Consider the following 288,358-nt stretch of genomic DNA (forward strand, 5'->3'; position numbering starts at 1 on the left):
AATGAGCCTGGTAGTATTTCAATTTTATGGAAATCCCTATTGAACATTTGATTTTGAAATGAATTTGAAATTTTGTTAAATTAGTGTTGACTATAAAAATTGATTAAAAACATTCATTTTCGATATTAAGAAATGATTAAGTACAGAAATGACTATTGAGTAATGATAGCTATTTTTGGACACAAGGGTTGTATTGAACATATGCAAATCTGTACCATCTGTTCAGTCCTACATCTCCACATATTCATATTTATTGGTTTGGAATAAATCAATGTTAAGGTGTTTAATATCCAAATAATTATACATACTGCAAAACCCCTGAACATGACATGACAATTACCAATAGAAATTAATTATGGTAAATCATCCAAATAAATTATCCAACATACAGGGTGTTAAGATCAAATAGGCGCTTGATTTATGATGCAACTATCTGATTAGGGATTAGGTATGTTTATGGCTGGGCATCGAGCGAGTGTGTGTAAAAAGCGTGAGCGAGACATATGGTACTATTGATTAAAAGTTACGGTTTTGGGGGATAGAATATCACGTGATGCTGGTATAAAAATGAAAATCTTTTATATTTCATATTACACTAGAAGAGTGAAAATAAAAAGTAGTTGAAATTTTCAAATTCAGGAATATCTGATTTATTTCGTGAAAATCATGAAAAATCTTCCAAATTTTTATATTATAGATTTATTAACATATATTAATAAAACTCGCTAATATTATATGTCATGTCAAAAACTTATGAATATCAGTTATCACTTAACCCGGAGCAGTAGATTATTAGTAAATTTAGACATTCCGTCTCCAGTTTTTTAATGAATTCTGATATCGGGGACTGTTTAAACAATGCATCATCCCTAGAACACCTTCAGGACGGACTGCAGTAGGATACCTAATCCGGCAAACTATTCTGAGGGCACCAAAAGTTATTTTTACATTTGCCCTTACTGATTGTATGTTTTATATGAAGTATAGCTATAGATGTTTTTTTTTTTAAGATTAATTACTAGTAAATTTATAATTTACAGTTTTATAACGTATATTTGTGATATTAAGTTACAGAAGTATGGGTAAAATAAAAAACAATTAATTATAACGAAAAATATTAATTATAAATTTTAATAGTAGCTATACTCAGAAAGTGAAACAAATTAATAATAAAAACGACAATAAATATTACAAATGGATTCAACAAATTATTAGGGACAAATTATACGAAATTTAAGTTATTAAGACTAAATATTACAAATTGATTCAACAAATTATTAGGGGCGAATGAGACGAAATTGAGGTTATTAAAATGAAATATTACAAATGGATTCAACAAATTATTAGGGACAAATGTTAATTATAAGTGTACAAAAATAATGAGACATTTTTATACAAAAAAAAAATATACTAATTATGAGTAGAAATAAAATCCATTTTTTCCCTATCATACTTCAAATTCCATGTAGAATCCTCATTTTTCGTCATCAAGGAATTTGTAAAGCTAAGAAAAGAAAAAGTAAATTAATATTTTTAGTATGTGAAACGACTTAAACTTCTCTTAAATAAATTGTATTTCAACATGTTGGAATCCATGCAGCATACCCAATTCTTAACCCGAAGAAACTGATGTTAGACAAACTATTTGCACGCCATTTGAAGCTAAAACTACATTTGACAAGATGTATGCTGTTGTTCTTCACCATATTACTGTAGTTCTTTAACACCTTATCTCGGAGATTATGATACTAATCCTAAATTTGAAGAAGTAATTGTTTAATTAGTTTTTGAATATTTAAATACATCAATAATAACTTACCCAAGTCTTTACACGAAGAAACTGATGTTAGACAAACTATTTGCACGCCATTTGAAGCTACAACCCCCTTTGAGAACATTCATGCTGTTGTTCTTGACCATATTACTGTATTTAGGAATAAATGTAATTTATTCTTAAAAAAGTTATTTGATAAATACTTACTCTTACGAATCTAATATTTCAATATTCTATTTTATAATTATCTTGTTCCTGACACTTTTTACTGATAAAAATGATCTTATTTTTGTATGAATGGCTTTTAATACGCTGAAAATCTTCTCTAAATCACAATTTACAATAGGTGTGTTTCTGTAAATTGCCTCCTCAGAATTTGCTAGGTCTCTCAAATCGTTCTACGCTAGATTTTCATCTAAAAATGTATTTAATTTTGTTTTGAATGGCTCTAGCTTGATATCGACGCGTAAATATTCGACAATAGTCAAGCTAACAAATAACATCTTCCTTCTAATGCGGTAATGACCTCGGCAATTTGGTTGAGGTCATGATTAATTATTGACAATTCTTCATAAAGAAAATCATCATTTATAATCTCCTTAGCTTTAACGACCGTTGGTGTTTTTTCAGTATGGTTGTTTAGATGTTCCCTGATTACTTCGAAGTTATTGAAATAGTAATCAACTGTTTTCAACTGAGTTCCCTAGCGTGTGACAATAGGTGCTGGAGGTAAGGGAATTTGCTAAGAAGCCATAAAGTTCCGTTTTCTTAGCCTGGCATTCAAAAATATTTTTTTGAATTTCCGAAATGAGCTCGTTTGTCTTCGGGAATTCTTTACGTGCAAGTTCAGCCACGTTATGGAGTCATGAGCTACACAAATAATATGTTTCAATTGGGGGTAGCTTCTTTTGAGGTCTTCGCCCGACTTATTACAGTTGGGCGCTCCATCCGTGATGAAAACTTTTATCTTATTTTCATCAAAGTCCAAACCAAGAGTTAGTTGAATACTCTGAACGACAAAATTTGCAACATTAACGGCATTTGCAAGTTTTATGTATATCATGCTGATTAGATAAGGACGACCCAAGAAACGGTCATCCAAAGGACCCATAAATATAGCTGTCATTGATAGTTCCCGGTTGTCTTTAGTCTCATCAACAGCTATGAAAATATTATTATCTCCAATTTTTCCTTTAATTTTGGAGATCAATTCCTTGCTGACAACCTCAATTATTCTATGTAGAGTCCTTCAAGTAAGGACGGTTCTATCGGCATATTTCTTCGTAAACTTTTAGAAAATGGGGCTCTCCACGGTGAAAAAAGGTATATTAGAGGAAACTAGCATCTTTAAGAGGTCAGTGTTAAAGTTGTCAGAATCATCATGATTCAAATGTTTTTCGTATGCATTCATATTCTTGATGTGGGATGAGGGCATTAAGTGTCGCTTGACTCTGGATGGGGGCTGTAAGAGTATTTACATCGGCATATTCAACAAAATATTATGCTGTGGTCCGGTAGGTATATCCAAATTTCATGGCCTCCATTAATTTCAATCCAGGCATAAGGAGATATTTTTTTGGCATTTCACTGATTTTATTGTACAAATTCAAAGGTACTCTGTGAACAATAGATTCTTTGAGGAGATGTTAGCACAACAATAATTCGAGAAAAAATTAATAAATAAGAAAAAAGGGAAATTCTACCACCTGTTTTCCTTTTTTAATCTCGAAATAGTAATGTATTTGACAAAATAGCCCAGCTTTAGGTATGTTACAAAATGCCGCTTTACGGAGACGAAAAATCTTGCAAAAGGTGTGGGTGGAAGTCTAGAAGTGTTTTGAGGATCTCCGTAGAAATGCTAGATGTTTATTACTTAAATCGGGAAACTCAATTTGACGTCATAATTATTTTATTTAGATAACTTTTAAATCTATCATATAGTTTAATTTTTTTTTTCAATTTGTAGCTTTGTTTAATAACACCATTTTCTAGAATATAAGTCATCTCAAGATATTCTTTAAAATTACTAATAAAGGATAACGTATAAAATTAAAATAATAATGGACTTTAAAACATTTATTTTTCTAATATATTATGAAGTTTCAAAAAAAATCTGTAAATGCGACGTACATCAATTTTAACACGACATAACCACCTTCCACCTTTATTACTGTGGAATATAAAAGTACTTTGTCTTAATTTTTAACCTTTCCTTTTTTTCCATTAACTATCAATAATTGTCTGGAGAGCGTGGGAAGGTATTCATAAACATAAATTTAAATTATACAATTCAATTGCAGGTATTTAAAAATATAATCTTTTGCACATTAATATATTTTGTAATTCATACAATTCTTTTGATGTTTAAGAAAGTTGAGTTGTTTTATTGAAATATCATATTTTATTAGATCAAAGGTTTTAGTGCAGTTTATAGAATAAACACTACGAAAAAAGCCGTGAAATTACGATAATAAATTGCTCATAACTTTTTTGCTCTATCAAAAATGTATTTTTTATCATTATCTATTAGATAAAACAGATTTAGAAGAGGGAAAAATGGAATTTGATTTTTTTTTGTAACATACCTATGTAGTCTGATGGCGTCTCTTGTTATGTCAACAAACTTTAGTGAAATTTTGGGCATCATTATGACAGCTTCTCCAGATATATGGAAGATTGAATTTACAGAGGAGGAACGGCGTAACGCCTTGACGATGATTTTTTTTCAACAACAACATAGAGATTTTGGAAATTGGACTGCTTTGGATTCAGTAAATCCCTGGAATTCGGCTTTGGATCAGTCAACAATACTCAGCACTTTTTCATGTATGATACAGGTCGCTGAAGTGGCTGAGGGAGCACTCATATGACATCATCGAGAAGGAAATATGTCCCCCAGCAGTTGGAATCGTAATACAATGGTTTATTTTGGAGGTGGCTACGTTAAATCTAAAACAAATTGAACATAGAATGCCGTCCAAGACTCTCTGATTGCCTCGATCAAGCAGACAATGACCAACCTGACAATGAAATACCTCGTCAATCCGTGCTCTTCCAGGTCCGGATTCAGGCTGTGATTAAAAATGGAGGCAGATACATCAAATAAGCTAATTCTCAACATTCATTTGTAAAATTCAAACCAATTTCCAAGTAAATCTGCGAAAAATGTGGCCTTGGTTAAAATTTAAAGATTTTTGAAAAATCGTCCGATTAGTTCTTAACACCCTGTATGTAATTATATAAAAACGTCATTTCCTAGATAAATGTTGTCAGTCTGAAAAGGAGCTAAGTTTAATAATGAATGATTTATTTGCAAGATTCAGGGCCCTGATTTGAAAATATTACATTTATTTAAGGGCAGATCTAGAGTCATTTTGTATTTAACATATTATGCTTCAAGGGATGGAATACATAAATAAAAAATATAACTAACAAGATGAATGGTTTATATGAGTATTAAGCATCGAGTTTTGTGAGTATTTACATAGATATGTAATTGGCAAAACAGTTTGTCAAACTCATTAGGAATAAGGAATCATATTTATTTATCAAGATAAGATTGTTCATACTTATTTATTTCCCTTGAAGGTGTCTTCCTAATTATTGAAATATTTAATGTTTAAATGAGCCTCTATGGACGATTAATGTATGTATTTATTATGATTGATACGGTACTCAAAATTGACGGTATACGGTATATTTTTGTTCGCGTTATGATACGGTACATCTTCATAATAAATTTTTTAATTGGTGGTCTTAAATAATAATGAAAAAAAAATTGTGGGGTTCTTAATATTTAATAATAAATATATCATTATTCAGATTTCTTCTTTGAATTATACATCTCACAGTTTGGTATTGCAACGGTGTTATAGAACTCAAGTTTTGACAAACTTTTTTTTTAATCAATTTATATTTGGTTTTGAGTGCAGTTACTAAGAGAAACTACATGCCAAAAAAATGTAAATCTTTTTAAACTAGTTTATTTCTTATTTTCTTTATCAAATAAGTTTGCAACAGAAAAATACCCCAACTCAAATCTGCCTCAAAGTATTGATGGACAAATGAAAATGTTTGTTTATAAATCCATTAAAAAATTATGTTTGATAAAAAACGAGACTATTCATTTGCACATCATAAAAAAATACTGAGATTTGATAAAGTAAAGGTTAGTGATTTAATTTGTTACATTTTTGTTATTCTACTATTCCAAAAATTTACTTTATCGGTAATCTGCCATTTTTTTTCTTAGTACACTAATTAGCAGAAGTTACTTGTCTTAATACCTCTGGATATTAGGTTTGTCTCGGAATAGCTGTCATTTGGGCACAGAATTGTATCTCTTACATTTTAACTTTACTTTAAGTATATAATTTTAGCGATGAGTTATACGAATTCTCATTGTTCCGTCTGGATAGCATATAAGCTGTAGTAAAAGATATCCAAGAGAAATATATTATTTTTAATAGATATCTTTGATCAATGAATACTTACCTTAAAGGAATATAAAGAGTGGGAGAGGAGATACGGTATTGGGTATTCTTATGTTTTTACTTCATTCATATGTATATTACCGTTAATTATTGTAAATAAGAGTAGATTGTAGTGAATGTATTAAATAGTAATAATAATATTCTACAATACAATTCGACAAGTAAATTTTTATAAAAGTTGAAGAACATTATCCATATTACTAATGAAATAAATCATCCTTATAATCCTCACTATTCAATTTTTGACTCTTTAGTTTTTATATAAGTTATCTTTATATCTTATTGAATATTATCATTTACTTTAGAAAGTTTTTTTAGCATGCACTTGAAAATTTGACCAAAATATAAAACGATCCAATTGATGCTCTTCGTCACAGTCAGCGTCAAGAATTTATAGAAAATAATAGTTTTCTGCTATTAGTTTTAAAATATTGTAATTAGTGGGATTTTTTTGTTGATCATTTAATTTTTATAATTTATGAAAATATTGAATATCAAAACGTAGACCCTAAGAAAAATAAGGGCTATTTTGAATTTTTTTAAACTTTGATGCCTTGTAAGTACTACAGCATTCTGAAACGAAGCAAAGACACTTATACATACACCTATGACTAATAAGAGTAATCAAAAAACAAAAAAATCTGACGTTTAGAAAATTTAGAAGAATATAAGTAGAATTAGTATAAATCGTAGTAAATTAATCAATTATCAAATATATTTTAAGGCTAAACAATTAAGAAAAAATAAATATATAAACTTAAATCAATGAAGCACATAAATAAATACAGAGAGACACATAAGTAATAATGGAATCGGAAGCGAGGATGAAGTTTCTAGAATTAACGACATAATACAGCCTTATAAATGGACTCAGTATCATAGATATGAGTTGTTTGTTATGTACATCAATGCCATTTAGGGGCCCAAATGAATCACAGATTTTTCTAAGAATATTAGGAGACGAAATGGAGTAGACTTTGGAATAAGTTTCAATGAAAGAGATGCAGATGAAGGATGAAAAGTCTCTTTGTTCCTCTCTGTACATTTCATTCCAGTATTACTCCACTTGATTAAACATATCCTCAGTTATTATAGAAGTATGCAACGATTCCAAACAGGATATAGAGGTACGGATGTGTATTTGAACCAATGTATGATATTGTAACAGATTTGGACGTTAAAAGGATTAAATGAGATGCTATCTATTGAGTAAGTAAAATAACCTTTTCTAAAGAGATGAGATCCCTGAACATGATGTATATCCCAATGTCATAAATACAGGGTGGACAAGGTAAATCCGGAATAACTTTAACGGCTAATAATGAGACTTGTATTAGAGATAGAAATATTATTTTTTACTCATTTAAAAGCCAAATTAAATGTAAAATGATAATTTATAATGCAGGTCTTCGTTCTCGATCACGATCTCTAAACGGCACCTGAATGCCTTGCATACCATTGCTACCTCGTGCAAATCCAGGTCCTTCATTGTATTGACGATGGAGGCCTTCAAGGCCGCAATCGATGCATGATTATTCTTAAATGCGATCCTCTCCACCCTGCCCCATAAGTAAAAACATGGATTGAGGTACGGACTGTTGACTGGCCAATAGAATGGAGGCCAACACTCCAGCACAGTTTGTCCTAATAACTCTTGGACAATCTTGGCCTTTTCTTGCTGGAATGTATATGGCTTCCCATCAGTGACTTCATTCATCCATGGGATGACCACGTCCTTGAAAACGTCCTTGCAGTCCTCCTTGGTCACCTTCTGGCCCTTTTGGAAAAAGTGGGGGGCATAACTTGGTCTTCCGTGCTGATGACCGCCAGGACCATAACTGAAGCCGTGGATTGGAAGAATCGTTCTTGAGCTGAGGGTATGACACTTTTTCCATTTCCAAGTGACAAATTCTTTGGAAGACAATGTGTCCTAAAAATGAAATGAAATCTTTGGAAACCATAATATAATTCTCGATTGTGCTCTAAACATTTTGAAGAAATAAGGAATTCCAACTCTCGAGCCATTCCAACATTGTTTAAACATCTGAAACCTAAAGTTCCAAGGCTCACCAAAAACTCCAACAAACCCATTTTCATTCGAGAGTACAATACTGATCCTAAGAAAATTTAATAATTAAGGAAATCTCAAGCAACTTTTTTTATATTTCGATTTTTTTTTTTTTTTTCATCAACAGCATTAGTTACTTTATCTTTAGAAAATAATAATTGTATGTTGTATTACAGATTTTTTTCCTCAAGTAAAACATTTAAAGGAAATAGATACCAACATACAAATCCAGCTTGGAATCTATGAAGCAGAAATAAAGTAATTAAAGAAGAAGTTGAGGGAGAAAGATGTCAAAATTTGGGACGCAGAATCAAAGTTTAAGTTTTAAAAATGCGCCTCTCTTCGGTATCTAATTCAAACCATTTAAGATTTTTAAGTTGTTTAAGTCTTCACATTCCAAAATCCGCCTTTGGTCCAATAAAACCATTGAGAATTCACTTCAGTTAAGATTCGTTGAGGAACTATATGTTGTCCAATTAATCTATTGCGCAAAGAACTGTTTGGATCAATTTGCAAAAATAGAGGCTTTATTCAATGCTTATATAAATCAATTCAAAAAAAATGAAAAAAATTGTAAACTCAATAACTGAAGTAGCAGTTCCATTAATTAAGTCGTCTATAAATGTCACCCAATGTCATAAAATTATATTTTTTACTGTGTCTAAGTATGTTAGTTTAAGAATGCACATACACTTACGAATGCAAACTGCGATTATCAAAAAAATAGAATAGCTTCTTCTACTTTCGGAAGACAAAGAATGTGTATGCGAAATTAAGTAAGTTTAAAGAAATTATTATTAATGTAATTATTCCATTTTTTCAAAATAATTAAGCTCAATTAAATTATTTTTTTAGTATTCATTTATTGTATTAAGTTCTTTTTGGGTGATTTGATATCTGTCACAAGGGGATGCTGAAATTTCGTGACGTAACTCTTCTTATAGGGCTCTGATTTTTCCATGGATGTTATCTCCTTATCAATGAAAACGGTGATTACATGATGGTTGGAGAGTTTTTAAGAACAGTAACAACATTTGACAGATCATATACATATACAATTTGTAGAAAAGCGGCTAACTGATATCACCCTTTATTTGGAACAAAATAACTTGGACTATGAATTGGGGGACTCGTATACTCCTCTGATATAGACAAGGAACTGAAAATGATAAAATTAGAATGTATGGAAGGGATTTTTCGTTGGTCTGAGATAGAATCCATAGGGTTATTTAATAGAACATTTATTTTAATAGTTATTACACATTTAAAAGATTATTGATAGCTTATCAACTATGTGATATTTATGATTCAATAAAAGTTTGTTTATATGTACATTTACCTATTTGTAAGTTTTAATTTTTTTCTCCCTCAGGTATTTATTACAAATTGACATGAAACTCAAATTTTGATTCATATAGAGTAACGGACGGACGTGTATTGTAAACAATATTGACATATGGATTGATGAAGATATTTAATAAATTTACTGATAAGTTTTTTGGAATTTTGATCTAATTATTTTTTTGCAAAATTTGCCTTAAAAGGGTTGAGACTTATAAGAGTTGCATCAATACTTGATATATAACTTAAAATCGGTCTACCCCATATCATTCTTAGTATCAGTCCTTGAAAATATCCTAAAAATTTATACAATCATTTACATGACATCATTTTCATTTATATTAAATACATTATTACTGGGTGTTTGAAAAAAAATATATAGTTTTAACCTAAGACTCCCCTCATATGGAGACTTAGATATTAATTTTTCCAATCCTTCTTTGTTTAATTAAATATTTTACGTTGTTTTTAAAGAGACTTTTTCTTAGCTAAGGCTAAACCTTCTAATGACCTTTCTAAAAAGTTGTTCCACATTTCATTTAGAAAGAGTTTTATTGAATTTATGATGTCATTTATACCATCTTGACACTTTATTAAAGTCTATGTAGATTTAAGTAAATATGTGACTTTAAGGCGGATTCCCTTCCCTCCTGGTTTGTGAATATCCCAATGTTAATTTAGTGAGACATGCTAAGACATAGAAAGGTATTTTTTATGATGTAGACAAAATAAAATATTTAGTTGAATTATATGTACTCTGACAAAAATCAATCAAACTTTTTCTCATCTTGACGAAATAAAGACGACACAACATGTTTTGTCTTTCGTGGGGTAGGGGGAGGCGAGAAGCTCAAACAATATATGTAGTTATGATTTTTTATGTGGTTTTATACTATAAATTGTTTTCTAAATCAGAGGTTTAGCATCACTATGTCTAAAGCTATATCAAAGGGTACAACACTCTTTCGACAGTAACGATTTTTTTCAGATATGACCTAAATAAGTAAAATAAGATTATTTTTTATTACTTAATTCCAGGCACATTGAAGATTTGAGCCATGATCTTAAGATGTGTTTTTGTTATACGGTATTCTGACTAATAACAAGCAGATATCAGATGAAGAAAAAGCAGTTCGTGCAGCTTACAGGAACGGTGTAGCGTGTAGTGTACAACAGTTCAACGAAGATAGGATGATTGACTTAAGAAATATGAGGATTATCTTAATATCGGCTCCCGCTAGATATACCACTTTAAAATTGAGGATTCTCCAAGACTCGTCGTGGAGTTCAGTAGTCAAATTGATTAAATATCAATTTCACTTCGGTGTGAAGGGATATTTAGGATAATTAGTTAAAGGTGGATATAAGAAGTACAAAAAAGAAACTAGGGACTAAGTTATTCTTTTTAGTTGTTGTTCAAATGTTACTTAAGTAGCATTTAGTTTTAAATATGTTTCTATAATTTATGTAAGTTTATATTTTAGAAAGATTTTTATATTTGTAACATTAATGAAGAGATCATAAAAAGTTAAAATAACTTTAAACTAAATGTTTACGTATTTTTTTAATACACAATTTTTTTTTTTTTTAATGTATTTAGTATTTGGTATTTTTTAACAATTTAATGGACTAAAGTTTGCATGAAGAGAGAGAGAAAAGTAAGTATTTTCTCAAATGTACATGCATTAGGATGAATAAATTACGAAAAACATGCCTTTTAAAGAATAAAATAAATACAAAACAAAACCAATTTATTGTATGTTTAAATAGCTATATTTATAATTAAATATGTCCTCCTTATAGCATAATAACAGCCTCAACAGGCCGGCGAACAGATTGACAGCTCTTGACTATGAAAGCCCTGTCCATGGCTTACTACGCTGTCATGATGGCAGCTTGGAGCGAATACAAATTTGGATGAAGAGAGGCGTGCAGACGTTATTCTCAAAGACACCAGAAACTAAAAAGTATAGGGTTCTGATGTCAGGGCTGGAAAAGGGCCATATGGAGGGAGGCAGGGCAGAATTCAGCCAAAAAAATTTAATGTTCCTTTAATTGTTTAGATGAAGTGATACTGATTAAGTATAAGTAAACATAGTATTACATTTAGTCCATCTGACCTAGGAATGTTCTTTGAAGTCCATAAACATAAAGTATATTTCCTTCTCTAGGAACAACCGGGCGCAAACATACTCTCATTGAGTTCAAGAGAATAATTTCTCCCGAGTACATTGTCCGTTGAGCTACATGTTTCCATGTTGCTCCAAAAGTTTTGGTTCTTATTAGCTTAATGGAGCTTTAATGGACTTGCTAATTTTGTAGACAGTTCGAATGGAAATGCTAACCTGCTCTGTAGCCTTTTCGACGCTGACGTCGGAGCAGAGGAGCCTTAATATTTTTATTGTTGGGTCGACATTTTTAAATTAGAGACACGGGATAAAAACACAACTTGTTTATTTATATTTCGACTGTCGTTTGGATGGGTTAATAAAAAATAATGGACATTAAATCGTAAGTGTATAGTACTACAATTTTTGGGTTCCCAACCTGTATATACTTATATTTTAATTAAATATAAAAATTGATTTTTTCTTCTTTTTGACACAATGATATAAAGACGAGACAAATAAGAAGCAAAGGAGAGAAAAAAATGAAACAAATAAAACAATTTCTAAAGAAATGAACACTGCAGTAAGGTTATTCATTTAATTAGTTGAGCCACTTTAGTACATTTTTATTTCGCTTTAATCGTTATTCGTAATTGAAAAGACAAAATAAACAAAAATAATCTGCAATTACTCTTAATTGAGACTTGTTATGTATTTATAATAATAACATAGCATTTTGATGAAAAAATAAGCGTTATTTTCTAATTTCGAATTTTATTCTTATTTGATTATTACATTTATTTTGTTTGTACAAATATTCACAACGTCTTTATTTGTTAGTTTTACAGATAAAAAAGTTAGACGACTTTTGGTGTGCTTTGCAATTTTCTAAAACTGAATAATAAAAAAAAAGTATTTATAGAAAAATCATTTAAAAACTTTTATACAATCGCATATCTCTAAATAATTTTTGGAGAAGTCTGTAGGAAGAGTTTGAAAAATGTTTGATTTTTAAAGTAATATGAGCAAAAAAAGATCAATCATAAAATGATTTTAAATTTTGAGTTCTTAACTTATACTATTAAAATTGTATATACAAATGAGATTATAATGATATTTATACAAACTTAAAATAACATAAATACAAAATAAAGTTCAAATCCTAAGACCCTTCCAGACTCCAAATTAATTGTTATATAGTCATTGGGTAAAATACATCGCAGTGATAGCCATTTTTTTAAATATAGGATCCCTACGGTTATTGTATTAATATAATATCTTGAATTATTCCAAACAGGGAGAATAATAAAGTATCAAATGTATATTTTAAATCAGCTCTCTAAAGTGCTAAATAAAACGATTTTTTGTTTTATATCTGTTAGGATAGATTGATTGGAATTACAAGCTAGGTTCAGCAACAAATTACTTTTTTTTGTGAAAGTATTACTGCATATGTACAGATTTTTTGCTCACTTTGAGCCCTATCAAAACAAAAGCAATCTGGAATAATAAAATTTTTATTCTTCGACAAATGATCGTAAGTTATTGTTATTACCACTATTGTATCAATAAAACAATGATAAATTTAAGGGTATATTGGGACCAATACAGGGACGGGGAGTAAAATGTAGACTCTTAAGCCTCCTGGCCTTCATGACCTCTGCCAAAAGGTGGCATGGGGTCATCGTGTATGAGGAAAGTCCCAAGTCACCCTTGACAGCCTCTTGACGGTAATAACAGCCACAGGGATGTCGTTGGCGCGGCATTCCTTCATTTGGTGGGGTTATTTGATCTTCTTCTCCTAGCTGGACAATAACTCCGGATACCTCTTTAAATTGTGCATTAACTTCCTGCTTTCCTGGAAATGTTTCCTCCATCCTTCTTCATCTTGGCTACCTTGAAAAGCAGGCTCCTGAAGCACTTCACAATGTTCATAATCCTGGCCATATCAACTTCATCATCTAGGAGATATGAAATGCTCACTCAAAATGACAAGATAACGAAATCTTTATAAAAGTTTGCTTATACACAAAGTATGGCTGAACCAGAATGTCAAATAATAATCATTAAATGTTACTATGTTAATGAGAAAATTAAGATTCAACGTTTAACTTTACAACCCTGAATAAGTATCACAAATCAAATAAAGGTTTAAAACTATTCCTAAAATTCTTGGGTATCTTAACTTCTCAATAAATTTGAATACAAAGCCCATAATTCACTCATAGATCTATGACATATTAGAGTTAAAAAAAATGATAAAATCTCCTCTTATAAATTTTTAATTTAAAATTGTTTTTATATTGACGCACCACATATAAGTTATATTATAAAGACTCTTCTTCAAGAAAAAAAAAAAAATATATATATATATAAGTAGAAAGAAAACGACTGTAACAAATGTAATTTAATCTTGTTAATTGAGTATCAAAATTTTTGTCGAGACCTCTCCAAATTAGGAAAAAGTGTTTGCTCTATCATTGGTGAAGATGAAAGAGAATCACTCATGCCTGGGCCCTTTTTTGGCACGCTACTCGTGACTTATTAAAAAATGATTATTCATAAAACCTTTCCTGTCCAAGAAGGGGATCTATTTGTTTAAACACTTGGCCATAGCATCAAACTTTTACATACATACAATGGTGGCTCGTAATCCCAAAAGCAAGCACGAATGATTTTTTTCTTAAAATGGAAAGTGGATTGGACATTAGTATTCTTCGACAAATTATTCTCAATTTCTATTAACAAAGTATTATAATTGACCCTTTGGAGGCCCCAAAAATTGAACTTAACATAGTCAAAATTGATCGTCACAATAACAGAATGAGAACTCGACATATTTTGTATATAAGGGGTCATATCGGGGACAACCCAAATCTCTTAAATCAAATGAAGGTTCTGAACTATAGCCGAAACTCTTGAATACATCAACCCATTCCACAAATTTGAGTACAAATTTACTCAAATATGTGGCTAAAATATTGGGCTGTGTGAAATTAACAGAGATTTCTTATTTTCTAGGGTTTTGCTCAAGATTGTTTTTATGTTGACACACCATATTTACATATCCTTTATAATTTATTAATGTGATTACAAAAAATTACAAAATATAATTCATAAATACTCCGTGTTTTCATTCTCTATCACTTTAGCCGCATTTTTCTTTTATTACTAGTTCCAGCCTAGTGCAGAACTTTGTACAGCATTTCTATACAATGCTCGTCTCTAAGTTGACTCAAGCAGTGATGATGGTGGCCTTCAGGTGGTCCTTTGTTGTATATTGGACTCCCAAAAGCTTCCCATTGAGGTGCCTAAAAATACCTAAGTCCATGAGGGAAAGGTATGGCTTGTCGGTAAGCCAAGAGTCTTTCTTTTCAAGCTTGTTGAAAATGTTTCTGTACTGGGCAACAAGTTTTAATCACTCCAAAGTCTTCAAACCCTGAAAGGAGTTTTCTTGTTGGCATTAAGGCTTAAGTCTTGCTTTACCAAGCGGTACAAAGTGATCTGGCTACTGTCAAATTCACACGCAAGGCATTGACGGTCACATTGCATATCTGCCTTCAATGGTTCCTTTACCTGCCTCAAACAATTATTTTGGTATCTTTGGCCTTGATCTGGACATTGTGAAGGTTTTGGTGCGCCTCTTGAGTCACCCAGTACATAGTAGAGCAGTTACAGTCGAGCACTTTAGAGATATCTGATGGCGATTTTCCACGTACAGATGATTCAAGAATTGCAGCTTTGCGTTATTCCATGTTATTGTTATGACGGTTAATTTATAGGTTAAGTTTGTTTATTTTTACTTAAAATTTCTTTGGACAATTTTTCACAGTAAGTTATTACTGTTAAACATCGAAATACAACAAATAGGACAAAGTCACGTTTTTTAAAAAAAGTGGAGCATTTTAGAGGAGGGCCGGAAAGTAACACTGAAGAATTGTTGCCAAGCTATGTGTATAAGTCTTCGTTGGACTCGGAATAGAATTGGGGATCGACAACAGAGTAAATTCAGCCTACCTGTAGTTAGTGCTGGTCTGTTCCTTAGAAATGGAGAGTCTTGCCATTATGCGTAAAAAGAGAAAAATATGAACTAATAACGTCAACCCTGAGCTTATTTAAGTGAATAATATCAAACTGAATGAAATACTTAATTAATTACAAAATTAAATATATTCATATAAAAAAACTCTTCCTGTAGCTAGAGACGGTTGAAAAAGTTTTCAAATATTGAATTCAGTTGAGAAAAAAAATGAGCAAAATGATACTTTTGACGATTAAATAGTTGATTAATTATTATTTTTAATGTACTATAGTGGATTATGATTTAGTATTGCTGATATTACTCACCAGTATAATTGATTTGAAAAATTCACACCAAAAACCTCTTCAGAGCCTTTTTCTTCCTAAAATGAATGTTCTATGTGAAATGTAATTGTATAAAATAACAAAAAAGAATAAACAATCCAAGGAAAATTAAAGTACTTGTTGCAACTATCTCCCTTGTAATGGGCCCTACAATACCTCAAATTAATCCTCAATGAGTTCTCTTTGATCAATTTTATAAAATCTTAGCATCTTAAATAGTATGACTTTATAATGAATATTTAAATAAAACACATATTTATGAAGAAAAAAACATCAGTTTTTAGGGATTTGCTACAGATAGAGTGGGATTTGTGTTGATTTCCTTTCTCTCATAGCTATTCGCAGCTGGTATAATAAAAGTTCGTGACAACTAAGCTGCTCTCTTTCATAACAGTTTTCATATTTTCGGGGTGACCGCCTTAATTTTCAGTTCCTATTTTTAACACACCGGCGGATAATATTACTTTCATATATGGTAATCAATAAGATACTCTATATGTACATACATAGCCATTTTTACTCGGATAAAACAGAATTTTTCCTCATGTAGACACTTTTTGAACCCGAATGAAAGAAGTTCAACATCGTTCAAAGAACGTTGTCCTGTGGATGCAACCAAGACTAATATTCTCGTTTGAAACAGCTTTCTCTCTCATGTTCCGTTGCCAATTCTAGACTAATTCGTATCTAAATAAAAACTCATATGTTAATGCATTTGTATCTTATGGTAGTACTATAGTAAAAATCTTCAATAATTATCTTAAAACGAAAATAAAACAACTCTTTTTTGACAAAAGGTTCTAACAAATTTCATTACTCCAATTTATTTTTGTATTAAGAGAAATAAAAACATAGTAGATGTTGATATATAAATATAAATTAATTGTTAGCTAAATATGTGTCAAATATATCATTATAATGTGTCATAAAGTCCTGGATACGGAATAATAAAGTATAACTTATTCAAGTGTATGAAGAGAAAATACGCACATTTGTGCAAAATGTTGAATGGATAAAAATAGTATTCAATTCATCATTGTTATTCAAAATATACTAGTGATAATATACAATAAAGCAATGACGGCACAGTAGAACATTTTAATCATTAGACTATGCAAATTTACTAAACTTACAAAGATTTAACATAACTAGAGTATTACAAAATATGACCTATCGGTATGCTAAAAAATTAAATACCCAAAACTGACATGGTAATTTAAAAAATGTTTTGGAGGAGTTTAGATTAGTTGTCCTGACGTTCCATTAGATTAGCTGCGAGTACTGCACTCTTTTTCTTTTTTAGTGAGTTAGACTATATCCTGTGAGATTCAATTCATTTTATTCAGTACTCCTTGATTATTATAATGGGAGGTACTATTTTATATCCTTTTCCCGTTGCAAAAAACGTGAAGATTCAACATGTAAGCTATACCTGTTTTAAATTTATGTAGCTCATAATCCACATGGCTTGCATATTAGTACACACAAAAGACGTCACGATAATAAGTCTAATTTTATTATATATATATTATTGGGAAAAAATGTAGTTCAAATTTGCAAATAATTGAATTTTTTCCTTACGGGATTGAATACTTAAATTAATTGAAAAAACCTTTCAGTACCAAAATAATCCTCTCTATACATTGCGAGTTAAACTTTTATAAATCCATTATATTGAATTACTAATAGGGAAAATAATATAAATGTAACGCAGTATTACCTCACTATTTAAAAATCACTATTTATTTTGTTGTTATCTGCTGATTCATTTGTCTTTTCTCGTACGTCATGGCTATTCCATAATATAGAATATTTATCTTCATTCATACACACAAACATTCAGGCATACATAAAGAAAATGTAATCACCAGATGGCTCTTCAGTTGAATCAATGATACTTTTTTATGACAATTAGCAAGATTTTTTTTTGCAAAAGAACAGACTTTTACAAAATTCAGTCAAATTGAATCAACTCACTGAATACTCAAATTGTATGTCATGGTCAAATAATGAAATGCCCATAATGGGCCATCCTTTTAGATTGAAAGAAGCAAGTGTTGAGGTCATTATAAATACCGAGGAGTGAAACCTTGTTTTATTAATAAAGTTAATACTCAATGGTATTTAAGGAACGGTCCCACAATGGACTGGACCGAAAAATTAGGACCAAGAGGAAAGAAATGGTTGCAAATCCCACTCCATATATAGCAAGAACATAGACTAAAATTGCTCCAATATCGATCGTTAATAATTCTTTTAGTCGAACAAGAACTTATCCCTTACTCCCCAACAAATCATCGGTATTATTTTCCGTCATTCATGAGCACACGTTCTTAAAACTTAGAGGCTCTGACCTCAAAAATTGAAAAATAATGATAACAGTTTCTGAAAATAAAAAACAATACAATGTAATCTTGCACGCGTTTTACATTATATTTTATACAACTCTATAAATAGTCATTAATCATTATTATTTAGTCTCTTTAGTATTGGTATAAACAATAAATTTAATAAAATTTATATTTTTAAACCATGGACTAATTTTGAAATTAAGTTAAATATATTATATTAATAGAGTCAATTAGGTTACTATTCCAAAGGCTCTCATACTTCTCTACTTCTTTTCCTATTATTGGTCCTCTGATTCTAGATGTTATGTAATTCAGGTGTACAAAACGTGCTCTCAAGACAAATGTGGAGGGTTATATTTGTAGATTGTGCACAATTGAATCTATGTAGAAAATTAATTAAAAAACTTATCATATCAAAAGGAACTCGTACTTTTATTAACTAAATAATCATGAAACTGTTCTTTTCATACACTGATTATAGGTCATCCTTTAATCCTATATTTAAAGTGGGGGCTCAAATTTTGCAGTAGTATTTTATGCCCGTTATTGTTAATTACGCTGTTTCATAACGCAACCAATTGACGAATGAAATTAAAATAAAAAATTGTATTTTATATTCCCTTTCTCTAACTCTAAATATGTCGAATCAACAACAAATACCGTAACACGCGTGTAATTTCCTCCACAAAAGGCTGTAGAGATCATTAGCATCTTCATTGGAACTTCCCACAACATCAAGAAGTCCGGTGTTAAAAGGTGTTTATAGCCAAATAGAATCAAAACTTCAGCAGCAACAATATGGCTGACTTCTGATCTGCCTCCAATTAATTCTCTTTTAGCTCTGACCTCCACCCCTGGAATTTGTAGTTTTGGTAGTATTGGACCTCTTTTCTAAATTTGGACTCGCTCATGACAGCGTGATACGCCGTGAACACGGCCTATATCGTCCAGAGCATTTAATCCGTTCGCCGGTGTGTTGAGGCTATTATGCCTTGTGAATGAGGACGTGATCAATAAAAAATACAACAAAATATAGTATTTAAACTTATCACAAATTGGTTTTGAGTTGCTTTTTTTTCGATTCCTTAAAAATCAGGTTTTCTGAAATTTAGTCATGCTATTCCACGTTTTAAGTCTCATCTCTGTTATAATAAGAAAAAAAACGAGTAATACAATAGAGATAACATCGTATATGGAGTAAGTAGGCCGATATATAGATGTTATGATTACAAAAGTTAATTAAAAAATGGTTCTCCACGAAACGATTATTTGTTTTTAATTTATGATGATCTGTTTTGTATTCATATACTCTTACTTATATAATTGATAAGAATAAAATTTTAGTCTTTTTTCGAGTATATTATTTACTTAGATGACAGTCTCAAGGAATCCAATAAATGTATTCAATATCATTGAGAAAAAATAAGAAGAAAAATGTTTGAAAATACACTTAATCTACTTAGAAATAGATACAACGAATTGAAAATAAACAGACTTAATATTGGTTTTATTTTTATTTCTTTTAGAGTTGTCCTACTTTATATATTTTGTATATACGTATAAATTCTAACTTACTCTCTATTGTGAATAAATTGATATTTTTAAAAGTGGGATAAATTCCTTTAAAAAATGGAGGTTTATAATTGAGATTAAGTTCCAATATTGTATGTGCGAATGTAAATATAAGTTATACATGTATCGATATTCGATATTTTACTTCTCTATGTAATTAAAGTTAAATCCAACATTTTCTGCTTACAGAACAAAATGATGCGTTTTGTAGTCTCATTCTGTCAAAAAGAGATAGGATTTCAAGACAGATATGAATGTTTCATGTAGGAATGTTGATGTCCCGTTCAATCCCATCCTAAATCTTAAGGATAACTTCAAATCGGCCGCAAAAGCTGTTTTATGTATTAATCTTTTTCCATTGTTTTTAAAGGTTCAATAAACAAGCAAAATATAGGTATAAAATATAATTGTTAATTAAGGTAAAATTATTAATAATATTTTCGTTTATTTTGCTCAATCTAAATAGTTATCTAAAATGTTACTCTACGAATTTAGTTGGTAAACGAAAGTTGACGCAGAGAGTAAGTGGAGAACCTTCACTTTGTAGCAAGTTTCTGCAAGTGTTGCACAAGTAAAATAATCACCTATTTATGTTGCTCTAGCAACGGCGTTTTTAGTATGGTAAGAACATGCAATCCTGAGCTGCGAATCATTTTCTGAATTAACAACCTCTGTGTAATTTTTGAATGGTCTTTCATTTTCGTCTGAAACTATAAGTACTTGATAAAATTCATAAACGCTTTTAATTTTATACCAATATAATTATTTTTCATTAATTTAAGATATAAATAGATTTAATCAGTGAAATATTCAGTGGAAAGTTAAAGAGTAGCTAGGAAGCCAGTTAGCCAATACTATTTGGCATAAAAATGACCTTAAACGAAAAGCCTCAAAATAATCTTAAATACCAATTTGTGATACCACTTTAATTATGTTAAGCTTAACAAATTTGTTATTTATTTATTTGAAATATATATGTTTGGTTAAATTAAATTTTGTTTTAATTATACCGATAAAAACTATGATTTTTAATCCTCAGCATTTTAATACCATCTTACAGCATGGATGGGGTAAGTTGGTTGAAAAGATTGATAATACAGAAAAAGTACTTTTAACCTTGTTATGAAATTAGTGCAAATATTAGATATTATATCAAACTCATTTTTGGAATTTCCATTTAAAGACCGATATTATCCTATGCAGTTGCACCATTCTAAAAATAATTAAATACTTTTCAATCTACCATACAATATATCCAAGTCTATAGGGCCGTCACCATGATGTGTGTGTAGGATGGCTCAACCCATGGACTATTAGATGTTAGTTGGAAAGTTAAGATAATTTGTCCAATGTCTAAACATTTGAAAAGAAGCAGTGAGGGTCTATTGAAAAAAAAATACCTTTTTTATAAAATAGCCATTTTAGAAATATTAAAAAAACATTTTGCTAAAACAAAAGGCATTCCTTTAAATGTTAACAGCATGTAGGGAAAGCCCTCCAAAAAAGGGCGTTCAAAATATTTAACAACAAATTCAAAAAAAAAAGAAAAAAAATGTCATTCGATAAAAATAAATAGAATAAAGAGTTAATTAATTTTCCATTTTGTGAAAAGTAATGAAAAGGTTCATATTTTTTTTTTAAAGACATCTTATATTAGAGTCGGAATAAATGGTTTATCAGTCGAAAAATTTGAAAATAAATAAATATTTTAGTAATAATTTATTTAGATTTTTCAAAATATAGATACAAGAAGATTTAAATCGAAGTTTTAATACCATCCTAAATATTTGACAATTTCAAATATAAATTTGTCAACCCGCATATTATTATTTTATATAATATTATAGAAAAGGAATTCACATACCGTGACTCATTTAACTATTTATTACCTAGTTGATTTATCGAGCACATTGTATCCAATGAATAGCAAATATAGAAGTAAGAATGTATAGAAAGAACATATCATACCTTACGAACATAACCGGAATTTACCTCAATACGTTCCCTTAGAACGAACATTCAGGCGCAGGCTTTTTATACATATACTTTTATGTAGTACCAAAGTGACTATTATTAAACGTACACAGAGCAGTACGTAAAAGAATAAAAAAAGTACGAAAGGAGGTTTTCTGCTTATCCGTGGAAAGAAGAGGGGAAAACGGCTTATATATTGTTATAATATGATATCTACGTGTGAAAAACTCTCGTCTGTTTCTAGGCGTGCAACAATGAATCTCCTTTTTTTAGTCAGTTTGACTTATTAACTCTCTGTGAGTGGACTGTTGAGAGAACGTGCGTGAATAAATTATAATAATATTTTTTTAAGAGCAGAGGAAATTAATTAAAGGATATCATATTATAGCGACGTAACGAGCACCATGATGAGGGGAGCCAGAGAAGGATTCAATATATTTTGATTCATTCGAGAGGTATTATTTGTAAGAGGTAAGACTTTTTATTAACGGCCACTTTAAACAAATTAACTCATTAACGCTGAGAAATGTTTTCTACAGATTTTTGAAGGATAATAAAAAAGTATCCCATATGCATTTCAGTGAATTTGGTCAAGATGTGTGAGTAATTTTACCTAAACCTTAGAACATATAGGGAAAAATTGATATTAACAACGAAAGATATTATTATAAACTGTTGAAATTTATCAAAGATATTTTCAAGAAATATAAAAAAGGCTAATACTTCATATTTCCAAATTAAGAGGATTTATTTAATTTGTTATAAATTTAAGTAGATAATCAATTGACGTGTTCATGTGATCACGATAGGCGTTAATGGGTTAAGCATTATATATGCATATTGTTAAACTAATTTTTTTTAAATGGTAAAGTTATTAAATAATAATAATAATACAAAATTAACTAAGTCAAATAACAACTGACAAAAAAAATCCAGATATATGATCATTTGTACTTTTACACAAATACATAACTTGAATAGGGATAAAATAATTTTTACAAAATACCGTTAATTTATTTTGCACTCCCGCCAATTGAGTGTTTGGTTGTTTTTATTACCCCGGGAAATTATTAGGTTTTTTCTTGGGTGGGAGGGGCAATTTTTTTGTTTTTATAATATTCCATTAATTGGTGAGGTGGAGTTGCATGGATTAAATATAAGTAAATATTACAGTATTACATTTAATCCATCTGACATAGGAATCTTCTTTGAAATATATGTTTATTTTCTTCTCTAGGCACGAGCGGCGCGTGAGCCTATGCACAATAAATGCAAGAGAATAATTTATCCTGCAAAAGTTTGATAATTTCGACAGAACGTTTTTAATGACATATTTTTGAATGACTTTTTTTAGAGCTAACATTTAAAATGATCTTTTAAAAAAATTAAATAGACAACAGTAAATGTTATTAATTTTAAGTTGTTACGATAGAAGTCCAAATTTTTAAACGCAAACTATTATTTTTTGACATAAAAAAGAACTATCTTTTCAACATGTTTGACATCAATATTTTAGTAAAGTATAATCCCCACCTCCCCTAAAATTAATATCGTAAACGACGACAAAAAAAATCATACGTAACCAAGCCCAGTAAAAGCCCCCCCGTTTTTTTTTCGTAGAGGTCATTTGGATATCATGTCCATTCCGGAGTAATAATAACCTTTATATGTATATATTTCATCAAACACGCAATGATTACAATACATTAATATATAAATATCTAATTCGTCATATTTTAATCGTGTTCATTCTAAAAATAAAAAAAGTATAAAGAATTTGCTATTAAGAAAAAATTAATCGAGAAAATTTTTTATAAACTTTTTCTTTTTAGAAACTACTTTTATGATATTAAAGTAATATCATCCTTTCTTCGCCCTTAACACTTCAAGAACAATGGTATAGCACCTCTTTTTACAGATTGTTGGCATCAATGATTATTCATCTTGTTTTAAACAATACAAATTGACAACAAAATTGTTTCGAAATTTAAAAATAGGTCTAGTGAACATTATAAATGTAATTTTTTAACTAAAATAGTAAATGCACACTAGAATGAAGGTAGTATAGCACTTCTTCACGTACAGCTAATATCAATATTGATTGTACCAAAGTTTCAAGGCTTTGCTGGACAACAAAATAATGATGTTTGAGTCTGTTCTGACTATAGAGGTAAAAAATATAGAGTAATGATGTAAACCTGAAGTTTACAGAGTCGTGGTTGACAAAAACATTAATGTTTACGAAATAGGTAGTTAACAGCTTAGATGGCACTTCCAATATTTTTTGGTTAAATTCTCACTGTATTTCATATTTGTTGATATTTTTCTTTAAGGAACTCTTCAGTTTTTATTGAAGTATAGGATGATTCCATACAAGATCTGGAGTGATTTATATATAAACAACCGTATTTGTTATTGTTTTGGTCGACTAACTGACGGCTTCAAAACAATATCCTTTTCTGTTGCTCACCGTTTACACTTTGTGTATTTTATCACTATGGTTCTCACTATTATAGTTACAGCACAAGTATTAGCTTGCTGCAAAAACAGACTTCAATATGTCTGAGTACATGTTTGAACCAGTAAATATCTATTTGTACAAAAATGACTCCACCGTCTACTGAGGTAGCATTCAGAGTTTTAGGGATAATTAAAAAGTATATGGATTAACATATATATATATTTTTTTTTTTTTGAGGGAGGGGTAGGAGGGGGAGGCTAAGGTTTGAGCATTACATAATATTTTACATCTAAGTTAATATGGTATTTAAAAGTATATGGTTTTGAATGATTTTTTTTTTTTTTTTTTGGCTTTGCTTAAAATTTCTCAAGTAAATACTGCTCCATTGGGATCATAACGTAAAGAAGTTTGAATCAATAATTCTTGAAAAACAAATGATATTTTAACTACAGTTCAATTTGTTGCACATTTACAACATAAGAAAGAAAGTTCATAAAATTTTACATATCTAACAAAACACTACAATAATGTATTTAAATAATTATAAAAAAATAGAAAATCATAATATAGCCTTTAAAGAACATATTAATGACTATTTTATAAAAGTTTAGGCCCTTAATTACTAATTACCGATTTAGCGGGATAAAAACATCTTACAAATAGACATTCATTTTTAGCAAAGGAATTGTTGCAAATGTAAAACAAATTATAGTTTGTCACATTTTCGTTGAATATTATATTAAATAGTCGTTTTGTTGCTTCGTATGCTTCATATTTGTCACAAAAACATATAAGGGTTCAAATATAATGTAGCGTTAAAGTCCCTTTTTGTGAGATTGGTACAACCCTATGAATATATGTACGTATCCTGTTCATCATGATGTGGTTAGAATATATAAAAAAGTAGAGTCATGATGATTGAAGCTTTTATATAATTAATTTCAAAAGTGTGGTTTTTTTTCAACAGATTTTAAATGTAAATTCTATCTTAAAGAAAAATCAATTTTTCATTTATGCTTATAAGATTAATTTGTTATGGGAGTCAAGCCTTTTCTTAGTGGTGGTGGTGGAGTTATTCATGCTTATCATCAGGTACTTACATTTATATATGGATAAGTACAATGTACATACAACCATTTTGGAATTAAAATACATATTATACCATATTCATTATTCTCTGGTTTTCTACATATGTAAATACATTAAAGTATTACAACTTTTGAAATGAATTAGTATGAAGATACACATTTAAATTATGAATGTTATATTTTTAGTGGATTATAAGAAGAGTTTTACCGTTGCTCTAAGTCACAGCCAAAAGATGAGGCTCTGATAATATATTAATTTGAGATATATTATATAATATTTCACAATATTGACGTGAGAAGACAAATTTTAAGCATTCTCAAATTATCACATAAATCACCAATCTTATTTTAATTTGATTTGAACCTTGCAGAAGGTTTCTTTTCATTTTCAAAGTTTATGATGGAACTTTTGATTAATTATATCTGCCTCTGCGAGATATTCTACTTTTTATCTCAAAATCCCAAACATGGATGGTTGCTCCTGGGTCTACACCCTTGGGTTGATTCGGTATTTCGTATTCCCTACGATACTATTCGAAGTTTAAGAGGATTGTCAGACGGCATGAATATTTTATGAAGAGGTCAACATTTTAAATTGATGAATTTTTCATCAGTTTTATATTATTTTATCTTTGTTATGATTAATTTGTCAGTAATATGTATTGTTGTTAGGTCTTGGTTAGGTAGTTTAATCTTAAGCTATAATGCTTGCTTATGTTTTGTTTAAGTGACGCAATTCTTCTTTGCATTTTATTTTGTTTTAATTCTGTTTGTACATAATGAACAATATAAATAAAGACCTTTAAAAAAAACACTTTTGATAATGTTTAAATTATCGATACATTTTGTTGTCTGTATGTTAGTGTCTTAGAAAGGGGATTTGTTAGGCACATCTGAAACCAATATAGTCTTGAAATTTTTTATGAAATTACACAAAAAAATTTAAAAGTTAATTTTGGAAAGACTTAGAGTGAGGACACAATTATTTTTGTAATCTTTAGAAATGCCACATTTACATATACTTTAAATGTCACTCTTAAAATTATTCATTTAAAAAATAAAACATCTAAATAATATATATTAAACTATCCCATTTTCGGGCTGATATTTTGTTTCCTCTTCATAAAGACTTTTTCGGCTTACGTAATAAAAAAATGATTGTTGCAAAAATTTGAAACCTTTCACCCCCTTTCTTGCGTCGAACATATCAATTTGGTTGGAAAAAATGGTACTTTAGGTCAAAATATGCCCATTATATTTATATTTTTTTGGGTTTTTCATTTAACATTTTATGTACCTTGTCTTTGATAATTTAGGGAATCTAAGATGTGCTCTATGATTGACTATTTTCCTCCTTTATCAAACTTGACATATCAAAATTGAACAGTAATTGAAGTGATAGTTATTTACAAAAAGAAGGAATATTAGCTGGATTAATTATATTTTGACAAAAAATAACCTTTTTTCTAAATCAATTGGTCTGTACCTGAGAGGCCTCCAGCATTGCGAAAGTCAGTCTATTGAATTTATTCAGTAGAAAAGGTATTTGTGCAAGGGAAAATATGTTAACCCAAAAACGGGACAGTCTAATGTAAATAATATATCTTATAAAATAGGGAAGTCGATGGTATAATTTTTCCTCTTTACAAATCTCTTTGATATTTCTATTCACTCTTATTCAAATAGAAGGGGTTGGTAAGTGTAATTTAACTGGCCGCCAAGACAACATCAAAAGTATTTTTTATTTTCAAATACATAGTTAGACATTTTGGATCATGATCAAAGTGTGGTTTCCCCACTCATAAATGTCTAAAAATCACCAACCCTTTTTCTGATTATGTTTATTTTTTTAACAGAAAATATATTTTCAAGAAATTATTAACATATGTGGTTTGGTAACATAAAAAATGTCTCGGAGAAAAATAAGAAAATCCTTATATATTTTTTTACTTTATATATATGTAAACACAGAAGAATATTTCATATACACAATTGGGTCAATTATAGGGTTCCTATTGAAATTTAAAGGATGAATACGAATTTAAGCTATAATTTAAAGTTGTTATTTGATCTAGAGACTTAAATTGACTCCAATTTCTTCTTTCAAATATAATCTGTCTATTTCTCATTATTTTATTATGACGATCAATTTTGACTATTGCAACACACTCAAATGATTAATTAAGAATAATTTGTACTTATAAATTTAGGATAATTCGACAAAGAATACATTTATGTAATCTACTCTCAATTTTGATATAAACCATTCCAGCTTTATGTTGTGTTGACGGGTTATATATTCAATTTTGAGTCTGAATTATACTTTTATAATCCACTCAACTAAAATTACTGATGGTTGATCATCATATACAAGTACATAGATCCCCTGCTTCTTTCCCCTCGAATTAGGATATAAGATTAGGGGATGTTAGATTAAAAAAATAAGCAAGTAATGAGATTAAATGTACATAGATGCTTCGCCCCTATCATGTAAATGTATGGAAAAGTAATTCCTCCGTATTGGAAATTAATTATTGGGATGATGAATAAGTAATTTTCTACATATATTATTATTATATTGATTGGATGACTTACTTGATCAAATTCCTTCTTACAAATGCATTCCTAACGTTCTCATAAGAATAAATTGCTTCTTCACAAAATGGGACAGTCGCCATTTACATACATAACATCCCCATAAATTATTGTTTTCACATTTTTCCTCAAAAATATACGAAGAGAAAAACATTTGGCTGTAAAAGTTTATTTATATAGGTAGTTGTATAACAAGAGGATAAATTACGCTAGTCGACAAATTTTGTATGGTTGTTCTTATAAAAAGAAACCTGAAAACAACATTTGTGGTCTAGAAGGAGCAACATTTTATAAGAATCAATCAGACTTGATGAATTAATAAATATACAAAACTGTTTTTTTTCATTAATTTTTAACGTGCTTTTTTTATTATTATGAAACTGTGTCTGCTGCACTTTTGTCATTTTGATCAAGAAAGAGGTATTCATTAGATTTTCAAATAAATCTTAATTTTTTTCTGATTCAGAAAAGATACAGAAATAATGAAAATACTTATTGATTCTGACAACATGTAATTAAAAATTATGTTATATGATTTTTTGTTTCATTTTAATATTTCAAGGCAACAAGTAATACTAAATCATGTACATGTTGGAAAAAATATTTTTCAAAAACCCTTTGTAGGCTACAAAATCAGAAATTTTAGGTTATAAAGGATTTTTTGATTTTTTTATGTTCCTTTCATTAGTGAGATGGAGTTGGACTGATTAAGTATAAAAACCATTCATTCCATTTAACCTAGAAATCTTTTTCGAAGTCCGTATAAATAATGAATATTTTTTTCTCTAGAAATGACTATAACTTCCTTACGTTGAGTTGAAAAGAATGATTTCTTCTGAGTGTATTATGCATGAGCTATGTCGTTCCACTGTTTTTTCTGCGTCTTAGCAATCGCGGACACACCAACTTAATCAAAGAGAAAACAAAAGCTGAAATTTTATTAACTATAAACAAAAAGTTGTGACTGATACATAAATAAAATAAGTCAGCAATAAGTAAAAAAAAAAAAAAGTTTCCATACCTCTCATTATAATAGCTATTGGCAGATTGAATAGCAAATCTATGCTTAACTTTGATTGATTTTCTTATCAAGCCTGGTTTGTTAAGAATTTTTTATTTGAGTTAGTATTCTTTTTTATCTGCGCCAATTGTTTTTACTATAATACAAAATCTGAAATCCACTAATTTAAACCCAATTTAAATTAAAAAGTTGATATTTTAAATGATAAGATATAATCCACAGAAAAAGTAATGTAAATTTGTCAAATATTACTTCCTTGATATTTTTAACTGTACATTAGTCGTTGCAAAAAAATACATTGCATATTATACAGCCATCGATTTGTCTACTTAAATCCCCTCTTAGCAGTATTAAGAACATTGATTTGTTGAATTTTAATAAGCCCTTGCTAAGAACTAAGAAGTAAAGTATATTAAATAATTATTAAACTAATTGAGGCTTTTTATTCAGTTGCTTATTTGAGAAAAGTTGCAGGATACAATAAAAGTAACGACGTGTATTTGATCCAATCGTTTTATAATTTTTTTTTTAAATATTAGTCAATACATTAACTATCTTTAATAAATTGTCAAAAAAATAAAAAAAATGTATTCAGGTGTGTTAAGGAATTATACACAAGAGGACTTGCCTTAATGAATCAATTGGTAACTTTTTTTTCTACTGTCAACATAATATATCATCTAAAAATGCACTAAATCAAAATAATCACTGGACAATTATTATTTATGTCCTTATAAGTAGGAACGACAAGTATATGAATAATGATTATATCAAAAGAGCCGCTGATTAATTGATGAGATATGGTTTACAATTTTTCCTGCATGTCATATTTTCTCTTTCTAACTCGAAATTAAAGACAATGCAAGAGGAAAATTGAAATTTTTTCATCGTAAAATTTTAATATTGAGGAAAAAACTTTGCTGAGCGAAGCGGTGCGAATTATAAAGGATAGTTCTTTTAAACCTTAGCAAATTTCTCTGACCTCATCCTCTCTCCCTACAAACCGGTTCTAATACAAACACACACTAATGAAGAGTAAGTCTGGTGCGAATGTCACTCTAACACGTTAGTTGCTCATTATGCTTCTAAGTCAACATGCGAACCGATCAACTCAACATCCCTCAGTTGACAGATCGACTCTGAGTCCCTCACCCTTGATACTCCATAAGAGACAAACTCACAACTTCCTCCACATAATGATAACTTTTTTTGAAGATCCTTCAAATTGTTAATTGTCCGAATAACTCGTAAGAGTCTAGATCCCTCTCCCTCTAATCTAAAAATATATCATTCGGTCGCTTTGCTTTTTATTAAAAGGTTGCAATGATTGAGTTTCAATCTTCTGTTTAAGTTGTCTCCAATTTTGAGATAGAAAGAGAAAATATGACGTTTAGTCAAAATTGTAAACCACAGCCAATTGAAGGATAACTTCTCCAGAAATTTGACTTGCAATGACCCTAAAATGTTCACTTGTCCATAGATACAAAACTAATAAATAATTATTAATATTGGACTTAGACAAGAGAAGCTGAATATCAAATTGCATTAGAGCCCCCTCAAAAACAACCTATGAAACTGTCTCATTTACCAATATTCAACGTTCCATGAATATAAATGGCCTTAATTTGAAGTATACTCAAATGCTTATTTAGATACACATACATAAAACACCTTCCAGGTGTCTACTCAAAATGAGAATCGACTGCTAAGAATAACAAAAGAAAGTGTAAAATATTTTGCAAAAATTATAAATATATTGACTAACACAAAAAAGTAATCAAAATATGTCAGCTTTTATATTTGATACGACATTTTTTTTTAAATTGTAAATAAGTTATGGTATTGAGCGCATTCATTGACGTCACAAATTACATCATAGTTGAGTTGTCTTAAGAGCTCGAAGATGATATTTTTACTACATAAAATTGAAAATCTACAATAAATCTATATTAAACTCCATCAAATGCCTGTAAAAATAGAAATAGACTTAATGAATGTATTGATTAATACTTGATGTTAATAATAAACACTGATTTTGAGCCAAATCAATATAATATGTAGTAAAAATCCCTAAAAATGCTCAGACTTATATTATAAATTTTTGGGAGGATCGATTAAGAACGATAATTAGCGAAAAATAAAGTATTTTTATTGGAATACTTAATTTATTGTCTACACTATGTAGATAAGATTGCATAACGACGTAATTGCATATTTTTAATACATTTGGGGATTAAATACATAATAAAACTAGGCAATAAAAGGATATATTTTTAATTAATAATAAGATATCAGTCCTTTCATTTGTTGGTTCCAATTTGACATCAAATAGTTCAATATTCCCCTTAATATTAAGCAAAAAAGGGATTTTATTGTATAAAAAACTTGAGTGTTATATATACCTCTCAAATGGCCTACATCACTTGAAAACGTACTATTATGCAGGTAAGGAATAAAATGGCGACTAATACTGACATCTAACGATCAAAAAATATAATATATACATGAACTTTGAACTCTCAATCTAATTCTTAATTCCTTACATACATTGCAAAAGTTAGCACGTATAATACTAGATTTAAATATATTTATAAATATATGCTGCCTTGAATATGAAACAAAAGAGACTTTACTCCACCAAAAGCCATTATTAAAAGATGAAAATTACAGACCGTAAGTAATAATCATGAATATATAAACTTCTTTGCTTAAAGTCACTCTGTGAAGTGCTCATGCTTGAAGAAGAAGAAAAATCTATGAGATGGAGATTCTCCATTTTTTTTTTTCCATTCTTGAGTTGATATAAATCCACAAGATCTTAAAAATTTATGTTTATGTATATAAGACATAGATACCTATAACAAAGTATATAACTAACTATAAGCGAATGTTTGGCTTGATTAAAAACAGTTTTATGAACTATAAAAAAAATAGAATAGTTTTTTCTTTTGTTAAATAAAAAAACTTTTTTAAATTCCTTAGTATTTATTATACAAGTCAAGTATTTTTGAGTATAAATATTTATTATATTTACATAGGTAAGAAGGTACAATTGAAATATTTTCGACTCTGTTCTATCACTAATCAATATTATTTTTAATAGTCTAATACTAAAGATCTTATACATCAATAAAACCTATTGCGTACGTCAATTTTTTTTTTTCTATTATTGATTCAATTTGACTCATATTTAAGGAGTCCAAATAACTTAAATATTTTAGTTACATCTTGATGTTTATAAGTGCTTTGATATTATATTTATTTGTATATCAGACTGTGTGTTTTTTGGTTTTTTTGAGCTATTGTTTTTATCAAGCTGAATGAAGATATTGATAATCCAAAAACTCACTTTGGTAAAGTTTGAGGACCCTTCAAGGTATTTTAATTGGAATCAAGAATTGGCACTCAGTAGTGTGCAAATATCCTCCTAAGGTCATTTGTACAAAATGAAGTAGCATTTCTTCTTTATGTTGAAGTCAATAATGTGCCATTTTAATGTCTATTACATTCATACTTTAAAAAAGTATGAATGTAATATATATTAAATCTATATCTATGGTGTGTACAAATAGATGATTTTAGCTCTATATCTCAATTTTTTCAGCAGTGATGGTTGATTACATGTTTTTAACCTTTTGTGTGACTGTAATAATGGCACCAATTTGAGTTCCATACCTCAATATGTTGTAAATTTATTGTCGTTTATGGGTTTTTAACGTTTTGTGCTTTCTTCACCTCCCAAAATTTAATGGCATCTTACTGTGACCATATATAAAATTAGATCAATAACTTTTGTCTTAATCCTGGTGACCAACAGACAAAAAACAGAGGCAATAAATAATATTTTTGTCTCAAAATTGACCATTTTTAGGTCTCTTGTCTTTTGTGAAAATCTTAAACTATTAAAAAAAGATATATAATAATATATTATTACTTATGAATTTAATGCTAAAAATATAAAAAGTAAAGTTTTTAACTCATAAAATCATCATATTTGGGACAATATGTTAAAAGAGGCCTAAAAATAGGCAATTTTGACACAAAAATCCCATTTAAAAAAAAAAAAAATCAGCAGAAAATTATTTTTGTAAACAAAAAAAAAAATATTCAGTCGAAAACAAAACAGTCTAATGTAGGTACATATATGAAACCGTGATAAGTAATTAATTTTATTTAGGCTTTATTGGTTATCTTGTAATTCACATTTTGCCAAATTTCAGGCCATTACAGACACTTAGTGATCGACTTTTTACTAACTATTATCCCTTAATTAGAAAGAATCGCTATAAATTAGTGCCCGTTTATATTTCATGAACGCCTTATTTTAGTGAGCTAAAATTAGGCACACATTATTTTGTTATATTAAAATTTTTATATTATTAATATTAAAAATTTCTCAAGTTATTTTGAATAATTCTTTGATATGGCATTACCTAGTAATAAACTAGGTACATTTTGTCTTCTTTTTATTATGTAGCTAAATTTAGAACTTTAATAAAAAGTTATATGCTAGACTGATCTATTAGATTCATATTTCAAAAATGAAGTCTTAAATACATATAATATGGAAGAATGCCTCAAGAATGTGACCTCGAGAAAAACTTTCAGTGTTTCTTAAGTTAGGTACAAAGTTTAATTTCCTAGCATTTATTCGTGGGTGTGTTTTATTATTGACGATCGTTTTATTATTACAAAGTTTCTACCATTATTCCATAATGTTTGAGGTGAGAACATTTAAGTACAAAGTTATCACGTGAATATGTGCTCATGAATGATGGAAAGTAGCACTAATTATTTGTTGATAATAAGTGTTACTTCCCCCTTGCTGGACTCAGAGTTGTGGTATTTGTTGCCCAAATTTGTCTTTGCTGGATACAAATGAGTATGTTTTTTTTTCATAGATCTTTGTAGCTAATCTTATAAAATACCAAGACAGCTAAGCTGCACTTCTCCAAAACATTCATCAAATTGTCAAGATTACCATGTTGTTATTTTATTTTTAGAAACAGAATTTATGAGCATTGAAACAATTGATTTTACTCACTGGTTAAAATAATATTTTTAATGCAGTCAAATTTAATGATATGTCTTCTAATCTTTAGTTTGCAAAAAAATAAAATAAATAAGGGTTTAACATATCATATCTTCAATATACATATATTCTAAGTCATAACAGAAAATGAATCCGCCGTCTCTTGTATTGTTCATATGTACTAGCGTTTCTGATTTGTTAAAATTGTTTTTGAGCTGTATCCTGGAAAATATGGGGATTTCCTCAGTGGCTAACAAATACAATATATATATTTCATATTTGAAGTTGTTTATATCCAAGTATTCTCAATTCTCATTTTCTCCACTTTATTATTATTATTTTATTTTTTCGAGCTCAGGCGTTGTTGTGTCAGTACTGCTAGTAATAGAACTTATAAAAAAATAAAAAATACACTGATTTACGTCATGCATGACCAAACTTTATAAGTTTTAAAACTAATGTGAAGGACTGAACTGGACCGAACTTAAGTTCTAATAAAGGACAGAAACTTAAATAGTATCATCACGAACGAGCTAATTTTTGATTTTTTTATGTAACTGGGGATTGCATAATTGTGAAATACAGAGCCTGGCCAGTGGAATAAAAGACCCATCACTTAAATTCATGTACTCCAAAGCATAAATAGTAAAAAATTTCAAACAATTGATTCTTCATTTGTTCCACAACCCGACCTACAGCAAAGAGTCAACTTCGTTATCCTTAGAAATCCTGTAACTGTTTTACAAAACTATTATAATTAAATAATTAAAAGTACATTCGTAGGAATTTTCTGCAAGTGTAAAATTTCGGAAAACGAGATCCCCGGAGATAAATGTCAGTACCACTTCTTATATGTATACCCAATGAATAATTTACGTCTTTTTGAAGTCTATCAAAACAAATGTTATTTATTTACCTATATATATCAGAGACTTCATTGTTTTTAAGCATTTTACTCTCCAGATATCGATGCATAAACTCAATGCAAAAATAATCAAATGAATTTGCATAAATAGCGTAGATATGTATGTATGAGAAATTGGAAGCTTAGTTCTTATATTTATATGTATATAGATATATACTATCTATATACACTAGGCATGTATACTCAGTTAGTATTTAATAAGCGAGAAAAAACAAAGAGCTGAGCTTTTGAACGATCTTGCCAACTTAATTAAACAGTGAGTGAGTCTTTGTTTGCTCCATCGCATCCCCTATAAATCACACACTTTCCCTCGTATTTAATGAGAACAATATTTTGATGGTCACAGCCGCCCTCAAAATCTATCAAGAACCAAACAACCAACTCATACAATGGAACTTCGGCCTACATAGAAAGGACCCAACATACGAGCTTTTTTCAATACGAGCCTTAATTATGTTTTTTACCTTAAGTTATAAGTTTTATTGGAATTACAAGAGGCAAAATGAGTCTTGAATGTGTGCACACCGGTCAGTAATTTGTATAACTGTAAAAAAATATCATCTGCACATATGCTAACCCTTTGTTACTTAACTGGGACTTTCTATACCCCAAATCTGATAAAATTTATTTAAATCTGTTGAAAATAGATTTTAATCTTGGAAACAGCATGCATATGCTTCTTAAATATCTTTCAGAATAAATGCACCTTTCTGTTGTTACAAAAATATATTTTTTATAATCATTCGCAATTTTTATTATCAAATTTGGTTAATTTGATCATTTGTCTATTTGCACTTCTTTTTTTTTTTTTTTTTGTCAATTTAAGGTATGAACGTAAGAGCGAAGTAACTCAGTGGACAACATAGTTGAGAGAAATTGTTCTCTTGAACTCAAGGTACGTTGGTTCCATTCAAAGGTAGTTCCTACAGAAGAAAATTTACATTTCGTATATTGACTTCAAAGATAATTCCTAGTTCAGATGGAGTATGTAATAATATAGTGTTTGTTCATGGTAGGTAGTGATGGCATTTCTTAAAGCTCGGAAAGAAGGTAGGAGTGAGACTAATGATATCCATTTAATAGAACCCTTCTTGACAGTAACTACCTTTTATTTGAATTAGGGGAGAAAATGTTTTACTGCAGTATAATAGAGTAGAACCTACAACATTTATAGAAGCACGAGTACAAGAAAAATATTGAAAAGATTATATTTCAACATTTGTTAAACATTATTCTTGTATTATACATATAAAAAAAAAAAAAAAAAAAAATAGGACGGAATTTATCCGGCCGAATGAAATGGTAACAATCTCGACGGTTCATTAAAGAAGGAACAAAAAAGAAAGAAAAAAGAACGATAGCACCAACTTTTTTTCCTAGTATAATCTCAAAGCTGTTATTTTTATCTACATTTTGCCCATCTCTTATTATACCTAATAGGTGCATCTCAAACTGATCTGTTAAAGGAAAATTTAACAGAAAATAAATTGAGTACGTCTTCCTATTTTGGGGGTTGAAACAGATTGATGTCAATTACATCCTTTAAAATGAAGATCATTGAACTACAAGATTGGTCAAAGAACGGATAACATTTGTATGTCAGGTTACAACTGTATCTACCTATATTTTAACAAAAAACAATGTAAATATACTTAAGGACACCTTTGAAAGAGAAATCAATAGAGCACGATAAATAAGTATAATTTAGTGTTGGCAAATCTTGTTTTCTAAGTTATATGCGATTTACAGCTTGAATAAATCTCTAGGTTAGTTAGGCTTTATTAGTCATGATTCATCTACAGGGAGTTTTTAATTGAATTAAAAATAAAATAATATTTTTAGTAAAGCAAAATTAATTATATATTAAATGTATTAATTTATGATCATTTGTAGAATTCTTTTTTTTTTTCTTATATCATATTTTATAAATGCAATTAAAAATGATTAAAAAAGAAGTTTATAATCATGTACTCGTGATATCTATAGTATTAATGGATGAGCAAGCGCCACTTTGATTGTAAGTATGTAAGTACTAGAGTTGAGAATCGGTCCAAGACCGATTTTTGATCAGTTTGGTCGCAATAATTTTTTTCTAGACCGATTTGGACCAATATTTCAGTCGAGACCACTATCTCAGACGGTAAACAAAATGTACTCGTATTCAAATCGTGGATCGATTTTTTGGTCTCAAAATATAGCTTGATTATCTCTCTAATCCTGATTTTTTATTTATAGAAATATGATTTATGCAAGCATTTAACTTCATTTGACGTTATTGTACCGATGTTCACAATTTTGAAACGCAAATGACGTCATTAAAAATAATCTATACCTAATCAACAATGATATGAATTGATAGGGATTTTTTTAACTCCAGTCCAGTCTAAAGTTCTTAATAGGATCTTATACAGTAGACCGATATTTTTCCGTTTTCGACTCTTGAATCGACGTTTTCGGTCTCAATATATAGTAAATCTATTATTAATCTTGATATCTAAGTATAAATTTCATTTCCTAAGATGTTATTTTTGTTATTTTTTTAAACGATCACAATTTTGACATAAAAATGGCGTCATTAACATTTCATCTATAAACTTGGTTTAGACCGACCATACCGATTTTTTTCTTTGTTTGTTTGATACCGATCTAGACCAAAGTTCTTTAAAGTACCAAATTGGTTCAGTCTGCTAAAAAAACATAAAGTCTTCGAACCGGTCTAGGATTTTCAGACCATAGCCTAACACTAGTAAGTGGTACATACATACAAAAAGATTGGACTTCAAGGATTTCGCAAACGAACAAAAGAGATATTTTGAATAAAAAATTTCTCGTTAGTACATAGCCCATTACCACCACGGTTGAATTATTATCTTAAATACTCTCCCCCCCTCTCCTCACACAGCCATGGAAGGAATGATATTAAAATAATAAGTGGTATTTTAAGCGTAAAGAATGTTTATTTCGCACGAGCAAATAATTTGTTGTGGGTTTATTAGCGAGTGTTAGAGTTACAATTACATACATATTTGCAATCATAGTTAATCGTAACACTACTATTTCCTTGGCCTTCTTTTAATTGAAATCTTTTTGGTTAGTAGAAACTAAAAGTCAAAGCAAAGGAAGAAGGGGGGAATATTTGTTTAATCAAGTTCTTTAACATGTTTCTATTCAAACGTAGGACTGAAGGAATGTCGATGACAATTTTGTGTCCATGTATTTATAAATATGATACAGCTATAAAGGGGTGTATGTAATTTGAAAGAGCATAATTGTTACTTGATTATAGAATAGGATTAATACAAATGTCATTAACCGATACAGTTTTTTTATATAATATTAATTGACGTATAGGTCAGCGTTATTCGCTATACTGTAACAGTAGAGTGTGTCTTACGAAACCAATTTTTACTAATACAAAATTCGTTTCCCCCATTATTTGAGGTTTAGTATGGGTAAGAATGTCCTGCAATAATTTTTTCCTGCAGTCAAAATTCGAAGGGCTACTTCCGGTTAGTTCTAAAACTTCTCCAAAAATGATGTTACTTGCACAATAATTTTTTTTTTTTTGTAATGTAATACGCGTGTAAAAAAAAATTTTATTTTGAAAAACGAAGTTTTTCATTACACTTGTGGACATTATCAAAGAAATTTAGTGTAAAGTAATATAAAGCGCGTTGCAATTCTTCGTCCTTCGTTTACTTATTTTCAATAAATAATAGTAAACTAAACTATGTACACATATAAGAACATTTGTAATATAAGTCATATTCTTATTCTAAGCTTTTAAAAAATAACAAAGATATATAAGATAATATTATTTTTGATGTTTATAAAAAATATCGATAAAGGATTGCAAGAGTAACATTGATAATTAGTTATCACTATCTAAAGCTATAAAATCTTACTTTTGAAAGTTCTTTGATATTTTTGATCTTGAATGATGAATTGTTAATAATCAATTATGTCTAGTTCTTTCATCCGGTGTTATTTTAGCTTCTTTAGTAGTTGATGCAACACATGTTTCCGCATTTTGGGAATGGCACGGGATGTCTGGTAAATCCAAAAGTTCTCCTTCAAAGCACATCAGAAATTTTTCTTTTTTAATATAAATAGTTAAAGGAGGTTCCGTTAAAAAAATATTTGGAATCGATGATAAATCAACAAACTCCAAATAACTTTTTGCATTGAAGCTTAAGTTATCAGTTGGGCGAATATATTGCCTAACTGATGGATTTCTTCTGGTTTTTTGGATATAGAGTCTCAGAAGAGAATGAATGCTGTTCATCTTTTGTAATCCATCTAGCATTGTGGACAGTTCCTGGATGTTTTTTTAGTTCTTCTGAAAGGCTTTATGATTGAATGTGGTCCATTTTGAACATGTGTGCAAATTTCTAAAAAGTACTTTTGATCCCTACTGAGTTTTTTTTAAAAGAGTGATTGACGTTTAAAACGCATCCTTTGATGCCTTTATATTTTATTGGATCCGTTAGACATGAAAAGTTTGATATAAGCATTCCTAATTCTCCTCTAAATGTGTTGGGTCCTTTTGATTTTCCATGATAAAATTCAAATAGTTTTTTGAAGGGTAATTCATTAAAATGGAGCATGCAAATAATCCATTATAAATTGTCTAATTTTTGCTCAAGAAGCCTAATGATACCATTTTTGTGCCCTGTATTTACTGCAGTTCCATCGCATCCAATGGCTCTTATATAATGAAGACTTCCAGATTCAGAAATTGAAAAAATAATTCTCTTGCAATGTGTTCTGCTTTTCCAGAAATAGGGGGAAAATGACTGATATATTTACCTTCTGATTCTGCAATTACTGTGAAATGTTCCTCAAATATTTCAGGTCTTTCAGACCCAGGCAAGGTGTTTGTAAGATCTTTGCGACCATCAAACTTGATGCAAATGAATTCTTTGTTTTCTTCAGCAATTTGATTAATATTATTTATATATTTCTTTACTTGTCTAACCACTTTCGATGTTGAAAGTAAATTTTGTGGAGTAGCTAGATTCAGATCTCTTAATAATGCATTTCCATATGCTGCAGCAGAACAAACTAAAAGACCATACCTAATAAGAATTTCTTGGAGTTCGGTATTGTTTCTTTGTACTGCTGGTTGGCATACTTAATTATTTAGGGTATCATAATAATCCAAATTGCATAATCACCAAAAATGTAATTTTGTTGTTTAGATTCTTCTTTTCTTTGTCCAAAGTAGTTATTCTTTCTTTTTCTCTCTCTGTTCGTTTTGCCATTTCATCTTTTCTTTCTTGCCTTCGAACAAATTTTGTATAATTATCTCCATAGGACTGATTTGCAGCCTTGTCAATGGATGAAGTTATCCTGAGTTTCTTAAAAAAGTTTTGATCCATGTAGAAATGAAATTCATACTGTGGTATTTTTTTGAAGGAGTCACATGTGCAATTTTTCACTTTCAAATAACTAATTTTCTTATTCTTATAGCAAGAACATAAAGCAATATCAAAAAAATCTGACATCTTTTTCAAAAACTCACCAACAAGTTCATCACTAGATCGGTTTTGTACATCCATCTTCTTTACTTGGTCCTTGATGAGAACCAAGAATTTTTCAATTTTTTGCATCAGGTATTTGATGTCGTAGGAAAGGATGCTAGCTATCTCCCAAATACTTTTAACATTCATTGGCATTGTTTTGACGATTCGAAGATATTCTTTTCTTGAAAGTCTTACTCCATTGGGATGTTTATTTTTAAAGTAGAGGTAATATCTCATTAAGTCTAGCTTACTTGGCAGAGCATTCAAAGGGAGATCGCGGGGACTTCCAAATAAAAAGTGCTCCTGAGTGCTCCTTGGTTCTGAAGCCATGATAAGCGCAAATAAATAATAGTTGTTTGTAGTTCGATAACTTATAGAATGAAGAAATTGATTTTATAAAACAAAGGATATAATCATAACTACCCAATGCTTAGTTATGTTCTTTGTTCCTCGAAGTACTCAGTAATTAATAATAACACTGGTAATACTAAACAACCCTACGGGCAATACTGTTACTTTCTTTAAAAGTAAAATTGCAATGATTTTATAGGCAATAAACATTTTACACCAATGCCCATTTCGGATGCCTAAGAAATACAAATTCTGTTGTGTCTTGACCAATGTCAAGGTCTCAACTACAAACTCAATTTGATATTTCTTAAAAAACCAATAGTTTCTAAATTTTTACAAATCAAACTCCCAAATACCAAGCTTTGTCTTATTTATATTCATTTTTTTTTTGCTATATAAAAATAGTTTAATTTACTATGAAGAAGTATAAAATTTATATTATAAATGTTCATATATGTGTATTGTACGTAATTCAGTTTACTATAATTTGTTGAAAAAAATGAAACGAAGGAAGAAAAATTGCAACGTGCTTTATGTTACTCTACACTATATTTCTTTGATAAAGTCCACAAGTATAGTAAAAAACCTCGTTTTTTAATTAACAAAGCGATTTTTTTTATATAGTAAAAATGTTTTTTACACTCATATTACATTACAAAAAAAATTATTATGCATGTATTATCATTTTTGGAGGAGTTTTAGAACTAACCGGAAGTAGCCTTCGAATTTTTGCTGCAGGAAAAACATATTGCAGGGCATTCTTACCCATACTAAACCTCAACTCATGCTGGAAACGGATTTTGGATTAGTAAAAATTGGTTTGGTAAGACACACTCTACTGTTACAGGCTCTGCACAACATTTATGAAAGTGAGTGGGACAATTACTAAAATGAAACGAATCAAATTTTTTCCTAGTATATACAAAAAGTGGGATCTGGGGGGATTATGATCCCAACCCTGCTCCCCATGTTCGTGGTCCTTTGGTACATTCAAAGTATTGGGATACTGACGCAATTAAAATACTACTATTCTAAATTTTTATTAAAACCAGTACTTCCAGAGTCTTAACACCATACAAAAGTGCCCCTCACCCCACAAATGTAATCACCAAATTTTGAACCCGTCTTTGTCCAAAAAAAATGGTCGTTATAATCAAATAAAGATAGTACCCCACATTTCTCGGAGTTATTAGTTGCTGAAGAAAAGACAAGCTTTGTATTATTAGTATAGATCATTATTCCTTAAAAATTCTTAAGAGAAACTCCGTTGTTGATAAGTGCACTCACACATGTTACTATATACTTAGATGTTATTTCTTCAAGAATGAAAGAATAATTATAACAGATAGAGAAAATAGAAGAAATAAAAAAATATTCTTCGGGTTGCCAAAAATATTAAAAACTCACACACTAAAAATTGCCTATGATTTACAAGCCTAAATATACGTACTCCACCTTTTCTTTCCTTTGTAATATTAGGCACTGAGCTTTAGCTATTTAATAACCCCCATTCAAAGTCATATTCGTTATTTTTATTTTTTAAATGTAGTTACCTTGTCTTTTCTTTTTTAATTTGAAGTGTAGAGCTTTAACTACACACGCTCGTTGATAAACCTCATCTAAAGTCACATTCATTTCTTTATATTTTTATATGTACTTTTCTTTTCTTTTTTTATATGAGGTGCTGGGATTTAGCTACACACGCTCATTCTTAAAAACAAGTCCTCCTCAGACAAACAGACATACTTTGCTTTATTAATATAAATTTAGCCCTTTTCAATGAATTTTTTTTTATTGATTTAAACATGAATGTTAGTTTGAATCGCAAATGTGATTACAAAGTCACATTATAAGATGAGATTAAGACGATATTTGTCGTAATCTCATCTTATAATGGGTTTTAGTGACATAAGTGGATTCACAACGTTCCTGATTGTTTACAACTACTTCGCAAGCCTGGAATTTTGTCTATCCAGTAACATGAATCAGATTCCAGGGAGAACTAAAATGTGCGTAAATGCAACACCAAAGATTTTTTTGACTGAAAAGTGTAGCACTTTTCTGATGCAAAACTAACTTAAAACGCAAACAGAATCTTGCATCTACCAGCCTCGTTCTGTTTCTAAGCTCTACTTCTTTATATATTCTCGATATGAGTATTTTTTTATAGTTTGACGAATTAGTCACATACGGGCTTAAAGGATTAAACAAGATTGAAAATTCTCTTTTATAAATGAACATGATCGAGTTTCTAAAAATACTAAACAAAAATTCTGAGAACAGGATCGTAGGTGAATGTAAATTGACTTTTTTTTATTTTTAGCAGAATTAGTATCAAAATACCAATACACATACTGGTTTGAGAACTCTTTATCGTCAAATGCATCATATTTGATGATTATTAAACGGGGGAAGGGGGAAATGTAGTTTCCTTACTTTGACTTTTCAGTGTCATTGAAAAAATGCTATAATCATGTACTTTTTGAAAATTACAAATCTCATTTTTACAAGTAGCATTCTATAAAGAAAAGCATCCATTTTTCTTATAAACATCTGCAAAAAATAGTCCGTTAGTTATTACAAATAAAAAAATATCTCAATTTCTAATCAAAAACTTAAAAATTTTGATATAAATAAAAATCTTTAGTTTTGACCGATTTAAAAAACAAAAACATTTTTGTCCTTAAAATTTAAAATGATTTTTATTTCAAAAAAATATGATGACGCAAGAACCTAGGGGTGTAATAGGGTTACAAATAAAATAAGTCTCAATAATTGTTATCATAGATCCTAAATGACTATATTTTTTTATCGTAGAGATTTCATTCATTTGATTTCCACATACCAAAAATGATTTGTGTTTACTCAATATTTAACCATTAACGATCACTATTATCGATATGCCCAAAAAGGATATCATAAAGGTAGGATGGATATACATATAAAAACAAAAGATTGGCAATCAATTTATCATTGCAAAGAAATATATATTTTTTGACCTTCATCAAGGTTTCAATGTGTATTTATAACTTGATTAGGTTTATTCTTCTAAAAAAGACACAAATTACATTCATATTTAGCTTTTACTTTAAAAACAGTGTTATCTTGTAAAATGTGGGCACTTTGAAAGATATTAACTCTCATTTATTTGAAATTTATATCCCATTGTCTTTCATATAGATATTAAATTCAACACGCTTAGGCGGAGTTTCAAATATACACTAGGGGTGGGAGAAGGCCCAAGAGTTTGAAATATGAAATAGGTAGCCTTTTAAATAAAATATACCCATTTATAATTCAGCTTTGGTAAATATAAGTGAAATTTGTGGCACCTCCATAGAACTAATAAGAATAAATTTGCTCATATAATTTGACGATAATTAGGCAAAGAATTCAAATGTAGTCCAGACTCAGACTTGCTTTTGTATTGACGGGCTACACATATAAAATATACACGTTTATGTTATAAATCTTGAGGGTTGGAGGGAGCCTACGTCCGCAAACTCTGCCTATGGAAACAGTATCTCTATAAAATGTATGGTTCCTTGATCTTAATGGTGTCCAAATCAGATGCAAAAGCCATCTTTAAAACCAATTTATGACATGAGTGAAAACACTTTATAGATACCTATATGACTATCTAGTCAATCATTGATCATAAAAGGACTAAATCTTCATTTATAACAATTTTATTTGATATTATTTTGTTTCTCTGTTTATCATGACGTCATTGAATCATGTAGTCCATATATAAATTTGTATAAGTTGAAACTACTACACTAGATTCAATCATGTTCTCACTTACCAATGTCTGGAAATAAATATAATTTTTAGCTGTTTGAACCACATTTGGTAGAATCCAGACCGTGAATGATTTATGAGATACCTAATTTATCATTCATATTTTTTATGATTATAAACAATACGGTGAATACAAATGTATTAATGGTCAACACCTCAGTTATAACAATTAAGTTGGACCAAATTCACATGCATTGATAATACATTATGTGCATGAAGAGTAATTGAGCATGTAGATTCTTAGAAATCTATCTAGACGTGAATTTAATTTCAATTGTCATTGATTTTTTTATAATTAAAAAAGTCTACAAAAACAAAGGGATAGTGACAAGGTTTCATCATTTGAATGGAATATAAAAACCAGTTTGCTTTTATCAGCAGAGCTGCTTTTTTTTGCAAGGCTATAATGAAGAATGATTGTTTTTGATGTTGAGATTCCTACTTGAGGGAATTAAAAATATATAGTCTTTAAAGCTTGGAAAGTTTCATTTGGGATATTTTAAGATACTTTTCTCACGTTTAATTGTTACTTTGTTTTAAATACTTTTTTCTTTTTCTATTTTTAATTAAAGTTAATTGTTGAAGGGAGTGAATTTTGTTTTGTTTTCTTTGATGGTTTTTCACCTCTACGCAAGAAAAAAATGATAATGAAAAAAGAGAAGATAATTTTTCAATGATATGAAATAAAGGAATTTGAGCACCTTCAACATACCTTCTTTCTTTTTCGAAAAAAAAAATAATAATAATAAGTAAGACAAAGGTAGGTTTGAAGGGTAATATGTACACTTTTTTGGGAGGAGTGCAATGGATTTTAAGATGTACTTTCCTAAGAACAAGGATCTAACTTGCAATTACTTATAATAATGGGAGTTCAACTTATGTATATAATAAGTACTTTTTTAATTATGATTGATAGAACTATTGGCTCAATAATAAACTATTTACTTGCATAGTTAAAGTGAAAAGAGATAATAATATATGAACATCAATTCAATTGTAGCACTTGTTATTGGTGTGGTCAAGACCTTATTGTTGAAACAAATTGACGAAAAACGCTTGTTCACTGGAAGAGATTTTCTTCTCTACGTAAAATGTTTCCACCTACAAGATGTCGCTTTTAGATATCACAAGTGATTCTCCTTTTAAGGTGTCTTTGTGACGTATGCGACTGTTTCTTCTCTTTGCAAAATTAATTTTATTATTTCAATTGAAAGGATGAATTTACGGGGTAGCGTAGTTCGTTTTAGAGTAACTTTCATGGTGTTTTCAACTCTTCCAAGGAACGAAATGTTGTTGCATAACCAAATTTGTATATTTGGTTAAATAATGGGCACTTGGTCTACAGCTTTGGTCACGACTAAAACTTTAAATATAAGTAGCCAGGCGCACTTGTTAGATTGACAATATCCATGATTTTATATTTTTTCCCGTGCAAGATATATATTTTTTATTACAACACAAATGACATTCTTGTATTATTTTCTGTATGTTGTATGGAACTTTTTTTTCCCCTTTGCAAGAAGTAAATTTAGTTAAAAGCGTGAATTACCGTAGGTTGCGTAGTTAGTTACGGAGTAATATTCAACGTTTTTTGTGGGTAAAAAACGGTGTCGCTTAAGACACCATCTTATACCAATATTGATGATCACGTGGTCTTCGTGTCAACCCTCGGTTTATTGTTTTGGTCAAGACTACCATAGCCAAAGATTTAAGGGATCGAAACCAAGGCAAAAACAATTTTATTATCTTATTAGAAACAGAAGGTTTTTTATCCTCTTAAACACTTACATAAATAAATATTTTTTTAAATTAACTTGTGCAAAAGTTAACAATTAATTGGATGGTTTAGTATGTGAGGAAACAAAAATATTTAAATTTAATATAATTGTATCTTTGAATATCAAGCTTTGATCAAAAATAAAATATTGAATATATAAAGGTTTTTTTAGATAAATTTACGCTTAATTAAACAAAGTTTTCTAGGCATTTTGAGCAACAAATTTGACATTGAGGACAAATAAATTAATTCAATAGGGTTATATAATATATCAGGAATCACTTTTATTCCATATATCCCCTTTAGCTCGAAAACTTGTTCAATATGATCATAGAATGACTTAGAGGCTTTTACAATTTCATCAGTTGGAACATTTATGCAGTACTTCATAATATTGAACTGGAGAATCATTTTGGTGATGTAAGTGCGTTTACAGACCTCAGTCTCTAATTTGTTCCCTGTTATTTACAAAAAAAGAAAAACAAAATCTTCAGCAAGTTTTGAATCATTAGACCCATATGAACAGGAGAAAAGTTCTGATAGAACACAAACCAAGTCCAGGGGTAACCTTACAATATCGGTACTCTTATTTTTGGTGCGGTAAAATTCAAGAACAAACTATCTCTGATATTACTCCATGCTAACAATAGAGTTTTTTTTTCCTAGACTCAGCGGCATTCATTGGCTATGAATGCTATATAAGGTCCTTTATAAGAAACTAAGAAATTATTTTTGCATCATTTTAAAAATTATAGTTTTTACAACCCCTTAAGCAATATAATTATTTTTTTTAAATTCACACATATTTATTTTTATAATATGAAGAGAAAAACTCATATGAACATGATAACAAAAAGTAAACCTTTTGTTTTGAAATATTTTTTGGAGTTTATTGGTTTTTTCTCTTTTACTGCTCTATGTTTAATTTGTTTTTTCTAATCAAAAAGACAGGATGTATTTGGTATACATTAAACACCTAAAATTTAGTCATGTATGTTCATGTCATCTAAATTATCATGGCTTAATTGTGCACTCCAGAGAAGAGCGTGGTGCATTGCAAAATTTATGTTTCTGTATCTTTAAAAATAAACAATACCAAAAAATATTTTTTCTATCGTGTTTAGGCTTGCTTTTTCATTAATGTGTCGGGGATAAAATAAAGTTTATACTTTTATACAGAATTATAAATAATTATTATTGTTATAATTATAATTTCATTCAAGAGGAAAGATGATCTAGGTAAACAGTGCAACCACAAGTGTGTGTGCCCATGAATGACTGAGTGTACCACTGAGGATTTGTGTGGAGGTATAAGTGTAATTCCTCGATGAATTGAAAATCGACATCGAAGTAATCCCTGCCAATGTCCTTGCTTGATGCAGAGTCGGATTTGTGATTATATCCTTCCTCTCATAGCTACTTGCAGCTAGCTAATCTAATGAAACGCCATATCTAAGTTGCTCTTCTCTTTCAAATTGTCAGAGTTACAATGTCCATTTTCGATTATTTTTTTACAAAATAAAAATGCTAACGATTTACAACTCTACGACGTATGATTTTAGATAATTCTACTTTAGATGCTGTTCATTGATTAACTATTATTGTAAACCTATTTTTTTAGGAATAGTCATAAATTAAGGTTAGTGGTATTAGACAATTGACTCGTTTTAAGAACGTAACTTTCTTTGATATTGCAGAATCAACTATATAATACGCATATAGATAAAGAAAGAGGTTTATCAAAGTCGATATAGAACTGCTCGTAAATTATTTATGTATCCTCAAAATAAATGTCAATTATATATATGCATCTCTATAGTACCACTAATACTAAAAGGGTATATTTTTTTGGAGGAGTGGTAATATTTTACTGTAACTAAGTGTATACTACGTATATTGTACCTATATGTCTAAGTATATGTTGACAAATAATTGAAAGAGATAAATTCATTCAGCTTAAGGAACAAAAAAACAGCGAGAAGCCTTTGTATTTAACCAACAAACTCATGGGCAATTGACTGATTAATAATAATGAATTCATTGGTCCAGTCTTAGTTTATGCTTCTAAACAGATTTGAGCCAATATTTAGGTCGATACCTCAGTTTTAGAACAGAAATTGAAATTGAATGGTTGTCAAATCGTGGACCGATTATTTTAGTATCACTTTATTGACTGGTTTTAGGTAGATGTTTATACAATGTTTTCTCATATGACACGTAGTTAACTTTATCTAATCTCACAGCTTTTCCACCAAAAAGAAAGAGAAAAAAAGCGCTAAAATAACTGGGTTGTTAGTCAATTCTTCTAAACTATGACATTATTATTGATTTATTGCTTAGAATTATTCACCGCTTAACAAAAGCTAATTTTAATTCAACCCAGCAAAATCCAAACATTGATTTGGGGGAAAAAACGCAAAATAATTGACAGTTGACAAGAAAATCCATTGTAAATTTGAATGTTAGGGAAATTATACTATTAAGAAACACCGAACTTCTCATGACGTCATAGTACTGCTATGACGACAAGTTGTAAATACACATGACGTCATAAAAAGTAATATATTCAATTGGTCTAAACTGAATTTTAAATAAGAACGGCCAATGTAGAATACATATATGGGACTTAATTTGACTGAATTTTTCGAATAGATCGATATCCATCTTCTTTAAAGGCTGAGTTAGTTCAATTAAAATTATAACGGTCTAGGATTTTCATACCACAACCCAACTTTAATATATATGTAGGAGGAAACAGTAAACAGTTTTTACACTTTTATTTTTTGCTCAATTACACCGAGCTCGTTTGACTTAGACTTGCCAAATTTTAACCTTATATACCTACATAAGTTTACTTTTGTTTAATTTTACTTTCAGGCTGTAGCCAATAGTTTTCTACGAGTTCCATTTGAATACAACTTGTCAAATGTTGAAGCAGTCTCTTTGGCCAGAGATGTTTTCGAGAGTTAAAAAATATCAAATCGACGTTGATGTTAAATTTTTAAATTTCTGTATATTTTAGTGCAGTCTTTAAAGGCAAAAAATGAACAAAGTAGAACCATAATTTTTTACTGATTTGAAAGTTACATTTAATTATATTCAATTATTTATAATGAGATTCGAATCTCTTTATAACTTCGACCACACGGCGTCGTAAGCTTTGGCAGGCCCAGACGACCTCATGAAGATCCAGCTGTGCCATTATAGGAGCAATGCACTTCTTCAAGGGATCCCCAGACACGAACGATACTTGAGACAGGCTTCATGCTCGACCCTTCCCTAGAGACATACATTACATGGGTTCAGGTCTGGGCTGTTTGCAGACCATAAATCCGTGCTCCAAAGGTGAGGACATTTTGTGGCAAGAATATCTTGCACTTTTTTGACCTTGTGGGCCGGTGCACTGTCTTTTTGGAAGGTGTAATCTCTTCCTTGGGATATTCCATCCATTCAGGGAATGTAATTTAAAAATGCACAACCAGAACCAATACAATGGCAAAGCCGAGGTTATTAATAGAGGAGAATCTCATTATGAATAATTTCAAATAATTAAAAAATCAAGGCTCTACGCCATCTAATTGGTTCGCTATAAGCCTTTAAATATTTTCCTAATTTCTTTGGACCACCCTGTAGATTAAAATTAAATAAAAAAATTACATTAAATCACTGATCCAGGTTAAGTTCATACTAAAAATAACAATTCAGGGCCTAGTTCTGGTAAAAAACCAAAAAAAACACACATAAAATAAAATAGAAGATTAAACAATGCGAGGAAAATTTGTCCTCTCTTTTCTGAGTGTTAAAATATCTCAATTTTTTCTTCACTGAGTGAGTTTTGAATTTAAATAAAATCATATCAACTGATTGGCAAGTAATCAATAATTCGAACGATACCTGTTACAGGAGAAAAACGGAAAAACTGACTACACTATAGAAATAAAATTTAGCTCCTCCATTACACTACTTTTACCCTTCAAAATCAGATTTTATGTAATACGTATCACAAAAGCTATCAATAATTATCAATGTCTTTCCTGACAATAATCTGCATTTTATTATGCAACTTTATTGTAAATTTGATGACGACTGTTGTAAACCTCCCTTGGTACAACAGCCCCCAATATCCTCCTACAATGGCCACTCAATAGTTCAACTCGTAGTTGGGGAATGTAGATATCCTTCCACTTCAATAAAAAAAATACAATGAGCCATTTTAGCAATTCATTAGCAAACGAAAGAACTTTCAACCGTAGAGGTACGTGCGTAATATTTCCTAATATTAACCTTTGCATCTATCTATGTACTATTCTAACAGCAGGACACAAAGTCTCCATAAAATGCAATAACTACTCATTGAGAATTTGAACTAATGACTCTCAATTAGAGAAGGATACACATATCGAAAAGGCATCTACTCAAATGAATGAATGAATGAATGTCATCATCCTATATTTAAGCAGGTATAAACTCAAATATAACATCTAAAAAGATTCAAAGCAATTCACATGATCATAACCAATTAATATGAAGGTATTGGATGTTAGAAACTGGTTTATATGAAAGATAATTGTGATTGAAATGAATTAAATAAATGGATAAAGTGTAGTAAGATATGATTGCTTGGATTTTTGCTTCAATTTTGCGTAATCAAATGCATCTTTTAAACTATTGAAAAAAAGATCAATTTGGCTTTACGAATTTTTCAATTACATATTATGAACTTAGTCTACTTACAAAATGTTTTATTGCAAAAAAAAAATACATTAATCCCATTTAATGATCCATTTTATAGATATAAATAAAAATAGAATTAATTTAAACCTGAATGACCAGTCTTGATTAGATATCATTGTTGTATTATTATATTTTTCTTCCTTCAACGGTAGACATATAAAAGTTGTGCAGATTTTTCAAATACCTTGCGTATCAATTAAATTTTTACTCCTAGGATCTCGTTTTTCCGAGATTTCTCAAGGTTTTACACTTATGGGAAAATCCTGCATCTAAATATTTCATAATATAAGGTGTATTATATTATTAATATTTTATACCAGCTGCGTAGTTAAAATCTAGACTCTTATAAAATAGAGGTATAAGAACGACACATGAAAGGAATTGATAATCCCTCCAACCAGTTGCCATCCTGTGTGTACTGATACACCACTCCATAAATATTAACACAATCAATTCAAAAATGGCCTCACATTGAGACAAAAAAATCGAGATGGGTCTCTACTTCGCTCGGAACAAACACCAACAGAGATCCAAAACTTGACTTTGGCAAGTAGGCAGACTATTTACAACATCAAGAAGGCCATTAATGATGGTATTTGCATCGTGACAATCTTCAACAAGATGGAACACCGGTATAACCAGCTAAAGTTACATAGTCGTTTTTGGAGACCAACATTCAATTCCGGCCTAAACCAATGTGGCCACCATACTCGCCAGATACCAACCTGCTCGATTTTCCCTCTGTTCGCATATCAAGGCCATGACCTACCAGACAAGGGCACCGAATCTCGAAGCTCTCAACTCTTCTTCTGATGAGCAATAAAACTTTATGAGCCCCTGTTACATTATTACCCCCTGTCAAAGCTCGCAGCGGCGCATGAAGGCCATTATCAAAGTCGATAGAGGCTAGATTGAATTTTAAAAAAGGACGATCAATATGCCAACATTTGTACAAAGTTTAGTTAATGTAGTTCCCCTAGTTTCTTAAATTAAAATTGGTGAAATTTTATATTCAAAATATTTAGTTTTCAATTACGGACCTAGTATGGATACCGAGTTGACTTTTAGCCCATGGGTCGGGTTGTGTATTTCACAATTATACAGACCCCAGGTCGATGAAAAATACGCTCTTTCATCACTCAAGCCTTAATTATTTGTGGCGGGTCAGATTGGATTACGTAATGTAAAAGAACAGGAACTGCAGGTCCTTAAAAAATGACATTCACATTGCACACTATCAGTGATAATAATAAAATGAAAAAAAAGATAATATATGGGACAAAAATGCATTATTTCATCTTGAAATATTATAAAAAACTTCCTTAAGTTTCACTACATTTATTTTTTACCAAATGGATTCCGATTTTTCCAGGGATCCCCCATTTTAAATTATATTTCTCGTGCAAAGAGTAACGCTAGTATCTATCATTCAGTTATCATTATCTGACCACATTATATTTAATACATTCCGCATGATATACCTAGAACCAGTCCTTCAGATTCATTATGTCATCAACTCAGTTTTCTTGTCATGAGTCTAGACAATTCTATTGTTTACAAACATAGCAAACATTTGAAATACTTTGTATGTATTCGGATTATTTTATGTAAATACATACATAAATAGTTATCAAACAGGTAACTTAGTAATATCAATGTGTGCATCCTCCAAAAAAAAAGAAGGAAATTAATTTATAATTTTTAGGTAATGGTCATTGGATTTTTTATCAGTGTTTATACGGAATGTATAAGTAGATAGTTAACTGCCAATTATATGTATATATATATTTTTTTTTTGCATGACGATAACAGTTAGAGATGGACTTAATTAACGGAATGTGTACTTCAAACTATTAGAATATATGTCCAAATGACTTTTAAAGAAAATAAAAGAAAGTTAATATCCTATTGATGCCTATTTAAATATTAGAGGAACTAGGAATGTTGACAGAAAAAACATTATTTTCAGTTATCAAAAAAGCCATAGTCACAATATTTACATCACAATTGTACAATATAATAACAACTAGTTGGGGAAAAAAGTGCATTATAATATTTATAAGGAGATTAAAACTTATGCAACCATGACATTACAACGATATATTACATCCTTGGGAGCTGAGATCAATTGTTATTGCTGCATTATCAAATTTTGCAGCATTCTTAATGAAAGTTCCATTTTTGTGGAATAATTCGTAGACATTTGTTGAAAAATTTCAGACACCATTTATTATTCTTTTTGAAAAGTATTTTATGACAATCTATAATTCAAAGTTGAAGCTTGTTTGTAATATTTTTGTCAATTATTTTACTCTTAATGTTTATTTCGTTTTGTCCTCATATATTTATATCGGTATTTAGGTGTAAGAACGGAGGAAAACTAAACGTTTAAAAATGGCTGATTGGGAGACACTTATTCATTTTAAAGTACCATTATCACGGCTAAAAGTTCATGAGGTAACTTAAATAATGTCTTCTGATCTCTTTCAACAAAAAAGAGTATAATGTAATTTAAAAAATATTTTGCTTCTAAAACGTGGCACTCTAATATATATTTGATCATCAAAATTGAAAAAATTGTAGACAGCTTAAACAAGCCCTTATTCTCCAACATTAAAAAGATACAGACATAAAATTTAAATCACATCTGTAAAATGTGATGACCACTATTGTGGAAGAAAAAATATATATTTATCAAATTTTATTCGAGACATTCGATAAAAACTGATTCCGAGGGCAAACGTAATTTGTGAAAGGAACAATATTTTTGTAATAACGTAATGTTTCATTTTTTTTTTTTTTTGCTTGAGCTTATAATAGTTGCATTATTGAGGATTTTGCCATTAATTTTGTTATCAAAATTTAAAATATTGTGACGATCGTTAGGAATAGGTTATTTGCAACAAGTGTCACATTGTCCTCATGTCATTCTTTATTAATATTTTCTATTTACGCTTTATTAAAGTATGGCATGCATTAGTATAATAATTAAGGTGTGGAAATTTTCAAAATCTTCGTGAGTATAAATAAAAAGAAAAGTCTATTTGCAACTTAGATAGACGACATTTCTGCTAACAGAGATAATAACAAAAACTAGCTCTCTAATATTTTTGAATTTTCAAAATAAGTATAAATAATCTAAAAGAGCAAAAATATCTGGGAGGTTACCAGGAATTTTTTTTTTTTTTAAAGTATGCTCGTGAAGATTTTTGCAATTTTCTCAGCCCTAATAACAATAGCCAGAATATGCCCACGCCAAATCTATAAAACAAATGGCAAAACGATAATCATGGGATGAATATTTGTCCAAATATATGGGTTCAGCGATTAGAGCATAACTCAGTTAGTTGTTAGCCAATTCTTCTTAATTGTTTGGAACTGTTCACAAATTAAGAGTATCCTTTTATAATCATTATTCAGAACACTGATTAGGAAAAAAGAAGCAGAAACATAATAAAGTGAATATTTTTTTGGTAGTGAGGTAACGCAGTAATGTAGAACCAATTAATAGTTTTAAATTATTATTAAAAGGACTAAACGTTATATAAAACACAAATAATGTCCCAATAAAATTGAATATTTAGGGAATAGATAGAATGACTAGTGAAAACAATAGACACCATCTTATTGCCTATATAAATTTTGTTATTGACATAGTACGAATTTTTTTGCGATTATAGTGTCTAAGAAATTGCAAAGTGCTATATTCATTTTTTACATATATAAATAAAACGTTTTGTCTTTATGGATATACTATAAACATTTTGCAAAAATAAATTTAATTCTTTTAATGAAACTAATCTCTTAATCTTTGATTGTTGATGACATAAAAAAGCTATAAAGAAAATGCAATTAACTCGATTAGATTTGAAAAATTTAAATTCATGCAAATAATATTAAAAAATTCATTATAATTTTTAACCTTATAACGCCCATTAGGTTAATATGTTGACATAACTTTTTGATTTTTTCAAATTAGAATCCTTGCAAATTTCTTAGAACAAAAAGGTTTCAATTTAAAAAAAATAAAAATCGATTTTTTTAAGTTTTTGGTTAAAAATTAACTAACTGATTGTTCTTGCTCATGTCTATAAATAATAATTAAAAAATTCCATATTATAACACCTTTAAAATTATATTTGCAATCTTCAATAAAAGCACCTGGCTTTTTCATTTTTTTATTATTAAACAATAACACGTCAGCAACACTGAATGGTCATAAATAAGAAATATTCATTTTTTATGTTTAATTGATTATATATTTGCAATTCTATCCACAAAGTTGTCGAGCCAAAAAATTGTCAAACTGTTCAAATATGGAATTTCAAAACCCATGTATCAATTACAATACGTCATTAGTGCACAAAAAGATTATAATTTAATATATAAGTTTATTTTATTATACGTTTTTGAAACAATTTACAAGAAAGATATACAAGAATGTTTACTTCAGAAACGATGACCCATTCCATAATGAACAAAGAAGAAGAAAAATCACCCCAACAACTATTTTCCCTTTTCCAATTTATAAAGTTACTTTTTTTCATTGCAAAAAAAAGGTATATTTACTTATAAGTCATACGTAGGTTTCCTCTGTATACAATTTATAAAATCGTAGAAAACCTTTTTAGAGGAAGTACTATTACTTGTAAAAGATTTCCAACTTATTGTACGACAAAAAGTGGAATACTTAATTATACCTATAAGTATAAATAAATATATTACTAGATAATATTACAACTAACATTTTTGGCCAAAAACAACTCATTTTTATACAATTTAACCTTCAAGGTAAATTACCTTAGTTTTATTTATTAAAAGACTTATTTTATACATGTTTATTAAGTACTTATAAAATAGTTCTTTGTATGTTTAATATTTTTTTAATACAAATATATCGTTTACAAAGTATAACTTGTACAAGTTCATATCAAACAGTGAGATGAAGGATTTTAAATGAATATTTTAGAATACTTGTGATAAAAATATTGCAATAATATAAAATTTTGATGAATATACGATCAAAATACACCCAAATGTTCAGGTTAGTTTTGCATAATGCAAAATATTTAAAATTAGGGAATATAGATTTTGAATATAATAATTCCACAATCCATAATGATGAAATGTAATTTAATACACGTAAAAAACGTTGCCAAAAATATTTATTAAACTTAGAAAGTGTTTCACTATATATAATATGTTTGTTAGTAAAATGGCTAAAAAAAATTGAATATTGAAATAAAGGTTCATCCAGGTCATATAAATTAAAATACTCCATGAGATTGAATAAGTTAATTATAGGCTTAAACTTCAATCTTCTCATAAAAAATCCAAAATTGGAGGGAAAAAATCCACTCATTTCAGTCATATTAAATATAATCAAATTATAAATATTTTTGAAAATAATGCTTTTCTAACTTAATTAAATTTCCGTCTCATAAACTTTGCATTCATTTAATGAAAATTATTTTCTGTATTTATAAAATGAAAGATTGAATCAAAAAATTGTATATGCTATCCAATATAATTATATACCTATCTTTGTATATGTACGTGTAGTCGTCTGAATAGATTTGTTTATTTAAATACCTTTAAATGGAATGTGAGATGAAGAACTTTAAATATATTTTAATGAATAATATTTTTTTATAAGTCCAAAACAAATATCTAGATGAGAATAGTAGTAAACCTCATTTAGATCATGAAAGAAAACCTTTTAAGAATAGTTTAATGGATTGAATATTAAAGACTTTATATTCAAAGTGAATTATGAGATGAAAACAAGTTTTTTAACATTTTTCCAAATATAATGACATGTTTATTTGGTGAGGTTTTGTAAATGTAAAGATTTTAATTATTATGATTTGTTGTTTGTATATAAATCTGCGGTACGTCAATGCAAATACAATCTTGAACCAAAATCAAGAAGAAGAGAAACCCCTAATTAATTTTTCATTTTATAGATAAATACAGTCGAATATTTCAAACATATTTGATATAATTATAGACTGTGCTTTCAAAATTTTTGCATGAGTTTATAAACCCAATAATTTGAGCTATAATTTATTATGCATATTTGATTTAAAGGGCTTATATTGCACCAGATATAGTTTTTCAAAAATAATTCCTCAAATTATTAATTGTAAATTTCATTTATTATTTATTAAGAATAATTTCTTCATAAAAATAACAATAATTCGTCAAAGAATATAAATATAATCCAAAGACGATTTTATATAATAAATTTTTTTATGTTGACGGATCATGTATGTAAATTGTCAAAGTGTATATTTTTAATATTAACATCACTAAAGAAGGTATAGGAATACCAATTTTGTGTGAGCTCCCGTTCTAGTGATAACATTATATTTACCTCACTATATCCATTTTCTGATGAAATGCATAAATAGTGTATTTTGCTAAAAATTAAAGTCCTTTATGTCATATTTGACATTGTACAGGCTAGGGTTCTCATTTGAGAAGAAATTGTTGTTGAAAAGGACCCCGAAAATACATATTTACATTTTGAGATTCCAAGAAATAAGGAATAAAATTCTACAGGAACGAAATTATTTAAGTCTTGTAAAGTCCTAATCGGATTCATTTTAAAGTGAAACAAATTGTAGTGATAGGGCAAAGAACAAGTGTAAAATATTGGACCAATAAGTGAAATAATTCATTTTAACTATTGAACATTATATTGAAATATGACAACCCTTACTTTTTTGCCATAACATAAAATTATTGGGTTGTACCAATGCATCGGAATCAGCAAGAGTTGTCCTTTTTTGAAGTATTGGAATCAGCTCAATACTGCCAATTCCACCGATACCTATTTATAATTATTAATATGAATGATATGAATTATTTGAGCTCATTTTGGAAACGAAATTACGGTTACAAATCAAACAAACAAACAGATAGACAAGGTGACGTCATACAGACAGATCCAAAAAAAGTAAAGAAGGGGGAAAGTGTATAAAGAGATTATACAAATTTTCACCGGAAATATAATTACAAGTAACAAATTAGAATTAAACACATTTATAGTACCCCATACATTTGAATTTTATCATGAGTCGTTCAAAAAGTATGTAAAAGTAGCAGTTGGGTTGAGTGGTTTACTCTGAAATCATTAAGTAACTTTATCACTAAATATTTTTTTTTTTATTTGTTGAATAAAATTGTTTATAACAGATCTTAAGTAGAGTCCATATTTTTTTTTTTTTGTTAAGTTTGTGTCCTAAGTATCCGTCCCCGGTACATTAAAAAAGATACAAATCTGGACTAGATCACTGGTTAATACAAATTTCAATTTTTAGGGCGAGCATAGAAGATTCAACTAGGACCTGAAGACATTTCAAGGCTATTTGATCTCAAGTGGGCCGAACCAGTAAAATAATAGCCTATTGACAGTGTCGAAAGTATTATTTTATGGGTGAAGCATTTGAAATTAGATCAAAGGCTGAGTGGCGCGGAGGCTGACTTAAAATATTTAACAAAGGAGAGGGCGGGAAATTCCTTTATATGAGCTGACCAGAAATTAATTGAATCCTGAGCACGGAGAGAAATTAATTTTTTTAAATTAAAATTTAAACTAGTTATGATTGATAAATATATGTATTCTTTTCCTATCCTTATTTAATAAAAAGTGAAACATTAAAAAAAAGGAAACAATTTTGTTGTTTGTTTATGAAATTCCTTTGTACATAATAAGAAATCTAAATGGTCCATAAAGATGGTTTTGGAATTTGCTGAAAATTTGATATCGGTAGATCCCTTAAATTTACAATACCAACTTTGTCTGTAAGCATAAATTAATTTTATACCAGTACCAATAGATACCTTTACCTTTTGTAATTTCAATATTCAACACTTTTTAACCTCACTTAGATTATTTAATATTTACTGTATTTAAAAATAGTTCGTTTACAAGACCCATCATTATTTGGTCCACCTTTCACTACTCAGTAGTACAATTTTAGTCAAAAATTTAAGGGCCAAGGATTTATTTCTAACTTCACTCAAATGTACCAATTTTGTAGGATAGGAATATATTTTCATTATTTAAACCGATTAAAAGGATAAGAAAATTAAAATAAAGACATTGATTCTTTAAGTACACAATACGATCCACCCTAATGTATAAAATATATACCAGATAAAGATTTCAAAAATTAATTATGACTTATTTTTTCAATTATATTTACTTTTTGATTTGAAAACTTTTATCTACTTTTGTAAAACCAGATTAAATTCATAAATTATATTAGCCATCAATTATATCAAGATTATTAATGATATTTTATAGATATTACTCTATTTATGTTCTACCATACTTTTAAACCCATTCTATAACTCTAAAACCTTTTTAGGGAAGGGAATTAAAAACAAATAGAGCATGTTTTTGAGACATATAACAACTTTTTTCACTAACTTTAATCATCATCATTTAGTTTTTTAAGGGCAATTTCCGTGATGGATTATTGCATGAAATAATTCAACTTTTGCACATCGTATCTACCTTCAAGCATTTTCAAAGACAGATATGATTGAAAAACAAAGTAATAATATCCAGAGTTTTCGAATCTATACATATACATAGGTAAATGCATATCTTGTACATATAACAGGTTCTAACATTAGTAAAAATGTTAATAATTTTACTACATATATATGTATGTTAGATAAGTCATTCCACGATACATTTTCAGAAGAAAACGGATTTCATTCAAATTTTTATGCACCTACATTTATACCATTTTAGCAAAAAAAATGAAATATTACGAACGAAACTTAATCCAATTCAGAGTTCTGAGATCTTAAAGATAAAGAAATTAGCGTGTTGATCCATTTTTGAGTAGTGATACATCGTAAATCACAGGGTTGATAGGCTAATAATAATTAATCATTGAAATAAAATTGACAATTTTTTTTAAAATTAAAACAAAATAATGTTTAAAATTAGTTGGAGTTGTGTCAATCCTTATTTCGGAATAAAGACTGCAGTCCCCTTCAAATCAATCTTGGTCTGGTCCAGTTTAATTCTACATATCAGTTCTAGTACTGAAAGTCCGAAGGGCCGACTATCTTATGGACAAGTCCAAAGACTGATAAAATCTATCCTATAACTGGACTGGACGGAATAAATCAGCACTAACGCAACACAATGTAATTAGCCAATTCTTAAAAACTCATTCTTTATAAATTAGGGTTTATCCACGAAAAAATTTCAGATGAAACATATTTGACTCAAATTTAGCATGTGATGTCATTGATAGTAGTCCTACTTAAAAATGAAATATTGAATCTGTAACTGTCGGACTATTCATTTACAAGTTACAATTTTTGTTCAATCTATAGCTTTTGTTTACAAAACATAAATATGACACATAATGCTGAAAGTTAAAGGGGCCTTATGGGCGATTATCAAAATTATAGACGTATATGGGCTATGAAATGTTGATGTATCTTTATTTGATTATTCTCCCTCAAAAATTATATAACAGGCCACTTATTAAATTATTCTCCTTCAAAAATTATATAACAGGCCCCTTATTAAAGGTATTATTTGTTATGTTAAAAATTTCCTATGTGTTTCAAAAATTACAGAATATTTTTGTACAGTATTACTAGATAAGTGAAAATAAGTTCATTCAGTGCGTGAAAATTAAATTATCCTTCGAACTTGTAGAATCTATTAGTTCAAGTTGTAACTTGTATTGAGAAAATTTTATTCTGCGTATTCTCACAAACTTAAATATGTGTGCTTTTTTACTTCGTATTACTTATTACCAAGAGGTCACAGCGCTCATTTAAAACAGTTACATAAAATATGGGTTATTAATTTGGCTGTAAAGCGCCTAATTTTAGCCACATAGACGACTAATTTTTTTAATAACAAATTTCAGAACGAATGACCAATCACGTCTCAACGTTGCTTATTTGAATGAAAAATAATGTAAATTCATCTTCTGATTTACGTCATAAGCAAATGATATAATTCAATTAGCCATTCATTGTATATTATTTCGGTTTCAAAATGGAGGATACTTTTCATAATATTAAATATTAGTAGCGCGGACTTTAATGGAAAAATGACTTAAACTAAAAATTAACCCTGTATTCTTAGATATAATGTATATTTTGTAAATAAGAGCTATGGATGGATCTTATTTCGACTTTATCTCACAATACATCGTTTGCGATAGAAAACCACTATCATAGACTCATCTTGACGTTATTTTCTTATTGTAAGTGTGAAAAAGTCGACTTTTTCTCCCATAAATTCCATTATGCTAATTTTTCTAGCTATATTTAAAATAAAAAAGAGTAGAGCATTCTATGAATAATTACCATTGCTTAATTATGTTAAGTATTGAATAAAAAATAAACCGGTTTTTTTAGAGATAAATTAGAATATTTTTGAATCAAATAGTATAGTGTTGGACCCTGATACGTGTTAATGATTTTGTACAAGGGCTTAGTAAAAAACAACTTCAAATAAGATTGGTATTGCTTTGAGCTGTGTAGGATTTAATCCCTTGAAAAACATTTATTATTAGTATTTTTTTTTTTTTTCATAGTTAATATATTAAAGGTGTGATTTTAACTATTTTGAGGAAAATTACTCATTGATAAGTATATATTATGTGGGAAATTATAATGTTCAAATACTCACAGTTATATAGCTTGGAAAGTGTTTGGTTGACAATTTCGTGCACAGGTCATATTTCATCCATCTATCTTGAAAATTGAGACAAATGAAGCAGAAATTTGAAATTCAATTACTGCAACCTTTTAACATCGACTCCACCTCTGGGACTCCCTCTCCTCCTATCGTAATAATCTATCATTTGCGTCTCTTCCTTTATTATCAAAAGATTGCTATGAATGAATTTCAACTTTCTGCTCTTGTTGACTCCAATTTCGAAACAGAAATTGAAACCATCAGATGTAAATATGGAAATATTTAACTAAGTAATTTAATCGATCAAAATGAAATCAATGAATAGTCAGGAAATAAAATGACCAACTTTTTAATTGGATACGGCGTTTTTTGTTGTTAATATATTAATGATAGTGATAACACATCGAACCTAATTAACATTTTAGTAATTTTATTAACACAGAACAAGAATGAAGAAATTAGATTATTCTGACAGGTTAGAAAATGCCAGTTGTTGTTGAGGGAACAGTCTCAAACTTTTTTTTTTACTTTCCCAATTGTATCACAGCCTTCTCTTTCCTCTCACTGTTTTCCTTATTTTGCGTAAATTATGTCTTGTGTCTTTTATACTCAACATCCAGAAATGAATTGCCGACTCAGGGCTAAAGGAATCCACCAATTCCCCATTGATGAAGATGTGCATAAGATCATTCATTGTTTCAGCCTAGAGACTTGTCCAGTATACAGCTTTTAAATAGTTCAGGCACGAATATCCTTTAATGCAAATGGTATCTTATCATCATCAAACAGTCTAAACATTGAGTATATTTTTAGTTAGCCCGTCAGGCAGGTACTGTTAAATTTTAGAAGCTAGAGCGAAGAAGTACATAGACATAGTGATTTTAAGAGCCATGGTCATTTAATAAAATGACCAATTTAGTAATTGAACAAGGCGTTAAAACATAAAATGGTAACTGGTACACAATAACAAATACACATTAGTAATTCAACGAGTAATTTTCTCAACGTTTTTGTATAAAAATAATAACTTTATTTATATAGTATTTTTTGTATCTTTATTATATTTTCATATAAAAGGTTTATTCGATAAAATCTTTTTTTTTTAACTATATAAATTAAGTAAGGGGTTTATAAATCGCACTATTACTCCTAATTCCAGGAACTTTTCCACTCTGACAGTTTTTTAAAGGGGTTTAACATTATTCGGTTAAAATTTAATTAAAATCATAAACCTTGAAAATCTTAAGCTCAAAAACTAAATCTTAGTTTTTTTAATGGCCAAATTTAAAAAAATAATAATAAATTAGTTTTCTTGAGCGAACTGATAGAAATCATTAAAAATCTATCATTACTTTCGTTTACGATTTATCGCTAATCAAATATTCATCAAAATACTAATTTCTTCATCTTTAAAGCCTCAAAATTCAGAGTTAGATTGAGTTACATATCCAAAATTTTATTTTTAAGCTGGTCTACTATTTTTCATGGAATGACCCAATAAAATATATGTATTTCAACAAGAGAAGAATTCATTTTATTCAAAATCAACTACACAAAATCTGTGTTAATATCATTAGTTGTATCATATTGTTTTTCCCTATATATCATATATCTAGAATAAATACATAACATTCAATAAATATGGAATGGAATCACGATCAAATTTCCAACAACCAATAAACATATAAATGTACAATACATAATATATATGAATAAATAAATATAATACATAGATGTAATCAGTCCTTGATTGTAGGTTGATATGCTTTTTACAACTTTTTTAACCCTTTTTTATTATGTATATATTCTGGATAGCCTATTTTATGTATATCTATGTGTACTTTTATATTTTTTTCTAAGATGTTTGTTTATTTCAAATCCGTAAAAGGAAAAAGACAAGATTTTTGATTTTTTTTTACTCCCTCCCCCCTCCCCCCTTTTCCTTTTTTTTCCAACCTTCATTCAAGAAGCTAACACACATACTTGTATATAGATTAGACTGTCCCATTTTCAAGTTAATATTTTCCTCCCCCTGCACAAGGACTTTTTCTGCTGGGGACAATCAAAAAACTAATTTAAAGAAAGTTATATGCCTCTCAAACCATTTTTGGGGAAGTACAGGCTGTTTTTGCATTTTAAAAAAATAGTTTTTGTATGTCAAAATTAGGCATTTGAGGGCCTCTTGTACGGTCCTAAATATAAGTTTATGCTAAAAAATTGTATTTTTTTAGTGTTCGGTTTATCAGTGTAAAATAAAATGTGTCCCTGTTTTATCAAATATCACATCTCAAAATTTAACTTAAACTGAATTAATAGTTGTTGGAAAAAAATGAGGGACATTATCCTGTGTTATGTTTGGTAAGACAGGGAAACCATTGAGCACATCTTGTCAAACTCCATAAATTTGTCAAAACAAGGGGCTCAATATTATTAAGCCAAATGCTAAAAAATAACGTTTTTTACTCATAGTTTCATATTAGGAACAGTAAAAGATGCTATAAAAAAATAACCATTTTAGACTCAAAAATACAATTTTTCCCAAACTAAAATGATACTATAAAAAAAGGGCTTGAGAGGCCTCAAACTTTACCAAAGTAAGTTTTCTTTTATTATCCCCGTTGATATTGGTCTTCCTTCAAGTGAGAAAAATATGAACCTGATACAGGGACAGTTTATTCTACATAAACCTATGCTAGGCTTAATATATTCAAATTTAACCTTTTGTCTCTCAGAATATATGTAAAAGCATAAGTCTAATAAAATGAAGAATCATGATAGATACATAAATATTAGATAGACGCTCATGTACATAATTTATACAAAATGATGCCACAGAAAAAAACTTGTTATAGTTCTATTTAATTGTGTGTAAACTATTGTTTTGTGTGTCGATATGGACTTCTGGATCTGAAAAGGTGTTTTGGTCATACTTATTATTTTAAAAAGGATTAATATTTATCATAAAGTGTAAGGTTGTATCGATCATAGATATGTGCCTTTTATATCGATCCCATTTCTGTTATTGTTCCTTAAAATACGTCTAAAATTTTTAGAACACCAACTAAAAGGTGGCATTATTTTCGCTAATATTATAGTAACTATCTATTAACTTAGTTTAGTAAAACTTTTAGTAATTAACAGGCATGTCCGAAAATAGCTTGCCAATATGTATAATTTAGACAAAATATTTATAATATAAGTCAGACAAAATTTAACTACAGCTAAAATTTAAATGCTTGAACTGCTGATTTCAAATCTGTAATTAGTTTTTTCGCTTTTAATCTGGTTTTGAGTATATATACCTTATTTATAGATTTGAGTCCACTTTGGAGTAAGAAAAAAAAAGAAAATAAATAAACTACTTGCAAACTTGTATACTAATTTCAAATATGCCTTTATACTTCATGATCTGTCATTCAATCCAATCCAGATTCGTTACCAGCGCGCCAATGACTACTACTATAATTGAATATGGAACTTAATGGGTTTTTTCTTTACTTGTTTTATTCATAATGATTGTTTGATGATTATATATCGAATAGTTCTTCAGTGCAAAGTTTCCGAGAAATAAAATATAACATCAAGTATAGTCCTAGTAAGTGTCTTACTTTTTAGCATGAGTCAATTAAACCAAGAACCGAATAATCTATATTCTTCGATTTTGGAACCGAAAATCGAAAAATTATGCGAACAACTCGAATTATTATTATTTTTTCTTCTTTTTGGTTAAAATAATTTATTTATATTCTGCAATACAAACAGTGTAATTAAGGAATACACATAAAGATAAAAGTAGATCATATAAATAAAAAGCCAGAGGACAATCACTTTAAAAAACAAAAATATAAATGAACATTATAGTTCATATTTAATGTCCTGAAGTAAAATAACCTGATATAATATTCAAAAAAGAAATTCTAAACATCAGCTAAGTTTAATAAAAAACGACGATGCCTTCTTATCATAGACTTGATGAGATTGCACGGACCTCGAAGGAACAAAGTTTCCAGTCCATGCCCACGACGAAGATGATGACTGAGGGATTTTGATAGAAAGTGCTAAATATCGAGCAGCTGCGCTTATCATTATAGCTCTTAATTCTTCCACATATAATGGAGAGTCAATAATTATTTTTTTAGCAATCAATTATTTAAGATTTAATAAAGCAAACTCAACGGCTTTGCGAACCGGAGAAGTATTTTTATTTCTCTTATAATCTCCAAATAGTATATTTGCCTTTATTAAGTTAGAAGAAATATCTTCCTTCACACAAACGTTGAATCGGATAAAATATTTGACTACTCTCAAAACTTGGCAGTCAGCAAAAGTGTGTAGGGTAGAGTTGAACATAAAACTGCAGTCTTTGCACGGATAATAAAATTTGATATTGTCAGTGGAAATAAGAAATTGTGACATAAATTTGGTCCCGTCTGAAATTCTAGAAATTGATCGGTAAATTCTTCGTTCCTATGAAGGAGGAAGATCGAGTAGTACCACTTATTTATCTGAGATAGACTTCACTTCCACCGATGAATTTTTGGTAAAAGCTCATTTTTAAAACCATGGTTTCGAAGGAGTAAAATATTTAAGAGACCTCTCAAAAGGAAAACGGAATCTCCCACTCCAAAAGATAGATTCCTGGCTTAAGTCATGATAACTTAAATTTTTATGATGGAGAGCAGTCTTCTCTAATAAAAACGGATTCCCAAACTTATTAACAAAAGGCATTTTAGTCCTTTTTTCGTAAATTATATCAATTGTTGAATCTGAATGATAAGTAGACCTTCCTTTCCATAAAGTTCTCTGAATAGACGCTAAAAGTGGCTGAAAAACTTACAAATCCCGATTAGTTAAAGGTGTTCCTATTTGGATCCATAACTTGAATTATTTTTTAACAGAACCGAAACTACCTGGATATAAAATTAGGATCCGAAATTCACCATTACATGAAAAGCCTAGTCCTAGTTAATTTGTTCATCTTTGACACGAGTCCATTTGAAAATTATGCCTATTACTTAAATAATTTTTGAAACGGAACTGAAACTATCCGGGTCTAAAATTAGGACCTAAAATTATATGATTACCCGTATTTTACACTAAATAATCTCATCAGATCCCAAATATTAGCATATGCAATAATAGACGTTCAAATCAAATAACAGTAAAATGATCAAAATAATATTATGTGTATCTATGTTGATATCTTCAAGGGATTTTTTTTTAAATGGCTGAAATCCTATCATCTAAAAAATCCACCTTTGTGATATATATATATACATAATCTGTTCATTTCGAATAAATAAAAGATTCATATTCATATTTTTTTAGTGATTTGAAATGTTGAAGGTTTAAAATACAAATAAAAAATAAATAAATGCATAGTTGTAAAAATATAAAAAGTTATAAATATATTATGAAACTTATTTGAATAAAGATGAATTTATTCCCTCGATGTTATATCATATCATAGTAAGATGGTCATATTTTGATTTCCAAAAAAAAAAGTTGACCTAATCAGTTTCATTTTTAGAGTTTGTTGAGTTGAGTTAACACAAAATCAATCTTGGAAAAAAGCACAAAAACAATTAATAGTGGCCGGTCGGATGCTAATATAAGTATTTTAAATCAAATATCAATTATAAAATACAGCTAAAATTATTTAATATCTTAACTTATCCCACAATTTTAAATTCAAATCCTATAATTGGCTCAAATATGTCTATTAAATATTTGGTTGTATATACATATATATATATATATGAGATTGTTCCTTATTTGACAATTCTGAAGATTAAACCATCCATCAAATTGGTGATGACTCTTCTAATGAAGATGAACATAATTCACTTTTAAAAAAACATGCAGATCTCTAAGAATCCAGTCAAGTACTCGAGAGTTATTCTTTATTCGCCAGAGCTGCAACAGCGTATGGCAATACTTTATTGAAAGATCTTAAACTTTTTATTTCAGAAAATTTACTCTCCCCTACAAAAGTATTTTATCAAGCAGAAAAATATTGTAATCAGTTACTCCACAAACACAAATAACTTATCTATATTTGTATGCCGTCAATAATTAATTCATAACTACATAATAATTTCAATAAAATATTTTTTTCTTTTTATAGGCCATAATTGTAATAAAAAAATTTTCTTTTTTTTAATTTGATCTCATTTTAAAGTAGTTTCTGGTCACTGAAACTTTGACCGGACGGTCTCAAATAAATTATGTCAATTGCTCACTCTTTTTACGGACAATGATTTAGGGCTACTTTAACTTTGTGCAATATTCAGTGCCTTCAAACGTTGATTTAGAATAATTCGCTAATAGAAAGGGCAGATAATGCATCGAAGAATACAAATGTCATTCATTCTCATTATTGACGAAAATAATTCTAGTTTGCTTCTGTGTTGACATTCTGATATTAATCATTTATAGATAAAATATTCATAAATTGGATTTCTTTTTTGGGTATTTATTAGAATATTTTCAGTCTTAATTTTAATCTGACTTACTAACATTTGCGATTTGTCGTACCAAAAGCCGGATATTTATAAATTTATAAAAAAGTACCCGGTCTTCCGGGGTAGGATTTAGGTTGAGAAAATGTCCGAGTACAAGAGTATGGCTGGTCACTCTATCAAGAAATACGTTTTAATAAATAGAAAGTTAATTTTTGAAACTCTATTTTGCAAACATACATATTTTTTTGTACAATCACTGAAATGTACTATTAATGTCATACAATCAGCGAAATATTTATGTGGGTTATACCAGGTGCCACTTGCAACTTTAAATTCTAAAAAGCTAAATTTCAACCAACTTTTGATAAGTGTGAAAAAAACTTTACATATGTACATGGACATTGAAGCAAATACCATTGCTGAATACTTTCTCTAAATGTAGCCACCTCTGACTATGACTTCAATGTGCTTGCAGAATCCATCATAGTTGGAAAACCCGTTCTCCCAATGCTGGTCAACTACACATGTCCCTGACTATGGTGAAAAGGTTGATTGTCCAATTTGTCTTTTTCACAAAAATGTTATTTGCCTTTTTTCTTTAAGGTTACCATTATAGAGTACTGTCTCTCAATGGAGCCTCATCCATCCTTAACAATGACTTCAATCTGATTGTAGAATCCATCATAGACATGACCACATAGTCAGGATACATATTGTCTAAATTATCGTCAACCTTGGGATAAAGAGGGCATGGACGATGCTTTTCTTTTCTCAGAAAAAGATCATTATTCAAAAAAAAAAGTTATTTATCAAATTTACCAATCATTCAAAAACATTTTGCCATTATTTTCAAAGTTTTGTCAAAAAGCCCCCACCCCTCCCCAAAGGGAAAGTCCTTGTAACGGCATTGAACTTAGGCTTTTAGGGTGTCGGTATTTGGTTGAAGACACGTGGCCTCTATAGGTCCTTTTTGGAGAGTTTAAGCCCTCCTAAAATTATCTGAAGCTCCCAAAAATATAAAATAGACCTATTTATGTAAGTAATTATACAAGGAGTGTTGATAATTTTTGGGGCTAAGCCCTTCTTGCACCCCTCCGAATGATGAAAACAGCTACTAACTCTCCTAGTGAAGACATTGCTTGATAAGTATGTCCAGAATGCATAGCCCAAGGTGCTGTCCTCCTGATTATAGGATTTCCACTGTGTCTTAGACTATATGGTGTCCTTGTAGTATGCAAGAAACTTTTTTTTGTGGTCTTGGCACAGTGTACTTACATGGAATCGATCCTGCTCCAGGTCAACATCGCTGTCAAGGAAGGTATTTTTGACTAAGAGAATGAGCAGATATAGTCTTATCTAACCTCATTTTTCAACCAATCTTGATCTTCCTTACGGCAAATGAAAGATACAGCTGTGCTTTATATCGGAATGTATGAAATAAATAAAGATAAAAGTATATAAACCTCTTAATATCATTCAAAGAATGACAGTCCAGAGTTCCACGTGACACACGGTACATCTAATATCTGCGTACAATATTTGTAAATAAGTTCATCAAAACGATTCATTATAGATACATTTATTCCAAGAAGAATTACAAGCAAAAAATAACGATTTTTATTAGAGATTGAAGTAGTATCTCTTAATATGCACATTTTGTAAAACCTATAGAAGATTTAAATAAATACATATTCAAGATAAAACTGCAATTTAAAAGAGAGAAAAATAAATACATTCTTCCTCATAATGGGTAAAAAAAAGATTTTTTTCTTCCTCTTCTTCTTGAAATATGCTTTAATGGGAATCAAATATCTCACGTTTCATGAGAAAACTATTATCATAATTATTTTTATTATTCCTCCTCTTAGAAGGCGTTTGAGAAGTACTATGTATTTATAATAAATATTATTAGTTTATGTACAAATAGACGAAAGTTAAAGGAAGATAAGCACACGACTTTAAGTCATCATCATATAATAAAAATTTGCTTCAAATATACATATATTGAAGGTTTGAGCACAATTTTTGAAATGTAGGTCCTTATTCTAATGTCTGCAAAAAATTTCTGTAATTTGTTTCAATATATTATCTACTAAAACAAAAAATAAAGACACTCAATTCAGGATATGCATTCATTATTGCAACATTACTTTCAATGGGCCTAATTGAAAAGGATAATTTCTTATATTAACACAACAAATATTTCAATGTTCAACGCTAGTATAAAGGTAGATAAATAAAGTATGAAAACTTTACTCCAAAATTAATCTTCAGTTTACCTAATGTCCCAATCTTTTCAAATTTATTTTTTATAGATATAATCGTAGAGAGTACCCGCATTGCAGGGATGAATAGAGTGAAATAGAAACAAAGAATGAAGGTAGAAGAAAAAATTTAGAGAGAGGGATGCTGAAAGAGACAGAAGGAGAATAGAGATATAGAACCAGAGAAAAGAAATGTGATTTTGTTTTTTGTTTTTCATTTTCGCTCAAAAACAGCCTCTTAAAGACCTTCTCGGACACTCCCAAAAAATCAAAGCAATGTAATTGGGGATTTTATAGATATACTTTCTAAATTTCAATTTTGGATTCCATGAAGGAAATTAAATATTTAAAGATTTGTAAATATATATAAGAGACGTACTGTCTTGAGCTCCAATGCTGAGCCAAAACTACAATTGAATGGCGAAAGTATACCTCTAAATCATACTAGATTCAACTATTGGATAAATAACGATGGTAAATAGTTCTAAAACGCTGTGCAAATTTGCTATCTGATAGCATTGATTACATTGCTCTCTCACGGCGTTTTCTTACAAACACCAAAAATCTGCACTATATTTAATGTACCACCTGTCTATATTTCTGGGTTTTTTCTCTCCTAATCATTGTTCTGAACATTGATTGTCTGAATTAGAATTATTTCTGATTGAAACTGTAAATAGTTCTCAGTAATAATTATTGAATGATAATTCTATAGTTGGGATGAATATGCTAGAATATGTGTTTTTATGTGCTCCCTACAAGATTGCACAACAGCATGACATGCTCTTTTGTTTGTTCCTCGTATGTATCTTATTTTATAAAATAAATAATGTATTGATAAATTTTGGAATGGGGTTTACAGATGAGTGAGCTTTACCTGAAGACAAAGGAATAAGTAAATATATATAAATTCAAGATTGTGATTTTCTATGACGATCATAGCACTGACACCGGGGTTGGAGAAAAGATTTAATTCCAATATTCATGAAAGGTTTGGTTATATTGCATAAGAAAGTTTTTGATAGTAAAATAATTGAAGTATTTTATTACGAAAAAGTAATTACAAATGAGACTCACTGTAAAGCAGCCCTATAAAACAAAGGGACCATAAACTACCGTCTACCACCTTATACCCCCTCCCCCATACAAGATATGATACATCAATAAGGGCGTTACTTTATCATTATTCGTCGTAACGTAAGCAATATTTTCGTCTCTTCACATAATTACCTTGTAAATTAAATTAAATGAATAATTCCATGGAGGTTGTATAGTTAGTTTAAGTCTCTCAACGCTTCTAGAGGACAAATTGGGGTGATTGTTTCCTCCCTTGGTTTATTACAAAGAGTTTTTTTATCCACTCGAAACCTACCATGTCAAAAAGAAAAGAAAAAATCGATAAAAACTTACAGTAGCTATAAGAAATTTTCCTCAAATATTTACAGGATGAAAATAGGTTACCTTTTTTAAATTTATAAATACGCAGTGTCAGGTACCTTAATTCAGAAAAATCCAACAGACAAAAATAGCTGATAAAAGAATACATTACATCTTTCTATCTCAAGAAGTTAGTTGTTCATAGGTATGCTAAATAATAACTAAAATGGCTTGAGATGCAAGAAATATAACCTAAAAAGATTGCGATACTTTTATTAGTTGCAACCTGAACAGTGTTTTTTTTTCCTGATGTTATCCTTATTATTTAATTCTTAGAACATTAATTTATAATATTCGATATATCATGAATGACGTGGAGTAATAGTTGTTGTTATAAAATCCTTGGTGGACTCATACTAGATTTAAGAATCGACAATTGCGTCGATTCCCTGTACACCCCAATGTATGTATTTTTCTTGCAAGACACAGAATGCGATTTGTGTTTATTTCCTTTTCTCTAAAGGCTACTTACAGCTGATCTTATAAAATGTCATGTCATGACTTCGATCCGGATCTTCAAATTGTGAGGGTGACCATATTAATTTTCCTGTTTTTTTTTTGTTTTTTTTTACATCTGTAGAAAAAACACTCGTTAAATGAGCAAACACGAATTTTCATGGTATCTCCAATGCAAGACTTTTAATAAATATTCAAAAAAAAAATATGATCTAAATTTTGCATATCTGTCATACGATAATGCTTAGATGCTTCATACTTCGAACACCTTTTTTTTTTAATATAAATAAATACACAATGGCTTTTTATTTTTGTGGTTTTATCAGTACACATGGGAATTTAGATAAGTAGTTGTAAATGCATGTAAGTAAATATAAATTATACGTACATGTATTTAGCAATATCCTGTACGCTATTATAACTATAAACGTGATATTTTTATGAGATGTTAACACTTCTATGGATAAAAACAAGTCAACAAAATTTCAACTTTTTAAGCACTTGGATTAAGATTGTGTGTTCCTAATTGTTTTTACATCGAGACAAATAAAAATTACCCTTATAACCCCAAATTTCTGGTTTTGTGACCTACACAGTCCTTTTTTGAAAAATATAATTTTACAACAATTACATCTATTTGTATTATTTTTTGGCTTGAAAGATATAAAAAACATAAAAATATACCTTTTTAATGTTTTTTTTTTTAAATTAATATTTATCTCCTTAGCAATCAAAATGATATAAAACATGACGGACGATTTCCAGTATTTTATCCACATTTTCGTGAATTTGTCTTTTAAAGTGTAGCACATCTTTGACATCAAAATTACCCGAACAAAATCGAAAAATGACCATTTGAAGCATTTTAGCTGTTAAGATGTTTTATTAGAATAACTGTGAGCATCAATGAGAAATGAAGAAAAATTATATTCAGTACCTAAGAAAGATATCATGAGTATTTTGACTATGCATAAAAAGAAACCGAAAATTAACAATCATAACCAATTTGTAGAATGTTATGTAGTAGATCAGCTTTTCTGCCATTAAGATTAATTGCAAGCAGCAATAAGACACCGAGTCCTACCGAGAACTACACTTATAACTCCCGAGGAATCCTCTGTACTACTCTCCGTCAAAAATGAACGAACGTACTCGTGATTACACTTTTGACTTTGATTTTTTCTCCTCCAGAGTTAAAGAATAATTATAATCTTTTTAGAAAATGAAACAGACTGTTTGGGCTTTGAACAAGAAAAAATACTTGGGATTTACAACCCTAGCCATAGGCAGGAATCACTCCTGTGTCTTTCATGAGCATACACACTTTATACTTATAAGTTCCCTCTCAAAGAATCAAAAAATTATTATTAGAGCTCAGAAAATTGTCTCAATCCATGTGAGTGTAAATCAAAAGGAAAAGGATATGTTGGCAATATATACAAAAAGAGATCACTAAACTACTTTTTGCTTGCTAATACGTTTGAATTTTCAAAATAGAGAGAAATCATTAATAAGAGCACGAATATTTTTTGGAATACCAACATATACTTTTTCTTTAAATGTATACTCACAAGGATTTTTAACACTTTCACATCCTTAATAATAATAACAGTTTGGAAAAAATACAATTTTTTTGGTCATATTTTTTATAATTATAATATTAAAGCACTGTCAGAATGGATTTTTTCAAAGTGTAAGCTTGCTAATAAACCATTAAGTGATGATATGACTTTTTTTTTACCTATATATGTACAACACAGGAGAGTTTTAAGATCATACATTACTCTTTAAGTAATTGATTAAGTGTCTTCTACTTAAAACAGAATCTCCAAGAATCCAATACATTTCAAGTTATTATTATGTTTATTATCTTTGAATCTTTAACCAATGTTTTTGCACACTGTGGCGCACCTAGATCTATTACATTTGTTGCTTACTTATAATGTGCATAGGTACACATACTATAACAATCATGAGACAAGCCTTAAGAGATTAATAAGGCCATGATTTACTCCTTTGAATAAGGAGGAAGGGAAGGGAAATTCATTGCCTATTTAAAGCCAAAACAATATGGGTGTGTCAAAACATTTTTTTGCAAAAGGGGGAAAATATTGTATCTCGGTAAATTAAAGGTATAGGATGAAAGAAACTTTTCTTTCAAGCATTTTTTATTTATTAATTTAACACTTGAGAACAATGATAGGATTATTTATAAAGTAGACACTTTTGTAGTAACAATAATCTTTTATTCAATTTTAATGAAATAAAAAACATTAGATATATGTTTTCTTATAAATATTTATTAAAGACTAGCCAGACCCAACTATGTAGCTGCGCCCCTTGGTTGTCAGTTACTTATTTCACATTTTATAGATATACTTTTTTGAACTGGGGAAGCTTTAATTATTGCAAGACTCATTGCAAAATGGTTTGGATAGAGCCTAAATTCCAATTCGAATAGGCATTAGGATAATAACTGAGACCGGAATTGGTTTTAGCTTGAGAAGGGCTTGGGATATTTTTTTTCTTTCCTTGGAAAATAAAATGCGAGGCTCATTGTCAAGTTTATTTTGATTGTAATTTTTATTTAAAAAAAAGATGAAGGCCCCTCTCCAGTCTTTTCTATAGACTTTTTTTAAAAATAACTTTCATTTTTTTTTTTTTTCAATAATAATTTGTCAATACACTAACAATCTTATTTTTTTAATAAAATCAATAAATGATTGCTTGTAATCAATATATGTTTGCTTCCCCCTCACTTACAAGGCTATGATATAGCTTTAGGCTAAACGTTGAAACAAATGTCCAATAATGTTTTCCTATCTACAAAAATTAAAGGATACTGATCAATCTTTCATAGGAAAAAAATGTAATATTACAAAATAAGCAACTTTATTTTGGTGTTTTTCTTGGCCTCAAAGACCAAAAACTGATTTTTACTAATAGTATTTTAATTATTGGTCTAGATTATTTTTTTTAATGATGATGTTCTTTTGCGTACTTTTCACACTTCGAAACATTGTATTACTCTATATTAGAGGTGAAAAATTCAGTTTAATAAAATATTTTGATGTAGACAAATTACTTTAAAAAATACAGCATTTTTTCCTTTTTTTTTTTATAGATATTTTGCATTCTTTTATTTAATAATTATAGAACCATTAAAGTTTAGGTCGTAAAAACTCAAAAAAAAAAAAAAAAAAATGTAATGTGTAGATAGGAGATTCTAAATGTTTCAATTTAAGCAACACCCTTGAAAAGAACAATAAATATGTCTGCAAGCATTCGCATATATTAAAATATCTTCTATTATTTTAAGTATGAACGTTATTTTGAATTGTTTTTCGTTTTTTTAAATATATATATATATAACTAAAACAATATCGTAAAGAAAATTGTTTATTATTAAGCTAATTCTAAATAAAGGTTTGTTGGATTGAAGGAAAAGATGTATTAGGAGGGGATTATGGCTTTATTCGGAATGTCTAAAAAGATAATGTATGTACTTATAAATGAAAACTATGGTTTTTTATGGATTTCTTTATCGTTTAAATAATAATTAATTTTTTCTAACAAATAGAGACGGTTTATTTATATATATTAGTGTTACCACGAGACCAATATTTTTTATCGGTTCCGGTACCAAAATTTAGTATCATTATTTCGATATTTTTTCGAATAAAAGTATTTATATCTTCTCCAACAAAGTAGAACCGAGGTTATTAATTTTTTTATTTTGCCTCTGTATGTTTTTTAGTCAGTTTGTCTGTTGGCACCTAGATTAAGACGAAAATTACAAATTGATTTTGATCTAACTTGGTACGATCATTATACTGGATCAGAGAAAGAGGCCATTAAATTTTAAGAGTTCAAGATTAATGGTCAAGGTAGCACATAACGTTAAAAATACATCATCGACCCTAACTTTTTAACATATTGGTAAATACTCAAAAAGGTGTCTTTATGTGAGTTTTCATAGAACAAAAATATCCCCTTCAAGAAAAATAACAATAAGGTATGTTTTGAGCTCTACTGAGTGCCCACTTGAGCTTTAAAATGTAATTTAGGGCGATTCATATTCTCTTACAGGGGGTTCACAGGATTGTTGATTAGGTTAATAAGATTAGGCTTGCTTAGGAATTTAATGACAATATACAGAAAAAAAATAGTTAAGAAACTAAATATACTTATTGTTAATAAAACCTACGTTATAAAATAGCTAACCCACCAATAACGTAACCTCTCAAATTTCTGACCCACTCCACCTTAACAAAATTGCCTTTGATAAAAAGAGCAAGAATATATATTTTTTAAACTTCATCTAATTTCTGCCTGCAAAACAAAAAAAAAATCTATAAGTGCATATCAAATACATTTAAACACATTTTTTTTATATTTGTATAGCCCAAGTGTTGGCAACTTTTGAAGATTAGGGCAACACAGCTATCGCTCAAGATTTCTGGATGAAAACCATATTATTTGAAAATATAATTGAATTTCTGGGTGCTTAGAGAAAACAAGGAGTCAGTATAATTTTATTTAAAAAATACCCTTTTTTTACTACAGAAATTACAACAAAGAAATGAAATATAAACACAATTTATAAGAAAAATATATACTTAACTAAAAAAATAGGAAAGGAGGAGAAATACAAATTATTTAATGAGACAATCGTTTCTGCTTATTTTGTGATATTTTTTCTATATCAAGTGAAATATTTTTATATTACAGGAGAAAAGTATCATCCAGCAGTCGTCATGCAATCTTGTTCTCAAATTACTTTGAGTGTATTTCAGTTTGGAAAAAATTGTTCATATGCCTATTTGTTTCCAAACAATGACATCATAAGTTTTTTGTTATTCATAACATTTTTATATTTTCCAGCTGGTAATATATATTTCTGGATTTGAAATGAATTTTCGATTTCAAAGATTCATACATTGCAAGTCAATAAATTCCAAGTGATATTCTTCTGGCACTTGCTCCACATCTCTTTCGTAACGAGTAACAAATAATTGAAATATAATTTTATATATATGGATGTCAGCAAAACAAGAGGAAAACTCTTTTCTCAAATCATTAATAGAGCTCACGAAGATGTCTGTTATTATACGACTCTTGTGATTTGGAGACTTGGGAAATGAGAGTAGTTTCCCTTTTGAAGCTGTGATTCCGAAAGTTGAAGTTTTCTCTCAAAAGCAGTAATTTGAGCAAATATTTCAAATACAATCTTTTTCTTTCCTTGAAGTTCAAGATTCAAGGTGTTCATGTGGGTCGCCATGTCCAATAAAAAAACTAATTTTGCCAAGAAACTGTGGATCTTGAAAGTGGCAAATATTTTGTTCCTTGCTCGCTCAAAGCATATATATATCTTCTCTCAGTGCATATACTCGTTCTAGCATTTTTCCCTGGGGAACCCATCAAACATTTCGAAAATATGGTTTGTCACTATATTCTGATTCAGTTTGTTTTACAAATCTTTGAAACTAACGATGATTTAGTTCTCTTGGCAAATATAAAATTCACAACTTTTACTACCCAAGCCATGATGTCTTTTAAATTCAGTAATTTTGTACACAACGCTTCTTGATGAATAATACAATGTAGTTATTTTGTTTTTGTTTTTTCAATACCTATTTGATTTTGGAGCATTGCAACAAAGCCTTTTTTCTCTACAACCATTGCTGGTGCTCCCTCCGTGATTACTCCAGAAGGCCTTGTTAAATCCAAATTCATTTCGGTAATCCATTTCATTATGTTTCGAAAAATATGCTGTGTCTTTCATAGAAATAAACTGGAACAAATTCTTCCACTATATGAAATGATGGTGTTACACTTCTCACAAAACTGCAAGCTGACATGTATCCTTCAAATCTTTTGATTCATCAATAGCAATGGAAGAATACCCCAGATTATTCAAAAACCACTTCTGACATTTGGTCCCAGATCTGTAATTCACCTAGTTACTGTTCTTCCCGACAAACTGATAGCAGAGAATAATTACTTTTTTTCTGGACAAACTACCTCTGCTACTTTAAACATTAATTCTTTAAAAAACTATCCATCTGTGAAAGGTTTTATATTTTCTGCAATTAATTTTGATACCTCTTAGCTATCACGAGTCTTTCGGTCACTTTGTACAAAACAATCTTGAACACAAAACAAGAAAAAGAGAAAATCCCAATTAATTACATTCAGTCAAATATTTCGAATAGTCATTTCGATCAATTATCGGTTTCGTATTCAAATTTCTTTGATGAGTGGAAATACCCTAGAATATTAGCTGTATATAAAAGTATTGTTGTGTTAGTTTGTATTTATTTGGTCTAGTCCAGTCTTCGGACTGTCAGTACTAGAACTGATTAAAAAAGAAGAAATAAAGTTGAGTGACGTTATTAAAGACCGGATTATATCAGTTTTATGACTGATGTGCAGCATTAAACGCGACTGTACCGACTGAACTACACTAAACGAAACGTTTTCACTCCTAATAGGTACTAGGGCATGTGTAAATGGTAAGTTTGGTAGAGATGCAAAAAGGATTGTCTAATTTTGAGAAAGTAAGTACATCGAGGTTTTATCCACTAAATTTTATTTGAAGTTATTAAATTTTCAATGTATTACTTTACTATAACTAGTGTTGTGATAGTTATTTGGTCCAGTACACTCTGAGGAAATAGCCTTTGAAATAAAATCTAAAAAAATATATATTCTTTTATTGTAACAATGAATTTTCGCTATTTGAAGTGCAATTTGCAGTGCCTCCAAAGGTTTAATAAATATATTTTTTTTGATAGAAATTTGACGATGATACAAATACCCAATTTGGAGAAAAATCATTCTTGCTTACTTTTGTGTTAACGGGCTACATATATCAAATATAACTGAAAATATCCTTGTTGGAACAAAGTGTTCTGACAGTAGCTCAAGGAAATGTCCAATAAAGAAAAGTGTAAATAGCATAATGGGTTTTTTACACGTAGAAGATTTCATTCTCTTATGATTTTAGTATTTTATCCTCCTTTAAAAAAATGCATTTGATTTTTCTCTTTGAAATAATGCCGACACACCATAAGATTCCTTATATTAGGATAACTTAAGCCTATTTTAATTTTGCAGGTTGTCTTTTTGAAAGCTTTTAGATAACCTAAAATAATGTACATTTTACACATTTAAGAACCACAGATTATATAGTAAGACCCTCACATTTTCTAACGTATGTTTAAATATTTATTACTAACAAACTTTTTGCGCGTACTATAATTATTTTAGAACTTAAATAATGTATGTAAAAGTACATTGAATATATATGCTACAAGGTCTATAATCAACTGGAAGGTGGCCTTGGGCCTCAATAGTTCAGTTAGTAGTAGTATTAATCTGTCTATGTATTTGTCCAAAAAAATCCCTATTTCGCCCATTTCACAACAGTTCGTTATGATATTGAATAATTGAATCTGAATCTGGCCACCATCAGCCTCAATGACAGCCTCCAACACCCTCCGGAACCCTTTGCACATATCGGCAATGTATTCCTTTTTCATTATCCCCCACTGTTGGTAAACGGAGGTATTCAAGGCATCAATATTCGGGTGGCCGAATTTGCAGGCCTTCTTCTCATTTGCCACCAAATAGAGTAATCCAGTGGACTCAGATCATGGCTCTGGGGGAAACAATGGTTCTTGTACCAGAATTTCATGTTGCCACCCATCCACTCTTGTATAATATTAGCAGTATGGCGCGTGCGTGGCCTTGTTGGACTTCCTCATGGCCTTGATGATCTATGACCCACATTTTTCTTTTACACCATCAAGTAGTTACCTACATGTAACCGGTATCCAATGGGAAACCAAATTGGGGGCCTTTTTTTCTCTAGTTGATGCCACAATCCCCAACATCATCACAGAGGTCGGGTGTTTGGTATTGGTGACTGCCCTGACGCTGTTGTCAACCTTGCCATAGCATACCACCTGATCATTTTGCATTCTGTAGATGGGGTCAACTGTATTATCATCAGAGAAAAAAAAATCCGGTTACTGTTGTGCTACAGATAATTCAAGAGTTGTTTACATCACTGAATACGGAGTTCTTTTTGATATTGGGACAGGAGTGGCCTCTCAATTCTTCTAAGCGACCTTCCTCCACCCTTTCGGATGGCCTTGCCCACAGTATGGTATGCAGATGCACCTTCTTCTTCTTGGCTTACTCTTCAATCTTCATCGTGTTGTGGACCTTAAAGCACTCCATAATGTCTTCAGGCTTCACTTTGGTGGGTGTCCCACTCTTAGGCTTGTTTTTAAGGTTGTTCCCATTAGCCAAACGATTTCTGACCCATCAGACTATGGTTTTGGTAATGTTTAAGGCTTTCATGATGTTCGAGGTGGTCCTCCCAGCGCGGATTAAATTGCCTATGATGTTTGTTCTTGCCTCCATTGCGACACATACATAACTTTGTTTACAGCACGTACATCAATCAAAGGCTTAGAATCTAAGCTCTTCAAAAATAATCGGAACTTTAAGATAAATTTTAGTGTAAGTAAGATGTCTATAGTCATGCTTTACTATAGATATATAAACTCAGCAGTCTGCAGCAATGAACGTAGACTAGGGCAAAGGGAAAAGACAAAGAAGCAGTAATATTTTGAGATATAAGTGCCACTATAACATATTTTTATTAAGATAAAATTCGGGCAAAGGTTGGGGACGGAACACAAGAGACACTTCAAGTTTAATTTTTTTAGTTATTTCTTTTAGAATAAATTTTTTTGACTTACGAACTCTGGTCCTGGAACGAATTAAGCTTGTATGTCTGTTTAATATTTTCTCGCTGTGTAAAAAGATGTGTTATAATTTAAACGTTAGCTAAAGGAAATAAGTTGATTGGTTAACTTTTTATTTCTACAGTTGGAATGGTCAATTATTATTAAGGTACGAAACCCAAATGAATATGACGTATAGGTACGTTATAGCAAATATCTTGCTTAGTCATTTGCGCAATTTCTCACCTCTTTATATTTATTTCACTATGGTCAAGATATACTCAAGACGTCACAAAGAAAATTAAAATGTACTTTATTTTGTTTTGTGATTAATGGCTTCAAGACGTACAAGGAAAGACTAATCGTAATGAGTCTTTGACAAAAAAAAAGAGAAAGAAACTAAGAAAGAGTCAGAAGAATGAGTAAAAGTTTGTTTTTTAAAAGCCCATACAAAGTTACATATGTCAAATGAGAGTCACATATGTGTGTACACTTGATAATGACGATCATAATTATTCACGAGTCATGGTAGCGTCATTAATTATGATCGGATTTTCACATCTAGACATGGATAGACTTTTTTTCCCCTACGTAAATTATGATCTGAAGTAAGTGGTAAAGAGTTTTTAAGCCTTTGTCATTTAAACCCTTAAAAATATAGTTTTCATAATGGAAATAGGGGGGTATTCATATTTATTCTACATCCGTACTTGTTCACAAAAAAGTAAAAAAAAACTGTACAAATTATGAAGAAAAATTCAGTATCACGATTGGATTGAAAGTACTTGATTCTACCTCGATAAATAATTATTATTTTAATATTCAGGAAGAAACTGTACACATAGATATATGTATATATAAAGAAAAGAAAAACATGATTATAACCGTCATGAATCTATTCGATAAAAGAGGTGTTATATTGACTTGGTTATTAGACAAAAATGATGATCATTATCGAAGCTCTGGGGATAAAAAAAAATCGTGTTATTATGAAATGTTTAACTTTCAGCTTCATGATTAGACAATCAGAGTAGGAAAAAATTGAGTTTGAAGGTTACTATGTTTCATTTTGACGAACATCAATATTTCTTATGTAGGGTCAATTTTAATCGACATAAATTGAGCATTGATTACATATTTTAAAAGCTTATAATTATTCATCACTTTTAATTACTTTGGAATAAAGAGAAATAAATATTGGGATGGTTTTTTCCTCTGAGGAAATGGTTTATTGCCTATAAAACATTTTGACTTATGATGTATTTAACAACTATTAAATATGAACCCCAGAGTTTAATTTGTTTGAATGTGAACGAAATTGAAATTCAACATTTTGGTGCATTGTATTTTTTTTTTTTTTTCTGTACAAATACTTTTTTTTTTACTTAAAACTCCAACAAAAGATACTTTTACTGTATGATCCTCTTAATTTATTGTCATGTTCAGTTTTTTGGGCGTGTTTGTCTCTTACACAATATACACAATTTATTATATGGTACATTTCTTATTGTTGAACCATTTATGTTTTTTAAAATATGTTAATATTTTTTATGGTTTATTCAAGTAAAAATGTGCAAAAAAAAACAGAAGCAGAAAATAAAGTTTATTTAACGCATTTTAAAAATATTTTAATATGGTCTAACAAGTTCGCCTTAATAGAGGAACATTGCTTCAATGAGTGAGAATATGTATGTATAAGTATAAGAGTTGATAAAAATTAGGTTATTGCCTAGAAAATCAGGCCTGTTTAAATTCAAATTGGATATTTTGTGATGTAATATTTCCATCTTCATCATTTTCAAGTTGTTTTTAATTATATGCCCAATACTCCTTTGGGTATTTGAAAAACTATATTTGTCAAACGGATGTAATTTCTACTCCATTATAGCAAAGATATTTGAGACGACAAATTTAAGGATAATTATTGAGGTTTTAAATTATTTTAAATAAAATGCAATATAGAAAGTTTTATTTTCTATTTTGTTTTACATCTCAAAGACTGTAGGCGATATTTAGTTATAAATTGTCAATATTTCTGCACCCCAACCCTAATCAGTGTTCTGAACGTTGATTCGTTGAATTTGAATTAGCTTTTGTTAACCTGTAAATAATTCCCGAAAACTATTTTGTAATAATTTTATAACTGGCTAATTGTTGGCTAATTACCCACTGATTTTGATATTTTTTGTCTTTCATTTTGAAATTATAAATAAAGATCACACCGTCATACCGCGTAGTTTAAAATTGAACCAATTATGTAACTTACATTCAAATGACGAAGGTAAAAGTATTTTGTCACAAAAAATCCAACTTGAAATTACACTCTCAAGGGGTTAATATTTATCCAAAAAGGCCAATTTGTTAGATGATGCAGGGTTACTTCTACAGAAAATGAGAGCTTTAATTGTAGTAAATTCAAATTATCATATTATTACTTTTGCCAAGGAAGTGGAACGAAGTAAATGTCATCCCCTCTGTTTGTTTGTAAGCTGGATTACGGGAAAAACTACAGACCAATATTGGTAAAAATTTTTAGAAAGATTATATATAAGATCCAATTGAATTTTGAGGGGTAAAAGTAGCAAAAAACATTTTAATGCATAATGGACTATAACTTTGCAACAAGTTGAGATACATCATCCAATTTGATTTTTGGTGGAGGGTTACGCTATACCAAGTATCTATTCTAGTGTTTTAAGTGATTGAAGTAAGAATAAAATGTTTAGTTTGTTTTTACCTTTTTTGCTCTATCTGATGGAGTGTGAATGTTGATTATCATAGATTAAGGCTTAGTTCCTAATAGAAAAAAACAATCTTTATGCACGAAGTAAATTACATGAATGTAAAGGTTAATTCTTCTTGATTTGTGAGGCAATGTGGATCTTTGAGGCGTCTTTGTTGTTTCTTTTTGTTTGAATGTCTAGAATAGTCCAAAAACAGTTCCAAATGATTGATAGATTTTTTTGGTAATGACATTTGTGAGTGAAATACCAAGGAATAGATGTAATGTTTTGAATGCATAAGTATATGAGATGTTGGAAAACAAATTTTTAAAATACCGATACAACATAAATGAGATTTAACAGATGAATAACTACGGGATATTGAATAAAAACGACATTAAATCTAAAGAGTCCCAAATCAATTTCATCATTTTTTATTGTTTTAAACTAGGGTTGGATTAGAGCCTAATTTTTTTAATTTAGTAGAGTTCGAGTGTTTTGAGAATTTTCTCTAATGTAATCTAGCGCAGATATTAAAATATATTTGCAATATATTTGGTGTATCATGTTTTTGCTCCATCTTTTATGTAAATTTTTAATTAATCCTATAATACATTTATGAAATTTGTATAGGATACTATATTTCATTAGTATTTGAGTTATTAATTTTTTTTTTTAATAATTATGGAGGTCCTAAGGAATTTTAACTATATGTTCTTTCTATTGATCTACTCCAATGATAAATAAAAATAGTGTTGTTTTTTTTTAAACAAATTTATAAAAAGTATTTTAAAAATCTAGCATCAAACTATTTTATTTTATCACTGATTAGAATAATATTTTAAATTAGAGTCGAAAATAGGACAGAAACACCATACAAATCAAAGTTAATTTAAAAACATATGATTGTCAAAGGTACGTGTATAAATCATTGTTTTTGTTTTTTTCTAACTCATTCAACAGATAAACAATATCTTTTAAATACATAAATATTTAGTTTAGTTAATATATTGCCATAAAATGAATTTATTTCAATAGTTAATACATAATATTTTTTTATATAAGTAATATATTTGTAAAATTAAGAATATATTTTGAAAATAAATTTAAATGTAGGTCTATTTTGTGTGCAATTAAAAATGGGATGTAGTATTTTTGATAAGTAGTATGTAATTATACAAATTCCAATAAATAATTGATGCACAGTAATAAAGGAATAATTTTCGAATTTTTTGATAAACAATACGAAGTGGTAGTAATTAATTGCACATATAAAATTCAAGTTTCGACAGTTCCAATTTTCTATAATTAATTCCTAATAGATCAAAATGAAATCTTATAGTTAACTAATCGTAAGTAATTTTAATAACTATATTAACTAAGCAAAGTTTGTCTGTAGATTTTTAATTTTTAACAAAAACTTTGTGTAGCTACAGCTCAGTCCATTATATTAAAAATGAAATGGGGAATACATTTATTTTGGGTATTAAATCCTACGTATTTTTTTAGAGAGTGAGATTTTTTTATTTTGGCAACCTTAATTATATTTAATATAGTCATTTTCTCAAGCTGTTATTATTATTCTCCCATTCTAAAGGAGAGAAAATCTATGTTTTGAGTAACTACGTTTGATTTTGCTAATGAAAAATGGAGAGTAACATTGGGGATTTGTTGGGGAGAATCTATATTTATAAAGCAAGCATATATATTTAAAGCGTTTGACTGTTTGTTGACGCCTAATAACTCCGAGCAATGCTTGCGATTGATTTAATAAAATGTACATATACAAAATCTCAACTTTATATATGTTACAGGCAATGTGGAAAATGCCCGGGCAATCTATAAAATTTCCTATAGAGTAGTCAATAGTCATTTTAACTTCATTTACATGGTTAGGTAAAGTTATTGTGAGTAATTTGATTATTAAACAATTCATTGCAAGCAATTTGATCATTAAGCATTTGGTTAGATACCATTTCATTGCAAGCAATTTGATAATCTAGTGCAGGGATGCCCAACCTATGGATAAAGGGCAATATGGTGGCCTGCCGAGTTTTTTAGTGTAGCCCACTACTCATTTTCACTTAATGTAGCATTTTTTAGCAAAATTGTCGCAATGTCATCTAAACGCGTAGCCCTGATTAAAACACAAAACGGTTCTTCAGTAGATCTTTGGGCTTTATCCGTTGTATTTTTTTAAATTTGGCTTAAAAGATTTTATCGGATAGCTTCCCTTCTTCCTCCTTCGACGAGTCCGAAAAGAAAAGTCCACACCTTTTTCTGCAAATCCAAACTCCTTAAAATATTTAACATAAGCCTTTTATTATCCATTGTTTTCACACAATCCATAAAATGTATGTAATTGTATGTCCAGTTTTCCACATTTAAAGGACATAACTTTTCTTTTGCGATTTTCCGATAAAATCTCAACTTGTATACGACATATTATATATGTTGTGTACAAGTTACAACTTCTGTGTCTTATAACTCTAACTTTAAAAATCACAATTACACCTTTAATACACAACCAAAGAAGAAATATTCTACTATTGCGTTACTCTAATTCTTTCTCTCATTTTTTGGTTTACACTTGTATACCTACAATATATGCTTATAGTAGATTGCCTACATACAATTGGCTACTCTTTTTACTAAAATCTACAGGAGCAAAGTGCATAATTATCAACATTTATTATGTTTGAAGAAGAAATACATAGACCATAAATAGAAAGACCTATAATTTGGTAATATTATAAGGCTACCATTATTTAAAAGGAAAACTGTTTTACATACTACTAACATAAATATGTAAATAGACAAGCCCTTTAATTTAAAGAACTCTTTGGATAGCAAGTAGTCGTATTTCATGGTTAGCAAAATCAGAATAATAAAATAATAATAATAAGTAGTGGCTCATACCAAAGGCACAATCTTTTCTTTTTAGGTATAGGTAGCCATTTAGATGATTTTTTGTTAAAGGGGTATTGAAAATGAGTAACTATTAATCAAAGGACGTCAGTTTGCCTCGAGACAGAATTAAGCATTTTATTATATAAAGGTCCATAACTACTACCTAGACACATTAATTCTATAGTATGTATCTACATTAGGGTGAGCCTTGTGTCCAACTAATCCTTAAACTTTGAACGATAACCTTTTTTTTGATACATTTTGTATGGAACTAAGCAAAATATAAGTACAATTTATTGAATTATATTAATATTTACCTTGAGAACAAAGCCAATGAAATTTTGGAAAAAGTGTCAAAAATTAAATGTGTTGTATGTCAACCTAAAAACAATCTTGAACAAAGAAAATGAGAAAATCCCAATTTATTTTTTTACTTCATGCATACGTACAAGTAAATATTAACATATTTGAATCAAGTTTGAGTGGATAAGTTAAGATATACAAGAGCTTTAAGAATAGGTTAGAACCTTTATTTTATTTAAAGACTTATATTGGTCCTATATAATAAAAATCTATCTTTTGTTAATTCTTTTTTTAAGAAAAATCATTCTAGCTCGCCTTTGTGTTGTGTTAATAATACATTTTTATTCTTCGACGAATTATCGTCAATTTCTATCACCAAGTGATTTTGACTAATCCATTGGAGGCACTGCAATTTGAACTTACAAAAACCAAAGTATTCGTCACAACAAAAGAATAAGAAATTGACAGATTTTATTGTTGAAAGGGTCATATGGGGCCAATGTAAGTCTCTTAAATCAAATGAAGATTCTTAACTGTAGTTAAAATTCGTGGGTATCTTAACCTATTACCAAATTCGAATACTAAGACTATAATAATTGAACTAAATATGTATATGAAACATTGTTTTGTATGTATATATAAAGTAAAAAAAAATAATTGGGATTTTTTTCCTTCTCTTGATATTTGTTCAATATTTTTTTATTGATGATGCACCTCATATAAGTACTATTTTAGCAACAGTTAAATTTTTAATATCATTCTGTTAAATTATATACAAATATAATTTAAATTTTTTTTTAATGAATGAAATAGCATAGATTGCTTCTTTATAAACTCCATACACAGAACGGAAAAAAATAAAAACTTGCCTGAACAAAGTTAGAACACCCTAATCTACATACATTGGTCTACATAATATATACATACTTATTTATAAAGGAGGACCATTTCTGCTTATTTTTTAAGATAATATTTGCTACGGTATAATCCATGGTTAATGTAGCAGGTTCATTAAGGAGATCATATTTTTAATTTGTTATGACGATGTATTTAAGTGTAATAGAAGGACTTTGTCACATAAATTCCTCTTAAAAATTTGATACAGACAGACCGGTACAGGGGCCTCCGTAGTGTTTTATTTTGGGAGATGGTTTTTTTAGAAGAGACCAAAAACTTTTTATAAAAAATTCGCTAAGCTTTTTACATTTAAAACGTATAATAAAAAGTAATAATTTTGTTTAATGCTGACAATAAATTTGTTTATTTGATGGAGGTTACAACCCCTTTAATAAACTCCCTGTAGAGTATACATACATATTAGACCAGGAATTATAACAAAGGTTGCCCGCAATCCAAGTTCAGCCTGCAAAAATTGTTTAATAGCAGTAATAAAATTTAAATTAAGACCTAAAAAAAAGACAAAAATAAGTGTTATTTGTTTGAAGTTATACATTTAATATTGGTATAATTAGCCTAAATTGGGTTTTTAATGATGAGACTGACATGCACTACTTAAGTAACTTGAAAGGGGGTAAATCAATTTCCATTAATTGTTTCTACCGGTGCTAAATACTCATATAACTTCCTCTTTTCATCAAATATATTTACATCAACCAACATTACTTCCATGCTAAATTATTTACTTATTAAGTTGATCAAACGACCGATTTCATTGATACCAGGTTGGATCCTATATAAATAATTATTAAAGATGCGGGCATGCTAAGCTCCAATCTATTGATATTATTATTGGGGATATGAAAATTGTTCAAATATTCATTAGCATACATTTAAAAAAAAGAGAATGTTTGCAATCTACGAGAAATTAGTCCCCTTATTAATTATTTATACTTATTTTGATAGTTCAAATGTATTAGCAAGTAAGAAGCACTATATTCTATTTTATGATATTTTTTATTAAATATGTCGTCCATCAAAGTTACCAACATATACATTTCTGTTGATTTACACTCATGAGGAAATAGACAATTTTTCCATCTTTCATAATTATGGATTTCAATAGAAGTTAAGAATAAAAATGAACTACGACTCTTCGTATAGAACTCTCCATCTTTTGCCATAATTCATTTTTTGAATGCCTCACACAGATGATAAACTCTTTCTGCTTGGGACATTCAAGAAACTCACTTTGGCAAAGTTTGAGGCTATTTTGGGGTCAAAATAGGGCATTTTTAGGCTTCTAGTCTAACTGTCCCAAATATAATACTATGAGTAAAAATTATATTTTTTAATATTCAGTTTATAAGTTAATAATGTTGTTCACCTTTTTTTAATAATTTAAGATGTTTAACTCCTACTATCATTCAAGAGGTCTTAAAAAGCTCATTTGGAACCAAAAATACCATTTTTCAATAAAAAAATTCCTTAAGAGGCTCTCAAAGTCAGTTATTTTATTCTTTCCAGCAAAAACGTTTTTTGTACAGGCGAATAAAACATTATTCAGAAAACGGAACAAACTAATACATAGATATTTTGATTGAGTATCGAAAATTAATTCTATTCTTCAATAAATATTATTATAAGCAAGTCATAAATCAAAAGTAATTATGCAATACTTTTGTCTAACTAACCCATTTAATATCTACGTAATTGATTAACAGAGGTTGTGCAAGAATGGGCCTGAGGGACCATGATCCCCAACCCCCTACATACACACTTTCTGAGAATTTTCAATTTCTAACTTAACAGAAAAAAAAGATTTAAGGGTTTCTCCACTTTCAAAAACGGTGTGTGAAGTCTGATTACGTTGAAACATGATTTCAATACCTATTTGACAAAATAACAAATAAATAGTTTCAAATTAAATTTACTTTTTTTTTTTTCTTGAATGAATTTTTTATGAAATTTAGTTTTGATATTGAGAAAAGGGTTATTAATCAAACATTGAAAAAATTTGAAAGTATTTTGAAAAAAAGGTGAATATTATCTCATAAACCACAAAACCATATTGATAAACAAGCTTTTTACATTCGGACATTCGGGTTTTTTTTTGTTCGGTATTTTTAAATCCAAAACGATTAAATAAAGCATCTTTTTCCAATTTTGTTTTTGTCGAAACATTGGTAATGAACATTATTTTACACTTTATATTCTTCATTAAAAATAGCTTTGACGAAATAATCAATAATTACATCTCATAAGGTTATCAAATTCTGACTTTTCTAACTGGTTCAACTCATCCCTCAAAAATGAGAAAATTAATAAAAAAAAGTTTTTAATAATTTGATTTATAACTGTTTCAACTCCAATCTCATGATTAGTTCATATCCTTTCTTGATGTATTTTTGTGTCTTTTCTTAGACTCAAAACCTTTTTAATTTAACTTTTCAGCCAATTACTTTTCACTACATTATTCATTTTCTAATATCATATAGGTATGTTCCTACAACAATAACAAAAAAGCCCTTTTAAGTAGGACGGAGAAAAATTGCAATCAGTATATACCGTTAAAATTCATGGATGCAATTTCATCTATAATCCTATAAATCATTGGAATCATATCTGCAATGACAGGACATTATATATACATAGGTATGTATGTACTATGCTATATATATAGGTGACTCTTAAGTAACGTGTGTTCCTATACTAAACCAATAAAAAATAGTGCTATGTATCTAGCCAATCAGTAATATGTTCCGCGAAATAAGACATTCCCTCATACATCAAATATCCTATGGGATATAACATAATCAATTTTGAAGGTGTTTAAAGCAGCCCCTAATATGTGAATACATGCCAATTTTTGAATTAGTTTCTGCAAATTTATGTATAAATAGTTTGTCCTGGTTAGTCATGTCAATTTATTACTCATGACTAGGGTGCGGAGATATATATGATCACATATTTCACAACAAATTTCCCGTATTTTTTTGTTTTTGGCCAAAAACCAATTTTTTTTATTTATATTAGTATCAAAAACAACATATTTTCCCCTTTTTAGAGAGAATTGGAGTTAGATTTTTCCCTTGACAGCACATTAGTGTTGATGTCGATAGAATAGTTGTACCGGGATACTAAAACTTTTCAAACGGTGATATTCCCAATTTTTAGTAGAACCAGTGCATATACTTTCAATAGCACTAAATCCTTAAAAAATGAAACAGCAAGAACGTAATCCCCCAAAAAAAAAAAAAAAAATATTTTCCTCCTTAATCCAAGCAAAATTGTCCTGTATATAGTAAGAACAAAAAATGTGTTATCTTTGAAAACAAAAATCCTTAAATTTATTAAATAGCATCCACCTCAAATAAAAATCAAGTGGACGCCCTTGTAAGTGCATGCGAATTGTCGTAAATGAAATTTTTGTTTTATGTTGTTTTTGTCAAAAAACTATAGAAAATTACCAAAATACCAATACCTATCGAAACTGGTACAAAAAGAGTGAGTTCGTGACAACCGGGGCGTTGCTAGCTTTCATAATAATATTTTTTTTTAGGGAGAGGGGGGATGGTTTGCCTCAAAGAATATCAACACTTTTAAGTGGTTCAAGTCCTCCACCCCGAAAAAGGGGTATAGCGACACCCATAGTGACAATACTATAGTACTTTTCATAAATTTTCTGGAATTTATCAGCCCTACCACCTGCTCTGTGCACCTATCCTGAACAATCGATACATGTGGGTTTTCTTTACGCTTTGTTGTGCTCAGAATGGTGTTACCTAGCTAACAGAAAAATAGCCTATGTATTATGATGTCAGCTCTCAATTAGATGATTAACAAATGTGTTCTGGTGAATTGAACTTTTGTTCAGCAATTAATTAGCAAAGCATAAAAACCATGCAGATCCGTTACTATGATTTTTCAGAGAATGTTTTATTTCTTAAATGTCAAATTCGACAAATATAATTTATGAAAAGTGACAAAATACAAAATTTTACAAAAAAAAATTCAGTATTATTTTTCGGGAGAGGCAAAATTTGACCAAATGACCTTTTTTAGAAAAAAAATTAAAAGACGATATTTGACCAATTATTTATTTATTAATTTTTTTTAATAAAGGAAAAAGTTTTTAACAATTTGACAAAAAAATAATTGGAAAAGTTATTAATTTCCGAACTTAGACAACAAAATTAAATAATTGACAAAAATGATTTTCTTTTTAAAAAAATTGATAGCATGTCTTAAGTCACCATAGTCATGGGCGTGAGTCCATATATGCCTATTATGTTGTTATGCTCAAGTTCTGTCTCTCTATGACTGCAACAAATGTAGAGAAGTATTTATTTAACTAAAAATCTTTTAATTAGATTTGAGAGAGTTCGCTGACAAAAAAAACATCCAAAAAATCATTTGCTTTCAAACTTGTAAAATTTCAAAATTTAATATGTGAAATACAACAGTACATTAAAAAAAAAAAGTTATATTTTAACACTGTTCTTAACATAGGTATTCACAACCTATTTTGCGAAAAGTTTGAAATATTTATCGGACCCCACTCATAACAAAGAGTCAGTGATATTTTGTATTAAATAAATCTTATATTTTATTACCAATGGTTTTATTTTTGACAATAATCTTTAAAAAATGATACATTCCAATGGTTTTATTTTTTAATCAAGAATAAATATTTTTCTTTTCTTGTAAAAATGGAATTCGATGAAGATACAAGCATACATATATCAAATAAAAATGGTCAATTAATTGTCCTTCCCATCCGACCCTTCTTGTCTTAATATAAATTATGAAGTGCACCCAAGAAAGATATATAAACTATGTATGTACATTAGGGTGAATCTGATTTACTTCAAAAGAGTTTAACCTGTATTTGGTACTGTGTATAGACCTAATGAACATATCTGTACAATAAATAAATAGTCCAATTTTTGAATGTACAAAAACACAATATATGCGATCAATAAACAACAAACGGGAATCTGAGGGCGAATTTTTGTGAAATGTCATTGTACTGTGCTCAATGTAAATATAGTAAATAATGATAAAAAAATATCAGTCAAAATTTAAGAATTTTTGGGGCATGAGCCTCACCCTAATGTATTACTTATATGATCATAACTTCAACGATTGCAACCATTTTACTTTGCAAATATATAAATCATATTATTATATTACACTCATATTCTAGCCCCTTAAAATAAAGTGGACTTGAGCACTTTGTGTTTTTTAGGCCTGTCTCTATTTTTCTGTGTATCTACAAGTATGTAATAAGGACTACCACAACATTAAGTGTTGGGTTTCATTCTAAGAACCATATTATGGTCTGTGACCGTTATGACTTCTAGTGGACCTTTGAAGAAATTCGGTCAAGACCGATCTCAAATAAAAATTTGGTGTAGACTAGTATTGTGTTGGTCCATAACTATTTGGTCCAGTCCAATACAATCATAGGGTTGGTCCTTGAAACTTTTACAAAAAATGTCGATGGTTTATTAATACAAGATAATCCGAGCATATTACATTTTTACTTGGTTATATAATTTATTTTATTATGCAACGGAATATATAAAAAAGGAAAAACACTCTTAATAATGTCACGAAGGATATATTGTACCTTATTTACGGACCGACAAGTGGGACTGGATGGACCGAGCAGGACATCACTGCAATCCTTGGTTCTAATTAAGGACCGACACAATACTTGTCTTGACCGATTCTATAGATGAATTGATGATGAGGACTAGTTTTGTGTCTGTCCTTATTTAGGACTGAAGACTATAGTTCCCTCCAGTTAAGTCTTGGTCTGGTCCACTTCAGCCCTTCATATTATTCCTCAAACATATTAAGTTCGGTCCTTGATAACGTCACTCAGCCTTATTTTTTATCTGTTTAACAAGTTCTAGTTCTGTCAGTCCGAAGTTAAATGTGTTCCATATATCTATATACGATATTGAGACCGAAATAATCATTCGAGAACAAATTTATTCAGACTGAACTGGAAAAAATCGATCTTGCACCGAGTCTCAACACTAGTATCTACACATTTAAAGATCAAATGAGTAAAATAATCATTGACATTTGAAGATGATATATGTTGTAAAGATGGAGAAAAATACCTCTTTAAAAAAAATATTGTTTTTTCATGACTGCATGATTAACCTTGGGGGTAGTAGTACAGTGCATTTAAATTTGAAAAAGATGGGTTTTAGATTGTCAACCTCAATGTATGTAAATACTAGGTATACTTGTATCTATATACCTATAATGTCGATAGAGAGTTAATTATGTAGATATGTCTCGAGGGACATCCTTTGCTACATATATTAAATATCATATGATTATTATCCAAAAATTATAAATGGATTATCCATAAAGGTTATTAAACTGATGTATGTACATATAATAATGGGGCTCATTCTATTTTTTCATTATAGGTAAGTTACTCTGCTCAAAGATAAGTATGGTTAGAGTTGTAAATCGTAAGCATTAACTGTATGTAAAAAAAGAGAAACCAAAAATTTAGATGGTCACTCTGACAATTTGATAATGTTTTGGAGGAGAGCGGCTTAGCTGCCATGATGTTTCATTAGATTAACTTAAAGCTTTAAGGCAAGTGGCAAAAATTAAAAATTACGCAATCAATGTTAGTATAAGGAAGTGTTCTTATCGACCATGTTTTGTTCTCTAGGAGTGTCCACTATTAATCCATATCTAAAAATTATAATTATATAAATTCCGCAAAAAGAAAAAAATGCCTAAACAGTTTAAGAGAAAATTACAAAAAATCAAAAACATAGCGACGTTATCTGAGATATTATAAAAAATATCAGTAAGACAAAAAATCGACTTAGGCTACTTTCTTTGCAAGCTTTAAATTAGTTTCAAAAATCATTGAGAGGAAGGAAATTAACACAATACTCCGTATCAATTAATAAAATAGGGAGGAATTACTTCGTTATCGACTCTTAATGGTTCTCTAAGCCCAACAGAGTATAATCAGTGTTACTCTTCGTCATTCACAAGCACAGAAACTCTTGGATCCACTTTATACTGAGATATTCTCTTTTCAAAAAAAAAAAATTTGACAACTCATATGAGCATATTGTATGTATTGCAGCTCAGCTTTATTTCCAACTTTGCAAAAGTTATTCAGGTTTATAAACCAATTTGAGGGAAATGATTATGTTAGATTATTTTTCATCAAAATGAAAATCCTGAAATATGGTTTACAAATGATGCCAAATGATGCGATAATAAAACACATATTACTAATAAAATTTAAATAAAAGTTGGCTAATGGAATCTATCAAGCATATGTAGGTATAAACACCTTGCAATAAATGAAAATCCTCATTACAAACATACATGCATGAGGATTTACTCCCAAATGAATTCTTAAAAAGCATTAAAATGCAGATAATATTTAGTTAAAAGGAAAATGACGTATTTCCTGGTAGGATTTGGGTGTTTTTAAGCATAGTAAATATTTCAAATAAAGATTGGTTTGTAAGCCATTAGCAGGGATGATTAATGGTTTGAGATATCAGGGCTAGATTGATGGTAAAAATAAAGGTTATTACGAGCTCATTTTACTATTTTTATAGCCTTTTATTTAAAGACCAACATTGATAAATTTGTTTTTACATTATTTTATATGGTAAAAAAAATAGAGTAATTTAAAATGACCATTTATTTGATAAATCGCTGCACATTTGTCGACGTAAGCGAAATAATTCAACCTACATATACCATACATTGTACATAATATATGTATCCATTGTAATTGAAGTGAAAGGTTGCATTGCTCATTTAGGTAGCTTATACATATATTATTAATTCAATTGTACTAAACTCTTATTGGTGTTGTATAGACATGCACCGAAAAGCAATTTGGTAGATGAATGATTAATTGACAGTGGTTCATCGCCCGAATATTAATTTAATTTCTAGTAAATACCAAATACTATTAGAAGATGATGCTGTCTTACACGTAACTTACGCTATTGTCTTGAAGAATGAAAAGTATCATATTAAATTTTTTGTAAATGTTAATATTTATATATATTAAGAATGAATTTTATTTACCTTAGCAGTTCTCATTATTATTTAATTCCTGAGGTGTCAACATCCTTTCCAAAATAGATTCAGTTATATTCAAAACCTGATTGAACATTCATGTTTGCTTATAAAATTAATCCTGAGTAAGCCTAAAGATTTGTTACAGAGTTATAGTTGTAAGTCATTTTTGGACTGAAAATAGAATTGGGGATTGACATCGGAGTAATTCTAGTAAAGGTCCTTTTCCCATTCCTCCCTTGTCACAGCTGATTGTACCTGATCTAATGAAACGTCATGAGCATTATTTTTTCTCTCCTCAAAAACATTCTTCAAATTGTCAGATTGTCAGGGTTGCCATGTTGATTTTCGTTTTTTTTTTAAACATGACTAGCGTTACTCATGTAGCTATTCATTATTACTCACTAGTGTTTTAAATCCTAAGTCATACAGTGCAAGATTTGTGTAGTTTGTAATATGAACAGTGTTTTCTTATTAATTTTTAATCTTAAGTAGCAGCAATTGCCGACTAGTGGTTTATTGACAAAGAGGTCGATTACCGATTAGTTGGCGACCTATTAAGACCAAAGCGTAGATTTTTCTACATGGCAATAAAAACCAATTTAGATATTTAATACTGGCGGTAGTCCTTAGTATTGTCCAGAGCTATTAGACGTCGACAAACATTCAAATTTTGCTTTAATGATATAAAAAATAACAAATCCTTGGTGTTACACTCCATTTTTCATGAGCACACTCACACGTACGCAGATACTCACTCAATACTTAGCCATTCTCTCATAAAGAATAAAAATAATGGATTAAGAAAAAAAATGTAACATGATTTGATGAGCTAGGATGGATTACTTTAGCTCGTTGTTAAACCTCCTCTAAAGTCCCATTCATTTTTTTAAATTGTATATAAAGTACTTCCCGCTTTATATATATATATATGCGTTCAACTAAACGCTTGCAAGATATTATTCATTTTATAAAGTGCTCCCTGTATACTATACTCTTTTTTTCTGTATACTGTATTGGTATATGGATCAGGGACAGTGCACCCAGTGACGTATTTTCATATATTCATAATTTATTTATTACTCGTTTGATGGTTCTTAAGTTGAATTAATATTACTTTTTAAAGACTTTTTCACTATAATTAGCAAGATTTTTTGCAAAAGAAAAATATTTCACACAATTCAGTCAAATTACGTAATTACAGTAATTGTATCTTATCGTCAAATAATGAAATATACTAATTTATATAATAGAACATCCTTTTAGATTGAAAATGGGAAGAGTTTATGTTATTATAAATACCCCAAAGTGTAACTTTGTTTTATTATTGTGGATATTAATAAATATTTACTTTTTTTTTTTTTACTAACAATACTCATGATAATCAAGATAAATCCATAATATTATATATTTTAACTATAAAGTACTTTCAAATAAATATATATAGCTATATTCTTAAGAAAAAGATCAAAAATGGTGCGCCTGACATTTTCACTATACTCTAAAGACATTTCTTATTTCTTTTTATTTATGTTACGGTGTGGTCCATTGAAGTCTGATCACTAACTAATTCAATAATTAATTAAGTTTGAGTTATTTAAATTAATTCCTGGATCTCCAGGAACCCCGTTTATGCCGTCAGCAAGTCCTTAAGAAAGAAGTATTCTGTCAAAAAGGTCAAACTGGATCCAGGGCAGTTAAAGAAAACAGTCTAGGCCAATCTCCTCAAGTCCATGAGGGCACATACAAGATATCTCGAAGTTTCTCACCAGTCTGTCTAAAAAGCTATCAAAGAAGTGGGTGGAAAGAGCTTTGTGAAGGTAGAGAGGCAATTTTTGTGCTCTTTTTGACACTTTTGGCCTCTCTACAGCCCAAATACCAACCCTACGACTACACCTCTTCGATGCATGTCGAGAGGAAGGCTGACAGTGTCCGTCGTATAAACAACGAGGCCCTCAAAGACGCTGTCACCCAGCACTGGGATGCCATGTCCGATTACTACATCCGCAGCCGGTCTTAATTCATCCACCGCTGCCTTGAAGCCATCATTGTTGTTAAGGAAGGCTACATTAATGAGTAAAAGAGCTCAGACCCACAACTATTTATAGATGAATTTTATAGAAATTCTATTGTTAATTAATATATAATATTTGGTTAAAGCTTAAATGATAAAATGTTCATATTTTATTGGACCACTCGGTATTTATGCGATATACTAGAATAATAAAGGAGATACAAGTACAAATTTTGAGATTTACATATCCACTATATTTCCAGACATGGGTAGAATTCATATTCCATTCAAAATTATTACTCATATTTATCTACTTTATAAAACTGCACTTTGCATTGGCTATATTATATATGATGAATCATTAATGTCGTGTTGTGGTGTAGAAGATTGGTGCATTATTCTTTTGCTTGACAGATGAATTAGCTTAATTCAAAAATATATGTAAATGTGATTGCATTTAGAATTTACATACTTAGGAGAAAAAGGTGTGAAATGATTCATGATTCCTTAATTTAATCTTAGATCTAAGAAGAGATAGATAATCAAATCAATGGACACAAATGTTCATCATGAGGGGCCTTGAACTCAAGGGGTATCCCATGTTACACACCTCACAGAAGCATTTAACACTTGTGGCTATTTGTCTTCATGGTTTAATATTTCATATTTGTACATATAATGATATTACACGGTTTAATTACTGGGAGTGAGGTAGGTTTATTTATGTATTTATTTTCCTTTCTTATTTCACCTGCAAGGGTAGTCGTCTACATTATTAATTATTTGAGTAGGTTTTGAGACGGCGTTACTTCACTAACATCAAAATGTACACTGTATTTTGTTATAAGCTATCAATTATTATGCCTACTTATTTCCATTAATTAGTATTCTGAACAGTGAACATTTTCTAAAAAAAAATATAGAATAATAAACCCATAGTTGGGAAGAATTGGTAAAAAAATGATCACTTTGAATTCTGGTAAGTTTAAAATTGCCTTCATAAGGTATGAACGTCTTTTGTCTCATGTTATTGTTAGGGATAGGTTGTCAATTGTTGTCAATTAAACTGATTTTGGGAAATTTTTATGTTTCTTTTTGAAGGAAAGGTTCCAAGACACAATTTCCAAATACCAAATTTACCTATATTTTTATTCCATATGCTCTCCTTCACTTCGCCATACCGGCGTACAGTTTGGTAGCTCTAGACAATGTAGGCCATCGTGCTGATATCTTGAAGCGAATCCAAATTTAGATAAGAGGTTCGGCAGAAATTCTTTTCTAAGACACTGCAAAGTCTAGGGGGTTGCGATTCCACATGGAGGCAGGCCATAAAACAACCATATTGTTGCTACAGAAGTTTTGATTCTTTTTGGCTGTATGGGAGAGGGCCCCTTCCTTAATGTACTTATTGATGTTATAGACAGTCTGGATAGAGAATCCAACGGTATAGGAAGGTTTTTGAGCAATGAAACCGGCGTGGAGGAGATCGTACATGTGTTGTCTATTTTTCTGTTGCTCCAACATTTTTTCACTTAAAGACTTGGGATAAATACAAAATTCTTTTTTTTTGTTTCAGCTGTCTTTTGGTTGCATAATAAAACCTGGTAATAAAAAATAATGGGGATAAAAGCGTAATTAAAAAGTACTGCAAGTTTTAGGTCCCCACTTTGTACATATAAAAAAAATTAACCAATAAAGATCATGTATGTATGGCAGTATCTCTCAAACATTATTTGAGAAAACACAAGGGTCTCTAAGATCCCCCACCATCATTTTAAACTTTTATAATTTGAAATTTTCGACAGAGTATTTTGCAAATTTTTTGATGACTCATCTTATAAATACCATATTTATTTACTTTTTTTAATTTTTTTAAACTCTCGTCGCTATTTAAGACTCTGCGTACAATAATTAGAAAACTGCTGATATACTCTTATATATATTGTTATAGAATTGGGTTTAATTTATTCTACATAGAGTAATTAAACAAATAAACTATAGCTAATTGATTAATATTAAAACAGTGCCAAATTGCCATAGGAACAAATTCAAAAACAAAAAAATATATATATTTCAGTTAAAACTTTGTAATCAATAACTCAAATGGAAAGTGAGCGCTTTCCTAATTTGGAAAACAAAATTAATCAAAGCTTTATTAAATACTTCATGTAATCTATAAAAAAAACCGTATTTCACCGTAAAAAAATGTAGGAAAGACCAAGAACAGTCCATCGCAGAAAGATTCCAACTCGTTTAATATCAAAAAGCTTCATCTGCACCACAAACCTATAACCTAATTCAATGTATTGTGAAAAAATAATCAATAAGTCTTGTCATTTTTTTCCAGATATTGAACAAAAATATTTTTGAGTGATTAAAGAAGTTTTTTGATGATAATTCTTATGTAATAATCGAGTTAATTTTTTATTTTACCTTTTATTAATTGAATTAGTGGTTTTTTTGCAATTAGTTGATTTATTTTTTATCAAAATGCAAAAAAACAGTTGTAACAAGTGTTGCAATGTTCCTCTCTTTTTTTATTATTCTTTTTTATATAATATAATTACACTTAATATCAAGTATATTTTTTAGCCAACGCAGGACCCCTAATATTTTTTTAAGAGGGAAATTCTCTGATATATAAACACTGATCCATGATTTATAATATTAATCTCCTGAATTCACTATAATATGTGCATTAAAATTTAATTATTTAACATCATGAGGCGCATAACAAATCAATCGTTATTCAAATCAAGAATGTCTTGAACAATTTACCGTGTACTGTCTGTGCAGGAGATTAATCGAAAGTTTGGACTCTTGGTATTTATGATGATGAAGGATTACATCCGATACAAGTCCTACTTCCTTCGTAGAAGCCAGTTTATGGCCCAAAAGACAAAGAAGAAGACGTTCTGAGTGAAGGTGAAGAAATGGCTTAACAAGTTCAAGATTCACCCTAACCAAACATCCTCATCTTTTCCTCTACCAGGACCAAAAAAGTGAGCAACAAAAACAATCTGCTCAAATCCTTCTAAGGTTCAAATTGCGACAAAGTTTCCTGGTCCTGAGGTTGTGAACAATTAGGGAAACGGCATTTCTTGCCCCACGTCTTCAAATCCGGGCTTAGAGTAAACAATGAGTTCTACATAGACGTCCTACGACGTTAAGCCCTATATGGATCAGGTAGTCGGGGAGAACCATATATCCTCCTGTAAAACCGTGTCTCCGCCCAGTGACTCTACCAGAACCTCCTATACTACTGGGACAAACATGTATGGCCCAGCCAATAACTTTAAACATATGAACTTTTTTATATAGTGTGTGGCTATGAGGGCACTAATAGTCCCCCCCTTGACAAAAGGAGTTTCTCATTGTTTCAATAATCATGTACGTGTTCACCACGATCCTAAGGGAGGACGTCATGAACATCTACTGTTATGTCCTGTCCTGCCTGTTGTATATCATTCTTCTGACAAAGATTTTATATTTAAACTATCATATTGATAAATTTCCTCAGAAAATTTCAAAAATCTTTTCGGGGGGGAAATTCAAAGGGACGACTTTTTCGCTCTGACGTTCCCAAAAAATGGCCTACATCCTGATGTTATAACGAAAGTACAATATTCACTTTATTTACTGAAAGCAATTAAGGACGCTCCAAATGTCCCGGAGGAAAATATTGTTATAGACTATATAATATTGTTATTCCTTATTTTTTTTTTAAATATTCAGCTTTGAATTTTTATTTTATTGTTTTTATATGATTTTTTTTTATCGCCACGGAGATATGTAAAGTTTTTTAAAAAGGTTAAAAACCAACGTCAGTAGAGATAACAACCTGTATATGTTTATACGATGTATAGGCTTTATAATGGTTCACTTTACAAATTAATATTTTCATAATGTTAGGAATGCACCAAATATAATTATAATTACCTGGAATAATTTGATCATGTTTCGCTTTCAAGTAATATATTTTCTGAGGGAAAGCCTCAAATATCAATATAATTTCACAATAATACATATTACAAATGTATGTACCAAGGAAAATATAATAACATTTTGTAAAAAGGTTATGAATCTTTCAAAAATAATTATAATTATAACTGTACTTATAAAACCTCCTTTTAGATCATTCTTGACACCAAATTCCTGACATTTAATTAAGAGTAAGTCTAATTTGTTTTAATTATGCAAGGCTATAATTATTTTTAATTGCAGGTATTTACGTGAAAAAATAACGTAAATAATTGCATTGCATTTTTTTTTTCTTTCCATTAGTGGAAAAAGATTTGTTCATACAAATAAAGGTATATAAATGGCTGTCAGTCATAGCAATGACAAAAGTTGTAAGAAATATTACTTTAGACTAGTGCAAGATATTTGAACAGTACTTTATTTAACTTTCCAAATATGTTATCATTATTATTTTATTCCTGAAGAAAAAACATGTAATTATAAATTGTGTGTCATTATGAATGACGGAGAGTAACACTAATTATTTTTTGGGAGCTATAAGTGTAAGTTTTTGATATACTCGGAGTAAAATTAAGGATCGACATTGGAGTAATTTCTCCATATGTCTTTGCTAGAAACGGATTAGGGTTTGTATTTGTTTACTTCCTGGCATAGCTTCTTCCAACTATGTAATTAATAAAACGTTATGACAGTTGATCTGCTCTTCCCCCAAACATTCTTCAAAATTGCAGGGTTACCATGTTTCTCGCTTTCTTTTTTTGAAGCATACTTGTAGGTTAAACCTGTAGTCTCCTTGTTCAGCAGCAACGATCTTCTAAAGAAGGTACCAGACAAGGGAGCAGGTGTTCACGACGTCCTCATGTACACGTACATGATGAGTCTCTTATCGCCTCGATTAGAGACTCTTTCTTGCTCTGGGGGAGGGGACCTATTAGTGTCCTTCTTTACCACGCCTCATATAATCAATTTTATAGTATTAACATTGTGGGAGCTGGGGTCCAGACATCCTTGTCCCATTAGTAGGGGAGGTTCTCAGAGAGACATTGCCTGGCTGTTTTTTTTTCGGGGTTTGACTGGAAGATGTATAGCTCGGCCTCGACTACCTGATCCATCCAGAAGTTAACCACTTTCTTCAAAACGTCGATGTTGGCATCAGTGTTTACTCTAAGATTTAATACCACAATTTATACTCCATTAAGCAGGAGTTAATTTGTGAATTTAATCATGATCTTCATTAGACGTTTTCAAAAATATATCCATGGTCGACATAAAATTATGCTTAAAAAAGGTATTTCTACTTTTATAACTTTTCATATGGCTGTATATTGACATACTGATTCACTAAAATATTATATATTGTAAAAATACCGGTTTTTTCTGTAGCAAAATACAAAGGAATAGATTTTTCATCTCTTGGTTATCCGATCATTGAAATTCAAAATTGAGTTCAAACTTAAATTCAAGCTTGATGCTGAATTTTTTTAAGAGACTATAATCATTTCATTATTTTTCCAAAAAAAATGCCCATAAAATTTAGCTGTCAAATAACTTATTAGTACCCAGCGGTAGTGCACGGCATTGCTTGGAGTTATTAGGGGCCGAAGAGGATTTCTGAGGAATTTATCATCTACCTATATGATTCAAACCAAGTTTGTCTGTTCTACGAAACCTAATATTTCTGGACAATGCTGCGTACTAATGCCAGTATACAATAAATTAAATTTATTTTGTGCCATCTATTATTTACCATCTCATCTTGTAATTTCCCATGGTCCTGAAATTGAAAAAAATGCTTCCGGGGGATTCTGCTAAAGGACACTTTCCCTAGTCGACATACTTGTCTGATGATTTTTTTTATAAAATAATGTATATTCAGTTTGAATTTCAGCCTTCAATCGATTTTAAATGTTAATACTCACTCAACAAATAAGTGAAATATTATTTCATCCCTATACCCCTCAAGAGGAAAATACGTTCATCTATTAAAAATGCGTATTTAGTGATCTGTAATATGCAAATCAAGAATAAATAGACCAAGAACATGTTTTTTAATTCATTATGATCAATTTAGTATTGATCATTCTCAGTTCATATTCATAAATAAAATACTAAATTCTTAACTTTTTAAAATTTTGTTTGAACAGTTTTCTTTTATTTAAATATGTGATAGGCCAGATTGTACTATTTGGTCTTCTTTAAAATGATTATCATATTTTTTTTTACATAAAGTGAAGTTTTTTACATCGAGGCTTTTTAGACATTCATTATAATAAAATCTTGCATTGTTTATATATTTTTTTCTGAATGTATGTTGTAAATTGTTAAACATAATTAATTCTAAAATATTGTCCTTACAATATTTTAATTCAATGATGTATTTTGCAAATCTAATCCTCATGTGTGAAAATAAATTGATTTATGACTGCTTGTTATTAAAAACGCTGTAATGTTTAATACTACTTTTAAGGAACGATTATCTTTGAGTAAGTAAAACATGTCTAGGGAAAAGTAAAATAAATACTATGAGATGTAAGACAGAACAAATATTGTGAAATGTCTAAGCAGTTGTTGTTATGTTCATGATAAGTTTGTTTTGGAATGAGGAATTTGCAAATTCCTTAAATTGTTTTATCTCCCTAGAAAGTTTTTCAGAAGAAATAAACGTTTATAAGTTATATTATTTCAGTTAAAAATGAGAGTGATTACATTTTAATCCTAGTTGAAGTAAAAAGTAGTTGTTGAACAAAAAAGAATATTAATTTATGTTATGTTTAATAAAATAGAGAAACTTATAGGCTTCTGTAAAATGTCACAAGCGCCGAGGTGCCTACAACTTTAATAATTTTTAATATTATCGGCACCTTAATTGAAGAATGGCGACTAGTCGCCTTTTAGCACTTAACCACAAGACCTTGGGCCTTGCACTGGATATAATTTTGTAGAAATATATATACCCTAGGATGCACCGTAATGTCAAAAGTTAAGAATTTGATATCTTAGGATATTTTTTTATTTTAAATTTTATTTCCTCTAAGCAAGAAATAGCTATCAAACGTCCAAAAAAATATTCTTCATGAACGTGTTTTGATTTGAAAATCTCTAAAATGTTGGAAAAAAATTAAATTTTGATGTTGTTTCTTTAAAATATCGATTTGAATCCAGTTACAGGATTTTTATATTATTAAGTATTATAGATGAAACAGATATTTTGAAAAATATTTAACCAATCTTTTTCTAACTTTACTCATAATATGATTCCTTTAGTTTCAAACATATTATCAATAAATTTCTGGAAAAAATTTTATTACTTATTTTTTGCAATATTTGCAAAAATGAACCAGTTATCGAGTTGTTGTTTTTCTTTTACAATTGCAACAAATGCTATTATCTGTTTTTTTTTGTCAAATTAGCGTTTTTTTCAATTTTCTTTGTAAATTGCAATTTTGGAATTTTTTGAAGTAAATAAAGAATATACTTCTCATCTAGACCATTTTTAAGATGCATATATGTAGATATGCTTTTAAAAGTTTATTACACCCTAGCTAAGGATTACCCGGCGTTGCTTGGGCTAAGGAGGGAGAGAAATCACATTGAAAATGGTCAAATTTATTGAGAAATTAAAAAAATATTCAGAAAATACTTCTATATACTTATAGCAATAATTATAATAGGAATGTTTCGTTGTTGTCGAAAAAGATCCTGATAATTCTAATTCTCTTGAATTCTTCGCACTATATAAATCCAGTTACGTAAGGTAATCTACAAAGTCTCATCATCGCAACTCACCCCACTATTTCTTTTTGAACTAGTAAAAGAAAGAAAAGTGCCCGCGCATTTATCTTTGGCTAGGCCCCGCTTTCGCTCAACCCGGCCTGGATTAGACCCCTTAAATTATTTAAAGCAAGGTGCACAATATTTTATATTGATAAAATGAATACTAAAAAATATAAAAAGTACAATTTTTGACTCATATGTTAGTTTCATTTTATAAATGGTGTTACAAGAAGTCTAATTTTTTTTTTTTTTTTTTTTTTTTTTTTTTTTTAAGAAACCCCTTTTTTTACAATTAAAAAATCCTCTAATACCACGCCAAAAAAAAGACATGATAGGCCTGCAGCTCTGGCAAATTCAGCTTTTTGATTATTTCTAGGAGAGTGATGTCCGTGATTCCCAACCTTTCATCTTTTCGGAACCCCTAGGCGTATTTTTGGAGGAAGCATCTAATTTTGACCGAATATTTGGATCTACAACTTCTTTACCTTTTAAAAAAGAAAAACATTTTTTTGAAGTTTTATAGAAAATAAATTTCTTTGTGGCATTCTTTTTAGAAAATCTATTTCTTGATGAGCTTGATAACCTCACAATGCCCCCGTTTGGAATCACACAAATAAAAGTATATTTATACAAATACGGGACAGTCTACTTATAATTTAGTATGTATATTTTAAAATTTCCTCTATTTAAGAATGAAGTAACGAAAACTGTAATACAAACATCTTTAAATAATGATCAATTTTGACTTAAAAATTAAAATGACCTGAGCTACGCTAAAAATGGTCTGAGAACCCTCAAAATTTATAAAAGGGAGTTTTTTAATTTCTACAGCGAAACAATTCTATGTGCCAGATGGCAAAGGGATATTAATCCAAATACGGGATAGTCTATTGATCATTTAGTTTATTTAAAATGTCTTCCATTTTAAAATCAAAAAAGGACATTTGGAATAAGATAAATGTTTTTAAATAATGGGCAATTTACACTCAAAAAGCTACTTTTTTATATTCAAATGGCATGTACCACACCAAAAAGAACATAAAAGGGTTCACATATTGCCAAGTTGGGACAGATTAATGAGTATTTGATTTGTATATTTTAGAATGTCATCCATAAAAAATTTATATTCTTATTCAAATAGTCGGTATCTTCATTTTGAAAAGGAATGAATGATAGATTATTTCTTTCATTCATATGTCTTATTGAAATAATAAGAAGTTCGTACACGTTAAATACAATTTTAAGCATTGATAAGAATAATAATCATATCTATTATTAGATATCCACATACCTGAGAGCATCAATCAAATTATTGATGTCAGATAATTTTAATGAAAAATTTATGAGTATAACTCCATAACATCATAAATAATGAATTTATTTAAAAGATCTTACTTACTTAGTTATTTTATACGAAGCTATGAAAAGCAATAAGGGCGTGTATATAAAACCAGGATATGTGTCCGTCAACACGAATCAAGTTAGAATGATTTCCCTCAAAATTGAGTCATGATTAGTGTTGGATTAGTCACCCCCACCATACTTTCAGACTTTTTTCTAATCGATCCAGTCTCTTTCACAATTCATTACTCCTAAGGACACTATAAGTCGATCCACCCGTCTTAGCCATTTTTTTATTTTCTTTACTTGTAGCTAGGATTGAATAAAAACAAAGAAAATAATGAATCATTGCCAGAGCGTTTAATAATAAGTTTCTAGGCATATACTTCCTACTTTTAACTTTAGCAAGGCGTTAGTTTGTTATCACAAAAATGTCCAACGTATTTTGTTGTCAACTGTCGATTTCCTCGTTTCACTTGATACATCATGGATATTTCATAATTTATTCTTTTTAATAAATAAACGAATCACGTCGTTATCTTTATTGCATCACTCAACCTTTCCAACAAAAAGAAATAGAAAAAAGTCCCAAAATCATCTGGTAGTTAGCCAATTAAATCAATCATACCAACCGCTATTTGCATCTTATATACTCGCAGACTATCACTGTCCTATTATTTCTTCACCACTTTTTAAATAAATTACATATTATTCAAATCTGCATAGTATTTTATTGGATACTGTATTATAATATTTGATTAAACGAGTAGTTATGATAAGTTATTATTTGTATGGAAAAAGAGCAAAAATTTCTTCATAGAAATAATAAAATGGCCAATACCTACATATATATATTTATAACATAAACGACGAGGGATCAACAATAAATTATATTACTGTTCTTTTGGAAACGGAGCATATGTATAGAATAACTTATTACATTTACCTAGTGTATTTATGAAAAAGTATAAATTATGAAATAGCCACGAAGTATTAAGGGAGAATAGTGAATTGACAGCTGACAACGAAATACATAGGGTATTTTTGTGTTATTGAGATAACCCCTGGAATTAATAAACATTGTTATAATTATGCTCCATTTCCAAAAGGACAGGATTATAATTTCTTGTTGATCCTTCGTCGTATTTAAGTGTATATATTGGCCATTTTATTATTTGTATGAAGAAATTTTGGCTATCATATCCATTTGTATATTTACGCTTCATATTAAATATTACTAAATAGTATTATTATAAAGTATCAAACTGAATACTATTTAGAATTTTGATATTCTTAAATATATATATCTAATTCCTTTTAAAAATTATGGATAAATAGTATGACATTGATAGTTTGGTAGTACAAAACGGATAAATAATAGTTGGTATGTTTGACTTATTTGGCTAACTACTGGATTATTCACGGCCTTTTTTTTTTTTGAAGAAGAAGAAAGGGTGCGTGATCCAATAAAGTTAACTAGGTGGCAGATATCTTAGATATCTTGCATCTTGAAAGAAGTTATGTTAAACAGCTGAAATGACATACTAACTACGTCATTTCAGGGGATTGACAAATTTTATTAGGACTTGACTCAGAGGAAAGTAGTCTCTTTTAGTTTTTTAGACCGATTCAACACAAGTTGGGATACAAAATTTGTATTTTTGACAAATATTCGAGGATATCCGCCGAGAAAAATGGCACTTAAAGAAGCATAATTCATTGCCACATTAAAAAAATTATAAATTGATATATTTTATTTAAAAGTTCATTCTGGGGACATATTAAGACTTCAAACTATAGTTAATATTCTTGTGTAACTCAGCATATTCACCAAAATATGTCTTGGAAATATTGGGCTGTATATATACCTATATATGATGCCAAAAATATACATGGTCGTTTCTACTTGTCGTGATATTTGTTCAAGATTATTTTTGTGTTAATTCATCAACATATATTTAAATAAATTAATTTGTTTGACATGTAGATATTGGCACTAAATAGCGTATCTCTTTGCTGAGGATCTTCAAAAAGTAGGACTAAAGGAATACAATTTTCAATTAAGTATATTATAAAATGAATTATAAATTCGTCGTTGTATAATTTTTTTTAAATACATATTTTTGTAGAGGTCACATGATCCCTGAATTGTATTGTTAGAGATATGTTGTAAAATGATCCATCCTGTCATCAACGTGATATATGACTATATCATCCACAATTATGAAAAGAGTAAGTACATACCCCTTAACAATCTCCTCATTAAATAAACATGGGACCTCCATTCATGGCATGAGTTTTATATTTATTCATCATTTTTTATTCTTGAACCATGTTTGGAAATTGATGGATCTGTCTTGAGATCTAAAAAATAAATTTTTATTAAAAGTTATAACGTAACTATGTACATGTATGTTGAACATGAACCATGTTGATTGTGAAACTGCTGAACGTAATATGTAATAATTCAAATGTAAATGTTCAATTATTTACCAATTATCGAAATTAGCCAATGTGTACGTTGAAATTTTGGTGTAGCAACGAATATGTTTCTCTTATTTTAAGGACATGTACAATTAAATTTTGAAATAATACATATATATACAATGTTAGACTTACTATTAGATATTTATTTATATCGTTTAGACATAATGTTAATCAAATCAATCATTTATCATAATTTTATGATGTTTTTTAAGATCTTTATTTCAACTGTATGCATGAAAAATTTATATACAATTATATTATAAATATTCTATATAAAAGATAAACTAAAATTTTACAGTACGCATATCGTTACCTGTATTGTATCTCACAAACTCTCCTCCAAAAATAAAAATAACAAAAGGCCGAAAACCAGTTGGTTGTTAGCCAATTTCTCTTCCTAACTATGGAAAAATTATCCAATAATTGTTAGTAATTGTTCGCAGATTTCAAAAATATAATTCTAATTCAACCAATGAACATTCAGAACGTGATTAAGGGTACAAGACGCAGAAACATAGACAGCTGAGAAAAAAAAGTAATGTACAAATTTAAATACAACGACAATGAACAATTTATGTAAGACCCTCTATGATTCTGGAACAGATACAACCCAAGAATTCCTCATACATGTGGGTTCAGTACCCATCAAAAGACGCCTTCAGAGGTTCAAAATTTTAATGTGTGCTGGAACAAGTATTTTTTCACATTGTTATAGTCAAGAAACCTGCAATCAAGACAAGAAAGTAATCAAAGTCAAAAGTCCACCAAATAATCCTCTGACCATATTTGAATTTTATTAGCCTTGTTGCCACATATTATAACCTTCTTGAAGTTAAATTTGGTCGAACCAAGATTTGACAACGTCCTTCATGACTTTCAAGAACCCGTGTAATCCTTTCCTAAACGTTGCAAAATGACAAAAAAAATCCTAAAAGGTATCTTTGGTACATTTTTTTACAATTTGAAAAGCTTTTTAAACCCTCTAAAATTTTTGAAGACATTTCACGGTTGTTATTTAAGAGTGTCAGTAGTGTGTATCCATGAATTATTCTCTTTTACAGCAGCAACCGAAATTATATAATATTTTTAAGAACAAATTTTTACAGCACCTCCTCTTTGTCAAGCGTTGAGCCTTAGAGGGCTTGGTGTTTTATAGCTTGGCATCAATGGCAAATTGTATAGCGTCCAATACAGAATTTTGGCCCACATTATTTGTCATGTGCTCAGTAGCTCTGACGGGAGCCTGAAGATCTTTGTAGAGGAGCACTAGGCCAAAATATCGGCGTCGACTGTAAATTTATTGTACCAAAGTCTGAGAAAAAGGGGAGTGAGGATGATTGCTGCAGAAGGCAGAATTTTTGATTAAGTAATAACTATATATAATTAGCCATATATTAATTGACATGTAACTTAATGTTACGTAATCTATGAACTGGCTTAACTTATTATAAATTATGCAAAATTAGTTTTAAAAATTTATTAAGTTTTTGTTTGCCAAAAAGTGTCTGATCGTTGTTGAGACATAATGTAACGTACATATATTTGAAAAAACTAATTTTTTATGTAAATAATTTTTCAATTATATTTCTAGTTCACTTCGAAATATCAACAAAACAAAACAAAATTATCCTTTTCCTATTTGTATAATCTGAGATAAAAAATAATTCCATTGGGTTACTAGAAAGTTTGATCCACGAGGTAACATTTGGATTTCCAAGGTCCTAATATTAGTTCAGGGCTCCACGAGGAGATAACTTAAAAATAAGTTTGTAATAACTATTTTTTTGGAGATTTAATAGGAAGAATTACTAAATATTAATAGAACAGGTAATTCAGATATTAAGATCAATGATATTATTGACTGAGTGGTAGTAAACCCATTGCCCAGAGTTATTAGACGTCGAGGAACAGCCAAACTTTGGTTCAATAACATAGAAGATAACTCCCCAATAAATCATCAGTTTTACTCTCCATTTTTCATATGCACACTCACACGTAACTACTCAATACTTAGAAGCTTTCTCCTCAAGAAGGGAAGAATAATAATAACAGCTTGATATATGTATGGATATATACTCCCCTCATCCTTTATTTTTATTATGACGCGTTGAGCTTTAGTTACACACACTCGTTACTACATTGTTATTTCTTAGATCACGCAGTTCCGAGATATTAGGTTAAGTTCTGAGCGTTTTTCGATAGATGTCTTTAACTGAAAATATCTCAAGATTAATGCATTGCATCAAAAATTATACTTAAAGTTTAAGCATACGCTTAAAAAAAGTTCATTTATAGATTTGTGCTGGGTTAAGCCAATTGCTTGTTAGAGTGTTCTAAAACAGAATTAAAAAAGAGAAAATTCGATACATTCTTCTGTATCACTACGACCAAGGTGAAAAGGCAGAGCAGGTGGGCAAAAAAATTGTGCTGTTTATAGACCCAATACAGTATCGAATACAACAGCAAAGGGGGGTTACAACAATTACGTTCTGGTAATATGGACGTCGAAAATGTTGATTAAATAATGGGAATCGTTGAGTTGGACAGGCATGTGAGCACTTATTCCATTGCCCAGGAAATTAAGACTAGCCAAAAAACTGTTTGGAATTATCTAAATCGAGTAACTAAGTTAATTTTATTATAAAAATAATGCGAAAAAACGTTCAGAACTTTTCAAGTCCCGTATTATGAAGCTCCCACTCAAAATGAATTCTTTACAGAAAGACAGGCAAACATTGTTGTTGTTTTTTTAGTATGGGTGAAAACTTAAGATTGTTTCACTAACCATTATCATTTTGCTGTGTAAATCAACAAAAAGTGACGCATTTTTTTAAATAAATGCCTGATTGCAAAAAACAAAACAAAAAAAATAACAGACAAATGAACCTAAAAACAAAAATAATATAGAACAAGCAATGAAATCATTTTTGAAGTATTGCATAGGTGATGGATTATGTCTCATTGATTAGTTATTTGTTGGTTTTTATTTTGTTTTATAATTGATAAAAATTAGCATTTTTATCAATTTTTCGCCATAGTCATACACGAGCAGATTTATTTTGCAATTATGGAGCTTGTAAGACATAAATTTGTGTGCATTAAATTATACTTTACCAACCGTGTTACAAATTTGCAAAATTTATTTCATTCTGAAGAATCAAAAACGAGAAACATTTCTTTTTTTAGAGAAAGTTTTTTGGTTAGTTATAAATTTATTAAAAATAAAAAAACTTTTACCCTTTTGTCCATTTTCTTTATGCTTTAAATTTATTATTTCAAAAATTTGACTGCATTTACATATTAATTATTTATGTTTATAGTTAAGTGCATTAAAAGTGATTTATGAATACTGACCGGTCTGTTATTTCCAAGCAGTAATGATGAAACCATCTACTCCAATTGATTTTCTTGTATTTTATTATTTTGCATTGTTCCATACAAGTATATTTAAAATTAGACTTTCTATATCAAATATTTGCTTATGAAGGTGAAGATGCAATCATAGTATCATTCTTGAGTGTACTTATACTAAAACTTGTGTGAGTTAACTTTTGAATGAAAAAGTCACATTTAGAGAAATTTAATATTTAAGTGCTGCATTGAGGAAAAAATATTTTTCAAAGTTAAGTTATATATGAGGTGCCTCAACATAAAAACAATCTTGAACAAAACTCAAGAAATTTATAAAAATCTATATTATTTTTTTTACTTCATTTATCCATAACAGGAAGATCAATATTTCATAGACAAATTTGAGTCAATTATAGGTTTTTATTCAAATTTGTGGTATGAGTTAAGATGTTATAGAATTTTAAGTATAGTTTAGAACCTTTATTTGATTTAAAAAACTTATTCTGTCCCCAATATGGGCTATTTTAAATATTAAAAGTCAACTTCTCATTTATTTTTTTTTATGGAAACGTTCAATTTTGGCTACTTTAAGTGTATTGTGCAAGGTTTATAAATAGTTAATAAGAACAATTTTTTTATTGAAATTGACGATAATTCGCTATAGAATACAAATGTAATTTCACTCAACTTTAAGAAGAATCATTCTAGCTTAATTTGTTAATGGACACATTTATAATATATTATAGATGATTTTTGGTAGCATTTCTAACCTTGGAATATACATTTTATTATTTTTTTCAAACGAAATATGTTAGTTTATTATATCTACTTTCTAAATACCGGAAATTGTCAAATATTCATTTTGCAAAAAAAAAAATATAATAAAAAAAATAAAACGAAGTTGTTAAAGGTATTTTTTTTTTTTTTATTTTTTTATGGCACCAGTCAAAGTCATTACAAGCAATTAGCTTCGTCTGGATGGTCATTGTACACACCTTTATGTTTATCAATTTGAAACCATCTTCAAGATGTTAATAGAAAAAATAAAAAACATATGGTTTGGATTGATCAGAGAAATGCAATCTGCTTGACTCTATTGCTGTATACATAAATGACTGGAAGATACTATTTCAAGGCTGTTAAAATAAGAAGCCATGGCAATATATGAAACATTTTTTGGAGAAGGAATAATTGAAGAAAGATCAAAGACGTAATTATGAAGAAGTATCGAGTTGAGATTGTATTTTGACAAACAATTTACTCTCTAATCAGATACAAAAATAAATATATCTAAAGACCAATTTGTTACTTTTTGCAAATCTAATATTAAATAAAAGTCTCGAATAAAAACTCTTTAGTTTTTTTTTGTCAAGATTAAAGGATTTCCAATTCAAGATCCGTTTTAATGGAAGATTGTTTTGTATTGTAACCATTTATTTTAATGTTCCTGTAATTGTTGATATGGAGTTCCAATAACTTAAATCTCCTTCTCTTGGAACGATCGGGACGCGAATCTACGCACATTGAGTTCAAGAGAATAATTTCACCCGAGCACGTTGTCGATTGAAGTACGTCGTTCCATTGTATTGTAACTACTTTTTATAATATAAAAATAATATCGAAGAGAAAATATGTAATCTGTCAACACAAAAGAAAGCTATGATGATTTATAGATTAAACAATTTCAATTTTTTTTATTTTTATTCTTAAGATTTAGCACAATTTAGTATTAAAAACTGATTTTGACTTGAAATATGGCAAAGTATTAAATTGAATATGAAACTACTATCTTATTAAAATACCTATTTATTAATATCTTATTAAAACACAATTTATCTTTAAGACAACGATATACTTACAACACAGTATTCTTTACACTTTTTTTTGTCAATTTTTGACTTTGTGATGTTTTTTTATTTCTAATAATATGGATTTATTTTTTTCTTGATATTTGTCCACAATTATTTTTGTATTGGCGCACTAAATTTGTTTGTCTCGTTTGTTAAAGTGAACTATGGTACATCCAATATTGTCCATTATATGTATTCCTTAGTGCCTAGGCTAGGTCCATCTATATATTTAATAATATATATATGAAATTATGCAAATGAGGAATAAAAGATATTCATATTGAGGGAAAACAAACCACACTTTTTTTAATCGTGTGTAAAATACAGAAATTAGCATATTTTTATTTTATTTCCATTTTCAAACCATTCATAAAAGTCAACCTTAAATAAATTGTTACATACACCTAGTAAATGGTCTCCATTCATAACAAAATTCAAAATAATCAGAAACAAGGCACTTATCATAAATTTTAGATACAAATTTACATACATATTTGTTATATCATTAAATAATTGATTCTAAAAAAGACAAAAAATTAATATACGTATAGAGAGGGGTTCAAAATTAATGTCCCATAAAAAACACATAGACTATTGATAGTATTCGAATATGTATTATGGTGCTGTGTACTTTTGCATTTAAATAACTTTGTATCAGTATATTTTCCATAAAATAATTTTGTCTCAAAACAACTTTGCCTCAAGGATAATTTGCCTTAATTTATAAATAAATTAGATTTTGACATTGTTATTATTTATTTTTGATTAAAATTTATTTTTCTTGAATTTTTTAATCAACATATGTCATATGTGTTGCTATAAAATGCATTAAATTGTTGTTTTGTGTTAGAAAATGAAGGAATTATGCACAAAATTGTAATGCATACACCAAAAAAATATAACTATGTAATGAATTCGAACCAGTACAAGCTATGAAATAAAACTAGTATAATAAGAAAAACATATACAAACACGGCAACGATTCGAATAGAATAGTTGCTAATAATTTTTTTCTCCATTATTAATTATAACTATAAATAATAGATTATTAATACCAGAAAATACTCATAGATTAACAAACAAGCAACATTATTACGATAGAAAAAAATATATTAATAGGAATAAACTTTTTATTTTATATAAAAAAGTTCAAAAGGAACATCCATTTTATCTAAAAAATAAAATAATGACGTATAAACCTAATTTATTTATATATAACGGCAAAAGGGGTTTAAGGCAAAAGTACCGGGTACCGGTATTAGTATATTTTGTAGCATTAATATTTTCCTACAATTAACCAATATCTCATTTAATGTGGTTGTTCTTGCTAAAAATTTGTTTCAAAAATAGTATCTGCTTAGGTGCTTATTTAAACGTCCTAATCCTTTCAGGCCCACAATTAATTGAAAAGAAAATCAAACATAACACAATACAACAGCATTTTTTTTTTGCCTGCAGGCTGAAACCCACATTTATTATTTTATTTAAGCCATAGAACACGAATAAGACCATTAAAACTTTCAATTCATGAAGGTTTGGCTTTTAAAGTTTTTTTTTTAATCAAGTTTTTAGTGTATAACTAAGATTCAGTGACATATTTCGACATGAAATTAATTTATTATAAACTTTGATTTTCATATATATCGTTTTTTCATGTCGAAATATGGCACTAAATCTTAGTTATAACCTAAAAACTTGATTTAAAAAAAGGCTTTTGAGACCAAACTTTCATCGATTGGAAGTTTTAATGTTCATATTGTTGTTTTCTAGCTTAAATAGTATTAATAAATGTGGGTTTCAGTCTACGGGCATTCCAATGCCTTCATTTTGTTGCATATTATAATTATAGTCAATTCTTGATCTTTTTGATCATATTAGAACTAATTAGAATTTTTTTTTTTCACAATTTCAATATGTTCGCCAGAATTTGATGGTACATAGGTATGTGTTCCTCTGGTATGAGTTGTATTTTTTTATTATGTATAAACATAATACTAAAGTTGGGCTATGGAGTTGAGTTCATTATATTTATCAATTCTTTTTAGAAAAATTTTATTAGTAATTCAAACAAGTACTAACTCTGCTATGGACAATTAATTAATATTAACATAATCAATGCTTTACGTGTGAAGCATAAGGAAACAATTTTTGACAAACATAAAGTCAGATTATACGTCATACAAATGACTAAATTTCAAATTTCTATAGTATGACACATCTTTTATTTTTTGTTCTAACTCCGGTAAAAGATGAGAAAAAAATTACCCTTCCAACCCAGAGGGACACCATTGTCCCAAAAAGTCTATGCTTCCATAACTTTTGTAGTTTTCATCAAAACAGAGTAAAATTTTCAACAATGATTCCTTATATAAGACAAATATTATATAAGCAATAAAAAAAGTTAAACTATCAATACATGAAAACATATGATAGGCAAAATTGTATTTTATCGAGTTCCAAAAAATAACCTATTTTGAAGACTTAAATAGGACGAACATAATATCTTATGAAAAAATGTTGTTGTTTTTTTATAAATTTTAGGGATTTTCTATTACTCTTTCTAATATTTTAAAAATATCTTGAAAAACAATGTAATGACAAATGAATCAATAAAAGCAACACCAGTGCCCCGTCCATGCAAAAGGGTGACTTAATCAAAAAAAAAATATTATAAATAGGTTCTTTTTTTTTGTTTGAAATTAAATTATATGAAGCGTAATAACATCATTAAGTGCAAGTCTATGACACAGAGTGATGAGGCTAAATATTTTGATTTCCCCTTGATAGTTGTCGCTATCTCCAAGAGAAGGAAAATTCGACACAAACCTAACTTGTGCATTTTCCAGGGACTTAATCAAATATTTTGTGAAAGGATTACAGTCCTTACATATATCCATACTTTACGATCGGGAAGTCATAAAGTGTGTACGGTTTTATCATTAGCGAAGGACTGCGTGTTTTAAAACTTATTTTTATTTTTCCAATGTTTATATTGGCCTTCCTTATAATGTAAGTGTACATGCTTCTTAAATCGTAGATCACGAGAGATGCAAATATGTAAAACCATGAACCAAAATATTATGTCATTTTATGAATCATAAAATATTTCACAAATGATTTTGAATATTATATATTGAATAAGGTCTTAAATTGAAGTACAATAATTCAATTGTTTAAAATTATCGCCCTAAAATTAGGTTCCCAGATCCGTTCAACTGTATACTCTAATTAAAAATTACTAAATGGAATTGACGTTGCTCATGGACAACGCGCTCGGGAGATATTATTCTCTTGAACTAAGTGTGCGTATGTTCACGCCCCGGCCATTCTTAGGGAATTCCATATACTTTATGTATATGGAATTCACACAAGATTCCTAGGTTAGATGGAGTAATTGTAATACTATAATGTTTACTATACCTAACCAGTTCAACTCCATCTAACCAATTAAAGGAACATTTAGCAAAAAGGAAAACTGTAATATAATAAATCATTCATCAAATCATTGGCAGTGATAGACGATGGTAGAAATGAGCATTTTGTAGAGCCGAGACGTCTACAATTTTTATAATGGCCTGTAAGGTGCCTTTATCTTAGGATAGCAATTGGGCACCTTTCCTTTCTTTATGTGAAAAAATTGGAATAAGCAGTTTCCCACTAATTTACAGCTAGTACTCGCAACGTATTCCTGAATTTTTGCACACCACGTCACAGTCTTTTCTTGCTCTGGAAACTGTATTGCTTCTATGCCTCGACCATACCTAAACTTCAAAGTCAAAGTAAAGATCAAGTGAAGAAGGAAATCAAAAATTTTAGTCCCAATATACTCAAAATTATATTTCCACCATTCATTTGAAGTGAGGACTGGGGCACTTTCTTATTTTACTACCATTGGTATCAAAATTGCTATACAGAATAATCTTAATTTGAAACGTAAAAGTTAATAGTACTCTAATTCTGAACCAACCTGTACATACCCACTACTTGTCTGATTGTATAAAAAACATTCTCAGGATTTATGAAAGAAAATTAAAAAATTCAATTTGCTGCAGAGTGAAGCATGTTTTAAACAGGAATAGGTAGAAAACCAGTTGTCTTGGATTTAAATTATACATAAGTATAATATAGTGGGGGGTTCTTTAGCTTTCTGTTATCATCTTCCTGATGAAATGTAATTTATTTATACGTAATTTGCATGTTTAGAATGCAAATAGGTATGCAAATATTACCTATATTTTCCATTGTAATCAAAACTCATAAGAATATACTGTCTCGTTATTTGGTTAATATTTTTGTTTTCCCTGCACAAACCTTTACTTCTGATGCTAGTCAAAAAGATAACTTTGACATTGTTTTACGCCTCCCAAGCTATTATTGTCGTGATACTATAGAACATTTTTATTTCAAAATATTGAGATTTGTTGGGGGAAATTTACGATTTTTAAGACACTTGTAACAATTTAAATATACGTATAAGACTAAATTAATGTCCACAGAAACAAAAATAGCTTAATCTGAGCTGGTTAAGAGTATTGATGGCAAAGGGAATCTTATTATTAATTTTATTAGTGTCTAAAAAATAAAATATTTTCTAAATTAGTACAATTTGCTAGTAACATTTAATTCCGCGCAAAATTATTCCACTCTAATAGCCGTTTTCTACAAATATACGCCGGCTTTGTATGGATGCAAGCCAAACACAAATAAGTAATTCGCATTGTTCCCAGAAATATTTCTTGGTGGAAAGGGACTAACATGTGCTCCTTGATTTTCGATTTATCATTTTTATAAATAAAAAAGTTATTCTTTTCTTCAGCAATTATCACTTCAACTAGGTCTACATTTTGCTATAATACTTCTCTTTATCTTTTATAAACACTGGAATTACATATAAGGAATCACATATTAGACACCCTAAATTAGTTTTTTTTTTAAATGCAGAATATTTTTTTTAATCATCCTTTAATTGGTCAGATGGAGTTGCAGTGATTAAGTACCGGGTGTAGAAAAAGTAATAATACCTTCTAAAAATAGAGTTTGGAATAGGTGTGGTTGAATAAATCTTAAAGTTACTATTGTTTTTGAATACCTTAGATTCTAAGCCTTTGAAGGATGTACATGTCTTAAACAAAAATTATGTATATGTCGCGAGGGAGGCAAAAAAAATCTTCATACACAATCTAATATGCGCCGGGAGAACCACGTGGGACATCATGAAAGCCTTAAACATCAGGAAGGCCACAGTCTGTCGGGCCAATTTCGACCCTAAAATACCATTGTTTTAATTAAAATTGTTTCTTTTCCACCAAAAATGGCCTGGGAAGTTTCAAACTTTGGCAAAATTAACTTTGTGATTGTTTCCATCACTTGTATAGATGAGGGGGGGGATATTAACCCAAAAGCGGTATAGTCATATAACATATAATACATATATACATATAACAATAAAAAGTTTTTGAATTAGTAATTTCTACATTACTTAAATTAATAGAATATTTAGAACAATCATTTAAAAATAATGACGAAGACAAAAACCCTGATTGCCTTTGCTTGACTTTGACTAATGCTTTTTTCTCTCTCTCTCTAACAACTAGAATAAGAAGAAAAAAACAAGTAATTAGGGTTTTTGTATTCAAATTTACCAATTAAATTGATATGCAAAATTAATTAGGACTTTAATCACAAGACAAATGAGATGGATTAATTTAAAAAAAAGTGTCTTTATCTATATATATTTGGTTGAAGGTACATTGTACATCTAAAAATGAGCATTTTTTATCATGTTAGATGCGATTTATCTAAGGTTTAGTGTGGGTTGGAATTTATTTTATAAATATCAAAAGTAAAATAAATTAAATTAAAAGTTTATTTCATCTCATTATTGTGAAGATGTTGAAATACAATACAAAAAAATACATTTGTATATTACATATACTTAGGTATACGCCTTTAAGACACTTTATATATGTATATAGGGATTGTATTTTACAATAGAACCCCGGAACTTGACCGTCTCAGTACTGGACATATTCTGACTTTGACACAAAATGGTAGGGTTGTATTGGTCCTTCATATGGTCCTGTCCCACACGAGTCCAGTGCGGTCTCTTCCCTGTTATCAGTCTTTGAAAAAGTCCCAAATTTTAAATCGTCCTTGAGAAGGTCATTAATATTATCAGTAGTTTCACTTGCCTCGTTTTTTTTTTTTTTTTTTTTTTGGGGGGGAGCTTGAATACAATAACCAAGCATGTTCTTGTGATATTTTTTTGTGCCTCCAAGATAATTAAGAAGCTGTTTTGACAGAAATAAGACCTCATTTTTCGTCTCTCTTTCTATATAATAGGTGATGTAAAAAGTTCTGAACGTTTTTTCGCTTTATTTTTACAATAAAATTAAATATTTAGGATTACCCGATTTAGATAGTTCCAAACGGTTTTCTGACTAACCTTCCGTTCCTAGGCAATTGGATAAGTGCTCACATGTCTGTCCAACTCGACAATTCCCATTATTTTATTAATATTTTCGATGTCCATATTACCAGAACGGAATTGTTGTAACCACTAATTTGCTGCTTCATTCGATACTATATTGGATCCATAGACCTCACAATTTCTTTTGGTAGCCTTCTAAGGGTGTTTCAACTTTGCATACTTAAAGCTTCTTTTTATTCAATATATTAATAGTGACAGATGTTTCACTAAATATATCTAGCAAAAAACGCTCAGAACTTTTTACTTAACCTATTTTCTCCTTCTCTCTCTTGGCATCAAATTCCGGGATTCTTCCATTTATGTACATATACGAGGGTGGTCCGAAAAGTCAACAACCTCAACGTGAAGATGGCAGCACCCATATATAAAAGCTAGTCAAATCTATCTAGCATCTGTTGGCAGTTACTCACCAAAGTTTCAGCCATTTTGAAAGTGAAGTTGTTATGTAACAGTCGTTTGAGTGAGTAAGGGTGAGTGTAAAAAGGGACAAAATCGAGTATCATGCCATTTTTTTATTTTTTTTTTGAAAGTGTTACCTTTGAATAGATTCAAATAATAGCATACATATAAAGGCTTATTTTGTTGAAATTTGATGTGTCTAAGTCAATCCAACTCGGAGTAATTGAGACAAAAACAAAAAGTTACTTTTAAACAATTATTTTGCAAAGCAAAGTACTACTTGGACGAGTTACAGAGATGGGAGCATCACTGGGAGAGGTCTGTAGAGTTATAAAGAGACTATGTTAAAAAATAATTTAAAAAATCATAAAAAAATTCTTGTATCTCCGTTAGGTCGGAAACTTTTCATACCACCCTCCTATATACAGAAATGGTTTAATTGAATGATAGGATGATTACATTGGCCACAAAAATATTTTTATTTTCTCAAAGGGAACTATTTCTTTTAAATATTTAATTGTGTGCATCAAATAATAGTTCTTCTATACCATTTTTTCAGCATAAGTAATTAAATGTATTTGTCGCAAATTGATTGCCTGATTGCCTAATTTTTATTCATAGAACTGAATTACAGTTAATTTATTTACATAATACATATGTTACTAATGTTATAAATATAGTTTTATCTTATAAATATAATTTTTGAAACGAAGAGGCAACGATCATTTTCCCACTATTATAAATTGAATCCTTTTATACGATTTTTTCATCGTTTCTATAAAATCAACAATATATTATAAGAAAACTACCTAGGTATTTAAAAAATAATTAAGAGATTAAAACGTATTGCACGAAAATAATACATCATAAATTATTTTAATATAACATTTCTAAATTCAAAATTGTATTTGGGGTACAGAAAAAATAATTTCAAAAATATTTTTTTTATATTTGTTTATTTTGCGCCCATTTGCTGTCTATAGTCTTAAAATTATTACACAATATCCCAAAATAAAATAATAAGGAAAAGGATAATCCGTCATTAATGATTATGCACTCTCATGGTTACACTGAACACTTTTATGTTCTCTCCTCAAGAATGAAAAAAAAAATGATGGCAGCTTATGAAAATAACAAACTCAGTTCAAGTAGCCAAAAACAACAAAACTTGCACACTAAAAAATTGCTTAAGATTTACAGCCTTAGGTAAATGTATAGAAGTTAGGAAGTATTTACAATGTAAGGATGGGGGCAAGATCAACATAGAACCACGTAGATCTGAATAACGTCCCAAAATGACTAATATACTAAAATAAATTTTTATTGTTCCAGACCACACTCTGAAAATAATTTGTTAATATATATATATATATGAGGAATATTTTTTTTTAAATCAGAAAAAAGATTGATCTTTAAAAAACATAAAAAGATCGTTTTTAAAAATGGAAATAAATATTCTTTAAAAAAAGTCAACAAATGAAATGTCAGATTCCTTGTTTTACCAAAAATAAATGATTTGATATAAGAAAAAAAAAGTGCACGGCATTTTAATTTAAACAAAAGTGAAGATATTTTTCAAAAAATCCAAGTTTAAAAAAGAAATGAAGGAAAAGGGTCAGCACATTCACATTTGCCCCTGGCTTAGCCCACGATAAAAGCATCCCTGACAATATATTACAAATAATTTAAATATATATGTTGAGTACAAGTTGCAACCCCTAAATAAGATGAGGAATGTAGATTACTTATAGGAAAGGTACTACAATAATTGAACATTCTTTGGATGGTTGATATTAAAAAAAATGGTGAAATTTCTGACTTTTTTATCAAAATTAGTAATTGATATTAATTCACTGTCTCATGATAAGGTTATATTATTAGAGTTATATTACTCTTCACTACATAATAAAATAGTGATATTAATAGATCATAATTGAATAACAGGACTGTTGAGGGTAATTATTTTGGTAATTAAAATTAATTAATTAATTTTTATGTCATGAGAAATAAAATTTGTAACTTGTACAAGTTGAAAAATTGACATACATAAATTATATATAAAATAATATTTAAGCAGATTCCCAAATACAATTACTTTACAAGAATTGAAAAGATAAATCAAAGGAGATTTAAAATTAATTTAATGACCATGTAACCCTTATTAATTAAAATACAGACATAGCCTAATTAATAGTTATTATTATTAATATTTTAATTAGATGGAATGTATAATATTTCTGAATATAAACAAGGAATTGCTATAATCATTATTATTTTAACAAAGTGGGATGAGGTATTTCATTATATTTATTTCCTTAAGAATTAAAATGTTTCCCAATTCTTAGCTCTCTGTGATTTAGATCAGTTGAGTAAACAGACAAAGCTCACACAGAAGACAGATAAATACAAAAATGAATTTTTGATGCAGCTATGAGCAAATTTAACAGGTTGGCGCTTTGTTTCTGGCAGCTGAATATTCTTTTCTATTCAAAAACGGACACATTTTTGACATACAATTTGTTTTTCTTTTTTTGGACATAATGGATCGATTTACGATTTGGAGAAATTTTTTAAAAGTGTTGCCACGATATTGATACTTTTCTTCCAGTTCTAATACTAAAATTGGTACCCATACTTGTGCGACTAAAATTATAAAACAAAATATCGGTAATGTCAACGTTAACCCATTAATAGTGACCTTACGCCTTTTGATTACCCAACAATTTAACATCCTTTATTTTGATATAAATACATATATATTTATTTTATAAATATTGACGGGCAGGATTTCTTCCCACTCGGAAAAAACTCAGTTTCTTACCTTTGGCTTAGACCCCAATTGTAAAAATATATACAAACAATATATCAAAATAAAATATGACTAAGTTCCATAAGGAAAACTTTTTCTGCAAAATATATTTTATTAGAAAGAATGTGAATAACTTACAATTTTGATTAAAAAGGTGTTTGCCATCGTTTCTACCTTCCAAATAAAACGTGTTTCCGAGCATATAAAAAGATGCTGATATTTTAATGGGATGCAGAACCTATTAAACTAAATTTCCTGAAAAATGCCAAAACTATTAAATACAAATTTATTTCAACTATAGACCAAATATAAAAGAGGTCAATCTGGCAACCCTGTTAGTATAAGAAAATATGAGACGGTGTCACATATTTTTCAATGTGTGTACGTCCGTATAATGCGTGTTCTACACGTTTTGAGGAAATTGTCAAAATTTTGCTAAAAAAATCTACTTTATGTGAGAATGAGTAGTGGGCTGCACATAAACATTAGGTCCACGAGAAGGACATCCTTTGTATAAAATATCGAAAAAATACTATTTTACATACTTATTTCCCATTTTGATAAAAAAAAAAGTAGTTCCAATGTGTGACAAGAAAACCCAACACACAAAATTTGAAAAGGTTTTAATAACATATTTATTACAAAAAAATGCATTTGTTTGTCTTTCTCTTAACTACATTAGGAGGAACACTAATATAATAAAAAAATACTAACATAAGTTTAATCAATTTAATTTCTATAATATTTGTATGGGTAATTACAATGGGTTTTCTCTCAGGATCCCATTTTCCCGGGATTTACCAAAAATTTCCGAGAAATCCTGCTTTTAATTATTTCATAATACAAGTTTAATTAAATTATATATGATCCATCAAAAATTAGTTTGTTCATAACAAACTATTATTATTATTTGATTTTTTTTTTTTTTTTTTTGGGGGTCAAAAATTCCAAAAAAACTGGATCTGCAGGATCCAAAAAACAAACCGCTGACTATCAGTGATAATTAGGGATGTAAAAATTGTAAAATTCCGCGTGAGCATTCATTTAAAAAAAGAATATGTTGCTGGTAACCTGAAAGATATTTTGGCTTTTCTTAATTATGTCTCCCAATTTTGAAAATTCATACGTATTAGCGAGCAAAGTGCACTTTAGTTTGTATCGTGATCTTTGTCAGCAAATATGTTGTTCATCAAAGTTGCAGACATATATTTTTCTTTTTGATTTACACTCACAAAGATTTCGACAATTTTCACATCTCTAGTGATAAATATAGAAATTAAGAAAATGAGAATTGAGAATGTATTAAGTTTAAAATTTATTATTTCTTACAAAAATATAATAATAAACACTTAAATTCCACAATAATTCTAATTTACTAACCGGATCCCGATATTTCCGGGATCCTATCATATAAAAATTTGTTTCTGGAAAATGAGAAACCGTCGTAATTACAGAGTAAATATCAAAGAATTTCCCCCTCTATTTATTAAATCTGATGAGTTTGTTAAAATATTTTGTATTTCTAATAACAGCGCTAGAGTTATTCCAATGCTGATTTTATCAAAGAGCAATGACTCTGCAGTTTATATTTAGTACCAATTATGACACTGAGGTAATCACTTAATAACCTGTGTAATAATGGAGTAATTCTCTACTTAAAGTCTTTCAAAGTTACGGAAATTAAATACATACATTAGTTGACAAGGGATTTGTTTCTTTGGAAATTTTAATATTTAAAATTTATGGTAAAAGTTTTTTGTGCGTACTTAATTTATAATTACAGATCATTTATGGCCGATAAGGTCATTTTTTTAATTATATTAATTAATTTACCAAATCTTGCCAAATAAGTGGATATTTTAGTGACTTGACAATAATAAATGACTTTTTTATTAGATTATCAATTTACATAAATATAAATAATTGTCAACTAGTAACATTGCTATTAAAAAATAATACTAACAAATTTATGTATTAATGATTATCTTTTTGAATGTAGCAAATTATATTCCATCAAAATGAATATTAATATAAAAAAAATAACTTTTTCAGGATCATCATGTCATTGGAGTATTATATACTCTAGGTATGAACCGATCTTAAAAATTTGGACGTCCACACAGCGTTAACTCATTTACATAAAAAATTGGATTGTACTTTGTCGTCAGCTGTCAATTGTATACTTCCTTCTTACAGTTTATTCGAGTTTGTGTTAAGATAACATACCTGTTTTTGAGTTAGCTCGAGTTCGAATTTTTCATGAGTCAAATTTTATTTCAATTAGAGCTCAGAATACCTATAGTAGTTTTTTATTGACTTTTTAGGTGATACTACAAATTTGAATAATAAATACTCGAATGTTTAAAGTTGAATTTTTTTCACTTTGAGTAATGAAAAAGACGCCATGTAGTGACGTTTTAAAAACAAGGAGGATTTTCAATCCAATACTTGTGACCAATACTCAGTATACGTTTCTACTCACTCTAAGGGAGAACTAACAATTTTTTTTAATCATTACAAATCACAAACTTCACGTAGAGACATCATAATTAACAATGCTTATACTTTTTTGAGGCTTTAAATAGTTATAAAAATTTATAATTAAGTTTGTCTATGAACGTCATACATAGATATTTCCTTCCTAGTAGGGTTGTATCGATCCTTAATATGGGCCTCAAAACTTGTCCCGTACTACGTGGAGTCCAATTGTGTCCCAGTTATTGATCCTTGGAATGCATCCCGTTTTAAAACGGCCTCTACGTGGCATAATTTTCACTAATAATTCAGTTAAGTATCTCAGTTTACTATTTGAATAAGTTGAGTAAAACTTTAGGTATCTTTACACCACGTGAATATTTTGCCATTATTCTTAATGTAGGCATAATTAAAGTCTAACTTTGGTTTAATAAAGTTATAAAATATTAATTCATGATGACATTACTAAAACACAGTGGGGCCCCAATACTAGAAGTAGCATGACTAAATTACAAAAAACGTAGTTTTTATGAAACCAAGAGAAGACAACTCAAAACCAATTTGTAATAGGTCTAAATACTATATTTAGCTATATTTTATATTCAATATGTCCTCCTTCACAAACAATAACATCCTCGATATGCCGGCAAACAAATTGACAGATTTGACGATGATGCCGTGTCTATGGTGTACCACGCTGTCACGATAGCAGCTGGTGGCGAATTGAAATTTGGATGAAGAATTACGGCAGAAATTCTTCTACAAGCAGCCACAAAACTGCAAAGTTTAGGGATACGGTCAAATGGAGGTAGACCAGAAGTATTGTTGCTTGCATAAATGAAAAATAATTAGATTCCGAATACAAATTTCAGCACTCTCTTTCAACTGTATCTGCAGCGTTCTCAGTACTGACAGTGGTGGAGAGGAGATCGCACACGTGTTGCTTTTTTTTTTAGCTGTTGTTTGGTTGTGTAATGAAACTTCGTTATTAACAATAATTGGAATAAAATCGTAATTCTCTACTCTTTAAATATCCATGATGAGGGTTCTATGGACAACTTTTATGTCCGATACGGACTCGTCCTTAAAAATTTAGGACGGGATCTCCAAATTTAGAGACCCGATACATTTCTACTTCCGGGAGTAAAATATATATAGGTATTAACAGTTTGGCAAAGTACTAAGAGTAGATAAGAATTTTATAAGTGAAGAATGGTTCATCTTTATTAATTTATTATAATTGTATGTTTTACTCATTGCTAAAGAACAAGAATACCAATTAAACCCGCAAATTTTAAACAATCCTTTAGAAAATATACTGATAAGATCAATTCATAATACAAAACCCCACAATTATTATGATCTTATCATGAGTGTAGATAAATTTGTGGTGTATCGAATACTTGTATTCGTATCGGCAAATTAATTATCTGTATTTAAGAAATAATAGTAATGTTTATATCAACAATATAGTAGATATTCGATAGAATACAAACGTGGAAAAAAGGAAAACTTTTAATGTCTAAAATAATATAAACATTCTCAAATTTGAAATGTGGATATTCAAATTCACATATCCGTATTTTTAGACATTCGATACATCACTAGTGCAAATTACTATGATCAGTCATCTATTTTTATTTTTTAGAAAATTGATTATGAGGTTTTATGCTTAAATATCCATTGTTTGTTTCTTAAAAGTGCAAAAGGCCTTAAAATTCCTTGTATATATAAAAATTTTCTACCTAAGTTAGTTATCAGCTTACAGTACGGACATATTCAATTAAATGCAAATTACAATCATTATTCTCAAAATTGAAAACGAATTAAATTTGTATCTTTCAAAGAATTGTCGTTAATTTTTATCAACAAATTATTCTGATTAACCTTTTGAAGGTACTACAAACTACACTTAAAGTAGCAAAATTTCCTTTTCACAATAAAATAATGATAAATTTATAGCCATTATTTGAAAGGCCAAATTAAGTCTCATAAATTAAATAAAGGTTTTAAACTATAACATTATTATTTAATTCCAGAAATTTGAATACAAAGGCTTTAGTTGAGTAAGATATGTCTGTGAAATATTGGGCTTTATGTTTATGTGATAAAAAATTACTCGTATTTCGCTTTTTTTTTCCCCTAAACCAAAATTGATTCGGTCTAGTAGGTTTGGAAATCAAAATATTGGCATCCCACTATTCTATTATATACATACCTACCTTAACGCTATTAAAAAGTGACGAAACGACTTTGTTAGGTTAAGTAGAATCCTTGTTGAAGTAGTATACTTTTTTACCACGCAAGATGTCGCTTTTATGACACCAACGATGACACAATTTTTCATTTTCTGTCATAAAGTTACAACTTGTATAAGTGAAGAAAATGAGTTAATTTTTACAAGCCAAATGTCTTTATTTTCCCTTCTCTGCTCATGAAGTATACAACTTTTGATTAACTTTGCAGAATTATCCTCTTTAATTCAGTTAAAATGGTGTATTTATGGAGGTTGCACCTTTACTTATAATGTAATATTCTAATATACTCTATTATCTAGTGGAGAAAAAGTTAGCGTATAGTCAACATATTTGTAGAAATATTTATCACATGATCTCTGTTTTGTCAAATGGTTTATAGCTTTGACCTACCCAAGATCAAGGGTTGAGTTGGAGGGGCTGTAGCCCACCTCCCGTATTAAAAAAAAGTTTTGCTTTTACTAGAAAATTTAATTGAGAATTTTTTTTTTAAACAATTATCTTAATTTCTATTTATTAATTTTTATATGTTCCATCCTTAATTATTGAATATAATTCCATTATCATAATATGTATAGAAGTTTCTATAATAGTATTTTTATTTTTGCATATAATCTGGAATAGATGAAACATTCAAGGTATTATAACAAATATATGAGTACACAACATTAAAAATATATCATGAAGAAAGTGCAAAATTAAAGAATAAAAAAAAACGAGTTCATGTCTTAAAATAAGGTATAATGAATAAAAGAAATGGAACATTTACTCATTAATAAGTAGTTGAGAAACATGGATTCAGATGTAGGGGAGACCAAGAACAATTGCAACATGAAAAAGTTACAACGACTAAATTTACGTAATAATTGTATAATTAAACTTATAAAACAAAGTTAGTGTGAGTAAAATCCTGGTTGCACTTACATTTTTTCCCCACGTGAGATGTAGCTTTTTTTTTTAACCAAAGATGATTATTTTCTGTCCTTTCCTCTCATGACGTATGTCACTTGTTCCTCCTTTCTCAGAATGAACATTGTTAATTTAGATCAAACAGTGAATTCATAGACTAGTTGTAGTTAGATATAGGGATAGTAATATTCAAGCAAACTTAATTATCTGGGCAAAAAATTGTTGCTAAGACCACTACATTGAAGAAGTATTGAGCATGTGGTCTATTGTTTGTTTAGTTCCATAACCCCACCAAACTGGAACTCAATCCGGTATCATTCGGTTGAGGTTGATCGATGAGTTTCTAACTTTATTATTTAAAAAGTCATAATTAATCCTCACAAGTTTCACCTCCATTGATCTTTTCTTTTTCACAGACTCCATTGCAAGCTCAGTCATTTCTAGTATTGTACGGTCACTTTCATGGATAAGATGAAATGATGTTTCCAAAGACGAGTCTCTTTCAAACTTGCTCGGAGAAATTGGAAAAAAAAATGTCTCAATTGTTTCCTGTCTGCCCTACCGATGTATGCATTTAACTCCATTTATAGAGTAGAAAGATAATTTGAAATATTAGGGAAAAAATCAATGAAATAATCTCTTTATAGAAAATATATGTGTTGATTGCCAATACAAAGACAATATTTAAAAAAATCTAGAAAAGTATAAATTAATTCTCAGTCTTCATCATATATATAAACATATCAATATGTAATTAACTTATTTTACTCACATATAGGATTTATATTCTAACTTCTGTGATTGATTGAGATACACAAGAATATTAACTAAAGTATTGACCCTTGATGTAATATATGAGACTTTTTTTAGCATCCGATATGATCTTTCAAATACATAGAATCCATCATATCATATATATGTGCTATAACAGCACATTAAGGGTTGTATACCTTTATGTACAGCTTGCAGTGCATACAATAGATGTATTAATATTATTTATTAATCTTCCATTTCTTCCCATTATTTCAGTAACATAAAATTGTATTTGTTCTTAGTTGTTGTTTCATATGCTGAATATTTCCGACAATATAAGCATCAGTGAACCTATTGAATCCATTTTACACCTCCTAATTTATAATTAAAAAATAGTAACTGGAGAAAATAATATTAAGTTTGGTAGACATTAAAGGACATACTATTTCTAAACTAATAAATTATTTTTGAAGAAGAAATGTTGTATAAAGAAAAAGATGATTCCCACTCCTTTTATCATGGGGTAAAACATTATTTATCACGGTCTAATACTTTGCAACAAAATGAAAATTTTGGAATGTCTGCAGGCTTAAACCCACAATTAATATTGTAACATAAGCTGTAGAACACGAAAATTACCATTAAACTTTCAACCCCTAAAGGTTAGCCTTTAAAGCCTTTTTTTTAATTTTAAATCAAGTTTTAACGGTATAACTACAATTCAGTGCCCTATTTCGAAATGAAAGAACTATTTAGATGAAAATCGAAGAAAATAAAAAATTGATACAAATATTCAGTATTTGAAAAAGTAATTATTTATTAAATTATCTTGATTCAAATTAATAAAAAATGTATATTACCACTAAAAAATCGAGTAAAATGGAGGACTTTATTTCGAAACGAGTATTTTTTTTTTCTTCAAGTGCTTTATATCCTAGCTGAAGTTATAAAATAGACCTTACATTTCAATTTTTTTAAATTGCTTTAAAAAAAGGTTTGATTTTTGGTCAATTTAGTTGTTATTATTTATCAATAATTGATGTATATAAAATCGGTTATATATGTACATCAATTCATCAATTATTTTAAATATGAAGCATCTATAAACTTGTTTTAAGCCCTTACATCTAAATTATTTTTTTTATTTTAATAAATATTATTAACTAAAAATTCATGAAGAGTTCAATTCTTTTTTTCTGGAATATTATTGTAATCTGTATTTAACGAAACTTAACCAACCTATTTCATGAAAATTCCTTAATAAATATTAAAAAATCAATTGACCAAAAATCAATTAAAATTGACCTTTTTTAAAGGATATTTTTTAATTGAAATGTAAGGTTATGAATTAACATAGGAGATAAATCGAAATTATGGTACTCAAAGGTATTTCAGTCTCTCTGCATTTCAGTGTATAAACACCCCCAGTGAAGTAAAAAATGGTCAATAGAAATAGAGGCTAATTTTATTGGGAATAACTCCAAACTCACTTTTGAAAAATACAATACCAGCTTGTTTTTGTGTTGATGGACGACTTGTGTATACTTTATCGGAACCTTTTTCTATAAAAATTGTAGGCATAGTCATAAACAATCACGATATCTGATAAAATACAAGTCAAAGTGTTGATTTTTATATATTATAATATTTAAAAGTTTTTTGTTTTTTTGTTATGTTAAATGAGATATTTTGTTTTTTAAATAATACGTGGGCTTCGCAATACCGCCCTTTCAGCATTATCAAACCATCAATTCTTTTCTTATACATATATAGTTTAAATATATATGTATATATGAACGTTAATAAATTAACTTGGCTCGTTGAAATGTAGAAATCCCAGAAGCTTGCATCGTCATAAATCACCATTTAATGCGAGTTAAAGTTATTTCAGGTCGAGGTTTTGTTGATAGTCACTTAGTACTCACATATTTTTTTTATTATTATATAGTATGTATCTTCCTCTAAGGTATTTTCTTTTGTAGGACATCAATTAAAAACATCTGGAAAAATTTCAGGTCCCTCATGCTATTTTGGGTATGGTACGGGGACATTCGCAAACAACGTTGCTACTTAGGGAGGGAGGGTGTAAGGGCAAAAATCACTTTTATAACTTGTGTCCATTTGTGTTACCACTAACAATATGCTTGTGTTCAAATGGTAAGTAAAAAAACTAAAAACTATATAAATATGCTAACAATTGAAGGCCGAACATAAAAAATACGAAGAGCCAACTAGTATCGAAATAATCCTAATATATAGGTGTAAAAACACTGTCCAAATATGCTAGCTTATAGCTTTGGCTGGTTTTAGCATGAGCTGAGGTTAGGAAAAAATAAATATACGGGGCATTTTTTTTCTTCAATAAATATTTTCATTTTTTTAGAAAATAGTATGTGAGCCCTATTTTTTTTTAAATAAAAAAAATCGATTTGAGAGAAAAATATTTTTTTAAATGACATTTTTCTTATTGCTTTTTTGAATCAATTGTGTCCATATTTGAATTAAACTTGAAATAGACATAGTTTACATTTTTTTCATATTTCTAATAATGTTGATAGTACAAAAAAAACGAATTAAATTATTCTTAAGTATTCTGGTCTATTCACTTTTGGTTACCATCAGCTGTGAATATGACAGCAATTGACTTAATACAGTTTTTGAGGATTTTTGGCTACACATTTCAACATATTTTTCACTTTCTAGAGGGCATTTTTGGATACTCCAATATGTCTTGAAACTTTACATGGAGAGTGAACTGCTTGAGACCTTGAGCCTTGTTTCCTGCTCTGATCAGATTTTTATTTATTTATGAAAAAAAAAGTTTATTTTTATAAAGCTAATATTTCATAAAAAAAAATCAATCTTTGGAGCTTTTGAATTCAGACACATAAAATCCATAAAATTTTAAAATTATTTGAGTTTGTGAATTCCAAGTTTCCACATGTTATTTTTATTTTTTAAATTACTTTTTTATAAATATACAAAATTATACCCAGTATGGGCCCCAGTCAGGAGCGGGACCTAAGACAAGGTCCCCCAGTGTCCCACTAAAATTGTAATAGGTACATTGCACTGGATTTACCACACACTACATATATGTGTCATATTTAATGATAGTTTATGTGATACCCCTATAAGTATTTCAATCAAATATATTGTATATTTTTATAAATAGATAATGATGTTTAATACAAAAAAGGCCTAAAAGTCAACTTCCTATTTTTTTTTCTTTTTTAATTTTTTTTTTTTTTTTTATTCAATAATATATTTTCCTATAATAAATAGTATGTACATAAAAATATACTCCCTTCTTAAAGGAAGTAATTTGGATAAATATTAGGGTCAAATGTATATTAGGGTGACGGGGGTACCCAATAAATTCTGAAGTTTTGATGTATATTTCTAACCTTTTTTGTTACTGTGTAAGATCTAATCTGTTCAATTTCATTAAAATACATTAATATTTACCTTGAGAACTGTTTTGAAAAATGTCAGAAATATTTTATTATTTTTTCAAAAAATTAATATTGTTAAGCAAAAATTACTGAAATTTTCAAAAAATATAAATATTTAAGTACTTCAAAGACTGTGCGCAATCTATACACAATTGTGTGTTGTTTTTTTTAGTTCATGGAGGTATATACTTATTTAGGGGCGGATTTAAATCTTCAAAAGATATCTAGCTTAAGAATTATAAGTTGTATTCAAAAACCCAAAAATGTGATTTCTATAGTTTTTGTCACTTTTCCAATACAGAATACAGACTATGGTCTTTGTACTCAAGATAAATATCAATATATTTCAATGTAATAGAACAGATGTCGTTCGTCCACATAAAAACAATCTAGAACAAAAACAAAAAAGTGACAAAATTGCAAGTAATTTTTTTTATTTTATATTTATGTACATATAAATAACCCATAGACTGTGTATTCAAATTTGGGAAATGAAATTAGATACCCAAGAAATTTACCTACAGTTGAGAAATTTAATGTCATTTATGTGACTCTTATTGTCCCCGATATGGTCCTTTCAAATAAATCTATCAATATCTCATTCTTTTTTTGTTGTGAACAATTTTAACTACTTAAAATGCGATTTCCGGCGCTTTTACAGGGTTAATAAGAATTATTTGTTGATAGAAGTTCGCGATAATTTGTCGAAGAACACAAATTCGAATCCAAAATCAATTTTGAGTAAAAAAATTATACTTTGCTTTTGTGTTGACAGTACACAGATATGTCTATTAGGACTACACGCACGACATTACCGCGTGATCCATTGAAATATGAAAACTTACAAATTCATTCATTAATAGAGGTTGAGGGATTGAAATTAATTCATATTTCGATATGTTAAAGTATAAACAATTAATTACAAATAAAACCTAAGCCCTCTAGCTTACGTACAAGTCGAGAAAATGACACTTGAACGTGATCGACGAATTTCCAATTCGTTCAATTTAAGCAGTTCGGCGTCTCAAGGACCAGGGTCAACGCCGTCAGCAAGTCTGAAACGTTGGAAATGGTTCTGTCAAAAAAGCCAAACTGGACACGGAGGATGGAGGAGTTTAAGAAAACAGGACAGGCCAATCCGCTGAAGTCCATGAGGGCCCATGCGAGAGATTTTGGGGTTATACACCGGACTGTCCAGAGAGCTATGAAAAAAAAGCCTTGTGAGGTTGGAGACACCACTTTTGACACCACCAATGAAAGAAACCTATCTCCTTTGTTGCATCTTTTGAATGAGTGTTTTTAGATATTCTGAACTCTTTTTTAACACTTGACACTTTTGCCCCCCTGCAACCCCGGTACCAACCCCTTTCGTCTACAACTTTTGGGTGCATGTCGAGGGGAAGACATGCAGTGGCCATCATTCAAACACCAGGGCCCTTAAAGCCACTATCAGCCAAGACTTACGCCGCTGCCTGCAATCCGTCATTGCCACTAAGGGTGGCTACATTAATGATTAAGAAACCCCTGACATACATGTATTTATGGCATTAATTTTGTTGAAATTCTATTCTTAATTAATAAATTATATCATGTTGAAGTTTAAAATTCAAAATATTCAGATTTTAATGGACTACTCGTTACTTCCCTGATACAAAAAAAAAAAACAGTGTATTTTGCAGCTGTATAGGTTTCAGCTTCTTTCCCATTATCAGTGTTCTGAACGTTTATTTCTTGAATTTGAATTAACTCCTTCTAAACTGTGAAAAAATCCTAATTTTTTTAAGTTTATTTTGGGGGGAAAGGTTGCGTGATTATATAAAGATAAACGAGGTGTACAGATTACTAAAAAAGTCAATGTTTGTTCGGACAAAATTTGAGCATTAGCCTCACCCTAATGAATCACACCAGACATGAAGAATTCATCGCTTTGCTCTTCTGTGTACTGTACATAATTTGACATTTTCTATCTTGTTGTCTTAATTTATATATTTATGTGCATGTGTTTCTGTATATACTATATAAATAAGCATTCGAATGTACTACATACATAGGAAATCAACATAAATTCTGAAGTTTTTGTCCCCCTCTGTCAGTTTTAAAGCTACATTTATATTAGTACATAACATGTACATTTTTTTATTTTTAATAAATATTTTCGTATGTAGTTATAAAGTCGCATTAGTCATGCCTAATTAAATTAAAAACTTGGGAATGTTTATGACGAGTAAAAAAAAGATGGGAGCAACGTTTATCTTTTTTCGTATACATACATATTTTAAATTTAATTCACAATTTTTCAAAACCATTTTTCTTACTAATAAAATCAATGTTCCTCCGAAATGTATTGTTCATTACCGATTCTTCCACCAGATATTGCAAATTTTTACATGCCTATTAGCCCTTCGGACAGGCATTCTTTAGGTTTTGGTAGTTCAAATATAAATAAACTGTTCTTTTTTTTGCTTCTAAGGTTTCAATGCAAGTGATTATACGTGCATTTAACTTAAATAACATTTTTAGAAAATTTAACGGATTATTCTGACAAATTATATTATGTAATTGTTGTTTATATAGGAATAGTCTCATCATTTTCAGGCATTTGAGAGTTTTCGAGGTTTTAAATAAAATATACATTGTATATCGATTTTTTGATCGATATGCAGAAATGAATTGCTGTCTCAGCTAGTCAAGATATCTTGTATATTTTTAGGTAATCCGTGAGTCAGGAGATGTAATTTTTTTGTAGACCGACTGAAAACGTACATAGCCCCAGGACGTTGGGCTAGTGATTTTGTGAGTCCTATATACTAGTAGTCCCCAACCCCGTTCCCTGGATCAATGAGTACTCTGCCGCACCACAAGAGTTAATTAGTTATTTCTCTGTTTTATTTATTATCCAAGTCTGGGACAATAATAAAGAGGGATTTACAGCTTCATCTACACTTTGTAGGAGAAGAAGAATAAAATTAAGTATAAATGCAAATTACAAAAGATAGTTAATTGTAGTTAGTTGCTAATTATTTTTGGAGTGATAATTTTTAATTGACTCATCAAATTTCACGGGCATCAAGCTACAATGCCTATTATATGTTCTCAGCGTTCTTTTACTTAATACTTTCTTCTCTTCCTACCAACTTTAAATAGATTAGTAAGTCTCCCTCTATTATAGGTCAATTTTAAGTCGAGCGGTCTTTCATTTTAAAACGACCGTATCCTCCTTTTCTCCCAGCCAAAATTTTACCCAGTTAGTAAAGAAACAGAACCCCAGGTGGTGCCATCTTGTTGCAAATAACAAGCTCATACATCATATTGATTTACCGTTACGGACAGTTTTTGATGTTATAATAGCGTTATGCTAATAAAGTTATTATTTCTTAACATTACAATATACATAATTCTAATGTTGGAGAATTGTGTAAATAAAGTTTCATATGAATACAAGGTGGATTCACGTCCGTAGTAAAATTGTCAAATGTTGACTTGTCCACAGTTAGGAAAAGGTTGGGAACCTCTGGAAAACATAATCAAAATAAATATATAAATGCAACCAAACAATAAATTTTTTTTAAAGCTACAGCCTCTGAACTCATCCTTTGTCTTTGTGATGATTATGATATCAAATGATTTTTTGTTCATTGCTAACATCAAAATAACAAAAAAAATAAGGATTCCATTTCTGCTTGAGTTCATGCCATTATATTTATTGTTATTTAAACTCGAATAGATTTTGTTTTTTCATAATATATTAAAACGTGAGTAAGGGAAGATATCCCGCTGTTTGAAAAATGAATTCATCCTCTGAATATATATATATATATTTTTTTACAGTATCAAAGTAAATAATACAACCGAAAGAGTATTAAATGTTTTTTGGTTTTTTTTGTAGGTGCATACAAATCCCATACGTCCGTGAAATATGGTATCCCCCATAAAACTTCCAAAATAAATCAATATGAATTAAACCCAAAAATTATTTGGAAATGGTCAAAGAAATATACCTTTTTTTTATATGAGCCCTTGTTTTAACCGACGCTTACATACATGCCAAATAACTACAGGGATCGAACTATGACATTTCACTCCCTTGTGCTTACGAGCTTAACTGGCAATAAATTATGTACATTCTCTGTTCAAGGATAAGCTTATAAAAGTGATGCTTCTTCATTATGTAGGAACTTCTGTTGGTTTTCGGTCTGAAAATCTTAGACCGGTATGAGACCGTTACGATATTTAGTGCACTAAACTACTTCGTTTCCTTAGCGAAGTTCGGTCTAGATCGGTCTGGAAGAAAATTTGATCTAGATCGGTCGCACAAGTTGTTACCCATTAGTTTATCACGCAACCTTTCTTGAAAACTAAACGGGGGAGAAAGGCCCAAAATTATTTTGTAGTTAGGTGATTTTTCTTCCTAAATATGGTATTAGTATTTAATAATTGTTGGAAATTGCTCACAGCTTAAAAAGATTTAATTCTAATTCGATCAATCAACTTTCAGAACACTGATTGGGAGAAAAGAAGCAGAAATATCGACAGGTGAAAACATAATACATTGTACATTTTGGTATTAGTGAGATAACGCCATGCCCAAAGATCGCAATAAAATTTGTTTGGATCCGTATCATTTAAAATTCGGGTGAGACCGACTTTATATATAAATTATTGATGACAATATGTTTCATAAATATGTTTTAAACTTGAGAATATTGGCACAATGTGTCATATGAAGTAAATTATCTCATAACTCCGGGTAGACAAGAAAATAGTTCCATAGATTGAAACCAAAAAAGTCGGTTTATAATAGGTGAAGTAAAAAGTTCTGAGCGTTTTTCCCCCTTTTTTTGAAAATAAAATTACCATAGATAGGTCTATCCGATTTAGATGGTTCCAAATGGTTTTATGACTAATCTTCAGTTCCTTGGCAATAGAATAAGTGCTCAAATGCTGGTCCAACTCGACGATTTCCATTATTTTGTCGTTATTTTCGATGATTGGCGTGCCTCATCTTCGACTTCCATATTACCAGAATGTAATCATTGGAACCACAGCTTTGCTGTTGCATTCAATACTATATTGGGTCCATAAACAGCACATGTTTTTGTCCAAGTGTTCTGCCTTTTCACATTGGTCGTCATGTTACTAAATACTGTATCAAATTTTGTATTTTTTTACTTCCATTTTGGAACGCTGTAACACACAAACACAAAACTGTTAATGAATTTTTTTAAGTGTACGCTAAACCTTTTCGCATACTTTTTAATGCAATATATTAATGGTGAGATATAGTTCACTAAAGATATCTAGCGAAATATGCTCATAATTTTTTTCTTAACCAAATATATTGAGACTAAAATATTCGTTCAACGATTTGAAAACGATTAAATTTAGGTCTACAGTCGGAGATAGCAATGTGTACCAAAATATAGGTCCACTGAAAATAACTGAAGAGCAAATTACGAAGAAAAATCGGTCTTGGACCGAGTTTCAACACTAGTAGGAACTACCTATCAAGATATCAAGAGAGAGAGAGGATATGATAATGAACTAAACCTCCATATTTGGTAGCTAAATAAATTGGGTTACGAATTTTAGTCATGGCTATCAGGGTGGTCTTGTGTTATATCAATAGTAATGAAATATATTAAATAGAAATGAAATACTTACATTTTTGCTAAGAAACATTTTAAAAATAAATGGGTTCAAGTCAAAAATAATTAATCAATTTATTATTAAATGATAGTACTCAGTGTACCAAATGTATACTGTACAGGGTGAGTAAGCGGATGTTATTTAAACTATATGCATTAAAGTATACGAGTTTTTAGAATTTTTTACTCTCATAAAATTTAAAAAAATATGAACAATAAGACAAAGTAATTTAAATTTAACATTTTTTTATATGACCTCTCCCGGCAGTGATAACTGCTTCCTGTTCTGCTATAAATCACAATATAAAAAAATGAATAAAAAACTGACCGTTTACATGAAGATACAGTTGAACATTTTACGGCTTAGAAAAATTATTTACTGTTTAGAAAAAACTTTAGCCGAGGATCCTCCTCTTTCTTCAACAACCATCACTTCAACTCTGCTTAAATTTTGTTATATTATGTGTGATAAATCAGGAAAACTGCAAATCATTAAACACATCTTAGAACCCATGAAATTATTAAAAACAAGGTGCACAATATTTTAATTGATAAACGGAATACTAAAAAACATTTTTTTACTAATAACATCATATTTAAGACTGTACAAAATTCCTAAATATGACAATTTTGACACGAAAAAATCCATTTTTTCCGAATTAAATTTGCATCTACAACGCTAAATATCCACTGAAATGTTTCAAACTTTGCCAAAAGTCCATTTTTGATTGTCCTTAGAAGAAAACGGCGTTGTGCAGAGGGAGGGGGATATTAATCCAAAAAAGGGACAGTCTAATGTATACGAGTATGTAGGTTCCATCTATATGTGTTTTTTTTAAGCGCCAATTGTGTGTTGATTTTATCCATCATGATATGTCTTGATTTTGAGCGAACAATACTCTTCCGCCATGTCATAGATAGAACTCGGAAGAAATCAAGTCACCTTTAATCAATGAATTTTAAATACAGACAACCTATGTATGTACAATCAGGATCTCTCTCATCATCATAATTTATAATCAATTCATGATGGTCTATTAAGAGTATCCAACGCACACAAAAGAGAGGGGTTCTAAATCATTAACTTGGTAGATACATCATAAATTTCAATGGATACAAAATATATATATTTTCCATGGGACACTACTATCAATGTTTTTTAATCTTGCATTTCAATAATGATTATGTATAATTAATTATTTCCGATACTAATATACTTTTTTATGTGATTGCCTTGAGGGAGGGAGTTTCCATCATGGATTCAAGGAGGGATTTTATACCATGAATCTCATTACCTATGTATCTACGAATCCCCAAGAAATATTTTTCTAATAAATATGTATATAAGAATGGGATATTGTATTTAACCTAGATTCTGGGACATGTTGGGATCATGTTAGTAAACAAGAAAGATATCAAAAAAGGAAAGGAAAGGTTGAATTTATGCCGATTTTTTACTTTATGTTACTTCTATTTAAAGTATTTTATACATTAAAAAATAGTATTTAAGAGAACATTGACTATAAGCGTATTTTTATAACATCCGAATTGTTTATATTCAGATTTTACTTTATTTGAAAGAGTAAAGAAAAAATTTAAAGTCCCTAATGGTTTTTTCTGCTTTAAGACATCAAGAAAACGCCATATGCAAAAATGAAAATATTTTAGTGGAATTGACTATTTTTTGACGTCTTCTACTATCCCAATTTTAAAGATAGGGCACCAAGTTTAATGTTATCGTTGCAAAAAAAAAAGCTAGGACCTACCTTGATTTCAAAAAATTTAAGATGTTTGAGTTGTTGGATTATTTTTTTCCATGGTAGGTCAATATAACTCAAAGATATCAAAAAAAAACTATCTGCAAATTTATATATACCCAACTGATATTATAAGGAGGAAAAAATGATATTTTTCAGACCTCTTGTATCATACCGATCGTAAATCTATGGGGTAGTTATGTGATTAGGTTATTGTATAAGTTTTATTCTTTCAAAAAGTCCATAGTAGACCTTAAATGCAAAAAAAATACTCTTAGAGCAGGACACTTTATTACGATGGTCCTAAAAAAATTAAATCGGGAGTAAATATTTAAATCTTGAAGTACCGCCAATATTTAAGACTTGACAATTTTTGACAGGATTGGATGACTTAAAAAAAAATATTTTTTGGATATATTTTGGGAACCATTTTTTACTAATAACTCTTTTCTCTACTCATGTCTCCATGTACAACAATTTGAAAAAATATACTCGGTTGATTTTTTATAGCATATATTTATATTTCATTAAATATAAATAGATCAATTAATTCTTTTGGAAAGTTTTAAGGCCTTTACTTACATTTTTTGATCATCAAAATATCTGTGCTTAATTATTTTTAATGCCTGTAATGAAATCCATCATTATATTAGCTATGTCGGCTATGATTTTTATTTAATTCATTCAAATGATTGATTATCCTACTTGTCTATTTTTGAAGAATGAAACGACCAAAATATAAAATTGCAATCCACCCACAATATTTTATAGTCATCATAAAAAAATAAGTACTCAAATAAGCCAAATGATCATTAATTTACTCAGTAACTTTTAAAAAAATGAAATTAATATAATCCTTCGTCAAATCCATTTGATCTGCCAAAAAGTCATCCATCTTTGATTTTTTTTTTTTTTTTTTTTTTCTTCTTTTAAACTTTTTTTTGAACATTGTCTATTTTTTAGACATACAATTTTAATGGATGATGATGATATGAGAAACAAAGAGATTTGACGCTTAAAAAGAAAGTTTTTTTTCTTCTTCAAGTAGCTTTAACTGAATATTAATTTAAGGCGTATTCCTTAATTATGGATCTAGGTTTTGAAATATCAAAAATCAAAATATTCTAATAAAAGGATTATTATGATTAATCCATGCTCCTTCAAATTTAAGGTAAGGGGGCTTTGATTAATCCTAGATATTTTTGGCATCTATTAATGAAGATTTAATGAAAATAGTAACCCATGACAACAATAAATAGAGTGTCTTTAGTTTATTAAAATATAAAGAGCCTCGAAGGAATGAAAATAGGAGATGAAGAATTTTACAAGTAGATATCTTACATCTTTTTAAATCGTATTTTGTTGTCAGCTATTGATGCTTCTGTTCTTTCCTTCCTATTAATGTTTAAAAATATGATTGCTGGAATTCAAATTTGCTTTTGTAAGTTGTTAATAAAAATGACTAAATGATAATTCTATACTTTGGAAGAATTTGCTCAAAATGAGTAAACTACCAACTTATTTGGGCATTTTTTCAGTTTCTTTTCAGTAGAAAGTTTTCAAGATACAATAAATTGAACGACTCTTCTTTTTCATAGATTGGTGAATATTGGAGCTCCAATCCATGGTATTATTCTATTGGGTTTCATTTTGAAAATTCTAGTCCTTTATGTTTTTTAGTGAACCAAAGTTAAGTCTGAAGAGGTCTCACAGAAACATTCGGTTTACGTGGGTACTAAAGAAAAGTCGCTCTCATTTAAAATTCTGGATAGACCTATTATATAGATGAGTTGTCGATGACGTCATGTTTGTTTTAAAATTGTAATATTCCTTAAAATGACGTCCTATGAACTTGAATGTTTGGCACAAATCATAGTTGTACAACTTATTAATCAGTTGTGAAGTAAAATGGATCCAAAGATTGAGACCGGAAAAAAAAAACTGGAAAAAAATTGTTGTTGTACAAAGTCTCAATACTATTATGTTCCTTACATCAAAACGATTAAAGATGAGAATTAAAAGTTCAGAAAGTACTATTAATTTCTTCATTTCATCTATCTATATTTATTCGAGAAAGAAAACAAAAAGACTCAAATATATATGGTAGCAGCTGAAACTATTTTCAGCTGTGGGACTACTCATTATTTAAAAAGTAGACAGTTGCTCAATAACAGCTAATTTGAATTGAACCAATCCACGTTCAGAACACTAATAACAGGCAAAATAAGTAATCAAATAACAGCTGACTAAAAATGCATAGGTGTTGTTCGTCACGGTGTTACCTTACTAGCATAAAAATTTACTACGAATATATTTCGCCACCTGCATCTTTTTCCGCCATTAGAGTTATGAATATTGATTCTTTGAATTTGAAAAGGCAGCATGATTTTTTTTTTTTTTTTTTTTGAAAAGATTTGTGGTCCAATTAGTTTAGGTTTAAGAGGGGAAAACTTGTGGGTAATTATTTGGAAATTACTCAAATTTAAAGCTGAATGTTGATTCTTATTTATTATCTAAGATTTATTTAATTAAAAAAACTTGATTTGTATCTTTTTTTTATTTTTAAACATATCTTCTATTTTATATTTTTTTTATTATTACAGAATATCCCTACACATATTAAATTAAGGAAACCAAGCGTTCTCTTTAACACGAACATGTCCTCTTTTTACATTTTAACAATCGACTTAACCCAGAAAGCCCCAGAAATTCCATGAATTTATATAGAAAGTCCGCTGGGCGCTTTGAACAGAATGTAAAAAGTGGATATGTCCGGGCAAATGAGGACGGTTGGTCACCCAACATGTTGTATACTGTTCAAAAACAGTAAGCAGATCCTGATTATTGAATAATATTTCCGTGGGAAGAATTGACTTAAACTACCAACTGAATTGTTGTGTATTTTTCTGTCTCTTTCCAGAGGAAATGTTACGAAATACAATAAAGATAACGACGTATGATGTTTTTAAGATATCATTTTCAATATTTAATAAGTTTCCAAATAACTAAGTGAACTTTCAATGTTGGGTAACAATTAATTAATACTTAGAAATATGTCATATTTTATATCTACTCATTGGCAGAAATGGGCCAAATATTTTTATAAAATCTATTTCATGTTTATACAAATATTTGCAATAAAAAAACTATTAGCATAAGTCAACAAAAGCAATTAAGGAGTCCATGACTTTAGAGATTATAGTCAAAAAATACTTTAATCCATTTTATTAATACACATTCTCAAAAATTATCAGGGATTAGAATCTACATCAATTGAATTAATTTTTGGTTCGAAATAACCTGTAAATGAAGGTAAACCCCTTGATATTTATTTTTTATTTGGTTTTTTGCAAAACAAAAAAAGAGGAAAATTTATTCATTTTTAATTAGACTATAAATATCTTTTATGAGTAATAAGTTAACTATTACTTTTTTTTGCAAAAAAAAAAAATAAAAAGTTAAGTCCATAATTCATTTTAATAATAGAAAAAAATCAAATAATGCGACGATAAGTTTTATGCTTCTAGTACATATGAAGGTCTTCCAAAAGTCTTCTTTTGAAAGTTTAAGCTTTTCTGATCACTTAACATTACTTTGTCAAATCATTGAATTAGTGTTGAGTATAAGTTCAAGAATGCTCGATCAATAACATTATTTTACAAAACATTAAATTAAAAAATTGTTTGTATGCAAATGACGTAAGATGCAAAGGGTCATTTGAATTTCCAACTAATATATAATATTGGGGATAGTAAAAAGAAATTCATTTTTTGTAGATTTTTTTAAAAATTAATGTTGATCTTCCTGACAATCAAAATCAAAACAGCACTTAAATTACAGTAGGACTCGACGATTCCCATTATTTTATCCATATTTTCGACAATTGCCCTTCCAGAGCGTGATGCATCAAAATGAACGAAACGAAACCAAAATTTTGTATAATTGGCTCTTACAGTATCAGGGCCACTATGCACATTTTCAGCTGCCTGGCATGCGTTTTTCCCTTTATCGAAAAAAACTGTAAAATATGGCGAATTTTGTCTTTTTTGGTGTCTATCTTTGACCGCGTTTAAGCAATACTGAGTCAAGCAATCACACATCTATCTGAAAAGTTATCTTGGTACGAAATCTTATCCTTTTAATACCATTTAACTTAAAAAGTTAACACCTTTACAACGCGAGATACACATTACTAAAGCCATTTATTTGGAAAATAATTAACTTATTTTTATTACACACATTATTATAATTACATTACATAATTGGGGAGGACAGGATTGGTTGCCAAACTTTATGTTTATGTAACAAATAGAAAGTTAATTATATATATATGCATCATATTGTATGTATACTTAATTTTTTTAATCCTCTGTTTGAGCTGTTTAACCATTATTTCGTTCAAAAACTTCATCAATGCAATAAGAATATATAATTAATTGATCATTAAATAGAAAAAAATGTGAATTTCCTATTTAGTACTTTTCAGTGCTGCAGACATATTGCCTCATTGAAACAGTGATCCAATCACGTGTTTTTTTATTTTTTTGTTTTGTTCAACCATAAAGACAAGGGCCTGTTTTGCCGGTAGAGTCTCACAAATTTATTTTTCGTTTCAAAACCAATGTTGAAACATCCATAAAATATTTTGCCATTCCGTTGAATTTTTAAAAAAAAGTTATTAATTACTAATTTTAACTACTAATCAAATTTAGAAGTTTTATATGGAGTGACAAGGATTCTAATTTCAAACAATTTACGCATTTACCTAGTGAGAGTTAAAGGTTTAAGTTCAAAATTTATCTTATTCATAATTTATTATTTAACACATATAAAATGTATTAAATGACTCGGCAAAGATTTGAATTATATTATTTATTTATGACGTAAATTAGAATATGAATTTGATTAGTTAATTTGATAAAATAAGGTCGAGATATGATTGGTTACATTAATGTTTACAAACAAACGTTATATATTGAACATTTTTGTAATTATATCATGACGTTACTTAAGTAGCACAAACATATACATACAGTGTATTTTGTAGTCAGCTCTCGATATTTCTTACCCTCATCAATATTTTGAACATTGATTGGTTGAATTCTAATTAGCTCTTTTTAAGCTTTGAACAATTCCCAACCATGATTGAACAATAATTTTCTAGTTTGGAAGAATTTGCTAAGTACCAACTGGTTTCGGGCCTTTTTGTATTTCTTTTCTGAGGAAAGGCTGCGAGATAAATTGAAGGTAACAACTTGTAAAAAGGGTACAGAAGAAAATATTTCCTGCCAGCAAAAAAAAAAACCTGTTGGTTCAATTTTTGCCATGTTGGATATTGAGGACGGTCCCCACATTAGCCCCAACGATAGCAACGATGTATTTTTTGGACTATATGTATGTCAAGCACATACACTACGCTTTTTTGTCTTCTTTTCACTCATTTAGTGGCCGATTCAAAACAAAAACTGCATCATTTATAACGTACTCTTATATAAAAAATATATCAAACAACATTTTACTCAAAAAATGCATGAAACTGCGATTAAATAAACTGGTAATTTTTGTACCGCTACCTATAAGTTTAAACTTAATAAACTTACACTCAACTTTAATTTACTATTATTAGAAAATCCTCAAAAATTAGCTGGATGAGCCTGATTATCCAGTGATTTACATAACATTTAGACATTTTTAAAAGTTTTACTGGGATTTGTGTAAAATAAGAAGTTGTTAAAGAGTAGATAACAGACTGATGTAAAATAAATTGTGTTAAATGTTTCACCTATGTAAAGAAATGATACCATGTGACTTGATTGTGTTTACTCTTTGACATGTTAACCATAGTAGAAATTTATGTGTAATAAAGGAGCAATGGTCACCTATTTAGGAGACACGACAATAAGGAGTAGATTTCTTTAAGTATTTTTATGTACTCGTACATACATATTAGACTGTTACTTTTTTTATTAATATTTTTCTCCCTCTGCTCAAAGACCTATTCTGCTAGGGACAATCAAAAAGCTAACTTAGTAAAAGCCAAAAGTCTATTAATGCCTTTTAGACGGTATTAGGGGCCATTCTATTCCGTTTTGTTTCAAAATTTGCCTTTTTTAGAGCTGATGTACCACCGTTTCAAATATGATGCCATGACTCCAAAATGGTATATTTATTAGTACATATATATCATTTATTTTATTAAAAAAATATTGTACACCTTCATTTTAATCATTTAAGGGATCTGAGAAGATGTACTCAGATTTGTGATTTCCCGATTGTATCAATAATAACACAAGATTATGTTCTCCCCTTTCGTTAAATAAACATCACTTCAACTGGGGTTAAATTTTGATATTGTCTGTTTGATTAAACAGAGAACCCCAAAATCATTGAGGACTTCTTAAACCCCTTAAAATATTTTTTTTAAAGATGCACAATGCTTATAACATATAAACCTAATACTAAAAAGTATAAACAGGACAGTTTTTCAGTCATTGCATCATTTTTGGGACGGTACAAAAGGTCTAAAAATACCACATTTACCACATAAAAATGACATGAGAAGATTAAATTTTTGTCAAAGTCAGTTTTTTGATAATCCTCAGGAGAAAAGATCTTTGTGCAGGGTGAGAAAAATATTGACCCAAAAACGGGACAGTCTAAGTTTATGTTATATGATCTCTAAAATGCTTATAAATAATAGCTCCGAATTTATCTTTTTTATATTCTCAGAATCTTGAGTATGTACATTGTACATATATAGAGTTTTGAATGAGCGGATAATTGAGAAAGAGATTTAATCAAAGTAAGTTAATTAAGGGCATATTTAGTCCATATGTGGTGATTTAATACAAAAACAATTTATAACAAAAATCAAGAAAATGAAATCTCTCGCATTTATTTGTTTATATCATATACCAGGATGGGAAAAAGTCTTGTGACTATTTTCAATTTGACCTTAATTACCTTTAAGATTTTCATGACCTTGTCAGAGTGGTCTAGAACAACAGTGGTAGCTATTTTTTTCCTCATCCTCTTTTGTTTATGTTCTATATATCAAATAAAAGCTGAGAATCCAAGGTTTCATTGAATAAATGTAACTTTTCAATTTAACTCACTAAACTTATAAAAAAAAGTGAATATTTTCAATTATACGCTATAGATTCAAATTTCTGGGATGAGTTAAGATATTCAAAAATATTAACTATTGTTGAAAAATTTCTTTTGATTTATAAAACAAATTCTGGCTCCAATATGGCTCCTGTCAAATATATTCCATCAAATTTCTAATTTTTTAATTGTGGATCTGAATTATAGGTTCTTAAAAGGGAATTTGTGACATGTTCAAGACAATAATAATAATAATAGTTTGCTGATAGAAATTGACTCTAATAATTATTCGTTATACCTACAAATAATCAAGAAATCATTCTAGTATGTTTTTTTTATTGAGGGACCACATGCATATGTATGGAGTGTGACATCGAATTCTGATGTATCCCCATATTGGTCATATTATGTGATTAAAACATATAATTATTTATCGAGAGTGTCATTTTTTGTATTTGATTAATATTCAATTATATGTAAGGAAAAATTTATGGGAAGGAGGGAGATTTATCTTGATGGAGATACTTTAACATTCATGATAACAAATACATGTTATTAGTATGACACTACATGAGCCCTAATTTAGACGTTGCATAGTTAGATTTAATACCCTTTAGGGCAGTAAATCCTAAGCCTTTTTATAGTGTGCGAGTTTTTTTTCTTGATGGGAATCTGAAGAATGTTCTTATTATATTTTCTAAAGCTTTTATCCTTATTTTTTCATTCATGGGGAGGGAACATTTTTTTTACCAACTAATAATGTTTACAATTATATGTCATTCAATTTTTAGGTGATTCTCGTCATATTTTTAAAACCCCTATGTAAAAAGATACCAAAGTATGACTTATATATGTGTCCTGTCAACACAAAAATAAGCTATAATTATTTTTCTCAAAATTGAATGTGGATTATATTTGTATTCTTCATCGAATTATCGTCTATTCCAATCAACAAATTATTTTTATTAACCCCGTGTACTGTGTAGGGATTGCAAATTGCACTTAAATTGGCCAAAATTGATTGTCACAATAGAAGAATGATAAATCGATATATTATATTTAGAACAACATATCGAGGACAATAAAATTTTCTTAAATTAAATAGGAGTCTACCCTTGTTTTGTGTATGGATATACTAAATGACCAAGCTGCTTCTGTTTAGGGTCAGAGGTTTTTCTAGTTTTTATGTATTATCTACAGCTAATCAAGTTCTCATAATTTAGCATTGTTTTTCTTATAAAAACTATGTTTTGTTGAGTGTTTTTAAGTTTGTTCTTTAAGTGTTCTTTTATAAGTATTGAATTTAATTATTATTAATTGAAAAAAAAAATAGAATTTCAAACTTTAAGTAAAATTTGTAGATATACAAAGCCTATAATTCACTCAAATAGGTCAATAATAAGCAAAAAAAATTATGTTAACAAAAAGTGTAGACAAGGTTATTACAAAACTTTTCCCCTAAATATGGCCACCTTCATTATCAATCACAGCCTGAACACCTCGTCTGAAGGTCATACAGGGCTTGATGACAAATTCCTCTTACCAGTTGTCCCATACAGCCATTATGCAGGACTTCATTGAGTGCATATTTAGGTGTGATGTCTTGTTGGTTTCCGCCTCCAAAGTACCCCACATAGAAAAGTCCAGTGGCTTCAAATTTGGTTGGAAGGGGGACATATCTCTTTAGACCTGAATCGAGCAATGGTATCTGCACAGAACTTTTGGGACTCGGTGGACGTTTGATAGGGGGCACCGTCCTGAGTCCTCACGTAGTTACCCTCCGGAGTGTTGGTCTTCAGCCATGGTAAGATAGTGTACCTAAGGAACTTAAGGTAGTCCTCCTTGCCGATTTTCTGTCCAGCCTTGAAAAAGAACGGAGGTTCTTCTTTCCATCATACGCCACAACGCCAAGGACCATTGTTTGGGGCTGATATTTGGTGTGTTAAACCCCTTGGACTTCTTCTTTTGTTTTTGCGAGCTAGCGGTTGTTCCGGCAGTTGTGGAACTGATCAACTGTAACAATCTTTTTTTCCGAGAAAAACTTTCACAATTTACCTATTTGCCTTTATCCATGTGAGGATTTTCTTGCGCCTCTCGAGCCTCCTGGGTTTCATGCCCTCCATCAGAAGGTGGCATGGCGTCCTTGTGAAATAAATTAATCCCATTGGTGCTTTATAGCCCTCCTGATGGTCATAGGAGCCACAAAGAAGTCGTTGGTGAGGCTATTCATCGTCTTAGTGGGATCCTCCTTTGTATTCTTCTCCAAATATAACAAGAACTTCGTAAAAATACTACTTTAAGTGAGAATGAGTAGTGGGCCGTGCTTTAACATAAAGTAGGGCACGGATAGGACATCCCTAAAGACAGAGCCTGTAGCGGTACCCATTTTATAATTCCTAACAAAGCCCCTGAAGACCAAGAATAAATGGATAAACAAAGACCCTTTTGCCGCTACAATTCTTCTATTACGATAAACTTCCTGCATCTTACAACTTATTTTGAAAATACTTACATGGGCCAAATTCTTTCAGTGCTTAAATAAACTATATGCCTCAATAATTGTTTTACGGGGTATTACTAATAATAAATGTTAGATTAGAGTCAAAATTTTCTAGTTTCATCAAGTTCAAGTCGTTGAGCTCTGTGTCGAGTCAAGTTTGTGTTAGGATAAAATACAAATTTTCGAGTTCGATAGAGTTTGAATTTTTGAGAATTTCCACATAATATGTTATGAGATGTCTCTTTTTTAAGAATATATCAACTCTATTAATTTTTTTTAATGTCCTTTTAAGTTAACCTAAAAACTTAAGCAATAATTACTTGAATGTTTTGAGTTTTTATTATTATTCAAGGTCAGGTAAAGTCGAACTTTCAAAAAGATTAATTAGGATTAGTTCGGGTATTTTTCAGAAAATTGTTAGGGTTAGTAAAAATGAATTATTTTGTTAGTTTAAGTAATTGTAGACTCCAGCACTAATAATAATAACTGATAACAACGTTACAATGCACCTCAAACACATTTTATGTCCATCCATGCGTGGGAGACGCATAATTAGTTCATTTTGCCATGTTTTCCATTAATATGCTAATTGGAAAAAAAGAATAAGTGATGGAACAAACTATATTGCTGCGTAGACGTGAAATCAATGTTCGTTGTATTTTTAATTCTACACGTTAACAAATTATAATTAATATTAAATTGTGTAATATGGTAAATGATATACGTATTCATATTAAGATTACTCGCTTTAAATGCATGGAACTATGTACAACAAGTAAAACGGTACGATTTTGGTACCTGGACAATAACACATTTCAAATGGTACTTTACTACATTGATATTGGAAACAATACTTTTAGCTATAGTTGTAGAAAATGTGTGACTTGGCAGTATGCTAAAAAAAAGAAATCAAAAATTAGCATGATCACCTTGACAATTAGAGGAATGTTTGAGAGGAGAGCAGCTTAGCTGTCAAGACTTTTTATTAGATTAGCTGCCATCAGCTATGAGTGGAAGGAAATAAATACAAATTCCATTCCGTATCTTTCTTTTTTGACTTGCATTTATATATTTCGCTAACAAATCATCAGTTTCACTCTTCATTTTCCATGAGCTCACACAATTTATAGTAATATATTCCCTCCTCAAGAATTAAATAATAATGATAACAGCTTTAGAAAATAAAAACCCTGTTCAGGTTGCAACTAGAAAAAGTATTGCACTTGTCTAAGATCATATTTTTTACAACTAAAGAAATGAAAATATTGAACTAGACCTCCTTTCCCCCCAAAAAGTGTTCTTTATACAAAAACAATAATGAAAACTGTAATTATTATTTCAAAAAATCAAATTTCTAAACCAGAACCCCTCCCTACCCCGTTATCCAAAACAAAAATAATGCGTACGCCAGGCCTGTGACTACAGAGGGTATGAGGCGTGTTACACAAACTGACTAAATTCTTGTCAAGTTTGTCCAAAAGACCGCTTGTTTGTCAAAAAATGATAGTAGGTTGTCAAAATTTGGATTTTTTTATCAGAATTTGAAATCAATACATAAATCATTGTTTTCAAAAAAAAAAAAGTTTATTCTGCGGCCCATTAACACAAAAATGATTTTTCTCAAAATTGATTCTAGACTAGAGTTTGTATTCTTCTACAAATTATCGTCTATTTCCATCAACAAGTTATTCTTATTAACCCTTTGAAGGCATAGCAAATTGCATTTAAAGTAGCCAAAATTGGTTGTCGCAATAAAATAAAGACCCATTGATAGATTTTATTTAAAAGGCCATATCGGGGTCAATATACATAATTCTCTTAAATCAAATAAAGCTTATATTAAACTATTTCTAAAGTTCTTGTGTATCTTAATGCATCCTACAAATTTTAATACAAAGTCCATAACGGACTAACAGATGTCCATGAAATTTATACCTACATATAAATATGAAGTAAAAAATAAAATTAGATTTCCGTTCATTTGTTCAACATTATTTAATGTCGAAGCACCACATTTGTCTTCTTTTTTTTTTCTTTTTTTAGGGATATTTTTAGGGAAAAAATGTATTGGAAATCCGACCCTAATGTTGTTATCGTAAGCATTACGAAAATATTAGTATGTATGTAAACAAATTTAAGCCCAGGGCTTTAAAGGGCCTCTCAATTATAGGTGAATAATTATTTGCATTATCAAAATATGCAAAACCAACTTACTTACCTGAGGAGAATATAAAGCCCTCTTCTGTATTGAATTTATTAGAGTATATGTACTGTACATAAGTACATAACATTTATATGGAGTCACGATTTTTGGCATATAAAAATAAAAATTAATTAAACAATGTTTTGCAAACATACACACAAATATGAAAACTGTACAAATCATGCTGAGTTATTCATGGCTTTATTTTACCAACTCCGTCTTTCATTTCAGATTACATTATTAATATATAATACTTGGTTAAACAACAAATATGCTTTTATTTGAATACGTATAAAAGTGGCAGCGGGACTCTAAAAAAATGACATCATATGTGACACAAGGAGATGCTTTTCACTATGGATCCTCATTCCAAGAAAAGAAAGAAATCCTCAAGTCAAAAGGACTCGGAAACTTTCGCAAAATATCAAAATCTCATAACACAAACCATGATGATAACGTCAAGGAATTAACACAAAGACTGAAGGAGCTGCAACGAACAGATAGTGTCATCAGTGGACAATCCTCGAGGTAAGCCCACATTTAAACCAAATACATACCTAATGTCCTTGTTTTTGTTTTTCAGAACCAAAGATTCGGGCTTCAATAGTGAGGCTCCCAGTAGTTTTGTGGATCCCAACTCGGATCTTCCTAGCTTTGGCTGTGACATACGATATCCTGAACACTTTAGTCTACGTCAATCCCTTAGTCTTGGTGCCATTCCCATCGAAGATGAGGCTAAAAATTCTCATCCTATCACCCATGAATGCTGCCAACTTCCTCAACCCTCATCCTCCTCACATCACTCAAAACAAGTGTCGAATGAACCTCCCTCAACCAATAAGAAAAAGGCTCGGCGTTTAGACGATAAAAAACAAGCTACTATACGACAGCATTACTACCCTGAAGGAGGCTGGGGCTATGTGGTCTTGATTGTAGGAACTCTTGTACAAATGCTCTCCCATGGTCTTCAACTTTCATTTGGGTTCTTTCTACTCTTTCTAGTAGAGAAATGGAGACGGAAGACGGATTTAGCTCTCTGGAAAGTTGGTATGTGAGGTGTAACAATGAGTGCTAGATACTTTCGCCTTAAAATATCTTGCCTGAGGACATTTGGCCTTAAAGCCATTTTCTCTCAAGGATATTTCGCCATAATATGTAAAAAAAATGGGATTTATAAGTAGTTATTTTTTATTTTTGCTTACAATTGCTATTCCCTTTGAAAATTTAAATCAAAATTTGTAATTTTACTATAAAGACATTGAATGGTTGTTATGAGGAAAACCTGTGATATCCATTTTGTTTGATCGAGAATGGTTCAGAAGAAGAGGCAGTTGATTGTTGAAATGCAAATCATTGAGAAGATTTGAGGAAGCACTCAAAAGTTTCTCCAGAATTAAGAGCAAGCCGCCTCTTCTTTTGACACATCTTGGATAATAACCAAGTTTAAATCACTGCTATTGTCTCATATTATACTTGTTTGTAATGATAATTCTTCATGTCGAATGATAATTGATAACGGAGACTGTAGAAGTGATTAGCATCTCTTCCATTCGAATCTCTGTCGTGTTTGTTTATTTTTATTTTTAATTATATAAGATATTTTGTCTGTAATTCGAATTCATTACATAGTGAGATTACGATAGTCTAATTTGAAATGATGGAGTATAATACCATTATTATTCTAAAAGAAAACAACCATTTACTGCTTTTTAAAGTAATAAAAATTACATATTTTGATCTAGAAAATTCAAAGGGCTCATAATGAGGTGTAAATATCATTTATTTATAATTTAAGGCGAAAATTACTTGAGCTAAATGGTTTGAGGGAAAATAGTTTAAGGGAAAAGTACCGGACACTATAACAATGTACATAATATACAATAATATATACTTAGAAGTATATAAATAAAATATGTAAATCCCCTTTTAAGTTATGAAACTCGCATTTAATTGCGACAATGAGGGGAAATTATGCATCGTGCACGTGACGAATTGATACTTGGGATCGTTTTATTTACAATATGTGTACATGTACATATGACTTATCCATAGTACATGGGGATTTCAAGTTCATTATCAACTATATACGAACAATACAAGCTAAGCACGTGTTTTTCTGTGTTCCGTTGCCATTTGGTGTGGGTTCATTTGGGGTACACACATGTTACATAAGTCCATATATATTGTTCATTCAAATATAAAAAGGATTCTACGTGATAAATAGCAATGGTAATAACGAAGAATATTATTACTATTCACTATACGTGATTTACTTGAAATTGTAACCTTACGTTCATAAATATCTCTGTCAGTCTCTACACACAGATACAAAATATGAACATTAAAATCAAGGAACCATCAACACGTTTACGCCATTCTATTATGAATAATGATAATAGTAATAATAAACATGTTGGGTTACATCAGGGTTTAAGGGCCATTAGAGAATGTTGCTTGTTATTATGAAAATCTACCAGAGAACTCTACTTAAGAATTCATCTCATTTCCTCCAAGTGTATGGGTAATGCAGTGTTAATTTTGTCAGCTACAACTATAGATTGGATGTTTATAGAGCGCGAGGAGAAGGCAGGAGCGATACTTATGGTATTTCTGATTAAGTAACCTTGATATCATGATAATATGACTTTGGGAGAGAAAATGAATTATTGACATAAAGAAGGGAATGGTCAACTTTTTAAAAATCAGTAGTGCAGGAAAAAATTATATTTAAATACATATAAACAAATATATAGTTTACTAGGTATTTTTTAAACAATTTACTCCAAACAAAGGCAAGAATTCTTTCTTGAGAGAGAGTTGTTATTACCACAGCAATTTATTAAAGGAGGAACAAATAAGAAAAATGATCACACCCACCAACAGTTTTTTTTTTTTTCTTTCATCTGTAAATTATTTTTGTTTTTCTCTATAAAAATCCAATCTCTCGTTATGACAAGACGAAATGAATTTTTCAAAGAATGTTTTTACATGACGATTATGATACGAAACAAAATATTTTTTGAGTGTTTCATTTGACTAAAATTAATATTTTCTTTTCTTGACGAAATAAAGAAAAGACTAAATGTGAAGGAGACAGGATAAAATCTAATAAAACGAAATTTGTCGAGGTTAACACTGTTCCTTTGTAAAATATACTTGTCCAGGGGAGCAGTTGGTACTCAGTTGGGGTGCTGGAACCAGAGATGAAGTAATACACAGACTAGACTCTCCCAAAGTTACAACAGTATGTATATACCCCATTCGCCCTTTTGTAATTATTATACCTAGTGAGAAAATGAGTATGCTGAGTGATCATGGCAAGAACCTAAAGATTATAGGGGATTAAAAGGGATTAAAATGGAATAATTAAGATTTAATTTTGTTAAATATTGACATTTTCAAAATAAACAAAATTATTTTTCAATTCGTATCTATGCAAATATCTTCTTTTTAGTTCATATTTATTATTGTGTTGTCCTAATAAGAGTGCAGCTGTCGTTTCTCATTTATTTCATGGAAAAAGTAGGGTGACTCCATTTCATAATAATAATGTAAATTTTCATAGTGATTGTCTTTCAAAAAAAGGAGGGGCTCTTATTCCCTTGTTTCGCCGACTACGATACTGGCAATGGAATTTACGTAAACATAACTCCTATCCAAAATTTTCCTCGATTATGAAATCATCTATAAAGTAAAGAGTGGTTAATCTTAATTTTCGCCAAACGGGGCTGTGACTTTATTTCTTAACCGACTTTATTAAAATTTTCACAAAAATCAATATTATTACATAAATGCGAGATTAAATCAATAAAATCGCCCATAACTCGGACCACACATTCGCAACGTCCCCAGAAACATCCCACTGCCTTCTTTACTATCCCATTGGTTTAAGTCCAGAATGACCTCCTTATCCCCACTCTCAGGGGGCTTTGGTTATGTGGGAACCTTCATTGCAAACCTTTTCAACATTGCACCTGACAAAATATTCTAAAGGGTTCAATTCCGAAGAGTTAGGAGGCCAACAACTCGGCGGGACGTACATTACATTCTCAGAATCAAGAAAATTGAGTGTATTTTTGCTGGTGTGATAAGCAGTCCCATCTTGCTGCCAGCTACAAGTTCGGTCTCTTATGATCCTGTAGATCCAAGGAAAGACTATGGTGACCTGAACACTGACATAAACCTGGATGTTGACATTCAAGCCCTACTTGAACATGAAGGGGTGCATAACGTGACCCTCACTGCTAACAGCGCCAAGAACCATAACTTGGTGTGAAGTACTTGGCCTTTTTGATCCTAGGGACGTTATAAGTATAAATTTATGCAAACATTTTTAACTGTTGGAGATTTTGCCATATGACAAATTTGCCACCTTTTTATTTTCGAACTTTTCTGTTAGTATTTACTGTTTTATCTCAGCTATAGATCAGAAGAAAATAAAATAGCGAGGATATAAAGAAAGAATCAAGTTTATGAGACTAGTGGCACCTTATTCAAAGTCATGATCGTAGTTTATACTTGAAGAAATGTAAAAACTCCAATGATAGAAAGAAATGAATGTTTCAACACTAAAAACTAAAAGTAAAGTTCGAATCTATAGTATAAAAACATAGAAAGGCTACAAATATGGCATACAACAAAATCTTCAAGAGGCAAAATTACGAGAAGTATTTATTTGAGTTCATTTATCAAGGTGTAACCCTATCTGTTGACAAATAAACAGGACAAAGTAGACTCTATACCTTCTCAATTTTCGTTCTTAATCAATAATAATTAATTAAAAAAATGATATTATATGATGTTCATAAATAATTCAAAAATCCTCAAAATATAAAATCGTGGCATGAGGTGCTGAAAGAAACAAATGCAGCAAAGTCTGTAGATTCACTTCTCAAGGTTAACCCTAGATCTTGTTAGCAAAATGTGCTACTGGTTATATTTATACAGATACATATATGTACATATGAAGGTATACAGATCGTATCTGCATCATATAACTACATGCACAAAGGTATTTTAATGAGGAAGATCTCATATAATGAATAAATTTGAATTTGTTGGGTTCAACTTGATTTGTTTTTATCAGAGTAATTATATCAAACGTCACTTTGTTGCGAGAAAAATTAAATTTAGTGTAGAATTTCAAAAGGAACAATGAAGTCTTATCGTAAACTAAGTTTTTAGATTTTGCTTAACTCAGGAGCTGAAAGCAATTGTTATTTCAACAGTTGCCAAATAGACAGAGTTCTCCATTAAAGTTATATCACTGTTAAAGAAATTAAGTAATTTATGTTAACTTAAAGACACTATTTAAAGGCTTTGAAAATGATTTGAAGAACATTTATAATTTATCAGTTTTAAATGCATATTTTATTATAAACTACAATGGAATCTTACCTCGGGCATCTAAATTCTTAAAAAAGACCTTTGATGTGTTGCAGATCCACGTTTAACCTTTTGCTGTGTCTATTTATGGATTTATGTTAATAAGTTGATATACATACTGCATTAAACCGATAAAGCCAATTAATGTCTCCCAATTATAAGAGGAGAAACGGTTGATTAATTGTTTAGCATAAATGGAATGAAGAAAAAAAAGTAAAATGCAAAAATTGATAGCTATAAATAAAAACGTGTCATGTTATTAAATTGAAATAAATGGATTTGAATTGAATTTAAAATTATCATTTTGTTAATATAAAGTCAGGTAGCAGATAATCGTAATTGATGTTGCTATATCATGTTGTGTCTTTAATAGTGAAAAGTAATGGTAAATCTGTAGAGCTTAAAATCGGTTCTGTTCCGTTTATTATATCGATCCTTTTTTACCATTTTTATGCCTGTTGTTTCCTTTTTTCAGTAGAAATTATTAATGGCTTAAATCTTTTAATACAAAATTTGTCACTTGTAATATTTTGCCATAAAAATATTTGTGAACAAAAATCAAAAAATTGTAGAAAATCTTTATTTATTTATTTTACTTTGTATATTCATACAACCAAATATTATATAGACTTATTTATTTCAAATATGGGTTTTGTAATCAAATTTGTGAGGTGATTTAAGATATCCAAGAGTGTTAACTATAGTTTAGAACCTACATTTGATTTATTTGACTTGATTTTGCCCGATATAGCCCTTTCCAATAACATATATCAATTTCTAATTATTTTATTCATATGATGAATTTTTGTTCCTTTAAGAACAATTTGTGGGAATTTTGAATAATTTAAGAAACAAACAATCATTCGTCGAAAAATACAAATTTAGCCGAGACTCTTTTTTAAACTTAATAGTTATAGCTTGTGTTTTTTTGTTGTTGTTGGCGGACCGGACCACATTTTTGTAGATATATCGACTCAAACATTTATCCAGTCGGTTCGACTCGAATTAAATGGTGAGTTTATTTTCAAATTTAAAAAAAACGAGTCGATTTCATATTTCATTGAGTCGGCTTGATTTTTATCACCCCTAAACCTCATCTGATATTTCGAGTTTCGTAAGGATGTTTCTAAGGGATTTTTTTAATCAAATACAATTTACAATCGGATCATTCTCATCTTTTGAGAGACTAGACATATGTATACCCCAGTTTCGTACCAAATTGAACGATCTTACACTTACGGTAAAATATTATCTCATTACTGCTCATAGGGCAAAAAAAAATCACCGCAATAAAGTAGATAAGTAATAGTGCTGAAAGGCGCCCAATCGCCATCCTTAGATAAAGGCACATTTAAGGAAATTATAAAGGATCTAATGGATACACTTTTAAAAACAAATAGTTAATGAGGGCTCAAAGCTCGATTTTTTCCATTTTCACAAAAACACTCACATAAATTCACTCAAACGGTTGTTTGACAACAACACGTCCAAAAATGGTTCATACTTTGGTGAGTAACTGTCAACAGATGTTACATAGATTTGAAAAGTTTCTATTTGAATGAAGCTATCTTCACGTAGAGGTTGGAAACTTTTCAGAACACCCTTGTATATAACTAAGTACGCAACCTTCAAGAATTCAGTCTTTGAATTGAACTAACAAAGTTTTTTTGGTTTACTAAGGTTCTAGTAAGACGCCTAACTTAAACCACTTAGAGGACTACATTTTTATGGTAATTTTCCGCACTATTAGGTACCTAATAGACAAAGTGTAGGCTGAATGTATTTCATTGAATATAAATTAATAATTGGGAAGTGGGCATAATATGTAGATACTTTTTTTTCTAAATTATCGACTCGAGTCAATCCTTAACTAGGTTCACGTCTCGTTCGATCCTAGAGAAGGAAATATAATTTATGCATATGGACTTGAAAAGACAATTTTTAGTTCAAATTGAGTAAATGTAATACTAAAATGTTTACTCATACATAATCAGTGCAACTCTATCTGACTGATTAAAGGAAGATAATAAAAAAATTCCCTACAATTATTGAATTATAATTTCATAGTTGGAATGAATTGTCTTAAGCACCAACTGATTTTGGGCTTTTCTTGGGGGGATTCTTTACGTGATTCAATAAGGGTAACGACGTGGTATATGTAGTAGATATGAAGAGTTATAAACTCATAGAAGACTCCAGCCATATTATATACGACTACGTAGTGTTAAAAAGAATTTAAACTAATAAAAGAAGCTCATGTCTGTGTATATCAGATGCATTTCCATGGCTCCTTAAATCCTCAAGTACACATTAAATAACTCTAAAATATTACTCTTTCTTATAAGTTTAGAATATGAGGCTTGAGCCATAGTCATAATCAATGTATATTATATAACTATAAGTGCCTTTTAAGTAGAGCCCAAAAACCATAACTACTTTGATTGTCCATTGTTTAACAAATAATAATTTCATTTGTATTTATTGAATCTTTTGTTTGTCACAGAAGAATAAAAAAAAGAATGAACTCAGCATGGGAGGCCTGGGGTAGTACATACGTGCATGCACTTTTGGTTCTCTAATGAACGTTCTTAAATCACTCTTTTATTGATGGACAAATCTTTATATAACCTCTTGCCATCCTTATTAGGAAAGAATATATTCTTGGATATTGTATGTATGTACTTATTTACAAATAAAAAAACAATCATAATATTCAATTTGATATTTCAAATAGCTATGTACTAGTGATGTAAAGGATCTTTCAGTTGCAGTTCCGGGTTCTATACAGTTCTTTAATCTAATGGCTCCCGGTTCTTACTGGATCATTATCACAACTTTAAAGGTTAAGATCCGTTTAAACCCGATTCCTCAATTTAGCTGGAGATTCAGTTCTTTCTTACCCCGTTTTCTGTAAAAAAAAAAAAAAAAAAAAAAAAAAGTCCCTACCGGCTGACAGAAAGCTCTCAAAGATACACAACAATCCACGACATCTCTAAAACTTGGGACCAGTTCATAAATATTAATTTGAGTACTTTGTATAAGATACAATTTAAAAAAATAAGAATTTGACTGTGGTCAACAAAAAAGACAACAAAATGTCGGCAAAACAGATCGAGATCGCTACTCTCTTGTGCGCCAAAGCTAACTCCGACAGAAGTTGATAGAGAAACGGTGGCAACAAGAAGCACAGTCTATCTTGTTAAAGAGCATGTCGACAGAGGGGGACTAGACGACAAGCGACGAAGTGATCGACCTCGGGGTATCACCACGCTTGAGGAGGAGGCGCTCCCATGGATTCAGCAAGTTTATGGGGAACCTTTCTTCGTCTTCCAGGAGCATGGGGTCCCGATCATACTGCAAAGACGATGCAAATATGTTTGGAAACTCATCTTCTAAATGGTGGTTACCGGTGAAATAAGATGTGGCCCCCTTCAGCCTGGAGCTGTACCCTTGGAGTACACTATTTTGGCGCGAATATAGAGAAAGGCCTGAAAAAAATCGGCATGTGTATATCACAGAGCTGAGGACGTACATTGAAAAGGCATGGTGTGCGATGCTTGTGGACAACGTGACATGCCTTTAGAAGGCGTTTGTAGAAAATAACTGACAGATTTGACTGATAAAAAGGAAGATGATATGTTATTCAATAAGTTTGTTTTAATTTTTTTCAATAAATATGCATATTTAAACACAATGGCTTCTTAGATTAATTTTAAAAACTGTCCGAGAATTTTTAATATTAAGCCATAACAAGGATAGAGGAGGAAAGGATAGAAGTAGATCTGTTCTTATTTTTATAGGCGAGTAAGACATCCTCCAAGGGGCGGCAAAAAATCTTCGGTCAATTAAGTTATTTTTCTCTAAAGTATATAAGGTAGAATTTGCCTATTTACTGTTTAAAACCCGGTTCTTTTATGTATTTTGAAAAAGGGTTGGCTAGTAATCTCCTTTTTTCAGTTTAGTGGCTTGCAAATCGGTTCGGACTCACGATCTGTGAGATAACTACTAGGTACTTAGCTTCTTTCTCTTTCTCTGTATTTGTTTATTTTGGAGTGCCATACCCCATATTTTACGTGTAAGAAGAAAGAGATTCTTTTGTGTTACACAATGAGATATATATTTTCTTTAATGGATGACTTTGTGATTTTAGTTTTATGAATATGAGTTTTATTTAATGATGCAAAAATAATAAATGAAAAGATCAATATAATAATAAAAAGAAATTTGAAATTTGCGAAACAGGGTCCTCTATGTATGATAAACATTAGACATACTATTCCGTGGCTCCTTGTGTGGTTTTATGGGTACATACACCTATGTATAAGTAAAAATGTTAGATTTGTAGGTACGTACAGAAATTAGAAGACTTTGTTATTAGACCCTATATTCATCATACATATTTCAATTCTACTTTCTATGTTATAACGTCGCGCTTTTTTGTCCACCGAATCCCCAACATTCAATAAGTTGAGAAAAATTTATGTTGCCTCACTAACATAAAAAATGAAACTTTATTTTGTAGTCAGCTGTGTATTTTTCCCCTTTATCAGTGTTCTTAATGTTGATTGGTTAAATTCTAATTCAGTCTTGTTAAGCTGTGAAACCCAGACTTTTCCTTTACATGGCAACCTTTTCAAAACGATGTAGAATTTTTTTATTCGATTTCAAAAGTTGTACGTCCAGACGATAAATAAATCACTAAAATCCCCATTAGCTTGGATCAAACTTTCAGAACGTCCCTAGAACGGCACACTGCCTTCTTTACCGTCCCACTGGATAAAGTCCAAAATGTTCTCCTTATCCCAGCTCTCAGGGATCTAGAGTTGCTGTGGGGACCTTCATTGGAAACCCGTTCAACATTGTTATTTGACAGGCTTAGAAGCTCACCCTAGCTGTGGTACCGTAAGTCTTCATTGATAACCCGGTGGACAGTTGAACGGGATGCTACGTCGATGCTGTCGGTGATTGCATTCATCGATTGGCGGGGATTCTTCTCAATTGTTTTGTTTATTTTCCTCAACAAAGGAGGACTGGGGACCATTTTGCCCACTTCTGAATCACAAGACTTCCGTGAAGTTATTGTCATTGGGTCCTCTCCATCCTGCTCAATACGTTTTCCGAATTTTTGTACGAATCAAGTAATACATCAGACCGTTTTAGTGTGTTTGTATTAAACCTGGTTTGTAGGGGGTGGGATAAAGCCAGAGAAAATTGCAAACGTTTAAAAGAACTACTCTTTATTTGTTTATCTTTGTCGCTCCATCCACTGTTAGGGTATCCCATTCTCTGCTTAAATGTACTTATATTTAATAGTGACTCGCAACCTATTACGTTCTTTAGCCATAGGACATAATACGTCAAAATATCTAGTAGAAACATAATATTTAAAAGATCATCAACCCAATTGGTTTATTTTAGCTATAATTAATGATACAAGCCCAAAGTGAGTATTTCCTTACCTTTGAATGCATTTAAAAAGAGTTCAAGACTATGGATAATTAATTATTATCTATGATGATTGATCCTTGACCTGATATGACCATTTTGAATTGTTGTGTTTTCTTCATTTATTTCAAACAGAATATTTTCAATGTACTGATATGAGCTAATAATAGATGTACATAAATATGAGTATTGCAAGTATTTTTGAATTCAAATTGATGATAATTTAGTAGACCCTACCCTACTTTAACTTATGTGGCCATAAAATAATTAGAGAGAGAACCCGAATATCGAATGAGCAAATTGATACATTCCAGTACATACATCGAAACGGTTTGGGTTGTCAAAATTAATTTTTCGATTAAAAATGTATAATTTAAGTAAAGTTGCATCGTTTTTTTAATAAGGATCCGAAATCTATCCCATTCAGTCCTCCAATTAAAAGCTTCCTATCCATTTTTTCGAAACGAGAATTTATTTTATCAATTACTTTTTGTTGTGATCACAATACTGAAAATAATAATTTTCTGTATTCAAAATTGTGTTTTTCTTTAAAACATATCTTTTTTTGTCTAATTGGTCAAAAAAAGATCGTCTTGTGTTAAAATTTTCAAAAAAATAGTCATATATTTTTTTTTAAGTTTTGTCCAATATTACCACAAGTCAATTTTCTAAAAAATTATCTGTCAAATTTGGTAGTTATAAGAAACAAAATTATTTTGTCAAATTGTCCATGATATGATAAAAAGTATTCACAGAAAAGTCATATTAACCACCAAAATTCCATCCCTTTCATGGGTCCTTAAAAAAAAGTAACAAATTCTAAAAGTCTATTATTCTGTATACATTCTTTGTATAAAGACTATATTGAAGTACTTTGTTTTATCAATTTAATTTGATCAGGAACACCATAACTATTTTCATTAATTGCTATATAATTTTTTTTACGAACGTCACAAATTGCATTACAATTGAAGGCAACGTCATATTAGGGGCTCAAAGTTGATATACTTATTAAACAAACTTCCAAAAAATGCAACAAACTATATGGAATACTACTTTACTACAAAGATAAACAGCGATATACCCATTTAATTGTATAATAGAGATCCCAACGAAATTGCAATATTTTTACAAGAAGGATAATTAATGTAAAATATATCATTATTTCAAATTTATTAGGTAATTTATTGTCTACATTAATAAAATAAGAATGTGGTATAATGATATAAATAACATATTTTTAATACCCATTTGGATCGGATATACAGGGTACGCAAGCGATCTATCCCACCACTTTGGTGCACTCTCTTGGGCTAACACGGGCACTTAGGCAGCTGATTTTTTGGTTTGAGAGCTTGTTCAAAATGGCAAGCTGTATAATAAGACAAGACGTGCCATGGAGGCTGCGTACTGAGTGCGCAGAGTAATATTGAGTCATATTCAACGCTCCTATTGAACAAACAAAAAAGAGTCACTACGACCACTCCTTTGTACAAATATTTATCACGTGATCTTCATTTCACAACTTTGTTTTAAAGTTTCAGCCTACTTCATCTTTAAGTTTCTTGATTAAATATCTCTTTTTTCTTCTTTCAACCTTTTAATCCTATAAATCACTCTTAATTAAACAATAAAATAATCCAATTATCAATAATATGAATTTAACTTTTGAGAGGGGGAGAGAGAAAGTGGACATATAGCTCCTTGGGTTATTAGATTAATGCAAGGTTTGATATGCCAAAAGTAACTATGTCATATAGCTACATACAAATGATAAAGAGGGTAAAACTAATGTCATGTCATTCATTGTGGAAATTCTTACTCTAATCTATTAAATAACCATTAAGAAGAAAAGTCATTTCTATTTTTACTTAAATAAATTAATACTTTTTTTGGCATGTTTTAATATAACTTAAAGCCATTTTTATAATGATCTATTAGGTGCCCAAATTTTTGACGTCTAATCAAATCCTGTCCAAAGTATGAGAGGGGCGTATGAATCGTTCGTAAAAAGTCATCACATAGTATTTTGTTACCTTTGATTGTATCTTGCAACCTTTTTTTCATAAAGAAACAGAAAAAAAGTACCAAAATCTTGTAAGGTAGCAGTAAGGAATCCTTCAATAATTGTTTGATAATTATTAAGTTTTAAAAAGAGCAAATACAAGTTCACCCAGTTAACGGTGTTTATAACACTGATATGGGGATAAGAAAAAAAAGGACAACAGTTGGCAACAAATTCATTGTATAATTGTATGTAAGTGAGGTTACTCCGTGATAGAACAATTTTTGCTAGATGACGTCATTATCATCCATTGAAGAATAATGTCTAACTATTCTCGACTTTGAAAGATCATTAATAATTTAATCAACGAATTCTATTAGCCAACTAAGGCACTTTACTATAATATCAGTGAAAGTTATTCCTTTTAGAAGCCTATATGAAATTTTAGATGTTATTCAAGGACCAGTAGCAAGGACGGGACCGGACCGATTTTAATTCCTTCCTTAGTGGTGTTTGCAGGATTACATACTTTTTTTTTTTGGGGGCTTGGTTTTTTGATTTCTTTTTTAAACACAAAAGTCAACTCTTTTTAATAAAAAATAAAATATTCATAGCTAAACACAAAAAAAAATTGAAAAATAAAATGGTAAATATTAGATTTTTTTAGACAAAAAATTTCAAATATTAAATTTTGAAAAAAATTTAAAAATGAAATGACTAAAAAAAATTATATTAAAGAGCAAAAATTCCTTAATTTGAAGGGGCTCCAGGCCCTCCACCCACCCCTGTGGACCGATACAACCCAATGATTTATCCTTCCTTTGAGGGAACTAAAGTTTACAACCTGCTTACACGATACATAATCACATCTTATCTGTATTTTTAAGTAGTTGCATAAATAGGTAAAACATTTCCAATAACCTTCCCTTAGTAAGACCAATAATTTTATTATTTCTATAAAGCTTATGCTCAAGTTAAAATGAGCAAGATGTTATATACAAGTATGTATATAGTATATTTTTAGATGTGCACTAAATGGTTTTTAAGGTGGAGTAAAATGATTGAAAGAGAAATCAAAATCAAGTCATTAATCAGTGCAGAAAGCACTACCTTGATTGCTTGGTTTTATCATCATGATTAAAGGGATTTTTATAGTCTATATACAAGCATAATAATTTATTAAACCTGGTTGTTTATTCTGATGGAGGGAATATTAAAAGATTGTTCATCGGTTATTATTCCATAGATTAATATAGAAAATGTTGTCACAATGCAAATATTTTTGATACATTTTGAACTAAAAAAAAATGGTATTTACTCTAAAACGACATAGTTGGAAATAATAAATAAATACAGATGATTTTTTTTAATTAGTATTCTTAGTATAGTCAAGAACAATACCTATTAGTAATTTTTTTTTTTTTGACAAATATTTATATCCTTGTTGTGATACATTTGTGACCTTCGGGATTTAAATATCTGGGCCTGGATGTGACATCAGGCCAAGAACATAGAATTGTGGCTATGAAATATACTAAAGTGTATTTCTTTTAATAGAATGAATAATAATTTGAAATATTTCACAAAATATACAATAATAAATTTGCAGTAATATAATCCAAAATAACCGTTGCCTCATCTCTCTATTTTGAAAACACAATGAAAAGAGACAAATAAATACAAAGTTTTTTTGTCAAAAATTGGAACAAATGTTCACTAAAATATATAAACTATAAATATATAAAATAATTTAAAGAGGGTTACGAAGTTCTTGTTATATTAGGAGAAGAATATAATGGAGGATCCCACTAAGTCATTGAATTGCCTAGCCAACGACTTCCCTGTGGCTCCTACGACCATCGGAAGGTTTTTTTGACTTGGGATTAATTTTTTTCCCATCGTAAACGGTATAATAGACAGTTAATTTTAACAAGAGTATTATAAATTATTTCAATAGTACCCACGGAATTACAAACAAATTTACACTATATTTTGTTGTCAGCTGTAAATTTTTCCGCTTATTCTTAACGTATCAGTATTTTAAACGTTGATTGGTTGACTCTGAATATGTTCTCGTAAAGTTGTGAACAGTTCCAATAGTTAATAATTAATAAATCCAGAGTTAAGAAGAATTAGGTAACTACCTATTTCAGCCTTTTATCAGTTTATTTTAGGTGGAAAGGTTCCGAGGTGGATTTAGTCATCTCTAACTATAGCCGCTTTGATGATTACTTTTAACATAACCATTTTCATCATGGGTTCCAAATGTCCCCAGTCTCCCCCTACTTTTCAAATTACTTTAGAGGGAGGAAATGCTACATGCTAGTCAGAATAAGTAGCAAAATATTATATCATAATTAAGATTTGATTGTGTCCATTACTTTTGATTTATTATAACTACATACATCATTTATATTGGAATCAAGAAAAGCCTAACCACTTTTATCAACAAATAAATCTTTATGGACTTGAAAGGATCACGAAAGAAATCTGAGCACTCGAACTGGACTAGATAAAAATATTGAAAGACTTAGACTCGTGAACAAAGACAAGACTTAATATTAAAAATGTATACTCTTCTTTGACTTATAATATAAGGACTTCATCCCACCTCTGCAAATAGATCATGAGCAAATGATAAAAAATCATTTTCCGGCAGATGGAGCATATGTACTCAGTTGTTGTAATAAAAGAAATAAGTTTTCACACTAATAATAAACGCAAGGTTGATCCATTATCCTTGGATATTTGAACAAACTACTTACAAGGCTCAGGTCTCGTTAATTTAATGGTGCTCTCAATTGGCCAATTTCATTAGCTTGTTTACTGTTTTCTAATTAAGTTAAACATATATCTTTAAGAGAGGAGGTTGAGAGATTCTGAGTATTCCTATGAAAGTACTATTTATTCTTTTTAAATACCTACGTAAACGGGTATAATATTTGTCTTTATGCTTATGAAATTGTACAATACTATAATGACTAAAATTTTCTTTAATTTACCTTCATGACTTGACTCTATAGTTTTCTATGCATAATAATAGACTCATATTATGTACATGGTTTTATAATATGGATATGAGACGAAGAGGGTAAAAAAGAAGAGATATTGAATAGGAGGACCACAAAGAAGTTAAATAATACAGTCACAAATAAAGACATAACCAAAAAAAAAAAGTATAAAAAGAAGAGCCTTCCTTCCCTTTTAACATAATGTAAAGTCATCTTGAATGACGGGTATGAGCTGAGTCAATAAATCATAAATCGTTAACGGATAATGTATCTATCGAAATCCTTAAGAAGATGGAATGAGTTTGAATCATTTATGTATCTACTTTTTTATTCCTTGCTCTGGCATTAGGGAAGATTTTTATCGAGTAAGCTAGTAAGTACGCATTAGACTGTCCCTTTTTGGGCTAAATATGATTCTTCCCTTCAAATAGATACATTTTTTGCTAGACACAATAAAAAAACTGAGTTTGTCAAAGTTCAAAGCCTCTCAGGCCATATTTGTCACAGTACAGTTCATTTTACTTTAAAGAAGATATTTTTGTATCAAAATAAGACACTTTTAGGCCTCTTATACCGTCCTAAATATGGTAATGCTATGAATCAAAAACTAGATATTTTTTACTATATGGTTTTTCAGCTTAATATTTAAATATTGTGCATCTTATTTTTAATCATTCAAGGGGTCTAAGATGTGCTCAATGAGTGTCCCAGTTTTATCAAACATACTTATGGACATGAGCGTTGTTTACATATATTCATTTGTGCACAAAGCGACAAATTACACAACTTCCTTAATTATAATAATATTTAATAAAAAATATAAATGTATGTTATTCACATAGAGGGCGATGTGAATTTTTTATCTCTGCATGCGCCAGTTTGTTTAAACAAAAAGCTACCGACTGTTACAGCATCTTACCGATAAGCGATTTAGTTTGCTAATGTCCTATTGAAATTATAATTGTTTAACAAAAGTGAAGAACATTATCTTGTGTGATTATTCATAAAGCAGAAAAGCCATAAAACATTGATCAAATTGTCCTGCCAGTCCCAGAAAATGTTTTTGTGTAAGGGGAAAAAATAATAGCTCAAAAATGGGACAGTCTAATACAAACCCATATAATGTATAAATTATATATAAAAAACTATCATGGCTTTATCCTATTTTAAAGTTGAACAACAAAGATTGTGGGTGCTGTGTTCTGAATATTTAATACCTACGAGAATCTTTCTTTTGTATGACATATTGAATCCTTTCTAAAAAGTTATCGTTATATTGACACGGAGTACCAAATGCAAGTCTATAAATTAAGGATAGCATCATTTTAATAATGATAATAAAAAACTGATAGTTAACATGTTCGTGTTTTAGTGATGCACGGTTTGCCTATTTTTTAATTACGTAGACCTTTTGAAGTATGTATACTTAACCGACAATATTTTATCTAATTTGACTACTATAGAAAATTTGACAAAAACGTATACTCCATATGTTTTTAATAGATAGTTTTGGATATATAAGTAAGATATGGATTTGTATTTCTAAGATTTTGAATTTGATTTGATTTAAACTTTCTAATTTACTGTTCAAAAATATCGTGATTAGTTCATTACTTCATTATATTAGAGATATATAATAGGTTGGGGAAAAAATAATTTCACATCTCCCGCTTTTTTTTTAAATTAAGTATATCTTATTCACCATTTGTCACATCGGATCATACAATAAGATGTTATAAAAGGTGTAAGTGTATACTACAAAGTTTTTGGATAGTATTGCGCTTGTCCGGTTCATTCATAATTTGTCGTGCGTCGAGTATAGAGGTATCAAAGCGGTCAAAATCGTTTTGAACCATTTGCAAAAGGATGGATATTCGAAAGAAATTCGAATAAGAGAGGATCAAGACAATGGCAGGCAACACACATCTTCGATGACGCGCCATAAGCTCCGGGAGCTCGGTTGGGAAGTTTTTTTGTAGTGTGATATAGAGATGATGACTTCTCTCTGCAGATTAACCTGTTTATCATTTATTATTGTTCTCTTTTTGTTTATTGTATTCCTTCTAAATAAGTATCTTTAGTAAACAGTTGTAACGTGTAGTTTGATGATTAAATATTATATAAATACGTATAAATGTGAAACTGAAATTAGTATTGGATCGAATACTCCATGACCAAGTGACTACCACCAGTTCCTGTCTTTGGCCAACGCACATGGGGGTACAAATATGGCCTCAATAGAGGCCTGTGAAAATTGGTTGCCCGAGTTCTTTGTCAATGGGGATAAGGGCTTCTACAAGAAGGGCATTATCAAGTTAAATTCTTGTTAGCAACAAGTTATTGAACAGAACAGGCATACTTGATTTAAATCGGATGATTGTAACACTTCTTATAAAACATTGAAATAAAGGAAAAATACGAGAAAAAAATTCCCAGCGTAATATATTATATATTATTAGTTTTGTTAAATTCTATTGAATATGAAAGGAGTTTTATGATTCTATAAGTATTATCAAACCCATTATTGATTATTGAAGTAAGAAATTATTCAATCAAGTTAATATCTCTTTAATAGAATTATTTTTCTATCAAAGGAAGGTAAAATTAATCATATTTAGTTATTAAATTACAACGGGCCACCTAAATTAAATATTAACAGAGATGGGAAAAGAGTCAACGATTTCTATTCAATATCTAACGAATCAGTGTTTCTATGATATCATTTGAAAACTGGAAATTAAGTCCATGTTGCTACTATAATTATCACAGACCTGTAATAGAATATTTTTGATTCAGAGTAACATACCTTCTACATATATTGTAAGTACATAGAAGAGATAAATCGATAAAAAATGATTAAAAATAAATGGTTGTGGGCCATTTGAATTAAATACGTATTTTTCCATAGGCTTAATCATCTGAGTAATCATACAATTATATACTACCGATGTACTATTATGGCGTCCACATTGAAAACGTGCAACTTTTGAGCGTCTAAAAGAGGAATAGCAAATAGTATTTATCTTAATTGAACATTTAATTATTTCATTTTCCTATAACGTACCCACATAAGTATATAGGTACATTCGTTGTAGACTCATTTTAAAGATCCTGTTATTTCATCGAGCTTTTTTTGGTGGCGCCATACATTTCGTATGTATGTACATAAGGCTTCTTCATTCCTATTGAAATATGTTTTCTTATTTGTACTTATTTTTAGCATCCATTATTGATGCACATTACATTTAATGGGGCTCTTCAAACAAAAAGGAAAGAAGAGGGGGTAAGGTACATAGTAAGTATGACATGAATTTATATATGGCGAACATTATTCACAATTGTGTAACCTGGACTCGCCCAAATTTTAATAAAAAATACCTACATATCTATGCTATTGACTGATTTTATATAAAGGTTATACAAATTAATACTTTTCAAAAATTTGGATTTGAATGTGACACGTCAAAGGTTAGAACTAACAATTGAAAATAAAGAATTTGAGTTAGAAAATAAATGAAAAATAGATTGAAATGTATGCTGTTGTTTTTTCTATGAATAAATAGCTGTACTTTTCATGGTTTTAAATTATTAAATTTCAATGTACACAAGATATAAGATTATAAATTAGAGCAATTTACTCTCAAAAATATTTTCAGGGTCCTGTTCCAGTAAAAAAATATGTTTGATGTGTCAAGTGCAATTTTTTAAAGGAATAAACAATGCGAGGAAAAATGCATCTATACTTGCAATTTCCCCCTTGTACTAAGTCTTACAATAACTCAAATTTATCTTCACTGAGTGAGTTTAGAGTTTTAATAAATTATATCAACTGACAGAAAATAATCAATATTTAAATAATAGCATTTATAGCGAAAACAATCCAAAACTGGGTGTATATTCACAAAAATATAGTTCTGCCGATAAATTACTTTTAACTCTCAAAAGCAGTTTTTATCCAATATCTCGAAGAAAAATTGACGAAAATTCATTGATTTTTTTAACAATATTATACTATATACAAAAGCAATATATATATTTATGACTATAGCTTTTTTGATATTCCTTACATATGTGTGTAAACATGCAATATGCATACATATGAACACTAGCGACATTGCAATACAAACAGTATGTTCAGTGGATCCTTACTTTATACTTATAACGCCATACGTTATATTTTATACATGAGTTTTGGAATCTTGGATTTCAGGCTCGCCAACTTAAAGGATGCAATTCCAGATATATAGTCAATGGATCATTTAACAGAAAAAAAGGGAGAAATAATGAATAAGAGCACTAATATCTAGAATGATATCAGCATTTACTTTTTCTTTTAAATAAGGATTTTCACATCCCTACTTAGGACATTTCACTATTGCAAACGTGTTGCCTTAACGAAAAAGCGTTAAAACCTTGTATTTTCAAAGATTATTTATAAATATAATTTTAGAGGTGTTATATGGATAATATCATTCATTTTTATATAATAAATAGCAAGAACAGACAAATTCTTAATTGTTAATCAAAAAACTCAAAATCTTTATTTATATAAAAAAAGGAAATTTGCTCAATTTTGATTGTCTTTCAAAAATGAACCATTTTTGTTCTTAAAAATTTACAAGGATTCTAATTTCAAAAAACTTAAAAAAAAAAATAACCTAGTTAGTATTAAAGGATTAAGATTACCCAGAATAGTTTTTGAGATATGATACATATAGGACTAAAATTGTTTATGCCTATTAATATATGATTGGATTTTAAACGAAATGAGTTTGAGTCCTTAGAAGAGTTTGAAATAATCTTATTGAGTAGCCATATGATACTTTCTTTTCACATCCATTAGCTCGTAGAATAAACGAATTTGAAAAGTGAGAGATCCCTGTACAGGGTGGTAAACACATACTTATGACAATTTCTAGAAACCCTTTGGTACCCCTATATTTATAAGATTTATAGTTGAAGTAAAGATGTGGATGTAAAAATAACAAAGACTACAGACAGTTGATTTAATCGAACTGCAACAATCAAATACGAAAATTGCTGACATTGTAAAAGTTGTACAGGTGATAAAAAAAAGTATGAAAATTGGGAAGGAACATGATAGGTTGTCCTTCATTCGGGAAGGGTTTTAATCTCGAACGGATGTTCAGAAGACATCAAAGATGATTCAACGATCTTCATAAGAAGATTGGGTGAAAACATGGAAGATGTTTCGAAAACAACCATTTCAGGACGGGGATAAGAAACTGGTTTTGAGGTCATTTGTCCGGGCTATGCTGCAAATATTGACAAATACTCATATTAAAAAATTGATACAAGTATATTGTTAACTTTTATAAAAGATATGGACAAAAAGATCATTACTACGGACCAAGTCTACAACAGGTGTAATATCAGATATCATGTATTATCCACAAGGGATGTTGCTGGTATGTATAGGACAAAAAATTTAGCTTAATTCATGGTTTTGAAGGCTGTTGTGTCGGGCAATAGGAGGATGCTCCGTCTTTGACCGTTGCGTTACAATCATGAAATTCGAAAGACCTGGAATAATCATACATAATTTTTATTCGCACATGAGTGGAATATAAAAGAGTGATTGGTTGAGAAAAAGAGGAAAAAAGTGTCAACGTCATTTTGAACACCATTCCTTCAAGCGAGGAAACAAAAATAACAATCTAAGCTGCATGCGTGATTATTCCATTTGTCTAGAAATCCTGAACTACCATTAAATTACATATCCAGTGATGTTAATCCTGTGAAATTTTTAGCTGCCCCGTTTTTTTAGAAATGGTAATCTGACGAATGAATTTTGTTTTGCTTAGCAGTTGTGATTATTATTTAATTCCTGAGTAGAGAACATCCACCCTTTCCTAAATAGATTCAATTATATTCAACACCTGATTGAAAATTCGTGTGTGTAACCCTGAGGATTTGTTACAGAGGGTTATAATTGTAATTCCTTGTTGGAGTCATAGAAAAATTGGGGATCGACATCGAAGTAATTCTAGCAAAAGTCCTTGTTTATTTCGTTTTCTCCTTCCTCCCTTGTCACAACTGAAAGTTGCTGATCTAATTAAACCTCATGACTTACGACCATTATTCTTTCTCGCCTCCAAAACATTCTTCAAAATATCAGGGTTACCATATTGATTTTTGGTTTCTTTTTTTAACATGCCCATTCTACACTGGATTATCATCGTTCCGCATACCCGTTGTCTTTGTTATGTTTGCATCAACATATTTACTCTTACTGGAACATGTAATATATGATTTGAAAGCGGATAACTTATATATGAAGTTCACAGGCAGCAACAGCTTTTGTAAATGTGTGTTGATAAGTATGTAATTTAAGCTTTAAAAAAAAGCACACAGTAAATATGATCCACCCTGTATGTACAATATACATAACAATTATGTACCTACATGTTGATTATTTCATCCTTGGCTAAGACATACATACATACAATAATACCTTCTGTATTTTAAGAGCATAATGATAGCCTGAATATTGCTTCTTGTATGTTTTTTTGTTTTTTTGCCAAGTCACACCGCTCAAATATTGATTATGTTTATTGTCTACTTAAGGCTCTTTTGTTTGCAGAAATAAAACGATTTTTTCTTCTCATATTTACCTACATATACGTGTGTGTGTAGATAGATATTTTCTTAATACGAAGAATCATATTGATGATGATGATGTTATAAAGGAAGACCTCTTCAAGTCTCCGTTAAAGACTTTAGAACAATATACATTATTATACATTTAAAAAACCTTATTCGGTTTTTTATTTATTATTACAAAAGTATGTATGTCATTCATTTATAAAATGTTTTGAATCATCTGATTAGATATAATACGAGTATGTACATAAGACCGATATGAAAATGACCTATGTGAAATTGATTTCGTATGAGGTCATCTTTAGATCGTATATTTATGTCAAATAATGAAATAAAAGCAAAAACTCTTTACTTAGGCCAAATGACCCTTATTTGCAGTCCATCGCCTGTATGGTCCTGTCCTAAAAATAATATACATTTTCATTCGTTCTGACCATAGACTTAAGCAATATAAAAAGAAAATACTTAGTCATGAAATAAGACAAATGCGACAACTGCAATCAGTGGCGGTTTTAAGGGAGGCATTGAGGGCACTTGCCTTAGTACCTAGGATAATAATACCTACACAAGTCACTTTATAAAACTTTTTTTGAACAATATTGTCAAAATAGTTAGGTTAAGTGGTACTATAGTAGTACCAAGGTAATAGCGCACTTAAAACGGAACTATAATAAATTGATATTGAAAACTATACTTGGCATTCCAATAAATTATTATTTATTAATATAGTTAATTTTATTTTGAATTAAAGGCGTCATCAAAGTTTTTAAGCAAACTCGAAGTGAAGCATCTTGCAGATGCCACTATAAATACATGTGAGGTCCCCCAAGTAACATTTTTGATGTATATTTGTACAGAAATAATATCAAAATACCGATACCAACTTTTGTACCTTTGCAACTTTTTTTAATCTATTAACTCTATAACATCCACTAGATTCGTGCATGATTAGGATTGTCTGATTTTTTTAAAGTAAAAACTTTTTTCATTTCTAATCATCGGATTAAAGCCTTAGAAGCATCTTTAGGGACCAAATGGGCATACCTGTGCTCATTATCATAGACTGAGCAAACTACGTGGCTCCCTAATCACAAGAGCAGACCAGTGTTAACTTTGTCAAGCCTGACAAACTCATAACATTCAACTTTACTTCAAATTGTATCATAATCAAATCTTTAACGATCAAATTGCTTAACATTGAATTGTTTAACGATCAAATTACCCACAATCATTTTACCTGAAAATGTTAATGAACGTAAAATGACCACACTATTGGAAATTTTATAGATTGCCCGGGTATTTTGTTTTTTGATATAGAGCACTAAACAAATTAAATACGTAAATATTCGTCTATTACGACTACAGATACAAAGAAAAAGGAACACTGGCCACAAAGAATGAGAATGTCTGTAAAAAAAAAAGTCTTAAAGATTCATGAATGGTTCACAACCTGTACTAAAATTTACTAGATTTTGAATATTTTACTTTTTAACTTCAACAAATACAATTTGGCTCTTAAATGTTTCTAGGTCTGAGCCCCCATTCTTGATACTGCCCCAAGAGCGTCCGCAGGATTATATTTTGAGGGGGGGCTTAGTTATTGGAATTTTTAGAAAAAATCGAAAGTTAAAATTTTTTGAAAAAATTATTTCAAAAATCCATAGCTATTAACTAAAAACTCAATTTTTAGGAAAAAAAATCAAAAATTAAATATTTCTAAAAATAAATTCAAAAACCCATAGCAATTTACATAAAATTTAATTTTTAGGAAGAAAATTTTAAAGATTAAATTTCAAAAATTATTATATTTTTCTTTAAATTTCGAAAATTCATAGTTACACAGAGAGATTTCAATTTTTTGGGGAAAAAAATTAAATATTAAATTTTTTGCTGTACTGCATAATTTGCTAGAATAACAAAAACAAATTTCTAATAAAAAACGAAAAATAATTAATTTGGGGAGGGCTACATCCCCTCCAGCCCACCTCATGCAGACCCCTTTATAAACCCAATAGGAAGTCAAATGGACCATATAACTAAAAAAATTGGTTATACTCTAGAAGTCATATAAAAAAACAGTGAATTGGCATTGGGTAATGAGCCCATTAAGTGACCCGCTGGTATATTGTACAACCTGTTCACAGAAAAAGTAAATAGAGTCTCAAATAAGTGTTTCCTTTGCCAATTACAATGATTTGGTTGTGGGTTATGAGCCTACTCCGGGCCATATTGACATATTTTTTTGTCTTTAAAACCCTATTTTCCAAACGTTATTTATTAACAAAGAAAATATAAATCAAACTAGAAAAATTGTCTGCAATGCAGATGAAACTCTGACAAAGACGAAATTCTGAGGAAGACGAAATTCTGACAAAAATCATTACAAAGACGAGACGAAGACGAAATTCTAACGAAGACAAAATTCTGACAAAGGCGAAACTTTGACGAAGACGACACTCTGACGAAGACGAAATAAAGGATAACTATGACGAAACAATGACGATGTCTGACAAAGACAATATTATGACGCAGACGAAACTAGGTATGAAGAAGACAAAAGCTTACGAAATGACCGACAAAGACGAAGACGAGACGAAACTGAAAATAGATAACTAGTTAACCCAAACAGTACTCTTGGCAATTAAACCCCTTATTAACACTAAGTAAGTATTAACTTGCAGTTTTGAGTTTTTTAATCTTCCCCATTTTGATAGCAATCGTCACTCTCGTGCTCATTTACGACATTACCTATAATGTATCCCCTTTTTTTATTAGATCAAACAAGATCACCAATTATTTTTATTACTATTTGTTGGATAGTCGCCTTAGAGGTGGGTTTTAGGTATATCTATCCTCTTTTTAGTCAAATCGATTATTTATATTAGATTTTATTATTCGATTTTTTTGTTCAAATATTTATATTTTTATGTAGCATTTGAGCTAAACCTTAGTTCTATTTTTCTAATAATTATTTGTTACTTGTTTAATTCAATATATTTTGATTATATTCAAATTATTAATATTTGCAATTGCATATATAAAATTTTTGAGGAAAAAATGGTCAAATTCCTTCCTTCAAGGATTCCAAAACTCATGTATCATACAATATGATACACGTTTGGCGTTATAGGGTTAAGAAAAAGCAAAATTTATATTTCATATCGTATCAATTTCATAAAACTTGAATCTGGAACACCCCTAATATCCACCACAGATGTATTACATTTATCATGTTCCTTTACTGGTGATAGGAGAGATGAGGGAAGATGAAGACTGCATGTGTGGTGTTATGTATGTTTCTCTCTCTCTTCCCCCAAGAAATGGAATTTATTTCTAGTATGTAGTGCCTACAAATGTGTACATCATTTATCATATCATTTTGTTTTTTAGTCAGTCAGATAAGAAAATTATGTATACGACGCCTTACACCCTTCTAAGCTAATGTCTGTTATTGGCTGCACGCACAGGGATGTTTCATGCCTTATTTATCTTCATTTATCCAATTTAATGTGTATCAGTATGTTGTTATAAAAACATGTAGAATGCATCAGCCTTCTTTTTTTTTTTTACATATTTTTTAACTTGATTTGTTTCCATACTTTTTTCTAATGCTTTTGGGGGTCAAAAGTATGAATATAGATATATTTTTTTATTATTATGAATTAATTAATTTCTGAGGGGACGGATTTAGAGTTTTCAGAAACAGTATTTCATGGATACAAGAACTACCATGTGGTATAAACTACTATTAGTACTAGTTAGACAAAATGACTGCTCCTTTTCCTTTTCCATTACATATGTACACTGTATATTGAATTTTCTTGTATCAATTATTGTTAATGGGTCATTTCATGAGAAATTTTCACAACGAAATGGATTTGACGAAAATTTGCCATTGGTTATCATTGACAGTATACTAGCTCAGAAATTAATTTTGCATATGTAACTCAATTCAAGTTTAATGGTCTTAAAAAGGATTAAATAAATTTGTAGATGCTTTTTTTATTAGCAATATCTCATAAGCAAAAGTATTGATAGACGAAATTAATACATCATTGAAGAAAAGCTATCAATTCGCTTAACAAAAGCTTAATTTTTATTTTGTGTACCATAAACATAACCGCTTACTTTAAATTTTACAAGGTCTTAGTTTTTTTTAATAATATAAAGACAAAACAGTTATAATTAAAAAAACTGTCAAGTGGAAAATAGTAAAAAAATGCAATTCCATGAGTTTTCGACTTTAGAGGTTTTTGTTTTTAAATATAAGGGTTTGAGTTTTATATAGTTAAAATTTTAAAAATTTTGACTGCATAGCTTTTTAATGATGTATTACATATACTTTCCGATCTTGTTTATGAGATATGGCTAAACAAAAATGTATCAAAATGCTAATTTTTTCATCTTTACGATCTCAGAACTCAGAGTTGGATTTTGTTTCCATAATAGAAGCCAGAAGAAATCCTGTGTCAGCGCTTCTTGGCGCAAAAACGAGTTATTCCGAGACTCCTTCATCGTCCCCTGCTCCAATGGTCTCATTACTAAGATTAAACAAGATCCTTGAGAGGAACCCTTGAAGTTACTAGGACAAAAAACCTCAAAAGTGGTGGAAAAATAAACTGGCTATATTTGTTTCCCTAGTCAATGTTGTCTCTTTCCTCATCAGACTACAACGCTCTTGACTATTGGATCTGAGTGTCATCGAGGGAAATACCTGTCCCACCTCTCATGGGGATGCTCTAAAGCTGTTGTGGAGAAGGGGTAGACTGACATGTTAAAGGAATAAGAATAAGACCTATATGGCCTAGGATCGAGGCCATGACGGAAGCCACTTTGAGATTTTTTTTTATCGTACAATAAATATACATATAAGGTATATCTTGCTAATTGTACTTTTCTTAAAATTATATTGATCAAAAGTTTTTTTTTCTACTTGATCCAAGCATCAGTTTCTGTGCATTTCTCAATATGATTTATAATAAATGTATCTATTAACAATCTAAAAGTACTTCAAAGCACTGTCTTTTTTAATGTCACGTCTGTGTCAGAGATGTAAGTTTTTGTTCTTTACACAATATATTTTGAGTTCCTACACTTATAAATATAAATTTAGACATGCATTGCAATTACCAATTGTTTACTGCCTTTACTAATTAGAATTAACCCTGCAGCTCTAAAATCATTTGTACATTGTTATACTTCGATTTATTTACTTTATTTTATCTGCAAATAGAAAAAAAAGGTTTATAAATTCATTATTTTATCATTTTATTTTTGAAATAAAAACAATATAATACAGAGTATTTATATATATACACACATATAAGAAATTCAATCCTTTGCCTTCCTTCTAAAATAAATAAATATTTTGATTAATTTGTCAAAATCTTGTACATAAATGGAAAAAGTATTTTTTCCCCCTGAAAGAAACAAGTGATTTATTATTATCTTTCATCGGCACATAAACGATGGTTATATCCATGTATTGTAGGTTTGTATGTAGGCCACAATGGACATAGCTTCAAAAGTTATGATTAAGAGGGGAAGGGGGGGGTTAGAGGGTGAAAATACAAGGAGTTTTTGGGAGGTAAATACTCAACTGTAATTGACATTCCATTATTTGTATACTAATTATTATTGCATGATGGTATTTTTTTTATTTATACATAGAGTTACTTTTTATAGAACCATTGTTACAGACAAGTAAAGAGCGGATTTTTAGTTTAATATGAATAATAATCTGAAGTGAAGATTAATTTACTATTTAAATAAATATAATTTATGCTTCAACTGACAGATTTTAAAAGTTCTTATTTTTTACGTATCTCGCAAGTTTTCCTCTTCAGAAAAGACAACTTGATAAATGGGTCAAAATACATTGATTGTGATTAGTATCAATAGACATAAGTAAAGTTGTAAATTGTAAGCAATTTGATAGCTCTGAAGAAGGTTTTAGAAGTCATCAGATAATCTGTCATGAAATTTTATAAGATTTTAAGAAAATAACCCCAAATTCCACTGTGTATCTAACAAGGTCATTGGCAAGAGTTACTCTGATATCGATCCTCAATTCTAGTCAGTCTAACAAGAATTAACACTTAAAAGATATAACCTTATCGTAACTATAGTTCTAAAAAAATATGACCTTTTTTTTCAAAGATTTTATCATTACTCTTGTAGAGAAAATACCTAAGAACAACATAATCATAAATGTGTGAAAGACGAAGAGTAAAAATTAGGATTTGTTGTTGAGATATAAGTCTAAGTCCTTGTTGGACTAAGTAAATAGTTGAGTTTCAACATAGGGGTATTTCCTGTCTATGGCATTGGGAGATGCGGAGTGGGATTTGTATATATTTCCTTCATCTTAGTATTGCTTGCGGTAAATCTAATGAAACGTCATGGCGTCATGGGACTATAGGTGCTCTCTTCTAAAAAAAAATCAAATTGTCGGGATTACCATGTTGTTTTTATGTTTCTTATTTTTTAACATACTGAAGGCCATATTTTCTACAATTCTACTTATACTGTAAAAAGGATGTATTCATACTAGGCAAGGACAGTACGCTAAACCCACATTTCGGTACGAATTATGGTACACAGTACGCAGTTCAGTACGGTATAATAGTTAAATGTTCTTTTGGGTTTTTTAAAAAAATAGAATTAATGTAGTTGTTCAAGTTTTTCCGATATTTAATCCTAATTAATTTATTTTCTGTACAAATAATTTATTTATAAATATACTTAACTTCTCTAAAAAACAAATGCTGATGTAAAATATACACGGGATATAAAAGGAATTTATAATTTTTTTTTTTTGCAAAAAGATGAGCTTCTCTACGTTTTCGTAAATACAAAATGACCGATTAGCAGTCACAATATGCTTTTTTTGGAAAAAAATATTTTCACTTGATACATATGTACTTGTAGTTGCGCGAGTTATACAACCTTGTACAGTACCAGCTAATACATACTAACATGAAAATTTGCTTTATTAACATTTTGGTTGTCATTCAAACAAACTATTTGAGTATAATATAAATTCTCCATTATTTCACGTTGACTTCGATAATAGAGTCAGCTTATTAAAATTGAATTTAGAAGAGGCAGTCCCTTTATTTAGTTACAAAACTCTCCACATATTTATTTATTTTCTTCTTCTTGCAAATTTGCAATATTGCATGATTGATATGAATAATGGAGAAGGGAGAAGGTATAAAAGATCCTTTGTTAAAATATTTTAAGATAAAAAAGCATTTATCATATGACGGAAGGTCCAGTAAAATAATTATGCAACATATGATATATACAAAGATGCATTTCGGTATATAGTCATTGAATAATTATTCACAAATGAATTGATGGTATACTTCTTTCATTTTTTTTCTTTTTTAAAGAGATTTTGTCATGAATTTCCCGCGTATTTTTGAATTAATTATATATATAATTAGTTAGATAAATTAAATGGTTATTTTTTTAGTGAGATAAAGACATATCTTTAGATCATGATAGCCAAATCAATATGCTAAATTATTATTTTATTCAAGCAGAAAGAGATAAGATAATTATCTTGACGCAATGAATATAACTATAATCATGGAATAATTTTCCATAGTTATAAGGAAAAATAGCCTTAGTGAACATAGAAATATTATTTGTTTCTCAATTACAATTCAAAAATTCCTTTTTTTTTATTTGACTTCTGGGACAAGACCTTCTGGGCCTCTTCCAGTCCTGATCTCAATCCCTTCGACTTCAGTGTATGGAGTGTTTAAAGTGCAAGGCTGGGAAGATATAACACAGAAAATGTGCAAGAGCTCAAGGCCAGCATCAAGAGCCACCATGTCCGCCGATTATATTGTGGCAACCTGCACCAAATTCCGACCTCGTGTGGAGGATGTGATAGAAGCTGGAGGGGGCCATATAGAATCATTCTTGCCAAGATTGAATACTAAAAGTTTTTTTTAAACATTTTTCATTATACTTTTCTAATAAAAAGTTATTTAAGTTTTTGTTTTGCTTCTTGATCGCAGAAAATTTCCCTGTCGCACTCTGTACTTGAAGTAATAGTTGGTTAATAAAAAAAGAAAAAGGTTATTTTTCATCAAAAAGAGAAACTGCAAATCATTGAGTACATCATAGACCCCTTAAATGATTAAAAGCAAGGCACTCAATATTTTTTACTGATAAATCAAATACTACAAATATATATCAAGTAAAAAAATTTGGGACAGTACAAGAGGCTTAAAAATGGCTAATTTTAACCCTAAACCCAAATTTCTTCAAATTAAACAGCCAATACTACACCAAAAATGAGCTAAGAGGTCTCAAACTTTGTCAAATCTGAAGTAGAAAAGATATTTGTCTAAAGGGTGAAATTTTGAACCAAAAAAAAGACAAGTTAATACAAAGCCATTTCTATGTAGGATATTTTGACAATTTTTTTGCTTTATTTTTGGATATCCAAGCACTAAATCCTTTATTTCCCTTAATGTTTACTCCATATTTTAGCGTACATATGTATTTATTAATGTGTTAAACGGACAATTGGATCTCAAATTATGTGTGAATAAAACAAAGCCATAGGGGGTTAAAAAAAACATAAAGCAAATACATCATTCATATAACGGTTGAAATCTAAAATAACCAGCAAACAAAATTGCTCTCATTTCCGTTAGGATAGAGAAAAGGGAGGCAAAAACATCTGTATTCAAATCATTCCGTTGATTCTCTTCATTGATCAAACATAAATTACATACATACACAGTTTTGCTGACGTCTGTAAGATATGAAAGTCCCAGTGACCTCGGCGAAATCCATCTTGGCTATTTTCTAGACGATTGCAGACTTCATAGACTTGATATTGCCGTAAGAGCATTCAAAATCTTTCCCCAATCCAATCCTGAGTTTGAATTTGAATGTTCTGTTCTATCACGAATGCTGAGGTATCTTCCTTCACAATTTGTTTTATGTATATTTATATTGGCATATATACATATATGTATATATTAGACTGTCCCGTTTTTTAGGTTAATACTTTTTTTCCCTCCACAAAGATTGACTTTGTCAAAGATTAAGAACGTTCAGGTCATTTTTGACTTGTTACAGACATTTGTTTTATATTTTTTTTTTTACTTTTTGAGTTATCAATTAATTTATATTTTTTAATAATTTATGGGGCCTAGGATATGCTTTATGATTTGCAACTTCGTGTTTTATCAAAAATTAAAATATTGACGGACTTTGCCCGGGGTTATTAGGGGTCGAGGAACATACAAATTTTACTTTAATAATATAGAAGATAACTCCCCAACAAATCATGGATGTAACTGTCTGCTTATCATGAGCACAATCATACGAAGCTACTCACCTAATACTAAGAAATAATAATTATAACAGATTGAGAAAAAAAGCATGATTTGATGAGCCTACTTTTGCTCGTTGCTAAACTTCGTCTCCTTTTTTTCTATTTTAATATGAGTTGAACTAAAAGCCTCCGATGTTTAATTCATTTTATAGAGTGCTCTCTTTTTTTTTCTTTATATTGTATTGGTATATAATTAGTGATATAAATCGAGTGTATTTTTTAGTTGGTCTATTTTTTTTTTTTAAATTGATAATCTGAATTTCCTTTTCCATAGGTGTTGTCATTATTATTTAACTCCTAAGTAGTGAACTTCCTTTCCTACAAAATTATATTCTATTCCAGGCCTGATTGAGCATTCGTGTGTGCTCATAAAAGTCGGAGAGTAAGATTGAAGATTTGTGGCGGAGTTATAATTGTAAGCACTTGTTGTACTAAGAGTAGAATTGGGTATCGTCATTGGAGTAATTCTTACCAATGTCCTTGTTTATTCCCCTATTACAGCTTATTGGAGTTGATCTAATAAAAGGTCATGACTACTCTTCTCCAAAACATTCTACAAATTGTCATGATTACCATGTTCATTTTCAGTTGTTTTTTTTAATGCCCAATATACACAGAATTTCATCACTTTATATAATATACATCAGAGAGCACTATATGCAAAGCACTCTGTAATAAAACTTTGTTTTATTAATAACATGTCAAAAAATTTAACCTTTGTTGAACAAAAAAGAGGAACTTTATCTTGGAAATTTTTAACTGATAAACTGAATTCTACAAGAGGCCTAAAAATGACCAAAATTGCCCAAAATATATTTTTCCAAAATAAAATGACGTGTAGCACGTCGAAAATGCCCTGAAAGGCTTTAAACTTTTTCAAAGTCATTTTTTTATTGTCCTTGGACAGGGGGATAAAAATATTAACCCGAAAACAGGACAGTCTAATATATGTATATGTTTGTGTTAAGGGAGAACAATCAACTCACTTAAAGAATAAAACATGATCTGATAGGAAGAGAAAAATAATTGTTTATGTAAGCATTGTTTTAGGTGGACTTTAACAAATTATGGATTTTGCATCAACATATGATACATTTGTTGTATACACAATACACATATCTATGTATGTTTATAAAAAGAAAGTCTATGATAATTATATATCTCTCCAACATATGTACATAATTACTCAAATTAGGCAATCAAATCATTCAATATAAAAATGGAGAATGCATTTGATAATTTGTAGATATTCTAACAGTTGGGATACACTAAAAAAGGGATGGAACTGCAAAAATAAATTTTAAATTGATGGTTTTTGTGATGTGTATCTCGCGTTGTATATGTTCAATCAGTTTACACTAGATATGATTATGTAATAAAAAACTCCTAAGATTGTTGGACTCAGTACTGTTTGAGCACGCGTCAAAGATGGACGCAAGCAAGAGGAAAATACGCCATATTTAACTCTTTTTCTTCGATAAAGGGAAAAACACAAACCAGGTGGCTGAAAATGTGAATAGAGTTATTGGTTCTGATTTTGTAAAAAAAAAAAACAACAATCAGGTGCAATTTTGGTTCCCGTTGATTCCATTTTGAGTAATTTTAATGTCAATTGTGCACCACGTTCCGGAACACCAACTGTCGAAAATGTGGATAAAATCATGGAAATTGTCGAGTCTGACCGTCATGTAAGTACTGTGTTGATTGCCAAAGAAATAACTATTAATGAAGAAAAATCCATTCAAAATAATAGATTTAAGTTGGATTTTTTTTACCAAAAAAGGGCATTTTATAATATAGGTAATTAAACTTTTAAAAAAAGGTCAAACAAAAGAGAAAGAGGTTAGTTGGTATTGGAAATTTATTTTGTTTTCAGTCTCTGGACAAAAAAAAAAAGACATGGAGGAGTGGAGTTAAAATTTTCAATTTTCAATCGGACCTCTGATATGACACTGTATGAAGAAATCATTCGAATTGATAGCTGACAACAAAATATAATTAAAAAATACATGCACTGTGCTTATAGACACTAGAAAAACTAAAACATTTTAAAGTTGCATGATTATAGTATTATTAATATATGATGTTATTTTTATAAAATTACGATAAACAAAGCAGTAAAACAAGACAAGACTCAGTCATAAAATAATTGAGAAACAACAGTTGCACTGTTATAACTGCAAGAAAATAATAAAACTCCTTACTTAAACTTTCTTATCACTCCTTCCTGCATTATTATTTCTGTAAATAATTTAAAAAAGAATAAAACAGGATTTTTGGCTTCTATTTTTTTCCCTAAAAATTTATGTTAGGTATTTATTCAACTTGATCAAATTACTTCTATTTTAAATTTGAGCTTGATATTCATTGTCAATAGATTTCTAATAAACCTTTTAAAACAAAATCATAAAGTCGAAATTCCTACCAAAAGATAATCAGAACTTGCTTTAGTTTAGAAGAAAGGATTCCAATATCGTATTAGATTCATTTTAAGAAGCAATGATTTATAGATAAACGCATCTTCCTTAAAACGAGGGACGTAGCAAACATTTTAATGTCGTGACCTAAATTGAAATATCCTAAATCATCAATCAATAATTAATTTTAATCAGCTAATTTATATTTAAATTATGTATAATTTAATAATCACGGTAGAATATCCTCATGTACGAAAGATACTCAACAAATTCAATTGACAAACTGATGTATTTTACTATAGTATTAGTGAAAAGGATGCCATGTAGAGGGCGTACTAAAACGTGACTGATTTTAAGTACAATAGAATTCTACTTAAAAAAAATCAAAAAAGGCAATTTGGATCACATTTACAAAAATAAATTCAATGATAAAATGATTTGACATTCTCTGGATATATCAGAGAATTGAAATATATAGTCACAGTATATGCCATATAACTCATGTATATTTATATTTTTTGCAGATCTTCTTGGTAGTTGTTGCCTCTCAACCTCACTCATTATATCTCCAATAACCATTGCTGTCTGTCGGAGGAAATCTACTCGTATAACAGCAGTCATTGGAGGTCTAGTCATGTCCCTTGGGATACTTTTTAGCTCTTTTGCAAATCAATTTCATCAGCTTTACTTCAGCTTTGGTGTACTTTCCTGTAAGTTAAGCATACGTTCAATGCAACACAAGTTTATTTATTTCCTCGATTCAATAGCAATTGGAGTTGGAATGGCACGGGACACGTCTACTCTCATGCTGGGGCAATACTTTAAGAGAAAGAGGGAACTGGTTGAAATATTTCTTCTGAGTGGTAGTGGAATAGGCATTTCTGTCATGTCCATATATTTCAATGATACTATGACGTAATAATTAAACTTTCCACGTTTTAAGTAAAATATATGTAGTGCGTTAACACAAAAACAATCTTGAACAAAAATCAAGAAAGGAGAAATTTCCTATTTATACAATTTAATATTTCATAGACATATTTCTCTACAATATAGACTTTGTATTCAAATTTCTAGAATGAATTGAGATACTCAAGACTGTTTACTATAGTTTAGAATCTTCATTTGATTTATAGGACTTTATCTGGCACAAATAAAATGTATCAATTTCGAATTATTACATTGTGATGAGGATTTTTTGGGTGCCTGGTAATTTTTCCCCAAGGATATTTTGCCTTAATATATAAATAAATGAATTTTATCCGTCGTTATTGTTTATTATTGGCTGAAATCAAAATATGCAATATTAATTACTTTAAAATGCATTAAATGTTTGCTTACTGTTAGAATAATGATGGAATTATCCTCTTGCCTCAAATTATGTTGCTTGTGAATCCATGAGTCTTTTCTGCTATGAATAATCCATCATGTCTAGTGATAATTGCTAACAGAGAAGTGATTAGAAATTATTCTACTCGAATCGTTCCCGTATTTATTCATTTTTGTTTTTCTTATTAAACTAATTTTATTACATATTTTGTCTTTGGTTCCAAATTACTACATAGTGATATCTTGTTGGTGTATGTATTGAAATTTTGGGGCATGATTCCATCATTTTTCCAATAGAAAACAAACATTTAATGCGCTTTATAGAAATAAACCTTACATATTTTGAGAAAAAAAATCCAAGGAACATCAATTTTAACCAAAACAACGTATAAATCTTATTTATTTATATATTAAAGAGAAATATCCTTGAGGTAAAATGTCCTAATGGGAAATCGTTTAAGGCAAAATCACTTAGCGCCGATTTTTGTATACTTTAAGTGTAATTTACAGCACCTTGACTGGATTAATCAGTATAATTATTTGATAAAAATTAACGATCATTCGCGATAGAATACAATTGTATTCTAGACTCAATATTGAGAAGATCACTCCAGCTTGCTTTTGTGTTGACGAGTTACATAAATAAATAAAGCAAGCATGAAAAGGATCTTGCCTCTTTTCATATAATTTTTTTCAGATCCATCGGTTGGAGATATGGTCTTCAGGCCTTAACGGGTGTTCTTTTTCTAAATTTTTTATTGGGTACTTTCTACCGCTCAGCCTCATTGTATCATCCTCAACGTCGAGCTATCCTGCATTTAAAGACTCAGAAGCGAAAGATAAAGAGCAAATCAACAACGCATGCATCTCATTTAGTAACCAAAGTCCATACTACAGCATCAAGTAACGAAGAAAAACCTCCGTTCTTTGACTTTGCCACTCTAAGGAGCCGTACGGTAAAGATTATTCTTGTTTCCACGGGATCTGCATCCTTTGGGATTTTTGCACCATTATTCCTACTCGTAAGTGTTTATACCTATGATGAAGCTAAGGCTGTTTTTATTTGATATTTTAATTTATTTAGGCCCAGCAAGCACAAATAGAAAAAATAGAATTAAATTCAATTCTCAAACTGCAAACATATTTGGGGTTATCCTGGATGGTGGGATGTTTTTGCTTTGGTTTTATCGTGTTCAACAACTCTATGGAATGTCGGATATCTCGTCAGTACCTTTGCCAAGCATCATTGTTCATGATATCACTTTCTATTATGTCACTCACAGTCATAAGGGGCTATAATGCATATGTTATTTTCGTATGGATCTATGGCATTTTTCTTGGAGGCTATAATTATTCCATAAAAATGTACGTTTATGAAAAAGTTCGTGCAAGGAATTTTGCAAGAGCTTGGGGCCTTGTGCAATTATGTATGGGAATACCAAATCTGGTTGGGATACCCATTATAGGTAATGATAAGAAGGGGCCGTCGGAATCTCTCAAATATTGGGAGGAGGGGTGGCAAAAAATATGTTTTTCCATTTGAAAAAAGTATCCATCCCACTTCTGAAGGCCCTGATAAGTTTTATATATTTTATTTACTTATGGATTTGAGTCCTCCTTTAGGTTATCTTAATTTATTTAATAATGAAAAGGATCCATCCTTATCCGGCTACTACCTCAGTGGAGCTTCTGTATTAACTGGAGGCTTATTACTTATTTTGGTTGATCTTCATAAAAGCCAGCTTAGGAAAAAGCGAGTTAAGGCTGCTGCTTCTATTATACAAACTTCCGCTCAACAAACTCGACGAAACTCTTGTGTCTCTGAGCTTCCACAACAACCGGTTGAGAGCGAGGGAAACCAGCCGAATGATAATTTTATCAATGACGGTTCATTTGTAGAGGACATTGTCAACGTGGAGGAGGAAGAAGATGACTTGTATGGGGAGGATGATGAAGGGATTCAGATAAAAAGTGGTGTCTACGATGATTTTGACGATAATTATGAATTTGATGATGATATCATGCCGGATCACCATCATTTTTTATGCGATATGGATAAACAGGATGAAGAGTATTTGGATGAAGAAAACATTACATCATGCAATAAAGTCGAAAAAATTGTGATCTTGAGTGAGTTGGAGCATAATTTAAAGAATTTAGATGAGCGAAATTTACAAATATTAGTCCCCCTGGAAAACACTTCAGGGATCCTCAAAAAGAAACATTTTCCCGCCAATACTATCTCCAAAAGAACTTCAGATATTATCAACACTGTCATTGAGGAGGAGTCTGCGATTTAATCTCATCGATCATATTCCATGAAAAATTAATATTGAGTACCCTTTTAATTATATACTGTAATCAGGGTCGTGTTTAAAAGAGATATTGGGAGCATTTGCTCAGGACCACACTTGAATATAAAGAAAAAGCTCCCCAAGGAGCAGATATTTTCTTTAAAAAATTGGTTATTTAAATTAAAAATGTATTTTCTAGCCCACATTTAATTTTGAATTAAAAAAATTGTCTAAAAAATACCAAATTAAATTCAAATTAAAGAAAAAAAAGAGCTCTGCATATTTATCTTTGCCCTAGGCCCTTCTCATGGTAAAACCGGCCCTGACTGTAATTCATGGATAGTTGGTTTATTTCTTATATTCATTTCATAGCCCATTTTTTCTCCCTGTATACTATCCTTACGTCATGGTAACATTTTCAAAAAGTCAGATATTAAACAAATTACTGTGATATATGAAAACTTTACACATTTTCTTAATATTCTTACTTTTTAATAAACACAAATTAACTTTAATACTGATCTATGTTGGAATCAAAGTGACCGACATGGTTCGGTAGGCCGATCTGGAGAGAAATTTCCTTTTATAAAAAAAATAATGTATAGGAATGGAAATAATGTCTAAATTGCGATGAACTTTTTTTTTTACAAATATAAAAGGTATAAGAGCAAGATATTAATGCTAACCTCTGTTTGTAAAACCTATTACCCACATGTGAACAATCTCTATTTTTTGTGATTGTAAAAGCTATTTAGAATAACTATGTAGCTAATTAGTTGAGATTCAGTCAAGTTACTTTGTTTACTAAACAATAAAGTTCATGACAAATCTGAAAAACATCATTTATTCTGTGGATGAAAGGCAAAACACTGAAAACATGTGGATAATAGGTTTTACAAACAGAGGGCGGAATGATCTTATTAATTATTCCCTCCTATTTTGAAATTTTTGAATGTATAAGCAAGCAATTACCAGGGCCATTAGTCATTACACACTTCTTCTTTTTTTTTTGGGGGAAGGTGAAAATTGTGACAGATTTTTTTCATTAATTCCAAATTTAACATATAAAATTTTTTTAAAGTGATAAAAGACAAAATATGACAAAACCTATTTTATAGAAAAGAAAAATATTTTTTTTGTAAATTTTATAGGTTAAATTTTCAGATAAAACGAAAATTTTACTAAAAGAAGCCTTTTATTCAGAAGAAAACTTAAAATTAAAAAATCCCCATTTGTTTACTTTTCAACAAATTTGACAAAAAGCTTGTCTGTACTAGAACTAATTAAAAAAAAAGAAATAAAGTTGATTGACATCATCATGGACGAAGCTTTATAGGTTTTTAGAACTGATACTCAGGAATGAACTAGACCATACTGAGAATAGACAGTCATCTTCAGTCTTAAATAGGACTGCCACAACAGTCGTTGATCTGACTCAGAAAATATGTTGTCTCTCAAAGTTTGCTATATTTTTTTAGACATTTTCTTGGACATAGTTTTTACGCTCACCGCAATTAGACAATATTCCCATCCCTATTAAAACAAATTTGATTTTTTTTGTAGAACAGATTAATACCGATTTTTTGTGTGGACCGAATTTTACCTAGACTAAACTTGGAGCAAATTAGTTTGGTCTTATAAAAATGATATCTGTCTCAGAACGGTCTAGGATTTTCAGACCTGCACCCAACACTAGTACTTATGTTGAAAGTTATTGTGCATTTATTGGCTTTTAAATCACTCGATGTCATCTTATAATTGCTCTTGAACAGATTTTTTTCTTTTTTAAATACATTTTTTGAGGAAATTGTTCAGGAGACAAAGTTAAGGTTGATTAAAACTTATTAATACTATAATTGTTATTCACAATTAATCGCCTCACTCAGATGCAAATTGAATTTGCCTAGTATTATATTATTCTTCATATGTCTTTTGCAAGTATATACTGCCTTTTTAATGCTGCTTGAGCTACCTTTTATAAAATGTTTTTAGTTGATTGTTTGATATAGATACTATATATTAGAGTTTTTGGGACTGATTGTTTTACTGCACTGTTGTTGTTTTCTATTCGAAGACATCAAGAAAACGTCATCTGAAAATTTTCTCATCCTTCTTGTCAGATGAATAATTGGGATTTTTGTGTCAAAATCGGTCATTTTCAGGCGTACTGTACCATCGCAATATTAAAGCCAGACACACTGATTTAGACTTAAGCCTAAATTGAGTTATTTTTTTTTTACTTGTTTCAAGATTCGAATTAAACATAATTTTTTAAAAGCTTCTATTGGACTTGATATTTTAATGATCTTACTTGACTTGACTGAAGGCGTAATCGGATAAACTGGAAAATTATGAATATGTTATAATGAGATTCCGATAAATCGACTTGTCTCTCTTGACTTTTCCAAGAAAATAATATTTGTGACTTGAATGTTATTATTTTCGATTTGCACGTGGGTGACATGGGGCAATGTCTGATTATAGCTATGGGCTATATATAGCTATATATTTAAGTCAAGGTACATTTTATTTTTTTAAGGAGATAAAATCCTATGCAATCATAAGATTACTGTAATTTAGCCAATAGCTTTTAGTTTGACAAGACTTCTAAAAAGGGTCAATTTTTACTCTCAAATTTCCATAGTTTTAAGTTTTAATCACCAATGTCATTAGAGTTGTAAAATATGCCTTTTGACAAGCGCAAGACTTTTTGTAGTTGCAACCAAAGTTATTAGAAATACAAATTTAGACCATCATGTAATGGGGCTTGATAGAATTTTCAATTTGTCGTATCGTACCAAGTGCTGGCCAGGCAGACAGTTTTGACAAAACACGCAACCAATAATATTCTATGACGTCACTATTAAAAAGTGTGGTGGAAGTCAAACATCAGTCGTACATGTGTTATTGTATAAACTTGAATTTCTATTAACTTTGGTTGCAGCCAGTATCCCTAGAGACAAGGTATATCTGAGACACTATTTTCATATTAAAAAGATTGAAAAGAATGCCCATCTTTCTGACGTAATAAGTATAAATCTTACTGTAGCCCCCCCCACCCAATATCCAAATTTCCCCAAAATAATTCTACAGTTTTTTTTTTCGAAAAAAATTAAATTTTGAAATATATCTCCAAAAATTTTATTTTTTTGTGAACAGCTGTAGATTCATGAATTTTTTTCCAAAAAGAAAATGTATGAAATTTTATTTTTGGAAATTTCTTCCCAACAGATTTAATTTTTATTTCTTTTTTTTCCATTTTTTTTTATTTTTTGAGAATAGCTATGGATTTGGAAAATCCTTTTGTTTTTTTAAAACCAAAACCCAAGCCCTCCCCATATAATCTTGGACACCTTGTTAAACTTTGAGTAGAATTGAGGATTAATATCGGAGTAATTCTTTTCTAAGCATGTACTAAATTCGGAGTGGGATTTGTGTATATTTTCTTTCTTTCATAACATATAGCAGCTAATTTAATTAAACATCGGGGCAGATAAGCTGCTACCACCTCAAACATTCTTCAAATTGTAGGGTTACAACGCTAATTTTTGGTTTCTTTTTTTAGCATTCCAGGAGGTAGTATTTTTTATAGCTCTATGCATCATACCGAAAATGGCACAAGGTAACTTTGCAGATAACGTTATTGAAGTCCCCCCACCAAAAAAAAATATCATTGTAAGAATAAAAAACTATATCCCAAAAAGAAGACACTCTAATATATAGGTACAATATATATATATTCATAGTCTGATTGATTTCTTACATGTTACATATAGAGTAGATATGGTAATTAGTTTCTTTTTCATTATTATGATTATTTATATTTGTTATTTATTAAATTAGTTTTTTGCCTATGTTTTTTACTAAAATTATTATTTATTTTAATTCTGAAAATAAAGTTATCATTAAAGAAATAAAAACAGTGTATTCTTATTCTTAGGATTTGTTATTCAAATATAAAGTGATTTATTATTTGTAGCATGGGTGCCCAAAGGAGTATATTGTTTTTTTTTGGGAGGGGGCCTTGGTTTTTGGAATTCTTTTGGAAAAAAAATCTAAAAATTAATATTTGCTATTAAAATATTAGAAAAATCAAATTTTTGGAAACATTTTCTACAATAAAATTTCAAATATTTAATTTTTATAAAAAAAATTTCAAAAATCCACAGCTATTCACAAGAAATAAAATTTTTGGATTAAAAAATCAAAAATCCATAGAAATTCAGACAAAATTCAAAAATTAAATTAAATTTCATATATTTGATTTTTTTTTTCAAAAAAAAATCAAAAATTACTTAATTTATGGGGAGGGGAAGGGCCACAGCCTATCCAGTCCACCCCTTGCAGACATCCCTGGGTAGAATACGGGAGTATAAAAATATAGACGGTATATTTTGTCAGCTATCTATATTTCTGTTTTTTTCTCATAATCAGTGTTCTGAAAGCTGATTGGTTGAATTATAATTAGTGCAGGTTAAGCTCAAGATACTTAGAGTTTCTAAGTATCTTGGGTAGGCTCTAAACATTTACAATAATAGAGGCTATGCATTAACTTCACATTTTAATAGTACTAGTACTAAATGGAAACATTGAACAAATGCAATTCTATTGTTATGGAAAACTAGATTACACCACACAAATAAAGTACAATTGGTCTTGATACAGACCCGTAATGTTTTTGGGGAAAAAAATAACAATTCACCTTTCAGTTAAAAGTTTGCTTATAATTATTACTGAAAATTATTTACATAGGTATAACTTTTGATTTTTATATTCGTCATTAGTTATGTAATTTTTAACTAAATGTATCTTGACATAAACTACTACCCATAAATGAAAATAAATAAAAAACATTCAGAAAATCAAGATTTGATTGGTAAATGGAACAAATATCTTATGAATTCCAAGTCGATCGATTAAACAATTCTGACTTATAAACTGGATTGTATATCCTTAATTATTTTTTATATATCTAGGGATTTTGTCCTAGGAGGGTGTAGAATCCACCAAATTTACCGGAGTTTTTATCTTGATAACCTATTGAGGACATATTTTTTATACAAGGCAGCGGCTGTTGTCGAAAAAGGAAACTGTGTCTTTCAAATGTTTAATATTTAAGAACAGATGGAAAAAATAATGAATAACGTTATGTCAATTTTGTGTTTTAATAAAAAAATATATTCAAAATACTCTTACAAATTTAAAAAATCCAATCCCATTCCCTCTTAAAGGAAAATTTTATATCCAGGAGAATTATGATACAAAAAATTAATGTTTCAAAGACTTATAAATATGATACTTTTGATTTTTACATGTATTTTGATAGAGTTGGCATTAGATTTCATGGTTTGAAGTATGAAAAATTGTAATAATCGCATTATTTAGATGCTAATCAATGCAAAAACTAGAGCGATTAGTTTATTATTTCACGAGATATATATATATATATATATGTGTATTTTCACTCCGAGTTACTCGTCATGCAACCTTTCAAATTTTATTATAAAACTATTACTAATAAGTACTTATTTTGGCATTTTGTTGATTTGTAAATTACCTACGGTGAAACAAAACAGAATGGAAATGATATCACAGAAAAATTGTAGGATGTTATGAATCTTTCACCCACTTTAAATTCATATTTGTATATGACGAGTGAATTGATGCATTTACCAAAAGAATTAGAGTTCATTGTCATCTTGGAATTTATCATTACTCACTTTACTGATGATCATATTATTTATTTATTTATTTAAAGGCAAGGAGTGAACTCTTTTAGTACACATTTACAATTTTTCAACACTTCTCTTCATAAATGTGTAACAACAGCATGTGGAATAAATACTTATAATAATCGGATTGACTCAAATGAAACATGTTTATTTAGTCAAGGATGAGGATATGGCGAGAGTAAACTTCGTTTTAACATCAGGAGTCTCGAATTCAATGTTATGATAATGAAGAGTATCTATCTCATTTACATATTCCTTTCCTTTCTGAATATATCCGTGAACTCTTTGAACAAAGAAGCTCTAAAGAGTAACATTTGGACATTTAATTATAATCCGTGAGTAAATATAATCCTATCTATCGTAAATATTTAATACAGTTTCTAAGTATTAGGCCATCAAACGCCTCTGATACCCTCTGTGCAGCTACTGGAATTGGGCAAAACCATTTTATAACGACTCATTCTTGTGCATTGCAATCAAAACGTCAGGGAATGAATCATCTCGTTCCTTATTTTAGAAGTTCTCGTCGATCACGAATGATTGTCGATATTGTATTAGATTCAAAGGAATTATGGGCAATCATAATTGTGAAAAAAGTTGAGGGTCGCAGAGGATATCAACTGATATCTCCAGGATTGTCCTCTACACAAAGCGAATTCACTTTAGAGGCTCCCTCTATAATAAAGCCTATTCTACTGGCTTGGCCAGTTTTAACGAACAATATGAATGATTTCAAAGTTATTGGATTGTTTGAGGATTCATCTATTCGAAATTATTTTGATCAAAATGACATTTTGAGAATATCAAAGAATTTGATTTCAAATCTGATTGAGAGGAAGGGTCCAGATATTCGATTTGAGTTGATTGGTAAATGTAGAAAGGGGTGTAGAAAGCAAAATCTAGTTCAGGATGTTGATGTTGCTTTTGAATATTTTAGACTCATGATTGAAGGATGTAAGAATAGGGGGCAAATTGGTAAGCAATTGCTTTTTTGCCTTGAAAATTAATGAAGAAAAATTTTTCTTTTAAGGGGAAGAAAATCTACTTCAAAATGATGATGTACCCGGCTCAAATATAGTAGAGTTGACACAAAGATTAGAGGAAAAATCGAGAATAGAGTCCGAATTGAGAAAACAATTACAAAATCTCGAGCTAAATTCAAAAATAAGGAATGATATGATTAGAGATTTGAAATTTGAATTAGATAATGCAAGACGAGAGAGTAAGTATCAATATACAGAGGGCGACGCTTCTAATGTACTGAGGATCTTCTACTTCTACATTTATCAATAGCCTTTAATTGTGATGAGTATAATAAAGGAGCTCCTGGAGAAAGAGGAGAGAAAGGAGAAATTGGAGCAAAAGGTCCAAGGGGTCATCGAGGAGAAAAGGGATTCAAGGGACCGCCTGGAGCAAGAGGTGATAGAGGGTTTCCAGGGGTTTCTGGTCCTCCTGGTTTACCAGGGGAACATGGTAACTATAATTATACTTTATTCCCTATAAAATATTCCAAATATTATTTTTTTCTAATAAGGTATACCAGGTAAGGACGGTCGACCAGGTCTCAAAGGAGAGAAAGGCCTTATAGGGTCTCCTGGAATAACTGGATCAATGGGCTCACAAGGGCGACACGGTTTGAATGGTATGAAAGGAGATAGGGGTGATGCTGGACTTCCTGGTTCACCAGGGCCACATGGTATACCAGGACACGAGGGTCCTCTGGGACGGAAAGGTGAACCTGGTATTCCTGGGCCAATAGGTATTGAAAATCATTAAAACAATTATTAATCAAATTTTGTGCATCATTTTATAGGGATGGAGGGAAGTGATGGGGAAAAGGGTGAGATGGGTCCTGTTGGTAAACCTGGTCACTATGGACATCAAGGCTCTCCAGTAAGTTAAACTAAACTATAATGTCTATCATGAAGAAAAAATATGTGTTCCCTTAGATTTTTAATTTGATCTTTAGGGTTTGAAAGGTATAAAAGGAACAATAGGTCCTCCTGGAAATCAGGGTCCTCCTGGTCTTATTGGTAAAAAGGGTATTGTCGGATTAACAGGGCCAAAAGGAGTCCAAGGAAGACCTGGTTATCCCGGATATAATGGAGATCATGGACCACAAGGGTTAAAGGGAGAAACAGGAATGCCGGGAGAAGATGGACCAGTAGGTTCTGAAGGGCCCATTGGGCCAAGAGGACCCCCAGGACGGATAGGTAGAAGAGGATCCTCAGGCAGACGAGTAAGTGCATATATTTTATACTTTAAAGGTCTTATTGTATCTCAAAATACGGGGTGACACGCATAAGCTCGGACAAAATATAAGGTCTTGTAGTGGTAACATTACCTAGGATAATATTAAACAATAATGACTATCAGTGAATATCAATTACTATGTTGTTCGTGAAAACAAAGTAACAGGAAAGTATCAAATAAATTTGACCTTATAATAACAAATCGATTATTTGTTGAGACTTTGTTGGTGACTTTGAAGGGAAATAATCGTTTTTGGTTACTTTGAAGGGAAATAATCGTTTTTGGTTACTTTGAAGGGAAATAATCGTTTTTTCGTTCTATTTATTTCCTTTATTTATAATAACATTAGTAGGAGTACCCAACATTGGTCGGAGTTATTAGGGATCAAAAAACAGATAGACAAACAAAATTTGTTCGAATAATATAGATAGGGTTGTAAATCGTAAGCATTTTCGTTATAAAAAAAACCCTGAAAATCAACATGGTGACCCTGACCATTTGAAGGAGAGCAGCTTAGCTATCGTGACGTTTAATTAAGTCAGATGTGAGATGAAGAAAACAAACACAAATCCTAATCCATATCAAGGAAAGATATATATGCAAGAATTACACTGTTTTCAATCTTCAATTCTAATCTGAATACAACAGACACTTACACTCCCCAACAAATCATCAGGGTTACTCTCCGTGATTCCATGATTTATGGACACACACACTCCTTGTTGCATTTTATACTTAGATGTTCTCTCCTCATGAATGAAAGAATAATTATTACAGTTTTATCTTATGTTTTAGGTTTCCAATCGGAAATCTTGTAAGACCCATACAATTTAGCGGAAGAACCAAACAATGTATTATACTTTGCCATAGGTCATCTCTCCATAACCTGCGCAAATCAGAAATATAGGAAAAAAAAATAAACCCAAGATTTAAATTATTAGGGTTGTAACTCTTAAGTATTTTTTAGTGTGGGTTTATCTTGATCATTATTCTTTCATTCTATAGATTATACAAGGAGAACTGAAATGAATATGAAACATTGTCTTCCTTTATTTTTATACTTGACGGGAGTGCAAAATAATTTAATCAAGTAAATGCAGTAAAGTGAAACTTTAACAGCTTTAACAATTTTTTCATTAAAAGTTTTACAGTTAAACAATTATTATTTCAATGAATTATAGTAGTTATTGCTATAATTTATCCAAATAAAAAAAGAAAAAGAGTTTCAAAAAATTATTACACTGTAAAAATGTTTTTCCCTTGTTTGATTGAAATTGGGAATGAACTCTATTTTATTTTCAGTCTTAAAGTGTATATTGTACATACTATAGTTACTTCATTGTACAAAATTTGGTTAAATTAAAAATATATAATAAATGGAAACAAAAGGTAAGTACATAAAATCAGCCGCTACATTTTTATTTCTAGCGATGCTAATTGGTTACACATTTTAGCACAACCAGTTTTTTGAAGTTTCCAACATAAAGAATGAATATTCTTCTTATTTAGTTCCTGAGGAGTGAACTTCCTTTTTTAATGTATTCAACCTATCATTGATATCTACAAAACCGAATTGAACATTTGCATTTGCTCATAAAAGATAGAAAGTAACCCTGAGGATGTGTTGCAAAGTTATAATTGTAAATCCTTATTGGACTCAAAGTAGAATTGAGGATCGATATCTGAATAATTCTTGCCTATGCCTTTCTTTATTCCCTTCTTCCCCTCCCCATGTAATTATACTGATCTAATGAAATGTCATGAGGCCTAAGCTGCTCTCCTCCAAAAAATTCTTCAAATTGTCAGTGTCACCATCTTGATTTTCAGTTTACTTTTTTTAAATGCCCAAAATATTACTGATTAGAATTACTGCTTATTTTTTAGATCAAGTAGTCAGGTAGTTACATGTCATTAAGCACAAATTCAAAAATGAGACCTCCACAGATGAACATACAAACGTGAATTTTATTTATTTATATTTGATGCAATGTCAAACTTTAAATGACGTTAGTCAATCCGTGATTTCACCTTTAGATTTTAGTGACGGAAAGTGGATAACATTGTACGGCCTCCGGTTTTTTTATTAGTCCCAACAAATACATACACTCCTTTGATTAATCATAATTAGCACTAACTTTCATAGAAAAGTATATACCTAGGTCAGTGTTTCTCAAACTTTTTATATTGCACCCCTTCTGCATTTGATTCCCAAAAAAAAAAATCTCAATACTTCACACTGCTTTACCTCACTCACATAAGAATTTACACTGTATTTCATTGTCTACTGTCGATTGTTTCTGTTCATCAGTTTATTTGACTTTGATTTGTTTGATTCGAGTTAGCCCTTTTTAAGATGTGAACAATTCCCAACCATTATTGAACAATAATTACATAATTGGTAGAAATTGATTAACTACCAATATAATTTGGGTGTTTTTTCTGTTTCTTTTTATAGGAAAGGTTGCGTGATAAAATAAAAGTAACAAAAATATCTTGCAATGAAAAAAAGACCTTTTTACTTACCTGCAACTAGATTGACCACTCATCTAACTAAATATACTAGTGCGTTGACAAAAAATACCCCCACCACCACCATTCCTATATAAACTACCAGTAAGGGCCCCTCCCAACCCTCTTATACAACCCGAATGTTGAGGCTATTTTGGAGTGCCACCGGGCATCAAAATAAGATGAAACCCACCGCCACTATTTAAGCAACCTCTAAGAGTACCCAACTTCCTGGATATGAATTGAGGTGATGGGAGTAGCCTTTGAAGGTAACTTATTTGACGGTGGTGGGTTGACGGGTCATTACTGTTGTTTATGTAGGGGGGATGTTTCGTGTTGGAAATGTTGCAACACCGAAAAAAAAGAATATCATAAAATATATGGAGCCATCCATTTTTGGCCCTTCTAACATCCCAATATTTACCTCAGAATACGGGTTAAGAATTTATAAACTTACATTTCCTATTGTAAATGTATAAGAAAATAATAGAATACATAAGAATATTTAATATGTATTAACGATATAAATATTAATTTTCGTGGAATAAATTGGAGTGTTGAGAGGGCCCTTAAAAGTAATTTAATTAACAGCGTGGGTTTCATCTCATTTGGGGACACGGTGGTACCCGAAATAGCCCCCAATTTGGATGTATAAATCAGGGTTTGTGAGGGTTCCTTACTGTTTGTTTATATAGGGGTGGTGGGAAATGTCTGGAGTGAAATGTAGTAGAAACTATTTTTCATATTTTGAAATGTAATATTTTCCGGTGGACGTTTTATATGGTTGAAGCTTTGTCCGTTCGACGTTCTGTCAGTCGAAGTTTTGACCTACTACCAATTATACCTTTTAGCTACTTCTAAATTTTATATGTAATAAAGGTTATATTTTAGGGTAGACCTGGGGAAAGAGGACAGCCAGGATATCCGGGTGTTTTAGGTCCGAAAGGGGATGCTGGAGAACCAGGAATTGAAGGGTCATTTGGACCTCAAGGGCCTCCAGGTCCAATGGGACAGCCAGGAGTTGAAGGACCAATCGGTTCTACAGGACCTGTGGTAAGAATTTAATAAGTGAATACCGTTATTGGGGCACACATTTAGAAGTTATAAGATGCACTATGTATAATTAGGGAGATTCAGGAAATCCGGGACCCCCCGGTTTAGAAGGAAGACAAGGCCTTCCCGGGCTTCCTGGACCAAGAGGTTTGAGAGGAAGACGAGGGAAAAGAGGACCTGATGGAGATTCTGGAGAGATCGGTCAGAGGGGAGTTCCTGGTCCTATGTCTGATCCTGGTCCTAGGGGTCCCAAGGGTGATCGAGGACGTCCAGGATTGGATGGAGTAATTGTAACTAAAATGCCAACATATTTAGGTTGTATAAATAATTTTTGATTCATTGTATTAAAGGGAAAACCTGGGGAATTCGGTAAGAAAGGAGATTCAGGGTTACCTGGTGTACCCGGTGAAATGGGTATTCCTGGAGCTTCCGGAAATAAAGGATCAGATGGTCCAAGAGGTTGGCCAGGAGAAAAAGGATCTCCAGGATCTTGTTATGGAATGCAAAAGGATGCAACTAATATACCAAGAGGGCTTTTTCCAAGGTAACTACGAAACACTACATCAATTCCCCTGTATCTGAAAAGCTCTGTTTTTTTTTTTAGGAATTTATCTCATCTTTCGAACTGTGATATAGAAATGGCCTCACTGTATCAAGACATTATTTTGATATATAAGAAACTGTCTGAGCTTAAAAAGGATACGAATATCTCTTTTCCATTCTAAAAATATATATTTAAGTTACTTGTATATATGTATATTGTATACACATTCAAATAAGTCGAATGTTTGAAATATTATTTGCCGACTAAAAGATGCATTGAAGTTAACAAAGCTTAATTGACCATTTTATTTCCTGGATGAAAAATTTATATGTCGAATATATCCTGACTTTGGACTCAATACCTCATGTTATCAATGATTAGTGAAAAAAATGACTTTAAAAATCAGAACAAAGATGTATTGCTATTGCGGAAATATGACAAGGGTTCATATTTTGATATCAAAATAGTCATACTGTATAGAATAACATTGTAAGCAGCATGTCAGAGCTCTGCCACATCATACCTAATTTACTCTAAACATAAAATATGAATGAATAAAAAGATTCAAATTTATTAAGGATATAAAGACATGTATATAAATATATATATTTTCCTGAACTATAGTAACTACAAAATCATAATAAAAAGTTCTACATAAAATATTTCAAAGTTGAGTATGGAGGTATAAAATTTTGACACAATATTTAGCACCAATTTGTAATATAATATCTAGCACCAATTTTTATTTAGCATAGTTTTTAATGGGGTAATGTTCTTTATAGAGCTCGAGATGAGATTCCATTTCCTTCATTTGAGATCTATACAGAGTAAAACAAAAATAGAAATATATATAATTATGTACATATCAGCTATTATAATATTTGAGGAACATACTGCAGATGAGGAGGTATATCATCATAGACATCAGTAAACATTTCTTTGATAGAGGGCTTGAGTTCCTTTTCGGCACGAGCAAATGCTTTCAAAACCTGGAATCAAAAGATATAAGATATTAAATGTATGTCAGTGCATAATTGGTATGGAATTTACCTGTTGACGTGCATCCTGTCTCCATTTTTTTTCCGTATCATCATCCCAAAGGCCCTTATCCTTGAGATATAAACTAAAACGAGTGATTGGATGATCCTTCACATCCCAGTATCTAACTTCATCTACTGATCGGTACGCACTACTGTCATCAGAAGTGGAATGATGTCCAATACGATACGTCATAGCCTCGATTAGAACAGGTCTATTCTCACTCACAGCGATATTTCGAGCCTCTTTCGTTGCATTATACACAGCAAATAAATCATTGCCGTCGACCCGTATGGTGGAGATGCCATAAGCAGGTCCTCGAGGAGCTACTCCATCGCTTCTGAATTGTTCTTCAGCTGGTGTTGAAATGGCATATCCGTTGTTCCGACAAAAGAATATAATAGGACAGTCTAAAGTCGCTGCAAAATTAAAAGCTGCGTGTGCATCCCCTTCGGAAGCTGCGCCTTCTCCAAAGTAGCAAATAACAACTAAGCCATTTTTTGCCCTTTTGAAGGCATAAGCTGTTCCTACAGCTTGAGGCATTTGTGTGGCAAGAGGAGAAGAAATAGTGACAAAGTTGAGATCCTTATTTCCATAATGTACGGGCATTTGCTTTCCCTTCCCAAAATCGAGCTGATTGGAGTAACACTGATTCATCAATCCATCCAATGTTTGACCTCGATGAAGTAACACTCCTGTTTCTCTATATTGACCGTATACTATGTCTTGAGGATCTAATGCAGAAGCTGAGCCTACATGAGTAGCCTCTTCTCCATAATTGGTCATATAGAAACTTATTCGACCTTGCCTTTGTGACTCATATAAAATTTTATCCATCGTGTTGAGTAAGGTCATAGATTTGTACATTCGAATTAATTCATCTTTATCAATGCCTGGATCTCCGCCTGGTACAATGACTTGCCCTTTCCTGTTGCAAACTCTATAAATAGGAATACCGTCATAGGCATTATGTGCTATGAAGTCGAGCTTTTCTGTAAATCCAGCTATAATTTAAACGAAAAAAGGTATAAACACCATAGACCACATGATCTTCATTGTAAAAAAAAAGGAAATCAGGCTCGTTTGCTCACCCATTGTAGGAGAAGGAAAGTTTTGGGATCGATCATGTATGTCTTCGTGGATTAACTAAGGGAAACAAGACACATGGCATGTCACTCAAGTTCTCAAACTAGTCGAGTCTAGTCCTATATCTACATTTCAAATACTTACTCTCACTCTAGTAAGGGAAAGAATCGGAAGTCGACTCCGTAGGACATTTCTAAGCACCAAGTTAATAGACATTGTGCAATACAACTATTAGGCATTAGCTATTATCACTTATTAGTTAGTATTTTGGGAAATAGGAAAACTACGTAGAGAATTGAGGATAAAGAAATAGGAAAGAGGCTTTTCCTGTCCTGAACAAGAACAGCAACTCATAGATTGAATACCTGGAGCTTTCTTCCTCGTCCACATGACGTCAACAGGTACAATTTCATCGTCTCTGGTCATCCCTTAGATCAGGAATACAGTTTCCCTTCATTCATTCCTTTAACTTGAAGGAATTCAGAGACATGAACCAAAATAAGGCCAAATTACTCTTAGATCAGAACCTTTCTGCAGAGACCTCAGATTAGAATCCGGACCTTGAATTAAAAAAAAATCAATCCTCATTAAGCATAATTCCTTAGATAAGGGACCCTCTTTCTCCATGACTTAAAAGAGACATTTTAAAATGAAGCACTCGATTGCTCCAAGTTTGAGCAATACGAGTAGTCGCAGCAGAGACCAGAGGGAATGATTCGCTAAGTCCTAGCAGTATGAATATCGTGATGTCATCACATATTGTAAGATGACGCCATAGTGCGTCGTGTGAAAAACTAAGCTTACCCTCAACCTCGAATGTCAAATAGAAAATATCGAAAAAGCATATGGTAGCTAGTCTCCAGTAATTTTCTTTGATGCCAACTCTTAAATATTATTTAGAGAATAGTAATTAGTTATTATATATATTGAAATGATAATCTTTTCAATGACAGACCTTAAAATGAACGGAGAGTCCTTGATTTATAATATCATTTCTGAGTTGCTATTACGTAGAGTCAGCTGCTTTAAATCCTACTCAACAAAGCAGCTGAAATAAATATGCCTAGCATCTTTGTTTATTCGAAATAGAGAATCGTTGTTTATCGTGACGTGATTCTATGATAAGTCAACGTCATAGTGCGTAGGATAAAACACAAGATTCCGTATTGGCATTGCACACCATAGCTAGTCCGATCCATCATCCCTTGATTGATCATTGAATTGGATTTGCCTCGGGATTCCTAAAAGTAAAGTGAAAGTTGAAGCGGATCCACTAGACAGAATATGAAGGGTTTGAGTCCTACTCATTTAACGACGCTCTTGGGACTTTTGTCTGAAGAATCAACGGAGTCTCTGACTCTAGAACAGTTAACTTCTCGCTTTTCTGGAGCCTTTCTCGGTTCCCGGAATGATGTGTTCAAGTTAGGTTCTGCACTCGTCATATTGACGACAATGGAAGAGATGACACCTGCTCAGAGACTCACGGCTCTCACTTTTATTCACGAATGTTATAAAGGTGTGTTAAAGAGTTTTCTAGGGTTGGGACTCGTGAGAGGATATAATAGATTATTCATTTATTATTACAACTCGCTCTTACTTATTCATTCATGATTTTTACAATAGAACGTTTAATTACGCAATAATTGATCATTACTATACCACTAGAGATTCATTAATATAATATTTCTAATACTATTCTCTGTTTTGTGTTGTATGTAGATGATCCCTTCCACATGAATCCCTTCGCTCCAGCATTTATAAATTTACTTAACGATCCCCCAGAGACACTAAGTCCGGGTGAAAGACATTTCCTCACCCATCTAATATCTTCTCATCACCCCAACATAAAAAAGACACCTTTAGATATCGTCAAGGATGTTGTGAAGGAAGACAACGCCACAGACATCACTGGGATTCAACTCGATTTAGCTGAAACACAATCGGAATGGCCAGCCTCTTCACGATCCGGAGTATCTGCCCTATTTTCTGATTCACATCCAACCTCTCTTATCGATAAAAAATCACTCTTTGAAGCTCTTTTATCGGGAGATTCAGTGAATAGATCATTGAGGCCTGAAGTGTATAGACTTCCTCCGCCTATATATAAAGGTAAATTTAAAGAGACAAAGACGTTTATTATTTTATGAGTATTCTTTAATAGATGAAGAGGATTGTGAGTGGTTGAATCCTTCCATTGATATGAAACTAGAGGGGTTTTTATATGACAAAAGTATGTGTGAAACAAACACTTCTATTTTAGAGGCAAAGATACTCATGTCCAAGGCATGTAAAGGTGCACTAAGTCCTTCACAACAAAAAAATTTGAGAAGAGAATTAGATAGGGATAGAAATTTTGTCTATCAAGTTGGTTTGGCTCCGAATAGACTCCCCGGATTGGTTGAGAACAATCCTCTCATCGCAATTGATGTCTTGCTGAAATTGATGGAATCCAATCAAATTACTGAATACTTTTCTGTTTTAGTCAATATGGAAATGTCGTTGCATTCCATGGAAGTCGTTAACAGACTCACGACTGCCGTTGAACTACCCACAGAATTCGTTCATTTATATATATCAAATTGTATATCCACTTGTGAGACGATCAAAGACAAGTATATGCAGAATCGTCTTGTAAGACTTTTATGTGTTTTTTTACAGAGTCTTATTCGCAACAAAATCATCAATGTTCAAGAATTAGTGATTGAGGTACAAGCCTTTTGTATAGAATTTAGTCGAATTCGTGAGGCTGCCGCACTATTTCGATTACTAAAACAGTTAGACTCTGGAGACACTGGAGTAGGTGATCATTCACGATCTTCCCCAAACAATGGAGTATCTTTAACGGTTCCTAATATTCCCACACCTCAGACTAACCAAACAAAATGATTTTCTATCTTATGTGAATATTTAACTCTTAATTATGAAATAAAACTATAATTCTTGTTTTGTGGCATTTTTAAAATTGAAACTGTTAATTTTATTTAATTAACATTCACTAGTGTTTTAAGTCCTTATTTATTCGGTCCACTCTTATGACCGGTCCTTCGGACTGTCAGTACTAGAGCTAATTTAAAAAAGAAATTAAAGTCATAAAGTACTGAAATTTATAAGCTTTAGGACGGGACTGCAGTCTCAGATAAGGATGACACACCACTAGTTATGTTTGTACGTATTATATCAATCAGTTCTCGAGACAGTTAGTACTAGAACTGATTAAAAATTAATTAAGAATATCGAGTGACGCCATCAAGGACCAAACTTTATTATTTTTTAGGACGGGGCTTCAGTCCTCGAGTCCTAAATAAGGACCAACACAATAATGACATACACATTATTAAGCACATGTATCATCAGTTCTAATACACGGGAGGTATATCTCCAACAATCAACCACATACCCTAAAATACTTAAGGTTAGAGCCTATGGGAAACTAATGTGAATTTTGAGCATGAAGCCTCAACTTCCTATTTCTTGTACTTAGTCATGAGAGAAATCCCCCTCTCCATTGCGCTAAATTTCTAGATAATATCTCGGGCACAATGCTTTTATTCGAATCTTAAAATACCACATGCTCCGAACACTTTACATAGCTAATTAAATTCCAAATAGATTAACCTAGTCTTAGGACATTGAAAGGAAATAATTGTAACAACAGGGTTTCTTTTTAACTATAGAAAAAAAAGTAGCTATCGTCATATATTATTTCAAACTAATGTAATGAACATAGTATGCTCAGAAATTTAGTATTGTTTGACTTCTCTCTTCTGAGAGCCAATAGGACGATGATTCTTGGCAAGATAATCAGTAAACTCTTGATAGGGAGACTTCTCGAAGACAGTTTCCTTCCACAGATCCGGTGTCAGATAAGCATAGGTCTTTGCAATGGCAGCATAAGTTGCCTTAGCTATAGACGAAAAACAAAATTACCTCAAGGTTAACAATTTTTAAAGCCATTAGACTCACCAAAATTTCCCAAGGTTCCAGTGGAGCCACGAGCTGAGGTGTAACAATCCTCAATACCTGCCATCATGAGGAGCCTTTTTGGGACTGGAGCAGATACAATACCCGTTCCACGTGGTGCAGGGATAAGACGCACCCAAATGGAACCACATTTGCCAGTGACCTTGCAAGGTACTGTATGGGGCTTACCAATCTTATTACCCCAGAAGCCTCTTCTTACTGGGACAATGGAGAGTTTGGCCAAAATGATAGCACCGCGAATAGCAGTGGCAACCTCTTTGGAGCATTTTACTCCAAGTCCGACGTGACCATTGAAGTCTCCAATAGCAACGAAGGCCTTGAAACGTGTACGCTGCCCTGCCCGGGTTTGTTTCTGAACTGGCATGATTTTAAGAACTTCGTCCTTCAAAGAAGGGCCCAAGAAGTAATCAATGATTTCAAACTCCTAAAAAGTATAAATAAAAAAAGCAGATATGAAAATGAACTCGTAACAAAGGGCGATCAATTGGGGCGGGAAAGGATTTCAGATAAAAATGGTTTAGAATGGTTATCGTCAATTGTTTATCAGAAGACCGTCGTATATTTATCATCATGAAATTGGGACTTGAGACTTCGGAAAGACAATCTTACTTTGATAGGGAGGGAGAAGAGGTAAATTTCCTCCAAGGACTTGATTTTCTTGTCCTTAACCAAACGGCCTAACTTGGTGACAGGAACCCATTCTTTTTCTTCCTTGCCACGTCCACCGCGACCCCCACGTCCTCGGCCTCTTCCTCTGCCACGTCCACGTCCTCGTCCACCAAATCCACCTCGGAAACCGCCACGATCGGCTGGAGCTGCGTCCGCCATTCTGAAATGCAAGTTGGATATTGAGACTAGGCAAATAAGAAAGGAACGCGCTTAGGACGCTAATTGAAGCAATTAAAAGGGGAAAGGGCCACTCCTTCGTTTACTATGGGGGGCTTAATGGAGTCACTTGATAGCAGAGGCATATAAAATAAGGATCATCCAGATATTAACGGATATGCTACTAAGACGTAATTAACGCTACATCAGAGTTAATGGTCACTGAGAGTAAAATTGTTGAATCATCAGAAAAAGGCACTCCAAGTGAAGATCTTGAGCATAGTTACTTACGATTAAGCGATAATTGTCCGTAGAAAAACAGAGAAGAGAATAATATAATTAAAAATGAGAGAGCACTTACCTGATCGACTATAATATAAAACCGGAAGAGAGAAAAGAAATCGATCAGGGTTTGTAGGAGGAAACTCAGAGAGAGAGAAAAAGAAGTCACACAACCTCTTATCCATTTCCTCTCTCTTGTCTACTCATTTATATCCTTGCTTAGCAAAGTATTTAATTAATAAATTAATCAGAATTTGTTAAAACTTTAATATTGTTTTATTATATATATTTTATATTGTTTTTTCGTATAATAATTGATAAAATTGTTTAAAGTCATTGAAAAATGACGTCATTTCCGCTACATTATGAAACATAGTGACCAAATGAAATTAAAATTAATGTAATTTTAAGCTTATAGCCAACTTAATTGTTTTAAAAATGCTGAAAGGTGTTTTTAGGGTTACATGTGCATTGTCTTGTAATATCTATGACAATATTTAATGGTAAAAGATATATAAAAAATTTTAAGTTGTCATTATATAATTACAATATCATTAAAATGGATAATGAATTATACTTTTATACATTAATGTCGTTAAATAATCTTTGTTTTGTCCCTATATGAATCGTATTATTGCAATTAAAGCTTTAAATTATAGATTTAGATCAAGTATGAGTTAAAGATACTTATAGCATTTCAATTTTTTTCAGTTAGAAAATTAATTAAATGTTAATGTTAAAATTCCATTGTAACGCCTGTGCAACGTTTCCCTCCTTTTTCACATATAAATAAAACGGCGTTACCCATAGTTTGAGAAAGAAAATATAGAGCGGCCTGGTGACAAGGATTTTATTCGGCCGCTTGGCTTAGTTAGGCAGTTTGTTCTGATAGAGAGAGAATTAATACAGCTGTTTTGTTGAGTGTTCTAGGGGATTTTCGGTTAAAATCCAGAGGAAAAAAATCAGCCCATTAAATAAATGGCTGTTTTGGCAAAAAACAATCTGTCATGTATACCATAGTTAACAGCTGACGGCAAAGGAACAATCTGTCTCATACTTTGTCAGTTATAATTTATTAAGTTTCTTCCTCTTGTAATATAAATATTTAGTAGAACCCAAAGGAATAAATAACTAAGAATCCTAACCCGTATAAATTTCATATTATTTATTAGAAACAAGCAAAAATGGCCTCATCCGCTGTATCCCCATCTCCTGACGTTCCTTTACTTCGAATTAAACGTCTCCGATCAAATGATCCTGTAGAAGCCCTTCTGATTCATCAATCCTGCAAGCGACTAAAGGTTCAATTTGATTATGTCGGAACGCGACCTGATCCTGAGCCCTTGGATATCATTCCACAATCACAATCTGATGTTAAATCTCTCACTACACGCCGCTCCAAGAACTCAAAAGACTCGAGGAGGTCCACCAAAAATAAACAAAGCTCTAAGTCTCGCTACGAATTTGTTTCCAAAAATCGGGGTAACTTATTTTGTGATATAGTCAAAGTGGAAGGCCAAGAGAATGAGGACACAATCCTCTGCAACGGTGTTCCCCTGGAGGAACAAAAAGAAGAATATGTCTATGACTTCTATCGCACATTTGTTCATAACAAAGAATTCGATTTGGATTATGTTACTTCCGTCCATGCTCAGGACTTTGTTGTTGAAGCGGACTCCTCAAATTCGGAAATTGACATTGATTCAGACGATTCCAATGATGAAAATAACTATCGTAATGACTATCCTGATGAAGAAGATGAGGATCAATATAGAGAGGATGACTCTGGTGAGGACTGTTACGGTTTGATAACCAAGCTACATATCGATGATGAATTCTACAGTGGGGATGAAGATGGGAACTTATACTCACGTGATGAAGATGAATCCAGAAATGGATTATCATATGAACGATATAAGCAACGTATCGCAGAAGAAGACAACGATTGAATTGTTCTCAATATTATATACTTACGTTAATTTTAAGTATTTATGGGGGGATCTGACTTCATAAATGAACCTAGAACTTAAACAAGTAGCAACTATGTTTCAAGATGGTTTTTGAAAGTAAAATTCGTTTATTATTCATGTCTTTTGGAACATGTTACTCATACAAATACGTTACTTTTTTCAATGTTGTTCCTATTCTTAAATTTTATTTACCAATTTCCTTGGTATGCAAGAAATACAATTTAGATTGTTAAACTTTTTTTTAAATACATAATTAATTATATACAATAGTCTAATTGTGGTCCTTAATATTTATTACCATAATTTAGAATATATAAATAATTTGATCTTGTCAATGTTTATCAATTGCTTTGAATATAATCAAATTAAACCATTTTTATTACATTCCTTTGGCAGTTGTCCTTTTGAGAATTAGATGACTCATTTTATGATGGTCTGCATTTAATAAAAATGAAAGTCGTACATTTATTTTCCACTTTCCAACAATTCCTGCTTAGTTATTTTGTACAATTTCGACAGTAGCTCATTAGTTGAGTAGCCAAGGAGCTGAGCCGTGTTTGTTGAATAGGGAAGAAGTAATATTTAGAAATATTTTTGAAGGCTGCACTTTCTGTACAATTTGGTAAATTAGAAGTTATGCTTATGCGTCGAAACTCAGAGGGACTTACTCTTTTAATCGTTCCCAATACCAAATATATTTCATCCAAAACCGCATTCTCTTGTTGCAGGAGCGTATTAAAATGTTGTATATGGATTCGATCTGTTCCATGCATTTTTAATTTATTACTACATCGCTTAATTTTTTCTTTATCTAATTAATTATTTTTGTTTAGCAAAAAAATTTCCTTCAAAGTTGACGAAAAACAATCAAAATTCGGATTTGTTTAAAAAAGCATCATTGAATTGTATTAACCCATCAAGACCTATTACTATATTTTTCTACGTCGCTATTTAGACCAGTTAATATATTGAATGTCCCTGTGACTATTTTTATGATCTTTCGTTTTTGCTAAGGATTCTCATGATGGTCTAGATTTTAGATAATAGGTTTTTTTTTTCAAATATTTTTTAGGTATGTAGTACTTTCAATATAAATATTTGTATATTCATATGTGTAAGGTCAAAAATGGTGTGCTTCACATTTTGAAGGTAGTGTAACGGCATTTTTTAAAATTTTAATAAATATATACTATTAAAAGAATGACAAGGGATGTTCAAATTTCGAGACTCGTAAATCGGTTTTTAATTTAAAAATATAATTTGGATATGAGGGAGGCTCTATCATATTTTTCTTGTTTGGACAACAATTAAAGAGTATTTTCTTTTTAAAAAAGGCATGAGAAACACAAAATTTTAATTTTATGTATTTTTAAGGTATGATGAAATAATGAAGCCCTTTAAAACATATTTAAAAAAGAATATAAATTTTGCTTTCTTGAATTTTTTGTAGGTACTATTTGAATGGAACGCTAAAATTTCATTTTAAACGTTAAAAAAAAGCCGTTCCGTTGATTGAACTCACGTTCCATTTTGTGTTCTGTTCACAAGCCTGCTTTGATGTTCCCTTCTCAATAATTAAATATTAATGATAAAAGCTCAAAAAAAATAATGTTCAGATAGCAAATACAAAAATTTGCATTTAGTAGTGAAGGTAACAGGTTCTATTTTAAAGCTCGCCCGTTTTTTTAAATTGGGAACCTGAAGTCTGAATTTTCTTTTCCTTACTTGATATTATTACTACTTAATTCCTGAGGAGTAACTTGAAGATCCACGCCAGAGTAATTCTTGCCCATGTCTTTGTTTATTTCCTACTCCCCCTCCCCATGTGCTTGTGGAATATAGTTGATCTAATCAAACATCGTGACTGCTAAACTGCTCTCCTCAAAAAAAATCTTCAAATTGTCAGGGTTACGATGTTTATTTTAATTTTTTTAATGCCCAAAATGCAACCAAATGGCATTCTTTAGTAAACACTGTACAGCGTTCTAAAGTTGCTGACCCTCTGGCGTAGACAGTGATCAATGGAAAGTATTGTTTTTATAATCTTCCCGAAAGGATTATCGATTCCAAAGATTTTCTTTATGCAATACTGAGTACAATTTAAAATACTGTACGTAAGATTATCAATTAAAATACATAACTGAATCAGGGTAAGTTAGGGGAGGGTGTGTGTGATCGAAACTGACTGCTGTAAATTATTTGCTTACAATTATATGATAGCTTGTTAATATCTCTAGAATAAGGTTACCATTGATCAACAGTCCTCTTTTGGACGGACATGTCCTCTATTTTTTATAAATTATGAAATATCCGACTTTATGTGAATTTAAATAGATAAAAAATAAAATATGACTTACTTACACACTCAAGGAGCTTCTGTAGGTGAAGCACAGTTAGTGAGCGCTCTAGAAACTAAAGTAATCCCTGGTCAGTTTAAAAAAAAGTTATGAAACTGTTATTGTTGTTATTTTATTCTTGAAGAGTGAACATCTAATTATTGAGTAGCTACATGTGAGAGTGCCCATGAATAACGGAGAGTAACTCTGTGGATTTCGTGAGGAGTTATTTTCTATATTATTAAAGAAAAGTTTGTCTGACGCCTTATTACTCTAGTCAATGCCGGGGACTACTCAAAATCTATATTGAGTATTTGAAAAAATATTCGAAAATTATAAACATAAGTAAAATATTTATGTCCTCCCATATCGAAAAGGAAATATACTTACCAACTCAACGTCAGGGTCGTTACTAGGATTTTTTTAAAACTTGTTTTATAAAATTATCGTCTTAAGTAAAAAAATTTATTATTCAAAATTTTCAAAATAAAGGTTATGCTTTAAAATTTAGTGTGTTACAAAAAACATTCACAAATATTTAATAAATAAAGTTTTTGTCTATTCTACTAACACTTTTCGGACATATTACAGTTAGCTTGTTCAGTCATGAATTATCGTGCGTCGAGTATGGAGGTATCATAGAAAGAAATTCGGTATTTTTTACTATCTGAAAGGGAAAAACGCGTCGAAACCGATCAAGAAAAATTTACAATTTAAACAGTGCCAATACACCTTCGGTTCGTGTTGCACAACAGTGGTTCGATCGATTTTTCCCCCACTCAATACTGCCCTCTACTGTGAACAATTAACAATTCGACCATTTGAAGCAGCCAGCATTGGCTAATAGGAAACAATAAGACATTATCAAGACAACACCAGGCCACACATCTTTGATGAGGCGCCAGATGCTCCGGGAGCTCACATGGGAAGTTCTTATGCATCCACCCTACAGTCCTAAGCTGGCACCAAATTTGGCCTCAATAGATGCCTGTGAAAATTGGTTGTCCGAGTTTTTTTTGCCAATAAGGACAAGGGCTTCTACGAAATGGGGATTATGAAGTTGGATTCTAGTTGGCAACAAGTTATCTAAGAGAACGGACATACTTGACTGAAATTATGCAAGGTCATTATTATTTAAAGTTCCCCTATACCCAGGGCCGGTGTCATTTTTAGTACTTTCCAAAGGAACAAAGGTTATTTCAATTCAACGACCAAAAAAAGAAATGTCAGTGATAAAATTAAAAAAAAAAAAATATTCATCATCACTCGTATTCCACGATCTCTTACGGCTTTTACTTCTTCTTCTTCGATAGATATTGAATCCACATGACCTAGTATTTGCGTTAACACTATTTGATACTAAACCATTTATACTATTTTGATTATTCTTTGCCGTTTCTACTATTCTCCATTAATATATCCTTTACCGTGTGCGGAAAACTGCTCAGGGAAAAATTGCTAGTGGATTGCCATGTAGGAAAATTGCCCGTATTTTGATCAAACTTCATGATGAATAATAACACATTATAAATTCGCTTAATATTATTTATGATAAATATCTAAACATATTTGTTTGTTCCATCCGCCAAGGGAGTACCTTCAAGTGTGAGTAACATTATTGCAATACAATTTCATTGCATTTTTTGAAATTCAATCCAACCTTCTAATAAATTGATCTAGAGGATTGGTAAGGTGGTGGGGGGGGTAAGTCCGAGGTCTTGAAACTATTTTTTGAGTGGTTCTTTAAATGTATGTGATGCTTTGGCGGTAGTTTTTAAGGATCCAGGGGCACCCTCAAGTACCCCGAGCAACCCGAGGGCTTTGAACTATTTTTTGGTAGTGTTTTTTAACTACCCCCAGGATCCCGGCCAACCCGAGGCCTTTGAACTAGTTTGTGGTGTTAGAGGGATTCCTTGGACGTATTGGCGGTGGTTTTTAACAATCCCACACTACCCCCAGATTATTGCCAATCCGTAGACGGAGAGTATTTAACCAAATTTTAAGAGGTCCTATGCTATTTACCCCCACCCCCTTACCAATCCTCTAGATCAATTTTTTAGAAGATTGTATTGTATTTCAAAAAATGCAATGAAATTGTATTGCAATAATATTTCTCAGACTTGAAGCTACTCCCTTGGAGGATGGAACAAACAAATATGTTTAGATATTTATCATAAATAATATTAAGCGAATTTATAATGTGTTATTATTCATCATGAAGTTTGATCAAAATACGGGCAATTTTCTCCAAGACAATCTTCTACTGGCAATTTTCCACATGGTAGTTTTCCTGGTACCATACATATATATATATATATATTGGAAGAGGAGTCATTTGACTGATTGAAAGAAAAAAATAAGGCCTTTGTTTCATAATCATTCGTAATTTCGATACAAAGTTTTACAATGAAGACACAAGATAAATAAATTATATAAGAAGGTGAAACTAATCAACCTCTATTTTTTATATTTTATCAAATTTCTTTTAAATGGTTGAGCTCCATTAACTTGCACACATCATTTCATAAAATAAAAAAAATGATAGCAGTTTATAACATTCTTTGCATTTTCTGACTTATATAATGGACCTTTTTGTATATTTCCAGATATATAAAAGACGACTCCTTTACATCTTGACATCTTCATCAGTGACGTTGATGTCAATATTGGGTAGCGCTTGATTCACTATTTGTACAAATTCATAAGGATCTTTTAAAATATAATAATACTACATTATCAGAGATTAGAAGATGGCCAAATGACAGTATAACTATAAAAAATCCTCACAAAATAAACATAAAAATAACAGCGGATACCTTAACTCCAAAAATGATAATATAGACTTGTTTTAGATCAGTGGTTCTTAACCTGTGTTCGATCAATCCCAGGGGTTCGGTGATACACTCTCAGGGGTTCGGCCCAGCATCCACTGACGCGACTGTGGACAAGGAAGACCTGATTTCAGTGCAAGTGTGCCACAACAGCGTTGTATAAATCAATGGGGGGGGGGATAACAACATAAAAAAACCACGGGGGTTCACCCGCTGTGAGATTAAAAAAGTTTCTTCTCCGTGTTAGATTACAAATAATTAGTTGCATAGTAAAAATGTCCTACACAAAATAAATACAGCCCATTCGTGCTATTTTGTGACGTTACACTCCGCTCGTCCATAATCGGCTGCAGGTGATCAAGCCACATTTGCAAGGGTTGATATCTGTGCTGTAGGGAACTTGGTGCACTCATAAGTCAACTTGTGGCTGTAGTGATTGTACGTCATTTGTTATGTTCTTTTAATCTTTCAATCCCTTCTTAACTATATCGAGCAAAAATAGAAAATGGTTTGACAAATATGTACAGAATGGATTCACGTTTATAAAGTAATGTGATGGGATTCGGCGTCTTCAATGCATGATTTGCACTTCCAAGTTAAGCAATTATAGTCTAGCACCAGCAAAACTGAAATAACATTTCCTAATGCTGCATGGAGATGGAAATACAAGAACACAGCACTTGCTGAATTCAAGTTGAAGAGAGCCAAATTTGATGAAATGGTTACTTTGCCTGTTCTCAGCGTTTTACCCATCGAAAAATCAATCCTTTCAAATGATACGATCAGCAGCAGAATAGAGGATATCAATGATCATTGACATCTGGACTCAAATAGTTGCAAATCTGATTTCAAGCCCGTCAAAATTCAGTCTTGAACTCCATGAAACCACTGAAATTTCCAATCTAAGCCTGCTTGTTGTATTCCTGCACGATATGAAAGAAGAAGAGATATAGGAACATTTGTTAGTTTGTAAGCCTCTTACATCAACAATCAAGGCAGTCGATACGATGAAACTCGTGGATGACTTCTTCAGATACAACAATCTTTCATGGAATATGGTTTCTGCAGTTTGTTCAGACGGAGCTCCAGTCATGCTAGAACGACACTCTGGTTTTGGAGTGCTGGTGAAATCTGATGCACCGCATATCATTGTTATGCACTGTGTTCTGCTCAGGATGGATTGGCAACAAAAACCTTGCCTCCAAAACTTGCACAAGAATTAAAAATTGTTGTTGAATGTGTGAACTACGTGTAAATAGTGCTATGAAGTACATCATCTTCAAAGAGCCGTGTAAGGAATTGGCTCTTAATTCGAGGTACTTCTGTACCACTATAATGTTAGGTAGTTATCTAGGGAAAGGTGCTGAATCATGTTTTTGCCATGCGTGTGAAATAAGCTCTGTTTTTATGAGAGTACAGACATTGTCTCACAGGCACTTTGAAAATTCTGAGTTCATTATCACTCTGGCGTACGTGCCAGATATTTTTGATTCTCTCAATCATTTTAATCGAAGGGCGGTGGAATCAGTATTATCAAAGCGGAAGAAAACCTAGAGACATTAAAAAAAAAAAGAGCTACCTTTATGGAAACGACGAGCAGTCTGCTCGTCGTTTCCATTTGTTTCCACTTCGCAGATTTCCCCCTGCTGGACGGGTTTGTTAGTAAGATAGAAGATGCTGTTGGAATTTGAGACATTTCTGTACCTGGAGAGCTGAAGAATGTAATTGCCATGCATTTAGAAGAGCTTGCAAAGTCTCTCGATGAATACTTCCCCCCTTAGGTCAAATCCTGCATGGGTGAGCTAACCTTTCACGTTTAGTGTTACGATAGCAGGCGTGAATGATGAATATTTTGATGAAACAATTGAAATTCAGCAGAGCCAGCCTCAACAGCAACTCTTCAGAACAACAACGTTGTCAACGTTTTTGTTTCAGCAATCCTCATTATACCATCTTATTACAAAGAAAGCCCTGAAGATACCCATACCGTTTGTAACAACATACTTTGTGTGCAATCGTTTTGGAGGATGGTCAACATAAAAACAAAAAAAGGAACATACTTTGTCGCGAAAAACGATATGAAAGTTGCCAAGGTGAAGCCTCACATTTCTGAATTTGCATCTAAAATACAACAGCAAAAGAGACATTAATTTTCAGCAAATACTCATTGAGTTATGTTTTTGTGGGAAATTCGTGTTTTGTTGGTTTTGTTCTTTGAGCACAGTGGTTTTTGGTTGCAACTGATAGATGGTTCATTTTTTGCACTAATAAAATGTATACCTAAGAAGTAATTTAAATTTTCCATTCACGACGGGGTTCGGTGAGTGCACTGATGAAGCTTGCAGGATTCAGTCGCTCGAATAAGGTTAAGAACCACTGTTCTAGAGCATACTAATACAGCTTGACCACGAGAAAAATCTGGTTTTATCCAATAGCATGCCACACCAATATAGCCACGCTTTGCAGCTGACCAACAATCTACTGTCAAACAGAAACAGTTAATATTTGAGAAAGTTTGTTGCATTTTTTCCTTCATGTTAATAAATTGATGATCAATATTTTTCATTAGTGCTTCATGAGAAAGGACCTTTAAGGCTGGACAAATTTCTTGAATGAGTCTCTTGAAATGTGCATCCCTCACTAAAGTTGACGACTGAGATGACTTACATTTAATCATTAATTCTGCTATTAACGAATTGAAATAGTTTTGAGAAATGTGAGCTTTAGAACTTGTACCTTTAGTTTCAAAAAAAGATTGGATTGAGGCTTGAGATTGTGAATATACTTTCAACTTTTTCTTCCCTTTATCAGATTGAATGATTTTATTTGAATTTTTCAAGGACTTTTATACCATGGCGAGACTCTAAATGACGTCGTAAATTGAATTTCGATCTTTTAGTCGCAGTTACCTCTTTCCCACATTTTCCAAATTCACAAGTTAAATCAACTCAATAATCAATACACAGAAACCCTAATCCACAGAAAATATCCTCTACTTCTTTAAGTCTCAATAGCGTGTACAGTACACTAACTAGTAAGTAGTAACTATCAAGGTTAATAGAAATGCATTTCTATTTTGTTGGTAACTATGTCATTATATACTAATAATATGAAAGTATTGGTTGTTAAGAATCTAGGACTCACGTGATATTGTTAGTAATCTCGTGATATACATTGTGTAATGAATATTATTGATCTACACCGTTATTGGGTAGAATATATTATCAGTTTCCTTTAAGATCAAGTTGTGATTGGTTCCTTATAATCTTGATTAGGATCCAAATATCTCCAAATTAATAAAGACTAAAACATGTGATCCTTAATTTTGTGAAGTTAGTCACCAACTGTAGATCTGATTGTAACTATGGCCTAAAACCATTGTATAAATCAAAGCCTTGATAGATATTGAGAAGCTTTATGATAATTTGTGACACATTAGACCTTCAACTTCTAATGACCTCCACGACGAAGTTGAACGAAGGTTATGTTTTTGCCTCTGTTTGTTTGTTAGTCGCCAGGATTATGGAAAAGTTACAAATCGATTTTGATAAAATTTGGTACTAAGATTATATATAGTTGCAGTAAGAGGCCATTTAATTTTGTGTGTTCAAGGTAACACACAACGTAAAAAAATCCATAATAGAGCATAACTTTGGAACAAATTGAGATACATTAATCAATTTGATTTTAGGCGGAAGTATTGTACTCTACCGAGTGCCCATTCTAGTTTATAAGTATATATGATCCATAAACAAGTTCCCAAATCCCATGAGATGAGTACAGCTACTACCTAAGGTTAACTTAAACCTTGCTACTACCTAAATTATATCTATTATTAACGCCAATGAAAAATTAAAAAGATTTTATTTACATTTAGTTTGTTTATAGTAAACAAAACTAAACTAAAAAGATCATCTACTATAAATATATATTAGGTAAATTTCTATTGTAAAACCTCATTGTATACTTTATTTTCTGTTCATTTGATGTAAATATAATCAAACCTGTACTTCCTTTTGACACTTTGCACTATGCAACATATGTCAAAATACTGATTTTGGTAAATATGAAGCAATTCTTTCAAATTTTTGACCTTGTTATTAATTTATTGTAATTGCTAACTTGCCATCTTCCTTCTTCAACCATAATGAAGATAAATACTCATTCTTTTTCCTAATTCCCTTTTTCAATTCATATTTAATATATGTTCTCCATTTTTCTGTTAGTACAATAATTCGTTTTTTGTGCATTTTCGAATCGACAACCCATACCTTTAAAAAACTTTGTGACACAGGCAATCCATCTTGCTTTATGAAAAAATCAACTTATGAGCAAAAAACAAACTTACCCTCCAGAACCCATGAATCTGGTCTGATCAGAATGAAACATAACCCTACGTACGTAACTCAGAATTCTGAACAACTTTTATTTTATGTCTTACGTCTTATCTTTTCTCCATTTTTGAATTTTTTATGATTGTTTTTCCAAGCAGGACGAACAGACATCAGACACACACATAAATTATTTTAATACTATGTAGGATAATAAGTTTACTATTACTTCATAAAAATATTTGAAATAGACTCTTTATTATGGGATCAATATTTGTATTAATGAAAAATATGACATAGTATAAAACTCTATGGAATGAGAATCACTCATTTAGATAATTCAATCAAGTTCATAAGAAGTATGGAAGTTGATACTATATAAACATATATAGACAATACACATCATTGTGTCGCATATGGTATGATTTCATCAATAAAGTCGCTAATGTAATATATAGACAAACAACTATGACTTTGAAACTTGACGTTCATTTTGTATTACAAGCCTTGATTAGTAGTTCAATAATTATAAATGCTAAATGTTTGTACAGTTAGAGTATTCAAAAATATACGTATACATAAAGCTACAGGGAGGACTAAAATGAATAATGATTAGGGGTGAGAAAATTCTCTAAATCCTCGTGAGTGTAAATCTCAAAAGTAAAATATATTTTGCCAACTTTGATAGACAACATATCTATTTAAAAAAAAAAAATCATTAAATAACTATAGTGTTTGTTAATACATTTGAATTTTCAAAATAGGGAGAAATAATTAATTTAGAAGAGCACTAACATCTTGCAGATAACCAACAAATACTTGTTTTAAATCTATGCTTACGAGCGACAATTTTCACATCCCTAATAATTAATGATAATGGCACAAGAGTATCTTTTTTTTTTGGAGTGCGCTTATTTTGACTGAAGTGCAAAATAATATTTAAATCAAATTTTTGGAAAAAATAGCACTTAAGATTTTTTTGTAACACTTTTCGTCGTTTTATTTGTGTGAAATTGGCTGTACGCTTCAGAATATTTTTTTTGAGCGAGCATTTTGAAGAATTTTGATTTTATTTGAATGGAGAAAATGCCGAGTAGGTGATTAATACGGCATAACCCTTTTTAAAACCGTGTTATTTTGATAAAAATTTGATTTGCTCTCGCACATTTGCAGAAATTGGCTTGCGTATATTGTACATAATATACATATGCGTTTCATTATAAAAATTAGATTAAATTAAAAAAAATAATATATATTCTTTGTTATGTAAATTATAATTGTTGATTGGTTAAACTTTCTAAAAAAAAAAGAAATGTGATTATTTTTTGAAATAAAGTTAAAGTTTCAATTTACTTTATATATATAAGAAAATTCTTTTACACTCCCGTCAAGCACAAAGAAAGAGCGCGATATTTTTTCTTTTCATAATTTCAGTGTTTCGGGTTTCGGCATAGCTCTGCAATGAAATGAAAAATGACTAATATATGTGAGTAATATACTAATATGTGCATGCTCCGACTCTAACAAGTCACAAGTCTTAGCTCCCCTTTATTATTTATTATTATCTTGAAATTGTTTATGTTTATGAGTGACGTCACAATTGTCTGTATATGTAAACTCTACTACTAAAGTAAAAAGTATTATGATTACTATATTATTTCAGATGTATGACTGAGTGGTGATGGGATGGAGTGGCATGAGTAGGGGTGTTCAGTACGCAGCATGATGATGGAGGAAGGAGGATTCTCCGGAGGGGGTTTGTCCTTGATAGAAGAGGAAGAAGAGGTGAACAACAGCACAGTTAATAACATCCTGAATGAGGGTAAAAAGATCTTAGAGGAGAGAATCAATTTGGCAGACATTCCAGATGGACCCAATTTCGCTTTATTTATGTGTTCCCTCGGATTTGGTATCATTTGGATTTCCTATATCACCTTCTTCAATTCCCGCGTCGTTGGATCCATTCTGACCCGATTAGCCAACAAGTTAATGGGTTGTAAGCCAGAGGAAGGGTACATAAAGATCGGGTCCCTCTCTTGGTCTGTTCTTTCCGGAAAAGTAATGTTCCGAGAGGCAATTTACATGACACCCGACTACACACTTCGAATACAAGATGGTTTCATTATCTTTCGTTGGTGGCGAAGCTACGTTCCCAAAAATGTTGTGGAAGAGGATCTTTCTCATTCCGACACGCGCCTCTCACTACAACTTAATGGATTTGAGTTTCATATCTATAATCGAAGTTCCCTCTATGCCTCACTTGAACGGATTTTTAAGGGTCTTCCTCCTGAGCCAGATCAAGAGGAAGAAACAGAGGAGTGGGGTATGGGAGATCTTATACTCGGGAAAAATTGGAGAGACTTAATACCGGTTATCAAAATAGATATCACATCCGGGAAATTTGCCTTCGGCAATAAATTAATTCCATCTACTCTGGTGATCTCTGCAGAGGAAATGCGCTCTCTCTACTCCACCAAACGCGCTGGAAGCCCTTTTGACCATTTTATGCATTTTTTAAAGTGTAAAGCAGAGAATTTAAAAGTACTTTTGGCCCCTAGTCCAAAATACACTGGGCTTAGGGATGAAGCACCTCGTTTTATGGGAGAAGGATTTGTTGTTCTTTCGTCCAATCATGTGGACCTTTATTATTATATGGATGAGGCAGGAATTGTTCCAGATGGGTTATATGACGAAAATGCGTCCTTGCCTGAATGGGGCCTTGATATCAAATGTGGTAAAGCAACAAATTTTAGTTATGGACCTTGGGCAGATCGGCAACGAGAACTTCTATATAAATTCTTTTTTCCACCTGACTACCAGAGTTTGAAGCCAACCCCTTCTTTTAAAACAGGCGATCGTAGAACTTCTCCACATTTTTTAATCCGTTTGAGTACGCAGTATGCTTCAACTTTTGATATTCTTTTTTCCAAACAAAAAGAAACCAACGTGATGCATATCAATGTTGAAAAAGGAACCAATTTTGACATTAAAATTCCTTGGACTGTCAAGGAGAATGGGTATTCTACCAAGCTCAACGGAACACTCCTAATGGTTGAAGCAACAACGTCTCTTCCTTTCAGGGATCTACTTGAGTGTGAAACATTAGAATTTAACGTTGATATGAACTATCCCATGGACTGGAATGCATATCAGGAGTGGAACTTTGACTTTAAACCCACAAAAACATCAATTAATTTCATATTTGCTCACAAATGGTTCTTCCAAGTAAAATAATGTTTGACTTGATTTATTTACTTCTTGCATCTTAACACTTATCATTTCAGGACCTTATTGATGACTGGTCCTCTAAGGTTTCTCCGGATTTGATGTATTTTGTTCCTTATACCTGGAAGTTTAATTTTATTATTAATCATGTTGAACTCTTAATAATAGCCAATGAATTCAATTGGATTGACACCTCTTCCACAAATCAAGAAAATTGTCATCTTGCTGTTGTTGGAAACAGAGCATTAATTAAGTTTGATTTGGTTTATACTGATTTTCTACCTTCAACCGTTCCTTTTATTTTTAATATAGAGGTAAGGATAGTTATCATTTTCAAGAGAATATGACAAATTCATTTTTTAACATCCCCCCTTTAATTCCTTTGTTAATTAAAAAACCCTTTTGTATTATTTCAGGGGTTTGATTTAAATCTTGCTCTATTCTTACCAGAAACAAATACTAGTCATTATATTTTACGTTCATTGGATTCTAATACAAAGATTGTGGGTCGTGATGGAAAAGTATTTTGGAAAAATGAAAGCAATGCTTCTAAATGGAGACGAAAGTGTAAGTACGAAGATGGGTGGATTGATTGTTGGTCTGCTCCCTCCATTTTTCTCAAAATAGACTTTATATTTCATCCTATTCCTTTACCTGGTCCCCCTCCTATGGCTGATTTACCTTTATCAGAAATCGAAGAAATGCTTCTAAGTCCCCTTCGAGCTCCTCTAAAACATAGCTATATAAACCCCAAGGCTCGATCTCTTCCCGAAAATGTTGATCCTGCCCAATTCGAAGCCGATGAAGTTAAGGTTGATATAAAAGTTGGTCCAAGCACGGCCTTTTTATATGGAACATTAATTAGAAATTTTATGCATTTAAAAGAAAACCTATTTGGAACTGATCAAAATTTTTCTCCCATGGAGGATTTTGGACACAGTCAACCCATAGTTACGAGTGAGGTAGTTGATGAAAAAGAGGAAGACTTTGATGAAAGGCTTTATAGACCTCTCAACGTAAAGTTGGATGTCAAGGTTAAAGACCTTCAGGCTCATTTAATTAAGCACTGCTCGGAAGCAAGTGGAGATGAGGACGAAGGTTCTACTTCAGCCTGTCCTTACCTAGTGGCAGAACAACTAACATTTGAAATGAATAAAAATTACAGAGAAACTCGATTGCAATTATTGCTATCTCCTGTCATTCTTCAATCAAGCTTGGATGATAAAGATGGCTTTCTCGTTTTAACTGGACTTCAATTCAGGGGAAACGCAATGTTTAGTGAATTAGATCGGCCAATCGATAGTGATACCTTGGAGTATGCTTGGCTTATTGAAATACAATGTGGATCTCTGTTAGGAAAAATATCTGCTCCAGGATTATATGATATTTTCGATTCACTTGAAAGTTTTATTTATCTTGCTGTTGATAAAGAGAATGTATTGAAAAATCCCAAGCCCTATAAAATTTGCCAACATGATACTAGTCAAAAGGAATGCCCATTTTCCGAAGATACTCCGTGTTCAACTGAAGATGAACTTAAGTACAAAATGGTTAGATTTTCCATGGATTACATTGATATAAATATCATTGATAAGTCATCTGCTCTAAGGATACAGCTATGCCCCTTACGTTTTGCAACTTGTAATCTACATGGCAAACAAACCAAAGAAGGAATCACAACTTTGGTCAAAAAGATTCACATACAGCAGTTTATAAATTCAAATTTTCCATTGGGGAGATCCGATACTGATGGTAAAATTCACCATCCAGATATATGGGTAGAGGCTGCATCTTTTAAGTGTGGACCTACTTTTATTGAAGCTTCTACTACAGGTCATGCAACTACACCTCATAAAAATTTACAAGAAGAGCAACACACATTTCTGCAAAAACATGATCAGTTAACTAAAAGATTATGGTTCTTATGGAATCCAAAATTGCTTACACATAATATTGAAAGCATTCAATTAAGAGCTACCAAATGTGGTTGTGTTGGAGGCTGTAACTTTTTTGGTTCAAACATCAATGGACCTAACATGTTTAAACCTAGTCAAGCCGATATAAAAAATCGTAAAAATATTGCAATAGTTGACATACATCCAGACCTATTCGATCCTGCTTATGGACAGAGTATTTTGCATTCTGGACAATGTGCGTTGGAAGAAATATTTTATTTTAAAAATTTAGGTGAAACTTGCTTACCTAAAGGGTGGCCTGAGGAGTGCCATGTCCCTGATAAGTTACCCTTATGTCCAGATTATCGAACTCAAAAAAGTAATTCCAGCAATACTAGTACAGATACACCTCGACATCCGAAACAACATCGTTCTTTTTCAGGAAAACATTCGTCAAAAAATGAGAGTTCTACTCCAAGGTTTCTTAGAAGTAAAAAAACAATTAACACTATTAATCATGATGACTCTCTACAAAGATCATCTAGTTGTCTGGATTATCCGAGTGCAAATACTAACAAGAGGAGTAGTTATCTGGAAAGAACAGAATCCTTGGTTAGTGATGTTTTATCATTTTACTCATTTGAGGGTGGAGATAGCAAGGCTCCTTCCATTGCAGGGACATTAAGTGCTCCATTATCGCCACGTTTGAGTTCATATGGTTCCTTATCTTCTGACTTGAACGAGGAAAGAATATTATCCGGCTCCTCTCAAAATTGTAAAGTATCTTCACCTACTTCGACTCAGTATGAATTTGCGACTGGATTTACATCTCCTGGTTCTACAACGTATCAATCAGTTTCAGAAATGATATCAACAACTTCTGAGAACGGATTTGGCACTGCTAATATGTCGCCGACATCCACAATTTTTCAATCTTTAACATCTGATATTGGAGGACGTCAATCTTCTATTTCCTATGACACTGCCACATTACAACCAGAAAGTTCTTCAAGAAGTCGTGTAGGTGATGATGAAGGTACATGGTCTCGATCATTATCGCAAATGTCTTTTGTTTCTGCTCTTTCTGAGAGAGAAGATTTTGGTTTGGTTAATCTAAATATGCAACTCAATAAGCCAATTACAGAATCGCCTCTACTTATGACCAGTTACATATCGCATTTAACTCAACTTCGTTGCTCAAATTGGACTCAAGGTTCTACTTGTACTGATTTACTTCAAAATGATGCATGGCAGCCGAAATTTGATCTGTTGGAAGAGGGTATTGGCTCAATGGTTATGACGGATAAAACTGAGGCAAAATATGAAGGTGAAAGCATTCCAAGCCCTGCAGATTCAAACAATTTTAGTTGGGATGATTTAAATAATCCGAAAGGTGAAAAGAATGAAGCTAATGAAGAAAATGAAAACAAGGATATAACCAATTATTTAGGGGATGCAAATACGTCTAAGACGACTATAGTCATTACTTTTAAAAGTGCCATTGATGTTAAGTTATCTCCAGTGATCTTGGAATACTCACAAAAAATATTTGAATCTCTAAATCCTGTTTTCCAACGTCTTCATCCAGCTTCAGTTATTAATAGACTTCATTCCTCTTCGTTAGATAGAGTTGAAAGTAAAAATACTCTTAAAAAGGACCAAAGTTTGGATTTGCACGAAAAGTTGGTTGAAAATCCTTCATCTGGGACTTGTGTAAGAGTTTTTGAAAAAAGTATATCGTCATACACTCAAGCTTCGATTAATCTACCGAAAATTTATGTTATGATCCTTCAAGCATCAGCGGTTGAAGAAATTTGTGCATTTTCTGTGTTGGATAATGTACGAGATATAACTTGCGTCTCTCTTCTTACTTTAGGCATTAAGGAAACAAATTTTCAATTTTGTAAGGCATCTCAATCGAAAAAAACTGTTCAGATGTTTATTCAAAAGAAAGGATCTTTGTCGAATAAAAAGAAAAAATCCAAATATAAGATTAAGGAAGACTTTAGACAAAACGAACCCTTTTCTTTTGAATCATCTGAAACTCAAAAAGAAGAGCTTCTACTCAAGGGCTCACTCTGTAAGATGCATGCACAGCTTCGAAGACTAAAAAATGACAGCTCTATCCTGAAAGATGCATCTATAACTGCTATACCTAATCATAGAAGTAAAGTATTCTTTGAATTTTCAAATGTTCCTAAAATGAGTAGTGGCGCTATTCTCAGTGCAAGTAACGAAAAAGATGAACTTAATCCTCCTAATGAAAAGGAAGATGAAAAAATTGCTCAAGGACAAAACACCAGATTAGGGTTTAATATGTGTGAATGTGGATTTGAAGGTATAAGCATTCAAGTAGCTAAACGATCTAGTAACAGAGATTCTAATGATACGTCATCATCAATCGAAGATACCTCGGTTGAAATAGAAGATGAAAAGTCTGCGGAAGAAGAAGTTAAATCCGTTGAAAATGAGCCTAGCTCTCCTCGAGGGAAAAGATCGACTTCATCCGGTTGTGTTGAATTAAAAACTAGTTGGTTTAATTTTGCTGCTCCTCCAAAAACTCCTATATCAAGAAAAATAGATTTCACTAAATTGGATTGGAATCTTCTTAGTACGGCTAGTCCATCAATCAATGCCTGGCTCTCACCCTTAGATAGATTGCAAGGAATTGCATCAAATTGTATAAATACTTATCATCAACGAGTCGGAGCAGTGATGGCTGCTCTCATGGCAGAGGCTCTAGATGTGGCTGCAGAAAACTTTCTTAAACTTACAAAATATGACAAATTGACTGCTCTTTCCAAAACACTCAGAGACGATCCCTCTTGTCAACTTTGTTCCATTTTATTACGATACATTCTAAAAACTAGTTTAAAAGAGATTGAGTCTAATTTAGATTGTAAGGGAATTCCTCCACTTAATATTTTAAGACAAGGCATTGTTGTACTCTCTAGGCAGTGGAAAAATGCGTTATATACACCCATTTTAATAGAATATAACCTAAGAAGTAAGAGCTTAAAAAATATTTACAATACCTTTGATACAAATGACAAATTAGAAACTAACGACGACGACGACGACGACGATGATGATGACGAAGATGGAAACGAAGAAGAAAATTTCGATGATGACCAGACTTTGCTTTTAAAAAATAATTCGCATTATAATAACTTTAACCCAGTAAGAGACAATTCCGTTTCCTCGGATTTTTCTGCAATACTTCGATCGAAATTCTCTCCACTCACTAGTCAAAATTATAATAAGATACCTGTTGATGAGCTTATATTACTTGAAAAGAGCTTTGAAAGAAACCTAGAATTACCCAAGAGAGACTCCTTACCTAATAGTGATGGCACTAAAGATTCTGGTGGTGGTGGTAGTGGAGAAGGGGTAGGCTCAGGGGATCGTTCATCTCCTGCGAAGGAAGAGGAAACCCTGTACAACTGGATGAAGAGGCAGACTCAAGGACTTAATAAAAGTACAAACATTAATGGAACTAATAATAATCCCAAAGGCTCACAAAGGCTTGTCCAATCAAGTGTTATAGATGTAGATCCTGAAGAAGAGAAAATGGTTATTCATTTAGAAGAGGGACTGAAGAGTCCATCAAGTAGAAGGAGGGTATCCGAGATTTACAACAACAATAATCAAAACGATGATGAGAATATTCATCCCAATGATGAACAAGCACCTATTCAAAAGACTAAATCCATGCATTTGATGGATGCACACTTGATTTTTGAGCCTTTACTCTCTAGCTTAGGTCTCATGCCACAACAGATACAAAATTTATCACTTAAAAATCTGGGATCCAATGTATCAATCCTTGCAAGTGTGGATGAATTTAAGATAGATATTATAGAGTCTGAGTTCGGAAAGTCTTATATTCGACGTAAACCTCAACAACTTCATTTTGATAAGGATAGGTACTCCCCTGCCTTTCTTTGTGAAAAAATATATCTACAAATTGATTTCAAAAAGATTACTGACATATCCATGCCGACTAAAGTCATACCCCTATATATTTCAAGAGCCCAACTCAAAAGACAAACTAGTACAATAGTTAATTTTAGCATTGATATTACTACTATTTCTCAAAGAGTCAATATGCCTTTGCTCAGGTTATTGAATCAGATACTAACGATGCATCAAAATGTGAAAGAAACAAGCGAAGAACTCAAGGAACGAAAACCAGAAGAATATATGAAACACAAAAAGAGTTCATCTGGATCTTCAACTAGCTCCAATCTTTCTGCTCATCTAAGAAACTCGGAGTCATATGACGCTTCAGGATTTAAATCTAACCAAGATTGTCCTACTAATTCTAAAAAAGTTAATCCTGGGCATACTCAATCCACGCCTAGTCCTTCATTAACATTAAAGTCTCAGCTAAGAAATAGACCAAAAACATTTGCTCAAAAGTTTCGGCCTAATAGCAGACTAGCAGGCTACTCTAACTTAGAATCTCCCGTTGAAGACTTGCAAGATTCTTTTGTATTAACAAGTGGACCTTTGGAGAAGATTACTGAGGAGCAAGTCACTATTCGTTGCTGGAGAACATTATATAATTTACTTGAACTTTATTCAACTATGCCAACCACTAAAACCGTTCAGAGACATTCCCTAACTCCTAACTCATCTGATACTGGTATACTTCATCGTGGTAGTCGACGTACCTTATCCTCTTCGTTTACAAATAAAGAACCAAAGACTCCTGATCTCGAAATGACTACCATATCATCTACACCATTACTTGATCCTCCTCCTCAGTCTAATACCGATGCTCCAACCAAAAAGAGTAAAGAGGTTTCCTTCGCCAAAGCGGATGTCGTTGCAAAGAACGATCATGTTCCTTTAGTTGTCTTTGGCATTGCTAAAATTAAGAAAACTAAACTCACAGCTACTCTAAGTGGTCTTAAGCTTAAAGGAGAAATTACAGGACTTCAAAGTAGTGTTCAATATAAGGAAAAAATACGAACTCCAATGAAGGGGGCTGTTGAAGCATCTGTGGTTGGCAACATGACTGAAACTAACATCGTTCTAATTGAGGGAGCTCCTCCGAATGAACAAACAGTTGTTAAAGTCAAAATAGGTAAATCACAAGTTCTACATTCTAGCCAAATGTGGAAAACTAAGGACAAAAATTCGGGTACCATGTCTGTTGCCTTGGTTCAAGTAGACATACCCCAACATCCTGTTGATTTGCATAGTATTGTAACAAGGGGAACAAAAGAATTGTCCTCAACTCTTCAGGAGTTTAAAAACGTAAGGATATTGCAAAGGGTCAAAACAGTTGGTGAAGAATTGATTCCTCCTCGACCAGAAGATCATCGTGTACCACCGATTACCGTAAAACCTAAGAAAAATGGCGAAAGTACTTTAAAATCTCCAGTTGAGGATTCTAATCTCATTAAGCCTTTGGTTATGCAGTTTAACCTCATTCTTCATAAATTGGCAATAAGTGCCGCTTTATTACCATCTCTTATGGCGGAATATTCGATGGAAAAGGTAACTTCTCGTGGTGTGACGGGGAGTAAGGCAAAATTTATTATAGATTTACCAAAGCATACACTAAGCTTTAATACCAAACTACACGACATTGATAACTCTGAGCATGGACTTCCATCGGAAGCTTCTATTGATTTACCTCCTGTTCATGTTAAGGCAGAATATATTGTAGATGAGCCTGCGACAAATAAATCTAATCCTACTCCAGATGATTCAGTCATTAGGGGTGGAAATTATCTTAGTGCAGAGGCTGAAATAGGAGAATTGGAACATTGTTTAACTACGGATTTACTCAATCATCTCGTTTTTGTTCAAAAAGTGTTTATGAAAGAAGTTAATGAGGTTGTTCAAAAAATGTCCGGAGCAGATCGTCCTGTTCCAGTATGGACAGAATTTGGGGAAGAAATTGAGGTCCATCAACAGCAACGTCTTCTTTATTCTGTGATTGTTAGACTCAAGCGTATTACTATTACTGCAACAACACCTGCAAACTCTGCCCTTCGTTTTGAAACTGGGATATCTGAGCTACATTTTTCAAACCGATTTGAGAAAGATTCTAACAATGGAAGCAATAAGCTTTCAACTAAGGCAAACATTCATCTGAAGCTAAGCCTTGGCCAAATCGTAAGAGACTCTTTGTATTTCGAGGCTGAGCCACAATTTGTTCAGCAAGCATACTTTAAAACAACTATACAGCTCCGTAATGCCTATCAAGGAGAAAATCAAGACGTTATTCATATAACATTGAATAGACCACTTGTTTTTATCCAACCAGTAGCAGTAGATCGTGCAATACTTGTTTGGTTGAGTTATAAGAATGCCTGGGAGTACTGGACTGAACAAAGACTTAATTTAAATAAGGAAGTTCTTGTTGCGACAGAACAAGTCCTTGAGAAGGTTCCTATTAGTCACATTACTAGCCAGTTAGGTGCTCAGCATGTCGGAACTTTGTTCCTACAACTTGACGTGAGGGATATTGGACTTTGTTTACCTTTAAATGACCAGAACAATAAGTCCAAACAGGATATCTGGGGGCATTCAGCTCTTGTCCTAACGATTCAGAGTACAAGCATTTCGGCTTGTTCTGCTCATGCAATGGTGTGTGAAGGAAATTTTAAAGACTTGTGTATTCGGTTTACCAAAGATTTCAACCATACACTTGATGATTGGAAGCCTGATCCTTCGGATGTAATCAATCTTTGTTTGGTGAGTCAAGGTTCTTATGAAGTGGGTAGTTCTACCAAAGTAAGCAAAGAAGATGAAAATGCAAAATGGGTATTAAATATCAAGTGGCAAATGACTGGAGTTGATGTTCATGTTGATACTAACATTGGGAAACACTTGTCCTCGCTTGGACATACTCTAACCTCAATCACCGGAGAGGAAGAAGAGGAAGAGGAGGAAGAGGCCAATGGGCACAATACTGACTCAGAGGAAGATGGTATCATCTCCTCGAATAGTGAAGAAAATATCCATAAACGTCATAAGGTTGACATAGATCTGCCAGCATTTCTGTTTAATCAAAATTTAAGTCGAAGTACCCGAGCCAAATATCTAGAGCAAGAGATCAATGAACAAGCAAAAGTCGTAGAAGATCTTCAAAAGCTTGGAGCTTGCGACTCAACGGTTAATTCAGAAATTAAAAAGTTAAATGAATTACAAAATATTGCTAGTAAAACCTTCAGACAAGATTTAGCTCAGAAACTTAGAAGGCAAAAAAGCAAGGCTACTTATATCAAGGAGAAATTTGGGCTTGGTGCCGCGGGCTCCAATCATCCTCGATTATCTCTAGCATCAAAGTCCAAGTCATTGTGCATCCCTTCACCTACCAGAGAAGATTTTGATTTGAATTCCATGAGTCAGTTTAAGAGGAAGAAATTTGGGGACAGCATTAACGTATCTCTTGATGAAGAAACTGCCTCAGATCTACTTGAGGATTCAGATTTAACCCTTACAAATAAATCCTTTCTCACTCTTTCTTCAAATGATGTCTTTTGTCCTGAGAAACCAAGCGGAGGATTGAGTCCCAGAGGATCCATTAATAATGCAACTTCATCCACTACCAATAATACAACAATCAAATCAGAGCCAAATATTGATTTTGAGTTTGATGTTCAGATATTTATTAATAGTGGAAAATGTGTTTTGCATGCTGTTAAAGAAGAGGCCAGGAAGATGAAGAAAGATCGTAGTTTTTCAGGAAATATATTGGATAGTCCAAATCCTCCAGTTCGTAAAATAAAATCCACGAATGAGTTCAAGACGGTTCATAGTTCTGCTCGTTTAATGAAAATGGGGTATGGCACTCAGCAGGATATAACAATATTTTACATTCCTGGATTAGATGTCAAGGTTTTGTATATGTCGAAAACACAGGATGACACTACCTTATTAGCTGATTCCTCTCTCTCATCCCCCAATTCTACGGGTAGAAGACAAAATAGCAACAAAAAAGGCACTCTTACTGCATGGATGACACTTCAAAGTATACCGGAAGAAACAATCATAACTCCAAGTATATTAGAATTCCTGGAACAAGCACTAGAACCTATCCCTACTTTTAGTGCTCCTCCGAAAATGGAATCAAGTCGTGATGAGCAACAAGATAACGACGTTAGCTCTGACGATTCAGGATCTCAAACTGGACAACATATGGTTTATACTTCATTTCCAGTAGATGTCATTGTCTACTTTCACATTCAAAGCTCCACTTTCCGTTTTTCATGCTTACCAGTTTCTCGATTAGAATGCATGCTTGTTTTGCCTTCTTTAGACTTAGTTTTCTCTTCTAAAAGAGTGGAAGAAAACGAATTTGATAAAAAAACGAATGAATTAGAAGCCTTTGGAGGTCTAAGTGTAACTGGCTGTCTCAATGATTTTAACTTATATGTTTTTCATCCATATGGCGGTCGGAAAAAGAAGACAGCTGAAGAGTCTCAATTCTCTCCTCTGAGCTCAGAAGAACGAAAAGATTCCCTTAATGTTAATGTGGCATTTGTTAAATTTCATCTATCTAGATCGCGAAAAATTAATTATGATAAAAGTGACACCGATAATTACTATTCACCTCCGGTGACTAATAATTCTAAGCGAACTGCTTGTGTTAGGTTTAGTACCATTGTTGAGATTGGTTCTGCATCATTTATTTATGATATGAGACGGCTTACAGAGATCCTTACATTCCCAAAGGCCTGGTATCGAAGGACCCTGGTAAGAAGACTATTTCTAGGGGAATTGAAAACAACTTCTTTTTATCCTGAGCGTGAGTCTCCCTGTAATGTTGAAGCGCCCAAAAACTCAATATCAACAGGGTCAATGGGAAGAAAAACATCTGTTAAGAGGAATATGAATAAAGATGATTCAAAGAAAGTCATGCTTGTCGGCAAAATGTCAACCCATTCATGGGAAACCTTGGTTGTCTTTGCCATTAATTTCAAGGAGTTAAAAGTCCACATGAATATGGGGAATGTTATGGGCAATGTGGATTGGCTTTCAAAGAATTTTCGATCAGAAGGCCGTCTCTCTATTGGAAGTTCTGGCCACAAGAATATGCATATAAGCTTGGGTCTAAATGGTTCTCGATTAGATGCAAAAGGAGGCATAGTTGGCGGATCTATAGACATAGGGCGCGTAGACACATATTGTCGCTTAAAAGAAGACTCGGGTATTGAACCTTTCCATGAAATGGGAGTTTCTTCTGATGTAATTGAAGTAAAATTTGATTACATGGGAACGAGTGTTTTAATGGGACGTGTCAGTCACTTATCTGTTCTTGGACATGATGATTGGCATGTTACAGATCATGTTAAAGATATGCCAACTATGAAACCTGCTCAAATATTTGTGAAAGGAGATCTGAGCTGGGATCAATTTCAACTTTTATTATCGAAATCTACTACTGCAGATCTGATTAAAATTTACAATAAACTCGAGGAATTTTTCTCACAGCAATTTAAAAGTAGTAGGAAACTTTTTTCCAGCCTTGAACCTGACAGTTTTAGTCGTAGAAACGGTACCTCAGTCAACTTGGAACAAAATGAAAATAAAGTTAGTCACCATCGACATTGGCAAAATGGTCTCTCTAAGATTTCTGGCCTGAAAATTTCAACACTCCCTTTCAAACTTCCGGATATTGGATCTGTTCTGGGCGGTGTTCTTGAGCTTCATGGTAAACACATATCCTTGGCATGTTTTCATGGCATAAATTTTAAATCAAAATCCTGGGCATTGTTTTCCATGAAAGACCCCTCGATATCGTTTGTAAGTGACGCTCAGGAGGTAATTGAGGAAGAAGACGCAGGTGAAGAAGGGGCTGATAAAAAATCATACAAATTGATCAATATTATTCAGGCTTTTTCATTGTCTTTGGGAGAAACGGATCAACCTGCACGAACTCAACATGCATATATGGCCACTGTTAAAAAAATTAGTCGCAACGTTAATCATCTGCCTCCTGTCAAAGCAGTCTCTGACTGGTTTAATTATGCTTTTCAGAGTTCTGATCTAGATGAGGTCGAACGGTTTCCTACTCTATCTCCTTCCTCTGACCGTGAAAGGGATAAGAAGGGCACTCAAAAAATTGAGGAAATATTTGCTTTACCTTGTTTGCGAATGGATCTTAAAACAAAGCACGTTCAGGGAAAAAATGAACCCGCTCAAAAAGAAGAAACGAAGCCCGTTGTGGATTGTACTTTCGTTACAGACTTTGACAATCATATTTTTGTTACAACAGATGCAGAGGCCTTCTTTTTTCTACACGATTTAATTACATCTTATGTCAAAGAAAAGGAAAGAGTCCTTCAACATCAAGCTGCTGCCAGTGATAAATTTTCAACCACGCCGTTCTCTGCAAATTCTTCAAGTGATGGTCCAGGCGCTGGATCTTCAAAAGTTCTTAGTAATTCTTCAATCGACCCTCTGCAAAATGATTGGCGTGAATTTGAATGCAATGCTTGGCATTTAGAACCTACAGTTAGGCTCATAAGCTGGGCTGGATCGCAAATTGAGCCTTATGGTATAGATTATGTTTTGCAGAGACTCGGGTTTTCACATGCAAGAACTACTATACCCAAATGGCTCCAACGAGGATGTATGGATCCTCTTGACAAGATGCTTTCATTAATAGTTCTTAAAACAATTCAATTAGTCAAAGAAGAACGCAACCGTGATGAATCTTTCACGATTGAGTCCGGAAAAACTCTAGATAAACGTAGAAATAGATGATCATTATGTAATTTTGTACCTTAATTTATCTTTAGCTTTATTTTTTATTATATGTACCGTAAACATTTTCAACATTCTCGCTCCATTCCTATTCCTTCTTATTCCTATAAATAATTAATAAGTTCTACTGTTTTTTAAAACAAATTTCATTACTATATACTTATTAAATATAGATATTTATGATTATAATATACATATTTATTTGTAACTATATTTTTCCTTGAATTGAGGATATACTGGCGATCTCGTTTCCGAGGGTATTGATGTTTTCCTAAATAAAAATAATATATGTACAAAAAAAAAAAAAAAAAGTTAAATTAAAAAGAAACACATATTTCTTATAAATTACCTTTAGGGTTATATTTTTTAGCAAAGTATCTTCCAATACAGCTTGTAATTTTTGGTTAATTTCCAAGGATAAATCTAGTGTCATGTTCGCGTCAGAAGGAGTTGATGAATATAGGGAAGCCATAATACCACCGTGACCTAGCATTTCACGCTAAAACAAAAATAATACATGTTTTCTTTTTAGATAAACTCAATAGATCATCATCGTAAATCACTACTTTATTATCATCCATGACGGAAGATGCCAAGGCTCCGGGCTCTTGTTTGAGAACATATGATTGGATAACTTTATTTTTCTTTTTGACTTCCTTTTGTAACGTCTCAATATGTTCCTCCATGAATTCTTGTTTCTCTACTTTACGGGCCAAATTTCGCTGTAGTTTAACAATCTTTTCTATAAGAACTTGACTGTCAGGAACTTGAGCTAAAGAAAAGTCAGGCCCATTGACAGGAACCTAAAATATAAATAAGGGCTCTTAGATATGTTGAATAAATATTTAACACATTAAAAAAGTTTACATTATGTTGACTAGAGTTGGAATGTTTACGTTGTGCCTCCAGGCCATTTTCTGGAACACAAAGATTTTTGGAACTATAATTATTGGTTTCATCATAGGTAAGTTTATTGAGGGAAGAAGATGATGATGTTCTGGAACTGGATATGACAGGGCTACTACCATTGAGAGCATCAGATCTTTTCTTAGAACAGCTTAGTAGTTCTCGAGTGAGCTCCTTTAATTTTGCAGCATTTTTTCTTTTTAAAACAGAGATTTCGTTTTCCAGATCTATAATTTTTTGAGAGCTAGTATCTACTACTTTGGATTTCTCGGCTAATTTTTTAGCAAGGACCTCAGAGTCTTCTCGATGAGTGCGCTTTTCCTCGTTTAATGCAGTCTGTATAATTGAGAATTCCTTCTCGAGCGAAGAAATAGATTTAACTAATTTAGAGTTTTCAGCTTCCAAAACACTGGAGCTGGCTTTTAATAAATCAAATTCTGACTGTAAATTCACATTAGTCTCTGTTAATTTCTCGGTAAATGAGAGTAACTCGGATTCTTTCTTGCGACAAGAAATCATATCTTCTTTGACTCCTTTCATTTCGTCTATGAGTTCCTCAAACTCTTTTGTTTTGGAAGAACTTTTATCTAACTCTAAGTTGAAACGAGTCTTAAGATCCTCATTCTCGGCAACTTGAGATATTAAATCGTCGATTTGGGACTTTTGAGAATTAACAGTTTCTTTGAGTTGATCCATTGTAGCATTCATTTCAATTTGATTACATTCCATGGATACAATTTTTGAGTTGAGGATCTCGTTTTCACTCAGGGCAGTTTTATACTTTTCTTTCAGTTTCACCAATTCCGAGGCTGCAGCCTCATCTATCAGCAACTTTACTTGCTTTGTCTGCTCTGCAGCTTTTTTCTGTTTCTCTTCATTCCTGAAAATGAAAAATGCAACAATAAAAATATTTCAAGGATCCACTTTTAATTACCGAAGTCGTTGAATAAATTCTTGATATTCCTTTCGAGTTCCATCAATTTCCCCACGCGTTTCGGCTAAATGCTTGACAGTGATATCTAATTGCTCACGGGTCTCTCGATGTGCATCCACTTCTGCTTTTAATCGACTTGCAGACAGTGATGCCTTTGCTTCTTGGCACTTGAACTCTTCCATCCAGCACTCCGCATCCTTCTTGGATACAACCAAATCTTGTTGCTAATAAAAATATAAATCAATCATGATTAACCAAGAAACTCCTTCGTTTTTGGATCATTACCCTGGAATCACAGAGTTGTTGTAGCCGCGTTCTTTCAGAGGAAACGCTTTTAATCTTATTTGATAAATCCTCCTTCTCTTTGCTCAATGTTTTAATTTTTTTGTCCGCATCTTCCTTTGCTTTACGGATTTTGATGACATCTTTTTCGCCCATGGCGTATTTAACCACCATGGACTCCTTATCCCGCTTAGCCATTTGGAATTTCTTTCGCAGATCGGATATTTCAGAGTCATATCCTTTAACTAAAACAACTTTTTCCTCTAATTCTTCCTTAAGGGCTGAGATTTCCGCCTCCCAATCCCTTTCCAAGGGACTCTCGCAAATGTTCACCTCCTCCAGCTCCGCCTCCGCATCGTTCTCATCTTGATGAGCATCATCAGAAGAGACTGGATGAGGTAACTCCTCTGAATCCTGAGTGGATCCCTCCTCCATCTCTACACTATCCGTTAAGGGAAAAAAACGACTGCTGTTGTCTGTTAGCTGAAGAAGTTAGATGACGTTAAAAAAAATTTCATTGACATAAAGCCTACATACAACGTCTCTCACTCGTTCTCATATTTACTACATACTCACATAACTTGTATACGTGTTTACTATACTTTAATATTATAATTAATCAGTAATATTTTATATTTATGTGCATAGTTAAATAATGAGAAAAATCAGATATACATCAAATGACTCCTTTCCTAATAAATCTTTAATCATGAATAAGAAAGGAAATGTATATATTATAATAATGCTATGGTATCAACGATTTAAGGATCTTATATGCTTCTTTTTCGAAGTTAGTGGTATCGTTTCTTATATGCAAGGATAAGGAAACTACATAAGAAAGTATGTACGCATTCATACTTTCTAAAAACAACACTTGACGCATCTTCTTTATAACGTCCTTCAGTTGCAGAGGACTTACTACTATTTAGATAAATTTATGTCAGAAACATTAGTAAAAAACAAAAATAAAAAGCTTAAAGCTAGTTGCATATTTTTACAATCCTGTAAATCTATAAGAGGGATCCTCTGTTCTCTCCATATATGATAATCATATATTATATCAAGGGATGTGAAAATTATCAAAATCCTAATCCTACATTTAAAAAATGAATATATGTTCTCAATCTGCAAAATATTTGTGATCTTTTTAATTACTAGCGGGAGTACTGGCATTTTTCGTAGTTATTATGGATTTTTGGAATTTTTTTCCAAAAAATATAATTTTTTTGTAGATAACTATGGATTTTTGATAAAAATTTCATTTTTTGAGAATAGGTCTGCATTCTTGAAACTTTTTTCTAAAAAATTTAATTTTTTGTAGATAGCTATGTATTTTTGATAAAAATTTCCTTTTGTTTGAGAATAGCTGTGGATTTTTGAAATTTTATTCTAAAAAAATTAAGTTTTGAATTTTTTTTTATGAACAAGTGTGGACTTGTTGGTGTTTGGATGACGAGAAAGGCCTTTCCCTCGACAAGCACTGCAAAAATGTAGTTGAGGGGGTTAGCATCAGGACTGTAGGGTGGGGGATGGGGAGGCAAAAGAGTTCAAAAGAACTCAAAGGACTTATTCAAAAGAGTCTTGCTACGGCGAAGAAAGATTTCTTTAATTGCTGGTGTCATAAGTGGTCTCTCTACCCTCACAAGGATCTTTCCATCCGACTTTTTTTATAGCTCTCTGGACAATTTGGAGTGAAACTGTTCTTGTACGTAAGCTATAGAGCTCCAGTTAGTTAGTTAGTTTTTTTTTTTTTGTAACTAATTGTTTATGGGTTAATTTATCGAAATATGAATTAATTTCAATTACTCAACCTCAATATATTATTGAATTAGTTAGTGTTTAGAGTTCAATGGACCACCCGGTATATGGATATTTATGTATGTCTGAAGAACAACGAAAACTCCCATCTAAAGGTATAGGCAATAATTATTATCTTTGTTCTATTTGATGATAATATTTGTAGTATCTAGCAATATGAAACAAACAAATCGACAGAAGGAGTTCAATGAAACCTGTTTGTGCCTACTCTAGAAATATTCATTTTATAGAATTTATAGCTAATATACCCATATATTATATTTCTGGATTTAAATCTTATGGCTAAATTGAATATTTTACATTTAAAAAATACTCCATTTTGTCATAACGAGTAGTTCTGCTCTAGCTAACATCTGTTCAGTTGGACCCTGAATATATACAGATTTAATTTATTTTATAATACTAGATATTATGATGTGGAACAAAAATCAAGATAAGGAGAAAATTACTTCTTCTATAGCCCAATATTTCTTAGACATATTTGAGTCAATTATAGGCTTTGTATTCAAATTTGTGGGATGAATTAAGATACCTAATAATTTTGAGATATAGCTTAGAATCGCTATTTGATTTAAGAGACTTATATTGAACCCCGATTTAGCCTTTCAAATAAAATCTGTAAATTTCTCATTATATTAGGTTGGGGAAAAATAATTTCGTATTTCCCGCCCTTTAAAAAAAAAAGTATATCTTGTTCATTATAGGTCACATCGGATCATACGATAAAGCGTTGCAAAGTTGTGAGATGTGTATACTATTAAAACTTTTTTACAGTATTGCACTTGGCCGGTTCAGTTGTTAATTATCATACGTCGAGTATGGAGGTCTCAAACGAAGAAATCCGCCATATTCTAAATTTTTATTATCTGGAAGAGAAAAACTTGTCGAAAGTGACCAAAAAAAAAAATCGCTATATATACAGACCCCCGATACTCTTTCGGTTTGTGTTGCACAACAGTTGACAGAGCGATTCTCTCCTATTATTGTGACCATTAATTTTGACTACTTTAAATGTAATTTGTGGCGGCACACCCAAAGGATCAATAGGAATAAATTGAATATATAATTTGTATAAGCATGTTGTAAAAGTTGCAATTTCTCTGTCGTAAAATGCATTATTTAATTACAATATTGTTCTTTCTAATTATCAACTATACATTGAAACTTTCATTTCATTTTGATCTATTAAAACGATATGGTTATTATGTATCTATGAGTATTATACTGTGGGTATTTGAACTTTATAATGTGCCACATAATAATATACAAATATTCGTAAATTTGATTACAATAGTAAAAAATAACACCATCCATGGAATATTCAATTATTGCATAATCCACATCCTAAGTACTCTAAATTCTTCATCTCATTCCAACTCGTACAGCTTGCAACTCGTTACAACTTATACAAAATCGCAACTTGTACACAACATATATAAATAACGAGGTATAGATTAACTATATTTATATAACTTATAATAATACCAAGGGCCGATTTTAGCGGGAACGTGTCTAGGGAAAAAATAAATGTACAGGCCCTTTTCTTTCTTTCCTTTAAAATTTTTTTTTTTTTTTTTTCACTTTTATAGAAAATATATAAAAATAGGGCCTTCTTTTTTTCAAGTGACCTTATTTTCGAAGTAAAAAAAATCTTTCAGGGAATGGATGATTTACTGATATGCTTTCTCAATCAAATAAGGTTTATATAATTATATATAAACTTGTATCAAATATGACCTCCCGCTATGTAAAAATATAAAAAAATGACATGCTAACCCTAACGATTGGAAGAATGTTTGGAGAAAAGAGCAGCATTGCGGTTATGACGTTTTATTGGATAAGCTGCAATCAGATATAAGATCAAGGACATAAACACAATACTCCGTATCTAGCAACTACATGAACAAGAAATATTCCAATGTCGATCTTCAATTCTATTTTAAGTTCAAAAAGGACTTAAACTTAAAACTCCCCAACACATCCTCAAGGTTACTCTCCGTCATTCATGAGAACACGCACTAGTGATTACTTTATATTGAGATGTTTTCTATTCAAAAATTAAAGACTAATGATAACAGTTTGCGAAATTAAAAAAACAACAGCACACCAAGGAGTGACGTAGCTCAGTGGACAACGAATTCAAAATAAATATTTTCTTGAACTAAAGGAGCGTAGGTTCTACTCACGATCGCTCCTATGAACTTCAATGACAATTCTTAGGTCAAATTGAGTAATTTTTAATGTATGCATTAATATGTATATGTTTTTTTAAACTTAAAAAAGTCCAACTAGGAGAATTGTTGGTTGTCTTATTCCAAAGTTAATAAATTAATTCTGTAATGTTTACTGATATATAATCAGTGCAAATACATTGAACAACATAAGGTAACAAAAAAGAACATACACACTTTTCAGACTGCCAAATATCTCGTATGGGTTATGGTCATATTTTAACTATATAGACCTTGAATCAATATGATATGAGCTGGAAACTAGCAAAGATTTATATCCGTAAAATGTTGCAGGGATATAGTAAACAAAAAAATACTAATAAACCAAGGAGGACTTTTTCCCCGTCTTTTTTGACCAACTAAAGGTTATTTTTTCTATTGCATGCATGTAAAAACATGATTGAAAGCTGTTTAATATTCCTTAATGTAAATATTTATAGATTTTGAGAGTTTAAAGCAAATTTATGGGTCCTTTTTTGAGAAAATCGATATTTTATGTCCAATTTTCAATTTTATTGGCTCTAAAAAAAGTTAGAGCTGCAATAAGTCAAAAACAACTTAAAATTGGATAAATGTTTATATAATTGAAAGTGTAGTACAATATTATTACAAAATGATTTTAAAGTTTCCATTCGTTCCAGAACATAAGTTCTTAAGTCAAATCAATTTATCCTAAAAGAAATGACTAAAAATAATTAAATTTGAAGTTTAACTCGTATATTAAGGTGTTACTGTACCTTTGTTTCTACCCTTTGCCTCAGCTGATGTTCATTTCTGGAGACTAAAGATCTTAATCTAAAACAGACTTAATATGCCAAACTACCAATCAAAATCTCTTTGTCATCTCTTTGTATTTTCTTTCTCTATGATACAAATGTATGGATGATATAACATGTGTGTGAACAAATGGACTTCCATTGACAAAAATTGAACATAAAGTGTGAAAATTGAAGTCTCAATACATCTGTTTGTAATAGAATATCTTAAAAGTTGTTTGTATCAAAGTAAGTTTAGTATGTAGTGTTGGTAAGTTATACATATCAAACTATGAACAGAAGTAGTAAAATTGAAGAAAGGGATTTATTTTTAATAAATAGAAGTTGAATAATTTGAGTTCCAATTGTTATTTATGGAAAACAAATCGAGGAAATGCTTTCCTTATCTATCACGGTGTTACCTCACTTACATAAAAATATACAGCGTATTTTGTAGTCAGCTGTCAATTTTTCTGATTTTTCCCCTAATCAGTGTTCGAAACGTTGATTGGTTGACTTTGAATTATCTTTTTTCAGTTGTGAACAATTGTTTACAGTTATTGAATAATAATGATTCAATAATGAATTGTAAAGAATCGACTAACTACAAATTGTATCACCTTTTTTCGGTTTGTTTTTGGAGGAGAGGTCGCGTGATACAACTAATGTAAAGATGTAACTAATAAGAGGAAGAGATGTAGACAAATTAATAGTTGACTAAAAAATGTAGTCTATATCAAGGTTAATAGGAATACAAGGTTAGACCATCATGTAATTGGGCTTGCTAGAATTTTCATTCTGATGTATTGTACCGACTGCTGGGCAAGACAGGCAGATTTTGATAAGACACGCAACCACTTGTAGTCTATGACATCACAATTGCTAGAATTTTCAATTTAATGTATCTTACCAACTCCTGAGAAAGATAAATAGATTTTGATAAAACACGTAACCACTCATCTGCTATGACGTCAATATTAAAAGTGTGTTGGAAGTCGAACATCAGTCGTACACGCGTTATGGTATAACCTTGTACTTATATTAACCTTGAGTCTATATATATTGTTGGATTATTATCTTATTTTAATCTCTACTACTTTACAATATGAATAAATACTAATTTCCACATCTATCGTACCACTTGAACACGTCATATATGCGTATAATTTTGAAACGGACCTATGGACAATTTATTTAAAAAAAGTTATTATTATCTTCAAGCTTCAACAATTCTTACTTTCAAAATAAAGAGGTTCTGTGATTTGGAATTGTTTCGTGTGTAAAGGATTGAAAATATTACGATGAATTAACACTACAATTACTAACGTGTTTACAAATTTATCTCTTCGATCCATTTTTTCTTCTTATTAACAATAAGCATTTTAAATCGCTGAACCTCTTCATTTTCAAAGAAGTTTGAAGATTGTTATAATTAGAGATGTTTTTTTTTTGGTAAGAGCTCGATCAGAGGGAGGAAGCGATACATATGGTCGAAGATGTAAATCTGTCGTGTTGTTTAGCTGGCCAGTCAATTTGTAATTTAAAGAAGGGATTTTCTTTTCCTTAGCAGTTGTCATTATTATTTAATTCCTGAGTTGAGTTGTTCCTAAATAGATTCAATTATAATCAAAACCTCTGAACGTTCCTGTATGCTCATAAAGGACGGAGTGTAACCCTGAGGATTTGTTGCGGAGTTATAATTATCCCTAAGGACTCAGAGTAGAATTGTTGATCGACATCGGAGTAATTCTAGCAAAAGTCCTTGTTTATTTCATTTTCTCCTTCCTCTCTTGTCACAGCTGATTATAACTGATCTAATGAAATGTCATTATTATAATACCTTTGTTAATATCAACTCCCTGTTCTATGATTTTAGAGGGAGAAAATGAATTACTGCTATATAGAGAAAAATCTTCTTTTTAAAAAAATAACATTAGTGCAGGGAAAATATTATAATTATAGTTTAATTCATGTATATTTATTTTATTATAAAATTTATAAAGGATTCTTCTTTTAGAGGGAAATGGATAAGAAAAAAGAAAAAGTTTTTCCTTTTCTAATCGCTAAACTTAGTTTTTTCTTTAGACACATTCCTTCTTTATTTATAACATATTTTTGTTGTCATTTGTTCATTTTTATGCTTATTTTTCTTTGACAAGTGTTCTGATTGTTGATTGGTTAAATTATAATTAGCCCCTTATAAGCTGTGAACAATTCCCAACAGTTATTGAATAATAATTCCATATTGGGGGAAAATGGAATAAATTCCAATTGATTTTGTTCCTTTTGTCTGTTTCTTTTTGGCGGAAAGGTTGCGAGATATTATACATAGTGGTCTAAAAAATGTAACATTGAAGAAGCGGGATACTTTTTGGAGCTATCCTTCTTAATAAATATTTGGAGTCATTTTTAATTAGATAAATTTTTTGTGGCAAGGAATGTTTTTTTTTTTAAAGTCAAGCCTTTATGGAGCCCATTTTCTTGATATAATTAATTTAATAATGTTTTTTTTTGCAATTTTTTGTTCACGTAAAAAAAATCTCGCATATTGGGGTACTCGTATCTCACGGGTATCACTGATGTACATTAGACTGTACCGAAATGACAAACGTTGAGATTTTGGTATCGCCGGATATTTTTTATTTATATTTTATTCCTTTAAGCAAGAAAATAACCATCAAACGTCCAAAAAAAGGTTCCTTCATGGACGCGTTTAAGTTTTAAAATCTGTAAAATGTCGAAAAAAATAAATTTTTTGTGTTGTTTCATTAAAATGATTGATTTAAATCCAGTTACAGGGTTTTTATTTTAGTAAGCATTGTAGATGAAGCATATATTTTGCAACAATATTTTGATAATATTTCTCTAACTTGTCTCATGGTATGATTATTTAAGTTCCAAACATGTTGCCAAAGAATATATATTCTCTTTCGGTACCGCGTATTTTGATGTTTCTCATCAAGTTTTTTACCAAAATCTCATTTTTTAATACAAAGTGTCAAATATATTAATATCAAATATACTTTTGTTGTTCATTTATGCCAAAAAAGACACACTATTCTTCCAATTTATAATTTTGGACTACGAAAACTGTCTATTACACCCTTAAAAATACGACCTTTTTTATATTATTCCTTAATTTCGAGTGTTGATTAATGATATTTATATTTTTATATTCTATAAGTTTGATATTTGTCATTTGTTATGAATATTTAATTCCTTTTTTTTCTTCGATAACCTCTCAAAAAAGAAACTATGAATAAAAAAATTACTTCTAATTATTTATTTGTTCCATTAATAGGGACAATTAAACTCAATTTTAATTTTGCTCTGATATATCTGTCCCGTCTTTCTTGTGACAAATTTGAGCTGAAGCGTTGTTTATTTCTTCTATTGCACGTTCACAACTTTGCGTGTGCCATGGTATTTTGAGAAGTCGAAGCGATAAAGAGGCAAAACTAATCAGTTGACTTTGAGGACTCTTTCAGACATTTCACGCAGGTGGAAACTTATGCTTATTTTTCTGAATTTAAAATTAAATTCGAAGTTGTCAACGTTACCCCAAATAATTTTCCCAAGTTTCCCTATTAATAATAAATAAACACATAATAAAGTTGATATATATTATTAATACTATTTAGGACACCTGAAAACGAGTTAGCTCAGTTATTGGAACCATCGAGCTCAGTAATTTATCTGAAATAGTGGTAATTTATTTGCATAAGTTTCACACACTATTTGACCAAGTCTATGGAACAAAAGTTTCTCTATTAGTTTTACTCTGAGTATGTTCTGCTATCTTTACTATCAAGCTCTAAGCAAGAAGATAGACAATTTGGGATATCAAAAATGAGTGACAAAAGAGATGGAAGTGATTTGGGAGATATCAGTGTTCGGCCATACTGTTCACCTAATTTCAATCGGGATGATACTTCATTTATTAATATCTAGGATTGGAACAATACCACTCGACCTTTTATCACTCTAGTCATTTCTACAAAGTCAACTGATTAGTTATATCGAAAAAAAGAAAGAAAATTAAATATTCATAATGAATGAAAAATATCAAACTTATAGAATATAAAAAAAAATATGCTTAAATAAAAAATCAACCTTAGAAATTAATGAATAATAAATAAAAGGTAATATTTTTAAGAGTTAAATTGAGAGTTTTCGTAGTCCCAAATTATAAATTGGTAAAATTGGTTGTTTTATTTGCATAAATAAACAAGCAAAGTATATTGAGTAATAATATGTATCACATTTGTTATCAAAAAATGAGATTCGAGTAATAAAAATGAAGAGAAACATCAAAATACATGCGCGTAATACGTGGTACCAAAATATAATACTTATAAGGCAAGTTAGAGAAAGGTTGTTAAGATATTGATACAAAATATATGTTTCATCTACTCTACGTAATAAAATAAAAATCCTATAACTGGACTTAAATCGATAATTTTCAAGAAACAACATCAAAATTTCCTTTCTTTCGATATTTTACAGATTTTCAAATTAAAACGCGTCCATAAAGGACATTTTTTTTTGGACGTTTGAGGTTTATATTCTTGCTTAGAGGAATAAAATGCTAAATAAAAAATATCCGAAATTCCCAATTTTTGTCATTTCGTTACACCCTAATATACATTGTACATATTTTTGTCTAAATTTACATCAATTTCAATCTAAAAATTATTCTGATAAGCTACTACTGTAAATTGCACATAAAGCATTCAATAAAAGAATGAAGAACCGATATATTTTATTTGAAATGCCATATCAAGGCCAATATAAGTTTTTAAAATCAAATAAAGGTTCTAAACTATAGCTAACATTATTGAGTATCCTTACTATCCCACCAATTTGAATAGAAAGTCTATAATTGACTCAAATAATTGTATGAAGTCAAATATAATATTCAGATTTTTCCCTTTTCTTGATTTTGGGGCAAGAAAGTTTTTAAGTTGACGTAACAGATATAACTATTATCTTATTTTCTACCTTTTTTATGTTCCTTTTTGTCAGAGAGGTTGGAAGATACTATAGATATAGGGGCAAAAAATATAACATTGGACTAGTGCGAGGCTGTGTGTCTCCTTTATGTGTGCCAACACCGTTGGCCGTGGGGCTGAAACTTTGCATGGGAGCCAATTTTCAGGGTGTGGGGGTCATATAAGGAGGGCTTATTCTATACCCCAAAATAATTTTTTTGAGCTCAAGGAAACTATTTAAGGGGTCGACTTAAAAATAAAAAAGTGACGGGGTCTCCAAAAACAACTATACGAATAATACGTTTTTTAAACTTATTCAAAATAAAAAAAGTTATAAGCAAAAAAAAAAAAGAACTTGGTGAAAATTGCACTTTCAGTTTTGGATTTTTAAAGGAATATTGGACTTGTAGATAAAACAAAGTTTTGTAGAAATTTGTCTGGCGATTCGTTTGCATATAAATTATAAAAATGGATGTTTAACTGAAATATTTGTCATTTCTTAATAATTTTTCAATTGTTTTATTTTTTATTTATCAAATGCTAATTTTAATTTTCAAAAAAGAAAAGTCACAAAATGATATATTTTGGATATAAAATAATAAACTCTAATTTAATAAAATATAGTATTTTTAATTTCCAGATCATTTTATTCCATAATTATAGCGATTTTTGCAGTTATCGAGGGTTATTTTTTGACAATATTATTCTCCATAACTTTTTTGCTTTTGCATGTACAAATATATATATATATATATTGTGTTCCTCTTTACAATGCCAATAAAAGCTATAAACTACTTTTTTTTTTTTTGTAGAATTAGTGTATACTGGTTTTTTTTTACAATTTTCTTCGCTATTAGGATTGGGCATTTGTTGACAAAAATAAAAGCTGGATTTATCATCTTGATAATTTTTTTCATGTAAATAAGTTGGTATGTTATTTGAAGTTTATAACAATTTAAAAAAAAATCATAGTAATATGTTGTACGGACCCTATTTTATAATGTTCGCCCACACCGAAAGGATTTATACATAAAGAAAAAAATGACATTAACAATTGTAATTTAATTTTTGGCTCCTCCTTGTCCCAAGAAACACAGGGCAACCCTTTGCTAGTACATATTTATATTTTAACAGGCGCCATATTATTATAATGCTCGCCCGCGCTGAAGGCGTCTAAACGTTAAGAAGAAATAACGTTGACCATTGTCAATGTTATTTCAAGCTCCCTCCTTGGCTTGAGCAATGCTGTGTAACTCTTTACTACTGCATAATTATCAAATGTTATTTAACCACAAATAACAACAAATGTAAGACAAACATATATAAACTAATGATTATGTATACTGTAGGTAAGAACCACTTAAAGGAAGTAGACAATTCATTGATATTTTTTTGTTTTTGTTTAAATAACTTAATAATTTAATATCTCAATAAATTCTATCGTTTGTAAGTATAGTAAAGAATGGTTTCATGAATAAACTATATAAAAAATACAATTCAGAAAGCAAAAGGATTCCATGCACATAGATGATGACTCACTCAATGAGCCAGAGAGTTGTAGTAAAAAATCAAGTCCTTGATATTTTTTCATGTGCAGGACTCAGTGTTGGTCCTGTATTAATGATATTTTTGGACAATTTTAAATGTTCTTTATTATGCATTGAGACTGTAGAAGACTTTCGACTGGTCTCCTCATTATTTGATAAGTCCTTCTCATCCTCCTCTTCAGTCTCTGTTTCATCCATGTCTACCGCCAAAGATTCATTATTCACTTCACTCGAGGAATCAATGGCGATTTTATCGGGGACGCTGGACGACTGTTTTTCAATTATAACTGTTGTCGTATGTTCTTCCGTGACATTGTCTTGATTCGTCTCTTTTTCATCTTTTTCTGTATAATTCTCCTCAAAGTTCTCAGTAGTAGATGAATCCTTACTACTCTCTTTTTCATTGAATTCTTGTTCTTCTTGTTCTATTTTCTCTGCTACTTTGACGTCCTTTTTGTCATTATCGGAGTTTGAGACTGAAGATGAGCAGTTCTTAGTCTCGTCTTCTTCCTTGATCTGAAATTAAACAATTAAGATAAATGACAAATACATAAATAATCCTTATAAATTTTTCTGCAATACTAGTGCTGTGATTCGGCAGGCAAGTCATGTCAGACGTTTAACAGTCTCCTTAGGATGAACTTATATCACAAAAAGAATGATGCCATAGAGTAATTTGATTTTTTTGAAAGAAATTCGACTTTCTGTTAGTATTTAAAATTTGAGATCTTGTCAGGTTTTGATTGGATAAAGGGCGTCCTAGTGTCTATGTGCACATCAAATTGCCCTTACACAGGGTGTCCGCATGAATATTATTATTTTTTTTAGACAGGGAATACTGCTTGATTTTTTGAATTTTTTTTTCCAAAAAAAATTCAATAATCTATTCACAAAAAATTTCAAAATCTATACACAAAAAATTAAAACATTTCTGAAAAAAATTAAAAAATCTATAATTATTTACAAAAAATTTAAAAACTTAAATTAAATCTATAAATATTTACAGAAAATTTATTTATCCAAAAAATTAGAAAAATGAAGAACAAATATTATTTTGTTTGAAAAAAAAATGAAAAAATCTATAGTAATTTACATAAAATTAATTTTTTTGGAAAAAAAATTCAAAATCTATAGTTATTCGTAGAAAAATTAATTTTTTGGAAACAAAATTAAAATATTACCTTTTTTGGAATTAAAAAAAAAAAAATTATTCAAGGAAAATTAAATTTAAATAAATAAAAATCTAAAATTAAACTTCAAATATTAATGTTTTTATTTATTTTTATTTAAATTAATAGCTATTTACATAAATTAAATTTTTTGAAAGAAAAAAATTGAGAAATTATTTTTTGTAAAAATTTGGGAAAACTAAATTTTAATTTCTAAAATTAAACTTCTTTAAAAAACTTCAAATATTAAATTTTCTAGTAAAAAAGAAACATTCCTTAATTTGAAAGGGGCTACAGTTAGGAATTATTTGAAGAAATCCATATACATACAGTATATTTATTTCTCTAGGAATCACCTTGGGTATCACACATTGAATTCAAAAGAATAACTTCTCCCGAGCGCGTTGTCCATGAGCTACGGCGATTCCAAACCTATTTTCTGCACTTCATCGTAATACAAACTGCCCTAATCTTTATTAATAATAATCTTATTTTTCTGACTAGTTATTTAATATTTGAACTTTAATTAAAAAATTTAATTGTCTATGAATACCTATGGATTTTTACATTTTCCTTGGAACAATTTAATATTAGTTTGTTTTTGTAAGTTTTTAATTTGAAATTTAATTATAGATTTTTTTTTCCAAAAAAATCAGTTTTTTTTATTTACTTGTCCACAAAATTTAATTTTTTGAGGAAACTATTGATTTTTTTAATGTTCCTTTTTATTGGTTAGATGTAGTTGCACTCATTAAGCATAAGTAAACATTTTAGTATTACATTTTTTCCATCTAACTTAGGAATATTTTGGTGAAATACATATATATAAAGTATATTTCTTTCTCTAGGAATCACCTGGGCATGAGCGAACACCCACTAAGTTCAAGAGAATAACTTCTCCCGAGCGCATTGTCCATGAGCTACGGGGATTTTTTTATAACGTATATTTGAAAAAAGTTGGAAAACAAACTGCCATAATAATTATTTACCTGAGTCAAGGAATGCGAATGAACTGCAACTTGAACTGCTTCATCAGAAGCGTTGGCTCCACTACAATGCCCAATTTCATCTTGATTATTACCATACATGGCCTGAATACAGCTTTTGTGCCTCTCAATGATGACTGGCCTTTTCAATCGTCCATTAAGCCCAATTTCTCCATTCTGAAGGAAGCAAAAAATAACCAAGTAAGTATAAAATATATGAACATATGTCAGGGCCTTGACACTATTTTTAATATTTAAATATCTCACTTGATAAGTAAATTGGTTATGAAGGATTCTCCAATCAGAAATCATGTTGATTGTAGTCCTTGCAGATTGATTGACCCTATCAATACCTGCCTGAATGACATGACGAAGACCCTGATCCAAACTTTCAATCACGTCTGCAACTGTTTTAACATTAAATCGAGAGTACCTGAACCATTTTTGAGATTCCTCTGTAAGGTCAGAGGAGGGCACTCCTGTTTCTTCTGTAATGATCGTGTCCAATGTAAGTAAGGTAGTTAAATGATCTTGATTTTCACCAATGACAAGTGCCTGACTCACACAAGGCAATTCTAGACGGATCAATTGCTCAATCTATCCATAAGTAATAAGTAAGTTATTTTAATTGTTATATAATTTACAATGTTGAACTTACCCTTAAAGGAGATAAAACTTGGCCGCTAGCTAATGTTATGAATGTATCTTGTTTACCAATTACAACGGTGAATCCATCGAGATCAATGAAGCCCAAGTCGCCAAGCCTTAGACATTGCTCTTCTGAAGGAATAACCTCTCTTGTTTCCATTTCTTTATTCAGATAACCCATGAACATATTTCTTCCAGTACATACAATCTAAAATCAAAAATAAACAATAGACATCAATGTAATGACTCAAGTTTTACCTCTCCCGTCTCTGCATCCAAACCCTCCGTAAAAGGGGTTGCAATTGTTGTTTGTTCAATGTTCATTTTAACACCGGGAACGGGCTTTCCGGTGGATCCTATTTTGCAGTATCTAATTGAAATAAATAACAATTTCAGTCATATTCAATGTCCTACAAAATAATTATCACCTTTTCGGAATATTGGCTGTGAGTAGTCCACAGTTTTCAGTTTGTCCAAAAGTCTCATGAACCACAATGTCGTATCCAGAGAGAAACCTTAAAACCTCTCGTGCCATTGGAGCACCTCGACTAAAGAATACAGTACGCGAGGTAAAGCCAAGCATTTCTTTGTATTTTTTTGTGACTGTATTTTTTGCAAGAGCAGTTTGCCATTGATTTAACTTTCGAGTGGCCTTGATTTTTTTTTGCTCATTCAAGTGTTTATCCCTTAGAGTGCAAGAAGACCAATCCAGGACGATTTTTTGAATCCCTGACATTGATCTCTTAAGATTACGCAATTTGTGAAAGATGCGTTCGTAAATAAGTGTTGGAGCAAAGAGAACCGTGGGTTGAACATCGAATACCGTATCAAAAAAGGCATCACCTTGAGTGAGGAGGTTCTTATTACTAGAAATACAAAGAGTTCCAACAACACAGAGTGTATAATAGATATCAATGATTTGAGCTGATATGGAAGACAACGGGAGTACTGATATAAGGATTTCTTCTCCAGGAGCTGGCATGCGATTGAATCCAGGTGCTCGAATTAATCCCATGGACTATTCAAATGAAAATAAATTTAATGATGAGACTCATATTTGAGGAATAGTCAGTAAAATAACTCACAGTTTTTGCACACCAAGTCAAATTGTCGTGAGATATCATAACTCCCTTGGGTGTTTCATTAGCTCCGGAGGTGTAAATAATGGTACAAACCTGGTTGATTGCTACTTTTTTTAGTCGATCTCGGAGTCGGTCATCCGTAAGGTTGTGACCAAGTACAATCATTTCTTCCCAAGAGAGAATTATTTTCTGCAAATAAATGAAATCAATAAAATTGTTTCTTGTATTAAAATATTTTATAACTTAAGGTAGTCTCATAAAGGGACTGAACCAGTCGATCGGTAAACCTAATGCCTTCAAAGTTGATAATAATCGGGAATACATTTAAAATAGTCTTAGAACCAATTTTTTTTAGTTAAAAAAATAATTGGGTTGGTCAAAAATATGTCAGAATTTGAGGAATAAGAATAATTATGGTAGATGTAATTATGACGAAGATTAAGAAATAATAAAGAAAATTCATCCATAACATGTCCACATGACCATTTTAATTTACTGAGGCAAATGTCAAATGACTAGTTTAGTAGGGTTTCTTTATTTACGTAGGTGATATTTTTATATTCATCACCTTCAAGATAAATTCTGAATGACTTTTTTTAAAAACTAATACATAAATTGACACTTTTTGACAAAGTTTTAAAAAATTTAAACAATATCAATATAGTGCTTTGCATGTTGTTTTTTGTATAAATTTTTGACAATAATTATACAAATGTATTTTTTTGATCAGCATCTGTATAAATATATTGAACATTCTTACAAAATAATTACATTTTATTTGACAAATTTATCAAAAGTTTGACATCAGCCATTCTCCATATGTACAATATGTGGCTACCTATTTTGTACGTACACAGGATCTAGAGAAAGCGTTCCAAATGTCCTCTCTTAAAACTAGCTCTGTATATTTGTATGTATAGTAAAATTTGATCTAACGGCTACCTGCTTTAAGTGTGTCATCAAATTAAGCGGCCATATCGAAATTTTCAAATTAAGAATAGTTACAAAATAAATAAAAGAAAAAAAAAAGGATCACCAGTACTAAGCGCTCATCATTTTTAGAAGAGCGATAAAATTCCTCGAATTGTCGCTCATTAATATAAGTTTCTATTACTTTTTCTGTTTCTAACTCATGTGAGATTAATTTTAAAGATTGCAAGAATAGACGGTGAATTTATGTATCAAGATAAGCTAAAATATTTTTTTCCATGCTGTATTTGTGACTCTCTGCTTTTTTCGGTTTACCAGTTTGCCTGTTATGTAACTGGTAGTTTCAGAAGGCTCTGATATGGGTTCCCTCAGAGACACCACCAGCTCCTTCCTGTGTGGAGATACCGTTAGAAGATAAGTCTTTAATTTTTTGTTAACCGATTTTCCCTAATGAAATACGATTTTCTTATATGTTATGTAGTAAATTGACATAAGATCTAATAAGCTTACTCGAGCACAAGTTCCAAAACTTGAGAAACCTTTGTTCAAGCTCAAGTTAATTATCAGGCTTAACTGGATGATAGTACACGAAATCTTGTTAATACATGTGGTTCCCCAGGCACACCAAAACACAAATAAAAATTTCTGGATATACCTATATTAATTAAACAAATTATTTTATTATGATAAGCAATTGCAAATAATGTATGGTTGTCACAAATCGAACAGCACACTTAATATTGCAATATATTGAATTAAATTGCAATTATAACTAGTTGCCAAATTGAAATACACCTATACGAGCGAAAAAATGAGTGCCTCTCATTTTTATTTTGAGCGAGAGTGCGCTATTACCTTCAAAAATGAGCGGGAGCGGAAGTGTAGAACCAAAATTAGTAACTTAGCGGAATCGCAAGAGCGAGCGCGCTCAGTATTTCTTCGGGGGAATAATGCTATGGTAAATACACCCTGAAACAACGTTGGTATAAAACCTACCTTCCCACACTCCTGGTATCAAAATGGATCCCAACAAAGTTTCAAAACTATCCTACCGAACAGAAAAATGATGTTTGAGTCTGTACTGTCTAATATAGTTACAATACAAGTATTAACTTGCTGTTAAACACAAAATAATGGATTCTGAAATATCTGAGTACATGTTTAAACAAGTAAAAATTGAATTGTTCAAAAATGATTCCACCATTTTCTGAGATAGCATAAACCAAGGATGTACAACCTGTTATCCGTGGGCTGCATTACGGGCCTCTTAATGTTTAAATGCGGTTCACTACTCATTCTCACTTCCAGTAGTATTTTTAAGTAAAATTGTCACATCATTATCAAAACGCGTAGAACACGCATAATACGTACAAACATTGAAAAATATTTCTCAATCAATGAAATTTCTTGAAAATTATATCATTGGAGAAAAAAATTTTAATGAGAAAATAGCGATTATTTTTTTTTCCAGCTAAGGCAAATTTTTAATTTCTTCAAAAAGATGAGATAGTCCTTCGCTTAAAATATAATCCTGCGGATGCCCCTGAGCAGGACTCCTAGAGTAACATTTTTTAAGCAGTTTGGCCTTAAAAAATTAGATTTGGTCTTAATTTGAAATAAATATGTATTAAATAGTTTTTTTTTATCAAGCCATTTTTGATTAAATTAAATTTAATATGTAGCCCATTAAAATATTTCAAGCGGTTTTATATTAAAAGGCTGGACATCCCTGGCATAAACAGTTTTAAGATAATTAAAGCAACTATAGCTCTGAAACTTTGTCTAGACGTATTGTTACATATTTGATAAAATACATCCAATTTCGACAGGATAGGGGTTGAACAAGTCAAAATGGTAATAAACATGATAGGATCGTCAGTCTAGTTGTAAAACATTAAAAATGAAATAGGGTAGACATTGACGAAACAGCGTATAAGTAGAGTCATAAATGAAAGTTCGATTTAAAAAAGTCTGAGAATATAAATAAATTTTTTTCATGTACCAGGGTAAAATAACTTTACCTACATACTTTCAAGCGTACCTATACCAGACATGCACTTTTTTTTTGTCAGGTAAAGTAATATGGAGCTTCTAATCCTTAAAAATAAAATGGATAATATAATTAGTACTTAGAAAAAAATTTGAGAATTGGGTCAACAACTCTTTTATACCTTCCAAGTAAATCATTTTAAAATCCGTTAAAAAGTGGATTTTATTTTTTATTCGGAATATAATTCCAAGTTTTCTTAGCTCAAAAATAATATCAGTGTTGATTTATATTACTCAGTTGAGTAATAAATTACTTATTACATATTAGTAATGAGATATTACTCCGTAGAAAATTAATTTAGTATTATTACTTATTACTTAGAATCAAGAGAAATAATATTATTTTAAGTTATATTACTTACTTTTTCGATATCCCTTTTATAAGGTTGGCAATGTTACAACTAATTCGGCAAGTTTCTTACATTCAATAATGATTATTTTAATACTTGTTATTTAATATACAGTCCTGACGTAGGTATGTTAAATATTTCTAACTTTGACTCGTTGAATTTACAATTTTACCTCCATAACTATTTATTATCTGGTTCACAGACAGTTTATTTTGGCAATTGTATAAATGCTAAAACATAGTGGAAGGTCCTTTTAATTTTTCAACTTTGAGTTTTTAGTTTAAAAATAACTCAAGACTTATATCAGAAATAAACTGATTACCCCTTCTTGACAGTACTGTAGTTTTTTGCAGCTCGTCTTCTGATCAGATTAAGATTTTCTATTAATAATTTGTGTGATAGCAGATTCAATGGAGTAATAATAAGTAGACTTAGGGGTTGTGAGCGATTGTTTATCGCTCAAAAAATTGCTCACTTTGTCATTTTTGGGAAACATTGCTTATTTTTCTAAACTGGTATGAAAAAAAATTGTATCCTAGTTAGATTACACAATAATTCTTTTATGATATTTTTCGAAGGAAAATTCACTTGCAAAAACCATTCTTTATTAGGCTCTCTTTTTGCTGTTAAAACTATGTATATGATGATATCAGGGTTATATTGATTGCAAGATGGGACATTTGAGGGAGCCAGATTATGACAATAGCTAATTAGGAGAAGTTGAAATTTGGCCCAAAATTGACTGTTGATAATTCCCTTGAATCTTGCAACAAAGGATAAATACTTAGGTATGCGTCAAATTGCGAAATCCTGAATTTCCATTTATGCAAAAGGACGTATAATCAGTGGTGGTGAAGATGAGAGGCATTTTTCTAACAAACCTCCTTAATATCTAGCCAACTTTAAGTTTGCCCCAATTACTAATGTGGACGTTAAACTGTGTTTTAGTATATTTAAAACTACTAATATTGATCGAAGCCAAAACTTAATGGACGAAAATATTTCTAATATCTTGATTTGTCGATATTATACGTCAAAATTAATCAATACATTATGATAAATATGTAACAACACTAACTACATTGAATGTATATTTTGCTTAAACATAAATGCTCATTTTTCAAAATTTTAGCACCTTTTTTTGCCCAGTTTGGACAATAAAATTGCTTGAAAGTCCTAAATAAATTATTACATATGGCTCAATAGAAAATAAATTTTGTTTAATTACTTATTACTTCTTTAGAAAGTAATAAATATCGTTATGGTATATTATTATTAGTTACTAGAAAAACAATGTAATTATTACAGTAATATATTACTAACTAACGTGTTACCACCCAGCACTGTTAATAATGATAGCTAATAGTTGACTCCTAGGACGAACGAGTCTACGAATCAAGTATTCAGCCACATACGAGTACTGTTATAATTATAAATGACGTTTTCTTCATAGATACAGAGTGGATTTCCCCCTTAAAGATAAAATGAAGGTTAAAAAAACCAAAAAACAGTTATTTTTATAACATATACCTTTAGGTAGAATTTCTATTGAATAAGATACTTGGAATGGTGTCCTGACTTACATAAAGAAGGAATTTGAGTACTATAAAGGGGCTTTTGAACAAAGGGATAATAATTTAAAACCCTATAATTGCTTCTCTTATTATTTTATTTTTTTACTCAAATACATAGTACATAGAGCCCTGTGTAAATAATGTGTTGGATTAATCATGACTTGAATAGTATCAAGTTACAACAAAAGTACCTTTCATGCATCTTAATTGACCACTTCCTCTTCATTTGTATATTCTTATATGTATAATAATATATTAGGGTGGCCCTTAATAATAATTGTTTTACTTTTACTTGCCCCACCCTACTCTATTTTATGCCCTTCGTAATAAAACTTCGCTCCGTAAATATCTTTGACTTTTATTGATATTTGATGATGTTTCTCGCATTTTCTACCAGTTGCACCGGAATCATAGGTGGCATTACCCCTCTTTTTAAGGAATTTATATAGTTTTAGCAGTAAGCATTTTTCTTTTAATATTTCAAAATTAACAGAAAAAAAAAATTCAATTTTTCTTTTACAGAAAAAGGATATTTGTTCAAATTTTATCCCTCTTAAAAAATTTTAAGTAAATATTTTTCCCAAAAAAGTAGATTTTTTAGTCAAATTTGCTATTTATATGTGAAAGTCAACCCCTCAAATGCCACTGATGACGTCACCATTATATAATTTACCCCTCCCCACTTCCAAATAATTTCCGGCACCGGTGTTCCCTTTGTACATTGAAAAATTAGACCAAAAGTATCAAATTCTCCAATTTTTTAATAACATGAAGTTAAAATATCAACTTTTTCTGTAGGCGTAAAAAAACTTTATGAATATAAGAATGCCCTTACTGATAATTATTATTTGTAGTTTTAATATTCAATCCTTTTTAAAGGATCAATGAGATAATTTATTGTCCTAACAAAGTACATTATCCAAAAAAACACCATTATTTCGTGCTCTCTTCCTTTCTCGGCGTTGGAATTTAAAAAAAAAATTAAAAAACAAAACAAAAAAAGCAATGGTTAAGAAATTTACAATTTTATTCAAAATCATAAGAGACAAGGCTGGACACTTCTGAATGTCACTCAAATGTTACAGTTTTTGACAAGACAATATATTTTTACTACTAGAACCGATTGAGAGTATACTCCAATCCCTACTAAACATAAAAGGATACCGGGCTATTAATAGAACGAGATGATTTCAGTTTTTTTTTTATAATATTTTTTTTCTTCTTCAATGCTTCACTAAGCCCCTAAATAAGTCTTTATTTGAATCGTATCAGTAAATTTATTGATTTCAAGTCTGTAAAAAATTTGAAATATCAAAAATGTACCATAAATAAAAAGCATAGAAAAATGTGACTAAACGTTTGATTTCTGCCAAAACTAACAAATGAGCTGAAAAATCCCGTGCTTAACAAAGTAAACTCTTTTTTTTTTGTTAAAAATGAACCTTTTTAAAATTATGAGAATTATTTTTTATTTTATTTATATTCTCTTTCTAGTGCGAAGTCCCCATAACACTTTTCAAGCCATTGCTTAGCTTGAACGTGTTTTTTTTTGCCCATTAAGGAGCAGTGTAAAATTAAAATACAATTTTTTGGTCAATTGTTTTAAAAATAACAAAAGTAGCGTCACACTTGGGACAATAACTTTACAAATTAAAGGACAGATTGCTTTTTGAAGGTTGGTACAAACTGCACAAAAAATAAAGCCATCTATGTAGGAAGCCTGGGACTTTTCAGCCATGTTTTATGTGCCGTATACATAATCTTAGTTAACAGATATTAAAGTAAATAACTTAACAGAAGATCCCAACAAAATATATTATTTAAAAAAAAAAATATTTACCTTGTTAAGGTTTGTCAAACTTGTGTTAAATCAATTAGCAAAAAACTACCAACTATATGCTTCAAATTCAATACTGAACATAAAAAATAAGAGTCCACTAATAGCTAAATCACACTGATATATAGCTTTAAAACTTCTTCATCTTTTTTTTTAGCCTAAATATACCCCATTTTTCAAAGAAAACTTATCTTAATATACAAATTGTTGTGTTCATTGTTACTTTAATTAATATTACTTAAGAAATTATCAAACCAAATAATTCAATTTGACTTTTTTCTGTCTTGAATTGTTTTCTTTTTCTACGCAAAAAAAAAAAAAGAAGTCTTTGGAAAAGCACTAAGCTCATTTCATAAATTTGATGTGGAAACTCTAAAAAGGAATTATTGTTTTTTTGTACTTTCATCGAGTTTAAAAGTATTTAAATATAAAATGTAAGTGTTCTTAAATAATACTTGGAAATTGATCCTTTGTGTATTGTATAGCCAATATATGTACATTTCTATAAAAATGTTCAAATTGAATGAAATTTATCTTTTGTGGCTTATTCTTAAAATATTAGAAAAGTATATTCACATAGCCTACCTTAACCTTACATACTGATAATTAATTTGTAAAATACCTTATGTGTTCTGTGGAGCCTTCGTTTGTCAGATAGAGGAGGGTCTCCGTCAATTTGTATAATGGTCCTTAATTCTGGTAACTTGTGTTGAATGAGAAGTATTTTCTTGAGAAAAGCCTCGTTTTGAACAACAATGACGTCCGCTTTACAGTCAATACAAATTTTGGCAATCTCATCTGGACTTAACCATTTATTTAATCCTACTGCAATGCCGCTGGAGAGTACATTGATATTCATTTTGTGGAGGAAATAAGAATAAATTACATCAGAGAACAACATACCCTGAGAATATAGCTGCAACGTCAGATACGATCCATTCCGGTGAGTTGTTTCCGAGAATGGCTACAGAGTGATGACGATGAAGTCCCAGGTGTATAAATGATTTTGCTACTGTGTTTACTTCCTTTAAATATTGTTCATAGGTCCAGGAAATCCATTCTTCATCGCGCTTAATCTTAAAAGCTACGACCTAAAAAAGTTTGATGGCAATTGAATTATTTTCCGTGATGAAAAATTTGGGCTTTTGAAAAATATTTTGGTGGTAAATGTATCATTAAATATTTAAAAGCTCAAAAAAGTGCAAGGATATTATTTGACGAATCAAAATCGTTATTATTTTCGAGTATCTTTTTTGTTATACCGAGTATCTTTTTAGTTATACCGAGTAGTTCATTAAAATCCGAACACTTTGAATTTTAAACTTTAACAAGATATAATACATAAATTAACAATAGAATTTCATCAAAATTAATACTATAAATAGATGTGTGTTTGAACTCTTTTAATCATTAATGTAGTTGCACTTAGCGGGGATGATTAAAAGAGTTTTGGCTGACAGTGGCTTTGACGGCCTCTCTGTTTGGATGACAGACACTGCGGGTCTTCTCCTCAATATGCATCCAAAATTGTAGTCAGGGGGGGTTGGTATCAGGGCTGTAGGGAACTTAAAGCGTCAAAAAAGAGTTCAAAAGAACTTAAAAGACTTATTCAAAAGAGTCTTGCAACGGAGGAGATGGGCTCTATCCTCACAAGTCTATTTCCAACCTCTTTTTCTATAGCTCTTAGGACAGTCTGGTGTAAAATCCCGAGATCTCTTGCAAGGCACCTCATTGACTTGAGGGGATTGGCTTGAGCTGTTTTTTTTAACTCTTCCGTGTCCAGTTTGGCCTTTTTGATAGATCCCTTCTTCCTCTCAAACGTTTCGGACTTGCCTTTGGCGTAGACGGTGTTACTGGAGACGCACAATTGCTTGGCGTGCACGAATAAAAATTCGTAGATTACGTTCAAGAGTCATTTTCTCGAATTAAACGCAGGTTAGAGCGCTCAGATTTGTTTTTGTTTTGTAACTATTTTTTTATAATTTCATAAATCGAAATATGAATTATTTTCAATAACTCAACCTTAATTAATGATTGAATTTGTAAGTGTTCAGATTTCAATGGACCACCCTGTATTTTTGATCCGTTAATCTTAAAAAAATCTTGAACAAAAATCAAGTAAAGGAGAAAATCCCATTTTTTTACTACTTATATAGAACATAGAGCCCCCTATTTCATAGACATATTTGAGTCAAATATAGCTTTTTATTCAAATTTATGGAATGAGATAAGATACTCAATAATTTTTATTATGGTTTAGAGTCTTTACTTAATTTAAGAGACTTATATTAGCCCACATATGACCTTTTTTATTTAAAATTTGTCAAATTATCATTATTTTATTGTGACGATCAATTTTTGTTACGGTAAGTGCAATTTTCGGGGCATTCGATGGGTTAATAAGAATACTTTGTTGATAGTCATTTACGTAATACGAATACAGCTATACTCAATTTAAAAAAAATATCATTCTAGCTTGCTTTTGTGTTGACGGGCCCTATTTCTTATATTTAGAATAAATTCCAGCCATTCTACAACAAAAAAGCGTGGAAAATAGACTCTACATATATTCAAATTTGATTCCTCGTTATTTTATAACTTACATAAAAATATTTTGGCTTTGACTCTTTTTCTCCTATTAGGTATAATTATATTATTATATGTATCAATTAACTTTGCTTCATTTCAAGTTCATAGTAATTACAAAATATGCGGAAATCAAGGAAGAATAAAATAACTAATGTAAACACATTTCATTATTTTTTATGTACAAGATACACTCAACACCTCCACTACTTATATATAGATATATGAAAGACCTTTTCCCAATAATAATTAAAGCTTTGAGGCTATAGTTGAAGAAGGCATTATTTATTTATATCATAATGTATATAGATTTCCATTATTAGGTTGATCATTTCCATGTTTGAAGTTATTTTGCTCAAAATTGAAACTATTAAGTGATGTATCGGTCCAAAGTTTTTCAAGTTGAGTCCAGTCCGTCCTACATTTTCAGGACGCGTCCGAATGGTACGCAAAAGCCGTCACAGAGAACAATATTTGATAAATTACTTCATCACAGATTTATCTAGTAGTGATGTCATCATAAATCAATCTATTATACTTTTAATAAGGCTGATTTAATATATTAAGTCTAAATTAATAATTTTGACAAAATATTCCCTTGTTTTAAAGTTACTTTTCTATAATATTAGTGAGAATGATGCCTTTTAGAGGGCGCTCTAAAGTTTGGAACGTTTTTAAGGACCAAAACAGGGACGAAAAAGTACAGGACAGTACTGCTTTTAAGAACGGATGCAACATTACAAAAAATATGTTACAAAACTTTACAGGAATAATTATAATCAGTGAATATTAATTTCATATTGTCAAATGTGAAAAATGATAATTTATAATCTATTTCATGGATATCTTGAAATTGACTTTACCCACACTAACCTTTGATTCTACTAATTAAATATAAGTATTTTTTTGTTTCATTCAAATACTAGCTAAAGGGAATCATTCCTAGCATAATATAATTCATTATCTGACGTAATCTGTATTAGATAATAAATAAACTACTCAATTTCATAATTACATAATCGACTATTATTTGTAAGTGATTATATTATTGTTATAAAGCAAATTAAATAAGTACATAGGAATTTAAGGTTATTGAGTACCCAGATGTAACTTCACTCTAAACTTTTTGCACATAAACTCAACTTACGTCTGGATAATTCTCAGCAATATTTTGTAAGAGTGTGGGTACAGAAATGGGCTCTTCTGAGCCAAGACCATGCTCAACCTTGCGTAGCTTGACGCAACCATTTCTCCTGGTTGACGAAAACTCTTCTGCAGGAAGTATCTGCAAAAGAATAGGGTTGAATCAATTGTCTGGAACTTGAAGAAATACAACTCACTTGATCAGGTCCATTCAACTGTGAATTTGAGTTGATTATTTTTGTGGCATTTTGGTGCAATGCCGTCATTAAATGAACTAAGCCCGAACCGGGTTTCGGAGTGGCATCCTTTGTTGCGTTACGAATCATTTTGAGGATATGTGGAAAATAAAATTAGCACACGAGTGGCACAATTTTGTAATTCTTTTAGAATAATTTAAAATTCACTTCACTTTGCTTTAATAATTATAATTATCGTTAATTATTATTTATCTACGCACATATTTCAAAGTTTACTATAACACATATAATAATAATATACAAATTCTTTTGGATCTCCGGTTCGCTGCTGGCCGATTTAAAACTAACAGATAAATCCAAGATTATAATTTTTTTTCTTTCTTGAATATTTTGTTGTAAAAAAAAAGATGTTAATATACCAAAGGGAGGGGTTTAATAATATGATACGCTTTTTCATGTTGGTTTTCAACACGCCCGTTCAAATGTTGTTGAGTATGTGGTGGAGTCATGAGTTGCGCTATTACCACGAAATGTTTCCTTTGAGGAACAAAAACTATAATTTGCATCGTAGCAACAACATCTCTTCTCTGTTCATGTCAATGTCTTTCCTCAGAAGTAGCACCAATGTTTGAAATCAACAGATGTGTGGCACACATCTACATATGCCTCTGCCTATATTTGAAAGAGTTACATAAGTAAACAGGTAAGACAAAGGGATTCCCATTTTCTAGACATGAAATACGATCTCAACATGAGTTAGACTCCCTATTCACATGACGCATATCCTCTTAAATATAAAAATGAGGTTCTTTTCGAAACCTAATAAGCTCCAAGAAGCATTAGATACTCTTAAAACCATTAATTTGTCATGTATACACTCAAAAATAAGTAGTCTTTTAGAAACGAACTTTTTTCTTTTTTCTACCTATCTGAATAATTGATCTATTTTGTTATGAGGAACACAAATATTTAGTGTCGTCGGATTCAAGAATTATTCAAATTCCGCCAAAAAAAATCGACTTTTCTAAAGTCGACAATTTTTTGAAAATTACCCAAACTCACCCTAATATTTGAGCATGAATTATTTGAGTAATGATTTGTAAAAATTTTAGTATCACTCAAAGCAACACTAAAAAACTACAGATCACGTTCCTTACTTGTTAAAAAAGAGTTGATAACGTACTAAAAAGGAGTAATTACTTTATATTTACATATTAAGTCATAAATTCTGAAAAACTCGAATTCAACTGAACTCGAAAATTGCTGTAGTTTCTTAAGACGTACTCGAATCGACACGTATATCACAGAAACGTGAGTATTCAAATGATTTATCTCAAAATTGAGTGTGGATTACATTTGTATTCTTCTTCGACGAATTATTTTCAATTTCTATCTGCAAATTATTCTTATTAACCCTTTGGGTGTGATGCAAACGCTAAAATAATAATAAAATGATTGATCTTATTTGAAAGGCCAAATTGGGCCAATATATAAGTTTTTTTTGAACAAATAAAGGTTCTAAAATATAGCTTAAACTCTTGGATACATCAAATCATCCTACAAATTTTAATAATATGCCCATAATTGATTCAAATATGACTAATGAAATATTGGTTTGTATGTATGAACCTTTGAAGTAAAAAAATATATTGGGATTTTCTCATTTTTTAGGTATTTTTTTGTTCCAGATTGTTTTTATGTTGACATATGATATATTATTTAAAAATTTGAAATTGACCGAATTTGATAATTTGCATATTTTCCTACTACAATCTTGACACAAAACTCCAAAACTTTGCCTCGAATCCCAACACCACAAATATCATTTTGGAAATATAATTATTCTACCAGAGGAACTGCTTTTTAATAAGATATAATGGCAATCTCATCTGGCTTTTATAGTTTTGCCTTCGTTCATTGACTTTATATTTTTGGGCATGGCGTTATGCATCATTCATACATATATAATTATTACATACATTAATTATAATAATCGCTCACTCTGTCTGCAAAATAGAAAATATTTAGCAGACTCTCTTACGTTATAATATATGTACCTATACTTCCGACCCGTAAAACTATTTAATCAATTCACGGATATGTAGCCACCTATAATCATCATATAGGCAAGGTACACCATAAGTTTTCCCTTCTTTTCCAAGACAAAGCTCTATGATTGCAAATAGGTTGTAATAGAATCCGGGTTTGAAGCTCTTTTTAGCCAGGAGCAAGTGGGTAATAAAAAAATTCGTTGCATTAAATAGTAGAAAAAACAACAACATCATTTGAATGCCCATGTAGATTAAGTTAGAATCAACTGATGTAGAAAGAACATGTTCATACGGAGTATACTTGAATTCGTACTGTCCAAAAAATGTGATGCTATGAGTAAAACAATTTCTACTTTTTATTATTTGGTTTGTCCTTTAAAAATATTTTACACTTTTTTTATATAGTTTAAGGGGTCTAAGATGTGCTCAATGATTGTTGCTTTCCCTGGTTTATCTAAAAAAAGTATATCAAAATTTAACCCTAGTTGAATAAAAAGTAGGAACATAATCTTGTGTTATGTTTGATAAAAAAAAAAAAAAAAAAGGAAACAAATCATTGAGCAACATATCCTATACCACTTCAATTGTTAAAAAAATTGTGGCCAATATTTTTAACGGATAACTTGGTACTTAAAAAATATAAGAAGTACAGTTTTTGACTCATTGATCATATTCATTGGGACAGTACAAGAAGCCAAAAATGGTCAATTTGGGCCAAAAATAATATGTTCCCAAAACTAAAATACACTTTACCACGCCAAAACATGAACGACATGAACGAAAGGCGGCAAACTTTGCAGAAGTCAGTTTTTTGATTCTCCCCTGCAGAAAAAGTCTTTGTGAAGGGAGATAAAAACATTAACCCGAATTTAAAACATTCTAACGTACAGCCTAGAATGAACACAGTATTAATATATTATTAACATTATACTTGATTCAAAAATGTATGTTTTGTTAAACAAATTGACAAACACTATACAAAATCACATTTTTGAGTTTTTGAATGTGTTTCTTTTTTCCAAATAAATTTTATTGGCTTTATGCTCAAGGTAAATATTAATACAAATATATTCCAATGAAATCGCACCGACGTGTTTATTATGTCCATACACAATACCAGTAAAAGGTAAAATTTATTTGCACAAATTTTGGGCATGAGCCCCACCCTTATGTACATAATATATAAATTTACATTATTGTATTTTGCAAAGCTATTAACCAAGTGACGAAACGCTTCTGTTAGCCACATTAAATTCCTTGTATTATTGATACACACTAGCTTTTATTATTGGGGGAGTCTTAGCCCCAGAAAATATCAACACCGTTATATAATTACTTATATAAATAGGTTAACTATTGAGGATGCCTGTGTTGCAGGGCTCAATAGAATAAACGAGACTGAGAGGGATGAAGAAAGAGACTGAGAGAGATTAGAAGAGGGGTGGGAGGAAAACGATAGAAGAAAGTTTTATTTCGGTCAAAAGTAGGTTCTTAATGAGGGTTGAGGCCAAAAAAATATCATAAGAACATGCTTAGTTATTTCATATGTGCATTTCAAAAACCAACTTAAATGTATAAATATATATTCATGTAAGATATAATATATATATATGTATTTTTTTTTTTTTTTTTTTTTTTTTTTGTGAGCCTTTTGAAACTTTTAGGGTGTCGTCTCTAAACTTCCCAAAAAAGGCCTAGCGACGCCACTGGTGATCAGCATTTTCCTCCACGTAAGATATATATTTTTAGCATAGCACAGATGATGTCACTTTATCATTTTCCCTTCATGACATATGCAACTTTTCCTTCCCTTCGCAGAATTCCACCTGTTAATTTAATATAAAGGATGAATTCATGAAGGTTGCAAAGTTAGTTATAGAGTAATATTCAAATATACTCAACGCCCCTTGCTGATAAAAAAATATTGCATAGCCAACTACTGCTTGTCCTAAAATATACAGTACATTTTTTATACAACTTTATCAAGATCTATCTAGGTAATAAGAGATGCTACAACAATAGTATTTTGAAAAAAAAAGTAAGACTCCATGTGTCTCATCCATTTATTTTTCAAAGATTCCACCATTCCTTCTGACAGGTGGTTTTCAGATGTAGGTTGACATGTTACACTAGTGGAAGTCAAAAGCTGTTTTAAGAGATGCCACTTTTGGGTTTTGGATAGCACATAGTTATACATACGTCCACACAAAATACTCCAGGGGGTTCAGGTTCGAGCTTGAAACCGGCCAAAGGTCCTTTGAACAGAATTCATTTGACCCCAACTAAATTTTAAGGTAGCTTTGGACGATATTGCATCTTTGAAAGGGGGCCCATCTCGGGTCGAGATCAACTACCGAGTTGCTGAACCGAAGTTATTGGGGTGTCCTACACTTTGGTTTTGAGATTTTGCAACAACCTTTGAGAACGAACAGATTTGGGTGGACCTGCACTCGAATTACGTTTGGTATAACCTCCAATGCCATTTTAGATGTCTATTGCCTTTTTGACAGTGGTACAGGATACCTTAAAAATTTAAGAGATATCCATTGGTTTGTCTCCATCCAAAATCAACGAAACAATTTCTTGTAGAAGCTCAGCCATAGTTGGTTTTTTTAGTAATAAGAAAATCAATATAAAGAAACATTTTGGAGTATGTTAGTTTATGCATCACGCAATCTCATAAAAATTAATTTTTTTCGATTGTTTAAATCAGATACGAGCTACATTAATTTGAAAGAGTTAAACACATATTTGTGAACACTTTGGTATATTTGCACAAATATTGATCATTTGGTCTTTGTTTGACCACTTGCCTTATAGCTTTGGTATTTTTTTATCATAATTTTTAAAATCATAATCTACACGTAGTTTAGTTGAGTTTTAATTACTTCTTGTTAATCTGTGGTGTAACAATTTCCAACAAATATTAAATAATAATTCCATATTTGGGATAAAATGCCCAGCGACCAACTGATTTAGGCCCTTTTGTTGTGGTTTGTTTTTGTATAAGGAAAGGTTTCTGGATACAATAAAGGTAACGACGTGGTATATGTACATATAAGGAGACTTAAAAAAATAAGGACATTGTCAGTCTTGAAGACTAAAGGAATCTATTATTTTATTCCACCTTGTTCACGTCTGACCATATCATTTTTGAATCTACCATTTAAAAAACTTTTTTTTTCTTTCATAATTATTGAATATATAAGGCTATATAAAACCATTTGGGTTACGATGTACATTTTTAGATTTAAAAAAATGATTTAAGAACCGTTGATATTTTTGTAATATCTCTTTTGTCATTTCCTTTCTATAGCGCTTCTGTTTTGCGTATTACAAGATGAGGAAGTATTCCAAAGTTTCAATTTCAAGAAATACAAGGTACAAGTCGTTGGAACTTTTTTTTGGGTACGTTGAGTTTGAGTTGAGTTCAATTTATATAAAAAAATAAACAATATTAAAGCTATTGATATATTTGTGTTCTAATATTGGGAAAAAATCATTTTGAGTCTATAAAAGAAAAGAAAAACCAGAAGTAGGAATCAATTAATTAATCATCTATTAAGTAGTTTTTGCCGCTAAATTTCCCATTTTTGCTTTTTAGTTCATCAAAAAATTAAATATTTCAAACTTCTTTATCAACTACTTCAAGATAGATCGGTCATCACATACGTCGTTACTTATATTTAAAGAAGGGATATGTGTGAAGAAACAACTAAATTTTTCAATTAGAAAAGGAAAAACAGTTGATGCGTGGACTCTTTCTCCTTTTTTGTTCATTATTTAATAAGTCGTTGATGTGTAAACATCTTCCTCTAAAAGAAGAATTATCTCCTATCTTTGGTGGAAATTGATTTAAAAATGGTTAATAAAATGAACATATATGAGTTTACATTTAAATGTAATATTTCCTCTGAACTATTATATTAAATGTAGAATGTTCTCCTCTTTATTACAATAATTCATTTTCTTCCCCCAAAAAAAAAAAAAAGGTAACTGTATTAATTCATATGTCGCTCTCCCACCTTCTCCTCCCCCTCCTACATAAATCCCATCTCTACTCCATTGTATCAGGCAACTTTTCTTCCAAAAAAGAAACAGAAAAATAGGGCCAAATGTCAATTGACAATTGGCAAACTCTTCCCAAGTATATAATTATTATTCAATAAAAGCTATGAATTGCTCACAGCTTAACAAGAGCTGATTTAAATTCAACCAATCAACGACGACTCTGATAAAGAAATAACGTGTAAGTTTTTGTGTCAGTGAAGGAAGGCCCCCATGCCCAAAGCTATAAACTATGATTACATAACCAATATTTCCCAAAGTAGTGGTCTATGTAGAGTATTTCCATTTTTTCACTGGGGGTGTTGAATAGACCGGTTTGATTTTCAGCTTTTTTTGAATTTTGATCACTGGTAGGTTGTAAAAGTGGCATTGGAGTAGGAAAATAAGGTGTACAAAATTCCATCTTCAGTTGGCACATTTACGTCAGATTTTTTTTAAAGATACAATTGTTAGATGTTAGTACATTCTACATAAAATATTTTCTAAACTTTTTCTTAAAATGATAGTTTATTCCACCAAAAGGGGAAATTCCTACCAATTTTTTGATGACTCCCATATAACGCGCACCCGTTTTAATGCAATCAATGAATAATTTAAATAGTAATTCATTAAAAAGTTAATTTTCTTACAATCACTCGTGAAATTAGAATAGAAAGATTGCAAAATATATAATTTTGGTAAATATCTATTTAATTACTGACACCCAATATGTAATAAATTTCATATAAATATGAGTTTTTATCATCATATCTTCAAAAAACTAAAAAATTGAGTCATTGACAATAACGGATGACAAGTGATTTATTTATAATTCCTAATTATATTCTTATAAGCTTTTAAACAAAAACCGTAGAAACGCATACATATGAATTTAGTATTGCATAATTTTCTAAATTTATATTGAGCCTTAGTTTCAAACTTGGGCATTTTTTTATCCTTGATGCTAAAGTTGCTTTTAACAAATCAATTTCTATTATTTTCTCCATATATGCTCTCCGATGATTTTGTGTCTAATTTTATCACACGCTCTACGCTCTAGATGTAGCATGGGATATCTAAAAAGTTTCTATATTTTCCTTTTGATATAATTATTCCTTGTATATAGTTGTTTGTCAAATATATTGTCATTGGGGGTTCTGTCACATTTTCTTCTCATTCTATCATTTCATAATAATATTATGCATGAAATGGAATAGTTGGAAATCTTAATTTTCTAACCGTGTCCGAAATATTATTTGTACTTGCTTCCAATATCCAATGCTACCCAACTTCACGGATTTGGCTTCTGTCTTCGGTTACCATAGACATCAAAATGTTTTCAGGATGACAAAAGTAGCCAATTTATTGTATAATTGGCTTGACAATTTTTTGGGTCTGAGGATACAAATTTCTTAGTCATTTAACTGACCTTAAATATGTGTTTGGATCCGTTTATAACAGATGCTTTACTTTTTATTTTGAACAACATCGGACCATATACATTCATGATAAAAATAACAATTTCTTTCAGGTTTTTAGATGGATTTTTTTTTGTAGAGAGATAAAACCTTCAAATGTTATTGGCTGTAGTAATCCATCTAGAATGTGCAATTTTACTGGGATTTCTATCGGACAGAAAGTTGATACAAGTACCTGCAGATACTGCTTTGCAAATATTTAATAGGTATTGTTTATCATTAATTTAGTCATTAATATTAGGGAAGTTATTTAAAAAGTTGGAATTGATGGGTTTGTATTGTACACTTTTGAACTTGTCCAAGCTGTTTCCTTATTTCTCCACTTATATCTGTGGGGTTTGAAGTTTTAACATCCAAAGTTGTAATGAGGTACCTTAGAAGAAGCTCATTTTAGTGTAAAAGTCAAATCACCCATTGGAGAGTCCTTTAAAGACCTCATTCCCGGCAAGAAATAATCCCATTTTTGAACCCAGTTTTGGTCAGAGTTCCATCACACCCGACTGCCTCTAAGTCTTTAATATTGACATCTTCATTTTCTAGAAAACTAAGAATGAAGAACTAATATTTAATACAAGCGTAATATGTCCTAGATAGTCTAATCCAGGTTCTTTTACAATCGTTATATGTTCCTCTGTAATTACTTTCAATATTTTTTTATTAGTAACGCTAATCGGAGTTAATATTTTATCTTTCCGTCTGTCAAAATAGATTGCTTCTATAGATCTACTATAATAACCTTTTTTTGATAGTTAGCCAAATTTCTTCTGTCCTTTCTCACTTTAAGTAGGCTTTTATATTGATCATGGAGGTTGTCAATCTTATGAAATATTCTTGTTTCAGAGACGATAGGTATCGACGATGATTCCCATATACCGGTAAGTTTCAAAATAAGTGTTTTAGAAATGAACTTATTTGACGGATTCTTCGGTGTTGTCTATAGTTGCATTTGATACCGCAACTAACTTCTTAATATATCCTCAATGGTTGGAATCACATTTGATGGCAAATCTTCTGACTGACCTGGAAGTGGACAATCAGTTTTGCCAAATTGTAAGGTGATACTTTTTTCCTGACATTGTAGCAATTAATTTTTTTAAATTAACTGAAGCTTAGTTTAGAATTGAGAATTAACGTATATATTGTAGTTTCTTTGTGAGATCAACCAAACCCCAAACAAAGAAAAACTGTGTTAATATCTTATATACGTAATGAGTATGTAAATCGATTGTTCTGTTTCAAAATCAGTTAGTCGTGCTTTTAGATTCAATTGTTTATGTTAATGAAGATACGATGAAAAATCTCATATTTATATGAAATTTATTACATATTAGCTGCAAGTCATTAAATAGATATTTACCAAAATAGTATATTTTGCTATCTTTCTATTCGAATTTTACGAGTGAATGTAAGGAAATTAACTTTTTAATGAATTACTATTTAAATTATTCATTGAAATGCATTAAAGCAGGTGCTCGTTATACACGAGTCATAAAAAAATTGTCATTTATTCTGAAAAAGTTTTGTATATACTTAATATAGACTGTACTAATATCTAACAATTGTATATTTAAAAAAAATATGATATTTACGTTTATCAAAAAATATAGCCAAAATGGGAGAAAATTATCATTTTTTCAAAAACTATGAACAAAATATGCCAACTGAAGATGAAATCGTAGAGCGATGAAATGTTGTACCCCTTATTTTCATACGCCAAGGCAACTTTTCCGCCCTATCCATAATCGAAATTAAAAAAAAAGTTGAAAATCAAACCGGTCTAGTATTGAATATTAGTCTATTACTAACTACACAACCGCCAGTAATTCACCTATTTATTTAATTAAATTAACATGATACATTCTGCGAAAAGAAAAAAAATGCATTAATCACCAAGGAAAATGATTAAGTGGTATCATAAAAAGACACTAATAAGCCACTTGTTTAATAACTTTGAGTTATTTATGACAAATAACTTCAAGAACACAACACTAATCATAATATCATTCCAAAAATGATTTTGCTAGAAATTTGGAAATTTGACTGTCCTTTCCATTCCTTTGAATATTTGTTAGTTTGTCAAATTAATAATTTAATTATAAAATATGTTACTATATTAATATCTATTTTCTATTAATTTAAATCATAATTACCGTGTTTCTTTTAGTACTATTGTTATTTTTTGCAATGTTGACAGTCGGGTATTTCCGGTAGTTTAACCGCAAAATTCCTGGAAGTTATGTTTTCAGCCCTTGTAATTTATACCCTTAGTCATCTTATGTTATGTATAGATTATGTAGGTATCTAGTGATTAACTTACAAATATGTATATATATATATATATAAACTTTGTTCCGGTCTTAAACTCATAATTTAATTGTTCATTAAAAAAATCGAGCATGACGATGGAATCTTCCAAGTTTTATTAAAATTATTTGATCAATCTATTCACACTAGACTGAATCTTTAATAATTTGATTTTCTCAAACAGTTGGTGGGGTCTTAGTCCAAAAATATTACTTTTGATAAATAAAGAAGAACTATAAAGCTTGAGTATAACATTGATCAAGATCAAGTTTTAGAGGACAATTCCAAATTTATAAAGAATAATCCATTGTAAATTGACTCAAAATCACCTATAAATTAAAAAATGATATATTTTTTTTACTACATATAATCCAGATTCAAATATACTTTCAATTAAAATCAATAAGAATATAATTGTAGTAACAGTTTTTTTTTACAATTGATTATATTTCAAAATATGACCCCCAAAAAAAAAAATAAATAGACACTGATCAAAAATCTTGTCCTCTTATTTATAGATCAAAAAATGCTCCCCCTATTATGTTATCCCATTTTTGGGCAACTGATGAACTATTCTTTATTGAATATTAAGGATCTACTCACAGCTTAACAGAGCCTAATTTGTGTTCAACCCAGTTATGTGTCAATTATTTTCTATTTGAGGGAGTATATATTAATTTACCTTTTTTTTCCCAGAAAATAAATCTTTCTTATATAAAATAATCATTTTCTATCATTTTTTTTGTTATTTTCAATCTTTCATCTAAATACCGAAGCAGTTACACAAAAATATGTATTATTGTTTAAAATTAAATCGTTGTGCTAAAATTTACATCGCAATATTAAAAAAATTACAAACAAATACATATGTTCAAATGATGAAATCAACAATATATGAGGTAAAAATAATTAATAAAAATAGGTTTAAAATTTAAATGATGGATCGATTGTCTTAAAATCCTTATCAATACCATTAAATAGTGTCCTGAAGTCGATGGAAGGTACTTGAGTTTTACCCCAACAAAAGTTGGTGAATTATTCAGGAAATACCGCACTTTGATGGCGAGTGCTACATATCTTGAGCTTTTGAGGATAGAACACCTCATTTCTTTTTTATTTTGCTTCCTATTAAGGCTTTAAAGTTGAGTAAAGCAAAATTTAAAGCCTGAGTCTCGTATGGGGCTCATCTGTCCCTTTTGGAAATCCTAAAAAAAACCATACCTTTGGCAACATTAGTATTAGTATTTTCAAATCCTTTTATATTTAACTTTACCAAGCATTTTAAAATACCCAATCCACATAGGCATGCAGTTTTTCATTCAATTGTTTAATCTGATGAGTCCAGGGCGGCTCCGACGTCCCTGGCTCAACTATTTCACGAATACAAATACATCTATGCAGCTTAAATTCATCCTAGGAACTAATGACGGTACACCAACTAAGTCGTTCTAAAAAATAAATCGAGGAAATGGAAACAGGCTTTGTAAGAGGGATTCACAGCTGTCGAAAAATAAAAAAAATAGGTGTTGGTGATGTTTGGGGATGCCATTGGGGAAAATAACTAACTATTATGTTATATTTATGTATAATAACAATTGGCTTATTTTCTGTTGAATTTCAAGGTTGTCAGCTATTTGTGATTGATATCTTTGCAACTGTTTGCAAAACCAGAAAATGATTTTTAATGATGTTGTTTACTTGTCTACTCAATATTATATATCTAATAAATAGTTTTATTTAAAAAAAAAATCTCAAATAAACTGACCAAACTATATATACTACATGTAATAATAAAATATGATTTTGCTTATATTTAAAGTCATATTGCATGTAAAATGGCATAGATACATAAATATCAACACTTGTGTGCAGACATGAGGAAATATGTACATAGAATCCAGTTTTAAGGTTAGACATACTATTTGTTTGATCTACATATTTCGTTAAGTGATAGGATAATCACCATCTATGCATTTTTTGCTCAATGCTCTGTAATAATATATTTTACACTTTTCTTAGTTACATCATATCATACAATATGCTTCTCTTATAATTTAATATATATTTTCGGTAATCAATATTTTACTAAAAAAACCAACTTTTCTAACAAAATTTAATTCCCACTTATTTGGAAGGCATGCACGGGTTACACAAGAGAAGGATAGCAACAACAGCAAATATATTTCTGTCTAGAAACAAAAATCATCATCCCTGAAAATATCGTCAGACACCGAAATACCGTAAAAATTTAAATTTTTTACAAGATACATGGACAAAACTTGCATCTGTGTATAGTAAGGACATCTTAAGAAACACAAACTGGCAACAACTTAGTCGTCATAAGATTCCCTTCTTCTGTTCTATAATCTAATATAGGTACTCTTCTGAATGAACCATGAATGGATGAATGAATACATTATTTTTAAGAACTGTTTCACTCTTAAAATTTATTAAACTTTATATTTTAATTTTTGTGAGAATGTGGATCGTTGTATTGTCCCTGAAAGTAAAGCATATTTATACAACTCCAACTATTCCCAATAATGTCTAAGTTTAAATTTCATATTTAAGAAGTTTTTGCCTAACTCCCAACGGATATTTGATATTACCCTTTTTTTTTTGTTGCAAGATACAATCAGGATTAGACCATGGATTACACAAGTGAAGGATAGGGGTAAAGAGACAATATTTTTTTGTGTGGCAGGCTTCATAATACTCCCCTATTCTTTTTATAACATGTTAATAGTTTATTTTTAAGATCAAAAAATTAATTCAATTTTAATTTTTGGTAAGCATGCCAGATCATTGTATACCTAGAGAGTAAAAAAGATAATCCGGACTGTGAAAAAACGGAGAACATATTATTTTCACATAAGTTCCTATCGAATATAAAGGAGGGAGAAATAGATAAAGGCACATACTTTACACCCTTTTCGAAACAAATTAGACTGATTTTTCTGCAGGAAGTAGTAAGAGATCTTGAAAAAGTCAACTTCATCATAGATGAACTCTCAGGAACGTGTTTTGTGGGTGCCCTGTTCTCTTTTTGTCCGTATAAATCTCAAATTTTAAAATAAATAAATAAATATGGGTGTATGAACCTGTACAGCACATATTTAGGGTAATTTTGTGCTTAATGTAACATTATTATTTAATATCCGAGGTGTTCTTAAGCTTTTACAAATGACTGTATAATACCAAAGAAGATTGTATATTTGATCAAAGTTTCAGTAAGAAAGCAAACATCCTTGCTGTCAAAATACTTATTCATTATAGATTTTGCTAGAGAAAAGAAGGATCATGTTCAGCAAAGTAATACGCCGAAAAACACAATAAATATTTATCTCCCTGTTTCCTATGACGTTATTCATCTTATCTTGCCATATTATTCAAGTCTATATGGCTTTAGACCTTACCTTCCTAAGGGCCCAGGTATTTGTGAATGTCTCCTAGCGTCGTGAAGGAAGTTTGTCATGCACTTAAGATTTAGGGATTCTCTTAATAAATTATGAATATTATTTCATGTTTATTAAGTGGAAAAGTCAATTTTTTCATAGATGAATACACAATATATTATTATCATTTTTGTTATAAACTTTTATTATGTTCATCAGAGAGTTCATATTATTTTTTTCATTTTCAATGTCACGGAAAAAATACAAAAATATTTTTTTTTTCCCTAAAGTTCTCTTCATCTTTATTATTTAATCCTATTGATAAGGAACATAAAAAATACAATACATGGGTACATATAACAAAAAAAATATTTAGTATAATGTATATTAGCAGGAGCGTCCGCAGGATTATATATATATATATTTTTTTTTTTTTTTTGGGGGGCTTTATTTTTGGAATTTAAAAGAAAACTTTCAAAAATCAACAGCTCTTCACAAAAAATTATATTTTTTAAAAGAATTTCAATTATTATTTATTTTTATTGCTGCATAATTTGGCCGAATAATGAAAATATTTTCTAGTAAAAAGCAATCATTCCTTAATGAAAACAAAGAAGGAGTGACCGGCTATAGACACATATATACTCTCTAGACTAGTTAACAAATAAGAGATGTATGCATGCACATAGATGAAATTTTCCACCACATTTGGGCCTTTTCTTCCAACTCTATCTAAGAATGAATGTCCATTTCTTCACCGATGTAAATTGTATCTTTCATTGTAGTATTTATCTTTGAAATTGTTTCAAAATGTTCTAAGAGGTAACCTAGACGCGTATTCATAATATAAGCTAAGCGGTCTCTTTTTCAATTTTCCTGGACTGACCGCTTAATACAGGTCTGACTGTATTATCACAACCTTATGCTAAAATTATCTAAAAATATACTAAAAATCTTTAAAGTGCCCTTTTTTGTATCCAAAGCTATTTTTGTAATCCTTAGAAATACCATATTCATACTTTAAATGGACATATTCATACTATTTCATTTAAAAAATAGTGATCACTCTAATGTATATATCTACTTAAGTAAGTATTAAATTATAATATTTCAGATGCATGAATAAATTTAAATTACAACGCACGTTTTTATCAATTTGGCTTGTTCTTCATCAAGTAGCTCTTCCTTAATGGAAGCCAAGAAAAACAATTAAGTGTTTTTTTTTCTTTCCAAATAAAACCCATTTTACTCTCTGTATACATCTATCTTCATGAAGAAATAATAAATATATAAACTGTATAAAGGATTTGATGATGTCATAAGGATTATTATATGAGCCCCATTTTGCTCCTTACTTCTTTCATTCATTTCTCATTTCCAATCTTTTACGGTATGATTATAATAAGATAATAATTTTAATATATCAAAGAACGAAAAATAAATACTTAGTGTTATGTTGGTCCTTGTTTAGGACCACAATACGGTCCGGTCTATTCCTTTCCCCTTTGTAGACCTTAAAAAGAAGAAAACTCGATTCCTTGTGATACCATTTGTAATATATAAGCGTTATCTGATAAAAGATATGATAGAGTAATTATATTAGAGCCTCGTCCTCAAAATTAAATAGACAAGATACTAAGGAGTGTAGGGCTTAGCTTTGACTGACTAGATATGATAAAAACACGAACATAATAATAAATGGGTTGCTTTAAAAGGAAATATAAGAAGGAGGAAAATCCCAGCAAGTAAATCATAGTTATACATATTCCTTATGCTAAAAAGAATGACGGATTGCAAACACACATCATTGATGTGTTTATTCCATATGAATGATTAATATTCGGCTGTGTTTAAGGACCGATCCTTCGGATCGATTTTAGACTTGACTGAGATGAAGAAAATATGACTTACATAACATTTGTAAATACATATATTTTTGATTCCAAGATGTAGATTTTAATTCATTTCGACATCAATCAAAGTACTAAAGGCTCCCGGTGAGACTGTTATTTATTACTAGCTGAACTTGCCGCTTTTGCTCATCAAACATTTAATATGTTAATGAATAAATCAAATATCCATTAATCATACAGATTATAAGATTTAAAGTGACGTCACATGTCATTAAGTACTTAAAATGATTGTTAGGGTCAAAAAGATTAATTAAGGCTGAAGGAATAAAGGGATCGGACATTCAAAAATGACCACTACGTTTGTTTTTTCACAGTATAATTATTTCAAAAACTTTAAAAAAACATAGATTTTCAATGTCAACAGATCTATGTATGTAGTATATCTAACCATTTCGTTTATACACATCTATTTATGTACCTCTGTTGGTCTGTCTGCTATATATATGTATACTTCAATAATATTTGATGAATATTAATCATTTTCAACAGTAACAAAGGTTACTTTTTCAAGTGTCTTTTAGTGTGTCTGCTTCTCGTGTTGTTTATTTAAAAACTTATTTTATACAAAAAAAAATTGGCCATATAGAATTCGGCTTTTGCTTGAACTTGCTAGGTTTTTTGATCTCAATATCAATAAAATTACTAAGATTATTACTTTAACAAAATAAAAGTTATCTAGTCAATAGCCGTGTACAGCATACTCCTGATTTTCCACCTCATGCTCCATGGTAATGATTTTGTTTAAATCAAATTTGTAAATAAATGCAAAGTATACTATAATATAAAGTTATAAAAAAATAGTATTTATAAGGGTCCCAAGCACCATGACTTGTGACGGATAAATCAGTGTTCAATGTTGTATGGTACTACAACGGGCGGTTCATTGCAATCTGAACACTACCTAAATCAATAATTAATGAAGGTTTAGTGATTGAAATCAATTCATAAGCATAATCAATTAGTTACGAAAGAAAACAAACCTGAGCTCTCTATCTTACGTGCAAGTCAAGAAAATTACACTTGAACTTGATCGACGATTTTTCATTCGCACATTCCACATGGTTGGGGGCGTCTCCAAGATTACTGTCTACGCCGTAAGCTACTTCGAAACGTTGGAACGGAAGCAGGGCTCTGTCAGAAAGGCCAAACTGGAAACTGAAGAGTTAAAGAAAACAATCCAGGTAATTTCTTCAAGTCTATAAGGCCCATACAAGAGATGTCGGGATTTCACACCAGACTGTCTAGAAAGCTATAAAAAAAGTTGGTAGAAAGAGCCTTGTGAGGGTGGAAAGGGCAGTTTTGACTCCAGTAATGAATTAAACCCATCTCGTATGTTGTAAAACTTTTTGAACTCTTTTTTTACACTTTTGGCCCTCTACCGCCCTGATGCCAACAGCCTCAACATCACCTTGCAGTGTCTGTCATCCAAACACCGAGGCCCTCAAAACCACTAACAGGAAATATTAAGACACTATGACAAAGGACTAGATTCGCAGTAGGTGCCAGTCCTTCCACTAATGTCTGGAAGACATCATCACTCATAAGGGCAGCTACATTAATGATTAAGAGAGCTCATAAACACATTTATTTATAGTATTAATTTTGTTGAAATTCAATTGTTAATTAATAAATTATATCTTGTTGAAGTTTAAAATTCAAAGTGTTTTGATTAATGGATATCTCTCTAGCTTGTACAAATTATATTGTATGATGATCTTTGAAAAATTTTTATTCATTAAAAAACACTTTGGAGAAAAATTCTAGAATATAATTTTGCAATAGCAAATTTGCTATTGTAATGACCATTCTTGGGCTCTTGAATTATTATTTTTAGAGATTTATTAACTTCAAGGTGAATTTGAAAATAAAAAAATGTAAATTGACCGACTAATGGGCTATTGATTGTTTTCTATCTGTGATAATTATTGTCAGTCCCAAAAATCGGTATTGATCGAGTATTATTCGCGATTCAATCCCAAGATTTTGGTTAATGAGTTGTCGTCTTCATAAACACTCTTTCATTCATTGAATTTAATACCATCCATTTATCTACGCAACTCTGTTTCCATATAAAACATTCAACTAATAATTAATTGCAAAAAAATATAATTAGAAAAAAATCAATTTATATAAAATTAAACAAAAAGATGAAAATAATGAAATCATTTTTATTTTTAATAATAATTTTATATACATAATTCAGTTTTGTCCAAAATATGTATAATAAAAATAGAGCATTAATTAAAGCCCTTAAAATGTATTAGCACATTGTATTCAAATTATAACACGAGGACTTATCCGAGGTCTTAACACACCCCAGCATTATATTTGATATCTATAAATTCATATTTTTAATTTGCTGAAAATAATAAAAAAAATTGTAGACTGTGGAAGATTTATTATTTGTAAACTAATGCATAAATATTAAATGTTCCATATACATTGTTGGGATTGTAGATAATTTATTCAAGAATTTGTTAATAACTCAGAAACTAATAAATTACCATGCCCCAAAAAAATTAAATACAAGAACTTTATGATACGTTTACATAGAATATGGAGCAAAAAAAATTATACACAAATATTTTATTCTCTGGGGTGGATAAGAACCCCAATAATACAGTACCTATCAAATTGTGATTGGAGAAAATATTTTCTGTAGACATTTAGTATAGGGGTGTTGAAAATATACGTTCATTTTATTGGTCAAGACTGGCAGTTATTGAAAAATAAAAGTATATTACGTATATAAGTAACCAGAAGTAAGGACTTCCACTTGTGGCTCTATTTGGACTCGAGTCCATATTTGAAGACTTGCAGCTCAACTTGATCTCATATGCAAAGATTTGATAATCTAAGCGCCCGGGAGAAATTATTTTCTTGAACTCAATGTGCGTAGGTTCGCGGCTTGATCGTTGATACAGAATAAAATATACTGAATGCATATGGAATTCAAAGACTATTCTTAGGTCAGATGTGCTCAATGTAATACTATAATTTTTACAATTGTTCTTAATCAGAGCAACTCCATCTTACCAATTAAAGGAATATTAAAAAAAAAAAAAAATGGAATCGAAAGCTAAGCTCGTGACTTTATTACATTTCATTCCATTTTTACAAATTTTATATGTACGTTTGAATTATAAATACATAAAATATATTTACCATAGGAAATATTTTTTCACAGTAACTCCAAGTATATATATTTTAAATCTGAGGACTCCTTGAAAATATAAAAGGGGCAAGACTTACAAGAAGATACCTTAGACTTGACTTAGACTAGCAGTATAAGGACTTTTTTCCACTTCTATGAATAACTCGTTTAATAATTTGGATGAAGCTTCCCTCAAAAATCCCAAGTCGTTTGTGTACTTTTATGACCTTTAACAACACATTCATGAGAATTAAGAAGATGGTATTTACCTCATTAAGAGATGAGCGTGTTAAATTCAAAAAGGCTATAATGATGGATGTCAATGACGAAGGTCTTTTAACACTCACAATTGAGGGATTTAATTATATACTCAAACACACTAATGTCTGTTGACAAGGTTTTTGGGTGGTATATATATTATTTAAAAAAAAACAAAAAAACCATTAGTCTCTTTACTTTTCCACGTAGCATGCATTAACCCTCTATTATAAGGGCCTTTAAAAAGGAATAATAATACATATAGGTACATTTATTCAACTCCCTGTGACGCGTCTTAAAAACCTTCCAACTAATAATGAAATGGAAGATTCTACAGAGACAGAACTATGGAAAATTTGTACAGTACAATTATACTATTGTATATAGACACATATGTATAGATAATTAATTTTTGTAATCAAATATCCTTTCATATGAAGTAAAAGAGTCCACAAATCTTTTAAAATAATGTCAAACAATGTGGATCATCAAGATACGTTGCCTTTAAGCCCATTTTACTTCCCTGGGGGTGTTAAACTAACCACAAGACTGAAATAATCTTTTTATTTCTTGCATTTATCATAATAGTATATGTGTATCTCAAGTTGTATAAGTGGGATCGGTGTATGGTAGATGGCGATATAAATATAATTTTCCTACTAAAAAACTTTTTAAGCAGTTTTGTGACTGTTTGATAAAGTATTGTTTGAGTGCACGTCAAAGATGAACACCAAAAAAGAGATAGAACATATTTTATAGTTTTTCTTCGATAAAGGGCACAAGTCAGACGGCTGAAAATTTTGAATAGCATTTATGATCTTGTTACTTTAACAGGCAATCAAGTACAATTTTGCCTTTGTCGATTCTGTTCATGTAGGTTTAATGTCAAAGATGCACCGAACTCGGGAAGACCAATATAAAATATGTATATATATATATATTCATATTAAATGTTAAATCATGAACAACAATCTTGATTTCAAAAGTTTTTCAAATAAATTTCCCGGAAAATTTATTTTTTCCTTCCCTTATTTCATTAGTAGAAAGTCATGGAGCACACTAACATATAGGGTCATATTTATAAAGTTTTGATTGATATAAATCACATAATTATCCCTTCTATATGAATTTTTCACTTTACAGATTTTAGAGTAATTAATTATAAAAGTTTTTACTTTTATATAGTAAAAATTCTACAAAAATAAAAGACCGTATATCTAGAAAAAATAAAATTTAAGCTAAAAAAAAAGGAAATGGTTTACTTTTTTTTTCATAACAAAAAAGAAAAAAATGTATATTAATTATGTTTTTTAAGCTAATTGATAGCTTTTCAATGATTTAGAGTTAAATTGAGCTACAAATCCAAAATTTTATTTCTGAGCTAGTCTATTGTCAAAAAATAACATGTCAAATGTTAATAAAATCTATTTCCTCGTGAAAATTTCTCATGGAATGACCAACATACATACAAACCAATATTATGTTAAAATATTTATATGTAGAGCTTATTGATGAAGATAGTTTGCACCATGTAATAATTTCTGTAATTAAAATATTCGGAATACAATACAAAGGACTACTCTTCATTTTTACATAAAAAAGTTATTTAAAAATCAAGAAACAAATATTTGTAATTTTCGAGATTATTTATACACATTTCAGAATTTAGGTAGTTAAAAAAAGGGCCTAGCATCAATGGAATTATTCAATAGTTCAATTAGTTATGCGTCAGGGAAACAAAAGCTTTATTCCCACACCCTCTATTGGTTTTCAAGGAATACCAAATAAAATAAAATATTTATAGCTGGGAATGCTACTGAATATATGTATACAATAGTACTTTAATGAGCAAAAAAAAGCCTATTTCGTTTTATCTCACAATGAGTATTAGTTTATATTTTTATATAAATGAAGGTATACGAAAGTCGAACACCAAGATACTAAAGAGACAGGGAAAAAAAATATAATTATCTGAATAACTGCTCTCACCCGTGAATAAGTCATACTTACTCGTGTAATGAAGGAACCAGGGAATCAAAGGATAAAAAAAATACAACCCCATGTTTGAAAAATGATATAAAAGGATTGTATTTAATTCCATTGTAATCAAAATGGTAAACTTCACAACAAACTTATCTTTCAATGACATAATGTTTATGAACTGTGTACACATATATGAGTAAAAAGTTAAGTAATCATGTTAATAGTTAAAGTTGGGATGCATGGTGAATAAGTCTTGCACCAACTTGCCTTTATGTTATCCTGGATAAAGTTAAACGAACTCATACATAGTAGACATCAAAAATATATTTAGGAACAGGAACACTATTTCGGAACTTGGCCGCAATTAGTGATAATGACAGCCTCCAACCAGGACTGAAAGGGCGATCACACATATGAGATGTAGCTGTGGCTCATCTTCTTCCATTTTCTACTCATGAAGGACTTGAGACTTATAATGTTTCCGTAGCAAACTCAGGAGGCTTTGGACTCCTTTTTGCCACCAGATTCTCTAGTACAGCAGGTTAAGGTTCCGGCTCTGTTGTAATGTTTGAGGTAATTGAGAAGACTCCTTCAACGCTCCACCAAGAATGGAATATCCTAAAACCTCTTTGATATTCCCCAGCTGTTTCGACCACCTTTGAAACGGAAGACCAGTCTCAGAACAACTTTCTCGTGTTGGCCTCAAAAGTGTATTTGGCATTTTAGGGGGTAAGCTTGATTGGCTTACCGCTTTAAAGACGAACCTTGAGGCTAGATTCATCTTCCAGGAGCTTGCAAAAGCAGTAGATATGGTGGCAGTTGACTCCGAGCTGCTTAACGATGCCCAAAGTGTCCTGGCTTGTGCAGATCAAAGTTGCAATCTCCAACCTTTTGGTATCCATCCTTGTCTACAAGTAAAATATATTTAATTGCAATATTAATTAATTAAGAAATTGCACGCACTGGCCGACAAGACTTGTTTTTTTTTTATTAATAAGGTAATAATCAACGGGTAAGTAGTGAAATTTTTTTCACATGTCACGTTGTATCCTTTTTCTCATAATTCCAGCATAATTTAGCAGTGAGATTACAACATGTAGACCTATAGATACATTGATTGGCCTTTATTATGTCCTTTCTTAGATAGGGGCAAGCATCACAGCAGTAAACCAGAATTGTATCCCAAATTTATTCGGTTTATTGCTGATTTATTGTGTAAATGGACATCGTGACTTAGTTGAAAATACCTGTTCATAAACCGTTACTTCATAACTGAGAATATAGTATTTAGAAAAATTGTCCGTAAATTCATTCTGCACTTGGGATATCAGAGTAGATTTATCGTTCT

The 288,358-nt window shown here is 30.6% G+C and overlaps 9 protein-coding genes across 15 annotated transcripts; 5 read left to right on the forward strand and 4 right to left on the reverse strand.

The window, feature by feature from the left end:
* Positions 1 to 22,281: 22,281 nt before the first annotated feature.
* Positions 22,282 to 192,041, forward strand: LOC121113554 (monocarboxylate transporter 2). Its single transcript, XM_040707361.2, has 9 exons — positions 22,282 to 22,517; positions 90,761 to 90,917; positions 154,146 to 154,442; positions 154,498 to 154,961; positions 188,693 to 188,878; positions 188,936 to 189,083; positions 190,195 to 190,519; positions 190,582 to 190,963; positions 191,121 to 192,041. The coding sequence occupies exons 3-9, from the start codon at positions 154,234 to 154,236 to the stop codon at positions 191,795 to 191,797; spliced, it is 2,391 nt and encodes a 796-aa protein (XP_040563295.1). The 5' UTR covers positions 22,282 to 22,517; positions 90,761 to 90,917; positions 154,146 to 154,233; the 3' UTR covers positions 191,798 to 192,041.
* Positions 192,042 to 197,573: 5,532 nt separating this feature from the next.
* LOC121113550 (uncharacterized) lies at positions 197,574 to 204,170 on the forward strand. 2 transcript variants are annotated; one of them, XM_040707354.2, is made up of 11 exons: positions 197,574 to 197,858; positions 197,915 to 198,498; positions 198,554 to 198,745; positions 198,817 to 198,996; positions 199,058 to 199,282; positions 199,337 to 199,416; positions 199,493 to 199,762; positions 203,176 to 203,337; positions 203,412 to 203,627; positions 203,688 to 203,881; positions 203,942 to 204,170. In XM_040707354.2, the coding sequence occupies exons 1-11, from the start codon at positions 197,743 to 197,745 to the stop codon at positions 204,060 to 204,062; spliced, it is 2,340 nt and encodes a 779-aa protein (XP_040563288.1). In that variant the 5' UTR covers positions 197,574 to 197,742; the 3' UTR covers positions 204,063 to 204,170. The 2 variants fall into 2 exon arrangements, with proteins under 2 accessions (XP_040563288.1, XP_040563286.1); XM_040707352.2 differs by having other exon boundaries at positions 197,593 to 197,858; positions 197,909 to 198,498.
* Positions 204,171 to 204,450: 280 nt separating this feature from the next.
* Positions 204,451 to 206,288, reverse strand: BckdhA (Branched chain keto acid dehydrogenase E1 subunit alpha). The gene is made up of 5 exons (XM_040707356.2): positions 206,150 to 206,288; positions 206,011 to 206,065; positions 204,932 to 205,923; positions 204,776 to 204,870; positions 204,451 to 204,699 (listed from the first exon to the last, which is right to left on the reverse strand). The coding sequence occupies exons 1-5, from the start codon at positions 206,219 to 206,221 to the stop codon at positions 204,624 to 204,626; spliced, it is 1,290 nt and encodes a 429-aa protein (XP_040563290.1). The 5' UTR covers positions 206,222 to 206,288; the 3' UTR covers positions 204,451 to 204,623.
* A 597-nt stretch (positions 206,289 to 206,885) lies between these two features.
* Positions 206,886 to 208,973, forward strand: Not11 (CCR4-NOT transcription complex subunit 11). Its single transcript, XM_040707355.2, has 3 exons — positions 206,886 to 207,521; positions 207,725 to 208,114; positions 208,167 to 208,973. Exons 1-3 carry the CDS (start codon positions 207,290 to 207,292, stop codon positions 208,889 to 208,891), a joined length of 1,347 nt encoding a protein of 448 aa, XP_040563289.1. The 5' UTR covers positions 206,886 to 207,289; the 3' UTR covers positions 208,892 to 208,973.
* Positions 208,974 to 209,662: 689 nt separating this feature from the next.
* On the reverse strand, positions 209,663 to 211,315 carry RpS2 (ribosomal protein S2). 2 transcript variants are annotated; one of them, XM_040707360.1, is made up of 4 exons: positions 211,173 to 211,315; positions 210,596 to 210,815; positions 209,969 to 210,410; positions 209,663 to 209,909 (listed from the first exon to the last, which is right to left on the reverse strand). In XM_040707360.1, the coding sequence occupies exons 2-4, from the start codon at positions 210,812 to 210,814 to the stop codon at positions 209,746 to 209,748; spliced, it is 825 nt and encodes a 274-aa protein (XP_040563294.1). In that variant the 5' UTR covers position 210,815; positions 211,173 to 211,315; the 3' UTR covers positions 209,663 to 209,745. The 2 variants fall into 2 exon arrangements, with proteins under 2 accessions (XP_040563294.1, XP_040563293.1); XM_040707359.2 differs by having other exon boundaries at positions 211,103 to 211,243.
* Positions 211,316 to 212,109: 794 nt separating this feature from the next.
* fs(2)ltoPP43 (female sterile (2) ltoPP43) lies at positions 212,110 to 213,447 on the forward strand. The gene has a single exon (XM_040707351.2). It carries the CDS (start codon positions 212,278 to 212,280, stop codon positions 213,040 to 213,042), a length of 765 nt encoding a protein of 254 aa, XP_040563285.1. The 5' UTR covers positions 212,110 to 212,277; the 3' UTR covers positions 213,043 to 213,447.
* A 9,473-nt stretch (positions 213,448 to 222,920) lies between these two features.
* tweek (transmembrane protein KIAA1109 homolog tweek) lies at positions 222,921 to 238,601 on the forward strand. Of its 4 annotated transcripts, none has more exons than XM_071886719.1 (5): positions 222,921 to 222,980; positions 223,996 to 224,047; positions 224,225 to 225,786; positions 225,846 to 226,100; positions 226,203 to 238,601. In XM_071886719.1, the coding sequence occupies exons 3-5, from the start codon at positions 224,284 to 224,286 to the stop codon at positions 238,410 to 238,412; spliced, it is 13,968 nt and encodes a 4,655-aa protein (XP_071742820.1). In that variant the 5' UTR covers positions 222,921 to 222,980; positions 223,996 to 224,047; positions 224,225 to 224,283; the 3' UTR covers positions 238,413 to 238,601. The 4 variants fall into 4 exon arrangements, with proteins under 4 accessions (XP_071742820.1, XP_071742821.1, XP_071742822.1 ...); XM_071886720.1 differs by lacking the exon at positions 222,921 to 222,980 and adding an exon at positions 223,528 to 223,654; XM_071886721.1 differs by lacking the exons at positions 222,921 to 222,980; positions 223,996 to 224,047 and adding an exon at positions 224,055 to 224,167.
* Positions 238,433 to 241,053, reverse strand: LOC121113548 (coiled-coil domain-containing protein 186). Of its 2 annotated transcripts, XM_071886722.1 has the most exons (7): positions 240,538 to 241,053; positions 240,253 to 240,476; positions 239,280 to 240,198; positions 238,979 to 239,215; positions 238,762 to 238,911; positions 238,573 to 238,683; positions 238,433 to 238,516 (listed from the first exon to the last, which is right to left on the reverse strand). In XM_071886722.1, the coding sequence occupies exons 1-6, from the start codon at positions 240,967 to 240,969 to the stop codon at positions 238,621 to 238,623; spliced, it is 2,025 nt and encodes a 674-aa protein (XP_071742823.1). In that variant the 5' UTR covers positions 240,970 to 241,053; the 3' UTR covers positions 238,433 to 238,516; positions 238,573 to 238,620. The 2 variants fall into 2 exon arrangements, with proteins under 2 accessions (XP_071742823.1, XP_040563284.1); XM_040707350.2 differs by having other exon boundaries at positions 238,433 to 238,683.
* Positions 241,054 to 251,652: 10,599 nt separating this feature from the next.
* LOC121113544 (long-chain-fatty-acid--CoA ligase ACSBG2) lies at positions 251,653 to 266,857 on the reverse strand. Its single transcript, XM_040707348.2, has 11 exons — positions 266,428 to 266,857; positions 266,235 to 266,372; positions 263,405 to 263,592; positions 263,124 to 263,337; positions 255,765 to 255,950; positions 255,108 to 255,697; positions 254,938 to 255,049; positions 254,690 to 254,887; positions 254,299 to 254,628; positions 254,035 to 254,208; positions 251,653 to 252,392 (listed from the first exon to the last, which is right to left on the reverse strand). The coding sequence occupies exons 1-11, from the start codon at positions 266,554 to 266,556 to the stop codon at positions 251,898 to 251,900; spliced, it is 2,754 nt and encodes a 917-aa protein (XP_040563282.1). The 5' UTR covers positions 266,557 to 266,857; the 3' UTR covers positions 251,653 to 251,897.
* Positions 266,858 to 288,358: the final 21,501 nt, after the last annotated feature.

This window comes from Lepeophtheirus salmonis, chromosome 2 (assembly GCF_016086655.4).
Source record: "Lepeophtheirus salmonis chromosome 2, UVic_Lsal_1.4, whole genome shotgun sequence".
NCBI lineage: Eukaryota > Metazoa > Arthropoda > Copepoda > Siphonostomatoida > Caligidae > Lepeophtheirus > Lepeophtheirus salmonis.

What these genes read in the sequence shown, in the direction of transcription:
- LOC121113554 (XM_040707361.2), top strand. Translation starts at nt 154,234, where the DNA reads ATGACATCATATGTGACACAAGGAGATGCTTTTCACTATGGATCCTCA. An exon ending in TTTAGCTCTCTGGAAAGTTG is followed by an intron (nt 154,962 to 188,692) that starts GTATGTGAGGTG and finishes TATTTTTTGCAG; the next exon opens with ATCTTCTTGGTAGTTGTTGC. An exon ending in CAGCTTTGGTGTACTTTCCT is followed by an intron (nt 188,879 to 188,935) that starts GTAAGTTAAGCA and finishes TCGATTCAATAG; the next exon opens with CAATTGGAGTTGGAATGGCA.
- LOC121113550 (XM_040707352.2), top strand. Translation starts at nt 197,743, where the DNA reads ATGATAATGAAGAGTATCTATCTCATTTACATATTCCTTTCCTTTCTG. An exon ending in TGGACATTTAATTATAATCC is followed by an intron (nt 197,859 to 197,908) that starts GTGAGTAAATAT and finishes ACAGTTTCTAAG; the next exon opens with TATTAGGCCATCAAACGCCT. An exon ending in TGGTTTACCAGGGGAACATG is followed by an intron (nt 198,997 to 199,057) that starts GTAACTATAATT and finishes TTTTCTAATAAG; the next exon opens with GTATACCAGGTAAGGACGGT.
- BckdhA (XM_040707356.2), bottom strand. Translation starts at nt 206,221, where the DNA reads ATGTCTATTAACTTGGTGCTTAGAAATGTCCTACGGAGTCGACTTCCG. An exon ending in GACAGGATGCACGTCAACAG is followed by an intron (nt 204,871 to 204,931) that starts GTAAATTCCATA and finishes TTTTGATTCCAG; the next exon opens with GTTTTGAAAGCATTTGCTCG. An exon ending in GATATACCTCCTCATCTGCA is followed by an intron (nt 204,700 to 204,775) that starts GTATGTTCCTCA and finishes TACTCTGTATAG; the next exon opens with ATCTCAAATGAAGGAAATGG.
- Not11 (XM_040707355.2), top strand. Translation starts at nt 207,290, where the DNA reads ATGAAGGGTTTGAGTCCTACTCATTTAACGACGCTCTTGGGACTTTTG. An exon ending in TATTCACGAATGTTATAAAG is followed by an intron (nt 207,522 to 207,724) that starts GTGTGTTAAAGA and finishes TGTTGTATGTAG; the next exon opens with ATGATCCCTTCCACATGAAT. An exon ending in TCCTCCGCCTATATATAAAG is followed by an intron (nt 208,115 to 208,166) that starts GTAAATTTAAAG and finishes ATTCTTTAATAG; the next exon opens with ATGAAGAGGATTGTGAGTGG.
- RpS2 (XM_040707360.1), bottom strand. Translation starts at nt 210,814, where the DNA reads ATGGCGGACGCAGCTCCAGCCGATCGTGGCGGTTTCCGAGGTGGATTT. An exon ending in TCTTCTCCCTCCCTATCAAA is followed by an intron (nt 210,411 to 210,595) that starts GTAAGATTGTCT and finishes TATACTTTTTAG; the next exon opens with GAGTTTGAAATCATTGATTA. An exon ending in TGGAACCTTGGGAAATTTTG is followed by an intron (nt 209,910 to 209,968) that starts GTGAGTCTAATG and finishes TTTCGTCTATAG; the next exon opens with CTAAGGCAACTTATGCTGCC.
- tweek (XM_071886719.1), top strand. Translation starts at nt 224,284, where the DNA reads ATGATGATGGAGGAAGGAGGATTCTCCGGAGGGGGTTTGTCCTTGATA. An exon ending in CTCACAAATGGTTCTTCCAA is followed by an intron (nt 225,787 to 225,845) that starts GTAAAATAATGT and finishes TTATCATTTCAG; the next exon opens with GACCTTATTGATGACTGGTC. An exon ending in CTTTTATTTTTAATATAGAG is followed by an intron (nt 226,101 to 226,202) that starts GTAAGGATAGTT and finishes GTATTATTTCAG; the next exon opens with GGGTTTGATTTAAATCTTGC.
- LOC121113548 (XM_071886722.1), bottom strand. Translation starts at nt 240,969, where the DNA reads ATGGAGGAGGGATCCACTCAGGATTCAGAGGAGTTACCTCATCCAGTC. An exon ending in AACAACTCTGTGATTCCAGG is followed by an intron (nt 240,477 to 240,537) that starts GTAATGATCCAA and finishes TATTTTTATTAG; the next exon opens with CAACAAGATTTGGTTGTATC. An exon ending in CCGTCATGGATGATAATAAA is followed by an intron (nt 238,912 to 238,978) that starts GTAGTGATTTAC and finishes TTTTTGTTTTAG; the next exon opens with CGTGAAATGCTAGGTCACGG.
- LOC121113544 (XM_040707348.2), bottom strand. Translation starts at nt 266,556, where the DNA reads ATGATTCGTAACGCAACAAAGGATGCCACTCCGAAACCCGGTTCGGGC. An exon ending in GGCTCCACAGAACACATAAG is followed by an intron (nt 255,951 to 263,123) that starts GTATTTTACAAA and finishes ATTTATTTGCAG; the next exon opens with AAAATAATTCTCTCTTGGGA. An exon ending in AAGTTTTATCTCCTTTAAGG is followed by an intron (nt 254,629 to 254,689) that starts GTAAGTTCAACA and finishes ACTTATGGATAG; the next exon opens with ATTGAGCAATTGATCCGTCT.